At 39.9% G+C, this 240,375-nt stretch overlaps 4 protein-coding genes and 6 pseudogenes across 33 annotated transcripts; 6 read left to right on the top strand and 4 right to left on the bottom strand.

Annotated features, from left to right (window-relative positions):
- The first annotated feature begins 330 nt into the window (after positions 1-330).
- Positions 331-32,933, top strand: Tmem218 (transmembrane protein 218). 6 transcript variants are annotated; one of them, XM_087204397.1, is made up of 6 exons: positions 331-497; positions 1,238-1,338; positions 21,200-21,273; positions 21,676-21,786; positions 22,644-22,746; positions 32,770-32,933. In XM_087204397.1, exons 4-6 carry the CDS (start codon positions 21,677-21,679, stop codon positions 32,860-32,862), a joined length of 306 nt encoding a protein of 101 aa, XP_087060523.1. In that variant the 5' UTR covers positions 331-497; positions 1,238-1,338; positions 21,200-21,273; position 21,676; the 3' UTR covers positions 32,863-32,933. The 6 variants fall into 6 exon arrangements, with proteins under 6 accessions (XP_087060523.1, XP_087060535.1, XP_087060573.1 ...); XM_087204409.1 differs by having other exon boundaries at positions 32,638-32,820; XM_087204447.1 differs by lacking the exon at positions 32,770-32,933 and adding an exon at positions 26,254-26,808 and having other exon boundaries at positions 22,716-22,746.
- Positions 30,129-58,137, bottom strand: Slc37a2 (solute carrier family 37 member 2). Of its 4 annotated transcripts, none has more exons than XM_087203748.1 (19): positions 57,540-58,134; positions 44,580-44,661; positions 44,062-44,155; positions 43,856-43,934; positions 42,447-42,582; positions 41,967-42,043; positions 41,042-41,208; positions 40,442-40,479; positions 40,055-40,207; positions 39,658-39,748; positions 38,177-38,239; positions 37,781-37,866; positions 37,239-37,287; positions 37,003-37,076; positions 36,682-36,760; positions 36,483-36,580; positions 36,152-36,216; positions 35,891-35,944; positions 30,129-34,246 (listed from the first exon to the last, which is right to left on the bottom strand). In XM_087203748.1, exons 1-18 carry the CDS (start codon positions 57,596-57,598, stop codon positions 35,914-35,916), a joined length of 1,521 nt encoding a protein of 506 aa, XP_087059874.1. In that variant the 5' UTR covers positions 57,599-58,134; the 3' UTR covers positions 30,129-34,246; positions 35,891-35,913. The 4 variants fall into 4 exon arrangements, with proteins under 4 accessions (XP_087059874.1, XP_087060354.1, XP_021107569.1 ...); XM_087204228.1 differs by lacking the exon at positions 57,540-58,134 and adding an exon at positions 48,884-57,465; XM_021251910.2 differs by lacking the exon at positions 35,891-35,944 and having other exon boundaries at positions 57,540-58,133.
- A 653-nt stretch (positions 58,138-58,790) lies between these two features.
- Positions 58,791-187,527, bottom strand: Ccdc15 (coiled-coil domain containing 15). 19 transcript variants are annotated; one of them, XM_087199356.1, is made up of 14 exons: positions 187,246-187,526; positions 186,781-186,969; positions 183,164-183,313; positions 182,052-182,243; positions 156,963-157,076; positions 155,870-156,766; positions 155,198-155,314; positions 153,704-153,862; positions 153,433-153,471; positions 133,724-133,813; positions 108,325-108,428; positions 82,682-82,855; positions 82,212-82,360; positions 58,791-59,712 (listed from the first exon to the last, which is right to left on the bottom strand). In XM_087199356.1, exons 2-14 carry the CDS (start codon positions 186,958-186,960, stop codon positions 59,657-59,659), a joined length of 2,421 nt encoding a protein of 806 aa, XP_087055482.1. In that variant the 5' UTR covers positions 186,961-186,969; positions 187,246-187,526; the 3' UTR covers positions 58,791-59,656. The 19 variants fall into 19 exon arrangements, with proteins under 19 accessions (XP_087055482.1, XP_087053476.1, XP_087054045.1 ...); XM_087197350.1 differs by lacking the exon at positions 58,791-59,712 and adding an exon at positions 79,961-80,851; XM_087197919.1 differs by lacking the exon at positions 58,791-59,712 and adding an exon at positions 79,961-80,851 and having other exon boundaries at positions 153,433-153,468.
- Positions 76,157-76,345, bottom strand: LOC147830709 (small EDRK-rich factor 1 pseudogene; annotated as a pseudogene).
- Positions 78,406-79,849, bottom strand: LOC110347411 (biogenesis of lysosome-related organelles complex 1 subunit 5 pseudogene; annotated as a pseudogene).
- LOC106008614 (nucleoporin SEH1 pseudogene) lies at positions 125,729-128,581 on the top strand (annotated as a pseudogene).
- Positions 147,759-149,183, top strand: LOC106008613 (glutamine synthetase pseudogene; annotated as a pseudogene).
- LOC101726550 (ATP synthase peripheral stalk subunit b, mitochondrial pseudogene) lies at positions 165,779-166,704 on the top strand (annotated as a pseudogene).
- Positions 187,528-192,482: 4,955 nt separating the features above from the next.
- Positions 192,483-193,250, top strand: LOC101725826 (ras association domain-containing protein 3 pseudogene; annotated as a pseudogene).
- Positions 193,251-211,233: 17,983 nt separating this feature from the next.
- On the top strand, positions 211,234-228,365 carry Hepacam (hepatic and glial cell adhesion molecule). 4 transcript variants are annotated; one of them, XM_013069154.3, is made up of 7 exons: positions 211,234-211,447; positions 222,815-223,156; positions 223,967-224,248; positions 224,639-224,738; positions 225,260-225,489; positions 225,631-225,698; positions 226,161-228,365. In XM_013069154.3, exons 1-7 carry the CDS (start codon positions 211,264-211,266, stop codon positions 226,464-226,466), a joined length of 1,512 nt encoding a protein of 503 aa, XP_012924608.1. In that variant the 5' UTR covers positions 211,234-211,263; the 3' UTR covers positions 226,467-228,365. The 4 variants fall into 4 exon arrangements, with proteins under 4 accessions (XP_012924608.1, XP_012924607.1, XP_012924609.1 ...); XM_013069153.3 differs by having other exon boundaries at positions 225,628-225,698; XM_013069155.3 differs by having other exon boundaries at positions 211,235-211,447; positions 225,260-225,333.
- The last annotated feature ends 12,010 nt before the right edge of the window (positions 228,366-240,375 follow it).

Raw genomic sequence — 240,375 nt, 5'->3', positions numbered from 1 at the left:
CTGAGATATTAATCAGGCCTGATTAACAGGTACTGATGTCTGGAAGGCTGTATAGGACTTTGAGATAGGGGCTGCCTGGCTCCATCAATGCACTGCAGGGCGGAGCAATCTCCATGGTGAGAAAACCGGGGAAGCCGCTTTCGTAGGCCCAAACAACTCACCCTCAGGTTGCACTGACCAGTGGTCCAGTGGGTTAAGGATGGTGTGATTGACAGTAAAGTGGGCGTGGGGAGGCGCCGCTACCCAATCTCAATGGAAGCCAGTCACAGGGCCTACTAGTTTTGACCAATCGAAAGGCGTATCGGAGAACGACGTGCCCACCCACCGTACTCTGCGTTGCCTGGAGCCGCGGCAAACCTGAGCTAATAAGGGGAGAGCTGAGCGTTGAAACAGCGGAGCTGATTAGCCAATCTAAAGTCACCTGAATGAAAGCCCACTTGTGATTCGCCCTAAGTAGATCAAAGCCCGGGTGACTGTAACAGACTGGACCTTGAAGTGTGAGTCTGGGCCTGCGGTGCTGGGGAAAGTAGGGACGGGGGCGGGGAGAAGGAAAGCAGGTCCGCTGTGAAGGGAGAGGGAAGAAGAGTTGGGGCTCGGGCTGCCGAGGCTGAAGAAGTTGTGGGCGAGCGGTGCACGGATCAAACACACTCACGGCGGGTCTGGACCCAAGGCCGGGTACTAGTAAATACTTAATTTGAGACCAACAACGGAAGATTGTTTCGGTCCATGCTCTTAAGAAAGCGAAACGGCAGTGCCTGGTTGCGATACCTTTTTTTGAAACTTTAATCCATCTTAATCCGGGAGATGGCCAGCGAGCGTTCTGAGGATTACCCGTGGGGCAGCGTTTTGCTCTGGCCCCTGTGATTTCATCCGCAGGGCCAGGGAGAAGCGGGCTCCTCCACACCCCTGGGCGCTTCAGCTCGCCACCCTCGCCAGGAAAAGGGAGCAGTCAGGGCCAAGACCCGGAGAGCCCCCTTTCTATCAGCATGTTGAGCTTGGATAGCTTGGCAATTGATCCCCCACCCCCGACTTGTATGTTACTTTATTAACCAAATGAAGGGATTATTTTAATATTTTAAAATTCAAATGATAGTGAAGTATTTATAGCAGAAAAATAAGTGTGAAAGTTCCTCCAGTTCTTTTTTAGGCTTTAGAACAAGCTACAAAGAAAATGGAAAAGAATTTCTCCAGAAGGGCTATTCATTGCAGTAACCCATTGTTTTCTGTTGCTTTCAAGGGCTTGACTAGGAATGAGAATTGAGGATGTGCGAGGTGTCACCCATGACCCGCAGCACTTAGCCATGCTGCCCTCCACGGAGTCCCCATTTGTCTCTGCGAGTAAGTCACCTTATCGTGGCATTTGTGCTCTTAGACTCCTGAGGCTGGTGGTGCGGGCTTATTTTATCCAGTAGTTCAGTCACCTCCTATAAGCCTCTCTATCAGTTTTCCTTGAGAGCTGAATGAAAGGGCAACTTTAGGTGAATGAAGAATGCACCACACATACATCCAAAAAGATCTGAAGCAACTTTCCCCCCAAAAGACCTTATGGCATGGAGTACAAAGGGAAAAAAAATGGCCCTGTAGTTATTCTTGTCAGCTACTAAACAGGGTGTTCAAATTTGGACAGATAATTTTGTTTCATTTTGCTCTGTTTTAGGAGGCAGGGTCTCACTATGCAGTTCAGGCTGGCCTTGAACTCAGTATGTAACCAAGGCTGGCTTCAAACTCACAGTGATCCTCCTGCCAAGGCCTCAGGAGTGCTGGGATTATTAGGTGTGCACCATCAGATAGGTTTTTTTTTTTTCCTACTCTAGTTTACTTGCTTTCATTGTCAGAGATACTAAATGGACTTACTTTTGAAATCAGATTGGCTAAATATCAGTTTTCTAAGAAGATTTAAAGTACTGAGTTCAGTAAGAACACTTTTTACTTTTTATCCAATCCGACTCTAAAAAATATCACTATTCTAATAGGGGAAATACAACTATTATCCTCACTTTGAATTACCAAAATAAAACCACCAGGTGTTTGCTTCTCTTGAGCAGCATTCTATAGTATATCCAGGCCTCCCTTTCCATCCTTAGTAAGAAAATGCATAGTTTGGTTATCAAGTGATCCTTATCCTTTTGCAGCTATTTATTGCATTAAAGCCATACCTTGTATGGAACCCAGTGTCTCCTGAGGGTATAAGCATCTATGGGAAATTGAAGAGCAAAGTTTCTAATGGTACATGCTTCAACTACCATTTGTCCAAGCTTTAACTACCGTTTGACTTGTATTCTAAGTGTTAGAATTGCTCCAGGTCCTACAGGTTATTGTGCAACATTCAAAAGAGCACCAGTTAACCTGAGTGTGTGTGTGTGTGTGTGTGTGTGTGTGTGTGCGCGCGCGCGCGCGCATGAGACAGGGTCCCACCATGTAGACCAGGCTGGCACTTGAGACATCCTCCTTTCTCAGTCTCCTCCTGATTGCTGGGATTACAGGCATGTACTACCATTCCTTGCTTAGTTATTGTCTTAAGGACTGTACTATTAGCTCTATTAACGAAACTAGAAACTGAGTCATTTCTAACACCTTTTCCCCTGACCCCATTCCATTTCAGCAGCTAAGATGAGCTCAGATCCTGTCATTGGAGGGTTGCAGTGGTCTCCTAATTGGTCATCCATATCTGGGTTCTGATCCCAATTTCTGAGCACCTTGTTACTATTCATCTTCTTAAAAATTAAGAATTATCTCAAATATCTAAAAACTAAAGAATATTACATTGGGTAGTGTAATAAATACCTGTGCCTCACTAATCAGACTAATAAATATTAGCATTCTGGCATATCTGCTGAAGTTTTTCATTTTAAAGAAATAAAAAAAAATTTAGCTCAGATCCCTTCTGTTCCCTTTCCTGCCTCCATTCTACTTCCTCCCTCCCCACAGACAGACACTCGTGAAATGGTGCATCTTTCATTTGCAATGTTTCTATACTTTTGCTTTATGTAAGTAAATCACAGGCAATGTATGTAATTTAGATTTTCTTTTAATTTCTTTTTTTCTTTTTTTTTGGTACCAGGGATTAAACTCAGGATCTTGTGTTTGCGAGACAGGCATGGCACCTGTGAACTAAATCCTTGGCCCCTTTTTTAATTTTAAAAGACAGCTAATGATACACTGTGACTTTCATTTTGTACTTTTATCACTAACATTGTTTTTGAGATATATTTTCATCAAGACATAAGGATCAAGTTTATTCATTTTATTTTATTTTTGGTACCGGGAATTGAATTCAGGACCTTACGCTTGCGAGGCAGGCGGCAGCACCACTGAGCTAAATCCCCAGCCCCAAGTTTATTCATTTTAAACATTCATTATCAGTATATATTCTGTCTGTTCCCTTATTGATGAACATTTAACTTTTTTTTTGCTACTGTTAACAGAGCTATAATGACAGTCCTTGTATATGGATCTTTATACAAGAGATTTTCTCGGACAGTAGTTCCCCTGGGTGGTGGTACCTCCCTGGCAGGTATCTGAAATCTGTGAGGCATATTTAGTTATGACTGTGATTGGAATGGGCTACTGGGGTCTATAGAGCAGGCCTGGGGACGCTAGGTATTCTGTAATGCATAGAACAGTCCTCAAGTGAAAAATTACCCTGTATCCTGTACAACTCTTGAGTGTCCCATAGGGTATTCATTTATAATTTATCTGGGCCTAGAACTTAACTCTATCTTTTGTATTAACATAATGTATTTTTTGGCACAATTTAATATAGTAAAATTTCCAGGAATGTAACTCTAATGTAAATCAAGGGAAAATTATACTAATTTGTGGTTTGGAACTTGAACAAGAGTTGTTCCTCACTCTAGAAAAATCACATAACCGAAGGCAGCACAGCTCGTGGTATTTGAGTTGCCAGTACAACACACCTGCATAATCTGCGTTTGTAGCTTTTGCGTTTGTGGTAATTCTAAGTTTAGGTGCAAGCATCTGACTACTGTACTTCATTATGTATTCTAGTGTAGTCAGCCTGAACATTTGTGTATTTAAACATATGCTATTTCATTATAAATTACTTCCATTTAAAATCGGCTTCTGAATATGATATAAAATAGAGGTCAGATTTTATTATTTTCCAGTCAGATTATCACTCATCCCACCACCATCTATGCAGTCCTTTACCTGTTGAATCACACAGCCACCTCCTTCCCCTATGAAGTTCTCACAAATGCATGGATCTGTTTCTGGATTTGATGCCACTGGCCCATGTGTCTTTGTATCATCATCACACTGTTTTAATTACCCTGGTTTCATAATGTATCTTGTGGCAGTTGGTAACAAGAGAGGCAAGTTGCCATTGTAGTTCTCAAAATTGTTCTGGCTATTCTTGGGTTTTTACTTTTTCATATGAATTTAGGATTTGTTTTCATTTTCCACAAAAAAAGAAATACTTCAGATTTTGGTTAGAATTGCATTGAATTTATAGATTAAGGAAAATTGAGATCTTTTAATTAAACCGTCCCATCTAGGCACATGGTTTTTTCTCTATTCAGGGCTGCATTATGGCTCTGTCCAGGTGTTTTTAAAGTAAAGTGTCTTTGAATAAAGTTTTAAAATTTTAGCTATAAAAATCTTAGAAATCTTTGGTTATATTTTTTTCATACTTATATTACACAGATATATCTTTTGTCTTAGTTACCTTCTCGTTGCTGGGATAAAATGCCTAACACCCACAAGTTAAAGGAGAGGTTTATTTTGGCTCACAGTTTGTAGAGGTTTCAGTCCATAGTTGGGCATTCCAAGGTAGGGAGGCATGGCAGAGGGACATAGCAGCAGAGAAACAGTTCATGGCATGGCAGGCAGGAAGCAGAAAGAGATCAAGGGAGAAGGAGAGCTATATACACTTCCTGGCCAGCCCACCTCTTCTCACCACTCTCACCTCCAAACATCACACCCAGCTATAAATACATGAGTGGACTCATCCAGGGTGAGTATCACATACCCATGATCTAGTTACCTCCCAGAAAACCCCACCTGCAAGCATATGAGGCTTTGGTGGGACTTATATAAAATATAACATCTTTTTACAGTGAAAGGTTCAAATATATTCTAAGGTATAGAAAATATTATAGGCAACATCCACATACCCATCACCCAGCTTCAATAACTAGCTCATGACCAGTCTTGTTTCATGTTATCCCCCTTCAAGTTCTACCCACAATTTCTGTTAACTGTAATGTTTTACATTCTCATATGTACATATGTACATATACATATCATAAAAAACTTCAATTTAAAAGAAGTTTTCACTTTTAAAAACATTGTAATTTCCTAATATCATCAAATATGTAGACTGTTAACATTTCCCCAGTCATAAAAGGTTGTTACAAGTGCTTTGTTTGAATCAAAGTCTCCAAGAGGGTCCATATATTGTATCTGGTGGACAGGCCTCTTAAGATTCTTTAAACTTTCTAGTGAAGTGTAACACAGAGATAGAAAAGTATACAAGTTGTAAATGTGTGGCTAGATACAATTTACCAAAACGTACAAAACAAGGTTACTAATATACAGGTCAAGAAATAGTTATATTAGTGTTATGGCTTGTCTCCTCAAAGCCTCGTGCACTCATAGGTGGGGATTTTCAGAGCTGGCTGGATCTAGGGTGTGTGATATGCGATTGAGGGCATGTGTAAATCCACTGATTGGTTCAGCATAGTTCTGGGTGTGGATAATGGGAGGCCCACAGTGGGTGTGGGTGGCATCACTCAAAAGGCCTGTAGCCTGGGTGTGATAAAAGGGAAAGGGAGGCTGCTTGTTGCTGTTGCCTCCTTCCTGCTCTGTCATGGACTGTTTCTCCTCTGTGGTGCCCCTCTACCATGCCAACCTGCCTTGGAGCCAGCTGACTGTGGACTGAAACCTCTACAAACTATGAGCTGAAATAAACCTTTCCTCTTTCAATTTGTGGGTGTAGAGTATTTTATCTCAGTAACAAGAAAAGTGGCTAAGACAATCAGCACACAAAAACTCCCTCTATCACTATGTTCTATAAGGTAAACATACTCCTGACTTCTAGGCCACCAAAAGTAGTTTGGCCTGTTTTTAGAACATTATATAAATGAATCTTATAGTATGAACTCTTTTGCTTCTATTTTTTTTACTTAATATTTGTGAAATACCTACATTGTTGGGTATAGGGATAGTCTATTCATTCTCATTTCTTCTATTGTGTTGATGAATGAAGAGATTATGTATAATACCATACTTGAGCCATTCTCTTGGTGGTTATGTAGGTTGTTTCCTTTTGTAACTACTTCAAAAAGGTTGCAATGAAGTTATTATTTTTTTGATTATTTTTATTAGTAATGTGTGTAGTACATAATCTTTACATTGCTTGTGTGGAGTTGGTACATGTATATAACATGTCTTCATTCCGTTTTTTAATCCGGTCTCCTCTCCCTCACCTCTCATTTGTCCATTAACAGATGAATAGATAAAGAAAATGTGGTATTTACAACAATGGAGTACTACTCTGCCATAAAGAAAGATAAACAAGTCATTTGTAGGAAAATAGATGTGCCTTTGAGCATAATGTTAAGTGAAATGAATCAGACATATAATCTTTTTTTTTTTTTTCTGGTACTGGGGATCAAACTCGGGTCCTTGGCTTGCGAGGCAGGCAGCGGAACCACTGAGCTAAATCCCTGGCCCCAGATATATAATCTTAAAGATTGCATGGTTTCTCTTATATAAGAAACCCAATACTATGTAAAGTGAAAAATAAAGTATAGATAATAGGAAGTAGGGAGTTAGATCTTTCTCAGATGGGAAGGGAGCCATGCATTTTTGTACATGCTTTTTGATAAACTTGTCTATGCATTTCTGTCAGGAATATTCCTAGAACAGAAGAGATGGATCTAGGGTGTGTGAATATTTGACTGATAGCTATTACCAAGTCTTCAAAGCAATTGTAACAATTTACACTCTTACCAGCTATGTAAGGGTCTCTATTTACTCTTCGTCTTTGCTAACTCTTTATGTTGTCTGTCATATTCATTTTAGCTATTCTGGTGGGTGTATTTTGGTTTCCATTTGCAAATTTTTGATGACTAAGTTGAGCTGTGTTTCACATGTAGGTCATTCAGATGTCTTGTCAATGTTTGGTCTTTTTTTCCCTCTTTTTGTCTTCAGTATTAGAGATTGAACCCACGGGCACTCTACCACTGTGCTATATCCCCAGCCCTTTTATTTATTTATTTATTTATTTTGTAAAACAAGGTCTTTTTAAGTTACCCAGGCTGGGCTCAAACTTGTAAATCTCCTGCCTCAGCTTCCTTCAGTGCTGGACTACAGGCATGTGCTACCACACCTGGCTGTTCTTGCTTTTTATTTTTTATCAGGTTTTGATAAAAATGTACTAAAATCTTCCACTAAATTTCTGGGTGTGTTCATTTGTTGTACTCCTTAGGTCAAGTTTGGCTTTGTATATTTTGAGACTTTGTTGTTAGGTTCATATTTGTTTCAAGTTGTATTTTTTTCTAAATTATTTCATTTGTGATAGTTTTTATTAATATTCTTCAAAATTTTATATTTTTCTTAATACTTATATTGCTTCACCAGCTTTTAACATTTTTAAAATTATCATAAAAACACATAACAAATTATAGCATCTAAACCGATTTTAAGGGTATAGGTTAATAGCGTTAAGAATATTTACATTTTTGTAAAATAGATCTCCAGAACTTTTTCACTTACAAAACTAGAACTCTGTACCTATTGAATATATCTCTAGTCCCTCCTTCCCCTTTTTGCTTTGTTAGTATATGCTTTTTTGCGTTTTTAAACTTTATTTTCAGTCTCTCTTTTATTATGCTTTTTGTGTATCTTTTGTAAAAAGCTGTTTTCATTTTTTAAAAACCAATATGAGAAGCTTTCAATAGTCTGTTTGCATTTGCTATAATTATTATATTTGGTTTTATATTTATACTCTTATTTTGTATTTTTAATTTTCTTTGCTTTGTTCTTCCCCAATTCTCCCTTCTGTTTTCTTCCTTTACTTTTTTTACCATACTAGTTTTGAAGTTATTTATTCCATTTCTATTGTTTGGTATGTAGCTACATTTTACTTTATTTTTTATATATTCATTAAGTTTATTGACATATTTTAGGTATACATTATAATCCCATTCATCATTGGGAATTTGTACCTCTACATGATATATCTTGGTTCTTGTTTTTTCCCATTCCCCTTTCCTCCCTTCCACAACTCCACCCCTTGCTATTTACAAAAGCTTTGTTTCAATTTTTTCCTTTTTTTCTCACATTTTTTCTTTCCCGTCTTTCCCACCTCTTCCCACTTCCCCTTTGAATCTTTTTTCCTATTTTATATTATCTATTATACATTTTGGCCCTCATTTATACTTTGTTTCTCATACCAGAGAAACAATTTAGTATTTGCCCATGTGTCCTATTTATTTCACTTAAAGAGTATGGCCTCAGTGTACATCCATTTAGCTATAAATGTCTCTAGTTTTTATCAGTCTTTGTGGCTGACTAGTACTCCGTTTTATAAAAAACCCACATCTTTAGCCAGTCACCAGTTGATGGACATTTCACCTGTTTCCAAGATTTAGCTATTATAAACTGTGCCACTGTAAACATGGGTGTGTAGGGGACAGGGGAAGGGGACGTTACCAGAACCTCTGCAGTGAGTCCTGGTCTCCTGCGAGCCACCGCAGCACACGGCGAATTACAGGAAAGGTAGAAAAATGAAACTGAGAAGAAGCTGACCTTTGGGTCTGATCAGTGCTGCTCTGGGCAGCAAAGACAAAGCCCCCAGCTTACCACACCTTTTATTCAGTACATCGGGAGAAACAAATGTAACAAATGACTTGCAGAGAGTTCAATAGTTCACATTGGGATAAACAAGGTGTAACGGAAGGCTTGCAGAGAGTTCAGTACATCTCCGGCAAACAAGATGTTAATCAGTCCAAGAACAATGAGGAACTGAGCAGATGTTTGTTCTCCCAGGATGTTTCTTGTCCTGGAAAATCACAGCATCACTGGATCACTGAAGTCTCAGTTGTGACCGGAGGCCAAACTGGAGTTATTCTGTAGCTGGGCTGTAGGCAAGAGAACTAGGCTAACCAAATGATTTATCCCTAGAATTATGTAGCATTGCTCCCAACATGGGTGTGCATATATCGCTGTGGTATGATACTTTTAATTCTTTTTTTATTCAGTAAGTTTATTGGTACATTTTAGGTATATAATATGCTGACATTTAGTATTGGGAATTTGTACCTTTACATGATATATTTTGGTTCTTATATTTTCCCCATTCCCCTGCCCTCCCTTCAACCCCTCTACCCCTCCCTATTTACAGAGACATTGTTTCCATTTTTTCCTTTTCTCGTATTTATTTCTTTCCCTTCTTTTCTTTCCCCTACCCCTCCCACTTCCCCTTTCCCTTTGCCCCTTTTCTTCCTATTTCACATTATCTGTTATAGCTTTTAGTCCTTATTTACACTTCCAGTTTCTCACACTAGACTGTTGGTTTTTCATAGATGGCATTTATCAGGTTGAAATAGAGACTGTCTATTCCAATTTTCTGTAGGGTTTTTATCATGAATGTGTATTAGATTTTGTCAAACACTTTTTGTGCATCTATTGAGATGATCATATGGTTTTTGTCCTTGGCTATATTAATATAGTGTATTACACTTACTGATTTGCATATGTTGAACCATCCCTGCATCCCTGGGATGAATCCTACTTGGTCAGGGTGTATGATCTCCTTGATCTTCTGCATTCTGTTTGCCAGTATCTTATTGAGGATTTTTGCATTTATGTTCATGAGTGAGATTGGCCTGTAGTTCTCTTTTTTGGTTGGGTCTTTCTCTGCTTTTGGGATCAAGGTGATGCTTGCTTCTAGGAATGAATTTGGGAGTATTGCTTCCCTTTCAATTTCATTGAAGAGTTTAAGCAGTAGTGGCAATAGCTCTTCTCTAAGTGTCTTGTAGAATTTGCCAGTGCAGCCCTCAGGACTTGGGCTTTTCTTTGTTGATAAGTTTTTAATTACATTTTCAATTTCATTGATTTGATGTTGGGTTGTTTAGTATTTTTATATATTCTTGGTTCAACTTTGGTAATTCATATGTATCTAGAAATCTGTCCATTTCTTCTGTGTTTTCCATCTTATTGGAGTACAGGTTCTCAAAGTAGGTGTTGATGATCCTCTGGATTTCTGCTGGGTCTGTTGTAATTTCACCCTTTTCTTTCCTAATTGCATAGATTTGTGCTGTTTCTTTTCTTTTTTTAATAAGGTCAGCTAAGGGTTTGTCAATTTTGTTTATTATTGCAAAGAACCAACACTTTGCTTTGTTGATTTTTTGTATCGTTCTCTTAGGCTCCATTGCATTGATTTCTGCTCTGATCTTTATAATTTCCTCCCTTGTATGAGCTTTGGGTTTCTCTTGCTCTTCTTTTTCTAAAAGCTTGGGGTTCAGCATTAGGTTTTTTATTTGAGCTCACTCTGTTTTCCTAATGTGGGTATTCACTGCTATGAATTTCCCTCATAAGACTGCTTTCATTGTGTCCCCAAAATTTCAGTATGTTATATTGACATTTTCATTTAATTGTAGAAACTGTCTAATTTCTCCTGTGATTCATGGGTTGTTCAGGAGGGTGTCATTCAATTTCTATGTGTTTGTGAATTTCTTATGGTTTCTTTTGCTATTGATCTCCAATTTCTTTTTTTCTATTTTTTAGGTTTTTTTCATTAAGTTTATTGGTACATTTTAGGTATACAATACAGTTACATTCATCATTGGGAATTTGTACCTTTACATGATATATTTTGGTTCTTATATTTTCCCCATTCCCCTGCCCTCCCTTCAACCCCTCTACCCCTCCCTATGTACAGAGACATTGTTTCCATTTTTTCCTTTTCTCGTATTTATTTCTTTCCCTTCTTTTCTTTCCCCTACCCCTCCCACTTCCCCTTTCCCTTTGCCCCTTTTCTTCCTATTTCACATTATCTGTTATAGCTTTTAGTCCTTATTTACACTTCCAGTTTCTCACACTAGACTGTTGGTTTTTCATAGATGGCATTTATCAGGTTGAAATAGAGACTGTCTATTCCAATTTTCTGTAGGGTTTTTATCATGAATGTGTATTAGATTTTGTCAAACACTTTTTGTGCATCTATTGAGATGATCATATGGTTTTTGTCCTTGGCTATATTAATATAGTGTATTACACTTACTGATTTGCATATGTTGAACCATCCCTGCATCCCTGGGATGAATCCTACTTGGTCAGGGTGTATGATCTCCTTGATCTTCTGCATTCTGTTTGCCAGTATCTTATTGAGGATTTTTGCATTTATGTTCATGAGTGAGATTGGCCTGTAGTTCTCTTTTTTGGTTGGGTCTTTCTCTGCTTTTGGGATCAAGGTGATGCTTGCTTCTAGGAATGAATTTGGGAGTATTGCTTCCCTTTCAATTTCATTGAAGAGTTTAAGCAGTAGTGGCAATAGCTCTTCTCTAAGTGTCTTGTAGAATTTGCCAGTGCAGCCCTCAGGACTTGGGCTTTTCTTTGTTGATAAGTTTTTAATTACATTTTCAATTTCATTGATTTGATGTTGGGTTGTTTAGTATTTTTATATATTCTTGGTTCAACTTTGGTAATTCATATGTATCTAGAAATCTGTCCATTTCTTCTGTGTTTTCCATCTTATTGGAGTACAGGTTCTCAAAGTAGGTGTTGATGATCCTCTGGATTTCTGCTGGGTCTGTTGTAATTTCACCCTTTTCTTTCCTAATTGCATAGATTTGTGCTGTTTCTTTTCTTTTTTTAATAAGGTCAGCTAAGGGTTTGTCAATTTTGTTTATTATTGCAAAGAACCAACACTTTGCTTTGTTGATTTTTTGTATCGTTCTCTTAGGCTCCATTGCATTGATTTCTGCTCTGATCTTTATAATTTCCTCCCTTGTATGAGCTTTGGGTTTCTCTTGCTCTTCTTTTTCTAAAAGCTTGGGGTTCAGCATTAGGTTTTTTATTTGAGCTCACTCTGTTTTCCTAATGTGGGTATTCACTGCTATGAATTTCCCTCATAAGACTGCTTTCATTGTGTCCCCAAAATTTCAGTATGTTATATTGACATTTTCATTTAATTGTAGAAACTGTCTAATTTCTCCTGTGATTCATGGGTTGTTCAGGAGGGTGTCATTCAATTTCTATGTGTTTGTGAATTTCTTATGGTTTCTTTTGCTATTGATCTCCAATTTCTTTTTTTCTATTTTTTAGGTTTTTTTCATTAAGTTTATTGGTACATTTTAGGTATACAATACAGTTACATTCATCATTGGGAATTTGTACCTTTACATGATGTATTTTGGTTCTTAATTTTTTCCCCATTCCCCTGCCCTCCCTTCAACCCCTCTACCCCTCCCTATGTACAGAGACTTTGTTTCCATTTTTTCCTTTTCTCATATTTATTCCTTTTCCTTCTTTCCTTTCTTCTACCCCTTGCTTCCCCTTCCCCTTTAGACCTTTTCTTCCTTTTTCACATTATCTGTTATACATTTTGACCCTTATTTAAACTTTCAGTTTCTCACACCAGAGAAAGTGTTCTGTATTTACACATGTGTGTCCTATTTTTTCACCTAAGAATATGGCCTCAATGTGCATCCATTGAGCTATATATGTCTCTAATTTCTTATTCTGAGTAATATTCCATTTTATATAAAAAAAACACATCTTCTTTATCCAGTCTCCAGTTGATGGGCAGTGGGGTATTTCCAAGTTTTCACTATTACAAACTGTGATGCTGATAGCCTCTTTAATAAATGGTGCTGGAAAAACTGGATTTCAACCTGCCAAATATTAAAACAAGATCCGTATCTTTCACCATGCATTAAACTAAAATCAAAGTGGATGAAAGATCTAAATATTAAAACAAATACACTAAGCTTACTGGAAGATAAGTTAGGTAGAACTCTTGAAGACATTGGCATAGGAAAAGACTTTATGAACAACACCTTAGTAGCACAGGAACTAACACAAAGAATTAACAACTGGGATCTCATCTTATTAAAAAGCTTCTGCACTGCAAGAGAAACCACCAACAGAGCTAAGAGACAACCTACAATGTGAGAAAAAAATTTTATCAGCTGTTTTTCAGACAAAGGACTACTATCTAAAATATATAAAGAACTTTAAAAAAGTCAGACCTCCCAAATTTAAAGACCCAATCCAAAAATGGGCGTCTGAAATGAACAGACATTTCTCAGATGAAGTAAAAGCAGCAAATAAACATAAGAAAAAATGTTCAACATATCTAGTCATTCAAGAGATGCAGATGAAAACAACACTGAGATTCCACCTCACCCCAGAGAGAATGGCTGCTATCAAGAAATCAACCAATAACAAATCCTGGCGGGGTTGTGGGGAGAAAGAACACTTCTCCATTGCTGGTGGGAGTGTAGACTGGTGCAACCACTGTGGAAATCAGTATGGAGATACCTGAAATAATTAGGATTAGAGGTCCCATTTGATCCACCTATTTCCCTACTGTGTATCTTCCCAAAAGAATTAAAAGAATCATACCACAGTGATATATGTACAGCCATGTTCATAACAGCACAGTTTGTATTGTTCTCCAATTTCATTGGACTGTGATCTGGTAATATACAGGGATAACTTCAGTTCCTTTGGATTTACTTAAACATGTTCTGAGCTAGCATGTGGTCTTTTTTGGAGAACAATCTGTGTACAGCTGAGAAGAATGTGTAGTCTGTTTTTGTAGGGTGGAACACTCTAAACAGCTATTAAATCATTTGTTCAAGAGTTTGGTTGAGTTCTAGTATTTCATTATTTGTTTTTAGTCTAGTTGATTTATCTATTTGTGACAGTGGGGTATTGATGTCCCCCACTACTATCGTATTAGTGCTTATTTGATTTTTCATATCTGTTTATATTTGTTTTTTATAGTTGGATGCACAAGTATTTGGTGCATATATATTTATGATTGTTGTCTGTTCCTCTTGGATTATTCCCTTTACAAGGATGCAGTGACCTACTTTGTCTCTCTTACTCTTGGTTTGAAATCCACTTTGTCACCAAATAAGATTACTGCCCCTGCTTTTTTTTGGGTTTCTGTCATGTGGAAGATTGTTTTCCATCCTTTGACTTTCAGTCTGTGAATTTGTTTTTGAATTAAGTGTGTTTCTTGTATGCAGTATATTGTTGGATCTTGCTTCTTGATCCATTCTGCCAGTCTTATTTCTCTTGATTGGTGAATTGAGGTCATTAACATTGATGATTATAACCGATATATATATATATATATATATATATTGACTTATCCTTGTCATGATCTTTACCTGTTGTTAGATTCCCCACCACCACCACCACATTTAATTTCTTGACTTGCCTGATGGATTCATTCTATTGGGCTTCATGGAATTGCAATTCTTGTTGTCTTTTCCTAGGATATTGTTTAGAATTTTTTGGAGTGCTGGTTTGGTATTCATGAAGTTCCTCAGGTGTTCTTTGTTGTGAAAGTATCTTATGTCTCAATTGATTTTGAAGATAGTTTTGCAAGATACATCAATCTGGGTTGAAGGTTATTTTCTTTTAGGGCTTAAAATATTTCACTCCAGCCTCTCCTTGACTTGAGGGTTTGTGTTGAGAAATCCACTGTGATTCGAATGGGCTTTCCTTTGTATGTGATTTGTTTCTTTTCTCTAACTGCTTTTAATATTTTGTTCTTGTGTTGGATTTCTGGAATATTAACTATTATATGCCTATATTATATGCCTTTTTTGACCATGGCTACTTGAAGTTCTATATGCCTCACTTTGTGTCAAATTATTTTTCCTTGTTTGCAAAGTTTTCTGCAATTACTTCTGTGAATAGTTTATGTCTTTTGTGCTATCTCGTACTCCTTCATTGACTCCAATCAATCTTTAGTTATTCTTTTTTGGACCGTCTAGTAGCTGTTGGATTGATTTCTCATGGTCCCTTGCTATTTTTAAGAAATTTTTCTTTTCATGTTCTCTAAGCACCATCCTCACATTCATTTATTCTGCTGTGGAAACTTTCAATGGAATTTTTAATTTCTTGGATATCTGCTTAGATGTATTTTATGTTTTCCAATTCTTTCCTGTGTTGGGTATTCCTGTTTTTCCTCTATTTTTTTTTTTAATCTGTACCTGCTCTAGAGTCATATCTTTCATTATGGTCACCATCTCTGTTGTTATCTGAGAAATTATTTCTGATTTCATTTTTTCCAGAGCCTTTTTCATATGTTTTGTTATCTCCCTTGTTGCCAGTTCAGGGAGTCCAGGTGGTTGGCTTTTGGATTGTTCCGTCTCGTTGTCCCCTGAATTTCCTTTGGTGATCTGGAAGTCTGGGTTTGCATCTTGTTTAGGTGTATTCTCATTTCTATTTTTGTTGTTGTTGTTTTTAATGTTTTTGGTTTAATTCCTGGCTTGATGTTTGCATATTGTTTATTGTGAGTGTCTTTATTGCTAATATTTAGAACCCTTTGGGAATGACTACTTCTCAGAGGTGTCTTTGAGATAAAGCTGGTCTTTGGGTTTTGAGTCTGTAATGACCCTTAAGCAATCTCAGTCTCCTTATACCAGGAAGAACAACTGACTAGAACAATCAGGTCACCTTGGCCAAAGTAATACAATCAGCATCAACAATAGCATCAAACACAGTTTAGAAAATGACAAATTGGGACTGGGATTTAGCTCAGCGGCACCACACCTGCCTTGCAGGTGGCAAGGTCCTAAGTTTGATCCCTGGTACCAAAAAAAAAAAAAGAAAATGACAAATTGTGGTAACTATTTATCTGTCAGTCTCAATTGGATGAACTAGGCTTGTGGTTATATATAAAAATCTAAGACCAACCAGAAATATGTTTGCAGTAAATTAGTCCTTTAGTATAGCAAATTTACCTTCTGGGAAGAAGACTTAGAAGAAGTTGGGTTGGGGATGAGAAATAGAAAGAGAGGGAAAGGTTAGAGGTAGGGCTAGGGGACACAGGAAAATCATGTAAACTTTGGGAAACTGGTGAAGATAGGAGGAAAAGAACGAAGAAAGGAGTAAACCTAACAGAACAGACTAATGGCAACAGGAGAACTAGAACCTGTATTCACACAGTTATAGAAATAAAAACAATCAAGAAAAAACAAAATGGGAAAAACAGGAACACGAAAGGAGAGAAATGAAGAAGAGAAAGAAAGCAGAAGAAAGAAAAGAGAGAAAAAGAAAAAAGAAAAAAAAGTCCCTTTCAAAATGTGTCTTTGCTGTCTGCTAGACAACGTGGGCAGCAGTGTGCAGATCTGAGTCATTTAATCTCAGCGAGCCAGCCATAGTACACTGAGATTCAGGCTGGTTTCTGGTTGTGAGGCCGGACTTGAGCTCCCTGACCTCCTGTGTGTTTGCACTCTGCAAGGTTCTGCTCCAGGTTCGAGCTGGCCCTCCCCACCAGCAAGTCTGGGTTCCCATAGAAGGTGCTGATTCCAACTACTCACCAGCTGCTAGTCTGCTGCTGTATTTTTATTACAATGGCTATCTTCGTTCTCCTGGTGGACTTTAATTCTCAACAACAAGCCTGGGAGAGGCCCTCTCTCTGCTGCTCACCACTCTGCCATCTTCCTGAGCTCAGAACAATGATTTTTCTGCTCTCTGCCATTGTCTAGATCTGGCTGTGGCTCTTGCAGTGGCCCTGCTGTTGATGGTAGACAGGTGGCAGCCCCATTGTTGAATGGAGCTCAGGCCCTGCGGCCCGGGCTGCTAAATGGCACACAGGCCCAGTGGCCCCAGGTGCTCTTACCAACATTTTAAAAAACATATATACACACCTTAATAAAACCTGATAGGAAAATAAATTAAAAAATAAAACCTGATAGGTAATCATTAACTCTTACCTCCTTCAGAGCAAAGTAATATCTGTAGACTGCTCTGACTGTCAACTGTTCTTCCACATGACTGTTAAGTAATACTTTAATTCTTCCTTTACAAGAGCCCAATATCTAGAAAGGGGGACGGGGAGGGCTAAAGAAAAAGACAACAGAGACTTGTGTTATTTCAAATATATGGGGGCTGGGAGGTCAGTGCCTCAGAGGGGCAAAGACTAAGACTCTCCATACTAGCTAGCATTTATTGGATATACTCAATAATTGGAGGGAGTATCAGGTGACTTAGGGGGGCGGTGGTGATCCTATGTCAATGCAGACCTCATGGTGATGAGGGCAGAAAGAAGAGCATTCCCACAACAGTAGGTGGGATGAGTTAAATTGATAAGAAACTTGTCCCTCCCCAGGTTGAACCTTTCATTTTTTGTATTACTACTTGGATCTCAAGGAACCAGGATGTCTTCAGCTCATGTAATCTTGCCATTGAGCACCGCAGCTTCGAGGACCCTGTGACCGGAGACAAAATGGAGTTATGTTTCCGGATGCTTTAGCTGGCTCTTGGGCAAGGCAACAGAGGGGCTTAGATACCTATGGTCATACTTCAATTATGAAATGATTTTTCTGCAAAATTTATGTAGAAATGCTCTTGACAGTCCTTATTTACAAACCTCTGAAAACCTTAGTAATTATTATCATTATAGGAATCGCCATAGATAATATTGGCAGTATTTCTCTCCCTTTACATTCTTCTTTATATCTCACACCTCCTTTCTTGTTTCATGTTCCTTCTTGCTGAAGTACGTCTCTGAGTAGCTCTTTCATTGGAATATTGAGAAGTAAACTCCATGTCAGTCTTTGTGTGTCTGAAAATATCCTTCCTTTATGCTTATTCTTAAAGGAGTCTTAGATGCCCATGTGCGGTAGCATCCCAACAGGGGTTTTAGTTTTTATCTCTGCTGGGATTGTATATAGGTTTCTCACTTTCAGTCTAGTTTTCACGTTGATCTTTCTACTTGGGATTTCAGTACCACCTTGGTAATGTGACTAGAACCCTATACTTGCCTGTGATGCAAATGTAGGATGCAAATTTCTTTTAGGTATTTTTTTTTTTACCCATGGTCAGAAGCACTTGGCTAGCTTTCTTCCAACTCCTTAGCAAAATTTTCAGACCTTATTTCAAAAAAACAGGTCAGACTTTGTGACCAGGCATGATGCTTTCTTCGCAGTCTCAGTTCTCTGCATGGTGGCCTGAGATCTCATCTGGCCAGGCCAAGACCACCTCATAAGTATATATCCAGTGCTGGGCCCCTGAACACCCATCAGCTCAGCTCCTGCTTGCACACAGATGTGAGTTACAGTTTTGTTTAGAGAACTTGAGGATGTTCCTTCATTGCTCTTTATATGTGAAACATTTAAATTCTATTTTATTGAGCATTTCCATATGTTCTCCCTTGTGTGGGGCACTTCGTTGTTAGCCCTGTCCAGAACACTGATCAGAAGTTAGTCATCTTTCTGAACCTTGTTTTGACCTTGTTACTCCCTTGACTTGCAGAGTTGTTACACTGCTTCTTTTCTTCATTCAACAAATACTTATTACATGTAGTCTCTGTGCCACAACTGGGAATACATACCAGAGTGAGGAAAATACAAAATTTCTGCCCTCATGAGTTTATTGTCCTAGTTAGAGAAATAGAAAACAAACTTCAGCAAATGAATAAAAATGCTAACTATAGGGGTGAAGGGTAGCTCAGTGGTGGAGTACTTGCCTGGTGTGCATAAGACCTTGAGTTCAGTCCCAGCACTGCAAAACAGAACACCCTCTTGGTTCCTGCTGCACTTTGTGCATCAGAGTGTAGTGTGGACAGCTGTTCACACCTTCAGCATCTGCCAGAACAGAGGTCTACCTTTGTTGTCCCTGGCTTGTAACATACTGGAGGAGAGGCACGGAATGTATGTCGACTAAATAAATGTAATTTTTTTAAGCAGTTGATGGTTAAAGCTTCTTTTGCAGTAATTTTGTAACAAAACTTTTTATAGATAATGTTTTCATGGTATTTAAACTGTCAGGGTAAAGAAAAACAGCAACCTAAGGAAAAATTTGTTTGCTTAAGAGTTGTCCCCTTATAGAAAAGGAAAATTGAGGGAGGTACTGTAGGTATTAGGTGTTAGCCTGTGGTGAGTTGAGTGAGGGCTCCCCAAAAGATAAGTCCAAACCAGGTGGAGTGGTGCATGCCTATAATCCCAGCACTCAGGAGGCTGAGGAAGCAGGATCATTGTGAGTTCGAGGCCAGACTCAGCTACCCTGAATTCACTACCTAGAAAGACTCTGTCTCAAACAAACAAAATCCTAAAAAACAACAGCAAAACAAAAGATAAGTCCATATTCTAACTCCTGGAATCTGTGGCCTTATTTGGCAAAAGCATCTTTACAAATGTAATTAAGAATCTGGTGATAATCTGGAGGAAAGATAGCCTCTTTAATAAATGGTGCTGGAAAAATTGGGTTTCAACTTGCCAAAGATTAAAACTAGATCTATATCTCTCACCATGCACTAAACTGAAATCAAAATGGATTAAAGATCTAAATATTAAAATAGAAATGCTGAACCGGCTGGAACAGAGGTTAGGTAGAACCCTTGAAGACATTGGTGTAGGAAAAGATTTTATGAACAAAACCTCAGTTGCCTGTGAACTAGCACAAACAATCAACAAGTGGGATCTCTTCTTATTAAAAAGCTTCTGCACAGCAAGAGAAACCACCAGCAGTGTGAAGAGAAAACCCACAATATGGGAAAAAATCTTCACCTGCTCTTCCTCAGAGAAAGGCCTACTATCTCGAATCTATAAAGAACTTAAAAAATCAGATCTCCCAAATTTAAAGACCCAATCTGAAAATGGGCATCTGAAATGAACAGACATTTCTCAGACGAAGAAGTAGAAATAGCAAATAAACATATGAAAAAATGTTCAACATCACTGGTCATTCAAGAGATGCAAATGAAAACAACACTGAGATTCCACCTCACTCCAGAAAGAATGGCTGCTATCATGAAATCAACCAATAACAAATCCTGGTGGGGCTGTGGGGAAAGAGGAACCCTGCTACATTGCTGGTGGGAGTGTAGACTTACGCAACCACTGTGGAAATCAGTATGGAGATACCTCAAAGAACTAGGACTGGAAGTCCCATTTGACCCAGCTATTCCCCTGCTGGGTATCTTCTCCAAAGATTTAAAAGAATCATACCACAGTGATATGTGTGTACCCATGTTCATAGCAGCACAATTTGTAATAGCTAAAACTTGTAAGCAGCCCAAATGCCCATCAACTGGAGACTGGATAAAGAAAATGTGGGGTTTTTAAATAAAATGGAGTACTACTCAGCCATGAAAAATGAGAAATTAGAGACATTTATTGCTAAACAGATGCACATTGAGGTGATACTCTTAAGTGAAATAAACAGGACACACATGTGTAAATCCTGAATAGTTTCTCCAGAGTAAGAAACTGAAAGTGTAAATAAGGACTAAAAGGTATAATAGATAATGTGAAATAGGAAGAAAAGGGGCAAAGGGGAAGTGGGAGGGGTAGGGGAAAGGGAAGAAGGGAATGGAATTAATATGAGAAAATGAAAAAAAGGAAACAAAGTCTTTGTAAATAGGGAGGGATGGAGGGGTTGAAGGGAGGGCAGGGGCATGAGGAAAAATAAGAACCAAGAGAGATTATGTAATAGTGCAAATTTCCAATGATGAATGTCATTATATTGTATACCTAAAATGTACCAATAAAAGGATGTTTAAAAAAAAGAATCTGGTGATAGGATCATACCAGGTTATTCTAGTAGAACTTAAGTCCAGTGAAAAATGCCTTTTTAATAGACAGACAAGAAGAAAACAGAGACAGGAAGGCCATGTGGATGGAGACGGAGGCACGTTGGAATTGTGTCACAAGCCGAGGAACGCCTGGAGGCTGAAGAGGCCAGGAAGGGTCCCCCCAGATCCTTGGAGAGCGTGTCCCTACCCACGTCTGTATTTTGGACTTCTGGTCTCAGGAACAGTGAGAGAATGAATTTCTGTTGTCGCAGGCCACTAATTAGGAAATAAACCCACACCCCTTACTTACACTGCACTGACATCTTCTATATAATGGATATTATACATGGATATAATAATATCTTCCTCAGGAGCTTCTTGCTATGATTATACAAGACATGTTTATAAAATATTTCGCACATAATCAGTGTCCAAAAATATTGATGGCTATTCTTCCTCCTCTTTAAGGACTGGACATTTTCTTCCTTTTGTGAACAAGAACTCTGACAACACAGTGAAAATTCCTGTCTTGGGATTGCCTGGTGAGTCAAAGTCCACACCATGAATTTAACTGGTGAGCTTCGGCTTCTGCTTTGGTGCTGAAGCTCCCAGCCCTGGCACCTTCTACCAGTCCCCGATGAGGGTTTTGTAGTGGGCAGAGTTTAGCTTCCCACTGTGGGCAGGAGGAAGAAGTCAACCTGGAACCCAGAGACCACATTTAAATGACACAACAGAGCAGAGGGCAATTTCTCAGTGTCCACCACAAAAAAAGGCTTTGGGTTCTCAAGTTCTGATTCCCATTCAGGGCTTCCAGGATGGGACACTGCTGAGAGCTAAAGACTTGCAATATTGTGGAGCTCGGGCTTTCTGTACTTGTCTCAGTGCTGGGCGTGGGCACGGGTGGGGCTCAGGCAGGCGGGAGCTGATGATGCCTTCCTCCCCAGGATGGCGGGCATGGTGCTGGGAGTGGGTGCCGGCGTGTTCATCCTAGCCCTGCTCTGGGTATTGGTGCTGCTGCTGTGTGTGCTGTTATCCAGAGCCTCTGGGATAGCTAGGTAAGGCGTTCTTTCCAGCTGGGAGTCCTAGGTAAAAGCAATTAGAGGCAAAATCGCTGACGCTCATTAAACATTTAGAATTCAGAAGATCATTTTTGTAATTACTGGCAGTTTGAATGAGTTGCATTTTAACCTCTTATCATAAGCACTAACTGTGTTATTTATGCTCTGAAGCAGAGGTGGGAGGAGAAGGGAAGTGTATTTTTCAGTTCTTACTTTGGAGAAGATGGGGGGAAACAGAGATGACAAGAAAATCTGCTTTCACTGCCTATTGAATTTCCTGGAGTTGTACATGGGAGTTTTTCTTAATTGTAAAGATTGATGATATACATACTTAGTCTGGTCCCTAAGACTCTAGACCTGGGCCAGGGGAAACTACAGAAGCATTCTGTGGGTTGGATCTGCCCTTTATATCAGGCACTGATTTTGTAGAACAGATTTAGGCCATAAACTGACCCTGAAAATATGGCAGAGTTGTACTCTGGTGAGTCTGTGTCAGTGAGAAGCAGAGTTACAGCATATACTAAAGTGTTCTGGTCTAAAAACAACTGACATGAACATGAGGAGGGACTACTTTGATTTCTCTTGATTATGATTTCAGGCAGAAACAAAAGAAACTATGAATTCCCATTGTTGGAATTTGACATTATCCAGAAGAAACAGGCATGCACCCAACGGGTGCCTGTCTGGAGAATCTGGAGAGGCTCAGTGTGGAGAAGGCTGTGGACAGCAGGCCTCTGGGCATTATTAAGGGACAGAAGCAGAGTCCTGGCCCCCCAGGAGGAGCCAGTCCTGGCCTAACTGGTTAGTGAAGGAACTGTTAACAGTGCTTTCAGTACTCATCTTTCTGACCACAGGTTCTCTGTCATTTTTGTGTTCCTCGGTGCTCTGATCATCACATCCGTTCTGTTACTCTTTCCCCGAGCCAGTGAATTTCCAGCCCCAGGAGTCGAAATGAAGGTAAAGCTGTTGGTTTTAGTACTGTGCTTCCAGGTCCTAACCTCCATTCTGCCCTGTGACCTGTGGTGCGTCAGAATTGTAATTTTCAGACAACTATGGGGAAAAGATCAGGGAGAGTTTTAAGCCCCTTGTCCGGTCATCCAGGGAAGAAATCTTGTAACTTCCACCTGTAACACTGCCAGGCAGTGGTTTGTCTGATTTAGTCTCATCTCTAACTTGCATCAAGTTTATAATGATGTGTCAAAAGGCCAGCTCCTACTACGAGGACGGAGAAAGAGAAAATGAACTAGAAGTGGGAACAGACCTACTTCTGAAGTGAGGCGTTCCTGTTCCTGTAGCCTTGGCTCAGAACTTTAGATCCTGGGCCCAAGCCCTTAAACTGCCCGCGGTCCCCTGACATGCCTTTCCATTTCCCTGGGTATACTTTTCCACCTTTGATAGACAGAGAATTGTTTCCATAGATAAGAGCAGTAGAGGAAGAGGAACATCTCTGTGGAAAGCAGAAGGTAAAGATATACATGGATTTAGCCAGGCATGATAATGCACACCTCTAATCCCAACTCCTTGGGAGGCTGAATCAGGAGGATCACAAGTTGTCCAGGCCAGCCTGAGCAACTTAGTGACAGCCTGTCTCAAAATAAAAATTTGTTTAAAGGGCTGGGGATGTAGCTCTGTGGTAGAGCACCCCCAGGTTCAATCCTCAGTAGTGCCAAAAAAAAAAAAACATCCTACAGATCAGTGGCGGCACATGTGCTGCAGTGGGCTGTTTGTATCATTGAAAGCTTTAAAAGTTTTGCCATCACTGCTATAGATGAACTTGATACTGACAACTCCTCAGTCCTCATTGACCATATCTGCCAGTTCCCACCTCCGTGAGTGAGCTTTCATCACCCCTCATTGTCCTTTTCTGGGGACACCGCCAATCCTGGCTCAGCCCTGATGTGGTGGTCCGGCTTGACGAAGCACAGCTGGTCTCAAACCAATAGGAGATGGTTAAGGCTACTGATCTCTTCTGCCCCATTATTCCTGCTCATAGCCTCTTTCCTCTCAACCTCCATTTTTATAATAGCTAACATTTCTTAAAGGATTGCTATGTGCCAGGTTCTATGATAAACATGTTTGCACCATCTCATTTAAACCGAAGGACAGGGCCAGGGATTTAGCTCAGGGGTGCAGCACTTGCCTTACAAGCACAAGGTCCTGACTTTGTTCCCCAGTATCGGAGGGAAAAAAAAAGAAAAGAAAGAATAAACCCCGGGAAGCCCTAAGTAGTGTCACATAGGCGCTTTTATTATCCCCATTTTATAGGTAAGGATGCTGAGGCTGTAAGAGATTAAGGTAACCTGACAGGTCACATATACACATAAAGAGACAGAGCAAGGACTCAAACTGTGATCTGTCTTAAAACAATCCGCAGTGTCAACAGAATAGCAGATCCCACCCCAGAGAACTCACAGGCTACCAGTGTGATACTAGAGAACTATACACAAAGTTATATAACTTTTAGATTATACTAGACACAGACTTCCAAGTCTACCTAGAAACTAAAGCATGGAAAAAGGAAGGAAATTAGTTCTGAAAACTCAAGGAAAATAATCCCACACTAATTCAAGGAATTATTTCCATGGATGTTGGTTTTTTGTTTGCATTTGGAAACTACTCTGAAGGTGTAAGTACCGTGTGTACGAGTGAGGGGTACATTCTCACCTCAGTGTCTTTGTCTTTAAGGGTAGAAAGTGACATCAGCTGTATAGTTATACACTGAGTAGATGTGACTGGCTAGATGGCACCAAGCAAGTACGGTTTTGAAATCAAGGTCTGTTCTCCAACATTTGATTTTCAGACTCCAGAGAAAATTGAATTTGAGCAAAATGTGTTTGTCAGCATGGTTGCCAAATTGGAGACCTCATTTTCAGGTTTTGAGATCCGGCCCTTGCAGTAGCCCGGCTCAATACTGTATCAATAATACATGACCTGGGCCTTCTGCACCCAAGGCCTGCTAATTGGCTAATTAAAAAGTGAAACAGTCGAACGAGCAAACATGTAGCCCGGCCTTGAGAGACTCCTTCAGTTCTGGAGCCAAGGTCAAAGTTATGTTAAAGCTTTTATATCAAACTGACCTTTGCCGGAAGTTGACTGTTGGGGTGCTCTCCAGAGCTGCTGGGGAGTCTGCAGCCATCTTGGTGCCTGTGGAGTTCAGTGATCCTTTCAGTGCTTGGGTTTGCTAGATACCTTGTCTGTCAACACTGTATTAGTTTTCTGTTGCTGCAGAAACAAATTACTGCAAATGTAGTGGTCTCATAGTCTTGCAGAAGTCCAAACTAAGTCTCACTGGGCTCAAAGCAAGGGGTCTGCAAGGCTTCGTTCCTTCTGGAGGTTCCAGGGGAGAAACCGATTCCTCACTGTCCAGCTGCTAGAGCCGTCCTCCTTCTTCATCTTCCAAGCCAGCAGCACAACTTGCATCTCTGGTCCTGCTTCCATCTTTACATCTCTTTCTTTAACTTAAGAACATTGGGCCCACCTGGATCGGGCACTCCAGGCTAACCTTCCTATTTTAAGAACAGTGGATTAGTAATTTAATTCCTGTTGTTGTGTAATCTAACATATTCTGTTTCTGGGGATTGGGATGTGGACATCTTTAGGCCATTATTCTGTCTGTGACTGTTACCTCTCAGTTATTTTGGATTCTCTTCTACCTATGGGTTTTCAAAGCTTCAGTAAAGTCAGCCAGTCACAGTCACTTGGTTTGTGTTGCTATACATTAAATTGTGTTTTCCTGTCCAAATTTAAGCACCACCATTTGGCTCTGGGGAGAGTGGAGTTCTGGGGGTGGACAGCAGGTAAACAGGTAGAGCCAACACCAGTTACATGTTTTTGTCAGCAAAGATGAGTAGAATTAGGGCATCAGGTATGACTGGTTTACCATATCATGAGGCAAATTCCTTATCCTTTTAAATATTTTCCCATCTCAGGCAAATGTCCATTTTTTCTCTCCCTTAGGATACTGGGTAACAAATGTTAAGGTTCAGAGCTCTTCTGATGACAGCCATAGAGAGGCACCATCTCATTTTGAAAACAAACCTTTGTCAATGGCAATGGGTTGGTGGTTTTTAGGGTTGGGTCCTGTGTGCAGGGGTGTTGTTATATTATTGTATTTTAATGTATGTTTATGAGCTTTCCTAGGACCAAGTAAGCTACCTATTAACTCTTTCAGGTAACTGATTTCAGAACATGAAAGAATTCATGCAGGAACTTCAAAGCATTTATAAACCTCCTAAATTGAGGTATTCCTTCCCTGCATTTAGTAATCCTTTGTATCACCTACTCAAGGAGTTGAGGGAAAGAAACCCTTTCTTATGTATTTGCAGAGGAGGTTCAGGGCAAGATATTACTGGAAGTTCCACATGTGGATGAACAGACTTTCAGTGCATTCATCACAGATTTCAGATTAATACAGCCCAGACGATGACATGGTAGGGATTTCATCTTGATGCTTTCTTCCCCCAGATTGTGGATGCCTTTTTCATTGGGCGCTATGTCCTGCTGGCTTTCCTCAGTGCCATCTTCCTTGGGAGCCTCTTCTTGGTTCTAACTCATCATGTCCTGGAGCCGGTCTTTGCCAAACCACTGCGGTCCTCCTGAGCACTGTCCAGGAAGCAGAGACCCTGGCCCCCTGTGCTGCATGTGGATGCCATCGATGAGCCGAAAGTCACTCTGAAGAGCCTTGTTTTTACAGCCTTCATGTCTTAAGAGCAGGGGAGAGTCCATCTTCACTTAGATAACTGTGGTGAGCCCTAGACTCTAGAAACGGGGTTGTAAAATTGTCCCTGTGGGGCAGAATCTCACCTGCTTGTTGTCATCTTACTATCTGTACTTCAGGAATTTCATCTGTTTGGAAAGGGAAGCAGTCATCTGCTCAGAGCAGATTTTCAATAGCTACTAGTAAGTGGATTTTGGAGTACTTTGGCTTCTGCTGTCTAGTAGAAGAATCTGGTCCTTTTGGTAAGAGTGTGTGAATTTTTTTTTTGTACTGAGAAATAAACCTGAGGCCTTCACACTGAACTACATCCCCAGCTTTTTATTTATTTATTTATTTATTTTACTTTTTGAATTTTATTTTTGAGACAGGGCTTGCTAAGTTGCCCAGGTGGGAATTGAACTTGCTATCCTCCCAACTCAGCCTCTCAACTGCTGGGATTACAGGTGCATGTGAGATTCCTAATGATGAAGTTAAACTCACTTAGAAAGGAAAGTACTCAAATGTTAAAGTTATTTTAATGTGATAATTTGGAAGGCTTATTTAGATGTTGTTATCGACCACTTTGCATATAATTCCACGGAACTCTATAAAGGTAATAGGAGTCACTTTCCCTTTCTCTAATAAAGCAATAAACAACACCCAACAGCTGACTTTCGCATCAAACTTTTAGCCACAGCTTTCTGAAGCTGGAATTTTTATATTTGAAGTTTGATTGGGAATTAGAGGGAAGGCATATAAATGGTGGGTGACCGTCTTGCTGCCGTAAATCTCTGGGTTGTTTTTCTTCTAGTATCTGTGGCCTCTGTGTGCCTCATTTAATTACTGGAGGAGTCCTTTAGGGGTTGTGATCTTGTGTTTTTATCTTTGTAGTGCTTTCTCCAAGCTAGTTAAGAATGTACATTCTCAACATTAGATTCTTATACTTGTCTAATCTCCCAAACTCAGTGAAATTTGTCACTAAATGAAGGGGCTGTGGTCCAGCCTGGAGCTCCATGTAGTGTCCCATGTGAGTCTGTATCAGGAGGCTGAAGGGTCTGCACTGAAAGCCAGGAGATGATGTCCAATGTGAAAGCTAAGACTGGAGCTCTTCCAAGGGAAACAAAATCAATCCTTCCTTCTTCAATTCCCTTTTATAGCGTTCTGGTGATGATCCTCCCTAGGGTGGGTCTTCCACACCCAAGACTATGCTGAGCCAATTTAGTTGGGCATTATTTACTCAAATTGACAGTCAGTCAACCTTCCACCCACTGAGCTCTGTAGAACTTTGAGAGCTTGAGGGAGATTAAGGCCACTTCTCCTTGCTTTCTGTCCTGGATCCTATTGTCACGATAGAGAGGTCCCCAGTCCTGTCTCCCCTGAGGGGCTCAGCCCTAAATGACAAGAGGCAAGAGCTGGTGTCTAGCAAGAGTCCTGGACTGGTGAGTGTCAGGCAGAGTTGCCCCTCCACTTAAATTGTTTCCTTTAGCTCCTCAGTTTGGGAAAGGCTTGCAGAGAAAGCTTTATTCAGAAAGTCTTAAGTCATTTTTTCCCAGTTTTTAAAATATTTCTTTTTTATTTATGTTTTTATCAGCACATATTTACCATACATAATGATCATGTTCATCATAGAGAATTTGTACCTGTATATAGTATGTCTTTTTTTTTCCCTATTCCCCTCCCCATTTACAAAAGCTTTCCCATTTGTTTCCTTCCATTCTCTCTCTTTTTTTAAAAATCCCTTTTCCCTCCCCACTCCCTTGTTCTCCTTCCCATTTGAATATGTTCTTCCTACTTCCCAATATCTATCCTCCATTTGCTCCTTATTTACCTCTTGGATTTCTCACACTATAGAAACAATGTGATATTTAAACTTGTGTGTCTGATTTATGTCACTTAAAATTATGGTCTAAAGAAGACCAAGAAAGGAAATCGTTTCTTAGGCCCATAGATAAGAGAAGAATCACCCCTCCAAGCTTATCACAGGAGAGAAGAGAAGGGAAAACAGGGCAGACTTGCGGTTCACTGGTGCCTCTCTGACATGCACACTGAAGCTTCCAGGTGTCCCACCTCTGTGCAAATTTGGAGCCTGCCGCAGTGGGACGCTGCCTTCTAACAACCACACGTGGTCCTTGCACCTTTTCCTGAGATACTTGCTGAAAAAGCAACTCTGGGAAAGCTCTTATTTCTCCAAAAAAGGTGTGCAACTATTGAATAATAGTAAAGAGGTGATTATTTACATGGAGAAAAATGTGTTAAATTTGGAAAAACAATTCCTTCTCAAACAACACTATTAATGCTGCAATATTTAAACCTGATGTGACTGACAAATTTGTGTTTTAAGGCTGGCTTTGAGGAAAAAATACACTTTGTACAGTGTATTTCAACTAGGCCTGCCTTCTGTAGTTCCTGGGTCTGTAATGACCAGATGCGATGAAATGGATGATAGATTATTTCTTCCTGCATCTCTAGAAAATAATATGTGATCCTGGAACAAAACTCCATGGGGTGGGTCCCAGAAGTGGAAGGCTGAGAGAGCTCATAGTACATTTTGGATACTTGGGCATGGGGTGCATCTATAGTCAGTGTCTGAGATGGCGCCCCATGTCATGGTCTTCCTGCAGACTTGGAGCCCTCCTCTAAATAGAAATCATCTTAGTGTTTCCTTCACTATTTTGGGGTCAGTTGGCTTCAGGGTAGGTTTTGCTGTTCTGTTCCCTCTCCCTAGAGACTGGTGAGCCCTACTGTTTAGAAGTTGGGAGGGAGAGTACATGCAGGCTCCTCTGTGCAAATGGTTTCTTTTGTAGCCTTCCAAACTTGTCTCCTGACAAGCTAAATTAAAAGAACACCACCTCACCCCTTTGCCCCTCCCCCCAAATAGAGATGTTTGTTTGATCCTTTAGGTGGTGCTCTGTGTTACGTTCTAGAAGTTTCTCAAGCCAGCAAAGCACTTAGCAATTCCTTGATAAGTTCCTTAAATTTCTCATTTATAAAAATAGAAGTAATACGAATATTCCTTTTTTGATGCAGGTTACCTGATATTTAAGGTACAAATGCATCACAAGTGTATGACTTGTGGGCACTGGGGAATGCCTAGTGCTCATTCACACGACACACAGAGTCGCATGCCTGTCAGGCACAGAGCAGTGGTCCTGCCCCAGCCAATCGCTGGATCAGCCTGTCCCGCCTGTCTCCCTAACTCCATCTCAGGATGAAGACATCCCAGTTACTTTAACATGTTTTTATTCTAACAAAGTAATCTGTTTCTTGTTCTGTCAAGACATAAACTTTTTTTTATTGACTCTATTTCATCGGTGCTGCAGCTGAAGCATTTCTGTTTTATTCTCAGTGTAAAAAGAAACCTGCTGCCATTATTTTGCAGAGGAGAAACAGAAAAAGACAGAAAGGCATTTTAAAACCTTCATAGCTAGTTAGCAGTAGTACTCAAAATGTGACACCAGCCCAGCCTCCCAAATGGATCCCTCACATCTCATTTCTTGGTTTACAGATCATTTTTGGCTTTCAAACAATTCATTTTTTTCATTGGTTAATGCTATATTTTAGCTATTTATACCTGCTCATTTCCTCAATTTATATCTTAAAAGGTAAAAAAGTTCCATTAAAAAATTCTAATTAACATTGATAGTACAAATAACAAACATTTTATTTCAACTCCTTAACTTAAAACTTTAAGTATCTGCCTGTAGTTATACAGAAACAAGTTTCCAGATGTGGGAATCAGAGCCGTATGGAAAGGAACCTGGAAAAGTGTTGATTATCCTCATAGGAGCATAAAAACTGAGGATTGGAGAGGCTTTTATAGTTCATAGAGTTCAGCCTTCAATCTCCAGATCCATCCCAAAACTTAGAAAGAAGTACACTTCACATGCTGAAATCACAATTTTTATTACATTTAGCAAACATGTGCCCGGTATTTTTCTAAGTAGGTTGTAAGCAGTAACTCCTGTCATCATGCATTAGCCCAGCAAAGTAGGTCCTCTTACCATTCCCACTTCACAGAGGGGCGCAGCACAGACTGGTGAGCTGGGCACCTTGAGACCGCTCTAAAGGGGAGGCAGGGGCCAGGATTTGAGGTCAGGCAGTTTGGCTCCTTGTTTACTCCTTTCTATTAGTCTGTGTTGCTATGTAAGACAAAAACAGGACTAGAAGGGACCAGGATCAGGCAATTTGAATCCGCTTGATAAAAACATCAAGGAGAAGCAGCTGACTGGTGGAAATTCCAGAATTTTAGGAACTAGATAAGAGTCTGGGGCAAAGCAGTGAAAAGACAAGTGGGACCTCAGAGACAACTTCACTGATCAAACCTGTGTTTTTGGCAGGTCTCTGTTCTGTTAGACTTTGACCTCCCCTTACTGATAAGCACCAAACAATTGAGCAGCTACAGTAGTAGACTGAGTTTTCCTGAAGGATATAAAGGACTCTGTGCTTATGCTACATGGCTGCCTCCCTATTTGTTTTTAAGCTTTGGGGATTTCATTGTTTTCCTGTCTAAATTGATCATTTCCCAGATTTACTGTGAGTATTAGCTTCCCATTTCTGTTGTAACTTATAACCATTAGAGTGATTTAGAACAACACAAATTTATCTTAGAGTTCTAGAGATCAAAATTAGAAATGGGTTTTATGGGACTAAAGACAAGACTTGGAGACTCTAAGGGAGAATCCACTTTCTTGGCTTTTCTAGCTCATAGAAGTCACTCGCATCCCCTGGCTGGTGCAGTGTAGCATCTTCCAGCCTCTGACGCTCCTGCCTTGTGTGATTTATAAGGAACCTTGTGGCTCCATGGGTCTCCCTGACAAAAACCAGGGCAGTCTCCCCATCTGGAGATCCTTAAATCACCTTGGCCAAGTCTTGTTCGCCAGGGAAAGTTATATATTTACTGGAGGTGGGAATTAGCATGTGGCTGTCTTGGACTGGGCAGGGGCACGTTCCACCTACCACAGAATACATATACTGCACAGCCCCGTCTTCCAGCTGTAAGGGTCACCTCTTTCCACCCCACCCCCACCATCTTCCTGTCCCCACAATTTCATGTGCAACATCTGTTACTTTATCCACTTCTCAGTTTCCTCCAGCAAATCGCCCCGCCCCAGACCCCCAGGCCATCCTGAATTCCTTCCTCCCAATTTGGGTCTTAGTGGTGGCTTCCCAATTTAAACTTTATCAAGAGCTTCTTTCCCATTCTTTCCACTGCTTCTTGTTTCCCCCACCCCCACACTAGCCCAACCTCCCAATGGATCTCTAAAGGAGAAACGCAAAGAGTTATTGCTTTTTAATTACAAGTGCTATTGTAGCATCTATAAGGAAGAACACTTTAAGCTTAATTGAGACCAAATGTGAAGTTAAATTAAATGAATAACTAATTAACGTAATGCTCTTCCATTAGCCCCATGTGAGTGTGAGGGCCCAGAGAGAAGGCAGGTACCAGGCCTCTGGTGAACACTCAGTGCCCAGCTGAGGGGCAGGGAGCCTGGAGCTGGGAGGTCAGTGCAAAAGGGACAGAGCTCAGGGCTGCGCCCCCCCCCCCCCCCCCGCCGTCCAGCTCCCACCCACAGCGGAAGCCCTCGTTCCTCAGCTGGCCTCTCCCACCTCTCTAGTGCCAGCTTCTCTGCTGGTAGGAGCTGTTTGTCTCCATTTCCCAGGGGCATGGCGAGTGCTCATTCTCACTCCCCCCTTCACTCCCCTCACTGCCTTATCAAGCCAGTCATCCAAGGCCCAAGCCACACACTGATTCCTCCAATTGCTCTGGGATCACCCCTGCCAGCCCATCTCGTCAGGGCTGGACTGACAGTGGGAGTGCTCTCACTGTGAGTCACTACCTCCGTTGCTTCTTCTTCTTCTTTTTTTTTTTTTTTTACGTTTCTTATGTTCTTAACTTTTTCATATCCCCTATCTTGTCCCCTGAGGAGACTAGCTCCTTAAGGCCGGAAGTGCATTTAATACTTAGCACCTTTCACAGCAATTCTGTGAGGTATGGAATGTTATTGCCATTTTTTGATGAGGAAACAGATGTAGAGGCCGTAAGTGGTGAGGTTGAGGAAGAGAAGGCTTCAAAAAAGTCATCCTTCCTACCTTGACCTTCATGGAGCAAAGTTGGCCAAAGGGAACCTCTCCTATCTCCTTTCCAAAAGCAGGACAGCAACAGAGGCCATGCTGGGTTTTACCACGGGATTATATCGCCATCTAGTGGCTTAGAGAAGTAACACAGCGTCTCCTTCAGCGGGTCCCTCCTAAGTGATGATGTCATAGTTCTTCCTGGTCTTCAGAAACTGAGCACGAAGCCACACATCACAGCTCCTATGGAGGACTCTGAGGACTTAGAGGTCGCTGGAAGACTCCTACTTTCAGAGCTGAAGTGAGCATCGTGCATATGGAGCTTACTGAGTTATCATCACACAGCATACAGCCCACTTCACTGCTGAGGCCGACATGTTCAGCTAACACACCTGCCATGCAGCATCCTAATAAATACAATGATTGTATCTAGCATGGACTCTTGACTCCCTGTGTGCTCCAAGTCATGGGTGTCATGGTCATGCTGGTGGTCACCAGCGCCTGCACGCCAATCTTGTGGCCCCAGGACCCTGCCTCAACCACCAGTGTGAACCCCACATGCTGCTGCCATACCAAGCCCTACCAAGGATGAGCACAGGCTCAGTTGGCAAAGAAAGTCTGCATGGTGCTGATGGGCAACTGAAGAGGTCAGGTGGAAACACCAGGAGCCAGCCTGGCATGTCACAATCCGGGGTGGGGTGGAGGGATTGCGTGCATCAGGACACTGGTAGGGGTGCTGCAGGTGCCTCCAAGGAACTGCACATTAGCAGCTGCTCAACGGGCCAGGCAGCATCACCATTTCTTGTGCCCCCAGTGCTCAAGGCATAAGTCCTTTCTCTGTCCATTGTCCCCTTCATTCCTACAGCAGCACTGGCATGCAGTGGGCACTCAGTAACCAATGGGATTTCATTCTCAAAATGCTTAATTTACATGAGGGTATTTTCAGTCATGCTCACCCCTGTCAGTCCCCACAGCACTGACCTTGATGTCACCAGCCACTGAGACATTGTCAGGGGCTGAGAACCAGGGTGAGGCAAGGGAGGTTCACTCTCAGGGTAGGCACAGCACGAGCCAGCGAGCCCCTGACATCGGGTGCCTGCCGAGGTACCGCCTGGCCCCACCCTAGTCTCAGCCCTGGAAGAACAGTCACAATACTTTAATCAAAGCCAGAGAGGGAGTTATAAACAGATCAAAGGGAGGATAGAAGAAGAGGGTCGAACTTGGGGAAATACACAGAGAAGACTGGCTCCTGACAAAGGGACAAAGAGAGGTCGGGCACATTTGAAACGGGGTGAGATGCCCCCTATAGGCACAGGCTGATTACAGAGATTAAAATCTAACTCGGGAAGGAGAGATGCACCTTTGACCCTAGAGAGCCTCTGCCTCTGCCTGGGAATCTGAGCAAGCAGGAGACTGAGCATGTGTTCTGATCCCAGTCCTTGTGCTGGCAGGCCCAGCACTCAGGCCCTGAGTCTTCCATTTCCTCATACTTGGCAGTCCCCTTCCATGGCAAGTCTTCAACACCCTTAGCAGCCCTATGGGTTGGGCTTGGCTGTTTGGGGTTAGATCGAGAGTCTTTGCTTCTCCCCTCAGTGGAAGTTTCCGTTGTCTTCCCATGGGGAGCTGTTTGGGGACCCAGTGGGGACCCTCCACGATTCACTTCCAGTTGAGGCTCATATTTCTTTATAGCTGCAATGAAGAAGAGAGAGAAGATGGAAGAGAAGGTGAGATGCAATTTAATAAGCTCTGCCATTCATCTCTGCTCCTTGTAACCAGGGCTCCCTTTTACCTCTTGTACAAGGACCAATAAATAAGCCAATAAACCAGAAAACCAAAAAATTTTAAAATGTTGATGCCACACATGAAGCTTTACAAAGCCCTTTCACATATTCCATCTCATGTCAGCCTCAGATCAACTCTGCCAAATGCTGAGGGATAAGCGTTCCCATTGTGCACAAGGACAAAGAGGACCTGGGGGTGCACCCACGGTCTGAGCCAGGATTGTCCGGGGACTCCAGATCCCCCCACCCCAGAGCTCTCTGCTCCAGAAAATCCCTGCACACCCCCACAGGCCTTCCATAGAGGAGGCCCAGCTTGGGACCTCAGCAGTGCTGGAAAAGCCAACCCCACAGTCCTGGGTTTGGCATTTTTGGTCTATCGGGATCAGAACTACCCCCTGAGAGCACCTGACTCCAAGTGGCTGAGAACAGAGAGAGCTACAGTATCTAAGGCTGCGCTCCATTCCAGGAGGAGAGCAACGCTCATGAAATAGTCCATCTTTTCCCTTTCTGCTTCTTTTCTTCCCCTCCCAGAATCCCTCAAATGGAAGGAAATAAACCAAGCTGTCCAATCATGGGCTGGAGGTGTTGCTTAATAGCGGAGTGCTTGCCTAGCATGGGAAAGGGCCTCAGTTCCATCCTTAGCACCACTAAAACAAACCAACAAACAGAAACAAAAAAACCAAGGCTGTCTGATTCCCCGGTCCCCTCCTTCAGGACAGAACAAGGCAGGACAGACACTATGAATGTTTCCTGCTTATAGTGTTGCTTCCTGGTTTCAACTTTTCTCCTCATAATGATACCTTCCTAAAGTGGAGTACTTCCCCAGATACCACTCGGTTACCATGACCCCAGGGGAGTGATGGGGAACCCTTTAGAGCTTTCAGTAATACCAACAGCCCGCTGGGGCACACTTGACATAGGTTCACTACCACTGCCCCAGGGGTTCTTCTCATATTTACCATCCCATCCAGGTCCAGGCTCCATCCAGCTCCTCATTAGTAAAAGGCTCCTGCTCAGAAGGAGCCAGAAAGGCCACAGGGAGAGTCACCCAACCACCAGCACCAGTGAGCAGCTCAGCCTCTGGCCAGCCCCTAGCTCAGCCACTCTGTCCCCACACCCACCACCAAGAGACACCAGGCAGACAGCTCACCAGGCCAGGCATGGACACTTGCTTCAAATTTTGTTTCAGAGGCTCTGATTGGTAGTTGCTTTTCTTTGCACACCCCAGGCAGAGGGGCCAGAAAAACTTGGTTTCTGAACTTCAGGAGGCACCTGCAGCTCAGCTTGAGTTCAGTGGGAAAAGGATTCCCACCTTTGGGCCCTCTGTCCTAAGGGTGTGTCCCTCAGGGGAGAGGCTGCTACCCTGTGTGGTATCTCAGACCTCCTGAGAAACCCTTCTCAAGTACCATGCTCTGCCCGGGTTGAGTCTCTGGACCTGGCACCCAAGAAAAAAGAGAAAGTTGGAGAAAAAATCATACTGAGGAGAGAGGATTTGCATACAGCCCATGATCTCTAATGACATATTAGTCACAGACTTGAAGAAAATACTCACAAAAGTCATGGGACTTGAAAATACTATCGCGGGTGGGTTAGGGCCAGACTAGAGCTACGGAGACACATGGGACAACAGAGGACAGGTTAGTGCGGCTGGGATGGGGTGCGGTCCGCCCTGCCCACTGGGAGGGCTGCCTCAAAGTCCTTGGGGTCTGAGCTAAACCAGCCTCAGACTGAGTATAGGGTGGCTGAGCCCTGGGTGGGTTCCCAAAGGAAGTAAGGTTGGGAGAGATGGGCCTTCAGCTGCTGGTGGACTCACCCTCTGCCTCTGCTTAGGGACACCTTCCAGGCCAGGATCTCTTTGTACACCAACCGGCACAGGAGCTGTGGGAAGTCCAAGGCACAAGTGAAGGGAGAGCACCATGAGCACCAGCACACAGCTCCCGGGTCCAGCTGAGCAGGGGGCTGGCAGCAGAGAAAGGGGTTGCACAGTTTCACTGGACAGGGGATCACCCCGAGAAGCAAGTGGTTCTGAGCAAAGGCAGCTGTTCTCATTGTCCCAGAAGACTGGATGCTTTGGCCCTCCAGAATGCCAGTGTGGCAGGACAGAGCACCTCCAGTACCCATCTGTGTACCCCAAGAACTCTTACCAAGCAGGCCAGGATGTCAGCGGAGATGAGCATGTAGAAGACGTTGTTCCAGCCCGTGGGGGAAATGAGCCCAGCCAGCAGGGGGCCCAGGGCCGCACCTGTATGGAGGGTAGCCAGGTGAGATGGGTCCACACTTCCCTGCCTGCCAGAGGACAGCATACCAAAGGGTCTGCCCAAGGGGAGGCCCAGGTTCACAGACCTATGGAGCCAGTGCCGTCGATGATAGCTGTGACGGTGGAGAGGGCCTTGGCATTGCCCTTCAGGCTCTCATGAGTTCCCTGGGGAGAGAGCAGACTGTGGGGCCCAGCTGAGCAGCAGCACCCAGCAGGACCAGGGAGAGGTTGACTCAGGGAAAGAAGAAATTGTGGCTTGAGGTTGAGAGAAAAGAGGAGCCCATGGTGAGTTCTGAAGGACTTTGAGGGTCTCGCCCCTGCAGGGGTGGAAAGGGGAAAGGGCTGGACTCAGAGGCTCTGGGAAGACCCTCAGAGCAGCCCCTGGGCCCTGGGGATGGCTCACTTACCAGGTCAGCAGAGACAGCTGTGGTGATGAGCGCATATGGGCCATTGACCAGGGCCCCGCAGATAATCAGCATCACTGGGGAGCAGCAGAGACGGTGCAGTTAGAGATGAGGGGCACCCACAGCCTCCAAGCGGTGACACCTCAGGCCTCCACCCTCCCAGCTTCTCTGATGTCCCCATGCCTGTGGATCCTCAAGGTTATGTCTTTCCTGTGGACCTGCAGGACATGTCTTCTTACCCATGGAGCTGGCGATCCCGTTCTGGCCCACGGAATTGTACAGAAACATCTGTGAGAGGGGGAGAGAGGCAGAGTTGCACCTCAGCCCCCTTTGCTGGGCCAAAGTCCTGAGTCCAGAGCAACCCTGTCCTGATCTGGAACCCCATTCCTCCTCCCTCTTACATCCAGACTTCTCAGTCTTTAAGGGTCTAGGGAGGGAAGGTCTAAAACAAGGCAATCTGTTGTTTCCCTTTTCCTAAAAAGTCTTCTCTCATGTCTAACAACAAGCTTTTTCCCTTTCTGTGGTGAAGAAGTTTAGCAGCTGGTCTTCCTCTTCTCCACTAAGTCAGTCACTGATCCCTTTCCAAAACTCGAGTCCTGGCCTCCTTCAAGGACTCTCCTGCTACTCTGTGGACTCTCATTTCTCTCCCTAATGTGCACATAGATGTACAAGTGTGTGTGTGCACAAGACAGCTGTGTGCACAGATGTGGAGACAGGCACACAGTCAGAGGCTGAGTACCCACTGACAAGACCTGTGCTGTGCCCTTGAGATCATACGCACCACCGGGGCAGCCAAGATCAGCATGACGCAGCACGTGGTAGCCCTGCCATTGATGTAGTCAGAGACCAGCCCTGCCATGATGCCACCTGCAACACACAGCCACTTACACATGGCCCCAGAGAGGACCACACCACCCCTCGACTGCTGCCCAGCCCTGGCCTGAGCCTGCCACCAAGAACCGGCAGAGTTTCTCCCTCCCCTGTACTCATCCCTGCAGGAAACCAAACACAAACACCATCTTTCTTACAGTCACCCTGCTGGGCAGGAGCAGAAATAAGAAAACACTCAAGACACCTTTCTTCTCTGGAGCCCATGGCCCAGTAGGCTGTTCCTTCTTTTTGCACCCTACAAAGAAGCAGGGAAGCCAGCCTCCAGCTGAGGAGGTCAGGGCCTCACCTATGATGCCACCAACATCAAAGAGTGTAGACAGGTCCCCAGCCTCCTTGGCACCAAAATGAGCTGTGGGAAACACAAATATATGGTCAGACACAAGCGGTGGTTCAGGGCAAACATCCTGAGTTCCCTGGGAAGGATCCCTACAGGACACGCACCCGGTCTGACCACCTCCTCAGAGGAGGGAGCTGGGTGCAGGGCTTGGCTAGGGCTGCCATAAGTCTGGCACTTTGGGACTTGCCTGCTCTGCCCCCCAGTCTTTCCCTGCAGGATGATGCTGACCTCTCAGAACAACCCCTCTCTTGCAAGCCTGGGATCTGGCCCCTGAAAACCCTGCCACAGGGGGCCATCTCTCTCCTGGAGCACAACTGATCTCACCAAGCTTCAGCCCACCATGCACTCTCTCTTTGCTCCGCTCCTGACCTAGCAGCAGGCCCCTCTAGGAGGTCCTCCCAGCCACCTTAAGTCTCTGCTAAAGCACAGAGCCAGGAGAAGACATTCGGGAAACAGGGGACCTCATGCCCTGGGTGAGTGTCCAGAACTAGACTTGCATCCACATCCCCAAGGTTGACTCATAGTTGAAGTCAACACCAAGGCCACAAAAGTCACAGTGTCCATGAAACCATCCCAGCAGTCTACACTGTCACAGAGAAGGGCCCCTCGTATGGAGTGGAGGGGCAAGCGCCAGCCTGAGACCCTGCTGTGTCTCCTGTTTGGAGCAAGCTCATGAGCGGTCAGGCAGCACTGTCCCTCCCAAGCTTGGCAGGGAGTGGAGCAGCCCTGGGTGAGAGGTGGAGTTTGAGGCTCATGGGGGCTGGGAAGGTGGAACGGGCCCCTCCTTGATGGAGCCACCCCACCTATAGAAAAGCAGAGATCCAGGCCAGGTGGACATGAAACATCCTTTTCAACCACAAAGGTCATCTCTCCTCATCTGTACGTCCTTGGGCAGAGGCAGGGGCAGAAGAGAGTAGCCCACGAGGTGGGGCTGCTCCCCCAGTGCAGCCCAGCAGACCCCAACAAAAAGACATCAACCCTATGAGGTCCCCTTGGCAGAAGAGCACCATGGTCACCTGCACGCAGTGGGGTGACTCACCAGGCCTTTCCTGGGCTGGGAGAGGTACTCATGAAGACCTTTCCTAGCACTCCAGCCCCAACACCTGCGAGCCAAGCAGCCCCGAGAGGATTTCCCCTACACTCAGGCTGGAGGAGAAGACAGGATTGCAGAACAGAGCTTTGCGCTACAAATGCCCAAGTCAGGTCCAGGGGAGGGCTGGAGTCAGAGTCTAGGGGATGGGTACACAGGGCCGAGCTTCCCACTTAAACAAATAACTGAACAAATCTCAGGTTTTAGGACAGGCTCAGCTGAAATCCTGCCTGGGTACTGAAATCATATGCAGCCATGCCAGGGCTTCCTCCCCAGCAAGCAGTGGCCTGGGGCTCCTCAGAGACCCCATCCTCTCAGCTCTTCTTTGCCTCGGACTTACCTACATTGAAGATATAGAGGGGTAGCCAATAGAGGAAGGTATAGCTGACCAGCTTGGCAAAGAGCAGACACAAAGAAAACTCGATCACACCCTGGGGAATGGAACGGAAAACACAATAGAAAGGGGTCCAAGATCCTCCAGCCAGTGGTGGCCCCACGAGGCAGCTCAGTGCCAACCCAGGACTGTCCATTATCCCATACAAAGCAACCTCAAATAGACACCCAATCCCAATAGGGGAAATGCGCCTGCTGTGTCCAGACAGGTCTCCCACACTTCCCTCCCCAAGCAGCTGGCTCTCCTACGGAAAACACCAGTCACTCCCAGCACCTTGTCTCCTGACACCCTATGGAAAAATTCAGAAAGCCCCTCTCTTCCCTCCATTCCAGAGACTTCTTACCGGGATCTTGAGAGCCCCCAGGAAGCTGATGGCGGCAGGCTCAGGGCATGGCTCCTTGGAGCAGCTAGCTGCAGCCTCCATCCTGCTCTCCCTGTGAGAGTAGGAACTGCTCCCAGGGTCCTCAGGGTTGTCCTGGCTGTCATCTGACCCACCCTGAGCAGATGAGAGAAGCCCTCACTGGGGCACACCCATGTGCCACCTCTCCTAGCTGGAGGGATGGCCCGGTGAGAGACTAGGGCTCCCAGCCTCGAAGGGATGGACGGACCTCTGCTAGACCTGTCAGGTTGTTGGGGACCCAACCCCAGGGCCCACCTCTGGCTCTATTTCCCAGTCTTCCCCCTCTGACTGGAGGAGGGTCGGGACAGGGCTGGGAGAACTCCCACTCACATGGTGTTGTGGTGGGGTGCAGTCCACATCTTCTGGGTCTGAAAAAAATAAATGACCTCTAGGAAGCTTCCCAAGAGGCCAGGCTCTCTCTCACTTCACGTGGGGCCTAAACTGGTGGTGGGGAGCAGCACAACAGCTCCCACACAGCCTCCCAGCATGAGGGATTGGGCAATGGGGCTCAGGAGGACAGGGTTCTAGGCTGGCTTTTCTACTGACTGTGTCACGACTGCCTCTCAGGTACAAAGTGGCTCTTACACTTGGGCTCCCCAACTCACAGGCCTGTCAGAGAATGGGGAAGACAACAGCCATCAGCACAGGATGTAAGCAATCAGGTGCTTCAGTTACATCCGCTCCTTCCCACCCCTCCTAGACCCAGCCAGTGTTGGCTGAGCACCCACTACAGGCCAAGCACTATGAGGACACTGTCTCGCTTGAACCTTCAGAAATCCTAGGGTATAGTTATTCCTTCTTTACAAATGACAAAACTGAAGCTCCAAGTCACACAGCTGATGCCCCCACCCCATGACCAGCCATCCCCCCAGTACATCCAGCTGCTCTCTCCCACTCGTGGGGTCTTTGGGGAGGGTGAGGTCCACTCACACTCAATGAGGAAGAGGAAGGTAAAGATGCCCATGGCAGCGGTGATAATGCCAGGCACAATGAACGACAGGCCCCAGTGACTGTTTACCCAGAGGCCTGCGATCAGGGAACCCAGTATGTTGCCCACAGATGTGTGGGAATTCCAGATGCCCATGATGAACCCCCGCCTGGAGGGGAGAGAAGGAAAGGAGAAAAAAGTAGAAGTTATTGCCCTGGTCAAGCTCAGAGCACTGGCTGCTTCCAGCCTCCAGGACATACCCAAGACAGGGACTCTCAAAGCCGAAAGACAGTCAGTGAGGAGGCTTTGGCTGGTGTCAAGCAGGCGGTAGCAGGAGCCGGGGTCCCCTTCCCTTTGGCCAGTGCCTTGAGCAAATCCAGATAGGAGCTCACCACACTAAAGATGTGAAGCCCCTGCTCTTTCTTCTCTTTTGCCCCTTAATTTCACTCTAAATCTGTACTCTCAAACTGAGGGCAATCCCCCCCAACATCCGGTAATATCTGGAGTTTTTTGGTCACAACCCTGGGGTTTGCTACTGACGTCTCCTGGGGAGATGCCAAGGGTCCCGCTAAATACCTACGTTGTGTTGGACAGTTCCAAATGCCAGTAACACTAAGGGTGAAAAATCTTACTCAGAAGCAACTTGTTTTGCACAAAACCCAGTTCAAGAAAACAAAAACAGTTATGTAACTATTATGAGAAAAAACATAACTGAGGCTGCCTGTACTATGGGTAAAGTCCTCATCCGTGAGAAAGCCAGTCCGCTTTATAGCCTGGAAACATTCCCATCTCAGCTTGCGAAAACCAGCAGGACACGGGCATTTTCTCATCATTTCCCCTGAGCCCCCTGAGGTCCTCTAATGGCTGCCTCAGTGGCCCCAGACCTCCTTGGTCCTCCCTACTCTTCCTTCTTCTTGTCACACTCACTTCCCCTTCCCGAACCAGTTGCCAACGCAGGCCACGACGGAAGGCCAGCCTGTGGTCTGGACAAGTCCGTTGCAGATCTGCAAGGAAAGAGGACCAAGGGTGAGAACAGGTCTGGGCATGTGCCCTGCTTGACCACCCTTGGTGGACGAGGTTCAATGTCCTGGGTCTCCACATTCCACCCTGCAAACCTGTCCCTTACACACACATCCACATACACCCCATTGTCACAAGCTGGTTTCTTGTCTAGCTCAAGATTATTGGAGCCAAGTCCGAGCCTCTGCATCTGAAGTGGCCTCAGTATAGTGCTCAAGGCAGAAGTATGAGCCAATAGTGCATGGCTGTCAGGGTGCAAAACAGGACCTACAAGCAGGGAGTCCAGGTCCTTGCCTGCTATACCTGAGGGTGGCTGGGGAGAACTGGCCGCCTCTAGGATCCATTCTGTGATGGCAACAGTCTTGAGTACATGACTTAACATCATACCTGGATGAGCACAAAGTACCAGAGCATGTGTATGTTCCAGAAATATCCCAGGCCGAAGAGGGCGGTGAAAAGACCACTGAGCAGCATTCCAGCTGAAAGGTAGTAACGGAGGGGGAGCCGCTCCCCAAAAATCCCACTGGAGAAGAGAGAGTTGGATTTAGGGTTGATCTCCTCTCTGTCCACTCTACCACCTCATTCCTTCCCCCACCCATGCTGTTGAGGCCACTCTGGCCAAGATGTCCATGGATGACCCCCGTGCTGACATCTGTCGGGGCCAGCCTCACCTCTGCTTCCAGGACCTCTGTTTTATTGGATGATGCTGCCTGTGAGGTTGCTATTGCTCAGCTCCTCCCCTTGGCTGACCCCTCCTCTCACTCATTTTCTTCCAGACTAGGCTCCTGCATTACTTTTCTGCATTCACCACTGCCCATGTGCTACCCAGCCCCATCTGTGAGCTTCCATTCTGCTCTGCACCTGGAGCTTCAGATCCTATCCAGGTACCTTTTGGATCTTTACTTAGATGTCCCCAAAGCATTTAAAACCCAGCACTCCAAAACTAATTTCCTCTTCCTCCTTCCGCCAGCCAGTCCCCAGCCTGCACTCCTAATCTAAGTGAAGGCCACCACCATCCAATTGGCCACTCATGCCAGTCCACAGGAGCTACCTCAGGGTCTGCTTTTCCTTCCCACCCCTCACAATCAGTCCCTGAGGTCCACCCATTCTATTTTCCTCTTTTCTTTTTCCAGTGCTGGGGAGCAAATCTAGAGCCTTACACTGAGTTATACTCCCAGCCCCCATTCTGCCCCTTAAATGGTTCTCCAGTGTGCCTATTCCTTGGCACCTCTATTACCACCAAGTAACCCAAACTCTCAAGCTCAGCAGCCTGGGCTGGTGTCAAATTGTTCCCTTGGTGTGACTGGGCTTGCCCTCCCTCGAATTTACCTCAGCATCCCTCCCCTACAAAGTGATCTATCCAAAGTGTAAGTCTGGAATAAAATTCTTCAGTGGCTGTCCCTTCCCACAGTGTGACACACAGGCCTCATCTGCGATTTCTGGCAATGAGCTCCATGCTGGCTCTGCCACTCTGGACACAGCTCAAGATGGGATCTTGCGTGGATCTTCTCCACGTCCAGGGCTATTCTTAGAGGAGCCCAGTCCATACCCACCAGCATTGCTATCTCGGTGAATACTCAAAAGGAGCATTCAGGAAAAGGGGCTGCTAACAGTGGGGTCCACCAAGTGAAGGAGAAATCTCAGTGGCCACCCACAGTGAGTAAAGGAGGCTGGTTGTGGACTAACAGCCTGTTCCCACCTAGGGGAGCTGTCAGCATGCTCACTTCAGCCCACTGCGCCCAGGTCAGTCAGCTCTGAGCTGTCTCACTGTGGGATCTTCAGGCTTCTCTCTTTACCTGATAAACATGCCGATGGCATAGGCCACAAGGAAAGCGTTGTCCACAGCCCCCAGTAACTCCTTGTAGTCATCTTTGTCTGAAAGCAGACAAGAGAGACAGAAAGCTGGCTGCTTGGCTGCCCTGTAAGAACCCCTTTATGATCCTAGACAGTCTCTTCTTGAGGAAGAGAGAGATTGGGGAAGAGCAACATGCCCTGTTCTTACCAAATGGACTCCAGCTGCACCATGTGGTATCATTGAGACTGTGGGTGTCATTGATGGGGTTGATCAGCCCTGAGCAATTCTGATGCAGACGGCTCTGAGAGGCAATGGTAGTCATAGGTTAGGGATCTTCCCATCACCCAAGAACCCACTCAGCCCAGAGAGGAACAAGCCACCTCCGACCCAACTACACCATTCAATGCTTCCTCCTGCTGGCACCTCCCCCAGCAGGGATGGGAAGGTGGCCACATCAGACCCAGGAGCAGAACCTATAGATCCCAGGGCTCTGCCTCCTCATCCCATTCATATGCACTGGCACTATTGTCTTGGTGAATAAACTCAAAGGGAGCCCCTAGGGAAACACTGCTGGGGAAGAGTGCTAGTAACAGGGGCCCTGTGCCGGGAGGAGCAGTCGGCGAGCAGGGTGAGGAAATGGGGAGAACAACAGCCCAAGGTCCAGACCCTTCTACCACAGTGCACGTCTCCTGCGTCCTGCATTCTCCCTTACCACCCAGCCTCACCTTGACCACACTGATGGGCTTCCTTGACATGTGATAACAGGTATAAATGAGGAAGGTGAGCAGCAGGGTGAAGCCACGGTACCTGCAGGAGAAGATAGACATCCAGATCAGCAGGAAGACAGGTGCCTCAGCTCCAGGGCCTCAGCACCATTGACTTTACCTTCAGGTTTCTTCCAGACACATGTGCTTCAGGGCAGAGGTCAAGGGAGGCTGGGAACAACAGCCAGAGGCCAGACTGCTGGGGGTTCCGGTCTCCCTGGTCAGAACTCTGAGCCCTTTAGCAGAGCCTGCTTAGCTGGGCACTCACAACTCAGGGAGGTGCTCCTCTGCTCCTGCCTCCTCCTTCTCCTCTGTTTCTCTGGGTTTCACCAAGGCAAGGGTGCTTCTGTTTCTGCATGTTCGACTGAGATGGTGGCAGGGAATTGGGTAATTTTGTAAATGTCAGAAATGATGGGATTTGGAGGCAACTGAAGGGGGAGAAGGGTCTGTCTTCAAAGTGGGGTCAGTGTTCCCCTTAAACTTAGCAGACAGAGCCCAGGTCACAATTGGAGATGAGTCACCTGGGACAGTTGGTGACATAACTCAACTTGTCTCTGCTGGTCCCAGGCTGCTCCCACTCTCTTGAATGGAAAGATCTTTTTTTTTCCCCCTCTGCAGTTCACATGTTCCATGCATTGGGTGGGTATGGAAAGGACAGTCCAGTCAGGCCCCACTCACAGTTTCCAGCCCCTTCCCCTGTCCTGAGGGTCTGGGGAATAGTTGCAGTGCCCGCCTGAGTCAACATCTGCTTCCCCAGCAGGGCATCAGCTGAGTTGAGTCAGCAGCCAGCAATCAGAAAGTATATGGAAAATAGACTTCAGAATGGGGGCTGGGGATGCAGCTTAACATACATCATATGCTTAATATGCCCGAGGCCCTGGATTTGATTCCCAGGACCATCAAAAAAACCCAAAACCAAAAATACCAAAGAATAGCTCCCACCCTGGGAGAAAGAGCTGGGCCCTGAGAAAGACCCAGCAGCCTTTGCTCATTGAAGATATCATTCAAAAGTGGGAGGCCTTGGAGCCCTCTCCCAAATCTCTTGGCTCCATGAGCCCGAGGGCAGACACTACCTGCTCACTCAATCCTCGCTGGGATCCTGCCTCCAAACCCCAAATTCACTTCCCCCAAACCTCCTGTGAAGCAATGCAGGATATCACTGTGAAAGAAAGGGTATTTTTGCAAAGCCTGAGTCTGGGTTGGGCTGTCAAACTCCTCTCACTTGACTTGGTCTTGAGCTTCTGAACTAGATCTCTGTCTCCATTCTCTCCCCTGCCCCAGAGTTTACCTTCTGAAGAGAAGGAACTTACACATGCGTCTCTTCATTGCTTGGCTTTAATTTTCTGTTTCTTTCCATTCCATCAAGAATGAAGTCCTAGCTAGGCAGCTTGAATTTCCACAATCTGGCCTCCCTGACTACTCGTTCCCAAAGGCACCCAGGTGAACCGGAGAGGTCTTCTAAGCACTTGAGTTCTATAAGGAAGCCAGGGCCACCCCATGTGCCTGTCACACTGACACACATCAGCAAGCTTTGGGGCAGCAGTTTTCCAGGTTCCACCAATTGCCATATGGCTCACAACTCCTAGTTAAGGGACTTTTAGAATTCTCTGAGAGAATTTAGAGAATGTACCCAGCTGCCTTTGTGTAAAGAGAAATAGATGAAAGAACACCGGAGCCTATAGATAACACCAATCCTGTGTCCTGCCAAGGATGCTGCCTGATCCAGGGGAAAAAGCAGGAAGCTTTGAGTGATGGCTCTCACTCACTTGTTAAGTAAGAATTTTCTGTCTCTGGTTTCCTCCTTATTTGCACATGGATGGCAGCATCAGCCCCATCTATCTCACAACAAAAAAAGAATATAATCTTACTCTCACTCTGATCCCTTGGCCCCTGGTGGTATCACCTTTATGACCCCCAATCTTCAGCTAAGCCTATCTTGCCTGACCTTTCCAGGATGTATGGCCACTGACCATAGCAACAAATCAGATCCTATCTGGATCTGAAAGACCCTCAGGGACCCAAGGGCCCACTGAGGTCCTCACAGGCCCATCAGAGCCTGGTGTTGACTGAGACCTGCAGACCTGCAGAGCTCCTGATAGGAGCTGGGCAAAGCCAAAGTGGGCATGGAAGGGTAGCCCAGCTGCCAGCAATCTTTCCCCTGCTGCCTGACTTCTGCACACTGCTTCGCTCCTATGTTCCAGGAGGTGCCCACCAAGGAAGGCCACAGCCCTGACTTCCCTGCCTTTGGTCCCAGGTGTTCTTCCATGCCCCTTTCGCCTAGACTCCCATCCCTCCCAAGTGTGAGTAGGAGGAGCTGTGCCAGAGGACAAACACCTTCGTGTCTGTGTCTAACATTGTGATTCTCTCGGCAGAAAGACAGCTGCTCTTCTGTCCATTCATGTACCTGCACATCCCAAATACAGTGCTAGTGATCCAGTGACAGGAAGAGAAGTCCCAAGAGGGACCCCTGTCCTCCTGGAATTCATGGATCATGGGAAGGTGGACAGAATTGGCGCAACTCTGCTATATAAAAGGGAAGCCCTTCGTGGCAAGGAGGATAGAGAAGGGACACTAAGCTCAGTGTGATGGGGGCAGGGGCAGGAAAGGAATCCCAGAGGTGAAGTTTCAGTTGCAACTTCAAAAAAAAGAAGGCGGTGGCCAGGCCAGTCGGGGCTGTGCAGGAAGATGTGTCAGGGAGAGGAAGCAGTGCATGCAAAGGTGCAGAGGCGTGAAATAACACTACCTGTTTGGGGAACTCTGCATAGTTCGGGATATCTGGAAGGTGGGACTGAGCCAAGGACAGAAGGAGGAGTGGCTGGGAGGAGACAGAGCCCAAGCCAGGTAGAGCCTTGAGTGCCAAATGGTAGCATTTGGGCCACCTCTTGAGGATGACAGGCAGCCATTGGAGGGGCTGAGATTTCCTAGGCCAGGGTGCTCTGGATACCAGCAGGCAAAGTCACCTTAAGACTCAGGGCTCTACCCTGTTGATTTTGGGGAGAGGCCGCAGATAGCCTCCTCACTACAGGGTTGGGGCCATTCTCTGTGCATTTTGAATTCTGCCAGCTATTCCCCAGCACCTGGCAGCCTCATGGGGTTCCTAGGTGGTATATTTTAAGGATGTGATGTCTATAAGAGAAAAAAGAAAGGACTTAGGAATCGAGCAGAAGCTAGTTTCATTCCTTAAAACTGTTTGTGTCTCTGAAAGCAGTTTATTATCTCACTCATAGAATTACCAACAGGTTAGTAAGATGATGAGTATAACAGGTCCTATAGCATTCCTGACACCAGTGGGCATTAAAAAATGCTGCTATGCTTGTTTCCAATTTGCAGATGATGAAGAAGAGCTGAAGGAGCTGAGGCATCCCTTGCTGTTCTGTTGTTAGAACCAAGAATGGCACCAAACTTCTCTGGATCATGGGTGATCCAGGCCCTGGATTCACCAGGCCCAGGGACATATAAAGGCCAGCATGCCTCCCAGCCCAGCCTCCCCAGGAGGCACAAAGATCCGAAGCTGCCAGAGCTCAGTCTCTCTGGGGTACCTGCTGGGCTTTCCCACTGCTCCCTCAGGGGCATACAGGAGGATCAACAGGGGTCCACACTGGCATCATGACTCCCCTCCTCTGGGATCTGCCTGATGTAGACCACAACCTCCAGCAGAAAACCCAACCTCCATATCAGCAGGAGAATCAAGATGTCTGGGGGTCTTCAGCTGTGCTACATGGTGCTAGGACTGGCCCTGGTTTCCTCTGGGGTTTCCTGTCTGAACTCCAGAAGGATGGAGAGATGAGCTCAATGTCACAACACTGGTCGAGCACAGTGCATCTGCAGTTGGGTCTCCTCCTAGTCCAATGCTCTTTCCATGACACTTTGTCAGGTCTTCTGGGGAAAAGACCCAGGTGCCATCATTCGAAGAGACATTAGAAAAATTCAAATTGAAATTACACTCAGACTCCACCTTACACAAGTCATAATGGTTATCAACAAGAATACTAAATTAGTAAGTAAATAAATGTTGGTGAAACTATGAGAAAAGAGGAACCCTCTATACTGCTGATGGGAATGTAAATTAGTACAGCCACTATGAAAATCAGTACGGAGGTTCCTCAGAAAGCTAGAAATAGAGCTACCATTTGACCCAGCTATACCATTCTTTAGTATACAAGGGGTGATCAAAATATACAGTGAATGTTTAAATAAATTTATTACAGTAAAAGATACATTGCACACTAACCCCCTCCAAATATTTTCCCTCATTCTCAACATACTTATCCACCATTCTTGCCACCTTCTAAAGCAGTTCTAGAAGTCCTCTTTGTGACTGTCTTTATGATGTCTGATAAAAATATGGTGGGGTGGGGATTTAGCTCAGTGGTTCCAGTGTCAAGTGCAAGGTCCCGAGTTCGATACCTGGTACCAAAAAAAAAAAAAGGTGGATGTTGCTCCTAATTGCCATCTAAAGGAAAGGCAAGCTTATAAAAACATTATGTTATGCATTGTCCATCAATGTGCAACTTCTGCCCCAATGTCAAAATAATGTTTTGAATCAATTCAGGACATCAAGGCAGCTATGCCAGTATAATTAAAGGCATTCACAGAAGAGGACTTCCAGAAGTGTTTCAGGAAGAGCCCAAAACAATGGGATAAGTGTCTTTGAAGCAAGGTGGACTATTTTGAGGGTGATTAATAGCATAGTATCTTTTATTGTCCAAAATGAAAAAAAAATTTAACATTCACTGTATTTCTTGACCATACCATGTATCCTTGAAGGAATTAAAGTTAGCATACCGTAGGGTTACCTGCATATCTATGTTTATTGGTACAATTCATGATAGCCAAGATATTGGAACCAGCCTGGGTGCCCATCAACAGATGAGTAGATAAAGGAAACCTGGTATATAAACACCATGGGGTATTATTTAAAAGGAATGAAATTATATCATTTGCAGAAAGATGGATAGAACCAGAGATCACCATGTTAAGCGAAATAAGCCAGACTCAAAAAGACAAATACAGGATGTTTTCCATGGTAGGTGGAGTCTAAGAAAGATGACATGTAAGTAGAGGGAAACTATTATTAGACAAGAGGAAGAGAATAAGAGGAACAGGGACATGGGTAAAGGAGGGTAATAGGATGATAAATATAATCAAAATATACACACGTATGAAAATACCACACTAAAGCTGGGCAGTCAGCCTGAGCCTATAATCCTAGCATTCTGGGAAGCTGAGGCAGGAGGATTTCAAGTTTGAGGCCAGGCTGAGTAGCTTAGTGACTTAGCAAGACCCTGTCTCAAAATTTAAAAAGGGCTGAGGATGTAGCTCCATAAGAAGGCTTAGAGTTTAATTCCCAGTATGGGGGAAAAAACTAACATTGAAATCCAGTGCTTTGTAAAATTATTAAGCATTGATTAAAAAGAATAAGAAGTATAAAACAAAAAGGTAAACCAAAGGGGCTTGTAGACATGGGTCAGCTTAAGGATTGGGCCAGGCTGAGACTGAGGCTGCCAATCTCACGTTGCTCAAAGGCCAGAAGGCTGAGGAGCCCTTGCAGCAGGAGGAACCCACGGGTTTCACTTCTCTTCACATAAACCCTTCCCTAGAGATCTAAAGAGACCCTACAAAATATGGGTCCAAAATATACATGGCTGTGAGAGGAGGGAGGCAGCCCCAAGGCAGTGCCAGGTTGGACAAGGAGGCCAAGGCCAAGGGACATAAAGGGCAAGAACCCTGGACTATTCCAGGTGATCTTGGTTAGAAAAAGGTATCATTTCTTGGAATCCCCCACCCCCCACTGGATCCTGGTTACTGAATAACCAAGTCTGATACAAGGACCAGCTATCTCTGAACTATTAGCTGACAGCCCCTTATTCTTTCTAAGGAATGGGATAAAAATGTTATTGACCTTGATAAGACTTTGCACTAAGAGTGCTCCTGGATAGGAACAGGGAACAGTGTGTGCTAAAGTAGCAACAGATCCAAACAAACAAACCAAACCCCAAAGGACCTATCACCACCAACAGTGTGACAGCAAAAAGACAGAACCAGCACAAGGCTTGGGGCATAGCTCAGAGGTGGAGCACTTGTCCTGCATGCAGAACACCCTGGGTTCCATCTCCAGCACTGCAAAAAACCCCACCACCACAACAAAGCCAGCACAGCAGAGGGTCTCTGACTTCTCCCTGGTGGCTACTCAGTCACTTCAGTTCCCTCCATTCCCCTTTCTTGCTCTGCAAGTACTTTGCTGACAGTCCCAACCACCATATAAAGCCACTGGGGACTTAAACTCCCTTACTGAGTGATCCTGCTGCTCCCTGCCTCAACCAGGGGCTACTAATAGGCATATGGGGCTGCCCAGGGGCCCACACGACAGGCTGCATGCCTGTGGTTACAAGCAACCTTGGTGCCTTCCCTAAGGAAATGAACTTGGTGTCATGTTCTTGGGTGTGTTTTTCCTGGGGTCAGCAGATGTGAAATGATAGAGGGCTGGGCACAATAATAACCAAGGCCAATGGTGACACTAACCACTACCCCCACACCCAAGCCCTCTACTGACACTGGGAAAGACCAGCCAGGGACAGATACCATGGGGGCAGAGTCCTGAGTCCTGAGCCAGGCCTTTGGCACACAAGACAGGACAAGGACAGGTTAAATCACAGGACACAAAGCTCTTTGGGGACAGGAAGCCACCCCAAGGAATACCATGCTTCCTGCCTCCTTCCCCTAGCTGGGACTTGAATGCTCAGAGAGATGAAACTGACTCAGGGCTTGGCCCCAAAGTCCTTCCCAGAAAAGGAGCCATTCTCAAGTAACCACAGGAACCCAGAACTTTCTAGACGAAATCAGTGGCTGTGACAATGATCTTTTTTAGGAAAGATGGAAATATAGATTGTTTTGCTTTGAGAAGAAAGCCAAGTAGGGTAGGCCTATGCACTCAGACAGACTAAAGAGAAATGGCTTTACACTATAGTGTGAGGTTTCGTTTAGTGGGAGAGTGTAAGTTTATGGGGTTTAGAAGAGGAAGCCAACAGGTATAAGTTCCACTCCCTTGTGAAGACAGGCTGTGTGGGCAGCACAGAGGCAGCATGGCAATGATGGCAGAGCTGTGGTCCTGCCCACAGGTAGGATGATGGCTGTGCCTTCCAGATGCCCTGTAGGCCTAACTTGCACCTCACCCTCATCTGTTCCTCCTGTGCATGAAAGAACCAGGGAGCAAGGTAGGAGGTAGAGGCCAAAAGGAGAGTAGTAATAGTGCCCACGTGCCCCATACACATGCCAGCTTAGTGACAATCAGAAGGGTTCTGGGCTTCAGAAGGGGCTCTGCCCCTGGTGTCTGTCACTAGTTCTGTGGTTATTTTGGGGCTGCCTAGCTCCATCCTTAGCCCTTGGTTGGTACATCAGACTGAAGAAACGAGGACTTCACCACTCACATAGAATATTCCAGACCCCCAGTTGTATTGTAGGCCAGTCCACACAGCCTGAGTGACAGCCCTATCCAAACTGTGAGCTGCACACTAGTTTTGCCCTGTAAGGAGAGAAAGAGGAAACAGCAGGGTGAAGAGGAAGAGCAGAAAGCTGCTGCAAAGAAGACACAGTCACGAGGGGTGGGGGAAGGGAGCTGCAGGGTCACATGCTCAGCCAGGTGTGTGGGCAACATTCGTAGAGCCACCAGGTCTTCCAGGTCCCCATTCCTTCTCGCAGCAGCTCTTCCATCCCAGCTTATCTCAGGCAGCTCTTTCTGCTGCCTCACCAAGCACTACTTCACAGGAATCAGGAAAATATGACAAGAGAAAGCTATGTAGGCAGCACTAGGGGCCCAGATATATGCTTGGGCCCACTGCAGAATAGGGAAAAGGACATCAGATTTAAACCGAGAGACTCAATTTTCACTTCCAGTTCTGCTACTTACTATGACCTTGGGCTTCTTCTTTAGCCTCTTTAAGACTTAGTTCTGTCTTTTTAAACTAAGAGAATAAGCTTCGGCACAAGATTGTTAAGTCAACGAGATGTAACAGATGTCAAAGTATCTAGCACATGCAGTGTCTATGTATTTGCATGTCTTTCTCCTGGGTCCTCCTAGCTAATTCCACAAGGCAGAACCATTCATTTGAGCTGCAGCCACCAACCTAGCCTGGCCTTGTTCAGCCCCCTTGGAAATATTAGGGTATGGGGAAAACAGACAATGTGGGAGTTCATAGCTCTTGCTCCTCCTCCCTTTCCAATCCACCGCAACCCTCCACACCCATTCCTGCTCATCTAGCTCCTGGGTCCCTCCTCCCATAAGCTTCCCTTTTCCACATCCTGAGCTGTTCCTCCTCACTGGGCCTCGGGAAATGGGCCCAGTCCAATAAGCAGCAGCCAGTCATTTGTCTGGAAAGATGCCCATGTTGCCAGCTGTCCCCAGACATGCCCACGCAGACACTGGCACAGAAGGCAGAGAACCAGCCAGGCCCCAGCTAGGGAACTTCTGGACATTTGGTGGCTCAGAAATGTCATGAACAAGCTGTTCACAGCTGTCCTGATGGAGGAGCTGACAGAAGGAGGAGCAGCTGATGGTTTGAAACTCCGTAGTCTTGGATTGTACCAGAGCTGCCTCAACAAACCTGGGGCCACCTGCCTCCCAGCCTCCTCTCTGGGAAAGTTTCCTAGCACGCTAAGCTCCTGTTGGCTGGAGCCACATGGTACCAGTGCAGAGACAAAGACTGCCACATCCACCAAGTCAAAAGCTACCTTGCCTCCCAGTAGGAAGGAGTTCCTTCTGCCACAGAAATTCACCAGCACCCAGCAAATACCAAGTATGCTAGGCACTGGGCTAAGTGTTTTACATAGTTTCTCAATTAATTTCACCCAAGCCTTGTACTATCGGTACATCACTATTTGCCTTTTATAGTTAAGGAAATGCAGCCTTAAGTGCTGGAGATTAAGTGATTTATCTAAGGGCAAATAAAGGCCATGTGACCTTTTTCCATGCCACACTTAAGAGCAATGGGAAGACCATGGACGTAGGGGTAAACCTAACCTGGATCCAACCGCAGTTCAGTTATTTACCAGCTACATGATGCTGGACAGACTGTGTAACTTCTCTGTGCCCCATTTTACCCATGTGTTCCATGGAGAAACTAACACCTTGTAGTTCTACAAAAATCACAAATTAACAATGCTTGGCACAGTAGGAAGAGTGAATAGAATAATAGCCAATAATTAGTGCTTACTCACTGCTCAGTATAAGCCTGGCATCAATCTAAATACTAATTACATGTAGTACTTCATTGAAATCTCAAAATAACCTTATGAATTATATTGTTATTATCATTGCTGTTTTCTCAGATGAGTCTAAGGCCCAAGGCCAATCCACCCTCCAGCTTGTTACTCTGTGATCTTCATTTCTGTTTAAATGCCTTCTTTAAGAAATAAATTTGACAGACTTCATTTCTAATTTTATTTCAGCCTAGAAGTCTTTATCTTGTTCATTTCTACCCCAGCCTGTGTTTTGTTTATCGCAGGAAAAATGAATTGGATTACCATCCATCTTAACGATATCATCAGTAATAATGATAGCAAGACATCATTTATTGCGTGCTTCCTGTATTCTGAGCAATTCATGCTGATAATCACTAACACCTTCTGTGTTAGACATGCTTAAAGAGGCAACTTTCTTTAAAAATCAACTCCACTGACCTCTAAAACACATGGTGTATATGAAACATCACCTTTTGGCACTTGACATGTATAGCAGTGCTTTAAAACTGGTGACTTGGGCTGAGGATGTAGCTCAGTGGTACAGCACTTGCCCAGCATGCATAAGTCCTTGGGTTTGATCCTCAGCATCACACACAATCAAAAAAATTAAATAAAATTTAAAAATATAACTGCTGATTTATGTATAAACCCTCTTTTGAACTCTACCCTTAGTCCCAAGAAGGTAGAACCATGTTTTCATCACCTCTGAAGGCCTCAGAGGTCAGCACAATGCACCTGTAGCACAACTACATCTCGTTTGGTGCTTGAGTGTATCCAAACCCATGTTCACGAGGAAGGAAGGAGGGAAACACTAATCAAGTACTCTACATCAGCCAGGAGAGGTGAAACATGTTACCATACTTATCGACAAAACCCATGTTTTTTTACTGATGAGGAAACTGCAGCTCTGAAAAATTAACTACAAGCACACACTGGTGAAAAAAATTCCAATCTAGGTCTGTCTTAAATCGCAGAGATGTTGAATACAGTAGCTGAATTCATACTTTAAAATGTTCAAGTGACATGTGGCTATAGAAAGCTGTGTTATGTGTAGAGTATTTCTGAGTTCTTTTAAAATGCTATTGTGGGATAGATTGTTTATAATGATTCATTCTCCACACTCCCAGTTTTATCTGAGATATGAGTTATTTTGGTTAAATGATATAATTGATACTCATAAATTAGACTCTACTAGAAGAATAGTAGCAGAGGTACAAATTCGTATAAATGGTGATGAGATGTGTTTTTGTTTAAGGAGGAAAAAAGAGCAGCTTTATTGTAAAGCAGAATGATTGATTGTTCCAGAATAACATGGAGGACAGTGAAAGACAAAATCCGAATAGATAAATTTGTAGAAGATTTGTGGAATGGGAATTTAATTTGTCTTGGGTTGTGGGAGGTATAAATAATTGAATTTGAAAAGAAGCAATTAAGTGTTAAAATTTTGCTAAAGCTGACTCAATTTTGATGAGTTTATTCATTTCAGAAAGAGGGCTCCTAGAAAATTGCAAAGATTTATTATTTCACCTTTTTAAAAAAAAGGGGCCGGGGATTTAGCTCAGTAGTTTCGCTGCCTGCTGCGCAAGCGCAAGGACCTGAGTTAGATCCCCAGTACCAAAAAAAAAAAAGAAGTGCTAAATATATTTCGGTTTATTTGATGTTGATCAATCACATGGGTATAGTTGTCAGATCAGAGATGCTCACCTTTCTCTCCATCAAACTTATGTAGATAAAATGTTAATATTTATAGAAATGTTTCAGAATATGCTGCAGGAAAAGTTTTGCAGATATCTCAGTGCCCTCATTGTCCAGTGTTTCTATTCATCAGCATCCTAGTGGTTCTTTGTCTGATGAAAACTACAGTGGTCCACGCATGATTTCATTATGACTTAAAATGTTACCTGGGCCATAAATTTACTTCTGTAATTTGAATCTAGTATCTTCCAAGCTCTTGGTTTGCACCTGAAATGTCCAGTTTTATTAAAATACAGATGTTTAGGGACTTATTCCAAACCTACTGAATCTCTTTAGTTGATATTCTTAGTATATTAGGTAAATTATGTGTTAGGGTTTTCATATATCTTTAGATGTTTTTCCTCTGTAAAAATTATGTTCATTCATTTTTATTGGTTCATATAATGTTCCTTATCTTCTTTGAAATTAGCTTTATTATGTTTTTAGACATTATTTAGATTTTTGGTGGTATTTGCATTAGCTTCTTGTTTTGCAAACTACAGGAGCAAACAAATTTCCTTGTCAGTTGCATTACTGTCAGGAATTCTCATCAGATCATTTACTTCTGAAAATCACTGATAATAAGTTAGCCATCAGTTTTTAAGCTTCTGTCATCTATAGATACTTTTTGTCTTGCTCTGATGCTTCTTAACAGCTCTGCAATAACCATCAGTCAAAAGTCTTATCCTTAACAACTGTCTCAGAAAAGCACCGTACCAAGCATTTACTCTTGGGTACAGGCTTCCGGTGGCACTACTAGGACAACTTTAAGAATATACTGGTGGATTGAGTTAGAAGTTCCAGGGCTCTTTGGAAAAGCAATGGCTGGGTCTGTGAGATTGCAAACCCTACATTCGGTGGAATAGAATATATCACATAGGACTGAATGAACTGATGGGAGAGAGAAATGACTGAAATACTGGTACAGTGTTCCATTTTGTGGATATAAGAAAGACCTTTCACTTTCTTAGGTGATCTAACATAACAATTTAGTAGAACCAATTCAAAACTTGTATTAAGTCTTCTTGATTTTCATGTCAATATGGCTATTTGCAAAGATTCAATAAAAATCTGTTCTCTTTTTTTTTTTTTTTTTTCCCAACCAGGACATAATTAGAAAAAGTGGTTATGAAACCAACGCCTTGCCTGGAATGTTGTATTTCACAAGGATACCCATTTAATTGGATATAACCAGCTCCTTTAAAGGCACTAAGGTTCATTGTATGGAGCCAATACTAATAAAACACTCCGAAGAAAAGTGGCTTACTGGGTTCCCAGACTTACAGGTGAAAAGTAACTTGTTTTTGGCTGGCCCAGGGACCTCAGGACATTTTGGGGTCCTTGAGAAGAGAGGAGTCAGCCCAATTTTATATATACAGCATGTAAAACCTGGCGAAGACAGTTTCTTGGCTTGGCTTTCTAATCTCAGGACAAAAAATAATAAAAGGCTTAAAAAGAAAACCCAATCTAGGATTTCTTATGAAAACTTCCAGCAAAGCAAAGTTAATGTCACCTACCTAGTTAACTACTACTCGTACCTAGGCAAATAATGTGATCAGTCTTATGAGACCCCTGGCCTCGGTCTCTCCAGACAGCAAGTCCATATCTCAAGGTGCTCAGGGATATGAAACTGAGGCCTCTCAAGGTGCGCGAGTGCGGCCGAGTGTTTGGAGGTGAGGATGGTAAACGAAAAGGGCGGCGACTCCCAGGCAGTCTATTCCCCACCAGTGTCTCAGAGAAGTCTGAATGCCGAATTAGGTAGGGTTCGTGTGTTAGCAAACTTCCAGGCCGCTGCCATCCAAGTGTTTGGGGCCACATCCTGCCAGAACGAGTCCGTGCCGCCCCGGGACACTGGCCGACCTGGTCTGGCCTCCGAGGCTTCCCCGCCGCCCGGCACATCCTGACACGAACGGCCTCCCCCCCGCCCCCCCGCCCCCCAGCCCTGCTCACCAGCTGTCCCTGGAGAAGTTGCGGAGGAACCAGACACCCGGTGCTAGGGAAGACCGCATCTTGCCCAGTCGGCACTTGGAGCCCAGACGACTGAGAAGAGCACAGAGCCGGTACGCGTCCCAGGCGGCCGGCAGCGGGGTTTAAATGCCCCGCCGCCCCGGCACGCCCCGGTCGCGCTGCCCAGGCCCCAGCCCCCGCCTCCTGGCATCTGACCGCCCTCGGGTCGGATCGGGTGCAGACCGCCAGGGATGGTTTGACCCGCTCGCCAGCACCGGGTTCTCGCGCTTTGGCTGCCGGCTGGCGACTCACAACCCTGAGTTTCCGGGGCCTCCTCGTTAGGTCACGCACTTTTCCTCACTATGGGCAGAGGAACCGAAAACAGCAATCCCAGATGCTATCTGCCCTTTGTGACGGTCCGCCTGCCGGCTGCTGTCCTCACAGCCCTTCCTATCCCGACCTAGATGGCACGCTGGAGGTTGACATGTGACATCCAGGGACTCCCACATTTTACTGATCTGAATGCGGGCTCCCCGGGGAGCCCAGGTTTTTCAGGGAGGGAAAATATTTGGCCGCAAACCCAGACTTAAGCTTCCTGCCCCGCTTTGACTCCAGACAACTTACTGAGCCAGCCAAGGATGCCCCAGTCCCAGCCCCCTGCTCCCCGCAGTGACAGCACCGCAGTCCCCTCTGCCCTCCCTCCTGGAGGCAAGCAGCTAGGCGGCAGTGAAGAGCTAGATACCAGGAAGGGACCTGGGTGCTCATAAAAGTGACTTCGTGTCTAGCATGAAGATTTCAGGGTGGGATTCCACTTATAAAAGTATGTGGTGAGATTCTTGTATATGGGCCCAAGGTCAAACCACAGAGGGGTGGAAAGTAAACTTGTTAATAGTGTATAATATAGGAATGTATCTGTGCAAATAGGTGTCAGCCTTGACCCCACCCTGCCCCTAACTCCTAGGAGTGCCCAGGCCTGAGAACAAGGACAGGGAAGTGAAGCAACAGCTTCACTGTGAGGACCTAGAATAATGGGCTTGGCTGGTACCAACCCTGGAATTAAGCTAAAAAAGGGTAGGCGGAGTTGTAAAATCTTTAGTTAATGCCAGCTATTGGGTGAATGGGTCTGGTGCCAAAAATAGAGGGCAACAAGTCAAGGACAGGGGTAAGGAAAAGAGGAAGAAGAAAGTCAGTGGACAGGAGACAAGAGCACCAGGTTACATAAGGTATAGAGTGGTGGAACAGCAAAGGCAGAGTATTGGCTCTCTTCATCAGGTCTTTAACTGTAACGTACACTGTGCCCAGATGCATATACATTTAATTCTTAGAAGTCAGAGAGATATTATCCAAATGGGTGGCATGACTTTATGTTCTGGTTTGATTGAGGCAATACCAGGAGACACCCATTGACCAAGAATGGTGATGAACCGCTCTGGGGTGAGTAACCCCAGGTATCCCCCATTAGAGGATAGAAAATACACTTGAGAGAGCTGGCCTCCCAGCATGACAGCTCCTTTTTCAAAGGGACTAAAAGGGAAGATCAGGTTGGAATACACATGAGCCAGGGAAGCTATTGTAGTTTACTTGATGCTACACAAAGCAGGTGGACATCACCAGAGGATGGGAAGCAACCACTCCAGGCTTTTGGTGGTGCTATTCAGGCTTCACTATTGTGTAGTGTGGGTCTTTCCATTTTAGACAAAGAAGCCAAGGAGTGAGGGTCACTACTGCCTGATCTCCATGCCCCTCTGGAGAAGCTGTGTCCATGTCCATGTCTCTCAGAGGACCATGCTTGCCTGGCACTGCAGCTCCAAGAGACAGTAAGCAGATTCGCCATGGTGGTATGGCTGTTATTCACCACATGCCAACAAGTAGCCGGGAGCAGGGCCAGTCCTGAAACAGTCCTTGCTTTGTCCAGTTCCTTCCTGTGGATTCCAGCCAGGTATCCCTGTTCAGGGCCAGGATGGCAGCTGGGACGCGTCTACCCACATTGGAACACTTTCTCACTTGCTCTGGATGAGCTGGAGGGTCTCTCTGCTTCATGCTTCTTGGGGGAGTATATCATGGTTCAGGTGTTTGTTTCACTCACTGATTCCATCTCTCACTTTTGATTCACCTTTCTCCTATCTGGCATCCCTCTGCACCACCTTCTTAAACTCTGGGGGGATATGGACAGTACCTGAGAGAAATGAGGTGGGAAAGAAAGGGCTACTGCATCAGAGACTAAAGGGAAAGGTCCGCAGGTCATAACATTGTTCTGTAATTTGTCATTCTATAATGCTTACCATAATAGTTTAGAACGAGACATGTGAGAAGGAAGGCTGGAAGTCAATGGCCTTTTTACCCTTCAAATACCAGTTCCTACTGCTAGCAAGTTTCACTTTCACAACAGGACTTTTTGGGTAGTCAGTTAGGTGTGTAGGCCTTTTTACACATGACAGCAAGCAGCCTCCTTGATTTTTATTTTTACAAAGGAACAAAAGGAGCCAAATGGTTAAGAAAGTCTATGAGAACAAATGCTGTGAGAAAAAGTCAGTAACAGACCCCTAAACCTCACCACACACATGAGCATCAATCTTTGGGCACATTTCCCTCTTCCCATTTCTGCCTTACAAAATAGAAAATAGCATAATTTTTGTGTGTGTGGTAGAAAGACCCAGAGCCTTAATTGAAGAGGTAGGAGTTGTGATATTAGGAGAAATTTAGGTCATTCAATATTTTAGATTCAATTTTATATTAGGGCTTTTTTGTTGAGCAGAGTCATGCACTGAGATGAACAGAGCCAGTTCTAGCTCAGACTTATTATTTCTCTGAACCTCACTTCCCTTGTCTGTGAAATGTGAATAATAGTATCTGCCTTGCAGAGTGGATGTAAGAATTAAAACTCATGCTTATGAAAAAAAAGTGCCAAAGTGCTTGGTCCTATTAAGTTGGTTTAGTAAGCAGAGTAATTATTTTGTATGCATATAGTATTAAGATCAGATATTGACTACAACTGAGAAAAACGAATGGTCATAATAAATGAAAAAAAAATACAGGTGCCAAAGAATCAGAGTCATTAAAGAGTTAATGGGCACAACAGAATAGGGATCAAAGGATCAGAGTCCTTAAAAATCAATGGGTATAACAGAATGGGCATAGGGTCAAAGGATCACTGTCCTTCTATAAAGAGTCAATGGGTTTAACAGATCAGGTATGATTGACAAAATCCAATATTGAATGTTTATGTGTGTGTGTACAACTTAACTCCGTGATTATTATAAGCACCATAATAACACATGCTGAATAATTTGGTCTCGATAAGGATGTGTAGGTTGAGTAAAGTATCAGGAAAATGAAAGAAGCTGTTATTATCTTAAATGTCAGATGCTGGAATCTCACTAAGAAGAGTTACTGTTAAATTTCTCCCAGCCAACTTAGTCAAAAGATAAGCAAGGTGACCATGTATCTAAAAGGATTTTGTTTCAACAAAAGCTAAAATTCTCCTATGTTTGACAAACAGTCCCTGCACTGATATAACTAGTCAAAAATAGAGGCTTTGCTTTATGGGAGACTGAATTGATGGTTAATAATGGGCTGAAGAATGAATGTTAGTGATCTCTCAGCCAATCACCAGGGCAGCCCTGCTCTTGGATGTTCAGCTTGCTTAAGATATCAGCAGCAGGTGTATAAGAGGACAATCTGAAAGCAGGCAGTCCTTGAGGAAGGGAGGAAGAAGATGGGGAACAATGTTTAAAATTATTCAAATTTCCAAGAGTCATCTTGTTTAGCAGAAAAGTAAAAAAAGGAATATATGAAAGTAGGGTAGCCACAGGTAGCCTGGTCACACAAGCTGGAGATTTTGGGTTGTATTTTCGTCTGAAAGCAATAACTCATTCATTTACTCATGTAATAAACATTTGTTGGGTGTCAGCTTTTTGTTAGGCACAGTGCTAGTGCTGACAATACATTGATGGATGAAACAGGCAGAGTCCCTGATCTCAAAGAATTTGCAGTTGCATGGGACCAAGATGTGTAAAGACAAATTCCACCTCAAAGTGCAGGGGGGAAGGAATGAACAGAAACAAGAAATAGGTGACAGAGGAATGCTCATATTACTATGGCGGCACTGAGAAGGGATCAGTGGGTCTGGGAAAGCCTCAGAAGGCTTCACAGTAGGTAGTATAAAAGAGGAGGAGAAAGGTGGGTCCCACTGAGTACATATGCACAGCATGTGCAAAACAACACACACAGGGAAAAGCATAACACTGAAGAAATGATGAAGGGGCCATGAGTACATGCGCATGCTAGAGAGCCGCAGAAAGTATGGCTGTTATCACTGGTGGTGTGATAGTGAAGAGCCATAAATATCCATGTTAAGGGGTTGGAATTTTATCCATTGTACAGTATAATGTTATGACAAGGTGACATGATCAGGTTTATGTATTTTGTGGTTTTTTTGAGACAGGGTCTTACTCTGTAGTCCTGGCTGGCCTTTAACTCACCATGCAGCCCAGACTGGCCCATCTTCCTGTATCAGCTTCCCAAGCACGGGGATTAGAGGTGTGTGCTACCACACCAGGTGAGAATTAATCTTTTCAGAGGAGAAATTAATATTTGAAAGCCCTTTGTCAGACTTCTAGTTCCAGATGAAGATGAAATAGTTAAGTTTCTTCCAATTCTTCTTGCTAAGTACCACTAAAAATACTGAACATTATGTATACAACCAATATAAGCCTGAAAAGTGGAGAAAAGGCAGACTAGCTAGGGATGTTGAGATCTGAGGAATGACATGGCAGTGAGTTATCTGGGTTTGTTTTTGTTCCATATATCCTAGAATGGGAGAAATCCATAATCCAGAAGCATAGGAAACCAAACCAAATTAATTGAAACCAAACCAAGGAAGGAAAACAAAGGAAAGGAAGGGAAGGGAAGGAAAGGGGAGGAGAGGGGAGGGGAGGGGAGGGGAGGGGAGGGAAGGAAGCAGAAAAGCACAGAGATAACTGGCTTTATTTAGCAAGGGGCAGCCTAGCAATTACCACCCACTGCAACCAAAGCCAGAGAGAACATCACAGCCCCATCCTCTCCTATCAGCCCAAGCCAAGTGGGAAATCCAGATGTCTACTTGCAACTAGATACAGTGAGATGCCTTCTCACCTCTCAGCTCTGGGGTGGTGTTAGAGAACTCCAAGTGGGAAGCCAGGACTTTCACCCCCTTCTAGTAGTAATAAGCACCCCACCACCAAGGTTTCATTGGAAGTTACATGGGGAACATAAAAAAGCATCTTCTCCCCCACATACAGGTGACAACAGAGGACTAGCTAGAACTCCCACCATCCAAAGAGTAATGAGGTACACTTGTTTAGCCCCTCAAGTGTGTCTGTAGAGGCAAAGTAGGAAACATATACTTTTGTCCCATACCTGGCAGAGAGGGGGAAAAACATGACCTAAACACATGCTGCACTTTCTCCAAAAGCTAAAATCCCACTTAGTAGCACTCCTGGATATTCCAGACAAGTGGACAGTTCTATTCAGTTTATACAAGTGTCCATAGCAGGCTTATCTAAGTACAAAAAACCCTGGAAGTGTCCCTTATAAGCGAAGGATTATCTCAAAAGAACATATACTATATTATTTCATTTATATAAAGTTCTGGAAGTGATAAAATTATAAAGATAGAAATTAGTTAAGGACAAGAGTTAGGGATGGTGCTCGTTGGAAAGGTATGGGTGTAAGGGATCACATGAGGAAGATCTTTGTGGTGATGGAATAGTTGTGCATCTGTGTGGTGGTGGTGTACATAACAGTCAACACACGTGCCAGGCTGCATACACAGAACTGTAGATATGTGTTGACCCAATGTCAATTTTCTGCTTTTGATATGATATCACAGCTATATCAAATATAAGTAATGGGGAAACTGGGTTGACGGATGCCCAGGATCTCTCCAAACTATTTCTTCCAACTCCCTGTGAATGTATACTTATTTTACATGCCATACCATTTACTACCATGCCTTAGATTCCAAATTATTTTTTTCTAACACTTTCCTCTGCACCAGCTAATGACTAGTAGATAATACTCCTTCCTACTCCTCAGATAAGGTCATTTAACTTTCAGAGGAAAACAGGCCTCTCAGAATCACACAAAGCTGGTGATAGAAAGATAAGATGTCAGCTTTCTTCAAGGGCCAGTTCATTTGTAAGATCAGATTCCTCTTAGCACTTGGAATCAACTCATCATGTGACCAAAGATGCTTCAGACACGGTGGGCATGCCTTCCTGTCTTAGATTGCCCCAGTCATGACTGTACAATTGGAAATACATTCTTACTGTAAAGTTGCAGAGGGAAAAGAAGGAAACAGAACAGATTGAACAAGTAAAAATTGGAAAGCTGGATTTAGAAATCAGAAACATCTGACTTCAAACTATGATGCTTTTCCACAGGGAAGGACTGGGAGGTCTTCAAGGAATTATTAGTAACACTGAAGGTCTGAACACAAAAGCAGCCCCTCCAACCACTCTCATTGGAAGAAAGATAGCCTACTTAATAAATGGTGTTGGAAAAACTGGATTTCAACCTGCCAAAGATTAAAACTAGACCCATACCTATCACCATGCACTAAACTAAGATCAAGGTGGATTAAAGATCTAAATATTAAGACAGAAACACTAAACTTGCTGGAAGATAAGTTAGGTAGAACTCTTGAAGACACTGACATAGGAAAGGACTTTATGAACAAAACCTCAGTAGCACAGGAACTAGCACAAAGAATCAACAACTGGGATCTCATCTTATTAAAAAGCTTCTGCACTGCAAGAGAAACCACCAACAGAGCTAACAGACAACCTACAATGTGGGAAAAAATTTTTAGCAGCTGTATCTGAGATGAAGGACTACTATCTAGAATACATAAAGAATTGAAAAAAATCAGACCCCCCAAATTCAAAGACCCAATTCAAAATGGGCATCTGAAATGAACAGACATTTTTTAGACAAAGAAGTAAAAGCAGCAAGTAAATATATGAAAAAATGTTCAACATCACTGGTTATTTGAGAGACGCAGATGAAAACAAGACTGAGATTCCACCTCACCCGAGAGAATGGCTGCTATCAAGAAATCAACCAATAACAAATGCTGGTGGAGGTGTGGGGAGAAAGGAACCTTCTTCATTGTTGGTGGGAGTGCAGAATGGTCCAACCACTGTGGAAATCGGTATGGAGATATCTCAAAGACCTAGGGCTAGAGGTCCCATTTGACCCAGCTATTCTCCTACTGGGTATCTTCCCCAAAGAATTAAAAGAATCATAACACAGTGATATATGTGCACCCATGTTTCTAGCGGCACAGTTTGTAATAGCTAAAGCTTGGAAACAGCCCAAGTGCCCATCAACTGGAAACTGGATAAAGAAGATGTGTTTTTTTTAATAATATGGAGTACTACTCAGCCATAAAGAATGAGAAACTAGAGACATTTATAGCTAAATGGATGCATATTAAGGCCATCCTCTTAAGTGAAATAAATAGGACACACATGTGAAAATACCGAATAGTTTCTCTAGTGTGAGAAACTGAAAGTGTAAATAAGGATTAAAATTATTAAAATGAATAATTGATAACTTGAAATGGGAAAAGGTCCAAAGATGTAGGGGCAGTGGGAGGGGAAGGGGAAAGGAAAAATTATGAGAAAAGAAAAAAAATGAAAACAAAGTCTATGTAAATAGGGAAGGGTGGAGGGGGTGAAGGGCACACAGGTAAGGGGGAAAAAAATAAGAAACAAGATACATCATGTACAGGTACAAGGACCCAATGATAAATGTAAACATACAGTATACCTAAAATGTACCAATAAAAGAATTTTTTTTAAAAAGCAGCCCTTCATAATAAAAACTAAAGATGTTCCCTAGACCTCTATGGTAGCAGAGGCCGACTAGATCTGGGAAAAATCTGAGCTCTTCATTTTCTTTGGCCCAGCAAAACTTTCATTTTAGAATTTCCTCACAAAATTCTTTAGCACTTTTCTGAGTTCCATGGCTTATAGTACACCATTGATATTCCTTGCTGTAAAATATATTAAGGATGGGTTATAAGACTCAAGAAGTAAGTTAAGTTTTGAAATTCTGAGACCAAGAGGCCTTATCCTAGATTTACCCCCTTAGAAATTCTTAATCTCAGGCCTAAATTTTCATTTCTTTAGAATAAAATTTCATCTCGATATTCACTGTATCCAAAATGTGCCCTGGTCATTTGTATTTTCTAAGTACTTTTATTAAATCTCTCCCCCACTCAATTCTTAGTAAGGAACTACAACAGGTTCTTTCCAGTTATTATAACAGCTTATAAAAACTTTTTCAACTTATTTTATCAAGTCCTTGTTTGTTGCACAGAATGCAATTTTTATACACACCCCTCAAAATTTAAAGATCCAATCAGGCCAAAAACAGATGAATTATGCATGAATACACAGTTATTAATTAATGAATTAATTGTAAAAATCACAGTTCAGGTTCTTTACGGTGACTTCCAGCAAAGCAACACCCTTTATACACCTATTGAAATAATCAGATCTAATCTAATGAGGTGTCTTTTTTTTCTTCTTGGTACCAGGGATTGAACTCAGGACCTTGTACTTGTGAGGCAGGCGTGGTGCCACTGAGTTAAATCCCCGGAAGCTGTCTTTATTTTGTAGTCAAGAATAGTCTTTCCTTGATGCTATTTCTGATCAAAACAGGGGAGGCTGGAGAAAAAGTTTTAGGTTTTGAAAGAAAATTATGCATTGTCTAGAGGGCACCCCTCTAATATTATGATTTTATCTTATAGTTTACTCTGAACTATTAAATTTGCAAATTATAGAGAAGTGTAGAGATCAGTTTTTTTGTTGTTAAATTCTTTTATTGGTACATTTTTGGTACACAACACAATTACATTTCTCATTGGGAACTTGTACCTTTACATGATGTATCTTGGTTCTTATTTTTTCCCCATTCCTAGCCCTCCCTTCACGCCCTCCACCCTTCCCTATTTACAAAGACTTTATTTCCATTTTTCCCATTTCTCATCATTTTTCCTTTCCCTTCTTTCCTTTCCCCTGCCCCTCCCACTACCCCTACCCCTTTGGACCTTTTCTTCCTATTTTGCATTATCCATTATTCATTCTAATCATCGGTACATTTTAGGTATACAATATAATGACATTCATCATTGGAAATTTGCACCTTTACATAATCTCTCTTGGTTCTTATTTTTCACCCTTGCCCAGCCCTCCCTTCAACCCCTCCAGTCCTCCCTATTTACAAAGATTTTGTTCCTATTTTTCCATTTTCTCATATTAATCCCATTCCCTTCTATCCTTTCCCCTAGCCCTCCCACTTCCTTCCCCTTTGCCCCTTTTCTTCCTATTTCACATTACCTATTATACATTTTAGTCCTTATTTACACTTTCAGTTTCTCACAGCAGAGAAACTACTCAGTATTTATACATGTGTATCCTATTTATTTCACTTAAGATTATCGCCTCAATGTGCATCCACTTAGCTATAAATGTCTCTAATTTCTCATTTTTTATGGCTGAGTAGTACTCCATTTTATTAAAAAACCACATTTTCTTTATCCAGTCTCCAGTTGATGGGCATTTGTGCTGTTTCCAAGTTTTAGCTATCACAAACTGTGCTGCTATGAACATGGCTGCACATATATCACTGTGGTATGATTCTTTTAATTCTTTGGGGAAGATCCCCAGCAGTGGAATAGCGAGGTCAAATGGGACCTCCAGTCCTAGTTTTTGAGGTATCTCCATACTGATTTCCACAGTGATTGCACCAGTCTACACTCCCACCAGCAGTGGAGCAGGGTTCCTCTTTCCCCACAGCCCCACCAGCATTTGTTATTGCTTGATTTCATGATAGCAGCCATTCTTTCTGGAGTGAGGTGGAATCTCAGTGTTGTTTTCATTTGCATCTCTCAAATGACCAGTGATGTTGAACATTTTTTCATGTATTTATTTGCTATTTCTACTTCTTTGTCTGAGAAATGTCTGTTCGTTTCAGATGCCCATTTTCGAATTGGGCCTTTAAATTTGGGAGGTCTGATCTTTTTAAGTTCTTTGTAGATTCAAGATAGTAGACCTTTGTCTGAGGAAAAGCAGGTGAAGATTTTTTCCTACATTGTGGGTTGTCTCTTCACACTGCTGGTGGTTTCTCTTGCTGTGCAGAAGCTTTTTAATAAGAAGAGATCCCACTTGTTGTTTGTGCTAGTTCACAGACAACTGAGGTTTTGTTTATGAAATCTTTTCCTACACTGATGTCAAGAGTTCTACCTAACCTCTGTTCCAACTGGTTCAATGTTTCTATTTTAATATTTAGATCTTTAATCCATTTTGATTTTAGATTAGTGCATGGCGAGAGATATAGGTCTAGTTTTAATCTTTGACAAGTTGAAACCCAATTTTTCCAGCACCATTTATTAAAGAGGCTATCTTTCCTCCAGTGAGGGTGTGGCTCCTTTATCGAAGATGAGATGGCTGAGTGTGTCTGGCATTGTTTCTGCATCTTCTAATCTGTTCCACTGGTCCTCAGGTCTGTTTCTTTGCCAGTACCACACTGTTTTTATCACAGTAGCTTTGTAGTATAGTTGCAGGTTGGGGATAGTGATACCCCCTGCCATGTCTCTGTTACCTAGAATTGCTTTTGCTATTCTGGGTCTCTTTTTGTTCCAAATGAATTTTTGGATTGTTTTCTCAAGGTCCGTGAAGTATGCTACTGGAATCTCAACTGGAATTGCATCGAATCTGTATAGCAGTTTTGGAAGTATGTACGGCCATTTTCACTATATTAATCCTTCCTAACCAGGAGCAGGAGATGTCTGTCCATTTTCTGATATCATCTTCAATCTCTCTTTTCAGAGTGCTATAGTTTTCAGAGAAGAGGTCTTTGATTTCTTTTGTTAGGTTGATTCCTAGGTATTTCAGTTTTTTGGATGCTATTGTGAAAGGAATTATTTGCCCTATTTCTCTCTCAGTGAGTCTGTCATTGGTGTAGAGGAAAGCTATTGATTTTTGTGTGTTGACCTTGTAACCAGTTGCTTGACTGAATTTGGTTATTAAGTCTAGAAGACTTTTGGTGGAGTTCTTGGGGTCTTCTATATAGAGTATCATGTCATCTGCAAATAATGACAATTTGACTTCTTCATTTCCTATCTTTATTCCTTTTATTTCTTTCTCTTGTCTAATTGCTGTGGCTAATGTTTCCAAAACTACATTGAACAAGAGTGGTGATAGTGGACATCCTTGTCTTGTTCCTGATTTTAGTGTGAAGGATTTCAGTTTTTGACCATTTAGTATGAGCCTGGCTGTTGGTTTTTCATAGATGGCTTCTATCAGTTTGAGGTAGAGACCATCTATTCCATTTTTTTGTAGGGTTTTTATCATAAATGCATGTTGAATTTTGTGAAATGCTTTTTCTGCATCTATGGAGATAATCATATGGTTTTTGTCCTTGGCTCTATTGATATAGTGTATTACATTAATTGATTTTCGTATATTGAACCATCCCTGCATCCCTGGGATGAATTCCACTTGATCAGGGTGTATGATCTTCTTGATGATCTTCTGCATTCTGTTTGCCAGTATCTTATTAAGGATTTTTGCATGTATGTTCATTAGTAAGATTGGCCTATAGTTCTCCTTTTTGGTTGGGTCTTTCTCTGCTTTGGGGATCAAGGTGATGCTTGCTTCCAGGAATGAATTTGGGAGTATTGCTTCCCTTTCAATTTCACTGAAGAGTTTAAACAGTAGTGGCAGCCATTCCTCTCTAAATGTCTTGTAGAATTCAGCAGTGAAGCCATCAGGGCCCAGGCTTTTCTTAGGTGATAAGTTTTTAATTACATTTTTAATTTCATTGGTTGATATTGGCTTGTTCAGAATGTTTAGGTCTTCTTCATTCAACTTTGGTAATTCATATGTATCTAAGAATCTGTCCATTTCTTCTGTGTTGTCCATCTTATTGGTGTATAGGTTCTGGAAGTAGGTATTGATGATCCTCTGGATTTCTGCTGGGTCTGTTGTCATTTCACCCTTTTCATTCCTAATTGCATGGATTTGGGCCTTTTCTTTCCTTTTTCTGACAAGGTTGGCTAAAGGTTTGCCAATTTTGTTGATTCTTTTGAAGAACCAACTCTTGGCTTCATTGATTTTTTGTATTTTTCTTAGTCTCCATTGCATTGATTTCTTCTCTGATCTTTATAATTTCCTCCCTTGTATGAGCTTTGGGGTTGTCCCACTCTTCTTTTTCTAGAAGCTTGAGGTTCAGCATCAGGTTGTTTAATTGGGCTCGTTCTGTTTTCCTAATATGCATATTCACTGCTATGAATTTTCCTCGTAAGACTGCTTTCATTGTGTCCCATAGATTCCGATATGTTGTATTGTCATTGTCATTTAATTGAAGGAACTGTCTGATTTCTTCTTTAATTTCCTCTGTGACCCATTGGTTATTCAGAAGTGTGTTGTTCAATTTCCACTTGTTTATGAAATTTTTTGAGTTTCTTTTGCTATGGATCTCCAATTTCATCACCCTGTGGTCTGATAATATACAGGGGATAACTTCAATTCCTTTGCACTTACTGAAACATGTTCTATGTGCGAGTATGTGGTCTATTTTGGAGAATGACCCATGTGCAGCTGAGAAGAATGTGTATTCTGATTTTGTGGGGTGGAAGACTCTGTAAACATCTGTTAAGTTCATTTGTTCAAGAGTTCAATTGAGTTCTAGTATTTCATTACTTATTTTTAGTCTAGTTGATCTATCTATTTGTGACAGGGGGGTGTTGAGGTCCCCTACTACAATTGTATTAGTGCATATATGACTTTTCATGTCCATTAGTATTTGTTTTATATAGTTGGGTGCACTAGTGTTTGGTGCATAGATATTTATGATTGTCATCTCTTCCTCTTGGATTTTTCCCTTTACAAGGATGTAGTGTCCTTCTTCATCTCTCTTAATCAGTGTTGGTTTGAAATCTACTTGATCTGCCAAGAGGATAGCTACTCCTGCTTTTTTTTGGGTTCCTGTCACATGGAGTGTTGTTTTCCACCCTTTAACTTTCAGTCTATGAGTTTCCTTTTGAATTAAATGTGTTTCTTGTATGCAGCATATTGTTGGGGTTTGCTTCTTGACACATTCTGCCAGTGTATTTCTTTTGATTGATGAATTGAGACCATCAACATTGATGGTTATAACTGAAACGTATTGACTTATCAGTGTCATGACTTTTTCTTTTTGTTGGGTTCTCCCCCTTTACATTTAATTTCTTGTCATGCCAGATGGGTTCATTCTGCTTTGCTTCCTGGGGTGGTGATCCTCATTGTCTGTTCCTAGGACATTGTCTAAAATTTTTTGGAGTGTTGGTTTGGTATTCATGAAGTTCCTAAGGTGCTCTTTGTCATGAAAGGATCTTATTTCTCCATCCATTTTGAAAGATAGTTTTGCAGGGTACATCAATCTGGGTTGGAGGCTGTTTTCTTTTAGGGCTTGGAATATGTCACTTCAAGCTCTTCTTGCCTTGATGGTTTGTGTTGAGAAGTCTGCTGTGATTCTGATGGGCTTTCCTTTGTATGTGATTTGTTTCTTTTCTCTGACTGCTTGGAGAACTTCGTTCTTCTGTTGAGTTTCTGGAATCTTCACAGTTGTATGCCTATGTATAGATTTTTTTTTGATCAAGGCTAGTTGGAGTCCTATATGCCTCACTTATCTGTATGTCAAGTTCTTTTCCCCTGCTTGGGAAGGTTTTTGCCATTACTTCTGTGAACAGTTTTTTTTATGTCATCTGCACTCTCTCCTGTTTCTTCCTTGACTCCAATCAGTCATATGTTATTCTTCTTTGCATCGTCTAGCAGCTGCTGGATTGATTTCTCATGTTCCCTTATAATTTTGAAGCAATTTTTCTTTTCCTGGTCACTAATTGCAATCTTATCTTCTATATCTGAAATTCTGTCCTCATATCGGCTCATTCTGCTGTGTAGACTTTCAATGGAGTTTTTCCATCTCCTGGGAATCTATTTGCATCCATTTTATGGATTCCATTTGTTTCCTATGTTGGGATTCCATCATGTTCCTCAGCTCCTCTCTAGATTTATTAACCATGTCTTGCACTATGAGCACAATGTCTGCTGTTATCTGAGAAATTATTTCTGATTTCATTTTTTCCAGATCCCCTTTTGCTGCCAGTTCAGTGGGTCCAGGTGGTTGAGTATCAGAGTGTTCCATCTCATTTTGCTTTGGGGTTACTGTAGGTGATCTGGAAGTCTGGTTTTGAGACTTATTTATGTGTTTTCTCATTTCGACTGGGATACTTTTTATGCTTCTCAGACAAAATGTATTTGATAGATTTGGAAATATTTTAGAGGAAGACAAAAGCAAATGTCTTCCAAGCATCCTGAGCCATTTCTAATGGATTAAAAAACTTTTAAATATGTTGGCTTAGTTTCTAAAGCTCCCTTAAAGTGGAAATGAATGGTCCATTTCCACTCTCATCAGTATTGGTGAACACTAATTAGAAGGGTATGCCAAGGAGTATTCAAACTAATTTTTTGTGTAAGACAATTTGATGTTCTACCACTAGTCAAACCTTCTTAGCCTCAAGATAAGATTTTTGGTAGAAGTTATCTTTCTGAGTCATGCCTCAGGAATACCCCACACACCCCTCTCAGATTCAAACATCTGCAGTGATCATTAATGGGTGAACCTATTAGACGAGGTCATCATCTGAACCCACTAATCCACACTAGCATCGCTAAAAGAAGGAAGCATCGTGTGCCTCCTGATGTGATGCAATATGAAGCATAAAAGACCCTCAATAAAGTGTTTGTGAAAAACAAAGATTGTAACTGAATATACTTTTAAGCCTTTCTTATCTGGGTTCTGGGATAAGATTAAGCACGAATACTCTAAGGTATCCATTATATGTAATAAATGAACTTATCTTTTATTTATTGAGAAAAGTACTGTTATATTCTGTGCTTAAATGGCTTGAGCCAGTAGTCAAATCATTTCTGGTCCAGATGATGACAATATGCAAAGAGAAAAGCCTTTAGGATTCCATTTATAGGAAACAGAGAAAGAAACAAATTGTACTATGAGGAAGCAGAAATCTAAAACTTGGGTCCTTCTTTAGGAAAACTTAGTTTCTTCAGCAAGCCAATGACTTAAATTGTATAGAGGCTTGCTACCATAGTTTACACTCCAAGTAATCTGATAGGCTCCTCCTCACCTGGTTTTATGAAGTATAGCTGGAGAATTCCCAGGCCTATAAAATTTGGGAAATCAGGGATGAACAAACTTGAAACCATTAGGGTAGAAAAGACAAAATGGTAACTTAGTAAAAGCTGCTATGAAGTCTTTGGGTGAGTTGGAGGTAAGAACATTGTAAAATTCAAGGATGGTAAAAATTTACATTTCTTTCCAACAATATTCTTCACAGAACTAGAGAAAACAATCCAAAAATTCATTTGGAACAAGAAGAGACCTAGAATAGCAAAAGCAATTCTAGGCAACAGAGACATGGCTCATGGTATCACAATCCCCAACTTGAAACTATACTACAAAGCTACTGTGATCAAAACATCATGGTACTGGCAAAGAAACAGACATGAGGATCAGTGGAATAGATTAGAAGATGCAGACATAACTCCAGACATACTCAGCCACCTCATCTTTGACAAAGGGGCCAACCACTCTCACTGAAGGAAAGATAGCCTATTTAATAAATGGTGTTGGAAAAACTGGATTTTAACCTGCCAAAAATTAAAACTAGACCCATACCTATCACCATGCACTAAACTAAGATCGAGGTGGATTAAAGATCTAAATATTAAGACAGAAACACTAAACTTGCTGGAAGATAAGTTAGGTAGAACTCTTGAAGACATTGACATAGGAAAGGACTTTATGAACAAAACCTCAGTAGCACAGGAACTAGCATAAAGAATCAACAACTGGGATCTCATCTTATTAAAAAGCTTCTGCACTGCAAGAGAAACCACCAACAGAGCTAACAGACAACCTACAATGTGGGAAAAAAATTTCAGCAGCTGTACCTTAGACAAAGGACTACTATTTAGAATATATGAAGAACTGAAAATAATCAGACCCCCCAAATTCAAAGACCCAATTCAAAGTGGGCATCTGAAATGAACAGACATTTCTTAGACAAAGAAGTAAAAGCAGCAAGTAAATATATGAAAAAATGTTCAACATCACTGGTTATTTGAGGGATGCAGATGAAAACAAGACTGAGATTCCACCTCACCCCAGAGAATGGCTGCTATCAAGAAATCAACCAATAACAAATGCTGGTGGGGGTGTGGGGAGAAAGGAACCCTTCTCCATTGTTGGTGGGAGTGCAGACTGGTCCAACCACTGTGGAAGTCAGTATGGAGATACCTCAAAGACCTAGGACTAGAGATCCCATTTGACCCAGCTATTCCCCTACTGGGTATCTTCCCCAAAGAATTAAAAGAATCATACCACAGCGATATATGTGCACCCATGTTTATAGCGGCACAGTTTGTAATAGCTAAAGCTTGGAAACAGCCCAAGTGCCCATCAACTGGAGATTGGATAAAGAATATATGGTTTTGTAATAATATGGAGTACTACTCAGCCATAAAGAACGAGAAACTAGAGACATTTATAGCTAAATGGATGCATATTGAGGCCATACTCTTAAGTGAAATAAATAGGATACACATGTATAAATACCAAATAGTTTCTCTAGTGTGAGAAACTGAAAGTGTAAATAAGGATTAAAATGATTAAAATGAATAAGTGATAATTTAAAATAGGAAGAAAAGGTCCAAAGGTGTAGGGGTGGTGGGAGGGGAAGGGGAAGGGAAAGGAAAAATTATGAGAAAAGAAAAAAAATGAAAACAAAGTCTATGTAAATAGGGAAGGGTGGAGGGGGTGAAGTGTGCCCAGGTAATGGGGAGAAAATAAGAACCAAGATACATCATGTACAGGTACAAGCACCCAATGATAAATATAAACGTATTGAATACCTAAAATGTACTAATAAAATAATTTAAAAGAAAAAAATTTACCTTTCTATTCTCCCCCACACTAGAGTCTCCAGAGGTTGACAAGTTGCTCTCTGTCTTCAAAAGTTTTACTGATGTGGGATAGTTTGTGCAGTGGTTAATATTGTGGACTCCTGATTCTACCACATATCAACAAGGCAACCCTAAGCCAATTACTATAAACTCTCCAAACCTCAGTTGCATTATCTGCAAAATGAGAATAATATTGCTTCATAGAATTTGAGAATTCAGTGAGATAGTATATATACTGTGGTTAGCATTAGTGCCTGCCACATGCTAAGTATAGTAAATGTTAGATGATAATATAAAGATTACTATCATGATCACTGTTACATATCCTGTTTTACATATCTCAATAGTCTACTCATTCACTGTAGTGCTTCTTTAACATTTCAAGAGGCCAGGCCTCCTTCCTTTATATTGCCTGCACATGGAATCCTTTTTTGTTGTTGTTGTTAAATTCTTTTATTGGTACATTTTAGGTATACAACACAATTACATTTCTCATTGGGAATTGTACCTTTATATAATGCATCTTGGTTCTTATTTTTTCCCCATTCCTAGCCCTCCCTTCACGCCCTCCACCCTTCCCTACTTACAAAGACTTTATTTCCATTTTTTCCATTTCTCATCATTTTTCCTTTCCCTTCTTTCCTTTCCCCTGCCCCTCCCACTACCCCTACCCCTACCCCTTTGGACCTTTTCTTCCTATTTTACATTATCGATTATTCATTCTAATCATTGGTACATTTTAGGTATACAATATAATGACATTCATCACTGGAAATTTGCACCTTTACATAGTCTCTCTTGGTTCTTATTTTTCACGCTTGCCCAGCCCTCCCTTCAACCCCTCCAGTCCTATTTACAAAGATTTTGTTCCTATTTTTCCATTTTCTCATATTAATCCCATTCCCTTCTATCCTTTCCCCTAGCCCTCCCACTTCCTTCCCCTTTGCCCCTTTTCTTCCTATTTCACATTACCTATTATACATTTTCGTCCTTATTTACACTTTCAGTTTCTCACACCAGAGAAACTATTCATATTTACACATATGTGTCCTATTTATTTCACTTAAGAGTACAGCCTCAATGTGCACCCATTTAGCTATAAATGTCTCTAATTTCTCATTCTCTATGGCTTGGTAGTACTCCATTTTACAGAAAAACCACATTTTCTTTATCCAGTCTCCAGTTGATGGGCAACTGGGCTGCTTCCATTTTTAGCTATTACAAATTGTGCTATGAACATGGGTGCACATATTTTGCTGTGGTATGATTCTTTTAATTGTTTGGGGAAGATATCTAGCAGGGGAATAGCTGGGTCAAATGGGACTTCCAGTCCTAGTTCTTTTTTTTTTTTTTACATGCATGATGTTTTATTCTTTGAAGAATGGTTCTAAAACATCACACTAAGGCCGAAAAACGAAGTTTGAGGTAAACAGTTTTGAGGATGAGTTATAACACATGTAATGCTTGTTCATTCTAAGGAATCCTGATCTTGGAGCTTATGATGTACCAGTTGGCAGTAGCACCCATGTTTCCCAGAGCTGGTCATTATTTTTCTCCTGTTTACCTAGACTTCTTCTCATTAGTTGCCTTCTGCTTTTGTTGCATGATCTCAGAGTCCCTCTGCTTTCTTTGAGAAGTAGTCAAGCTATCCTCTTTTCTTTTTCCCTTGCTAATTTCTTGGGTTTTCTTCATATTCTTCTGTCGGGCAAGTTCTCCTTGCTTACCACGGGCCATGCCGACCACCTGGTGGAGCCTAGAGGAGAGAGACTCAGACAAGCAATGGTTCCCTCGCACGCCCAGCGGCCACCGCCACCCGTCAATCTGGAAGGCCGAGCCCGCGGGGGCCCTCAGCAGTGTGACGCCTCCACTCTCACCAGTCCTAGTTCTTTGAGGTATCTCCATACTGATTTCCACAGCGGTTGTACCAATCTACACTCCCACCAGCAGTGGAGCAGGGTTCCTCTTTCTCCACAGCCCCACCAACATTTGGTTTTGGTTGATTTTATGACAGCAGCCATTCTTTCTGAGGTGAGGTGGAATCTCAGCATTGTTTTCATTTGCATCTCTTGAGTGATGAGTGATGTTGAACATTTTTTCATGTATTTCTTTGCTATTTCTACTTATTTGTCTAAGAAATGTCTGTTCATTTCAGATGCCCATTTTTGGATTGGATCTTTAAATCTGGGAGGTCTGATTTTTTAAAGTTCTTTATAGATTCCAGATAGTAGACCTTTGTCTAAGGAACAGTAGGTGAAAATTTTTCCCCACATTGTGGGTTGTCTCTTCACACTGCTGGTGGTTTCTCTTGCTGTGCAGAAGCTTTTTAATAAGAAGAGATCCCACATGTTGATTATTTGTGTTAGTTCACGGGCAACTGAGGTTTTGTTCATAAAATCTTTTCCTATACCAGTGTCTTCAAGAGTTTTACCTAAACTCTGTTCCAGCCGGTTTAGTGTTTTTTTTTTAATATTTAGATCTTTAATCCATTTCGATTTTAATTTAGTGCACAGTGAGAGATATAGGTCTAGTTTAATCTTTGACAAGTCGAAACCCAATTTTTCCAGCACCATTTATTAAAGAGGCTATCTTTCCTCCAGTGAGGGTGTGTGGTTCCTTTGTCAAGGATGAGGTGGCTCAGTGTGTCTGGAGTTGTTTCTGCATCTTCTAATCTGTTCCACTGGTCCTCAGGTCTATTTCTTTGCCAGTACCATGCTGTTTTTATCCCAGTAGCTTTGTAGTATAGTTTCAAGTTGGGGATTGTGATACCCCCGGCCATGTCTCTGTTACCTAGAATTGCTTTTGCTATTCTGGGTCTCTTCTTGTTCCAAATGAATTTTTGGATTTTTTTTCTCAAGGTCTGTGAAGTATGCTGCTGGGATTCAACTGGAATTGCATTGAATCAATATAGCAGTTTTAGAAGTATGGCCATTTTCACTATATTGATCCTACCCAGGAGCAAGTGATGTCTTCCCATTTTCTGATATCTTCAATCTCTCTTTTCAGAGTGTTATAGTTTTCTGCAAATCTTAAATGTTACACCTGTCAGATATGGTGCTGAACGCCTGTGATCCCAGGCTAGGGAGGCAGGGGCAGGAGGATCACTGCAAGGCCAGCCTGGCCTACATAGTGAGTTCAAGGCCAGCTTGAACTACAAAGAGACCCTGACTCAAAAAAGCAAAATAAATAAATGAATAAAAAAGCAAAATGCTATACCCATTAAATGATATCTGATTTCTTCCTAACCCCAGCTTTCAATAACCACCAGAGACTTTCTCTAGGAATTTGACTATTTTAGGGATCTCATTTGAGTGGAATTACATGGTACTTATCTTTTGTGACTGCCTTATTTTACTTAACATAATACTGCAACTTGTGACATAATTTCCTTCCTTTTAAAGCCTGAATACCATTGTAAGTATATACCACATTTTGTTTATCCATTCATTCACTGATGGACAGTTGGGTATTGTGAATAATGCTACTATGAAAATGAGTATATGAATACTTGTTTCAGATCTTAGTTTCACTTCTTTTAGCTATATATCCAGAAGAGGAATTGGTAGGTTATGGGAGTTTCCTTTTAGTGATGAAAATGTTCTAAAATTTAATGATAATGATGATTATACAATCCTGTGAATGTACTAAAAATCACTGAATTGTACACTTTAAGGGTAAACCGTGTATAACATGTGAATTACATCTCAATAGAATGTTAAAAATAAAACTTTTTTTTGTAATTTCAATACTTTTATTTCAGAAAAGTTTTCTTAAGTTTTAGAGTTTTTTCCCCTGGTATCAGGGATGGAACTCAGGACCTTGTGCTTGTGAGACAGGCAGCGGCACCGAGCTCAATCCCTGGTCCAAATTTTAGTTTTTGTATTTGCCTTATACACTGCTTTGGCTTTCTTCTTTGGGGGCACATTGTCACAACTATGTTGGATTAGCTATACTTAACTGTCAATAAACATTCTTTCCTCTTAAATCCCTCTCTTTCGTACTTACCTCTTTTTCAACTTTAAAACCTTGCCTATTTTCAATTTCACTTAGGAATTGGCTATTTTGTTTATTCACTCTTGTGTTTTCTTTAGTTTTCACTTCTAGAATACTTTTTAAAATTTCTTTCTCTTAAATTGTTTCACCTTACCTTTATTTTTTCTATTTATATTTCACACAATAGTTTTTCTTATTCTAACTTACATCTTTACTTTGGGTCTATAATTTTCTTATGCTCTCTATGCTAATTTAAAAATATTAGGCCATGGCTTTTTAATCTCTTTTATATTACAGTATATATGCTGCCAAAGCGAGCACTTTCATCTCTTTTTTACGTGTAGTCACCTTTTTACTTCCTTGAGGGACACTGATTTGCTCTTTATTCTCTCTAGTAAATTTATATGGACTTTGACTCCTGCTCAATTTTAAGTGGAGTTAGTTTTCCTGTATTTTGAGAGGGAACATGTGGTGAAAGTAGTGTTTTGAAATTCAGAGTCGTCTCTCCTTTTGCTTCTCCAGGTGCAGGTCTTGTCCTCTCAGCCTGTCCAGTGGGCCTGAGAGCTCATGCCCAAGCTGGAGCCTGTGAAGTCCTCTCCAGGTTCTGCTGCCTGTGAAGTCCTCTCCAGGCTCTCTCCCCATCTTACAAGTGCTCCAAATTCGCCTGGTGGGAATTCTGAGGACTCTAGCACTCAAGGCCTTCTGTCTCTCCACTTCCTTGGGCAGCTGTGATACCACAAAAGCCTTTTATCTTTGGTGACCTGGACATCTGCTAATTTGGGGACACCTTATCATCTGGTTTTATTATAGATGTTGCTTGGTTTTGCTGTCCTAGTTGCTCTGTCTGTTCTCATGACAGATTTCAAATTCTTTTACAATTAACGAGTTTCACTTTGAATAACTGGTCTGTGATCCAAAAGCCTTGACTGAATCTCTCCAAGATCCTTGATAGTGAGGTGTGCTGAGCTTGCAGTCCCCAGTGAGTCCCTCTTCTTGCTGCTGCTGCCACCAGGGTGGCCTCACAGCCCACAGGGGCCTCGGTCCCTCCGCCACTCATCCCGACCCAAAAATACAACTCTTAAAGGCTGAATCATGTATATAATTACTTCTCAGATCTTGACTGAATTAAATAATTAGTAAAATAAGAAGTCAATCTTGTCATTCAGGTAATTCTGATTCTTATTTTCAATGGACTGGCTAGTTTAAGCACTTTTTGAGACATAACTTAAGTGTTTCCTCAGCAATGCACATTAGAGAAAGGAAAAAGAAACAGTCAGTATGTGACTTTAATTCATAATTTTAATCTTTTTTCATTTTGTATCAGGAATAGTGTGAAAAAAATAACATCCACACCAACTATGGCATTTTTTATTTCATTTATTCTAGGCATGTCACTGACCAAATTCTTTTAAAGATAGGGAAATAAGACAGGACTTAATTCACTTTGACTTCAGGTTCACTTTTTTGAAATGTTACAATTATTTTACACAGAAGATATTCAAATGATACAGGGTTTGACTTTTTGCAGTAAAAAATACAATTAAAAAAGAAAACTCTTAAGTCCAATGTCACTGAATGGGGAAAGAGTCAATAAATTAAAAAAAAAACAAACTAGGAGAGACAAAATTTTGAGAAGAAAACGTATCAAATTCAGATTCTTCTCATCTTTGTTATACACAACTAGAAAAGCTAATGGCAATATAGATGGCTACTGATGCTCAGAAACCTGTTTTACCATTTTCCTTTCTGCTTCATCTAAATATTTTCAATAGTGTCAAGACTCAAAGACACAATTTTAGAAAGATGATAATAAGATCATCTCAAAGATTTCTCACGAGCTCCTCTGATCCGAGCAGAGCAAACTACAAGAAACCTTATTTGTCTGATTAATTTTTAAAGTAATAGGCTCTCTGTGATCCATTATAGAGAAGAGATAAGTTTTGGAAGTGAACTTTCAGTCTTGGTCGCAAGGCAGAATTCTAACTGCAGAGATGATTATGTTTGATAGTATTTCTTTCCAGCTAATACATCTTATATACGTTAACAGCTTTTCCTAAATAATTTTTCAAGGTTGATTTCAAATGAACACTGAAATACTACCAGTTGATTCAGCTGATTTCAGTTTTTATTACAGGTTTTTCAAAATCCATCTGTGTGCAGAAGCAAAATTATGAATGGCACTTCGAAGAGCTGAATTTCCCTCAGAGACATCCGAGGAACTGATGACTGAATACAATGCTTGATTATATGCTGCAAAATAAAGGTTTGCTCAGTGATGAAGAAAGTTAAATTCTAAACAGCTCTCCTACCTGCCTTCCTACTAGTACTGTTTCTCTACTCTGAGTCCCATAGGCATTAACTTTACTCGTGGAATAAATGTTTATTGAGTATTTCAATATAAGAAGAACTCTTTGAGGACAGAAAAGAGAATGGAGAGGACAGACACAATAAATAAATAAACAAACTGCAGTGTAATACTTTCCAACCAGAAGCATTTACAAAATGTCATCACAGAATGAAGTTTGAAATAAATGAATAACTGTCTGGAGAGGATTGAAAAGACTTCCAGAAATGGTACCTTCTAAGGTGGCCTTGAAGGGTTAGTACAAGTAAAGAAGGCAATATATGATACTTGACATAGTAAGTTTACTAGAAATAGCAAGTAGAGAGTGGTTTGGGGCTAGACAGAAAATATGCTGTGTATTGTGTACTGTCACAGGGATTCCTAGAGATTTTACAAAAGGGTAGTGATCATTTACGTATTTTAAAAAATATAACATAACACATAGACCTGATAAGAAACTAATTACACAGATGAGGTACCCTAGGAATACAAATACTGTATTGGCAGAATTTTTAGTGTATAACTGAGTCCTACATAATCTTTACACTATCCAAACCAATATACTTAAGGATGGACAGGAAACAGAAACATTAGTGACAATAAGAAGGTATTCATTTTATCTGACTGGGACTCTTGATAGAGGGCCACATTTTCCTCAGTATTCCTGGCAAAAATGGCAGCCTAATATGGACATATATGTAGTAAGTCTGTATTAGATACCTACCATTAAGTATGTATACAGCACAGAATTCTAAAGGACAGACCTCTAACTTATACAGCTACAAAAGGCAAGCTCTATGCCCAGTTAAAGGAGGACCTCAGAGTGGAATAAGGAGGAAATATTTCTTCACCATAAATGAAGATAAAAGGTAGCAGAGTAGATCACAAAAAGAAATAAAACTCACTGTAATTATTGTCATCATCTCAGAGCTGTTTTGTAAAGGTGTTATATACTCTCTTGTATGTAGTAAGCACTCAATAAATATTAAATTATCATTATCACTATTTTTATTGCGTTTTTGTGTGTTGGGTTTTTTTGGTACTGGGGATCGAACTCAGGACCTTCCGCTTGTGAGGCAGGCACTGGAACCACTGAGCTAAATCCCCAGCCTTTTATTGCCTTTTTAAAAAATCGCTATTAGAGGCCAGGGGTGTGGCTCAGTGGCACCACGCCTGCCTGGCAAATGCAAGGTCCTGAGCTCAATCCCTAGAACCAGAAAAAAAAAAAATGCTATTAGGCTCCAACTATTCCTTCAAGAAACTTACCTTTATGGTTTTTATAGAAAATACAATTGTTGGCACAGGTATCAGGATGAGCATCCCAAAAATCAGGACCACAAAAGCACAGTGGTGGTAAAGTAATATTATACAGCTTCATTTTCTCCTGGACGTGGACACGTAAAGCTTCCACATATCTATGAAATACAGTAATGATAAGGCAAAGTGAACTAGGAAATCAGTAAGCATGAATCCTGATTTAACAACTTGCTTTAACTGTTAAAACTATTTCATATCTCTGGACCTAGATCCCTCCTCTGTACGTTGAGAAATAGCACTAGGAAAAATACTGTGCTATTTCTGAGAGGTATTAACCAATCAAGATATCTGTGACGTTATATACCCTTAAATGAGGAAAAGTGTGAGAAGACAGTCAATTGTTTTCAGGGAAATGAAATACCAATTTCCTATTAAGTCTCCTCTAGAGGCAGAATTTCAAACAGAACTTTTCACTTTACCTCACATATTCTTTTTCTCTCTGTTGTTGCTTTTCTCTGGCACCTTTTATTTCTTCAAGTTGTAACTGGCCTAAACTGTCACTCATCTTCTCCTCTGAATATGGTGCTCCATGAGATCTCATTCTCATGATCCTCTGCTCTTCAACATACCATTGCTCTTTCTTTTTCTTAATTCTGAGAATAAAATCAGACATGATCAGGAATTTCATAAAGTTGTTGGTCAAAATTAGCTTCTGGATGAAAACACATCAAGAAATTCCCAGAAACAAGTTGGTCAGGAAATTAGTTTAACACCCCAAGAGTATCTTCATAAGTTGTTGCTGGCTAATTTGAATTTATCCAACAGTCATCTAAATACATGGCCTCTCAAAGGAAAATGAAAATAAATTTTCTGTAAGAATCTTAGCATGAGAGCCATTCAAGTTAAAAATATAAGAAGACAGGACTTTTACTTCTGGACAAAAATGGAGTTAACAGGGACCAGATTTGCCCTCCCACGCTGGACAATGAAAGAAACTTAAAAAGTAATAAAGCAAATTGGACAAAATATAAGGGACAATGGTTTTCAAGACACTAGGCATAAGCCAACAGAAGGTAATGGTTCCTGGGCCAGGGATTTAGCTCAGTGGTTCCACCGCCTGCCTTGCAAGCTCAAGGTCCTGAGTTCAGTCCCTGGTACCAAAAAAAAGAAGGTAATGGTTCCTGACAGATGGGAAGCAAATAAAGCCAGCCCTGTAACTGGCAGACATTACTGCCTTAAAAGTTTTCAGGCAATGGTGCAGGGTGGAATTCAAGTGGAGCCTGGTAGACTTCCCGAGTTACGGAGATGGAGCTGAGAGAGGGCAGGGAGAGAAGGAAAATTAGGGAAACAATACCAGGGAGAGAACTGCTCCGAGAGAAAATCCAAGAAAGGAACAGTCTCCTGTATACAGCAAAGAACCACAGGGTTAAAAAAATCTAAAACCAGTAAGACACACACACACACACACACACACACACACACACACACACAGTGATCAATTAAAAAATGGGTGGAGGACTTAAGCAGGCACTTAGCCAAAAATGATACACAAAATGGCCAACATACATATGAAAAGATACTCAACATCACTAATTACCAAGAAAATACAAACCAATGCCACAATAAAATGACACCTAATAGCTGTGAAAATATGAGCAACTGGAACCCCGATGGGATTATAAATTGGTATAACACTATGGAAAAGCATATGGAGGTGGCTCTAAAAATTAAAATAGAGGGCCAGGGATTTAGCTCAGTGGTTTTGCCACCTGCTGTGCAAGCGCAAGGACCCGAGTTCGATCCCAGGTACCAAAAAAAAAAAAACCAAAAAAACAAAAAATTAAAATAGAGCTACAAAATGATCCACAATTTAAATTTTGTGTACATAAACAAAAGAATTAAAAAATTAAAATGAAGGTCTCAAAGAGATATTTGTACTTCTATTTTATAGACACATTAATTCATGGTAGATGAGATGGAAGCAACTTAAATGTCCATTTAAAGATGAATAGATATAAGAAAATAACAGACATAATGGACTATTATCAGCCTTAAAAAAGGAGAAAACTGTCAAATGGAACAACATGCATGAACCTTAAAGATATTACACTAAGTGAAAAAAGCCAGTCACAAAAAGACAATGTATGATGTCATTTATGTGAAGGTCTGGGATGGTCAAGCTTATGGTAACAAAAGTAGAATGTGAATTACTGGGAGCTGGGAGTCCAACAAAAGAAGAGCTGTTTAGCAGGCACACGTTTCACGTGTGCAAGATCTACAGATCAGTTTCACCAATATTTAAAAATGGCTGAGATGTTATTTTACCTTTAATAAATATTAAAGTTAGTAACTTTTAATAAAATTTATGTGTAAATTTTATTTTGTGACACAATTTTTTAAAAAGTCACATAAATAAATGAACAAGTGAATTAAAAAGGATGAAATAAGTTGTTTTTGGACATACAAAAGCTGAAAAACATTCATCCCAGGTAGATCCACAATTACAAGAAATGTTCAAAGATATCCTCTCCACAGAGGAAAATGATGCTGTAGTTTTATATATTTATAATTTTTCTCCATTGAATCTCTTTAAGTAATAATTAACTGCTTAAACCGAAGTAATAATATATTTTATATTTTTTAAATGCATGACAACACTATGAAGGATGAGAAAAATGCAAATATATTATTACAGATTCTTATACTATACATGAAATAGTATAATTTGAAAGTAGCCTAAAAAAATTAAGGATATATATGCTATAAACCCTAGAACACCCAATAAAATAACAAAACAAAGAGCTACGGCTAATATGGCAATAAAGGAGATCATATGCAGTTGTAAAAACAGAAAATTCAAAATAAGGAAAAAGAGAAAAGGGAAATAAAATAGGTGGAACAAACAAAATGGCAAGATAATACAGTCATATAATAACACTATCAATAATCATATTAAAGATACATAGTCTAAATACTTTAATTAAAAGGCAGAGGTCAGATTTGACAAAGTCAAGATCCAACTACATAGTATGGTCAAGATATGTATTTTTTAAAAGATACATATTTTAAACAAATACATTTAAAATAAAAGGATAGAAAAAAGATACAATGCTAGACTAGTTAAAAGAAGGCAAAAGTGACATATAAACACATACATATCAAGACATGTATATAGATACATATCAGATATGTATACCTCCATATATGTATATACCATATATGTGTATCTGTATACACACACACAGACATGTAGATTTCAGATCAAAGAAGATCGGCGCACCATGGCTCCCAGCCAGCAGGAGGCTTCCGGGTAGGTGTGCTGCGGCTCCCAGCGTAGAGGAAGCTTCCGGGTCGGCATACCACTGGCTCCAAGCCCAGAGGAGGTGAGCCGTGCAGGCGCCAGGAACACAGACCCACCTTACTCCCCCTGCCCCGCCCCCATGCGTCAAAATGAGAAGACAGGTAAACAAGACACAGAACCAGACTTCCAGATCACGAACAGCAACCTCAAAGGGAAACAAGATGGAACACTCTGATACTCAACCACCTGGACTCCCTGAACTAGCAACGAAAGAGGATCTGGAAAAAATGAAATCAGAAATAATTTCTCACATAACAGTAAAGATTAAGCCCATAGTGTAAGACATGATTAATAAATCTACAGAAGATACAGATAAAACAGTAGAGCAGCTGAGGAACATGATGGAATGCCAACATAGGAAACAAACTGAATCCATAAAACAGATGCAAACAGATTTCCAGGAGATTAGAAACTCCATTGAAAGTCTATCCAGCAGAATGAGCCAATGTGAAGACAGAATTTCAGATATAGAAGATAAGATTGCAATTAGTGACCAGGAAAAGAAAAAATTCTTTAAAATTTTAAGAGACCATGAGAAATCAATCCAGCAGCTGCTAGACGATGCAAAGAAAAATAACATAAGACTGATTGGAGTCAATGAAGAAACAGGAGAGAGTGCAGATGACATAAAAATCTGTTTACAGAAGTGATGGCAGAAAACTTCCCAAACAGGGGAAAAGAATTTGACGTACAGATAAGCGAGGCATATAGGACTCCAACTAGCCTTGATCAAAAAAAATCTACACATAGGCATATAATTGTTAAGATTCCAGAAACCCAACAGAAGAACAAAATTCTACAAGTAGTTAGAGAAAAGAAACAAATCACATACAAAGGAAAGCCCATCAGAATCACAGCAGACTTCTCAGTGCAAACCCTCAAGGCAAGAAGAGCTTGGAGTGATGTGTGAAGCCCTAAAGGAAAACAACCTCCAACCCAGATTGACGTATCCTGCAAAACTATCTTTCAAAATTGATGGTGCAATAAGACACTTTCATGAAAAAGAGCACCTTATGAACTTCATGAATACCAAACCAGCACTCCAAAAAATTTTAGACAAAATCCTAGGAAAAGACAACTAGGATCACAACCTCAGGAAGCCCAGCAGGATGAATCTGCCGGGCATGACAAGAAATTAAAAGCAAAGGGGGAGGATTAAACAAAAATATTTCAGATCAAAGAAAATTATCAGGGATAAAGAAGATTGCTTCATAATGATAAAAGCAACATAGTAATCCTAAGTGTTTATGTAACTAAAAACAGAGCTCCAAAACAGATGAAACAAAGACCGGTAGAACTTCAAGGAGATATATACAAATTCAGTTACATGAACAAATTTCAATGCCCCTTCCTTAACTACTGATAGAATAAGTAGACAGAAAAATGGCAAGGATAGAGTTGACAGACACTACCAACCAACTTGACCTAGTGGACATTTATAGAACACTATTACAGAATAGTAGAAAGCATATTATTCTATTGTAAGGCTCTTGAACTTGGAACATTTACCAAGATAAATAATATTCTGGGCCGTAAAACAAATGTTGATTCATCAAAAGAATTCAAACCACGCATAGAATACTACTCTTTGACAATAATGAAATCAAATTAGAAATTAGTAACAAGTAGATTTTTAGAAATACCTTAAGCAGAAATTAAAGGAATTTTGAAAAGAATTAAATGAATTAGATTATGTTAAAGAGTACCTAGTAGGAAACTTATAGTACTAAATGCTTAAAAAGAAGGATCTCAAATCAAAGAACTCAGAGGGCCAGGGATTTAGCTCAGTGGTGCCACCGCCTGCCTTGCAAGTGCAAGGTCCCAAGTTCGATCCCAGGTACAAAAAAACAAACAAACAACCTAACCAATCAAATCAAAGACCTCAGTATCTTAAGAAATTTACAAAGAAGAGAAAATTAAAGTGAAGAAAAGATGATAGAGATTTAAAACAGGAATCAGTGAAATACAAAACAGAAAATGAACCCCAAAGGTAGAACTTTGAAATAATCAATACAACTGAAAAATCTTGAGCCAGTCTGGTTACATTATTAATATAAAAAAATAAGGCAACTAGAATTACAGATTCTGTAGATATTAAAACACTAAGGACAATTTTATGCCAATAAATTAGACAACTTAGATGAAATTCTAAATTACTTGAAAAATACAGATCACTTAATCTCACTCAAGAAAAAATAGATAACACAAATTGACCTTTATTGTTAACACTGAAACTATAGTTAACAACTTTTCCACAATTAGAAATCCAGAAACAGATGGATTAACTAGCAAATTTTACCACACAATTAGGGAAGAAACAATATCAATTATACAAAAACTCTCCCCAAAAAACAGAAGAGAAATGAATACTTCCCAGTTCATTCTGTGAAGCTAATATTAACCTGACTCAAAACCTGACAAAGACAATACTTAAAAAAGTGTAAATTAACCTCTCAAAACATAGATGAAAAATTCAAAATAAAATTTTAGCAAATAAAAGGATGATGCATTATTAGCAAGTGATGTATACCCCAGGAATTCAGAGTTGGTTTAACATTAAAAAATCAAATAATTTAATTTAGTTTCCCTTCCTCCCTTCCTTTCTCCCTCTCTCTCTCTCTCTCTCTCTCTCTATATATATATATATATATTTTTTTTTGATGGTGGTGGTACTGAGAATTGAACACAGGACCTTCACACTGAGCTGTATCTCCAGCCCTGCTCCCCCCTTTAAATTCAGAGACAGGATCTCACTAAATTCCCCAAGTGGGATTCATACTTTTGATCCTACTGCCTCAGCCTCCAAAGTGCTAGGATTATAAGCATGTACTACCATGTAATTCGTCATATTAATAAACTAAAAAGAAAATTATATGATTTCAACAGAAAAAGAATTTTATAAAATTCAACATCAATTTTTGACTAAAAAAATTTCTCAACAAACTTCTTTAATTTTCCTCAACAATATTTTATAGCTTTCAGTGTAGAGGTTGTTCATATCTTTTGTCAGAGGTATCCCTAAGTATTTCTTATATTTAATCTACTTTAAATCACACTGTTTTTAAATTCCAATTTATGATTTTGTAGTATATGGAAATGAACAGTTGATTTTTGTGTATAAATCCTTGTCCACATTTGATTAGGTAAACTGTTATTTATTATTGAGTTGTAAAAGTTCTTTATATATTCTGGATATAAGACCCTTATCAGATATACATTTACAAATAGTTTCTCCCATTCTGTAGCTGCCTTTTCACTTTCCTGATAGTTTTTAATTTTGATAAAGTCCAACTTACCAATCTCTTCTATTGTTTGCTAAATAACTGATTTTTATTTCTTTCTTTTAAAAATAACTAATATTTGACAAACACACAAAGTCAATGCAGAGGAGAAAATAAGCCTTTTCAACATGCTAAGATAAGTATTGTACCATGTATGAAAATTAATTCAAACTGGATCACAGACCTAAATGTAAAACCCCAAGTGATAATACTTCTAGCAGAAAACATAAATCTTTGTGAAATTGAGTTAGGCAAAGATTTGTTTAAATATGACTGGCTTGGCCTGGTGGCATATGGCTATAATCTCAGTGCTCTGGGAGGCTGAGGCAAAAAGATTGCAAGTTCAAGCCTAGGCTGGGCAACTTAAAACAAAAAATAAAAATAGGCTGGGGATATAGCTCAATGTGAAGGGCCTGGGCTCAGTTCCTAGTATGGAGAAACAAACAAAAAAGACAAAAGAAAAGCACAATCTATAAAAGAACATATTGAAAAACAGAATTCTATCAAAATTTAAAACTCATGCTTTTTAAGACATTAAAAAAGAGAATGTTAAGACTAAGAAATAAGCTACAGACTAAGAGAAAATCTTTCCAAAGCATATATTTGATAAAGTATTTGTATCTCACAACCTAGCAATAAGACAATTCAATTTTGAAATTTGAGTTTCACAGTCCATCAGAACAACATACAGATAGCAAATAAAGACATGAAAAGATGCTGAACATCATTAGTCATTCAGGAAATGCGTTACCACCACATACCTATCCAAATAGCTAAAATGAAAAAGATATCATGACGAGTGTTGGTGAGAATATAAAGAAACATGAACACTCAGACACTGCTGATAGCAATATAAAATGGTACAACTATGTTCAAAAACAGTTTGACAGACTCTTTTAAAACTGAAATACAGGCTGGGGATTTAGCTCAGTGGTTTCGCCGCCTGCTGTGCAAACGCAAGGACCCAAGTTCAATCCCCGGTACCAAAAAAAAAAAACCTGAAATACACATCTACTACATGATCCAGCCATTCTACTCCCAGGCATTAACCCAAGACAAAAGGTAATAATATATGTCCATACAAAGATTTACCCACAAATTTCATGGCGGCTGAAATGTACTGATATGTACCGAAATGTACCGATATGTACATCAATCTATGAATGGATAAACAACTTGTGGTACATCCATAAAACAGAATACTACTCAGGAACAAGAAGGAATAAATTCTTGACACACACAAGGACAATTCTCAAAGTAATCCAACTGAGTAAAAGGATCAGGGCATAAAAGAGTGTATACTTTATGATTCCATTTACAAGCATACCTTGTTTTATTGTGCTTTGCTTTACTATGCTGCAATAGTTACTACATTGTTTTTTTACAAATTGAAGGTTTGTGGCAACTCTTTGTCAAACCATTCTATCAGTGCCATTTTCCCAATAGCATGTGCTTACTTTGTATCTCTGTTGCATTTTGGTAATTCTTGCAATATTTCAAACTTCCTCATTATACTGTATATTATAGGATCAGTCATCTCTGACATTACAACTGTAACTACTTTGGGGTCCATAAACTGTACTGTATAAGACAGTGAACATAACAGATAGATGTTGTTATGTGTTCCAGCTGTTCCACCAAGAGGGTATACCTGTCTCTCTTCCTCTCCTCAAGCATCTCTATTCCCTGAATCATAATACTAAAATTAGGCTAAAAAATAGGCCATCAAGGGCCTCTAAATGTTCAAGTGAAAGGAATAGTCAAACACCTCTCACTCTAAATTAAAAGCTAGAAATGATTAAGCTTAGTGAGGAAGGCATGTTGAAAGCTGAGATAGACGGAAAGAAATTAAAAGTGCTCCTCTAGTGAACACAGGAATGTTAAGAAAGTGAAACAGCCTTATTGTTAATATGGAGACAGTGTTAGTGGTTTCAATGGAAGATGAAATTAGCCACAACATTCCAATTAGGCCAAAGCAAGGCCCTAACTTCAATTCTATGAAAACTGAAAGGCACAGAAATTTATAGAAGAAAAATTGGAAGCTAGAAGAGGTGGGCTCATGAGGTTTAAGGAAAGAAGCCATGTCCATAACATTAAAGTGAGAGGGAAAGCATCAAGTGCTGACGTAGAATCTCTAGCAAGCTATACAGAAGATCTAGTTAAGATAATGGTTAAAAGTGGTTACATGAAGTAACCAGTTTTCAATGTAGACAAAACAGCCTAGGACTTCCTTAGCTAAAAAGGAGAAGTCAATGCCTGGGTTCCAAGCTTCAAAGGTCAGTCTGATTATCTTGTTAGGGGCTAATGAAAGTGGTGTCTTTAAGTTGAAGCCAATGTTCATTCTGAAAATCTTAGAGCTCTTAAGAATTGTACTAAGTCTATTAAGTCTATTTTGACTGTGTTCTACAAATGGAACAACAAAGCCTGGATGATAGCACATTTGTTTACAATATGGTTTACTAAATATTTAAAGCCCACTGATGAGATGTGTTGTGTATAAAAAGATTCCTTTCAAATTACTAATTGTTGACCATGCACTTGACTCCCCAAGAAGATGAAAATGTATAGAGAGGTTAATGTTGTTTTAATGCCTATTAACACACCATTCTACAGTGCAGGGATCATGGAAGGATCTTGACTTTAAAGTCTTAGTATTCAAGAAATACATTCTGTAAGGCTGTAGCTGCCATACACAGTGATTCTTCTAATAGATCTGGGCAAAGTAAATTGTAAAGTTTCTGGAAAGGATTCATCACTTTACATGCCATCAAGAACATTCATGATTAATGGGAGGAGGTCAAAACTGCAACATTAACAGAAACTTAGAAGAAGTGGATTGCAACTCTTATGGTTGACATTTAGGGGTTCGAAACTTCAGAGGAAGTAACTGCACATCTTGTGGAAAGTTTTCAAGAGAACTAAAATTAGAAGTGAAGCCTGAAAATATGACTGAACTGCTACAACTTCATGATGAAGCTTTAACAGATGAGGAGTTGCTCCTTATGAATGAGCGAAGAAAATGGCTTCTTGAGATACTCTACTGTGAACATTGATCAAAAGACAACAAAGGATTTAGAATATTACGTAAGTTTAGTCGATAAAGCAGCAGCAGAGATTAAGAAGAGTGACTCCAATATTGAGAGAAGTTCTACTGTGGATAAAATGCTCTCAAACAGTACTGCATGCTACAGAGAAATCTGTCCTAAAAGGAAGAGTCAACTGATGTGGAAAACTTTGCTACTATCTTTTTTTTTTTTTTGGTATCAGGGATTGAACTCGGGTCCTTGCGCTTGCGCAGCAGGAGGCGAAACCACTGAGCTAAATCCCCGGCCCGCTACTATCTTATTTTAAGAAATTATCATAGCCACCTGAACCATTCAGCAACCACTATACTGATCAATCAGGAGCCATCACTAATGAAGCAAGACTGTCCAAGAGCAAAAAAGTATGACATGCTGAAGGCTCAGATGATTATTAGTAGTTCTTAGCAATAAAGTGTTTTTTTTCGGTACCGGGGATCAAACTCAGGAACTTGTGGTTGGCAAGGCAGGCGGTGGCACCACTGAGCTAAATCCCCGGCCCAGCAATAAAGTATTTTTAATTAAAGTATATACATATTATGCATAATTGCACACTTAACAGACTACAGTATAACATAAACATAACTTTTATACGTACTGGGAAACAAAAAGATACATATGACTATCAATTTTCTTAACTTTCTTGTAGTGATCTGGAACCAAACCCATAATATCTCTATGGTATGCCTGATATAACCATAAAAAATACAAAGCAATCAGAAAAGAATTGCCTGAAGAAAAGGAGGTGGAGGTGGGGTGGGCAAGAAGGAGCCAAAGGGCGTATGAGAATGATGGATATATTTACTAACTTTACCATTGTGGGGGCTACATGTGAGTATGCAAGTCAAAAATTATCAAATTTTATACTTTAAATATGTGAAGTTTATTGGTATCAATTAATTATACCTATAGTATTTTTTAAATCCCCACTTATAAGTAGAGAGGAAATAAGCAGATCAGTAAGAAAATCATGAAAAAAATCAGTAAAGATGTTTTGCTAAAAATGACTTGCTGAGGTTGTAGCTCAGTGGTAGAGTGCATACTTAGCATATTGAATCTCCAGCATTAAAAAGGAAAAAAAGAAAGAAAACTGATTCAAGATTAGAATTTATAAACACATGTTAAGGCTTATTGCTAAAAATCACTTTAAAACAAATGACCTATTGTTTTCTGAACAGGAGTATCTGTCCAATTCACACTCATATTCTTCAATAAAGCATGGTCTACTGAAAATTCTGGTCTTCTGTATGTGGCCAGCTATCAAGTGCAGGGGAATTATACCTTTCCATTTTGTTAGATTAATAAAGGTATAAGTTGAAAATCTACAAAAGCTGAAAGTTTCAGCACCAGAAAAATTCAGGACATGGGAGCTGTAGAACCAAATTTATTTATGACAGTGAATCACTGGCCACCTCCAGAGGAGAGACAAGGCCACTTTAGAAAAGGATTTTCTTAGAACTACCCTCCCATGTCTGTTAGTATTTCATGAGTTATAACTGTAAATCTAAATTGAGTATTTCTCAAAGAGTACAGAACAAATTTGATATAAAGTCGTAATAGGGTAGAAGTGAGAAATGTCATTATCGTACCCTGGGCAGAGGGTTGTCTTTTTATATTAATGAACATCAAGATTTAAAGGCATATAAGGCAGTGTAGTTAGGAATGTGAGAAAGGTAATCTGGGCAAAGGCCAAAATAGGCCCATACAGATTATCTCCACTGACTTTAAAATATGTTGCCTTGCTCTCTTATAATAAGCTAGGGAATGAATAGGTAAGATTAAAAGTACAAAATTTAGATGAGCCTAATATGACAAGTGCTATTGGCTTGGGTATCTACAAACAGAGTTCCTATTCCAAAGAGAGAAAGACAAAATATTTTGAAGACATTCGTATTTGTTAATTCAACTCCTGACCTTTTTAAAAACAAACATAATGAATCAAATGATATTTTCAATGATGAAATATAATGGAGCTGAGGGAATGAAAACAGAAAAGATAAACATCAAATTTAAGGCATGTATTAATTTGAACCCTACAAGTAGTAGCATAAACAATTTCATATGAAGTTGTTTTTTACTAGAGTAATTCTCTAAACCATTATTCTCTACATCAGTAAACTAAGAGCTAAGGAAATATCAGTATTGTTTTCTAAGGGTTCACACTTTAGGTTTTGGCAATAGAACAGTGATGAGAAAGAATGGAATCAGTCCTCCCTCTCTCCTCAGCTACTTGTCCTCTTCTAATAGTCAAATATCACAAGATAGAGTCTTCTAGACTGTCTGTTTTTAGTTCCACATTTCCTCATTTATTCCAAAATAGCTTTAAGATTCATCGCTCCAACAAAACAGGTCACTGGTTGCCTCTAAGTCACTTAACCATTTATCAGTGCATTCTCAAGAGGGGCAATACAGTTCCCAAACAGGGAAAAGTTGTAAGATATTACAATATTATAACAGTTTGTGGTCCTTCAAGAAGCTATAGTACATAAAGAGAAATACGTAATATGTGTATAGTAAAATTTTAGAGTGGCATTGGGCAGAACGTCTAAAAAGGCTCTGTATGAGAACAATAAAGAAGAAAAGCTTGACAAACACTGATGGAGCACTATCAATCCTCATTTTACCTGCATTAGTGTGTGTTTTTTTTTGGTACCAGGGATCGAACTCGGGACCTTTCGCTTGCGTGGCAGGCGCCGGAACAACTGAGCTAAATCCCCAGCCCTTTACTTGCATTAGTAACTCTCTTCCCTTGTTAAAAATTTTCTCTTCCTCAGCATCTGTGATGAAATAATTTTCCAACATTTCCTCATATAACTATGGATCACTGATCTCTGTCTCCTTTGGAAGCCCATCTCCTCAAAGCTCAAACCTAAGCATTCTCCTCCTCTTACACTATATCTTCATCCCAGGAGATTTAATGCCTACCCTCAGGCTCAGTTACTACCCTAAACTCAGAATGACACAGCTGTCATAGATCATATTTATCAACATGTCAATTTGACATCTCCACTTGATGTCTCCAGGAATTTTCTTAGGAAAAACAAAACACTTTTGGTCAGATTCTGAAGTTAAGAACCACCTCCACACAGTAGTTTCAGGATTCATAAAATCCAAAATGATAGTGCTAACTAAAAACCTTGATATAGCCAAGCACAGTAACACATATCTGTTATCCCAGAATTCTGAGAGACTGAGACAGGAGTTGAGCCAGCCTGAGTAACTTAGTAACTTAGCAAGACCTTGTCTCAAAATAAAAGGTAAAAAGGGCTGGGGATGTGGTTCAGTGCAAAGATCCTAGGTTCAATCCCTAGTACTTTAAAAAAAAAATGATACAAACAATTACTATATAAACAAGTTTCTATTCCTCTCTAATGTCTTCAAGCTCTCTTAAATAAATATACCTTTTCCTGATACACAAGAGAGCTACCCTACGTCAGAAATTAATGTGTCAATACACCTGTTTTTCCCAGGGCAATGATATGAATACTACTATAGTGGTTCTCTTCTTATGCTAAAGGGTACACTAAAACCAGGATCAGGTTTTTGCTAAAAGGAGATAAGAATGTACAAGACTATAAAATGGCTGCTAAACTTAATACACTAGGTATTTGTACAACTAAAAACAAGTAGACATCAATATTTACATTTTTGAAGAGAATTCTAAAAACAAATTGATAAATGGGATACTGTATAAAGAGAATATAAAAATATTTTCATATAATTTCAATAAAAACTCAAAAAACTGTTCTTGTTACCCAGTCCTCCTCCATATAAGGCTGTACCACAAATCTTTTACAAACATAAACTAATAGAGACCTAGAATCAAATATGAGGACTATATTTTGACTCATGAATTCTTTCTTCCCAAGCAATAACAGAAATTTGTTGACATCAATATTTCAATAAAAGAAATTCTGCTTCTAGGTTTAAGAAAGAGTCTTGTTACTTCAGTAGTGAAAGAAGTGCTCTGTTAGAAAAAATAACTTCTCAGGGAGGGAGGTAAATCATCCTCTGACACAACAGGATTAAGGCTAATCTAGTACTGTAGAGTTTAATCTTTGCCTGCTGATCTTGTTTTTCTGTTCAACTCCTTTCTCTGTCTCCCCATCCCCTTATTCTTTCAGTATTACTCCTCAGTGATTTCAGAAATCACTACTAAGAATAACTTACCATTTCCTACTGGACTCTACTTGGGTTTCTTTTAAGCACCTCAAACACAATATGGCCCAATCTAAACTTATCCTCTCCATCTCCACCTCCTTCCTGGCAAATCTCCCCCATTCACCTGGTGGCTCAGGACATAAACCTAGGATTTATCCTTAAATTCTCCTCTGACAAAATCCTACCAATTCTTTTAAAAGCTCTTAAAAGTGCCTCCTATTCTGCCACCTTGGCCTTGTCTCATGTGACAGGCCATGTTGTAGACTTCAAAAGGTCAGGGGATAGGGTAAAATATGGGATTAAATCCACTTGATATTTGCTAAGTGTGATCTTTTTATCAGGGAAATTATTCAACCTTTCTAGGGCTCATTTTCTCATCTTTAAAATGAAAAGAATTGTAGAGCTGGGTGTACAGTTCAGTGGCAGAGCACTTACCTAGCATGTGTAATGCCCTGGGTTCAATTCCCAGCACTGCCAAGAAAAAAAAAATCTTGCTTATAAGGAATAAGTAAACAAACTAGTATCTCTAAAGCACTCAACATTATGCCTAGCACATTGTAAACACTCAATGTGATGTTTGCAGGATTGTTTTATCAATTAAATGAGATAATAATCTGTGTAAAGCACTTGACACACGATAAGGACATTTTATATATATATAAAATATATATATAAATATATATAAAAAAATATATATATAAATTACTCAATCCCTTCTCTAAGCTTATTACTTCAATAACCTACTAACATTTAGCCTCATCTATTCCCACAATGCTTCTCACTGAACTCTGTAAAATCTGATTTCCTTCTTCTGACATAAAAAGCTCTTTATGATCTTGTATTTAAGGATCACCTTTTGGTATTTCTTTAAACTGGATCAAATCAAACTCAGAAGTGGCTTCTTTAATTAATCATTGTTTTTGTAATGCTATTCTTTTTGCCAAGAATTCTTGTCTACTCTTTCCCCAACACAATTTCTACTATGTCTTATACTGTTCTTATTAATACTTCAAAGCAAAGCTCAGGAAGTCTTCTCTTTCCTTCTGCTAGCCTATACCCCCAATTCTGGCCTCAAAACATATTATCTGCTCCCACATATTCTTTTTCTTTTAGGAAAAAATAAAACAAATTTTCTTTTCCAGTTTTAGGTTTTTTTGAGACAAGGCCTTGCTATTACTCCAGGCTGACCTCAAACTCATGCTGATCCTCCTGGCTCAGCCTCCTGAGTGCTGGGATTACAGGTGTGCACCACCACTCCCGGCACAAAACAAATTTTCATAAGCAAATAAGAATAACAATAGTTATTACACTGTGTATTGTTGTTTTCAAAGTTACTCAGTATATGACATAAAACAAAAAGATTCTTACAAAATCAAAACAGATATTAACACAAATTTTCTTTTCAACAGCTTAAGCTTAACATAAATGAAACAAAGTACCATATATATAGAAATATTTTTAAAACAATTATTTAATTTGGGGAAGTATTTGAAATTCCTACTTCCTATTTATCTCTCTTCCATTTAGTGCTCTCTCTACACATATACATGTACATATACATACACAGTTTCTCATTTAAGAGAAACCACACACAACGTGTGATATTTGAACTTGGATATCTGATTTATTTCACTTAACATTATATTTTTAAGTTGCATCCATTTATGTATAAATGCCTCAAGTTTATCTTTCTTTAGGGCAACATAGTATTCAATTGTATATAAACACCACATTATCCTTATCTTTTTTTTAAGAGTAAGAAGTATTTATTGAGGGAAAGATAGTTACTAAGAGAGTCAGAACAGGGCCTGAAAAGTGGGTTCTATTCTTATCTATTCACCTGTCGATTGTCATATATGTTGTTTTCAAAATCTAGCCATTATAAATTGTCCTGCTATAATCATGGGTATTTATGTATCCTTGCAATATGATGATGTGAACTCTTTTGGGAAGATACCTAGGAGGAGGAAAGCTGAGTCAAATGGAATTTTTCTACTTTTAGTTTTTTGAGGACTCTCCACCTGATTTCCATAGTGGTTATACTAGTTTACACTCACACCAACAATGTAGTAGTTTCTTTTTTCCCACATCCTCACCAGCATTTGTTGATGTTAGATTTTTGAATGATAGCCATTCTTTCTGGGATAAGATGATAACCTTGGGTAGTTTTAATTTGCATTTCTCTGATGGTCAGCAATGATGAGCATTTTTTCATGCATTTATCGGCCATTTCTACTTCTTATGGAAAGTACCTATTTCAGTTGCCTGATTTTTGATTGGGTCTTTTATTTGGGGGGGGTCTAATTTTTTTTGAGTTCTTTGTATGTTCTTAATGCTAGTCATGCATCCATAGAACAGCTGGAAACATTTTTTTTCCTCTCATTCTGAAGACATGTCTGCAGTATGTTGGTAGCTTTCTTTGCTTTGCAGAAGCTCTTTAACTTGATATAGTTCCCTTTGCTGATTCTTGATATCATTTCTTATGACATTGGGGTTCTGTTCAGAAAGTCCTTGCTTATGCTTGTGTCTTCAAGAGTTCTACTTATTTTATCTTCCAGCAGACTGTTTCTGTTTTAACATTTAGATCTTTGATCCATTTTGATTTTAGTGTAGTAGATGGTGAGACATGTGAGTCTAGACTCAATCTTCTGTGTGTGGATATCCAATTTTCCCAGCACCATTATTAAAGAGGCTATCTTTCCTCCATGTTTTGGTTCCTTTATCAAAGATCAAACAGCTGTATATGCCTAGGGTTGTTTCTGTTTCTATTCTGTGCCATTAATCCCACATGCCTGACTATGTCAGTACCATGCTGTTTTGGGGGGGTTTTTTGCATTCAAAATATTTTAATAATGAATAAAGAGTAACCATGCTGTTTTAATCACTGTAGATTTACAGTGTAAGTCTGGGACTGTGATGCCACCTGCTTTGCTTTTCCTAGTCCGAGTTTCTTCTAATTCCATATAAATTTTGGGACTATTTTTTCTAGCTCTGTGGTATTTCAACTGAGATTACATCAGCTTTAGAAGTACAGCCCTTTCAATTATGTTGGTTTTGTATATCCAGGAACAGGGGATATTTTTCCAATTTCTGATGTTCTCCTCTATTTCCTTTTTCAGTCTGATGTAATTTTTATCATAGAGGTCTTTCACTTCCTTAGCTAATACATAAATATTTAACTTTTTGGATGCTATTATAAATGGTATTGTTTTCCTAATTGCTTTGTCAGTGAATTCATTATTAGTGTATAGGAATGCTACTGATTTTTGTGTTTACTGTGCATTGTGCTACACTGCTGAATAGGAGTCTTTTGGGAGTTTTTCAGGTTTTATTAGTAAAGGATCATATCATTCCCCAAATAATGACATTTTGACTTTGTCCTTTCCTATATGTATCCCTTTATGTCTTTCTGTTCCCTGATTGCTCTAGCTAATGTTTTGAAAACAATATTGAACAGGAATGGTGATAACAGACATTTTCATGTTACCGATTTTAGAGGAAAAACTTTCAGCTTTTCTCCATTTAATATGATGTTAGCAGTAGCTTGGTCATAAATGGTTTTATCATGTTGATATAAAGATTTTACGTACCTACTTTTTTCAGTTTTTCCATGAATGAATGTTGGATTTTGTCAAAGGCTTTTTCTGCATCTACTGAGATGATGGTGTGATTTTTCTCCTTGCTTCTGTTTATGCGGTAAAATAATTTATTGTTTGTATATGCTGAACCATGAACCCTACTTGGTTATGGTGTATGATATTTTTGATGATTTGTCACATTGTTTGCCAGTATCTTGTTAAGAATTTTTGCATCTATGTTCATTAGAGAAATTGGCTTATAGTTTTTTGTTTTGTTTTGTTTTTGGTTGGATCCTTGTCTAGTTCTGGGATCAAGACAATGTTAATTTCCGAGAATGATTTTGGAAGAACTCCTTCCCTTTCAATTTCATTAAAGTTTGAGAACAATTTGGTGTTCCATCTTCCCTGAAGTTCTTATAAAATTCAGCTGTGACTTTATCTTGGTAGTTTTTTATTATTATTATTACTGCTTCAATTTCATGGCCTATTACTGGATTGCACAAGATTTTTAAGGCTTCTTGGTTCAATTTTGGCAATTCATATGTACCTAGGAATCTCTCCATTTCTTCTAAGTTCTCCAACTGTTTGACATATATATTTGTGAAAGTTACTAATAATTTTCTGAATTTTAGGAGTGTCTTGTTATTTCACCTTTTTAATTTCTAAATGCATTTGTGTCTCTTTCTTTTTTGGGGATAAGACTGGTTGTCTATTTTATTTATTCATGCAAATAACTAGCTTGATTGCTCTGATCTTTTAATTTTTTTCCTTGTATAAGATCTGGGTTTGGATTGTTCTTGTTTACCTAAGATCTTGAGAGGCACTGTTACATTATTTATTGGGGCTCATTCTATGTTTCTGTTGTGGAATTCACCACTATGAACTTCCCTCATTGGATTACGTGCATTGTCTCTTACAAGTACTGGAATGCTGTACTACTTTATCACTTAATTCTAGAAATTGTCATTTCTTTCTGAATTTCCTCTGTGACCCACTGGTTAGTCAAGAGTGTTGTTTAATTTCCAAATATTTGTATAGTTTCTGTGACTTTTTGCTATTGATTTCTAGTTTAATTGCATTGTGATGTGATAATATGCATGATAAAATTTGGCTCTTTTTGCATTGCTTGGGCTTGCTTTTTTCACTAATATGTAGTCTATTTTGGAGAAAGTACCATGTGCGGGTAAAAAAAAATGTGTATTCTGTTGGTGTTGGATGGAACACTCTGTATATATTTATTAAGTCCATTTGTTGAAAGATCCCTTTCTTTGATTTTTTTGTTTAGTTGATCTGTTTGTGATAGTGGTTGCCCCACCATAATGGTATTGATGTTTATTGATCTTTTATTCCATTAGAGTTTGTTTTATGAAGTTGGGTACACCATGGTTTGGTGAATATATGTTTGTAAATGTCACCTCTTCCTGCTGAGTAGTTCCATTGACCAATAATATGTATTAATGTTCTTCTTTGCCTCTTTCGATCAGCTTTCCCTTGAAATCTATTTTGTTTGAAAATAGGATAGCTATTCTTGCTTGTTTTCAGGTTCCTGTTGTGTGGAATACTGTTTTCCAACCTTTGGCTTTTAGTCTATGAATATTTTTTGAGTGTTAAATGTGTTTTTTGCATACAGTATGCCTTTAGATTGTCTTTCTTGATCCATTCTGCTAATTTGTGTCTTTTGATTAGCAAGTCCATTTACACTGATGGTTGTAACTGATAGGTATTGACTTATTCCTGTCATTGTATTAATTTCCTGTTGGTGTTTTGCTTTCTTTCCCTTCTACTTACTTGCTAGCCCTATTGGATGTGTTCATTTTACTGGACATTTTGTCGTTGTTAGCTTCACTGTCTCCTTCTAGGATGTCCTTGAGAATTTTTTGGAGTGCTGGTTAGGTGGTCATGAATTTCTTTAGGTTTTCTTTATCATGGAAGTAATCTCATTTCTCCATCAAGCTTGAAAGGTGAATTTGCAGGATAAAATTCCTGGGTTGGAAGTTGTTCTCTTTAAGACCTTGAAACACTTCATTCCATGCTCTCCTTGCCTTTAAGGTTTGCGTGGAGAAATGTGTAGTAATTCTGATAGGTTTTCCTTTATAGGTGATTTGTTGCTTTTCTGTAGCAGCCCTTGAGAGTCAGTTTATATGTTGTAGTTCTGGTATTTTATTATGTGGTGTGGAGTAGTATTTTTCTGATCATTGCTATTCAGGGTTCTGTATGCTTTGCTTATTTGTATGTTAAAATCTTTGTCCAAGTCTGGAAAGTTTTCTGCTATTACTTGTGCAAACAGGTTTTTTTATGTCCTTTGGGTTGTTTTCTGATTTTTGCTAATTCCAATTACTCTTTCATTAGTCTTTTTTGAGTCATTTAGGAGCTGTTGGATCCGTTTTTCATGTTCCCTTGTGTTTTTAAGGTATGTCTCATTAACTGATCATTGACCACAGCCCTGTCCTCTAGGTCTGGCACTCGGTCTTCACATTGGTTGCTTTTGCTACTCATACTTTCAATCATGTTTTTGATCTCCTGGATTGCTGTTTGGAGCCTTCTTATAGACTCTTATTCATTTTTATGCTGGGCATTCATATTTTGTGTTTCTTCATTTAGCTCCACTAGCTGTTTATTAGTGTCTTCTCTAGATTAGCTGATCATTTGTTTTGTTATGGTCATTATGTGATTAGTTCTATCTTCTTTAAATTCACCAAGCACATTACAGAACTGTTTTACCTCCATTGGTACCACTTCAGACCTATGTGCTATGTGGCTTATGATTTACTCCCCCTCAATGCTCCCTATACTGATTTTGGGGGAGTTAGGCATTTTTGGAGGCATTTTGTTGCCTTATCTTTTCATATTTCCTTTTTTGTTTGCTTGTTTTTTTGTGCTGCAGTTTGCAAATTCTTTGGGCCAGTGCCTGCTTGAGAGCCACAGTATTGTTTATGACTCTCCAGACAATCTAGTTATTGACATGGAGAGAAAATCAATTGCCCTCCCACATATTTTTGAACCTTTTTGTTCTTTTAACGGTAGTAACAACTTACATTTAATGAGTATAGATTGTATGCCAGATTCTATGTTAAATACATTTACAAATCACCGTATTTGCTCCTCTCAGGAACTTTCTGTGAGACATACATAATGCTATCATCCTTATTTTAGTAACAGAAAACTAAGGATTATAGAAATAATTTCCCCAAAGTCACAGAGCCAGTAGGAAGCAGGGCTGGCATAGCTACTCAAAATTTTAACTACATACTGCATTGTCTTGTAATACTTAATATAAGATATTCTAATGATCTTTTTATTTACCTGCTTCCCCAGTAGTCAAATATATCTAGTAGGTACTCTGAAGATTGGGATAAAGTCTTTCAGTTTTTACATGCCCTAAATATAGCATGTCTACCAATTAATAGAAGCTCAATGAATAGCTACTAAATAAATGAATGAAATATCATTTAATCTAACAAGTGGGTAAGGAGTTATCAATTCCTGTTTATAAAGCAGATATATGATTGTTTTAGGACATTGTTAAATTAGTTTGTCTTCAAGTTAAATCATACAACATCCATGCAAAGAGACAAATGATTTAATTTCTCCAAAAAGGAAAAGGTAAAAAAAATTTTTTTTCGTTATTTGCTGACTATTGAAAATAAGAGTTTAAGTCTTCTAATACTATCTGTAAAATAGAGATATTCATATTTTTTCCTGAGGACAAGTATAAATCCAAGAAGAAAAAGATTATCTAGTAGGAAATGGCAATAAAATAAAAGCCTTAAGCAGGAAAACTTTCAAGAAAGGTCAGTAGCATTCCTGAACAAGAATTCCCCACTGTCTACGCCATGTGGTAAATATGTCATAAGAAGATTTACGCTAGACATAAAATACCCACAGCAGGGGTATACTGTCTTCAGTTAAATGAACTGAACTAAATTTCTATTTTAGTTTGTAACCTAAGCCCATAAAATCCTTGTATATAGGCACTACAGAACTGAAAGGTTGGGGGGGAGGTGCACAGATCAGATTACATTATGACTAAAAGTTTAAATTACAGCAAGACAAATTTAATCTAGCCTAGAAATAAGGATGAACTCCTAAGAACCAATATCCTTAGATTCTGAAAGTGTTATATGGAAAAAATTATAGCATATTTCTAAGAATATAAAAGACTTTTGAAATATTTAATTTAATTCTACCTAAAAGCTACAGTATATAACTACGTAAGTTTTTTTTCAAGCCTCCCACATTGTCCAATACACACACACACACAACACACACACACTTTTAATTGCAGCAGTTTTTGTCAGGTGGCTTTTAGACAACAGTATTATTTCACATCTAAAGGCAGGAGAAATCATGTGAGAATAAAATATACGTAAAAATATATACATTCTTAGCAGTATCCTCATACTCTGTACTTTGAAATACAGGATATTCAGCAGAAAGGGGCTTCCCACAATGGAGATATTGCTTCAGCTTCTAAAGTTCAACAAAGTAATGGAACAGTTTGCAAACTAAGACATACAGACAGGATAAGAAAAAAATGATTTATTATCCAAAGGTTATGCTGGCCTCTGTAACTATTTGGGAAATATTCCTCGTTTTCCATTCTGTGGAAGAGTTTATGTAAAACTTGATGTTATTTCTTTCCAGTGATATATTTGAAAAAATCCTCAGAGGAGAATGAACCTGGATTTTACAGAAATTTTTTCTTTTAATTCCTTTGAGTGAAATGGAATTACTGTTTTCTATTTCTTCTTGTATCCAGCTTAGTTTTCTTTTGTAGGAGGGATTTCTATTTCAACAAAATTGTCAAATTTTTTAGTGTAAAGTTGTTCATAATTCCCTTATACTATCATTTAATGTCTGTAGGTCCTGTAGTAATGGTTCCTTGTCCATTCCCAATATTGACAAATCATGCTTTCTCTCTTTTCCTTTTATTGATTAGTAAAAGTAATATGTTCCTGGAAAAATGAACTTGCAAAGAAATAACTGGGCTTCATTGTTTTCTCTACTACAATTTGTTTTCTATTTCATTGATTTCTGCTCTTATCCTTATGGTTTCGTTTTTTTCTTTTTTTTCCTTATCTGATTTACAGTTTTTCTAAGCTTAAGATGGAAGGTTAAAACACTGATTTTTAGCTTTTTTGCTTGTGTAATAATTGTAATTAAGGGCTTATTATTTTCTCTAAGCACTATTTTAGCTGCTTCTGACAAGTTTTGATATATTTATCTTATTACTGTCTTCAAAGTATTTCCTAATTTGCACTATAATTTTATCTTTCACCAAGAAGTCTTTAGAAATATACTGCTTCATGATTTATAGTTTATCACTACTATCAGATAAAATACTCTGAAAATGACCCAGAATATAGTCATTTTTGGAAAATATTCTATAAGCATTTAAAAATAATATATTCTGTTCACTATTCAGTGTTTTTACAAATATGTTTTTGCCTTTTTTACTTTTTATTTATTTATTTGGTACCAGGAGACTCAGGACCTTGTGCTTACGAGGCAGGAGGTGGAACCACTGAGCTTAAATCCCCCCCCAACTTTTTGCCTTTTTTAGAGTATAGTCTAGGGGTATAGTTTTTGGGTCATGAGGTAGGCCTATGTTTTATTGAATATTAAACAGATTCCCAAAGAGGTTGTGCTCTTTTCTACTTACACAAACAATACAAGAACTACAGTTATTCTATCCTTTTAAATATCTGGTTTTGTCATGTTTGCTCTCTTTCCCCATCATTATTCTATTAAGTCTGAAGTGGTATCTCATTATGTATACTGTACTCATTTTATTTTTTAAAGATTTTTTTCAATTCCAGATTTTCTACTTTATAGATTCCAATTCTCTACAGATTCTCTAATTTTCATCTTTTCTCAAGCTCTTCCTCTATGTTACTTGAGCATATCAATAAATTATTTTAAATTCCTTGTCTCGTTACCAGTATCTGTGTCACCTGTGATTGCTTGTGTTGTCTATTCTTTCTGTTGGCTTTTGGACACTGGTCCTTGGAAAATTTTGATTGCATGCTCACTATTGTTTTTAAAAAAGTTTAGAAGCCCTAAATGATGTTATCTATGGCCAAAGAGAGTTTAGTCTTTTCTCTGCTAGGAAGACAATGCAGGGTTCATCATCTTTACCCTGTCTGGAAGACAGTAGAATCAAGGATGCTTTGCAGAAAAGTAAGGCTTATTCTATAACTAGCTGGGCCAACTTCTTAGTATATACTCTCCAGGGCTTTCAAGTGAAAGAATGGAATATGTAGTTGGTCTTTCTCCCCTCTGCTAACCCAATGGGTTCTGAACTCTGCATTTCTTCAACACCACAGACTAACAGATATTGACTTTATTTTCCAGATAAGGGTTTCCATTTACTCTTTCAACTCTCTTCAATTTTGGCAAATTTCTTGAGAAAACTCAAGTGTCTAAGACACTTCAAGTCTTTAATTATGTTACTTCCATTCCTTAAGAATATCAAACATTCGGCATGTTTCTTTGTCCCCTAACCATAGGCCTGTACCTGGCCCAAATTCATGTTGAAATATATAGATAAAACTATCAAAGGACTCTTTAGTTCCTATTTTCCCAGAACTCTAGTTATTTTCAAATATATGTAAGTCAGCCATAAGATGTTCTACAGGCTCCTCAAACTCACCCCAAAGTAAACTCACTGGTTTACTTCTAAATCTGTTCTTTGGGTATTCCCTAAGATAATATTGTCATTCATTCATTTATTTGCAGAGAAAGTTAGAAACCGCTTTTGACTCCTCTCTTAACATTAAATCCAACTAGCCAGCCAGGTGAAGTGGAGAACACCTATAATCCCAGTATTGGGGAGGTGCAGGCAAGAGGACTGCTCTGAGTCAAGGCCAGCCTAGGCTACATAGTGGAATGGCAAGACCCTGTCTCAAAAACAAACAAACCAACCAACAACCTCAAACAAACAAAAAAACACACCTAGTCATTAATATGTATAAATTTAAAAATTATTATTGAATAAATTACTCTCTGTTCCCACAACCTTCATTATCTCACTGCAATTACTGTAATAATTGGGTACCATGCCTTACTTTTCTATTTTCACATTGGTTTTTTTTTTTTTGGTACCGGTGATCGAACTTGGATCCTTGCGCTTGCGCAGCAGGCGGCGAAACCACTGAGCTAAATCCCCGGTCCCTCTATTTTCATACTGTTAAATACTCTGCTACAAGATGCAAGTATGTATCTTTGTTAAGACACATATCAGATCATAAGATTTCTGCCTTAAAATATTTCAATAGCTTTGCTTTAGCTCCTCTGCCACTTCACTTTCACCAAAGTTTAGGTGCCCCAACTTTTTACATTATTTCTCAAACATATTTTATGCTTTCATATTAAGTTCCTTGGCCATCTGACAAAAGCCTTTCTTGATCTGCTTTGATGATTTCTGTCCTCACTGTTAGTATTATAATAATTATTTTTTGTCTCCTTTTCTCCATTTGCCTATTCTCTTTTGGTGCTCATCCTATTAATCACCACCATCACCACACCATCATCATGGTAGTTAACATGTATTTTTTACCATATTTATTAAATTCCAAATACAATGGTAAGTACTTAATTCTATTAACACATTGAAAGATAGCTATCATAAACCCCATTTTATAATTAAGGACAGAGGCTTAAAATTAAATAGTTGGTAAGTGATACAACCAAACCTAAGTTCATTTGGTTCTAACCCATTCTATGAACAACTATTCTACTACATATTCAAGTTTTATATTCTTAGCATATAATATGGTGGCTGGCATGTAGAATGTTCCTAACAAATGGGCTTTACCACTGAAAAACAACAAATAAAATAATATACAGAGGCCCTTGTAAATTATAAATCTTTACAGATGTAATATCATTATTTCTTTCACCCTGATTCTGTATAGGGATGAAAAGTGAGTATAGAAAACCATGTTGAAAAGGTTTATATACACACACACACACACACACACACACACACACACACACACAAACTATATGATTCCAACTATACAACATTCTGGAAAATGAAAACCATAGAGATAGTGCCCAGGGTTAAGGAGGGATGAACAGGGAGAGCACATATGATTTTTAGGCCAGTAAAACTACTCTGTATGATATATGTCTACACACATATCCTTATATACAGTATTTATCAACTCATATAATATACAACACCAAGAGTGAATCCTAATGCAAACTATGGATTTTGGGTAATAATGTGGCAATATAGGTTCAACAAACTCTACCAGTAGCAGAAGGTGTGCATATGTGGGGAAAGGAAGTACAAGGGAACTCTATTTCTGTTCACTTTTGGTGTGAACCTAAAACTGCTTTAAGAAATAAAGTATTAAAAGAATGAAGCAATTGAAAAGAAGTAGCTATTCAACATCTTCAATATTCTACTCAGTTCAAAAATAGTTGTTACCAATGTGGATCGGAAGGCAAAACCATTACTGGATTATTCCCTTCTTCCCCCACCCTCTTAGGGGAGGAAGGGGGCTGGGGATTGAACTCTGAGCCTTGTGTATGGTAAGCACAGGATGTACACTGAGCTACACTCCCAGCATGCATTGCATTATTTCTTAGATTTTATTTCCAAAACATCATAACTGCTAATTTAAGGCTCAGAATGGGGATCAAAAAACTTACTTTTCAGTTTTCTTCTTTTGTTCCTTTTGCTGTTTTTGTTCTTTTATTTGTTCTCTTTCAATATCCATAAAAAGTCTTCTGTGTCTCAAGTATTGCTTTTGATGCTAAAGTAAAGTAGTTAAATAATTAAAATTCTCTTCTCAGAGGACTTCCCAAGGAAGGAAACTATTCTTATGATATAGACCAGCGATCCCCAACCTTTTTGGCACCAGGGACTGGTTTCCTGAAAGGTAATTTTTCCACTGACAGGAGATGGGGGTGTTCAAGGGTGGGGATGGTAATGTATGGTTTCAGAATGACTCAAGCCAGTCATAAGGCTGTAAACACAGATGAAGCGTCCTAGCTCACCTGCCATTCACCACATGCTGTGCAGCCCTGTTCCCAGCCACCCTTTCCCACTGTCTCAAGGTTAAAGACCCAGGCTATAGAACATATAATATGTAAGTACACATTAATAATGGCTTCAAAAAATTAAAAACCTAGGAATGAACCTAAGCAATATGTGAAAGACTCCTAATGAAAAAAATATTTTGAAAAAAGAGATCAAAGACATCAGAAAATGGAAACATGAACCAATAGTGTCAAAATGGCCATATTACCAAAATGATATATAGATTTAATGCAATCCCAATCGAAGTACTTCACTGACCTAGAAAAAATATCCTGAAATTTATATGGAACCAGAAGAGACCCGGAATAGCAAAAGGAATCCTGGGCAACAAGAGCAAAGCAAAAATTCATAATCCTGAATTTCAAGTTATATTACAAAACTACAGTGATAAAAACAGCATGCTAGTGGCACAAAAACAGATATGTGGACCAATAGTACAGAATACAGGATTCAGAAACAACCCTGGGCACATTCAGTCATCTGAACTTTTTTTTTTTTTTTTTGGTACCGAGGATCGAACTTGGGGCCTTGCACTTGCGCAGCAGGTGGCGAAACCACTGAGCTAAATCCCCAGCCCATCTGATCTTTGACAAAAGGGCCAAAAGCTTAATGCTTGAGGAAAAGAGCCTCTTTAACAAATGGTGCTAGGAAAACTGGCTATGTTCATGAAGACTGAATCTAAACCCGTATCTCTCACTATGTACTAAAATAAAATCAAAATGGATCAAAGATCAAAATATTAAAACAGAAACAATCTGATAGAAGATTGTTCTTCTATCAGAACTCCTAAAGACAGAGGCATAGATAAAGACTTTCTGAACAGAATCTCAGTTGCATAAGAAGTAACATCAAGAATCAACAAATGGGATTATATCAAATTAAAAAGCTTCTGCATTGCAAAGGAAACAACCAACAAAATGAAGAGACAACCTACAGAATGGGAAAAAAAAATTTGCTAGCTATTACTCGGACAGAGGACTGATATCTAGAACATAAAAAGAAATAAAAATTGCCGGGGATTTAGGTCAGTGCTTCTGGCGCCTGCCTCGCAAGCGCAAGGTCCCGAGTTCGATCCCCAGTACCAAAAAAAAAAAAAAGATATAAAAATAAAAATCAGATTCCCCAAAATAAAAGCCAGAGCAGTAATTGTTTCTTTCTATTTGCATTCTTTCCCACCTCAGTGTTGCCACAACCCCAGCCCCATGAAAGACTCCATGGATATGAACATGAGCCCTCTGAGGCCCTATTATTATCTTTTTTATGGAATTTGCTCCACATTTCAGATGACAATATTGGTAAAGTGAGTTAACAAATGTTGCACAAAGTACAACTAAATCTTTCTTTCTTTTTGGTACTGGGGATTGAACTAGGGTCCTTGTGCTTGTGCAGCAGGCAGCAAAACCACTAAGCTAAATCCCCGGCCCAAGTACAACTAAATCTTAATGAATACCCTTGATTCCAGCTGGTGCTCTATAAATTGTAAATTAAAGGGTAACAAAGATGATCACTTTAAGGTGGATAATGATGAAAATGAGCACCAGTTATCATTAAAAACAGTCAGTTTCTGGGCTGGTGCAAAGGATGAATTGCACATTGTCAAGCAGAGGCAATGAATTACAAAGGCAGTCCAATTAAGTAACATCAGCAAGAGCACCGGGAAGGAAGCTCCCCAGCCGCCATTCCACGCTCCTAGGGCAGAGAAGCTGAGCCAGTCCCAGCACCTGGAAGGAAGCTCCCCCACCACCATCCCATGCTCCTAGGGCAGAGAAGGTGAGCCACACGGCCACCAAAACACCCCCCCACCGTGGAAATGAAAAGACACATAAACAAGCCTCAAAAACAGACTTCTGGATCACCTACAGCAACCTCAAAGGGAAACGAGATGGAACAATCTGATACTCAACCACCTGGACTCTCTGAACTGGCAACAAAAGAGGATCTGGCAAAAATGAAATCAGAAATAATTACTCAGATAACAGCAAAGATTGTGCTCATGGTGCAAGACATGATTAATAAATCTAGAAAGGACACAGATAAAAAAATAGAGGATCTGAAGAACATGTTGGAATCCCAATGTAGGAAACAAATGGAATCCATAAAACAGATGCAAACAAATTGCCAAGAGATTAAAAACTCCACCAAAAGTCTGTGCAGCAGAATGAACCAATGTGAGGATAGAATTTCAGATATAGAAGATAAGATTGCAATCAGTGACCAGGAAAAGAAAAATTGCTTTAAAATTGTAAGGGAACATGAGAAATCAATCCAGCAGCTGCTAGACGATGCAAAGAAGAATAGCATAAGACTGACTGGAGTCAATGAAGAAACAGGGGAGAGTGCAGATGACATAAAAAAACTGTTCAGAGAAGTGATGGCAGAAAACTTCCCAAGCAGGGGAAAAGAATTTGATATACAGATAAGTGAGGCATATAGGACTCCAGCTAGCCTTGATCAAAAAAAATCTACACATAGGCATATAATAGTTAGGATTCCAGAAATCCAACAGGACAAAATTCTACAAGCAGTGAGAGAAAAGAAACCAATCACATACAAAGGAAAGCCCATCAGAATCACAGCACACTTCTCAATGCAAACCCTCAAGGCAGGAAGAGCTTGGAGTGATATATTTTAAGCCCTAAAGGAAAACAGCCTCCAACCCAGATTGATGGACCCTGCAAAACTATCTTTCAAAATGGATGGAGAAATAAGATACTTTCATGATAAAGAGCACCTCAGGAACTTCATGAATACCAAACCAGTATTCCAAAAAATTTTAGACAATACCCTAGGAAAAGACAATGAGGATCACAACCCCAGGAAACCCAGCAGAATGAATCCATTGGGCGTGACAAATTAAACGCATAGGGGGAGAATCCAACAAAAAGAAAAAGTCATGACAAGGCTTTTAAAACTTTTAACTTCATCTCCCTAATGAGTGCATAATTCAATCTTGTTATTGTACTGATTAGTATTTTTCTGATTCTAGAGTGGAGCACCTTTCCTAGTGTTATACTGGCTATTTATTATCTTCTTATGTCTACTTTTTAATTGGGTTGTCTATTAATGAGCTGTAAGAGTTCTTTATATGTTCTGGTCATTGGTTATATGCATTGTAAATATGGTCTAAGGACTACTTTTCATTTTAATGATGTCATTTAAAATTCTAAATTTTGATGGAATCTCATTTATCAATTTTTTTCTTTTATACATCATGTTTTCTGTATCCTAGGTGGTTCTTGCCTACCCTGAATTCATAAACATTTTCCCTTATAATTTCTTCTTAAAGTTTTATACTTTTAGGCTTTCATATTTAGGTTCATAGATCCCTTCAAGTTATTTTCATGTATGGAAATAAAGGGTTGAGGTTAATTTTTTATATATGGATACCAGGTGTTCTAGTGCCTTTTGCTGAAAACACTATCTCTTCCTTGGCTCTTGAATTGAGTTTATATTCTATAAAATGCTAATGTTAAATAATCTTTCAAAACTCAGTGGACCATATATGTGTGGTTCTATTTCTAGATTCTCTGTTTTATTCAAATGATCTATATGTCTTTCCTTACACCAACACTGCCTTGATTACTGTAGCTTTAGAAGAAGTCTTAAAATTGGGTGCTAAACATCTTCCAACACTGTTTTTTTTAAAAAAACTTTTCTAGGTCCTTTGTACTCCTACATAACTTTTAAATTTCAATATCCAATTCTTCATTTATAGCAAGTATACACAGACATGAATTTTTATATATACCTTGTGTTTTCTAATCCTGCTAAATTCAAATACAAGTTCTAGGGGCTCCTAGAGATTTCTTAGTATTTTTTCTGTAGATGATCATTTCATCTACATATAAAGATTTTGCTTCTACCTTGCCAATCCTATCCTAATTGTGTCATTTTATTGCCAGAGTATTTTGGTGGGGCCTAGGTTTCAAAGTTTAATGAAAAGATAAAGAGAAAGCGTATCTGTCCTTGTTCCCCACCTTAAGGAGAAAGCATTGTATCTTCTCCATTCATATAACGCGTTTTCACTGGAAGTATGGAGTACATGTCTTTAATCTGTTGAGAAGGTTCTGTTCTACTTCTAGTCTCCTGATAGCTTTTACCATGAATAGCTGTAGAATTCAGTCCAATAGTTTTTCTCCAACTAGTGACAGGATCATATGGCTTTTTCCTTTCCTCTGTTAAAACGGTGATTTTGGGGGGTGGATCTTCCAATGCTGAACCAACACTGCCATCCCTATAACAAAACCACTTTCTACATACTGCCAGATCTGACTTCTGATAATTTGTTTTGTTAAACAAGTTTCTATCTATGTTCATACTTTTTTCTTCTATTGTCTTTATCCAGTTTTAGGATTAGCACAATGTTGATTTCCTAAAATGAGGGGAGAAGTGTTCCTTCGTTTCTCTGCTTTAATTGTTTGATATAATTTAAAAGTTAAAATGTATATGAGCCTGCTGTTGTCATATAGGTAGTTTTTCAAGCTAGGAATATACTTTCTTTAGTAGGTGCTATTCAAATTTTATATTTCCTCCAGAGTTAGTTTCATTAATTTGTCTTCTAAGTTACTTCTTAGAAGTTGTCAAATTTATTTCAAAAAAGATTTTTGTAATATGCTTTCTATATCCTTTTAAATTCTGTAAAATCTGTGGTAATGTCTCCTAGATCTTGATATTGTAATTTTAAAAATGTATAATTGATATTGTGTAATAGGAAGAAAAGGTCTAAAGGAGCAGGGGAAGTGGGAGGGGTAGGAGAAAGGAAAAAAAGGGAAAAGAAAAAATATGAGAAAAGAAAAATATGGAAACAAAGTCTTTGCAAATAGGGAAGGGTGGAGGGGGTGAAGGGAGGGCAGGGGAAGGGGAAAAAGATAAGAGCCAAGATACTCATGTAAAGGTACAAGATCCCAATGATGAATGTAACTGTATTTTATACCTAAAATGTACCAATAAACTTAATGGGAAAAAAAAAAAGTAACATCAGCAACTTTACAAATGTCTATACAGCCAATGGTTTCCCTTAGGGGCTTTAAAATTACACCACCTGTGGTTTTAAGACTGAAGTGTAGTTCAGGGCCTTTGCATTTTTTTTTTTTTTTTGGTACTGGGGATCGAACTCGGAACCTTGCGCTTGCCAGGCACGCAGCAGAACCACTGAGCAAAATCCCTGGCCCTTAGGGCCTTTGTATCTTAACTGCCAGCATTTAGTAGCTGTGGAGGAAGATGCAAAGTCAAAAGATGAAGAGGATGTAAAATTCTTAAGTATATCTGGAAAGTGATCAGTCCCTGGAAGTGCTAGCAAGATTCCACAAGAAAAAGTAAAACTAGCTACTGATGAAGATGATAATGATGATAATGACAAAGATGATGATTTTCATGATGAGGAAACTGAAAAGAAAGTGCCAGTGAAGAAATCTATGAGATACTCCAGCCAAAAATACACAAAAATCAAGTTAGAATGAAAAATTCTCAAAACCATCGAGATGACCAAGATCAAAAGGCCAAGAATGCTTCAAAAAACAGGAAAAAAATTAAAACACCCAAAGGACCTAGTTCCATACAAGTTATTAAAGCAAAAATGCAAGCAAGTACAGAAAAAAGTGGTTTTCTTCCCCAAAGTGGAAGCCAAGTTCATCAGTTATGTGAAGAATTGCTTCCAAATGACTGACAAAAAGGCTATTCAAGCTCTCTGGAAGTGGGGGAAGTCTCTTTAAGAAAACAATTTAAATAGTTTATTAAAATTTCCTGTCTTTCTTCATTTCTGGAACTGTTGATATTTGGCTTTCTTTTTTATAATGCAAAGTAAGAACTTTCCCTACACATCTGATAAATGTTGTCTAGGTTCCACTGCCAAGAATGTGTGTCTAAAACGCCTGTTTAGTTTTTAAAGATGAAACTCCACCCTTTGCTTGGCTTTATGTATGTATAGAATGTTATGATAGGACATAGTAGTACTGGTGGTCAGACATGCAGATAAGTGAGAAGACAAAAATATACACGTGAAATAAACTCAGTATTTTAACAATGTAAAAAAGTTTTTTTTAAAAGAGCCAATAAAAAAATGGGCAATTGAAATGAATACACTTTTCAGAAGTACAAATAGCTAATAAACACATGAAAAGATGTTCAACATTTCTGTCCATTAGAGAGAAATGCAAACTAAGAAAGCACTTCCATTTTACTCCAAAAAGAATGCCTATCATCAAGAAATCAAGTAATAACAAATGCTGGTGAGGCTTTGGGGGAAAAAGGAACCCTTCTATATGGTTGGTGAGAATGTAAACTAGTACAACCATTATGGAAGTCAGTATAGAGATCCCTCAAAAAATTAAAATTAGAAATTCCATTCTACCCACCTATACTTCTAGATATCTTCCCAAAAGAGTTAAAGACATCATATTACAGTGATATATGCATACCCATTTCTATAGCAGCACAACTCACATCAGTTAGATCTTGCAAGCCACCTATATGTCCATAAATAGATGAATAGGTAAACAAAATGTGGCATATATAAACAATGGAGTACTACTCAGTCATACAGTTCAGTAATTTGTAGAAAAATGGATGCATCTTGAGACCATAATGTTGAGTGATGTAAACCAGATACAGAAGTTCAAATATCGCATGGTTTCTCTTATAGAAGAAAACCAAAATACAAATAATTTAAACAGCAAAATAAAAGACTGATTATAAGAAACAGGGAGACAAACTGTGGATATAGGAAGAGAATCTGAGGATCTGGAGAGATGGGACAGAGGGAAGGGAATAGAGAAATAAAAATGATGAATATGTGACATTTATATGTAACAATACTCCACAATGAATATATTTATTATGTATCACAAACATATAGTAATAAGAGAAACTCTAAAGTGAAAAATATATAGAAGTAACACGGAACTAAATCCTTAATTTCCTTCTGTCTCTCATGACTCACAATAATAACGCATACGACAAGAATTTTATACTTTTAAGCACATAGCTATTGTATGTTAAAACAAACGATAAAAAGAAGCTTTAATTTACTTTGCTTTTAGTACAGTCTCATCACTAGTAGTAAATAAAATGATTATATTTGATACAGTAAGATATATACTATATTTACTCTGTGTTCCCAAGTAGTAGGTAGTATCAAAAACTGGGGCCAAAGAAAGAATGTGGGAGGTATTTTATAATAGAACATCCCTAAATTTTAAAAATTATAATCATACCCTAAAAACATACTCTGAGCCTAGCATAACATGCCAGGAAGGAGAGAAGACTAACCAAAGTTTACCAGAATATCATACTCATAAATGGAGCCAGTATAATAAAACTAAGTGCTAGTACACTGTGTGTGATATGTTCATTCCTCTGGATTTATTTAAGGACACAGGATGCTCAAAAGGCTAAATCATATCTGTGCATACACTAGGGCAGTCTATGGCTTTTTGGTAAAAATTATTAAAAGTCTAAATAGCAGTTTCCAATACTGAGGATGCATCAGAATCATCAGTGGTATTTTTTAAAAACACAAATGCCCCCAATCTACCTTTTCAGGTACTGATTCAGTATAACTGGTTGGGGTTCAGGCATCTACATTTTGAAAAAAGCTCCATATCCAGCTCTGGTACATGGTCAGAGTTAAGAACTCTTAGTTTAAACTAACTTACACTGAAAAGGAAATATAAAATGTTCCTGTAAGTTACAATGGGAAATATATACTAGCTGGAGAATTTCACTTAGATCATATCTGATTTCACATCAATGTACCCGTATGATCAAAATATACAGTAAATGTTTAAATTTTTAAAAAATTATTACAGAGATGGCAGAGTGTTGAGCAGGAGAAAGAGTCTCTCTGAGATTTGGTGTCTTGACACTGGAATATACCAGCATGAGGAGGCAAAGGAAGAGGGAAGCAGGTCCCTGGAACCCAAGGATCTGAGGCAAGGGAATAGCAAGCCAAAACTGCAGACAGACAGTGACTACTGACGACCCCAGAGGCCTCCACAGAGAAACACACCAGTGGAACAGAGCAGTGGACGAACCAGACTGCAGTGGCTGGTGAGTTATCTAGGTTCAGACCTCAGCTAACAGACGGTTACTGGCTGGTAGCCATCTTGGAGAGAGGACAACTGAACTTAGCACTCAGAACAGCTGCGTGTGGAATCCATCTAGTGGATTCCCATGCCCTGGTGTGGGTGCCAAGCTCAAGTCAGCAGGAGGTCAGGGAGCAAGTTCAAGCTGGAAGGACACATCTACACTGTTGTGGGCTCAAGGAATCTGGTTCCAGCCTGAAAGCCAGCAATTGGCCTGAACTTTTGAGGAACTAAAGGGGTAGGCTGGCTAGGATTATTCACTACCCACCATGAAGCTGCAGCTAGCTTGCTGGGATTGATCAGTTTGGCTCTGGACTCTGTTTGCCCATATTGCCTAACAGTGACAGCAGAGAACACCTTGAATTGGATGTTTTTGGGTTTTTTCATCTTTTTTCTTTTTTCCTCCTTTCTTATACTTGTTTTACATAGTCTTTTCTTGATTGTTTGAATAGTTTCTAGTTTTTTCTTGTTGTTGCTCTGTTCTTCTTTTTATTTTTTCTTTTTCTGTTTCACACCTGTCTTCTTCATCAGTTTCCTAAGTTTGTCCTCTAGCCTTGCTTCTAACCTCTTCTTCTGTTTTTTGACCTCCTAACCGCTTTTAAATCTTCTCTTCCAAGGGTAAAAATGCAGTAGTAAGGGCTACAATTTGTACTTTTCTAGGCTGTATTTGATGCTATTGTTATTATTGATTGTACTACTTTAGCCAAGGTGACATAATTGTGCTAATCAGTTATTCCTCCTGATATGCCAAGACTCAGATTGCCTAAGGGTCTTTAAAAAAGAGCCTACAGGCCAATGCCAAAGAACTGGCAGCTGGGCCAAGTAGGCAGGAACTCTCATCCCCAATAAATTGAAGAGGTAGGATCCTACAAGAGACTCAAAACCCAAAAACTAGCTATACCTGGAAGATGCTTCTGAGAAGTAGTCATTTCCAAAGGGTTCTGAATACTAGCAATAAAGCCACTTGCCACAAGCAATTTACAAGCATCAACCCAGGAATCAAACTTTAAAAGAAATAGAAAATGAGAAGCCACTTAAACAAGATACAACTGTCACAGACTTTCAGCTCACCAAAGGCAAACCCTGTGGGCAATGAAGTGGAACAATCTGAAAGCCACCCACCTGAACTCTCTGAAGTGGTAACAGCAGAAGTAACAAAGCAGATGAAAGATGCTCTAGAAAAAAAATCAAAGCAGAAATAATTTCCCAGATGACAGAGATACTGACTAGTATGAAAGATATGGATAAAAAAAATAGAGGAGCTCAGCAACATGATGGAAACCATGAATGCCCCTCATAGGAAAGAAATGGAATCCATAAAACAGATTCAAACAGATATCCAGGAGATTGAAAACCTCATTGAAAGTATATGCAGCAGAATGAACCAATCTGAGGATAGAATATCTGATATAGAAGACAGGATTGCAGTTAGCAATCATGAAAAGACAAATTTCTTAAAAATAGCAAGGAACATTAAGAAATCAATTGAGGGCCAGGGATTTAGCTCAGTGGTTCTGGGGCCTGCCTTGCACATACAAGGTCCCGAGTTTAATCCCCGGCAAAAAAACAAAAACAAAAAAAACCCAAAGGGAAATCAAGCAAGCAGCTGCTAGATGATGCAAAGAAGAATAGTAAGATTGACAGGAGTTAATGAAAAAAAGGAGACAGTGCAAATGACAATAAAAAAAAACTGTTCTCAAAAGTAATGGCAGAAAACTTCCCAAACAGGGATAAAGAATTTGACATACAGATTGACGCAAACAGGACTCTAATTAGCCATGATCAATAAAAATCTTCTGGCTTCTGAGCTGCCATCCGACCTTTCCCAGCCCACAGGAAGGGGCTTCTGGGCCACCATCCGACCTGCCACTCCCAGCCCAGAGGAAGGGGCTTCCAGACCGCCGTCTGTCCCACTGCTTCCAGCCCAGAGGAAGGGGCTTCTGAGCTGCCATCCAACCACTCCCGGCCCAGAGGAAGGGGCTTCCAGGCCACCGTCCAACCCGCTGCTCCCGGCCCAGAGGAAGGGGCTTCCGGGCCCTCGTCTGTCCCACTGCTCCCAGTTCAGAGGATGGGGCTTCTGAGCTGCTGTGCCACTGCTCCAGGCTCAGAGGAGTTGAGGGGGCACTAACAACACCCCTCCCCACCCCAGGTCAAAATGAAAAGACACGTAAATAAGTCTCAAAACCAGATTTCCAGATCACCTACAGCAACCTCAAAGGGAAATGAGATGGAACACTCTGATACTCAACCACCTGGATCCTCTGAATGGGCAACAAAAGAGGATCTGGAAAAAATGAAATCAGAAATAATTTCTCAGATAACAGCAGACATTGTGCTCATAGTGCAAGACATGATTAATAAATCTAGAGAGGAGCTGAGGAACATGATGGAATCCCAACATAGGAAACAAATGGAATCCATAAAATGGATGCAAATAGATTTCCAAGAGATCAAAAACTCCACTGAAAGTCTACACAGCAGAATGAGCCGATATGAGGACAGAATTTCAGATATAGAAGATAAGATTGCAATTAGTGACCAGGAAAAGAAAAATTGCTTCAATATTGTAAGGGAACATGAGAAATCAATCCAGCAGCTCCTAGACGATGCAAAGGAAAATAACATTAAGACGGATTGGAGTCAAAGATGAAACAGGAGAGAGTGGAGATGACATAAAAAAACTGTTTACAGAAGTAATGGAAGAAAACTTCCCAAGCAGGGGAAAAGAACTTGACATACAGATAAGTGAGGCATATAGGACTCCAACTAGCTTTGATCAAAAAAAATCTACACATAGGCATACAATTGTTAAGATTCCAGAAACTCAACAGAAAAACAAAGTTCTACAAGCATTAGAGAAAAGAAACAAATCACATACAAAGGAAAGCCCATCAGAATCACAGCAGACTTCTCAACACAAACCATCAAGGCAAGAAGAGCTTGGAGTGACATATTCCAAGCCCTAAAGGAAAACAACCTCCAACCCAGATTGATGTACCCTGCAAAACTATCTTTCAAAATGGATGGAGAAATAAGATACTTTCATGACAAAGAGCACCTTAGGAACTTTGTGAATACCAAACCAACACTCCAAAAGTTTTTAGACAATGTCCTAGGAACAGACAATGAGGATCACCACCCCAGGAAGCAAAGCAGAATGAATCCATCTGGCACGACAAGAAATTAAATGTAAAGGGGGAGAACCCAACAAAAAGAAAAAGTCATGACACTGATAAGTCAATACATTTCAGTTATAACCATCAACGTTGATGGTCTCAATTCATCAATCAAAAGAAATACACTGGCAGAATGCGTCAAGAAGCAAACCCCAACAATATGCTGCATACAAGAAACACATTTAATTCAAAAGGAAACTCATAGACTGAAAGTTAAAGGGTGGAAAACAATACTCTATGTGACGGGAACCCGAAAAAAAGCAGAAGTAGCTATCCTCTTTGCAGATCAAGTAGATTTCAAACCAACACTGATTAAGAGAGACAAAGGAGGACACCACGTCCTTGTAAAGGGAAGAATCCAAGAGGAAGACATGACAATCACAAATATCTATGCACCAAACACTAGTGCACCCAACTATATAAAACAAATACTAATGGACATGAAAAGTCATATACGCATTAATACAATTGTAGTGGGGGACCTCAACACCGCACTGTCACAAACAGATAGATCAACTAGACAAAAAACAAGTAATGAAATACTAGAACTCAATCGAACTCTTGAACAAATGAACTTAACAGATGTTTACAGAGTCTTCCACCCCACAAAATCAGAATACACATTCTTCTCAGCTGCACATGGGTCATTCTCCAAAATAGACCACATACTCACACACAGAACATGTTTAAGTAAGTGCAAAGGAATTGAAGTTATCCTCTGTATATTATCAGACCATAGGGTGATGAAATTGGAGATCCATAGCAAAAGAAACTCAAAAAATTTCCTGAACACGTGGAAATTGAACAACACACTTCTGAATAACCAATGGGTCACAGAGGAAATTAAAGAAGAAATCAGACAGTCCCTTCAATTAAATGACAATGACAATACAACATATCGGAATCTATGGGACACAATGAAAGCAGTCTTATGAGGGAAATTCATAGCAGTGAATATGCATATTAGGAAAACAGAACGAGCACAATTAAACAACCTGATGCTGAACCTCAAGCTTCTAGAAGAAGAAGAGCAGGACAAACCCAAAGCTCATACAAAGGAGGAAATTCTAAAGATCAGAGGAGAATCAGTGCAATGGAGACTAAGAGAACAATACAAAAAAATCAATGAAGCCAAGAGTTGGTTCTTTGAAAGAATCAACAAAATTGACAAACCCTTAGTCAACCTTATCAGAAAAAGGAAAGCAAAGGCTCAAATCCATGCAATGAGGAATGAAAAGGGTGAAATTACAACAGAACCAGCAGAAATCCAGAGGATCATCAATACCTACTTCCAGAACCTATACGTCAATGAGATGGACAACACAGAAGAAACGGACAGATTCCTAGATACATATGAATTACCAAAGTTGAATGAAGAAAACCTAAAAATTCTAAATAACCCAATATCAACCAATGAAATTAAAAATGTAATTAAAAACTTATCAACTAAGAAAAGCCCGGGCCCTGATGGCTTCACTGCTGAATTCTACAAGACATTTGGAGAGGAACTGCTGCCACTACTGTTCAAACTCTTCAATGAAATTGAAAGGGAAGCAATACTCCCAAATTCATTCCTGGAAGCAAGCATCACCTGGATCCCCAAAGCAGACAAAGACCCAACTGAAAAAGAGAACTATAGGCCAATCTCACTAATGAACATAGATGCAAAAATCCTTAATAAGATACTGGCAAACAGAATGCAGAAGATCATCAAGAAAATCATACACCCTGATCAAGTGGAATTCATCCCAGGGATGCAGGGATGGTTCAATATATGAAAATCAATTAATGTAATACACTATATCAATAGAGCCAAGGACAAAAACCATATGATTATCCCCATAGACGCAGAAAAAGCATTTGACAAAATCCAACATGCATTTATGATAAAAACCCTACAAAAAATTGGAATAGATGGTCTCTACCTCAAACTGATAGAAGCCATCTATGAAAAACCAACAGCCAATATCATACTAAATGGTCAAAAACTGAAATCCTTCACACTAAAATCAGGAACAAGACAAGGATATCCACTATCACCACTCTTGTTCAATATAGTTCTGGAAACATTAGCCATGGCAATTAGACAAGAGAAAGAAATAAAAGGAATAAAGATAGGTAATGAGGAAGTCAAATGGTCATTATTTGCAGATGACATGATACTCTATATAGAAGACACCAAGAACTCCACCAAAAGTCTTCTACACTTAATAACCAAATTCAGTCAAGTAGCTGGTTAAAAGGTCAACACACAAAAATCAATAGCTTTCCCCTACACGAATGACAGACTCACTGAGAGAGAAATAGCGCAAATAATTCCTTTCACAATAGCATCCAAAAAACTGAAATACCTAGGAATCGACCTAACAAAAGAAATCAAAGACCTCTTCTCTGAAAACTATGGCACTCTGAAAAGAGAGATTGAAGATGATATCAGAAGATGGACAGACATCCCCTGTTCCTGGTTAGGAAGGATTAATATAGTGAAAATGGCCATACTTCTAAAACTTCTATATAGATTCAATGCAATCCCAATTGAGATCCCAGCAGCATACTTCACAGACCTTGAGAAAACAATCCAAAAATTCATTTGGAACAAAAAGAGACCCAGAATAGCAAAAGCAATTCTAGGTAACAGAGACATGGCAGAGGGTATCACAATCCCCAACTTGCAACTATACTACAAACCTACAGTGATAAAAAACAGCATGGTATTGGCAAAGAAACAGACCTGAGGACCAGTGGAACAGATTAGAAAATGCAGAAACAATGCCAGACACACTCAGCCATCTCATCTTCGATAAAGGAGCTAAACACCCTCACTGGAGGAAAGATAGCCTCTTTAATATATGGTGCTGGAAAAATTGGGCTTCAACTTGTCAAAGATTAAAACTAGACCTACTATCTCTTGCCATGCACTAAACTAAAATCGAAATGGATTAAAGATCTAAATATTAAAATAGAAACACTGAACCGGCTGGAACAGAAGTTAGGTAGAACTCTTGAAGACATCGGTGTAGGAAAAGATTTTATGAACAAAACCTCAGTTGCCTGTGAACTAGCACAAACAATCAACAAGTGGGATCTCTTCTTATTAAAAAGCTTCTGCACAGCAAGAGAAGCCACCAGCAGTGTGAAGAGACAATGCACAATGTGGGAAAAAATCTTCCCCTGCTGTTCCTCAGACAAAGGTCTACTATCTTGAATCTATAAAGAACTTAAAAAGATCAGACTTCCCAAATTTAAAGACTCAATCCAAAAATGGGCATCTGAAATGAACAGACATTTCTCAGACAAAGAAGGAGAAATAGCAAATAAATAATATGAAAAAATGTTCAACATCACTGGTCATTCAAGAGATGCCAATGAAAACAATGCTGAGATTCCACCTCACTCTAGAAAGAATGGCTATCATGAAATAAACCAATAACAAATGCTGGTGGGGCTGAGGGGAAAGAGGAACCCTGCTCCACTGCTGGTGGGAGTATAGACTGGTGCAACCACTGTGGAAATCAGTATGGAGATACCTCAAAGAACTAGGACTGGAACTCCCATTTGACCGAGCTATTGCCCTGCTGGGTATCTTCCCCAAAGAATTAAAAGAATCATACCACAGTGATACATGTGCATCCATGTTCATAGCAGCACAATTTGTAATAGCCAAAACTTGGAAACAGCCCAAATGCCCATCAACTGGAGACTGGATAAAGAAAATGTGGTTTTTTAATAAAATGGAGTACTACTCAGCCATCAAAAGGAGAAGTTAGAGACGTTTATAGCTAAATGGATGCACACTGATGTGATACTCTTAAGTGAAATAAATAGAACACACATGTATAAATACCGAATACTTTCTCTAGTGTGAGAAACTGAAAGTGTAAGTAAGGACTAAAAGGTATAATAGATAATATGGAATAGGAAGAAAAGTGGCAAAGGGGAAGGGGAAGTAGGAGGGGTAGGGGAAAGGAAAGAAGGGAATGGAATTAAGATAAGAAAATGAAAAAATGGAAACAAAGTCTTTGTAAATAGGGAGGAATGGAGGGGTTGAAGGGAGGGCAGGGGAAGGGGGAAAAATAAGAACCAAGAGAGGTTATGTAAAGGTGCAAATTTCCAATGATGAATGTCATTATACTGTATACCTAAAATGTACCAATGATTAGAATGAATAATTCATAATGTTAAACAGGAAGAAAAGGTCCAAAGGGGTAGGGGAAGTGGGAGGGGTAGGAGAAAGGAAAGAAGGGAAAGATAAAATTATGAGAAATGGAAAAAATGGAAACAAAGTCTTTGTAAAGAGGGAAGGGTGGAGGGGGTGAAAGGAGGGCTAGAAATGGGGAAAAAAATAAGAACCAAGATACATCATGTAAAGGTACAAGTTTCCAATGAGAAATGTAAATGTGTTGTATACCTAAAATATACCAATAAAGAATTTTTTAAAACTAAAAATAAAAACCTTCCCCAAAGCATATAATAGTCAAGATTCCAGAAATTCAACACAAGGACAGAATATTAAAAGCTGTTAGAGAAAAGAAACAAATTAGGGCCGGGGATTTAGCTCAGTGGTTTTGCTGCCTGCTTCGCAAGCACAAGGACCCGAGTTCAATCCCCAGTAACAAAAAAAAAAAAAGAAAGAAAAGAAACAAATCACCTATAAAGGAAAACCCATCAGAATCACAGCACACTTCTCAACACAAACTCTCACGTCAAGGAACGCTTGGAGTGAAGTATTTCAAGCCCTAAAGGAAAACAACCTCCATCCCACACTGACGTACCCTGCAAAACTATCCTTCAAAATTTATGGAGAAAAAAGATACTTTCAGGCCGGGGATTTAGCTCTGTGGTTCTGCTGCCTGCCTCGCAAGTGGAAGGTCCCAAGCTCAATTGCCAGTACCAAAAAACAAAACAAAATAAATAAAGTGTATTGCCTAACCTGCAAATATTTTTTAAAAGATACTTTCATGACAAAGAACACCTGAAGAAATTCATGACTACCAAGCCAGCATTCAAAAGTGTTCTGAAGGATATTCTAAAAATAGACAATAAGAATTATAATTCTTTGAACCCCAAGAGAATGAATCCACCAGGCAAGAAATTAAACAGAAAAGGAAAGAAGGAAGCCAACAGGAGAAAAATAACATGACAGCAACAAGACAATACATAGCAGTTATAACTATCAATGTTAATAGTCTCAATTCACCAATCAAAAGAAATAGATTGGCAGAATGGGTCAAGAATCATTATCCAACAATATGCTGCACACAAGAAACACATTTAATTGAAAAACCAATTCATAGACTGAAAGTCAAGGGATGGAAAACAATATTCCATGAGACAGCAACCTCAAAAAAAGCAGGGGTAGCTATTATTCTATTTGCAGACAAAGTGGATTTCAAGCCAAGACTGACTGAGAGACAAAGAAGGTCACTACATCCTGGTTAAAGGAACAATCCAAGAGGACGATATAACAATGATAAATATAAATGCACCAAACAGGAGCACACCCAACTATACAAAACAAATATTAACAGACATGAAAAATCATATAAGCACTAATACAGTTGTAATGGGGGACCTCAATACTCCACTGTCACAAATAGAAAAATCAACAATGAAATATTAGAATTGAATCAAACTTTTGAACAAATGGACTTACTAGATGTCTACAGAGAGTTCCACCCCACAACATCAGAATACACATAATTCTCAGTTACACATGGGCCTTTATCCAAAATAGACCATATACTAGCTCATAGAACATGCTTAAGTAAATGCAAAGGAACCGAAATAATCCCTTGCAAATTATCAGACAATAGTGCGATGAAATTGGAAATCAATGACAAAAGAAATCACAAGAACTTCATAAACACATGGAAATTAAATAATACAGTCCTTAATAACCAATGGGTCACAGATGAAATTAAAGAAATAAGATAATTTCTACAATTAAACAATAATGACAATACAAAATACCAGAACTTATGGGATGCAATGAAAGCAGTCCTATGAGGGAAATTTACAGCGGTGAATTCCCATATCAGGAAAATATAAGGGGCTGAAATAAACAACCTAATGTTGAACCTCAAGTTTCTAGAAAAAGAAGAGCAAGTCAAGGCCAAAGCTTGTACGAGGGAAAAAAATATAAAAATCAAAGCAGAAATTAATCCAATGGAGACCAAGAAAACAATACAAAGAATTAATGAAACAAAGAGTTGGATCTCTGAGAGATTAAATGAAATTGACAAACCCTCAGCCAACATTATCAAAAAAAGGAAAGAAAAGACTCAAATTCCTCTAGGAAAGAAAAGGGTGAAATCAAAACAGATCCTGCAGAGATCCAGATCATCAATATCTACTTCGAGAGCCTGTAGTCTATTTTTTTATTATTATATTACTTTTATTGGTACATTTTAGGTACACAGTATAATGACATTCATCACTGGAATTTGCACCTTTACATACTCTATCTTGGTTCTTATTTTTTTCCCCATTCACCTCCCCTCCCTTCAAGCCCTCCATCCCTCCCTATTTGCAAAGACTTTGCTTCCACTTTTTTCATTTTCTCATATTAATTCCATTCCCTTCTTTCCTTTTCCCTACCCCTCCCACTTTCCCTTTGCCCCTTTTCTTCCTATTTCACATTATCTATTACACCTTTTAGTCCTTATTTACACTTTCAGTTTCTCACACTAGAGAAAGTATTCGGTATTTACACGTGTGTCCTATTTATTTCACTTAAGAGTATCGCCTTAATGTGCATCCATTTAGCTATAAATGTCTCTAATTTCTTTTTTTATAGCTGAGTAGTATTCCATTTTATTTTTAAAAAAATCACATTTTCTTTTTCCAGTCTCCACCATTTATTAAAGAGGCTACCTTTCCTCCAATGAGGATGTTTGGAGAGCCTGTAGTCTTATAAGATGGAAAGTACAGAAGAAATGGACAGATTCCTAGGTACATATGAATTATCAAAACTGAAGATATAGAAATTCTAAATAAACAAGTATCAGCCACTGAAATTGAATATGTAATATAAAAACTACCAACAAAGAAAAGCCTTTGCCCTAATGGATTTACTGCTGAATTCTACAAGAAATTTAGAGAAGACCTAATGCCATTACTCCTCAAACTCTTTAATGAAATTGAAAGGGAAGCAATACTCTCATATTAATTCCTGGCAGCAAGTGTTACTCTGATTCCAAAACTAGAGCAAGATCCAACTAAAAAGGAGAATTACAGGCCAATCTCCCTAATGAACATACATGCAAAAATCTTCAGTAAGATATTGGCAAACTGACTGCAGCAAGTCATCAAGAAGGTTATACACCATAATCAAGATGGATTCATCCCAGGGATGCAGGGATGGTTCAACATATGCAAATCAATAAATGTAATACAGCGTGGCCAGGCATGACGATGAGCGGGGCCTGTGGGGTCCAGGCGAGCGGCTGCTGGCCTTGCCCGATCGAGGCACGTCGCCTCCCGGCCGGCGTCTCAAAACAAAGGGCGCTGCATAATCCTGTTCGTGGTGCACAGCATCGCGGCAGACCATAAGGACCTCATCCACGATGTCTCCTCCGACTTCCACGGAGGCGCATGGCCACCTGCTCCAGCGACCAGAGTGTCAAGGTCTGGGATAAAAGCGAAAGTGGAGATTGGCATTGTACAGCTAGCTGGAAGACACACAGTGGATCTGTGTGGCGTGTGACATGGGCCCATCCTAAATTTGGACAGGTTTTGGCCTCTTGTTCTTTTGACTGAACAGCTGCTGTGTGGGAAGATATAGTCAGAGAGTCGAATGATAAGCTGCATGGACAGAGTGACTGGGTGAAGAGGACTACGCTGGTGGATAGCAGAACATCCATTACTGATGTGAAGTTTGCTCCCAAGCACATGGGACACATGCTGGCCACCTGCTCAGCAATGGAATAGTCCATATATACGAAGCGCTTGATGACATGAATCTCAGCCAGTGGTCCCTACAGCATGAGATCTCTTGCAAACTGAGCTCCAGTTGCATTTCTTGGAATCCTTCAAGCTTGAAATATTCACGCACCCATGATCGCTGTAGGAAGTGATGTCAGTCCAAAAGCTGTGGCCAAGGTTCAGATTTCTGAATACAATGAAACACCAGGAAACACGCAAAAGCTGAGACTCTGCTGACTGCCACCAACCCAGTGCATGACATTGCCTTTGCTCCAAACTTGGGGCGGTCTTTCCACATGCTGGCAGTTGCAACCAAAGATGTAAGAATTTTCACGTTAAAACCTGTGAGGAAAGAACTCACTTCCTCCTGTGGGCCAACAAAATTGGAAATCCATATCTCGGCTCAGTTTGATAACCACAAATCCCAGGTCTGGCAAGTAAGTTGGAACATTACAGGAACTGTGCTGGCATCTTCAGGAGATGACGGCTGTGTCAGGTTGTGGAAAGCTAATTACATGGACAATTGGAAGTACACTGGGATTCTGAAAGGTAATGGGAGCCCAGTCAATGGGAGTTCTCAGCAGGGAAACTCAAATCCTTCCCTAGGTTCGAACATTCCAAATCTTCAAAGCTCATGAAATGGATCTTCTGCTGGCAGGTTTGAAATATGTGAATTTGTAAGATAAAATTATTAACATGCCTTTGGAATAATTTGGAAGAGTTCAGGAAACTTCAGAAACATCATAATGGCCCTGTGTTTATTGTCATCCTAAGTGGAAAAAAATTGTATTTGAAGCTTCAACTTTTTATATTGTTATATATTTATAAAGATGTCTTGCTATTTGATTTTGAAGCTTTAAGTATTTGCATCCATTAAAACAATTTCAGGTTGCTATGCACGATGGCAGGTTATACAGATAATTTCAAGAAGCAAAATATACTAGGGTTAATTTTTTAAATGTGGCTTAGGGTGCTGCCTGTACTGCATATTTTCTCTTGTACATAGCTGTGATGTTTTGATCTGTATTCTTGTTGTGCCAATGACCTCTGTGTTAGATCTGTGATGCATTTTCCCTTCTCGATTTGTATTATGTCCTTTAACAGAAAGCACAGCTGACCACAAGCTAACTGGATAATTGCTGTTTGCTGCTTGTTACGTGCACACAGGAATGGAAAGTGAGCTCCTTTCCCCTTCCCCAGAGCCGTTTGACCTCTCCCGACATATACCAGCAGCCGTTCATTTCCAAAATGCAGTCCAAAAGGCCTTTAAAGATATAGTGGAGACCTTTTTTGTGTGTGTACTAGTCAGTTTATTGACACTATTTGAAACTTTAAATACAACAGAAAGGTTTTTTGTGGAGAGAAGTCACCAAAACAGTTTTTTGAAATGTTGCTGAAACTAACTTGTGTTTAAAAATTAAAAGGATCATTATTGTCCTTATTAAGTAGTTGGGAGAAGGTAAACTATAATTTAATCCCATTTAAAGAATAGAAGTATATTTCTTTTGTTTTCTAAAACAATAAGCCAAAATTATGAATTTTTATAAATTAATTTGAATATTGAATAAATATTTTTCATAACAAAATAAATGTAATACACTATATGAACAAGGCCAAGAACAAAAACTACATGATCCTCTCAATAGATGCAGAATAAGCGTCTGACAAGGTCCAACACCCATTTATGATAAAACCCTACAGAAAATTGGGATAGATGGTCTTTATCTCCAACTGATAAAAGCCATCTATGACAAACCAAGAGCCAATATCATACTAAATGGACAAAAACTGAAAACTTTCACTCTAAAATCAGGAACAAAACAAGGACACAAGACAAGACTGTCACCACTCTTGTTCAATAGTTCTGGAAACATTAGCTAAAGCAATTAGACAAGAGAAAGAAATAAAAGGAATAAGGATAGGAAAGGAAGAAGTTACATTATCATTATTTGCAAATGACATGATGCTACTCTACATAGAAGACCCCAAAAGCTCACCAAAAGACTTTTAGATTTGATAACCAAATACAGTGCCATAGCTGGATACAAACTCAACATTTAAAAGTCAACAGCCTTCCTGAACACCAATAACAGACTCAGAGAGAGAAATCAAAGAAGCAATCCCTTTCACAATAGCATCTAAAAAAAATGAAAAATACTGAGGAATCAATCTAACAAAAGAAGTAAAAGACCTCTACATTGAAAACTATAGTACTCTGAAAAAGGAGACTGAAGAGGATATCAGAAAATGGAGATATCCTTTGTTCTTGGATAGGAAGACCCAATATAGTGAAAATGGCCACCTTTTCAAAATTATTATATAGATTCAGTGCAATCCCAATCAAAATCCCAACAGCATATCTCACAGAATTAGAAAAAAAAAATCCTAAGTTCATTTGCAACCAGAAGAGACCTAGAATAACAAAAGCAATTCTGAGCAACAAAGGCAAAGAAGGGGGTATCACAATCCCTGACTTTAAATTATACCACACAGCTACAGTGATAAAAACAGCATGGTACTGGCAAAAGAACAGACCTGGAACAGACTAGAAGATGAAGAAACAATTCTAGACATATTCAACCACCTTATCTTTGACAAAAGAGTCAAATACCTTCACTGGAAGAAAGATAGCCTCATTAATGAATGGTGCTGGCAAAACTGGCTTTCCACATGCCAAACTTTGAAACTAGACCCATATCTTTCACCTCACACTAACCTAAAATCAAAATAGATCAAAGATCTAAATATTAAAACAGAAACACTAAATCTGTTAGAAGAGAGAACAGGTAGAACACTTGAGGACACAGGAGTAGGCAAAGACTTCATGAACAAAACCCAGACCGCATGGGAAATATGACAAAGAACCAAGAACTGGAACTTCATCTTTTTAAAAAGCTTTTGCACAGCAAGAAAAACTACCAACAGAGTGAACAGACAACACACAGAGTGGGAAACATTTTTTACCAGCTATTCAGATGAATGACCATTATCTAGAATAAATAAAGAACTCAAAAAATATCAGAGCCCCCAAATTTAAAGACCCAATGCAAAAATGGGCATCTGAAATAAAAGACACTTCTCAGATGAAGAATTAGAAATGGTAAATAAATATATGCAAAAATGTTCATCATCACTGGTGATTCGTGAAATTCAAATTAAAATAACGCTGAGATTCCTTCTCACTCCAGAAAGAATGGCTGCTATCATGAAATCAACCAATAACAAATGCTAGCGGGGCTGTGGGGAAAGAGGAACCCTGCTCCACTGCTGGTGGGAGTGTAGACTGGTGCAACCACTGTGGAAATCAGTATGGAGATACCTCAAAGAACTAGGACTGGAACTCCCATTTGACCCCGCTATTCCACTGCTGAGGATCTTCCCCCAAAATTTAAAAGAATCATACCACAGTGATATATGTGCACCCATGTTCATAGCAGCACAATTTGTAATAGCCAAAACTTGGAAACAGCCCAAATGTCCATCAACTGGAGACTGGATCAAGAAAATGTGTTTTTTTAATAAAATGGAGTACTACTCAGCCATAAAAAATGAGAAATTAGAGACATTTATTGCTAAATGGATGCACATCGAGGCGATACTCTTAATTGAAATAAATAGGACACACATGTATAAATACCGAATTGTTTCTCTAGTGTTAGAAACTGAAAGTGTAAATAAGGGCTAAAGGGTATAACAGATAATGTGAAATAGGAAGAAAAGGGGCAAAGAAGAAGTGGGAGGGGTAGGGGAAAGGAAAGAAGGGAATGGAATTAATATGAGAAAATGAAAAAAGGGAAACAAATTCTTTGTAAATAGGGATGGAGGGGTTGAAGGAAGGGCAGCAGAAGGGAGAAAAAATAAGAACCAAGAGAGTATGAACCAAGAGAGTATGTAAAGGTGCATGTCTCCAATGATGAATGTCATTATATTGTATACCTAAAATGTACTAATAAAAGGATATACAAAAAAAAAAAAAGAAAGAAATGGGAAAAAGAAAAAGGAACACTTCTCCACTGTTGGTGGGAGTGTAGACCAGTGCAACCACTGTGAAAATCAGTGTGGAGATTTCTCAAAAAACTAAAACTAGAGGTTCCATTTGACCTAGCTATACCTCTTCTTGGTATCTTCCCAAAAGAATTAAAAGAATCATACCACAGTGATATATGCACACCCATGTTTATACCGGCACAGTTTGCAATAACTAAATCTTGGAAACAACCCAAATGCCCAAAAACTGATGAGTGGATAAGGAAGATGTGGTTTTTTTATACAATAGAGTACTACTCTGCCATAAAGAAGGATGAGCTTCAGACATATAGCTAAATGGATGGACCTTGAGACCATACTCTTAAGTGAAATAAATCAGACACCCATGTTTAACTACTGTATTGTTTCTCTGGTGTGAGAAACTGAAAGTGGAAATAAGGACTGAAATGTATGTTGGGAAATGGGAAGAAAGTGTTCAAATGGGAAGGGAAAGAAGGGAAGAGAGAAAGAGAAAAGAAGGAAGGAACAAGAAAAAAAGTGAAAATAGAAGGAAAAATGGAAACAAAGCTTTTGTACATAGAAAGGGAGGGGTCTTAAAGGGTGGACTGGGATAAAATAAAATTCATTAAAAAAATTTTATTACAATGAAAGACACATCGCCATTAAGCTGCCTCAAAATACTTGCCTTCACTTCAAATATGCTTATCCAACTGCTCTTGCCACTTTCATGAGTGTCTTCACAAAATCTGATAAAAAATACAGTGAATGTTGCTGTCAAGTGCCAAGTGCCACTCAACAGAAAGGCAGGCCTGTAAAAACATTCCGGTGTGTCCTTATTCACCTTATTCCCCAGATGTGGCACTGTGATTTCTGGATCTTCCCCAAAGTCAAAATGACCATGAAAGCTTATGGCTGGCATGTTAGAAATGGAAGTGAGCAGTATGAGAAAAGCCCCCCAAAAAGGTTAGTAAGGACAAATAATCTAAGATCTTGGATGTGAAGTTGAAGAGCACAAATTTTATTCTTTAGCAGTGGAAATCTAATGAGAATTTCCAATAGGATAATGATATGATAACATTTACATTTTTAAAAGGTTGTAGTGGAAAAGACTGAAGGAAAAGCACAACAGTTTGGAAATTACTGTCAATATCATCTCTGGGTCAAGATTAATCTACCTCAGTTTAGACAACAGACAAATTCTATTTTCAATCCTCTAAAATAAACTTTTCCTTCTAACTCTAAAAAAAAAAAAAGACCATGAAAGCTAAACATTTTGAATCAGTGCATTACAATGAAGCAGCCACAACAGTGCAACCAAAGACACTCAAGAAACGACTTGCAGACTGCTTCAGAAAGGGGCAAGAAAGATGTGATAAGTGTGTTTAAAGCAAGAGGGAATATTCTGATTGGGATTATTGGTAATGTGTCATTTACTGTGAAAATGGTTTTTTGGGTTTTGTTTTGTTTTTTTTTTTTTGGTACCGAGGATTGAACTCTGGACCTTGCACTTGCAAGGCAGGCATGGCCCCACTGAGCTAAATCCCCGACCCCGAAAATGGTTTGTTGTTTTTTTTGGTTCCGGGGATCAAATTCTGATCCTTGCGCTTGCGCAGCTGGCAGCAAAACCACTGAGCTAAATCCCCGCCCTCCCTCCCGAAAATGTTTTTAATTTAAACATTCACCAGTTTTTTTTTAATCACATCCTGTATTATAATGACTCAAGCAATTTGTCAGGAATTTGTAGTATTACCTGTTAATCTGTTAAGACACAGAAAACTTTCCAATGTCATATATATCATCATTGTGGAAATACTACTATTCAAAGTAATACTATGACATACCTCTTTCTTTTCTTCTTCTTGATCTACTCCAGAATGAATGGCCAGGGAAGCTTGGAATTCAGTGCTCAGTCCTGACCGATACTTATAACCCTGTTAGAAAGTCATCATACAATGTCAAAATTACCTTTTTAAAGTTTTTATCTATTCTTCTTATCCAACCTTGACTTGATTGCATTAAGCAAGCAAACAAACAAAAAAGCATGTAAGAATAAAAGCAAAAAAAGAATGAACGGGGCCAGGGATTTAGCTCAGTGGTTCCGCTGCCTGCCTCACAAGCAGAAGGTCTCAAGTTCGATTCCCTAGTACCAAAAAAAAAAAAAATGAATGAAAGGAAGAACTTTCAGAAGCAAAATCTTTTTTTTTTTTTTTTTTGGTACCGGGGATCAAACTCGGGACCTTGCGCTTGCGAGGCAGGAGCCAGAACCACTGAGCTAAATCCCCGGCCCCAGAAGCAAAATCTTAATAAGCTAAAGAAAAGGTATCAGAAGGGCCAGGGATTTTGCTCAGTGGCGCAAGTTCTTTTACATAGAGGTCACTTGGAATCATTCTGTCATAAATGTGCTTAGAAATGAATATAGGATATAAAGCTAGATACCTTAATATCTCAAATCTACAGTCACCTTCAATCTATACAACTCTTAATTGGCATGAGTATAAGAGCCTGGAAATATTACATCAATTTTCTGGCATGGTATGGAGGAAACTGGGGCTACTTTCTCACAATATTTATTAGGAAAGCCTTATGATGACATAAGGTAATATACATACTTGGATGTTATATAGGTCAAATTATGATCCATAATTTTTTAGAAATAAAAAGTTAAGTGTTTTATCTCTTTAAAAGTTATTTATCTTTCAGCAAGGTTACAGGATATAAGATGAATATACAAAAATCAACTGTATTTCTATCCTTGTGATGAATAATCTGGAAACAAAAATTAAGAAAAAAATCCATTTACACTACTATAAAAATAAAATACTTAGGAATAAATTTAACAAAGGAAGTGTAAATTTTATACTCACAAGTCTATAAACCATTGGTGAAAGAAATTTAAAAACACCTAAATAAATGGAAAGACCACTCACCTTCATGACTTGAAAGACTAAATATTGTTAAGATAGCAGTACTCCCCAAACTGATCAATAGAGCTAATGCCCTTCAAGGTGAGCCGAGACCAAAATGAAATGAGACCTCTCTAAAAGAGCCTACAACTCTGGTGAGTCACCCAACCTTACAAACAGGGAGATTGCTAGATCCCAAAAGACAAGAAGCAATGAGTATACACTGTAATAAAAGGAGCTTCAGTAAAAAGAAAAATGTTCCCATGCTTCCAAGGGGAAATTACATGGTCAAGCAAAAACCATAACCTCTCCTGACAGATGACATAATTAGCAAAAAAACAAAACAAACAAAAACCAAACAACAAAAATCCAAAAACTACAAGAGCTAAGAGGCTCTGCCCAAGCCCCAAAAACAATTCCTAAAGAGCTTAAACTGACCTTCACAAATATTTACATATTTGTAATGTAATATATATTCACACACACATATATATGCATATACACACATATATATACAGCGAGAGAGAGAGAAAGAGAGAGAATAGTATTAAAAGCTAGGCTACATATAAAAAGGAGGCACCAAATACTGCACCAGTCCCTGCTGACAGTGTCCATTAAAACTATAACTCATAGCCATAACAAGTTTTGATTATTAATCTTAGTAGCTGTATCAAAAACATTAACAAAAATACATGCTGGGCTCTTAGATAAATGCCCACTTGTAATACATTTGGGCCACTGTAGTGGATATTTCTTCCACAAAAAATGATTAAACAAAGCTTTAAGATTTTATGAAACATCTACAAAGTGCAGTGATAATTTTAAAGCTTGGTGCCAGGTCTAATGTCTCTCAATGGCCAATAAAACTCATCAAAAAGTTCATAAAATATTTTTAGAACCACAATTAATACTCAGATACAAAAACCCCCAGAAATCCTAACTTACCTCAGACTCCTAAAATTCCTATAATAAAAGATAACCATAATTCACAAATAAATATTTTCAGGTTTGAGATAAATATATCTGACTAACATCTACTCTGAGACAACTGAACCAATACCTGTTCGTTAAAAACAAAAACTCATACTTACGATAAATGGGACAATGCCACCCAAAATATAAGCTGGATTCCTACACAGAGCTATAATCACCCTATTATGTTAAAATGCTGGCCTGTTTGCCACTGACTAAAAGACAAGAGCTGAGATAAGATGATAAGCCAATGGCTCTATGGCACAAACCTAAGGCCTTACTTGCCTCCAGGGTGGATAAAAAGACATACATTACAATACCCATGGGTACAAGGGTGCTGGGTTAAAATCACAGATTGGCCAGCCAACCTCCCAGTCTTGCAACACCAATAAACCAGATCAGTTTTTCACTTGTATGATTATTTGGTCTCTCTCTTTATTCCCCAACTAAGACTTAGAAATATAATGGGGCACACTGAATCTCTTACTAACTATACCTAAAAGGCACTAAATGACACTACAAAGTGCCATACTTTAGGATATCATTTTCTGAGCCCAAATAGTACTCAAAGCATTCTACAGATTTAACATAATCCTTATCAAAATCCCATGGCATTTTTTCATAAACACTAAAGTCCTTCCTCAAATTAATATTGGATCTCAAGGGATTACAAATAGCCAAATAATTCTGAGAAAGAAGAATGAAGGTCTTACACTTCTTGATTTTAAAACTTATTCCAAAGCTACAATAATCAAAACGGCATGGTACTGGTATAAATACAGGCTTATTAACCAACAGAATAGAATCAAAAGCCCCAAATTAAACCCTGATAGATGGTCAACTGCTTTTGACAAGGGAGTCAAGATCACTCAATGGGGAAGGGACAGACTCTTCAAAAAATGGTATTGGAAAAATGGATAGTCATATGGAAAGGAAAAAAATTCAATGCCTACCATATACAAAAACTTACTCAAATGGATTAAAGACCTAAACATAAGAGCTAAAACTATGAAACTCTTAGAAGAAAAGATAAGAGAAAAGCTGTATGACACTGGATTTGGCAATTTCTTAAATACAATACTAAAAGCACAGGTAACAAAATAAAAAATAGAATGGGAAGGGGAACAAGAGATGGAAGAAAAGGGGAAGAGGGTAGAAGGGGACATAAAAAGAATTAAGATGTATTATGTACCTGTGCCAACTCCTTATGATGAATGTAATCATTATGTAATGCAAAACTTTAAAAGAAAAATTTTTTGCACATTAAAAGACCCTACCAATGGAGTGAAAGGCAACTGAGGAAATCAGAGAAAATATTTGCAACTCAAATATCTAATAAGGGTTTAGTATCCAGAACACATAAAGAGCTTCTACAAAAACAAAAAACAAAAAACCCTGATTTAAAAATAAGTAAGGGGGGCCAGGGATTTAGCTCAGTGGTTTCGCCACCTACTGTGCAAGCACAAGGACCCAAGTTTGATCCCCTGTACCAAAAAAAAAAAAAAAAAAATAAGCAAGGGGGCAGGGATGTAGCTCAGTGGCACTGTGCCTGCCTGGCAAGTACAAGATCCTCAGTTCGATTCCCAGCACCAAAAAAAAATTTAAAAAAAAACAAAAAAAAAACTAAGTTAAAAATAAGTAAGGGCTTGAATCAAATTTTTCTAAAGGATACATCAAAATGGCTAATTATCATATGAGAAGATACACAATTTCAGAAATCATTACAAAATGCAAATCAAAATCACAATGAGCTATCACATCTCCTTTATAGGAATGCCTATTATTATTATTATTGTTGTTGTTGTTTTCTTTTTGGTATTGGGGATCAAACTCTGGTCCTTGTGCTTGCAAGGCAGGCGGCGGCACCACTGAGCTAAATCACTAGCCCCGGAATAGAATGGGATGTACCTCAGTGGTTCTGCCGGCTGCCTCTCAAGCGCAAGGACTCGAGTTCAATCCCCAGTACCAAAAAGAAAAAAAAGAAAAGAACAAGAGTCCAAAGTTTTCAGCCAGGGATTTAGCTCAGTGGTTTCACCACCTGCTGCGCAAGCGCAAGGACCCGAGTTCAATCCCTGGTACCAAAAAAAACAGAAACAGAAAATAGCAAGTATTGGTGATGATTTAGAGAAATTAAAATAGAACCCTTGTGCAATGCTAGTGGGACTTTTAAAAGGTATAGTCACTTTGGAAAAGAGTACGGCAAGTCCTCAAAAAATTAAAAATAGAATTCTCAGCCACGTATGGTGGCACAAACTTGTAATCCCAGCATTTGGGAGGCTGAGGCAGGAGATTCAAACAAACAAACAAACAGAATCCCCATGTGATTCAGCAATTTCACATTTGTGTAAATACACAAAAGAATTTAAAGCAAAGACTTGAAATAGTATTTGTATTCCTGAAACTGATGAATGGGTTAACTTCCTCAAAGTTTCTGTTTTGCCTCAGTCCCCCAAATAATTAACCAATAAAGGCAGCCTTACCTGTAGAGTAGAATAAGGAAAAACATCAAAGAACACCATATGCAATCTTAATTAGGTTTTTTAGGTTCACATGAACCAGGAATGGCTAAACACCAGGTGAGCAGAGAGCATGTCAAAATTTTGATCGATCACTGCAAGTATTAATGACCATTCTAGTGTCCACTTAGCTGTGCTTCAAATTAGACTGCTCAGAAAACCCATATAAACTTTGTGCCTGCAACCCCTGGAAGGTGGAATTGGAATGAAAGCCCTTCATCTTCCTCTACCTGACAGCTTGTTACCAACAGAGCTCTTTCTTCTCCCATCACTCTGTCCCTTGAGTTATGGCTTCATCAAGAAGCAGTGGAGCCAGGGATTTAGCTCAGGGGCGTGGCGCCTGCCTAACAAGGGCAAGGTCCTGAGTTCAATCCCTAGAACCAAAAAAAAAAACAAAGCAGTGGAACTGGACATTTCATCATTGCATACTGATGTTCACTATATCATACATAATAGTTGAGGTGGAAACAACCTAAGTGTCCGTCACTGGATGAATGGATAAACAAAATACAGGGTGTATACATACAGAGACACACACACTGACACACACACACACACACACACACACACACAGAAGAATTATCATTCAGATTTACGAAGAAAAATTTTCCTATGCTATAGTCTTATGTGAAATAAGACAGTGACAAAAGAATAAATACTGGATGATTCTGTTTATATAAGGGACACAGAGCAATCAAATGCATAGAGACAGAAAGTAGAAGGGTGGTTTCCAGGAGCTGGAGGAAGGGGAAATGGGGGTAATTTTTAATAGTTGTAGAGTTTCAGTTTCACAAGATAATAAATTCTGGAAACAGATGGTGATGATGGTTATACAACAATGTAAATTACTGAAAGCTACTAAATTGTACACTTAAAATGGTTAAAATGGTAAATTTTGTTATGTATAATTTAGCATAATTTTTAAAAAAGTATATTCATGTATATAAATGTTTGTAAGAGGACTATGAGCACGCATACAACTCTTAACGGGGATTAACTTTAAAGCTAAGACAATTAGAAGAATTAGAATTGGAAGGTAGGTTCTTGAACAAGAGACTTCAACATTTATTTCTGTATGCTTCTAAAATGTATGAACATTCTATAACAATTTATTAATATATTACATTTATACTTCGGAATAAGTACAATATCATCATTTCCTAACACTTCCTTATTAAAATTCTGTTAAAAAGCTCTCATCACATATTACAAGGAACACAGGACTTCTTCACCATTTCATTCTTTTCCAAATCCATTCTTACAGCATAAGTTTTTTTCCCTTTTAAAATTTTCCACTTTGGGGCCAGGAATTTAGCTCAGTGGTGGTGCCACCTGCCTTGCAAGCGCAAGGTCATGAGTTCGATCTCTGGTACCAAAAAAAAATAATAATTTTTTTTCCCACTGGGTGTGGTGGCACACACATGTAATCGCAGCACTTAGGAGGATGAGGCAAGAGGATCACCATAAATTTGAGGTCGGCCTGAGCTACACAGTGAGTTCAAGGCCAACCTAAACTACACCGCTAATGAGACCCTGTCTCAAAAAGCAAATAAATCAACAAAAAGGGCCCCAAATAAAATGAAATAAGAATTTCCAGGTAAAACAATATTGTATTAATACTAGGTTTTAATCAAGGGATAAAACTGATCCATGGTAACATGGTGGTAGTGACAGGCATCTGGTTGTGACAGGCATTTTTATTTCTCACAACCTGGTGAGGAGATTCTGCTGCGGGAGATTGGCTTAACAGAAGACAAGCCAGGGATGTAAGATGAAAATATCTACAATAAGTTGTTATTATACTTGAAATATTCACACTGACCATGAAAATCAACTTATTACTATATTACTGTTTCAGATATTATATTTTAATAAATCAATATAATACCACTATATAAAAAGAAATGTACATTTATTTATTTATTTATTTATTTATTTATTTATTTATTGAGACAATGGCAATCGTTCTACCTCAGCCTCCCCAGTCCTGGGACTATGAGTATATGCCACCACACTCAGCCAGAAACACATTTTAGTGTAACCCAATAAAAAATCATATTTGTGCGTGAATATATATATATGCATCTTCACACAAAGACAATGGTCTAGGCCAAAGGTGGCAAACCTATGGCACACATGCCACAGTGGCCATGCAAAGCGCTATCAGCAGGTGAGCCAAGTCATCCCAGCAGCTGAGCATTCAAGTTTAACTGCAGTGTTAGCACTCTGTAATAATTAAGGGGGTTTTGGGTTGCAGTTTAGGTACCTGTTGTCTAAAAAGTTTGCCATCACTGGAGATAAGCTTCAAATTGTTAACAATTGATATGATGGAGAAGGGCAAAGGCTGAGAAAACATGAGAGTGAAAGATAACTGAACTTTAACTACCTATGCTTCTGTATTTTAAAATTTTCATTGAAGCTACCAAGGTCCCCAGTCGTGTGGAACACACGCCGAATCAGCCCGCTGCAGACAGGCAGGTCTGTGCACGCCCTACCGAGGTCCTGAGTCACGCAGAAGACACCGAATCACCCCGCTGCAGACAGGCAGGTCTGTGCACGCCCTACAGAAGTCCTGAGTCACGCAGAAGACACTGAATCACCCCGCTGCAGACAGGCAGCCACCTGATTCCACACTACAAACACGCAGAGAACACCAGACGACCAGACCAAGGTACAGAGTCCCTCTGTTCCCGGCCCAGAGGTAGGGGCTTCTGAGTCGTCGTCCCACTGCTCCTGGTCCAGAGGAAGAGGCTTCCGGGCCACCATCCCTGCCACCACTACCGGCTCAGAGGGAGGGGCTTCTGAGTCACATCCCACTGCTCCTGGTCCAGAGGAAGGGGTTTCCCAGCCACCATCCCTCCGGCTGCTCCCGGCCCCTGTCCCACCTCACCCAGCTCAGAGGAGGTAATCCGTGCAGGCGCTAACAGCCCCCGCCCCAGTCAAAATGAGAAAACACATAAATAAGTCTCAAAACCAGACTTCCAGATCATCTACAGCAACCCCAAAGGGAAATGAGATGGAACACTCTGATACTCAACCACCTGGACCCACTGAACTGGCAACAAAAGGGGATCTGGAAAAAATGAAATCAGAAATAATTTCTCAGATAACAGGAGAAACTGGGCCCCTAGTGCAAGACATGATTAATAAATCTAGAGAGGAGCTCAGGAACATGATGCAATCCCAACATAAGAAACAAATGGAATCCATAAAACAGATGCAAATAGATTTCCAGGACATGAAAAACTCCACTGAAAGTCTACACAGCAGAATGAGCCAATGTGAGGGCAGAATTTCAGATATAGAAGATAAGATTGCAATTAGTGACCAGGAAAAGAGAAATTGCTTCAAAATTATAAGGGAACATGAGAAATCAATCCAGCAGCTGCTAGATGATGCAAAGAAGAATAACATAAGACTGATTGGGCTCAATGAAGAAACAGGAGAGAGTGCAGATGACATAAAAAACCTCTTCACAGAAATAATGGCAGAAAACTTCCCAAGCAGGGGAAAAGAGCTTGACATACAGATAAGTGAGGCATATAGGACTCCAAATAGCCTTGATCAAAAAAAATCTACACATAGGCATATAATTGTTAAGATTCCAGAAACACAACAGAAGAACGAAGTTCTACAAGCTGTCAGAGAAAAGAAACAAATCACATACAAAGGAAAGCCCATCAGAATCACAGCAGACTTCTCAACACAAACCATCAAGGCAAGAAGAGCTTGGAGTGACATATTCCAAGCCCTAAAAGAAAACAGCCTCCAACCCAGATTGATGTACCCTGCAAAACTATCTTTCAAAATGGATGGAGAAATAAGATACTCCATGACAAAGAGCACCTTAGGAACTTTGTGAACACCAAACCAGCACTCCAAAGAAGTTTACACAATACCCTAGGAACAGACATTGAGGATCACTACCCCAGGAAGCAAAGCAGAATGAATCCATCTGGCACGACAAGAAATTAAATGTAAAGGGGGAGAACCCAACAAAAAGAAAAAGTCATGGCAATGGCAAGTCAATACATTTCAGTTATAACCATCAATGTTAATGGTCTCAATTCACCAATCAAAAGAAATAGACTGGCACAATGGGTCAAGAAGCAAAATCCAACAATATGCTGCATACAAGAAACACACTTAATTCAAAAGAAAACTCATAGACTGAAAGTTAAAGGGTGGAAAACAATACTGCATGCAACAGGAACCTGAAAAAAAGCAGGAGTAGCTATCCTCTTGGCAGATCAAGTAGATTTCAAACCAACACAATTAAGAGAGACAAAGAAGGACACTACATCCTTGTAAAGAAGAATCCAAGAGGAAGAGATGACAATCATAAATATCTATGCACCAAACATTAGTGTACCCAACTATATAAAACAAATACTAATGGACATGAAAAGTCATATATGCACTAATACAATTGTAGTAGGAGACCTCAACACCCCACTGTCACAAATAGATAGATCAACTAGACTAAAAATAAGTAATGAAATACTAGAACTCAATCGAACTCTTGAACAAATGAACTTAACAGATGTTTACAGAGTCTTCCACCCCACAAAATCAGAATACACATTCTTCTCAGCTGCACATGGGTCATTCTCCAAAATAGACCACATACTCGCACATAGAACATGTTTCAGTAAGTGCAAAGGAATTGAAGTTATCCCCTGTATATTATCAGACCACAGGGTGATGAAATTGGAGATCCATAGCAAAAGAAACTCAAAAAATTTCATAAACAAGTGGAAATTGAACAACACACTTCTGAATAACCAATGGGTCACAGAGGAAATTAAAGAAGAAATCAGACAGTTCCTTCAATTAAATGACAATGACAATACAACATATCGGAATCTATGGGACACAATGAAAGCAGTCTTATGAGGGAAATTCATAGCAGTGAATATGCATATTAGGAAAACAGAACGAGCCCAATTAAACAACCTGATGCTGAACCTCAAGCTTCTAGAAAAAGAAGAGTGGGACAACCCCAAAGCTCATACAAGGGAGGAAATTATAAAGATCAGAGGAGAATTCAATGCAATGGAGACTAAGAGAAAAATACAAAAAAATCAATGAAGCCAAGAGTTGGTTCTTCAAAAGAATCAACAAAATTGACAAACCTTTAGCCAACCTTGTCAGAAAAAGGAAAGAAAAGGCCCAAATCCATGCAATTAGGAATGAAAAGGGTGAAATTACAACAGACCCAGCAGAAATCCAGAGGATCATCAATACCTACTTCCAGAACCTATACGCCAATAAGATGGACAACACAGAAGAAATGGACAGATTCCTAGATACATATGAATTACCAAAGTTGAATGAAGAAGACCTAAAAATTCTGAACAAGCCAATATCAACCAATGAAATTGAAAATGTAATTAAAAACTTATCACCTAAGAAAAGCCTGGGCCCTGATGGCTTCACTGCTGAATTCTACAAGACATTTAGAGAGGAACTGCTGCCACTACTGTTTAAACTCTTCAATGAAATTGAAAGGGAAGCAATACTCCCAAATTCATTCCTGGAAGCAAGCATCACCTGGATCCCCAAAGCAGAGAAAGACCCAACCAAAAAGGAGAACTATAGGCCAATCTTACTAATGAACATAGATGCAAAAATCCTTAATAAGATACTGGCAAACAGAATGCAGAAGATCATCAAGAAGATCAAACACCCTGATCGAGTGGGATTCATCCCAGGGATGCAGGGATGGTTCAATATACGAAAATCAATTAATGTAATACACTATATCAATAGAGCCAAGGACAAAAACCATATGATTATCTCCATAGACGCAGAAAAAGCATTTGACAAAATCCAACATTCATTTATGATAAAAACCCTACAAATAATTGGAATAGACGGTCTCTACCTCAAACTGATAGAAGCCATCTATGAAAAACCAACAGCCAATATCATACTAAATGGTCAAAAACTGAAATCCTTCACACTAAAATCAGGAACAAGACAAGGATGTCCACTATCACCACTCTTGTTCAATATAGTTCTGGAAACATTAGCCACGGCAATTAGACAAGAGAAAGAAATACAAGGAATAAAGATAGGAAATGAAGAAGTCAAATGGTCATTATTTGCAGATGACATGATACTCTATATAGAAGACACCAAGAACTCCACCAAAAGTCTTGTAGACTTAATAACCAAATTCAGTCAAGTAGCTGGTTACAAGGTCAACACACAAAAATCAATAGCTTTCCTCTACATGAATGACAGACTCACTGAGAGCGAAATAGGGCAAATAATTCCTTTCACAATAGCATCCAAAAAACTGAAATACCTAGGAATCATCCTGACGAAAGAAATCAAAGACCTCTTCTCTGAAAACTATGGCAAAAAAGACAGATTGAAGATGATATCAGCAAATGGACAGACATCCCCTGCTCCTGGGTGGGAAGGATTAATATAGTGAAAATGGCCATACTTCCAAAACTGCTATATAGATTTAATGCAATTCCAATTGAGATCCCAGCAGCATACTTCATAGACCTCAACAAAACAATACAAAAATTCATTTGGAGCAAGAAGAGACCCAGAATAGCAAAAGCAATTCTAGGTAACAGAGATATGGCAGGGGGTATCACAATCCCCAACTTGCAACTCTACTACAAAGCTACTGTGATAAAACAGCATGGTACTGGCAAAGAAACAGACTTGAGGACCAGTGGAACAGATTAGAAGATGCAGATACAACGCCAGACACACTCAGCCATCTCATCTTCGATAAAGGAGCCAAACACCCTCACTGGAGGAAAGATAGCCTCTTTAATATATGGTGCTGGAAAAACTGGGCTTCAACTTGCCAAAGATTAAAACTAGACCTATATCTCTCACCATGCACTAAACTAAAATCAAAATGGATTAAAGATCTAAATATTAAAATAGAAACTCTGAACCAGTTGGAACAGAGGTTAGGTAGAACCCTTGAAGATATTGGTGTAGGAAAAGATTTTAGGAACAAAACCTCAGTTGCCCGTGAACTAGCACAAACAATCAACAAATGGGATCTCTTCTTATTAAAAAGCTTCTGCACAGCAAGAGAAACCACCAGCAGTGTAAAGAGACAACCCACAATGTGGGAATAAATCTTTACCTGCTCTTCCTCAGACAAAGGTCTACTATCTCGAATCTATAAAGAACTTAAAAAGATCAGATCTCCCAAATTTAAAGACCCAATCCAAAAATGGGCATCTGAAACGAACAGACATTTCTCAGACAAAGAAGTAGAAACAGCAAATAAATACATGAAAAAATGTTCAACATCACTGGTCATTCGAGAGATGCAAATGAAAACAACGCTGAGATTCCACTTCACTCCAGAAAGAATGGCTGCTATCATGAAATCAAGCAATAACAAATGCTGGCAGGGCTGTGGGGAAAGAGGAACCCTGCTCCACTGCTGGTGGGAGTGTAGACTAGTGCAACCACTGTGGAAATCAGTATGGAGATACTGCAAAGAACTAGGACTGGAAGTCCCATTTGACCTCGCTATTCCACTGCTGGGGATCTTCCCCAAAGAATTAAAAGAATCATACCACAGTGATATATGTGCACCCATGTTCATAGCAGCACAGTTTGTAATAGCTAAAACTTGGAAACAGCCCAAATGCCCATCAACTAGAGACTGGATAAAGAAAATGTGGTTTTTTTTATAAAATGGAGTACTACTCAGCCATAAAAATTTGAGAAATTAGAGACATTTATAGCTAAGTGGATGCACATTAAGGCAATACTCTTAAGTGAAATAAATAGGACACACATGTGTAAATACTGAATAGTTTCTCTGGTGTGAGAAACTGAAAGTGTAAATAAGGACTAAATGTATAATAGGTAATATGAAATAGGAAGAAAAGGGACAATGGGGAAGGAAGTGGGAGGGCTAAGGGAAAGGATAGAAGGGAATGGGATTAATATGAGAAAATGGAAAAATAGGAACAAAATCTTTGTAAATAGGGAGGGATGGAGGAGTTGAAGGGAGGGCTGGGCAAGGGTGAAAAATAAGAACCAAGAGAGACTATGTAAAGATATAAATTTCCAATGATGAATGTCATTATATTGTATACCTAAAATGCACCAATGATTAGAATGAATAATCGATAATGTAAAATAAGAAGAAAAGGTCCAAATGGGTATGGGTAGTGGGAGGGGCAGGGGAAAGGAAAGAAGGGAAAGGAAAAATGATGAGAAATGGCAAAAATGGAAATAAAGTCTTTGTAAATAGGGAAGGGTGGAGGGCGTGAAGGGAGGGCTAGGAATGGGGAAAAAATAAGAACCAAGATGTATTATATAAAGGTACAATTCCCAATGAGAAATGTAATTGTGTTGTATACCTACAATGTACCAATAAAATAATTTAATACAAAAAAAAAAAGAAAGAAAATTTTCATTGAAAATGTACTACCAACTGACGTTTATTTAGGGTCTTGCTTATGTAGCCCAGGCTGGCCTTGAATTTGAAGCAATCTTCCCTCCTCTCTCAGCCTCCCAAGGATTACAGGTGTGCACCACCACATCCAGCTAATTTTTTAGACACTAAAAATTAAACTGATTTCTAAAATTAGAAGGTTAACTTGCTATATTTTGAAAGATAAAGCAGAATAAAGCAGGAAGCCTGAAGACAGGAAAGCAACTAGAAGACCACTATAATACTCCAGGTGAGAAATGATAGGGACCTGGGCTACAAATGTGGAAGTGAGAACAGAAAAGGAGAGTGAAGTTTGACTCAGAAAACTACCAGAACCTGGTATTATCAACAGAATCCAAAATACTGACACCAACAGATTTAAAGGTAATTCTCAGGATTTTGGCTTACATAATTAAGCAGATAGAGGAACTGCTTTGGAATGAGTAATGTATTTGGTTTTACACATCTTCAGTTTGAAGTACTTGTGAAATACCAGAGTTGAGATAACTAACCCAGGTAGTTGGAAGACTGAAGCGCAGGAGAAAGATTTCCCCAATACAGATTTCAAAATCATTACAGTATGCAGTAGTGAAAGCCACCAAAGTAAAATATCACTTAGAAATAGCCTATTAATGAATTGGTAAAACAGAACAGAGCCTAAGAAATACCAATAAGAAAGAAAATTTGGAAGTAGAAAAGATTCAGCAAGAGAGGTCAGAACTTTAGGAGTAAAATTCTGGTGTTACAAGAAGTCAAGGAGGGAAAGTTTTAAGAACAAGCAAGCAGTCAATAGTTTCATATGTTACAGAGAAGTAAAAAAATTATTTTAAATTTCAATTATTTTATTAAGAACATTGGTGACTGTAAAGAGCAGCTTAAGAGTGTTAGGGACAGGGACAGGGATTTAGCTCAGTGGTTCTGCTGCCTGCCTTGCAAGCACAAGGTCCCGAGTTCGATCCCTGATACCAAAAGGAAAAAAAAAAGTTAGGGTCAGAATTCAGATTATAGTAAACAGCAATCAAGGAATAGTAAAAGGAGGATTGTAAACATGGGTTATTCTCTCAAGAACCTGACTGTGATCATGTCAAGTTTTATTTATATCATGATCACAATTATGTCAAAAAGTATCATTGTAGAGAGCTGAGAACAGAAGAGCCGGATGTATGAGCAGTATTTGGGCTCTTTTCCACTCTCATCACCCTTGCTCTCACAGCTGCTGTGTGCCTGCTCACCTTCCTGAACAGCTTCCACCAAGGCCACCTCCCCAAGTTCCCATTTAAACAAAGGCATCAAGCAGGTGTATGTGTTCCTGCCTCAAGGCAAAAAGTCCAAGCCATTTATTTCTAAATTGATGGTACTGGAGAAGGATTGTGTTGCCAAGACTCGCACCCTGGACTGTGAGCCCAAATGTGCACAAGAATTGCCCGAGTAGAATTCTGATGGCTTTAGCAGTTTCCAGTCTGTAGGCTCCATGAGTTACTTGTACCTTAACTCTGTTGCCCTGTTTCAGGACTCCTTCTGCAAAGACTCAAATAAACTAGTGTTCTGTAAAGCTTTCAGGTATAATCACAAGCCTGCAGAGACCATTTCAAGATACATCTGTATATAGACAATGGACATGGTAGGCAACCAGGACCCTTAGTTTGGAACAGAGCAGGAATATACTGTCACGATGACAGATGGGCACCCCTTCTAATGGCTTCCCTGGGCCCCAAGGTCCATATTACTATGGTACAGATATTGTGGAGGCTCATTATCAGGCCTGCTTGTATGCCAGAATCAAGATTACAGGAACTAATGTGGAAGTAATGCCTGCCCAGGGGGAATTCCAAATAGGATCCTGTGAACGAACCTTCATGCATCTTGCATCATGTACTTGAAGACTTTGGAGTGATAGCAACCTTTGATCCTAAGCCCATTTCTGGGAGCTGGAATGGTGCAGGTGGCCAAACTAACTTCAGCATGAAGGCCATGTGGGAGAATGGTTTAGTACACTAAGGAGGTCATGGAGAAATTAAGCAAGTGGCACTGGTACCATATTCGCATCTATGATCCCGAAGTGCAGCCTGGACAATGCCTGGCGCTTAAATAGATTCCATGAAACCTTTAACATCAATGACTTCTGCTGGCACAGCCAACTGTAGCACCAGTATCTGCATTCCCCATACTGTCAGCCAGGAGAAGTAAAGTTACTTTAAAGACAGTCGCCCTCTGCCAATTGTGACTCCTTTACTTTGACAGAAGCCCTTATCTGCATGTCTTCTCAATGAGACTAGCCATGAGCCCTTCCAGTACAAAAACTAAGTGGACTAGATTGCCACCTGTTGAGCCCCTCCTGGTTCTTCACCCTACTCCCAGTTGTCCTGCTTGTTTCCAATGTAACTCAAAGGGTGTATTATCAAGGTCTTTTTCAGTCTTCATGTTCAGTTAATCTTGCTGTTTTTGGCCAAGAGTAGCTAAACTCTTAATCTCTTCACACACCCCCATCCTCTTCCCTACTGTGGACGCTTTCTAACACATTGGTGGGGACAAGAGTAGGGAAAATAATCACTGCTTTCCACTTCACCAAGTGTGCTTGTCCAGTAAGTGTAGCTATCTGGACAGAAAGATGTATTTGTGAAGGAGCAGGAGAGGAGGGCTTTTTTTTTCAAGGTAGCTGAAAGGGGAAAGACTTGACTTTAGGCAAGTGAGGATTTTGCTCCTGGGAAGCTGTATTTTCTAAGCTATAACTAACTTTCTATTAATAATAGAAATTTGGAGAGGAGAAAGGGTTGGGGATTGGGGAGGAATGCCCTTCCTTGGTCTGTTGCTACAGTGCTTCTCTACTTGGGACTCCATCCCCTCCCATGAACACAAAGCTGGGTAAATTGATGGATAGAGGGAAAAAAGGCCTTATTGCTTGGACCTCCCTTTATAATACAAAGCAAAGTAGTATTTTTATTTAAATGTAAAATCAAAAAAATTACATATGTGTATGTGGATATGTGGGTTTTTTTTTTTTAAAAAAGGAGAAAACCATCTTGGTCACTGGGTGTCAAATTTGGTTTAGAAATAAGAATCTCCTTTTGGGTAGGGATGGGCAATGTGGCTCTTGGTTCTTCATTACTATTGTGGCTTGTGTCTAGATGTTCCCCCAAAGCCTCATGCAGTCACAGGTGGGATTTTTTTCAGAAGTAGCTGGATCTAGAGTGTATGATGCTGGGACTGATTCATGGTGCAATGCTAGGACCAAGGGCACTAGGATTAAGGGTGTGTGATTAAGGCCACCTAGGACTAAGGCTACTTGCCATAAGTAGCCTGGATAAGATATAAGAATAGAAAGAGCTTGGTTATCTCTTGGTTCTTTTGCTATCTTCTGCTCACCATGAACAGTTTCTCCTCTACAATGCCTGACTGCCATGCCACCCTGTCTTGGATCCAGCCTATTATGGACTAAAACCTCTATGAACTGTGAGCTAAATAAACCTTCCTCCCTTAACTTGTGGGTGTTGGGTATTTTGTCTCAGCAACGAGAAAAGTAACTTGAGACAGAATTTGGTACCAGAGTAGGGTCATTGCTGTGACTCTGAGACTGAGATTAAGTGCACTGGACTAATTAACCTTGCAGAAGAAATTTCAAGGCAGTCTAATGTTGAGGCTGTGGCATGGCTACTGTTGGGGGCTTTTAGTCAGATTTATGTTGAGAATCATGAGGTAAGAGCCCAGCAGAATGATTTAAAATGTTTTGGTATGTTAAATTTTTAAAAGGCAAAACAAGTTTGGATTTTAATCAAATTGTTAGGGTTTTTAAGTATAATTTTACAGAATTGTCTGTTTGCTTCAGCTTTCTCCCTCCATTTTGCTCTTGGAGTTGGGGACAGACCTGGAGATAAAACACTTAAAATTCTGTATCCTAATGTCTTTTATCCTAGGTAGAATATTTCTTTCTTAAGTTTCCTAAGGAGTTGTTTCTCTTCTAATAAATCCCACCTTCATCCACACATTTTTCCACCACTCTTCTCTGGTTGTTGGTGTGCTGTGCAGCAGGTCAGCTGAGGTTTTCTCCTGCCATGACATCTAATTGCCAAGTACATTGTTTAGAGTTAGATAACTCCTCATTGTAAACAAACTACCCAGAGCAACACTTATAAATCAACCTAACATTTTATAAAGATATATCACTGTCTATAAAACTCAAAATTTTTCTTTTTTCTGTGGTATTGGAGATTAAAACCAGGGCCTTGTGCACAGTAGTCAAATGCTCTACTATTAGGCCACATCTCCAGGCCTTTTTTTATTATTATTTATTTTGAGATGGTCTAGCTAAGCTGCCCAGGATGGTCTCAAACTTTCAATCTTTTTGCCTCCGCCTCTCAGGAAGCTAGGGTAACAGGAGTGTATCATCATGCCTGGCAGGAAGATTTTTTTTTTTTTTAACAGAATAGAATTAAGAATATCGGGGCCGGGGATTTAGCTCAGTGGTTCCGCCGCCTGCCCCACAAGTCCAAGGGCTCGAGTTCGATCCCAGGTACCAAAAAAAAAAAAAAAAAAAGAATATTTAAAAGAGGAAGAGCTAATCAAGGGAAACTGGCTAAAGATATATCCGTGATCCAGGATAATAAATCAAGAAAGGATCTAGAAGAAAAGAAAGCAAGGGAATCCAGAATATGGATCCAAAAAGAGACAACTCTTTCTCTGAGGTAAGAATAGGTCACAATGGGGGAAAAAAAAAGTAAATGGTTGGGGCAGCTGTGATGACTTGTATTTTCTTTATGAAGGTCTGACAGTATAGGGGTGCAGCAAGAAGTTCAAGGAGTGTTTAAGGTTTAGAATAAAAGTGTGGGTTTAAGGTTTAGAATAATTATGTGGGGTACTGGACAGAAACTGGCAAGAACAAATAAGAAAAATACTATACAGCATCAGGAATTCTAAATATAAACATAGTATTAATTTACACTACTAAAGTGTTTTCTCCAGTAAAGCTGCATTATTTGTGAATGCAAAGGTAGAACAGAAAGTACCAGGGTTGACAGCACTTATCAAATTGTGTGAGCACTGACATAATAGTAATGATAATGCTGTAGTAGGCTTCAGTGATAACCATGAAGTAATCTAGGGCAGAATATTCTGACATATTATAGTATAAAAGTAGCCAGTATACTTTTTGCCACGTTATGAATCTTAATTTTACCCAAAAAGCAATCTCAAATTTCATCTATAAAACAAGAATATAAGTATCTATCTCCCAGAGTAACTGCAAGAATTAAATGAGATACTGATACAAACTCTTAAAACCATTAAACAAGCTGTTATTAATGATAACAATACTACTTATAGTTTTAAGAGATAACACTACCATCATCATCTTTGTTAGTAACATAGCTCTGACAGCCCAGCTCAAACTCACAAATTTATTTTCTGCTGCTTATTCTTTACTATACTATGGTCTACCTGCTCTCTGGAAGAATCAGGATCCTGGCTTTTATGTAAAGCATATCTAGAGAACTCTGGAAATAAGTCCTTTCTCCAACTCTCATCTGTCATACCTGCCTACAGCTCCTGTGCTGAAAGACAACATAAACAAGGGCATAAGTTAGCCAAGTAGGAATATGATTCCTGTGGCAACAGGAAAAGCTTCAGTGAAGAGGCCTAACATGGTTTCAATTGATCAGAGTGGTGTGATACATCCCAGAGCACGGACATTACCTTCCTTGCCCATTACTATTGATCTTAACACTAATCCCATGCAGCAGTCCTACATTGCCCTGATCTTGAGCCAAAACTTAAATACTTTACTCTCTGCTACCTACTCTGCACTATATTTTGTTTTCCTTATTCTCTGGGAACGATTAGGTCTGGAATACTAGGCAAACCACGGATGGGTCTCCAGAAGGAACTCTTCCCCCAATCTCCCATATCTCCAAAGATGAAGGTTGTTTGATATACTCATTCTAAAAGAATAACAAAATACAAGGCCAAGTGCCTGAACAGAAATAGAGCTAAGAGACTTCTGTGACAATCCCAGAATAATGACACTAGGTGAGGATAACAGAATAGTTAGGCGTATGTGCACCTGTGTGTAAGTGTGTGTGTGTGTGTGTGTATGTGTTTGTGTAACACAAACTTTCCAAACATACATCAAAGTGCAAAAAATATTATGATGAAGCCCAAGGTCAGCATCACTCAGTTTGAATGATTATCAACATTTTGCCTTTTCATCTCTTCTCCAACTTTTCCAAGGTTATTTTACAGCAAATCAGAGATTCTGGCACATTTTGATATAATTAAAGACATTTTACTCTTAGCCTAATCTGGAGGTCTTTTTATTTTTTTTTTGTACCAGGGATCAAACTCAGGACCTTGCACTTGCAAGGCAGGTGCCGGAACCACTGAGCTAAATCCCCGACCCTGAAGGTCTTAAATCTATGTAATCTACACACAAGCTAGCTTGATAAACTTCAGTCCAATCTTAATTAGTCTTGTTTGTCATTTAAAAAGTATAAGGGGTGATCAAAAGATACGGTGAATGTTTAAATTTATTTAAACATTTATTACAGTAAAGGATACATTGCCAAGAATAGGGTGTGTTTGAAATATTTTGAGAAAAATTAATGGCAATGTGTCTTTCACCGTAATAAATTCTTTAATCTAAACATTCACCATATAATTTAAACACCCTGCATTGATCAAACATTTACAACAATTTCTGTCAAATAAAAATATTTCAGTGTGTCCTCACTCACCTTATTCACCAGACCAGCACTGTGCAACCTCTGGCCCTTCTCCAAAGTCAAAATGAACATAAAAAAGAAAGATTTTTTAATAAATCAGGACACTGAAGCAGCCACAACAGCAAAATTAGACACTCCTAAAAGAGAACTTTAACAGCTCCTTCAGAAAGTGGTAAGAATAATGGGAAAAGTGTGTTCAAAGCAAGAGGGAATATTTTGAGGGAGATAAGTGGGAATGTGTTTTTCCTTGTAATAATTTTTTTTAAAAAATTTAAATATTCACCATATTTTTGATCACACCTTCTCTACGCTGCTCTACCTGTTCTCTAGAGGTGGATTTGTCCTGGATCTTAGAAGGAACATATTGATGACACTCCAGAGGCAATTCCTCTCTTACTCTTTCTTCTGTCATAAAAGACGAGGTTTGCTTGAGAAACCTGTTCTAAAGGAAAAACAAAAACAGAAAAAAGAAAAAAAAAAACCAAAACCTTACCAGGGCAATATACTAATTTTAACAGGCTTCAGCAAGGATACTAGGTAAGAATATTCTTACAAGTTTTGAGATGAGTAAAGATAGTACACTTTTAACCCAATTCTGTAGAGTTTAATCCCAAATCCCAAACCATAGGCAGAAGAGTCTGAGAAACTAATCTAGTCTCTTTTTCCCTCCCCCAGTACAGGGGACTGAACCCAGGGCCTTCACACTAAGCTACATTCCCAATCCTATTTTCACTTTTTATTTTTGAGACAGATTCTCACTAAGTCACTAAGTTTCCCAGGCTACACTCCAACTTGGAATCCTCCTGCCTCGGCCTCCTAGCGTGCTGAGATTATAGGTGTGAGCCAACACTGCTACATCTTCCTCACTTGTTCATGTAGGGTCACTACGCTTGTGGTAATACTGTGGGATTCAGCAAGAGTTGGAGAACAATCACAGTAAATTAAAATAGTCTAACTAATATATCAGCCTGTTCAACGGCAGAACTGGTTTCATTTTTATAGTTCAGCAGAACAGGGTCTTTTGTTTCATTAGTTGTGGGGTAGATGAGAAAAAAAGAGAAGACCAGTAGGAATTCAGTTGATTGGGGCTTAACACTCCATGAATCTTTCCTGAAGTAAGAGCATTGTTTTAATATGTAGGACTATGATCTTACTAATATGGGAAGGAATCAAAGACATACTTTTAGCTTAGCCTCAAAGTTCCTGATTCTATATTTCAAATTACCAATCGTTCAGAATTTATAAAACCTAGTTACTTTATTTCCCATTTCTTTATCTGTTTTTATTTTGTTCTACCTGCTCTCTGATGAAGTTCTGGAATTGGGATTTAGGAAGCAGATACTGACAACCTGCCAGGGAAAAGTCTTCTCTCCCTTTCTTGTCTGTCATATCAGAGAATGGATGCTTTCTAAAGTGGACTTTCCAAAAGAAAAACCACATATGCACAAACCAAACAGTATCCAGTAACAGTGCTACGATGGTAGTAATATAGGCTTTGTAGAGAACCTTAAGGTAATTTAACTCAGGGCAATATGAAATATTATGGAATAAAACAGAAATCATATTTTTTGTCGGTTCTGAAGTTTAGTTTAACAATCTTTGTAAGCTCAAAACTCAACCCTCGATAGTTCCACTCTTAAAAAAAAAAAGGGGCCGGGGATTTAGCTTAGTGGTTCAGGCGCCTGCCTTGGATGCGCAAGGTCCCGAGGTCAATCCCCGGTACCAAAAAAAAAAAATAGTTCCACTCTTGCTGGTCTCCATCTCTTTTCTGTTCTACCTTGTCCCTGGTAGAGGCCTGATCATGCCTGAATAGATCCTGATGGACATCCAGAGGAAGCTCCTCTTTCCCTTGCCTGACTCTCAAAATTGGTGCTGACGGTTTCAAATTTGCTTCCTAAAAAAACACAAAAAAATTAATCACTTACTTAAGAATGACAAATTAACTTAAAACTTCAGGCTTCAGAGAGAAATCTGGAGTTAACCTGAGTTCAGAGTACAAAGGGCATCTCTGCCCAGCCACACCCTAACTAACTTACTTTCTGTTAATCCCCTTCTTCCTTTTGCTCTAACTGATCTCTGGTGGAAGGCTGGCCTTGGAACCTGTGTGAAAGATGCTGTTGGGTACCTGTGGGCCACTCCTTTTTCCATCTTTCAGCTGTAAAAGCAGAGAATGGCTGACAGAAATAGTTTCTCTAATGAAAAATATTTTTAAAAAGAATGTAAGCAAGTAAATAAATGGTCCAGATGGGGTAATATGCTGCTGATAATACTTTAACACTTAGTATGAACCCTGGAGTTTTGAGAAACCAATCAGGAAACTATTTCCTAATCATGGATGTCTAAATCAGCTATAATACAATCCTTGCAAATCCCACTCCAAGTACCTCTAAGTAGCTAACCCTCAGTAGCTCATTCCTTCTTCTTAAATTGCCTTTCTAGTCTATTTTACCTGATTTCTGGGTGGGAAATCCTGCTTCTGACATTTGTATAGAGTATTCTGGCCTTTAGGAAGAACACTTTGGTCTTTGGGAAGAAAATCCTGGTCTTGACAGTTGGGTATTATACTGTGGTCTTTGGAGAGAAATTCTTGACCTTTTGGTAGAAAATCTTGGTCCTGACATTTAGGTAGAATATTCTCATTTTGGGGAAGAACACATTGGTCTCTGGGTAGAAAATCCTGGCCTTCCGGTAGAAAGTCTTGGTCCCGACATTTGGGTAGAACCTTCTGGTTTTGGGGAAGAAGATACTGGTCTCTGGGTAGAAAACCCTGGTGTTCAGGTAGAAAGTCTTGATCCTGGCATTTGGGTAGAATATTCTGGTCTTTGGGAAGGACACACTGGTCTCTATGAAGAAAATCCTGGTCATTGGGTAGAAAATTCTCATCTTGACATTTGAATAGAATATCCTGTTCTCTGGAGTAAACATGTTGGTTTCTAAGTAGAAAATACTGGTCATTATGTAGAAAATTCTGGTCCTGACAGTTGTGTAGAGTATACTGGCCTTTGGGGGAAACACAATTGTCTTTGGGTAGAAAGGCCTGATTTGTGGGTAGAAAATCCTGGGCTTCCAACTCAATATTTCCATCTTCTAGCTTGAAACTACAGGTTCTTAACATAATGCTCTGAGTTTCTGTCTTAATGGCCTGGCCTTCTGGCACAGCAGACTGAACTGCCAAATTAATAGCCTGGGTATCTGGCTCAACACTTTGCGTTTCAGGCTCAACACTCTGGACCTCTATCAAATCACCCTGGGCTTCTGGCAGAATATTCTGAAGATCATGACAATGCCACTGATTTTGTTCTTTCTCTTCCATCACAACAAATAATGGATTTTTGAATTTCACTTTCTAAAAGAAAACATAAATACCAAATATAGAATTAGGTAACAGCAACACTCTGGATTTTCCATGTGAATCTTAAAATAATCTCAAAATGATATGGTGGTCAAATTACTAAAATAAAATGTGAAATTACAGGCTTTGCCCAACTAAAGTTTATGTTTTATGTGTACCTTTACAAATAGTGTATTGGAAATTAATTTACCTCTTGAGTGGGAGAGGTTTTCTTTTTGCCATTTGGAAACACTGATGACATTTTTTCACTCACAGTTTTAAAGGATGCCAGCCGATGATGTGCCAGTTTCATGGTCTGACTAAGCTACCAGTAAAGGGGGGGAAATAGAAAACAAAACAGGTTAAAGTCTTAATACCAAATGCACTAAATGTTCCAACAGGAAAACAGATCCCTATCATAAAAAAATGCCAGACCTAAGATAAGAGGATTACTTGCAAAGGAAACTTTGATCTGCTGATAGTGTTTAATGACATGATTGTAGTTATTCTAAGATAATAACTTGATAACTTCAAAACTTCATTTAAGGACTGTTAAATCAATTTTTAAAATAATGTATAGTTTATATTAAGTATATAGAGAACTTAAAGTCTAAATTAATACACTTGAAATTATTGAACAGTCACATTCCTTGCATTCTACTCATCTTTTCAATAGTTATTTCTTCAACTGGTCTTTGCATGCCTAATGGCTTTCATCACTCTTTGCTAGAAAACTCTATTTCTAGTTCCTCTCAAATTTCTCTTTTCCCCATATAAATCTCTTCAACACCTAAATTTGAAAACTACAGTTATTTAAAGTCTTTTCTCAGATTTCCCCTCCTTCAGGAATCCTTCCTAAGTTAACTTAGAACACAAATATAAAAAAATAAACCCAATTTATTTGTGTTATTCCTTATCTCTATCTGGTAACTGCAATATAGACTTACTTTAATTTGTTATTCAGAGGGGCACAGCCTATTTTATATCTCTCAAATCTGCAATTTATGTCCCCTTTGGGGAAAAGGAAATGAACCATGTACCACTTTTTAGGATAAGCACTATATCAGGCAGAGAACAAGCATATTGCCCTACTACTTAGAGAAATTATGACAAAGCCATATTCCTATATGGCTTTGGGTATATGGCTTTAGGTATATGACAAAGCCATATACCTATTCGTTGCAATTTTAATGATATCAATTTTCCCTTGAGGGGAATATGGCTACAACTTACAGATACAACTAAAAAGTACTTTATGATTTAATAACAAGCTGGGGATTAAAGAAAAAAAACTCTCACCACCAACCCTGTTTGTTTTCTCACAGTATACCATCTGCTTGGTCCTTGCTTTAAGAGATCTATACCTCTAGCCAGAGAAAACTTTCGACAGTACTCTGTTCTACCAAGAGGAAGACTTCTAGATTTGGTTAGCTGCAGAGTAAAAGGGTGCAAACAGAGTTATTCACAATGTAAAAGGAGATATGTGAACAACTGAAGTTATAAAAAGAAAAACAGAGCCTTGAATGTGCCTACTTTTTATTACCTGCCAACCGCAGTGTTATTGCCCCCACATCACGTGAATAAGGATTCAAAAGCTTCATTGTAACAAATTAAAATGGAGATTTGGTATATCCGTTTCCCATCAAGCCCTAACTTTAGAGCCAGACTAATTATAGTCAAGGATATTTCAACTGGTCCGGCAGTCAGAATATGTATTATGTTTCTACTGTTTTTCTTTTTCAATGACCTGGTAATGAAGACTAGGGCAGGCTGAAAAGAGGCCACCCAAAGACACTAGGTCCTAATCCCTAGATTTTGTAAATATTATAAGGATAAAGGAGCTTTTCAGGTGTGGTTAATTTAAGGAAACTGAAATGAAGAGATAAACCTGGATTATCCAAATAGACAATAAACGCCCTTATAAGGGAGAGGTAGAGAGAGAGTCAACATACGGAAGGAGAAGGTGACATAAGGATGTAGGCAGAAATTGGTATGTTGTGGCTACAAGTGAAGGAATGTCAGGAGACACGAAAAACTGGAAAAGTCAAGAAATAAATTTTCCTCTAAAACCTACGGAGGGATCATGGCCTTGTTGACATCTTGATTTTGATTCAATGAAACTAATTTTGGACTTCTCAACTCCAGAACTGTGAAATGATATTTTCTGTCATTTTAAGCCTTTACAGTTCAGGTAACTGGCTTATAGCAGCTATCAGAAAAAAACTTAAAACAAGAACCAAAGTTAGTATTAATAAGCATCAAATAAAAACATAGAAAGCAGAAGGATATTACTATTATAAAATTATGTGATAATATGAATAAGTATATAAGTACACTTATTGTAAGATAATGATCATGACAAATGTGTATGAGACTGTATGGTATATATATGCATTTGCATGTGCGCATACATATTTATATGTATATATATATATTTATATGTATGTACATTTGTGAGCTGGGCATGGTCACATGTGTAATCCCAACACTCTTGGAGGCTGAGGCAGGATGACCAAAAGTTCAAACCAGGGCTGGGGATTTAGCTGAGTGGCACAGCGCCTGCCTGGCAAGCACAAGGTCCTGAGTTGGATCCCTGCTGCCAAAAAAAAAAAAAAAAAAAAAGGGCTGGGGATGGTACTCAGTATAAAGGCTCTAGGTCAGTGGTAGTGAACCTATAACACATATGCTGCAGCAGGCATGCAGAGCCCTCTCTGTCAGCACACGAGCCAAGTCGCCCCAGCAGCCAAGCATCAGATAACAGTGCACACAGGGGCCATGTGCATGCTTGGAAAGGAGTAGTGGTGCCAGGTGATGAGGTCACAAGCCACGACTTATTAATCTGAGGCTTCACATGGCTGGTCAGTGCACTGCCAAGGTTATATATATACATTTATATATATATTTGCTTGCACTGGCACTATGTTTTAATACATTTGTTTTTATTAACAAGATTTTAGCTTTGAGTTTTCTTATGAAAAACTGAAATTTAATATCTATGATTTAGCAAAGAGTTGTTTTAATTAAGAGAATGAGATTCTTTTAATGTCGTACTGTCCCCTTGGCATATTTGGATCTGCAGATCTACAGCATCGTATTTTGTTGTTTGTGAAGAATTTATAAAGACAAGAGTGAGGATATATATATATAAAAATATATAAGTATATATATAAGTATATATATAAATATATATATAAGTATATATAAATATATATAAATATATATAAATATATATATATATAAATATAAATATATATAAATATAAATATATATAAATATATATTTATATATATATAAATATATATAAATATATTTGTTTAGGCTGGCTATGATTTTAGCAGAAGCCCCCACAAGGTAGGAAATATACTCAGATGTCTTTTTCAGAGCTGGCCAAAAGATGGTGGTCAGTGAAACACTGTTCCCTTACGCTGGTGGTCATAAAATACAAGAGGAACCTCAGCTGAGAATCACTACCATAGATTATTGATTCAGGGAATATCCAATTCTTTATGTTAACTGGTATGGAGATAGATTTGTACTGATTGCTTCACTTTTTTAAAATTTTGTGTTTTTGTAGACTCCAAGTCTTGAACACTAAAAAAAGGACTACAGCAAAAAAAAAGCAAAACTGAAAACAGACAGTGGGAGATCATTCCAAGAGGCCTGGACAGAGTCATTTGGAGTGACTGAACGCAATGGAAAAGTGTTATGTATTCTGTGTAGTGAAGGTGTTGTGTGTCACACATCAAGTGTCAGCATTTTGACACCAACTACAAAAGTGTTGAACTTGGTAAAGCTGAAAGGAAAGAGTTTCTTGAGGGGAAATTGAGGAAATATCATTACCACTACATTAGTGGGGTTTTTTTTTGGGGGGGGGTGCTGTTTTTTGAGAAGGGTCTTACTATTAGTTCAAGTTGGCCTTGAACTCACTATGTAGCCTAGGCTGGCCTTAAACTCAAGGTGATCCTCCTGCCTCAGCCTCCCCAGTGCCAGGATCACAGGCATGCACCACCACACCCGGCTAATTTTTGCAACTATCTTTCTAAAACAAATCATTTGACTGCTGCCAGATTTCAAATTTCACTATGCATAGCAAAACACGATATGCCTCTCTCTCTGATGGGGATTTTATCAAAAGGCCCATGTTGTCTGGGAATAATTCCCTTTGTCATGATTTCCCAAACAAGGATAAAATTATGTAACAGAGATGCCACTTAGCAGAAATACTGCTAAAGAATCCTGCGCATGGCAAGTGATGTTAGTCAGCAGTTCACTACTGACTTACAAAAGGCAGCCAGTTGTTACTCCATGTGATTACATGAAAGCACAGATATAAGTAACATACAAGGCTAGCAGCAATTCTGTATTATACTGTTAGTGACATCATGAGAGAAAAACTGGTGAAACTAGTGTCTTTGCATGGAAGAACACAAGGGATAGATATTTACAATGCTGTATGGTGGCTTTTTTTGTCACAATACATTGATCAGAAAAAGTGGTTTCAATTACTAGTGATGGGCACCATTCATGGTGGGGGCAACATCTATTTTCATTTAGTTCTTTGTTAAAGAAGCATTGCTTCTCCCTATTGCATCAAGAAGCTCTTTGTGCCAGGGAAAGCAGCAAAAAATTAATGATGTCCTCAAAGATGTCACAAAAATGGTGAATTATATCATGGCTTGTGCTCTTAATTTTTGACAGTTTTAAGCACTTCTTGATGAGGTTCAGGCACAGTATAATACTTTACTTGTACAATAATGTCTGGTGGCTGAGCAGAGAATGAGTCTTAGATTTGTAGCTGCTTGGATGAAATTAGGCTGTTTATGAAAGAAAAAAGGAAGGAATATCCACAGCTCATTGATGTGTCCTGGCTTAATAATCTCATGTTTTTTACAGATTTTACCCTACACTTCAATGTACTGATCAAAAAACTACAAAGTATAGGAAAAACAACAGAAAGAATGCTTTATGATATCAAAACACTTGAGAGAAAACTGCACGTTTTTGAAAGAGATCTTGAAAGTGGATAGCTGAAATATTTTCCAAATCTAAAGATGCATTTAGAAAATTCTACGGCATTTGCAGACAATCCTGCATGCAATCAGGATATCTACAAGGAATTTTCTAGCATTGTAACAGCTGGAAAGAATTTTAGGGACAGATTTTTACAGTTTCATAAGATGGAAACAACCCTATGTTTTCTTACTCTTCCAGATAAAGCTAAATTTGAAGAACTTGATCTTTCCTGCTTACACTGGTTAGATTTTGGAAATCTGGAAATGGAGCTGTTAAAATTTCAAGAAAGCTATACCTGGAAAAATAAATTCTGTGACCTGCATGCAACACTTGAGAAGACAGTGTGAAGGAATGACATAGGACAGCACAGTTGGTAGTTCTGAAAATGAAATCCTTAAATTGGGGAATTCTTTGCCAAATAATTTTAAGTCAATGAAAGCACTTGGAATTGCTTTTCTTACTTTGTTTGGATCATCTTATGTTTGTGAGCAGCTATTTTCAGCTTTGAATTATATCAAATCTGATACAAAAGAGACCAATTGATAACTTTAGTGCTCTATGTGTTGCTCTCAAACTAGTAAAGTATGAATCAAAGTTTGACAAATTATCAGCATGCACACAACAGCAAAGATCATATTAACTGTGCAAAAGCACACCAAATGCAAACTTTTACTTTTCAATAAAAAGCTGTTTGTATCACTGAAAGCTCTGTTATTGTATTTTTTCTTTTAAGACAAAAGATGTTTATGTATGAGTTGCTTTCCTAAATTAAAACCTGTTTTCCAGTTTAATTGCAGTGTTGGCACTTTGCAATACATAAGTGGGTTTTGGGTTGCAGTCTGGGCACTTGGTCTCTAAACGGTTTGCTATCACTGCTCAGGTACAATCATGGGTATCTCAAAAAAAGTACTTTATAAATGTGTGTGTTATATGTGTAAGAATATTCAAAATATAAAATTTTATCAAATCTTTTTATACTATACTTTTTATACTTAGACATTCTCTTTCTTTCTTTCTTCTTTTTTTTTTTTTGAGATAGGGTCTCAATCCTCCTGCTTCCTGAGTGCTGAGATTATTTGGTTTAGATATTCTTTTATAGCTGTTAATCATTATTACTAAAACCCTGACCAAGACTTAAAAATTCCCTGATGAAAACGAATTACTAATAGTTGCATAGAAAACCTAGGAAATGAAAAATAATTATGTACATGTATCAACTCATGAGGAATGTAATAATTATATATGACAAACATGTACTAGTAAAAATAAAAATTAAAAGAGAAAAGTCAAATAACTCTGGATAAAACAAAAACCCATACCTAGAAGGAAAAGTAACCACAATTCAATACTTAGTTTGGCTGTAATAATTTTTTACATAGTCATAACAATGTAAATTATGGATATCAATCTAAGCAAAATTCTAACTACAAAGAGAGGGTGAGGGTTAAAAAAGAGATACATATAGGATAACAAAAGTGAAATGAAATAGGGCTACATCCTTATCTAGTGGCACATCAATAAAAATCCTTAAATTTTAAAAATCTAGAAGGAGCACTATAAGCATATTACTTAGAAATATGAATGTTAATAACAAAAGATAAAACTATAGAAAGTTCAAACACTCTTTTGAGGAGGGAGAAATAAAGGAGTTTGCAAAGCACTTCTGTTTTTAAATTATAAACATTGTACACATGTACTTATTTGTTTTTGTTTTTGTTTTTTGGTACTGGGGATCGAACTTGGGACCTTGCACTTGCGAGGCAGGTGGCGGAACCACTGAGCTAAATCCCCGGCCCCCTGTTTTTTAAATTTTTATTAGTACATGTTTGTAATACATAATAATTACATTCATCACACAGAAGGTACATGTACATAATACATTTCAATTCTTTTTCCCCCTTCCCACCCTATACACATCTATTTATGTGTTTAAAGTATGTACATATATAATCTTGATAAAAATAGAAATGTAAAAAAGAAAACAATCCTTGACAATTTCCCTCACAAAGCCACCTCTTCATATACAACAGAAGTATATGGATATATCTTGGGCTCTCATATTGCATATGTAAATACACATACTATTTCAGACTTCAAGAATATCTTAAGAGAAACAGGCCTAGATTTTCTTCTATCCAGGAGAATAACCATTGCTCACAAACCTTCACTCACACTGACCCTGAGAGATGATATCTCAGATGTAACAGATAATCAATCACAATGTCTTCTAAAGAAAACTGCCACTCCCACAATCCTAATAAAGGAACACCCTTTGGCAGTCTACTCCCTAGAGTTGGCTGATTAGAACAGGGGCTGCCTAAAAGTATTATCAAATAAATACAAATCTTGATACAATGTTTTCTACATGCAACAATGACATAAAGGCCTATCATAACAATTAACAAAAACAGACACATATTAAAATCCAAAAGTAAATATGATCACATTAAAAATATTTTAGCTGAGTGTGGTGGCACATATCTGTAATCCCAACATTTAGGAATCTGAGGCCAAAGAATCCTTGTGAGTTCAAGGCCAGCCTGGGCTACATGGCAAAACCCTATCTTAAAAAACCAAAAACACAATAAAACTTGACATATATAAATATCTATAATAACACTACTCATTGTTCATGTATCATCAATTCTTTTTAATTTGTTCATGTAATTTTAATTAGGGATAAAAAAGGTGGAGTTTATACCTAACTATATAAATGAAATAATAATATAATAATAAATTATTATTAATAAATAATAATAATACTTTTCCTAAGTAGCATAATAGGAAAAGGCTACAGAAAAGACCTAACGTTTATAGAATGTCCCATACTCTAGCGCCATGGTGGTCTAATACCATTTGTGTAATGCAATAAAGATGTACCTAAACTGGAAACAGTGGCATAGGCCTGTAATCCCAGCTACTCGGAAGGATGAGCCAGAAGAACAATGATTCCCCAAAAATAAGACCTTTCTGGAAAATAATCAGCCTTGAAAATTAGAGATCAAAAAGCCCACCCCTGTTGTCATATAGGTAGGTTTTCAAGCTAGGAATATACTTTCTTTAATAGGTGTTATTCAAATTTTATATTTCCTCAAGAATCAGTTTCATTAATTTGTCTTCCAAGGTACTTCTTACAAGTTGTCAAATTTATTTCAAAAACCTATTTCTGTAATATGCTTTCTATATCCTTTTAAATTCTGTAAAATCTGTGGTCATGTCCTCTAAATCTTGATATTGTAATTTTAAAAATATATAATTGATACTGTGTAATAGGAAGAAAAGGTCTAAAGGAATAGGGGAAGTGGGAAGGGTAGGGGAAAGGAAAGAAGGGAAAAGAAAAAATATGAGAAAAGGAAAAAAAATGGAAATAGTCTTTGTAAATAGGGAAGGATGGAGAGGGTGAAGGGAGGGCAAGGGAAGGGGAAAAAAATAAGAACCAAGATACATCATGTAAAGGTACAAGATCCCAATGATGAATGTAACTGAATTTTATACCGAAAATGTACCAATAAACTTAATGGGAAAAAAAAAAGCCAGCCCCATTCAGCGTATCCTTGCCTTACCTACCATCACTATTCTTTTGCTTGATGGCTACTCAGTTTTAGCACTAGAAGACTCATATTCTGAGAAACACCTCCATCTTGGGCAAATGGAAGCCTGGACACCCTATGAGAACAACTGAATCTATTCAGTTAATATTTAAATACTAGCATAAAGATCAAAGATTCGATGTTGTTACCACCACTGAGGCTACTATATATCTAGAAAAACTTTCAAGTTGCAGACTCTTTAAAGGGAATTAGGATTTGCATGAGATTTTGATTCTGCCTTTATTAACCCATGTATATTCTTAAACTTTCCCACTGTTTGCATTAGCCTGAAGTCTTGTAGCCAAAAAAGCTATCTATAATGGAAGGTTTTTTTCAATGGGAGATTATAGGGAATTTAGCAAGTTATTTTACATCACTTACACCTTTACTTAACTACAAAAAGTAGTTATTTCCATGCTATTAAAAAGCTGCAGGAGGCCAATGACAATCTTGCTCTTGCCCCTGACCAGAGTCACCGGTCGGGGTCACAGGGATGCTAGAACTGCCTCCTGGACCTTTGTTGACCATGCTGTCCCAGGTGTTATTTTCTGCTGCCGCTACAGCGGCCCCTTCTCTGAAGAACGTAGCCCTCCTAGGACCAGGGGTCTTGCAGGCAACAAGGATTTTTCACACAGGGCAGCCAAGACTTGCTCCTCTACCACCTCTTCCTGAATATGGCAGAAAAGTTCATCATGAGTTGATTCCTGAGGAATTCTTCCAGTTCCTTTATCCTAAAACTGGTGTAACAGGACCCTACATGCTTGGAACTGGGCTTATCTTATATTTTCTGTCCAAAGAAATATAAGTGATTACCCCAGAGACCATCTCTTCCATATCTGTAATAGGACTGCCTATGCAATTAAAAAATATGGTGCCTCTTTTGCAGAATTTGTTGATAAACTCAATGAGGAAAAAATTGTCCAACTAGAAGGGTCAAAGCAAGCTTCCATGAAACAAATCCAGGATGCAAGTGATTTGGAGAAGTCACAGCTGGCACTTGCTCAGAAGCGCCATTACCTTTTTGATGTCCAGAGGAATAATATTGCTATGGCCTTGGAGGTTACTTACTGGGAATGGCTACATAGAGTATACAAGGAGACAGAGAATTGCCTGGACTATCATATGTCTGTGCAGAATATGATGCATCGAAAGGAACAAGAGCACATGATAAACTGGGTGGAGAAGCAAGTGGTGCAGAGCATCTCTGCACAGCAGGAAAAAGAGACAATTGCCAAGTGCACTGCAGATCTAAAGCTGCTTGCAAAGAAGGCTCAAGCACAGCCCATTATGTAAATGTATCTATCCCAATTGAGACAGCCAGAAACAGTTGACTAAATGGAAACTAGTCTATGTGACAAAAACTTCCCATACTGCTGTCTACTGAAATTAGTTTACTTTTCCTAAAAAAGAAAAGCTTGGGGTTTCATTTAGTGAGAACTAAATCTATTGGTCAGTCCAATGTTTCTCATCATTACTCTGCATCTTGAGTTGTTCTGTGATCACTTTTGAATAAGCAAATTGTTTTTAATAAAACTTATTACCTGACTAAAAAAAAAAAAAGCTGCAGGATTAGGGATGTAAATCAATAGTAGAGTGTTGCCTACCATGTGTGAGGTCCTGGGTTCAATCCTCAGTACTGGAAAAAAATAGTACAAAGGGCTAGAAAATTGACATTGTAATGAGAGAATAAAAATAAAGTAGTAAAAGGTTTAATGAGAAACAAAAATAAACCATACTAGAAAGAAACGGTGGTGAACTAAAAATCTATATATTAAAAAATAACTATATGGTAAGAATAAAGCAAATTTAAGTTGTTCTTCAATAACTGCCCAAATGGGGTAATCAAGAGCACCATAGAAACTCAATTCCTAAAGATAAATGTCTTCCTAACAAAAGAAAGAGCTGTTTCGATTTTATATGGCCATAAAACTGAAATTTCTATGATTCTAGTTTCTAACTTCAGGTACCTAATCTTGTTTGATCTTTGAGCCAGTAGATACCATGTATTTTATATGACCATAAATCTGAAATTTTTTTCCATGATTCTAGTTCCTAAATGTAGGTGCTTAATCTTATTTGATCTCTGAACCAATAGGTAATACCAAGTACTTTTTAAGTAGAGGGTTAGGTAGGGGTACAGAGTAAGAGCAATCCGAGACAAATCACATTTGAAACACAGTATTGTGTTCAGTGCTTGAAAAAAAAATTGAAAAACTAAACATCATTTAGAAGAAATCAACTAAGGAATTAGGAATGTAGAAATCCAAAAACAGAAAAATGATTAACTGTAACTAAAGACCTGAACTGCTCTTAGAAGATATTTTAGTTTTTAATTACTTCAGAAGGCAAAACTAAAACCAACGGATAAAAATTATAGAGAGAAAAATTTTGACTCAATATATTGAAAAAATTGTCATCATAATTTCAAGTCTTCTAAAACATTCTCAAAAATCAGTAAAATGCCCAATACTATTACTGTTTAAGTAGAACACTAATATGTATCTTACATATACAACATATATAATAAATACATGCGCATAATATAAATATAATAAGTGTAAAAGAATTTTTCTTTTCAGTACTAGGGATTGAACCCAGAGCATTGCACTAAGTTACATCTCCAGCCCTTTTCATTTCATATTTTATTTTGAGACAGGGTCTCACTAAGTCACTAAGCTGACTGGGCTGGGTTTGATAAAAGAATGCTTTATATATAGAGAAAGGTCAGATCAGATTAGGTACCTTTCTTAAACATTCAATTAAAAGCTTAAATTCAAACATGTGGAAAATGTCAAACATGTACACAAGTAAACAGAATTGTGTGTGTCTCTCTGTGTGTATATATATGTGGTACTGGGCAGTGAACCAAGGGCTTCTGCACTGAGCTACATCCTGGATCCTTTTTTAAAATATTTCATTCTGAGACAGGGTCTTACTAAATTGCCCAGGCTGGCTGGGCATAGAAGGGCACTCCTATAATCCCAGCCCTTGGAAGGCTGAGGCAGGAGGATTGCCATGAATTTGAGGCAAGCCTGGGCTACACAGTGAGTTCAAGGCCAGCCTGAACTACGTAGCGAGACCCTGTCTCATAAAAACAAGGACACCTCCCAAATTTAAAGATCCAATCCAAAATTGGGCATCTGAAATGAACGGACATTTCTCAGACAAAGAAGTAGAAATAGCAAATAAATATATGAAAGAATATTCAACATCACTGGTCATTTGAGAGATGCAAATGAAAACAATGCTGAGATTCTACCTTATCCGAGAAAGAACGGCTATCATGAAATCAACCAATAACAAATGCTGGTGGGGCTGAAGGGAAAAAGGAACCTTCTCCACTGTTGGTGGGAGTGTAGACTGGTGCAACCACTATGGAAATCAGTATGGAGATACCTCAAAGAACTCGGATTAGAGGTCCCATTTGACCCAGCTATTCCCCTGCTGGATATCTTCCCCCCAAAATTAAAAGAATCATACCACAGCGAAATATGTGCACCCATGTTCATAGTGGCACAATTTGTAATAGCTAAAACTTGGAAACAGCCCAATTGCCCATCAACTGGAGACTGGATAAAGAAAATGTGTTGTTGTTTTTTTTCTAAAATGGAGTACTACTCAGCCATAAAGAATGAAAAATTAGAGACATTTATAGTTAAATGGATGCACATTGAAGCCATACTCTTAAGTGAAATAAATAGAACACATGTTGTTTCTCTGGTGTGAGAAGCTGAAAGTGTAAATAAGGATCAAAATGTGTAATAGATAGGACCAGGGATTTAGCTCAGTGTTGCCGCTGTCTGCTTCACAAGCTCAAGGTCCTGAGTTCAATCACCAGTAACAAAAAAAAGTATAATGGATAGTGTGAAATAGGAAGAAAAGGTGCAAAGGGGAAGGGGAAGTGGGAGGGTAGGGGATGGGAAAGAAGGTAATGGAATTAATATGAGAAAATGAAAAAACGGAAACAAAGTCTTTATAAACAGAGAGGGGTGGAGGAGTTGAAGGGAGGGTAGGGGAATGGGGGAAAAATAAGAATCAAGGCATATTATGTAAAGGTGCAAATCTCCAATAATGAATGTCACTATATTGTATGCCTAAAATGTACCGATAAAATTTTAAAAAAACAAAAAACAAGGACACCACACTGTGCCCAGCCCCTTGCAGGTGCAAGGAGGACAGAAGTGAATGCCCTGCACTCAACCCAGGAGGACCCCAGAAATACATGCCTTGCCCAAGTAAATGCAAAACCCACCGGAGCTCCACACCAACAACAGGAGGACCAGGGAACCTGGTGCCCCACACCTAGCCAATGCCTATGCCTGGCTAGGTTCTGTGCCAGACCCAGGAAGACCCAGGAACAGTACCCACACCTCCAGTCTCTGGGTTCTCCACAGCACAGGCAAGAGTTGACAACCAATAAACCAACCTGACTGAAAGAGACCAATGCTGAGGAGGAGAGTTTCACTTCAGGACTGACCCAGTCAAAAACAGACAACCAAAATGAACAGAAACTTCTCAGAATTACAAATGGCCAATAAATACATAAAAAAATGCTCACTGCTGACCATCAGAGAAATGCAAATTAAAACTACTCCAAGATACCTCCCTACCCCAAAAAGAATGGCTATCATCCAAAAATCTAACAATATCAAATGCTGGTGAGGATTTGGAAAAAAAGGAACTCTTTTCTTTCAAGGGAGAGCTGATCAAAAGAGGAAAAGAAGGACATTATATACATGCTATTGGTTAATGGAACTATTCAACAGGAAAAGATAACAATTATAAACATATGCACCAAATCACGGTGCACCCAACTTCATAAAACATAATCTAATGAACATAAAAGAACAATAAACATCAATACCATCATGGTGGGGCACCCACTATCACAAGTATACAGATCAACTAAACAAAAAATCAATAAAGAAATACAGAGTTGAACCAAACCTTTTAACAAATGGACTCAATAGATAAATACAGTGTTCCATCCAACACCAACAGAATACATTTTTTTTTACCTGCACATGGAACTTCAGACCACATATTAGTGAAAAAAGCATGCCCAAGGAAATGCAAAAGAAGCAAATTTTCACCATGCATATTATCACATCACAATGCAATTAAACTAGAAATCAACAGCAAAAGAACCACAGGAACTACCCAAACATATGGGAATTAAACAACACACTATTCAATAACCAATGCGTCACAGAGAAAGTTAAAGAAGAAATAAGACAATACTTAGAATTAAAGGATAATGTCAGTACAACATATCGGAATTTATGGGACATAATGAAAGCAGTCCTATAAGGGAAGTCTATAGTAGTAAACAAAAATAAAACAAGCTCAAATAAATAACCTAATGATGCATTTCAAGGTCTTAGAAAAACAAGAACAATCCAATCCCAGATCTTGTACAAGGAAAATAATTAAAAGATCAGAACAGACAAATAATAAAAAAAGAACCAATGAATTGAAGAGCTGGTTCTATGAAAGAAAAAAGAAAACAGACAAACAATTAGCCAATTTTACCAAAATAAGGAAAGAAAAGACACAAATTAATGCAATTAGAAATGAAAAAGGAAATAACAATGAACAATGTCAAAATCCAGAAAATTATTAGCAACTTCTTCACAAATATATATCCCAAACAATTGGAGAACTCAGAAATGTAGATATTTCTAGATACATATGAATTGCCAAAATTGAACCAAGAAGACTTAAAAATCTTGAACAATCCAATAATAGGCAATGAAATTGAAACAGTAATAGAAAAAAAATCTACAACTAAGAAAAGTCCAGGACCTAATGGAGTCACAGTTGAATTCTACAAGAACTTCAGGGAAGCTCTAACACCAATATTCCTCAAACTTTTTAATGAACTTGAGAGCCAAGGAGTATTTCCAAAATCATTTCCAGAAGTTAACATCATCTTGATCCCAAAACCAGACAAGGATCCAACCAAAACAGAAAACTATAGGCCAATTTTTCTAATGAACACAGATGCAAAAGTCCTTAACAAGACACTGACAAACAGAATGTGACAAATCATCAAAAAGATCATATACCATGACGAAGTAGGCTTCATTCAAGGCATGCAAGGATGGTTCAACACATACAAATCAAAAAATAAAATTCATCACACAAACAGAAGCAAAGACAAAAATCACACAATCATCTCAAAAGATGCAGGAAAAGCCTTTCACAAAATCCAACATGGGTTCATGATAAAAACCCTAAAGAAAATAAGTAGAGAAGCTTCTTATCTCAACATGATAAAAGCCATTTATGACCAAGCTACTGCTAACATCATATTAAATGGAGAAAGGCTGAAAGCATGATAAGGATGTCTATTATCACCACTCCTGTTCAACACTGTGCTCGAAACATTACCCAGAGCAATCAGGCAAGAGAAAGAAGTAAAAGGCATATGTAAAAGGCATATGTATAGGAAAGGACAAAGTCAAAACAACATTATTTGCAGATGACATGATCCTTTACTTACAAGACCCAAAAAACTCCAACAAAAGACTTTGAGAATTGATAACTAAATTCAGCAGCGTAGCAAAATACAAACTAAACACACAAACATGAATAGCATTTTTATACACTAATAATGAACTCATCAAAAAAGCAATTAGGAAAGCAATACCATTCATGATAGCAGCAAAAAAATTAAATACTTAGGTATTAATCTAAGGAAGTAAAGATCTCCACAATGAAAATTACATCAGACTGAAAAAGGAGATTGAAGAAAACATTAGAAAATGGAAAAATGTTCCTTGTTCCTAGATAGGCAGAACCAACATAATCAAAAGGGGTACACTTCTAATGCTGACATACAGATTCCATGCAAAGTACCACAGAGCTTCCTCACAGGGCAACAGAAAACAATCCTAAAATTTATGTGGAGACAGAAGAGACCCATAGTAGCCAAAGCAATCCTGTGTAACAAAAGCAAAGCAGGCAGCATCACAATCTCAGACTTGAACTGATACTATATAGCCACAGTGATTAAAAACAGCGTGGTACTGACACAAAAACAGTCATGTAGATCAATGAAATAGAATAGAACAAGCAGAAACAACCCCAGGCATATACAGCTATTTAATCTTTGACAAAAGAGCAAAAAACATACACTGGAAGAAAGATAGCCTCTTTAATAAATGATGTGGGAAAACTGAATATCCACATGCAGAAGACTAAGTCTAGACCCATATATCTTACCATGTACTAAACTAAAATCAAAATGGATCCAAGATCTAAATGTTAAAACAGAAACAATCTGCTAGAAGATAAAATAGGTACAACTCTTGAAGACACAGACATAGGCAAGGCCTTTCTGAACAGAACCTCAATGGCATAAAGAAATATTAATACTGAGAATCAGCAAATGGGATCATATAAATTAAAAACCTTCTGCACAGCAAATGAAACAAACCACAGAATGAAGAGACAATCTGTAGAATGGGAAAAAAAATTTTCCAGCTGTTCCACAGACAGATAAGTAACATTAAGGACATATAAAAAACTCCAAAAAATTAGACCTCCTCCCAAAATAAGACCCAGTCAAAAACAGGCAACCAAAATGAATAGAAACTTCTCAGAAGTACAAATGGCCAATAAATACATTAAAAAATGCTCACTGCTGACCATCAGAGAAATGCAAATTAAAACTACTCCAAGATACCTCCTTACCCCAGAAAGAATGGCTATCATTCAAAAATCTAACAATACCAAATGCTGGTGAGGTTTTGGAGAAAAAGGAACTCTACTACATTGTTGTTGGGAATATACACTAGCAACAACCACTTAAAAAGTTCAGGGAAGATTTAACACCAATATTCCAAAGGAACTTAAAAAACTTACATCTCCAAGATTCTATGTTTCTATAGGTCCAAAGCACAAGAAAACTAAAAAGTCCATTAACATTCATAAAGTGAATTCACCATTTACTCAACTAGTTGTAGATAAATTAAGGCAGTCAGCACCTTAATAATTTCATTGTCTAGTTTCATGGTGACATCTAGTGGATAAAAATGTGAATAGAAATGGCAAGATTAAAAAACATCTATTGTCACGGAGTTGTATAGGCAACAGTTCCCAGGCCCCCTAAAAAAACCCCAAAAAACCAAAAAACAGAATATAACATGTAAAGCATTTTTGTTTTGTGTGTGCATGCGTGTGTGACAGGTGGCATCACAGGTTAAACCCAGGGCCTTCACATTTAGCTACATCCCAGGATTTTCCTCCCTTTTCAAGACAGTCTCACTAAGTTGCTAAGTTGCCCAGGATGGGCTCAAACTTGGAATCTTCTTGCCTCACTTCCCACAGTGCTGGTGGTACAGGCCTATGCCACCACACCCCACGAATTTAATTTTTTAACCTCCTACCTATTTAATCTCATTTGGTTGTTCTCTTTTATAAACTATCAGTTAGAAAGTTTCCACCACTTATTTCCCAAATATACAAAGCTCATTGCAGATTCTATGCTTTTTAATCATTCCTATCTCAAAAATTTTCTTGCATTTATCAATTCAGTTTACCAATTCAAATTGTACAGTCCAATTCCATGTCTTCCATGAAATCTTCCCTATTATTCCCTCTGAATTTTAAAGTTTCTGAACTCCTATGGCACAATTTTATTGACAAATATGGGAAAAATGTTTATATTATTACCTAATAGACTTGAGGTCTGCAGTATTAGCTTTATATCTATCTGGGAATATAAACCCATGGGAAATTTTTACTAGTACCCCTACAAATGCTTAACAAATACAATGCTTAACAAATACAATGTATTCAAATACTGTTGACTGTTGCGTTCTGTGTATTTATTATGCAGATGAAGTCAAATCCTGACTACAGTGGGATTTATAGTACAAGGCAAGGACTGGGTCTATCTTAGCATTCTATCCCTTGTACTTTATGCAGTGCCTGGTCAAATAAATATTTGCTAAACAAACTGTTTATAATTTTAAAGAGAAAACAAAAAAGTTTATAAAAATTATTACACAGGAGTCACGAGGAAGACGCCGAATCACCCCACTGCAGACAGGCAGGTCTGCCCACACCCTACCGAGGTCCCCAGTCCCGCGGAACACACCGAATCAGCCCGCTGCAGACAGGCAGGTCTGTGCACGCCCTACCGAGGTCCTGAGTCACGCAGAAGACACCGAATCACCCCGCTGCAGACAGGCAGGTCTGCCCACACCCTGCCGAGGTCCCCAGTCGCGGAGAACACATGCCGAATCAGCCCGCTGCACACAGGCAGCCACCTGATTCCACATTACCAAGGCGCAGAGGACACCAGACCACCAGACCAACGTACTGAGTCCCACTGTTCCCGGTCCAGAGGTAGGGGCTTCTGAGCCGTCGTCCCACTGCTCCTGGTCCAGAGGAAGGGGCTTCCCGGTCACCATCCCTCCCACTGCTCCCAGCCCAGAGGAAAGGGCTTTTGGGCCACCTTCTGTCCCACTGCTCCTGGTCCTAGAGGAAGGGGTTTCCCGGCCACCATCCCTCCGGCTGCTCCCGGCCCACGGGAAAGGGCTTTTGGGTCACCATCCCTACCGCTGCTCCCGGCCCCTGTCCCACCTCACCCAGCTCAGAGGAGGTAATCCGTGCAGGCGCTAACAGCCCCCGCCCCAGTCAAAATAAGAAAACACATAAATAAGTCTCAAAACCAGACTTCCAGATCATCTACAGCAACCCCAAAGGGAAATGAGATGGAACACTCTGATACTCAACCACCTGGACCCACTGAACTGGCAACAAAAGGGGATCTGGAAAAAATGAAATCAGAAATAATTTCTCAGATAACAGGAGAAATTGGGCCCCTAGTGCAAGACATGATTAATAAATCTAGAGAGGAGCTCAGGAACATGATGCAATCCCAACATAAGAAACAAATGGAATCCATAAAACAGATGCAAATAGATTTCCAGGACATGAAAAACTCCACTGAAAGTCTACACAGCAGAATGAGCCAATGTGAGGGCAGAATTTCAGATATAGAAGATAAGATTGCAATTAGTGACCAGGAAAAGAAAAATTGCTTCAAAATTATAAGGGAACATGAGAAATCAATCCAGCAGCTGCTAGATGATGCAAAGAAGAATAACATAAGACTGATTGGGCTCAATGAAGAAACAGGAGAGAGTGCAGATGACATAAAAAACCTCTTCACAGAAATAATGGCAGAAAACTTCCCAAGCAGGGGGAAAGAGCTTGACATACAGATAAGTGAGGCATATAGGACTCCAAATAGCCTTGATCAAAAAAAATCTACACATAGGCATATAATTGTTAAGATTCCAGAAACACAACAGAAGAACGAAGTTCTACAAGCTGTCAGAGAAAAGAAACAAATCACATACAAAGGAAAGCCCATCAGAATCACAGCAGACTTCTCAACACAAACCATCAAGGCAAGAAGAGCTTGGAGTGACATATTCCAAGCCCTAAAAGAAAACAGCCTCCAACCCAGATTGATGTACCCTGCAAAACTATCTTTCAAAATGGATGGAGAAATAAGATACTCCATGACAAAGAGCACCTTAGGAACTTTGTGAATACCAAACCAGCACTCCAAAGAATTTTACACAATATCCTAGGAACAGACATTGAGGATCACAACCCCAGGAAGCAAAGCAGAATGAACCCAACTGGCATGACAAGAAATTAAATGGAAAGGGGGAGAACCCAACAAAAAGAAAGTCATGGCAATGACAAGTCAATACATTTCAGTTATAACCATCAATGTTAATGGTCTCAATTCACCAATCGAAAGAAATAGACTGGCACAATGGGTCAAGAAGCAAAATCCAACAATATGCTGCATACAAGAAACACACTTAATCCAAAAGGAAATTCACAGACTGAAAGTTAAAGGGTGGAAAACAATACTGCACGCAACAGGAACCCGAAAAAAAGCAGGAGTAGCTATCCTCTTGGCAAATCAAGTAGATTTCAAACCAACACGATTAAGAGAGACGAAGAAGGACACTACATCCTTGTAAAGGGAAGAATCCAAGAGGAAGAGATGACAATCATAAATATCTATGCACCAAACACTAGTGCACCCAACTATATAAAACAAATACTAATGGACATGAAAAGTCATATATGCACTAATACAATTGTAGTGGGGGACCTCAACACCCCACTCTCACAAATAGATAGATCAACTAGACTAAAAATAAGTAATGAAATACTAGAACTCAATCGAACTCTTTAACAAATGAACTTAACAGATGTTTATAGAGTCTTCCACCCCACAAAATCAGAATACACATTCTTCTCAGCTGCACATGGGTCATTCTCCAAAATAGACCACATACTCACACATAGAACGTGTTTAAGTAAGTGCAAAGGAATTGAAGTTATCCCCTGTATATTATCAGACCATAGGGTGATGAAATTGGAGATCCATAGCAAAAGAAACTCAAAAAATTTCATAAACAAGTGGAAATTGAACAACACACTTCTGAATAACCAATGGGTCACAGAGGAAATTAAAGAAGAAATCAGACAGTCCCTTCAATTAAATGACAATGACAATACAACATATCGGAATCTATGGGACACAATGAAAGCAGTCTTACGAGGGAAATTCATAGCAGTGAATATGCATATTAGGAAAAGAGAACAAGCCCAATTAAACAACCTGATGCTGAACCTCAAGCTTCTACAAAAAGAAGAGCAGGACAACCCCAGAGCTCATACAAGGGAAGAAATTATAAAGATCAGAGGAGAAATCAATGCAATGGGGACTAAGAGAATGATACAAAAAATCAATGAAGCCAAGAGTTGGTTCTTTGAAAGAATCAACAAAATTGATAAACCTTTAGTCAACCTTGTCAGAAAAAGGAAAGAAAAGGCCCAAATCCATGCAATTAGGAATGAAAGGGGTGAAACTACAACAGACCCAGCAGAAATCCAGATGATCATCAATACCTACTTCCAGAACCTATACACCAATAAGATGGAAAACACAGAAGAAATGGACAGATTCCTAGATACATATGAATTACCAAAGTTGAATGAAGAAGACCTAAAAATTCTGAACAAGCCAATATCAACCAATGAAATTGAAAATGTAATTAAAAACTTATCACCTAAGAAAAGCCTGGGCCCTGATGGCTTCACTGCTGAATTCTACAAGACATTTAGAGAGGAACTGCTGCCGCTACTGTTTAAACTCTTCAATGAAATTGAAAGGGAAGCAATACTCCCAAATTCATTCCTGGAAGCAAGCATCACCTTGATCCCCAAAGCAGAGAAAGACCCAACTGAAAAAGAGAACTATAGGCCAATCTCACTAATGAACATAGATGCAAAAATCCTTAATAAGATACTGGCAAACAGAATGCAGAAGATCATCAAGAAGATCATACACCCTGATCGAGTGGGATTCATCCCAGGGATTCAGGGATGGTTCAATATACAAAAATCAATTAATGTAATACACTATATCAATAGAGCCAAGGACAAAAACCATATGATTATCTCCATAGACGCAGAAAAAGCATTTCACAAAATCCAACATGCATTTATGATAAAAACCCTACAAATAATTGGAATAGACGGTCTCTACCTCAAACTGATAGAAGCCATCTATGAAAAACCAACAGCCAATATCATACTAAATGGTCAAAAACTGAAATCCTTCACACTAAAATCAGGAACAAGACAAGGATGTCCACTATCACCACTCTTGTTCAATATAGTTCTGGAAACATTAGCCACGGCAATTAGACAAGAGAAAGAAATACAAGGAATAAAGATAGGAAATGAAGAAGTCAAATGGTCATTATTTGCAGATGACATGATACTCTATATAGAAGACCCCAAGAACTCCACCAAAAGTCTTCTAGACTTAATAACCAAATTCAGTCAAGTAACTGGTTACAAGGTCAACACACAAAAATCAATAGCTTTCCTCTACACGAATGACAGACTCACTGAGAGCGAAATAGGGCAAATAATTCCTTTCACAATAGCATCCAAAAAACTGAAATACCTAGGAATCATCCTAATGAAAGAAATCAAAGCCTTCTTCTCTGAAAATTATGGCACTCTGAAAAGACAGATTGAAGATGATATCAGCAAATGGACAGACATCCCCTGCTCCTGGGTGGGAAGGATTAATATAGTGAAAATGGCCATACTTCCAAAACTGCTATATAGATTTAATGCAATTCCAATTGAGATCCCAGCAGCATACTTCATAGACCTCAACAAAACAATACAAAAATTCATTTGGAGCAAGAAGAGACCCAGAATAGCAAAAGCAATTCTAGGTAACAGAGACATGGCAGGGGGTATCACAATCCCCAACCTGCAACTCTACTACAAAGCTACTGTGATAAAAACAGCATGGTACTGGCAATGAAACAGGCTTGAGGACCAGTGGAACAGATTAGAAGATGCAGAAACAATGCCAGACACACTCAGCCATCTCATCTTCAACAAAGGAGCCAAACACCCTCACTGGAGGAAAGATAGCCTCTTTAATAAATGGTGCTGGAGAAATTGGGCTTCAACTTGCCAAAGATTAAAACTAGACCTATATCTCTCACCATGCACTAAACTAAAATCAAAATGGATTAAAGATCTAAATATTAAAATAGAAACTCTGAACCAGTTGGAACAGAGGTTAGGTAGAACCCTTGAAGACATCGATGTAGGAAAAGATTTTATGAACAAAACCTCAGTTGCCCGTGAACTAGCACAAACAATCAACAAATGGGATCTCTTCTTATTAAAAAGCTTCTGCACAGCAAGAGAAACCACCAGCAGTGTGAAGAGACAACCCACAATGTGGGAAAAAATCTTCACCTACTCTTCCTCAGACAAAGGTCTACTATCTTGAATCCACAAAGAACTTAAAAAGATCAGACCTCCCAAATTTAAAGACCCAATCCAAAAATGGGCATCTGAAACGAAGAGACATTTCTCAGACAAAGAAGTAGAAATAGCAAATAAATACATGAAAAAATGTTCAACATCACTGGTCATTCGAGAGATGCAAATGAAAACAATGGTGAGATTCCACTTTACTCCAGAAAGAATGGCTGCTATCATGAAATCAACCAATAACAAATGCTGGTGGGGCTGTGGGGAAAGAGGAACCCTGCTCCACTGCTGGTGGGAGTATAGACTGGTGCAAGCACTGTGGAAATCAGTATGGAGATACCTCAAAGAACTAGGACTGGAAATCCCATTTGACCCCACTATTCCACTGCTGGGGATCTTCCCCAAAGAATTAAAAGAATCATACCACAGTGATATATGTGCACCCATGTTCATAGCAGCACAGTTTGTAATAGCTAAAACTTGGAAACAGCCCAAATGCCCATCAACTGGAGACTGGATCAAGAAAATGTGGTTTTTTTATAAAACGGAGTACTACTCAGCCATAAAAAATGAGAAATTAGAGACATTTATAGCTAAGTGGATGCACATTGAGGCAATACTCTTAAGTGAAATAAATAGGACACAGATGTGTAAATACCAAATAGTTTCTCTGGTGTGAGAAGCTGAAAGTGTAAATAAGGACGAAAATGTATAATAGGTAATGTGAAATAGGAAGAAAAGGGGCAAAGGGGAAGGAAGTGGGAGGGCTAAGGGAAAGGATAGAAGGGAATGGGATTAATATGAGAAAATGGAAAAATAGGAACAAAATCTTTGTAAATAGGGAGTGCTGGAGGGGTTGAAGGGAGGGCTGGGCAAGGGTGAAAAATAAGAACCAAGAGAGATTATGTAAAGGTGCAAATTTCCAATGATGAATGTCATTATATTGTATACCTAAAATGTACCAATTATTAGAATGAATAATCGATAATGTAAAATAGGAATAAAAGGTTCAAAGGGGTAGGGGTAGTGGGAGGCACGGGGGAAAGGAACGAAGGGAAAGGAAAAAATGATGAGAAATGGAAAAAATGGAAATAAAGTCTTTGTAAATAGGGAAGGGTGGAGGGCGTGAAGGGAGGGCTAGGAATGGGGAAAAAATAAGAACCAAGATGCAATATATAAAGGTACAATTCTCAATGAGAAATGTAATTGTGTTGTATACCTACAATGTACCAATAAAAGAATTTAATACAAAAAAAAAAAAATTATTACACAGAGATGGAGGAAAGGACTATGGAGAGGGGAAAGGAAGAGGACATAAAAAAATATTAAGACGTGTTATATACCAATTCCCCATGATGAATGTAATCATTATATACTGCAAACAGATACTAATAAAAAATGACTTATAAAATAATTTTTAAAATAACTATAAACCAAACAAGGAGAGGAAAAAGTCAGTTTGGGACAAAGGAAATTTCTTTTAAAAATTCATAATTATAACAGGTGCTTCTAAAAGCTTTCCCTATTTATACTAAAAGCTGAACTGATTATTAGCAAGCACATTAACTTAGGCAGCAACACAGCTTTTATTTTCATATAATCACTATTTTCCATATTTTTGTTCCTCTCACTATCACTTAGGAGTTTTTGTTTTAATTTGGTTTGGTTTTTTTTGAGACAGGTAACTTGCAATCCTCTTGCCTCAGCTTCCCAACAGGTGCTAAGAGTTTTTAAATAAGATAAAAAAAACAAGATGAAGAAGAAGTGAAGAACATCAACTGAACAAAAGCTCAAGTACATGAAAGAAGAGCAGACTGGATGAATTAAGTGACTTGACTGAGTCTACTCAGACAGTTTAATTTTTGGGTACCAGGGACTGGACTCAGGATCTTGCACTTGCCAGGCAGGTGTGGTGCCACTGAGCTACATCCCCGGCCAAACAGTTTGATTTTTAAATATCAGACACATATGTCATTAAATAAACAATTACATTTTCCCAAAAAGTCTGGATATTCTATGTACTTATATTATTACTTGACCTATAAATACAGATCCATTTACCATGATAATCACATTGAAACACAAAAATAAGAAAAAAAAAGCAAAGATAATAAGTGAAATGCCCTTTCAATATACCAAACCTCTTTGTAACAAAAGAATCATTTCTATCTGTATGCTACAAACTGATAATTACTTGCTCAGAACATAATTTCAGAGAAATTGGTAAAATCTATGATCGTTGACCTAAGTCTCTTTCTAGTACTCTGAATTGTAATACTTTTGCATCTTTCTTTAGATGATTCTAAAATACCTTACCAAAAATAAATAAATGTAAATTAGAAAACTATATACAAAAATAAGCACTATCCTACTATTCCCCACTTTAAAAGGTTAAAAAAAAAAAAAAAAAAGAGGTGATAAAAAATGAAGTTGAGCCAGCCACAGTGGTGCACACCTGTCTGTAATCCCAGCTATGCATGAGACAAGAGGATCACAAGTTCAAGGCTGGTCTGGGCAACATGGTGAGATCCTGTTTCAAATAAAAAAGTAAAGTTGCTGGGCACAGTGGTCCACACACCTATAATCCCCACACTCTGGAGACTGAGGCAGGAGGATCACTGCAAGTTCAAAGCCATTCTGAGCCACATATTGAGTTCAAGGCCAGTCTGAACTGCATAGTTGACCCTGTCTCAAAAAAAACAAAACAAAGAAAACCCCCAAAAAACCAAGAAGTGAAATTGAATGTGATAACTCCTAATCCCTATTTTATACACTAGAAATTTCATATTTTTGATTTAAAGGATGGGAAAAAATCATAAACAACACGAGCATGTACTTACAGCCTGGGCTTTTTGTTGGAACAACCCATTCTGATTTTCTCCATCTTCTATTGCATCCCTAAGCATCTGGGAAGGAGGCAACCTAGAACTTCCAAAAGCAGCATTCAAATTGCTTGGAAAAACACTTGTCCTTTTAGGAGTTAAGTGTGCTGGATCAAAAGATCGCATGGCTATAGAACCTTCTTTTTCTGCCTATACAAAGGAAAAATGACAAAGAGATTTCATCTCAACTTAGCACAATCAAGTAATGCATCTAAGAGCTGAGCATTGTGGCGCATGCCTATAATCTCAGAACTCTGACAGGCTGAAGAAGGAAGACACCAGGGGCCGGGGATTTGGCTCAGCGGTTTTGCTGCCTGCTGTGCAAACACAAGGACCTGAGTTTGATCCCTGGTACCAAAAAAAAAAAAAGGAAGGAAGACACCAAATTCAAGCCCAATATGAACAACAGCATGAATCCTTGTCTTAAAAGAAAATATAAAAAGGGTTGAGGGATGTAGCTCAGTGCAAAGGGATTGAGTTCACTCTCCAGTATTATAATAATAATAATAATAATAATAATACCTCTCAACAGCCAAAAGATTTTCAATTAGGGGAAGAAGGATTAGCTGGCAGGAGAACTAAGGCACCTATGCGTTAATAATTTACTTAGGCTTTCTCATCTAATTCTCACACAACCTTGTGAGATAAGTATCATATTACTATTTTACAGACAAAGAAACAATTTTTTTTTGGCACCAGGGATCGAACTCAGGACCTTGCACTTGTGAGGCAAGCAGTGGAACCACTGAGCTAAATCCCTAGCCCTAAAGAAACAATATTAAAAGTTAAGTAATTAACCCAAGGTCACACAGCTACAAAATCAGAATTCAAATGCAAGCCTAAATCCAAAATTCTGACATTATTTTTAATTATTTGGTGAAAGCACAAAAGTAAGTCAGAAGAGCATAAGAATAAAATCTGACTTCTCTGCATGAAAATCCACTGTGCTCACTGAAAATCTGATTATACAAAGCATGAAATCAAAAGAAAGTGCTTCTGTTACGGCCAAATAGCTTATTTCATAATACACATACTTTCCCATCTGCACTCAGGTTCACTTTTGAACTTACTGCTTCATAAGACTTCTGAAGCTGTTGCTTTTTTCTCAGCCTAATTTGTTGATTGACTCGGTGTTTGACTTGTCTCTGAAAATGTTTCAAAGCTTCTTCTTTTCTTCTTGACTGTTCCTTTAGTTCTTCTTCAATTATACATGCTGAAGTCTTTAAATATCAAAAATAGGAGTGTTGTAAACAGAGAAGTCAGAATATGATCTTGAAAAAATAATTCAGTTCTATGACGCAATTCCCAGAAAAATAAAGAAATCAGGAGAGTTCAGAGCCAATGATCTAGACATGGTTAATGAGTACCAAGAACTAAAACCAAACCATAAAGTAAAAACTGGAATTTATAAATGCTCAAATTATAATTTTTTATTCAACTGGAACTAAGTAAGATGTCTTCCTTACTTCCTAGTGAATCAATTTAAACTCACTTCTGTCACACAATTTCTAAAATGAGTAAGCAGTATAGATACAGCAGATTGTTCACCACTCAGATATTGTACTATAAAATGTCTTCAAACTCAGGATTATGCTCCATTTTTAACTTAGCATATCCTTCTTCTCACTTCCATCTAGTACAGACCTACTCAGCATCGTGGCATACACCTGTAATCACAAGACTCTAAGAGGCTAAGTCAGGATCACAAGTCCCAGACATGTCTAACTATCTAAGCCACCCCAGCTGAGAACCCAGACATTGTGAAGCAGAAACAAGCCATCCCCACTGTACCCTGATATGATTCCTGACACAAGTTTATTTGCTTTATGCTACTACGTTCTAAGGTGGTTTGTGACATAGCAAAAGATAACCACAACAAATAATAAAATGATGCAATAGCCATATTCAATAGGACAGCACTGTCTTTTGATGCTGATTTAATTATTGTAGACAAATGCAGAAATGAAGCTATGACATTTTTAGGAATTCTGATGGACCACTGAAATTTTGGGGGAAAAAAAATACCAGTTCCCCTTTAGAATAGACATGATTTTAGGGTAACAAATCTTTAAAAATAACTATTTACATCTACTCTGAGCTGACAGTGTTGTGCCTGTTCATAAGGATGGATTCCCAGACTAAACATACTAAAGTCATAAACAGTTCTATTAGATGCTTTATCAAACTCTCTTTGGCTGAAACTGATTAGAACTTTTTAAATGAAGACATGCTTATAGATGTTCTAAGACTTTAATACTTTATATGAGAACTTATAATTCAAGTCTTTTTTAACAAAGAAAAAACCTCAATGGTATAAAATTTTAGGCAATTTGATGCTAATGACATTATAAAGACATCATAATCTGAGTAATTAAAAAGATGCCTTAAACACACAAGTGCAAATACCAAATAGTTTCTCTAGTGTGAGAAACTGAAAGTGTAAATAAGGACTAAAAGCTGTAATATATAATGTGAAATAGGAAGAAAAGGGGCAAAGGGGAAGGGGACGTGGGAGGGGCAGGGGAAAGGAAAGAAGGAAATGGAATTAATATGAAAAAATAAAAAAATAGAAACAAAGTCTTTGTAAATAGGGAGGGATGGAGGGGTTGAAGGGAGGGCAGGGGAATGGGGAAAAAATCAGAACCAAGAGAGATTATGTAAAGGTACAAATTTCCAATGATGAATGTCATTATATTGTATACCTAAAATGTACCGATAAAATTAAAAAAAAAAAAAGGATGCCTTAAATTCGGTCTGGTGGCACAGGCCCTTAATCCTACCACTCCAGATGCTGAGGCAGGAGGATCACTTTGAGTTCAAGGTCAGCCTGGGCTACACAGCGAGTTCAAGACCAGATTAAAAACGCAAAACAAGATTCTCTCTCAAAAAAAAATTAATAACTTAAATAACAAAAGATCTTTGTACCAAATCTTCTGGAAACTTTCTTACCTTTATCTCTTTTCATCCCTTTCATTTATCTCTTTTCAATTATCCTTTTTCAAGGCTTTTCCTGGACATTCCTTACCACTAAAGATGTTTTGATGGTATATTCTGGCCTAAACTGTTGTAATTATATCCTATGGGTCTCATTGTATCCAATCTCCCCTTAACTTTTACAAACTTTGAAGCATTTAATCTAATCCAAACACTGTTTGATAATGAAATTCATCTGTATATACTAAACAATGAACAAAGTCAAGCCCCTCTCCAAAATCCCCTATTGTTCCCCATCATTCCTATTTTTCATAATTCTGCCAACCACCATCCCACTACTAAACTCCAATCAGTCTAATCAATCTAATCTACTCTTGAATCCTGAATATACCTTGCTCACCTCCCATGCTCTTCATTCCCTTTAATAGGAGACTCATCCCTTCTCTTGATTATTCAAATTCTTTTAAACTTTCCTAGGTCACATCAACCCAAATCATATCTTTCTTCTTTGATTAAGCATCATATTTCTACCACTCAATCATATACCATTAAGACTCTTAATATCTTTTGTGATAGGCAGCATAGGAATAAATCAGTTAATGTGTATACATATACATACAAATATAAATACAATGATTATATTATACTGCATCATGTTCAGTGCCTTGTCTATACGTAAAGAAGATCATCACAAATTTGCCTATATTTATTAGGCAATACTTAGGCTAAAAGTGAAGACATGATGATAAAATGTATTCTCTATGTACAAGGAGTTCACATCCCATCAGGAAAACTCATACATAAAAACTTGGTAAAATAAAATATGGTGAGTGCCACAATAAAATTTGACCAAACAGCAGTGTTTCAGTTTGGTGAAACACTATGAAAAAAACCTTACAAACACTGTGATTGTGAGCCAGGTGTGGTGGCACATGCCTGCAATCCCAGCACTTGGGAGGCTGAGGCAGGAGTTTGAAGCCAACCTGGGCTACATAGTGAGTTCAAGGCCAGCTTGAACTACATAGCAAGACTCTGACTCAAAAAACAAACAAAAAATTATGATCATGTATTAATTGGTTTATGAGAATCATCATGTAAACATGTACACATGTAAACTCTGTAAAAGTTGCCCTTCAGCTAAAATATTCCCTCATATCTGTATTTACTTTCTTTCCAGGCCAACACAGACCATATTCCTCTTTCATTCATTCAACAAACACTTCCTGAAGACTTACAATATGCCAGGGAAAGAATGAAAAGAAGCAAAGGTCCCTGTCCTCATTCAATTTATATTTAACAGAATTAATCTTTCTCCTTTATTCTCTTACTCCATTCTGCCTGAATCTCCCTTACAAAACTTATCATAAATGTTAAGCAACTAATATTCAAGTGTGGCCAACCGTCATCCCTGCTAAGTGCAAGAGATATAAAAGATGCTGACAGCACCTGTGTTTTATCTCTTTTGATTGCAGAGCAAGAAATCAAAAGTTTGTGAAGTAACTTACAAATATCTTGTCCTCTATGTTATGGTCTGTGTAGTAGGTCAGCAATAACTATTTAAGTAGTTTGATTATGCCAACTAAATAAAGCTGCGTCATGTTTTGGCAAATACATGTTTGTTCTATAATCCTAGTGCAAGAATGTAATGTATAAGAGAAACAGTACCCTCCAACTGTTCATCTTTATGGATCAAAAACTGTAGGATAATGGGGGTGGGAGGCTCCCACCACATCTGGATCAAATAGACACTCACATATGCTGGGATTTCCGAGCTATTTGGTGAGGCAGGTTCCACCCATGCCCCAACTGGTACGACAGCCTGATTCCTCTCAGCCAGCACCGCCAACACGTCCTTGCTCTTCATAGGGTTTAAAGCCAGGGGCAAATTTGTCTTATTGCGATGCTTCTTGAAGTGGCTCATACGTCCTGGCATCTATGACTCCTGGTTAGGAGAAAGGAAAACGTTCAAATCTTCAAATGATCGCGTTAAAATCTCCAACTTCCTAACACAATGAGCCACAAGCCTCTGAAGAGAAGCCACAGAGGAGGCAGAAGCATGGTACGGAACAGAAAAATAGGGATTCTGGAGAAAAAGGAAGAAAGGAAGGAAGAGGAGTAGGAAGAAATATAGACGGAAGGAAAGGTTTTAATGCCTTCTGGAAAGAATGGGGATGAGGGAAAAGAAACCAGGATCGGACTGAGAGAACGAAGATTGTACCTAGCTCTAGGAAGGACCAGGCTGACCTGGGCCAAGTTCAAATACGTCGTTATCGGTATCCAGTAAGAGAAGAAGCGCTGAACCGCTGGGAGTTCCGGACCAGATAAAAGCCTGTTTCTGAGGCCCCGGGAGCGTACTCCTACTAAGACGGTACTGGGCAGGTACCGGGAGAGGTCCCCACAGGCTCAAAATACGCGGGGTACTAAGGAAACCATCTCAAATTAACCGCCACTGTGTAGTACACCGCCCTGTCCCGCCCCTCCGTTGACTTGTGCCCGCCTCTTCCGGGATTCCCACATTTCCAGTGGCCTGCAAAGGCGTGAGGGGCGGGGATTCGGGCGCCGGTCACCCGCCACTTCCGCTTCCTGACCGCGGTGGTCGGGGGCGGGAACTGGTGTGTCTGCAGACAGCTGGTAGTGTGCCTCCGCGGGAGCTGCCAGTGAGACAATGCGGGATCTGCTGTAGAGCTGAGGCCAAGCTAAATCCCCAAAGAAAAGGATTCGTTGGTCTGATGACCTGACCGACTGGGTGGGCCAGGGATCCCACTTGAGGAAAGCCTGAAAAAATGTTAGAAAAAAGGGTTCATAGGGACACCTTATCCGTTCCACCGAGGAACGGATTAAGCCAACAGTAAATCATACATTTATACAGCTCGTTAACGCTTACAGCGTTGTTTCAGCCATACAGGATTCTTGTATTTGAACACTGCGCCTTCATAAAGGGTCACCCTCTCTGTTGCAAACTCTGTTGTAGTCTAGACACGCCTTATTCCTATGGGATACCCATTCATTCATTCAACATTATTGCAAGCTTTCTATACACCAGGACTTTTCTAGGCACCGAAGATAAATAGCAGTGGACAAAACAAATAATATCCCTTGCTTGGGGAATTTAAAATACAGCCAAAGTTGTTGTCATATAGGTAGGTTATCAAGCTAGGAATATACTTTCTTTAATAGGTGCTATTCAAATTTTATATTTCTTCTAGAGTTAGTTTCATTAATTTGTCTTCCAGGGTACTTCTTAGAAGTTGTCAAATTTATTGCAAAACAGATTTTTGAAATATGCTTTCTATATCCTTTTAAATTCTGTAAAATCTGTGGTAATGTCTCCTAGATCTTGATATTGTAATTTTAAAAATGTATAATTGATATTGTGTAATAGGAAGAAAAGGTCAAAGGAGCAGGGGAAGTGGGAGGGGTAGGAGAAAGGAAAAAAAGGGAAAAGAAAAAATATGAGAAAAGAAAAAAAAATGGAAACAAAGTCTTTGCAAATAGGGAAGGGTGGAGGGGCTGAAGGGAGGACAGGGGAAGGGGGAAAAAATAAGAACCAAGATGCTCATGTAATGGTACAAGATCCCAATGATGTATGTAAATGTATTTTATACCTAAAATGTACCAATAAACTTAATGGTGGGAAAAAAAATCGTACATCTACAATACAGCCAAAGGAATAATCAAATAAACACATGAGTAAGTAAATTTATCTGATCCTAATGAGTGTTATGGAGTAAAAACGGAAAGGATTGGGAATATGGGGGTGGAGAGGGTGGGGGTGTAATTAGGATATCCAGAGAAGGCTTCACTAAGGTTCTTCGAAGCAATGCCTTAAATGAGATAGTGGAACAAGAAACTCTAATCTTCAAAGGAAGGTTTTTATAAGGGTGTTCCAGGTAGAGGAACAGCAAGTACAAGTGCCCCAAGGTGAGAGCAGTGCCTGAAACCGAAAGGAAGCTAGTAAGGTATGACTGGAGCAGAGTCATAGGGGAAAGGGGAAACGCTAAGATAGGAAGTCAAATTTTGAGGCATGGGCAGTCATACAGAGTATTGAAAGCCATCAAAATGTGTTCAGATGGGGAGCTATTGGAGGGCTTTGAGCAGAGGAAATTCATAATGTGATTTGAATTTTTAAAACAACCATCCTGGATGCTCTCTTGAGCATAGAGAGAAGGGGTTAGAGTATAAACAAGACCAATTAAGAAGCCAGCAGTGGGGCTGCACGCCTGTAATCCCAGCACTCAGGCTGAGGCAGGAGAATCACTGTAAGTTCGAGGCCAGCCTGGACTACATAATAAATTCAAGGTCAGCCTGAATTAAATAGTGAGACTCTGTCTCAAAAAATAACCAATTAGGGGGGTACTGGAATACTTGATAGGGGATTTTGATATCTTGGATCAGGGAAGTAGTGATGGAGATGGTGAGAAGTGGTTGGATTCTGGAATATTTGGAAGGCAGAACTTTCAAGATCTGTTGAAAATTTAGATATGGATTGTGCTTTGTGTATGAGAAAGAGAGGAGTCAAGTAAAGCCCTAGGGGCTTTATCTTGAACAACCATCAGGATGGGATTGCTGTTTACTGAGATGGTGAAGGAACAGGTTTGGGAGGGGAAGATTAGAAGTTCAGTTTGGGACAGATTAAATTTTATTTAATCAACATTCAAGAAAATAGTATGATAAAAGTTCCTGAAAGAGAGTTCTGGGTTGAAACTATAAACCTAAGTAGTATTAGTATATAGATTTAAAATCATCAGACTGGATGGAATCGTCAAGGAGCTGAATAGAGACCGGTAAGAAAATAGGCCCCAAGACTAGGACAGGGTATTTCCACTTTAAAGAGGCTAAGAAGAGGTGAATGCAAAGAAATTGGGAAGGATCAGTCAGTAAGCTAAGGAGGAAAAACAAGAGAGTGTAATACTTTGAAAGCCAAATTTAAAAAATATTCCTTTGAGGAAGATAGATGGTGTTAAAATTTTGATGATAAGTCAGATAAGATGAGGACTGAGAATTGAGTATTGGATTTAGCAATGTGGAGATCATTAATAACTTTAAAAAGAGCAGTGTCTTTAAACAGCCTGATGGAGTAGACTTAAGAGAGAAAGAATTGGAGACAGCAATTTTGTACAACTCTTAAAATGAATTTTATTTAATCTTTTAATTTTTGTTTTATTAGTACGTGTTGCAGCACATAATGATTACATGAATCATGAGGAGTTGGTATATATCTATATATAGATATCTATATATATAGATATCTATATATCTATCTATATATATATCCCATCTTAATTTTTTTTATATCTCCTTCCCCTTACCTCTCTTTACCTTCCATCTTTTGTTCCCCTATTTGCAAAATAAGTTTTATTTTAAAGAGACACACAGAAATGAGTATCTGAAAGGAGAGGTCAAGTTATGGGAGAGTTCTTTAAGATCACAGCTAGCCAGGCACAGTAGCATACACCTATATTGCCAGCTACTTGCGAGGCCGAGGCAGGAGGATCACAAGTTGGAGGCCAACCTGAACAGTTTCTCAAGATATTGTCTCAAAATGAAAAAATAAAAAGAGCTGGAGATGTAGCTCAGAGGTGGCAAGTTCTTGGGTTCTATCCCCAGTACTGAAAAAAAAGAATTACAGTGGCCTCTAATGATTTCTACCTCCTAGAGTGTCCCTCTCCCACACTGTACCTGTGTTGGTCCATATGACTGCTAAAACGTTACAGTGATAGTGCATCATTCAGACTTTACATTATAAAAACACTGTGTCCTCCCCACCACCATCACGCCACTTGCCTCTACTCTGACTCTCATTCTCCCTCAGGTCACTTACTCTGGAAGAAGCCATATATGACATGAGCAATCCTATAATGAGGCCCAGATGGCAATTAACTGAAGTCTCTAAAGAACAGCCCTATAAATGAGCTTAAAGTAGGTCATCCAGCCCTAATCAAGTCTTCAGGGACGGTCGTCTTGCTCACCAACTTGACTGCCACCTCATAAAAAACTCTGAACTAGCCATGCACAGTTACACATGCCTACAATCCTAGCTACTCAGGAAGCTGAGGCTTCAAGTTCAATGCCAGCCTGGGCAATTTACCAAGGCTCTGTCTCAAAATAAAATTTTTAAGAAGTGTTGGGAATATAGCTTAGTAATAGAACACTTACCTAGCGTGCACCAGGCCCTAGATTGAATCCCCAGTACCACACACACACACACATCTTCAGCCAGAGTACCCAACCAGAAACTGTATGAAATAATTTTGTTTGTTTGCTTGTTGTTTGTTTGTTTCAGACAGGGTATCACTATGTGGTTTAGGCTGGCCTTGAACTCACAATGTAGCTCAGTCTGGCTTTGAACTCACCATGATCCTCCTGCCTCAGCCTCCCCGGTGCTGGGATTACAGGCGAGTGCCCCATGCCTGGCTCAACACTAGTTAAAATTTGATTTTCTATCTACTTCATGTGTGTAACCATGCAATTAAAGAAAAATACGCAAACATATTACTGGTTTCACTTTAAATTCACAGCCACCAACCTTACACAGGTCTTTGGTGCCATCTAGCAATTGTACATGTCTTTAAATCACACTTCCTTTTTTCTGGAAAACTGTTTTATACCTTCTACTCAAGACTCAAACATCTTTTCTTCTATTTTGTTAAGTTTACTTAGCTCACAGTTTTTATTTTCTATTTTATTAAGTTTATTAAGCTTTTATTGAGTTTTAAATAACTTTTATTGAGTTTATTAAAGCTAAATTTTGGAGGATGAAGATCTAAACAGTTTGGTGCCTGCTCTGGCTAAGGTTAGGGCTGCATCACACCATGGCAGGAGGATGTGTGGAATGAATAACACAGTGAGAGAGGAAGCCAGAGAACAGGGCAGGACTCTGGCTTCCTCTTTCATAGCACATCACTCTCTTAGGAATGACCTGCAGCTCTTCCAAGGGCAATGCTCCCAATGGCCTGATCATCTCCCATTGGGCCGCAACCCTTAAAGGTGCCACCACCTCTTAACAATGCCACAGTGGGTTCGAAGCTTCCAACACATGAACTCTTCAGAGACAAACTATACCCAGAGCTTAACAGTAGATAATGGTGGAAGGGAAAACAAATGGAAAATAAAGTACAGTGAAAAGTTGGTAGGGTCAAGAGATGTTAGGTTCCAGTGGAGGTCTTTTTGTTAGAGTAAGACAGTAGAAATAATGTGCATGTAAGATCACAAGGTTGTGATCTGAGATTGGGATACTTGAAACTTCAGAGTTTGAAGGTGCTTCAGAGGTGAAGGTGCTATAGTACGACCAATGTTGGGCGCTGAAGTATCATTGGAGACAAGGCCCTAGAAATGAAGGAGGAGGTGAGCGGCGGCCACAGCTGTAGCCGAGTGGCCCGCCGGGGCTGGGGCACGCACCGGGGACCCCGCGGGGCGGACGGGCGGGCGCCGGGCCCCCTGCCTGGCCGCCTGCGCTCTGGGACCAGCAGTATGAGCAGCGGCTACAGCAGCCTGGCGGAGGACGCCGAGGACTTCTTCTTCACCGCCAGGACCTCCTTCTTAGGAGGGCGCCCCAGGGCAAGTCCCGCGCAGGCCAGCAAGATGTAGAGAGAGAGAAGGAAACTCACAATTACCTCAGCAAAGAGGAAATCAAAGAGAAAGTTCAGAAATACAATTTAGCTGTCACAGACAAATTGAAGATGACCTTGAATTCAAATGGGATTTACACTGGCTTCATTAAAGTTCAGATGGAACTCTGCTAACATCCACAGACGTCTCCTGGTAGCAATGGCTGTATGAACACGCTTCATATCAGCAGCACAAACACTGTTGGGGAAGTTATCGAGGCCCTGCTCAAAAAATTTCTAGTGACGGAGAGCCCTGCCAAGTTTGCACTTTATAAGCGTTGTCACAGGGAAGACCAAGTCTATGCCTGCAAGCTCTCAGACCGAGAACATCCTCTCTACCTGCGTTTGGTAGCAGGGCCCAGAACCGACACGCTTAGTTTTGTCCTTCGTGAACATGAAATTGGAGAGTGGGAAGCTTTCAGCCTTCCAGAACTGCAGAATTTCTTGCGCATCTTGGATAAGGAGGAAGATGAGCAGTTGCAGAACCTGAAGAGACGCTACACAGCCTACAGACATAAGCTGGAAGAAGCCCTGGGCGAGGTGTGGAAGCCCGGCTAACGTGCAGGAGCCCTGCTGGGAAGGCAAGGCTTGGGACCTCTGTATAAAGGAGCAGCAAGTGCCTTTCTGCTCGGAGAGCTGTCTTCGTGCCCCAACGCTAGGGTAATCCCCTTTTGTCTCTAGAGTTAGTTCCCAGCCCCTGGCCACAGGCAACCTGCACCCCCTCGCGTCCCTCGTGAGGGGCCCTGCAAGCTTGTTCTGTTACAGCACCGCGGTGTTACCTCTTGCAAGCTGTGAACCTGCAATCATCAGGAGCATCCTAGAGTGCTTGGAAGCATGAACTCTGGGTTGATTTTTCTTTATTTTCTTCTAGTTATTTTAATTACATGATGGTGATGTTAAGCTTAAGGATGTGCAAACAAGTTTTTTAAAACTTAACAAGGAATCTCTCTGAATACTTGTTCTATGTTGAAACTACCTGTTTGGTTTTTATTTTCTGTCAGAGGAAAGCATGTGAACCAAAGGGCAGAGGAATCCAGGAACTGTGGGGAATTTGGGAAGGATGTTGGAGGAGTTGGATTTTAAAAAGTAACGAGCAAGTTTAGAAGAAGGCTGTGTGGAAGTGAAAGCTCTGAGGGCCACTGAGGAAGTTGGTAAGGCTGGTACAGTGGTGGTAGGGGAGCCAAGTGTATTGCTTGAAAATGAGGTAAAATTGTTCGGTGTTGAGATGTTAAGCCTATTCTAGGATTGCTTGATTTCCTGTTGGGTATAATGTGGAGGTGGAGCCAAAGAGGTAGGAACTAAACCCAAGAAGGACCCATGAACTGTGCAGTTAACTGGAGACCAAGGCAGGTGGAGGTGGGCCCCATACAGCTGGATCTGGCCCCCTTCATGTGAGACCCCAATTCTGCCCTCTTGGAGTGGAAGGTCTTACTGCTGTAGCAGCTCTGGATAAGTGGTCCCTGACCTGTGGCTGACTCCTTAAATTGCATGGATTTCCCCACAGAGGTTGTTTTCCAAGTTGAAAATGAGTTTAGGGTAGGGTAGCTGTTTTCTCTTTGTTAGCTAGGAAGTTTATCAACTACAGAGGTCACTTCAAATTTGTGACAATCACTCCCTCCCCCTTTATTCTACCCTTTTTTCTCCTTCCCTTTTTTCTTCCTTCCCTTCTCTTTTCTTAACTCTCTCCCTCTGCTTTTCCCTCTCCCTTTCTAAGTTACAGTCCGTTCTCACATAATGTAGAACAGAGATTTTTAAAGACTCAGTACTCCCATGTCATCCTCAGTTCTAAAGGACTTGACTGCAAGTAGGGGGCCCCAAGGAAGGAGGAAATTCCATACCCGCTGACCAGGCAACAGGTGTTCATCATGGAACTATTTTAACAAAAGTGCACGTTCCTTCCAACCAAAGAAATGCATGTGCAATAAAAAGCCTTAAAAACAGGTGAAATAATCCTCATTTTCTGTAGCGACTTACAAACCTGAGAACGGAGGGGAAGGTGTGCTGTGGTTCCAGAGGGGCCTTACAGTCAGTCTGGTTTTAGTCTAGATTTTTTTTTTTTAATAAATCCCCAAGGAATTGTTAACACTTTGGTGACACCTAATGGATTCTTTGTGAAGTTCCAAGGTGCTTTGGTTCTTTGCTTAAGTGAACTGTGCCTTTTATTGCATTTCTGTTTCCTCTTGGTGGCTCTTCTAACTTTTTAGAGACTGGCTATCTTGTTGGAGGCAGATGTAAGTGTTGGTTGTGCTGTGCTACACAAGCTACCGAGACAATCAGATCTTCCTAGGCTTTTAAGAAAAAAATAGGGGGAAAAAAAGAGTAGAACTAGCTATAAAATATGTATGGCACATCTTGTTTAATTTTGCATGTGACTTCTATTTAGTGCATTAATGAGGTTTTAGTGACATTGTCATCCAACACTTTACCTTTATTGTTCAGGGACTGCCTTCATGACTTTTATACTAGTTTTACTATTCATACTATAGCTTGGGTTTGTGTATACTACTATCAACCACCTGGTCTCTTATTACTTGTCCCAGTAAACTTATAGTTTGTGAAGCATTTGCTTCTCAGATTAAGACACTGTTAGAACCTAAAGTAGTAGCTGATGGGTATCTGTGAAATTTTTCTTTTTTACTTGAAGTAGATTGATTGTCTAGAATAGGCATCCTCGTCTATATTTATCCAGAACCTCGCTCACTGTCATGTGCACTACAAGTTGCAATTTGGAAACTTTACTGTATTGAAACCTTGTCAGTTCATAGTTCTTGAAGACTGATGTTCTTTCCCAAACACTGGTTACTGCAGCAGCATTTTTAATGTGTAAAAGGAGGAGAAAGGCCCCTAAGGCCAAAGGTATTTTATTAAAAAATCATTGTACAAATCCTTGTGTTAAATTAAAACTAAGGTTTGCTGTAATACTGTTTTCTCTTCAAAATGTGATGGTACAGGAAAGGTGTTAAATGAAGGGGTAGTATTACAGGGGAGCATTTTAAATTGCAGAGGTTAAAGAGTTATAATATTTATAATTTTGATGTTTTATTTTTATAGGGAAGATTTTCTCCCCTAAAACTGTTTCTTGAATGGCAAAATGATTTCCATTATTAAAAGTTGAAGTTGTTAAAAAAAAAAAAAGAGCCGGGGATTTAGCTCAGTGGTTCCACCGCCTGCCTCGCAGGCACAAGGTCCAGAGTTTGATCCCCGGTACTAAAAAAAAAAAAAAAAAAATTAAGGAGGAGAGCATTGGATGGATTACCCAGGAAGATATTAAAATCACTCCCCCCAAAAAAACCAGAATCATAAGAATAGTGTTGTCGAGAGCCAGGAACTCGAATGTTTGAGGAATTTTAGCAAAAGACCTGGAGATTGGCAGATGAGTATAACTTGGAAAGCAACAAATGCTTTATATAGTCTGATGACATTAGATTCAAAGTAATATAAGTGAGGTTAAGGAAAGGGGAAGAAATAATTTAAAAACAGCACTGAGCAACTGAGTAGCTAAAAGGAAACCCAGAGGGGTAGTGAACAGAAAACCACTTGAGGGCCACAGGGAGACTGAATTGTATACTTACGTGCACATACACACACACACAGTTTGTAACTTGGAAAAGTGTATTAGGTAGCTTCTTCCTCTCTCCAACCTACTACCTCAAAGTCTGTGTCTCCCACTACCAGCTGGGCTAGTGGTTTTATAAGAATCCGTACTCTCTGTTAGTCCAGAGAATTCACATCTGAGGCTCTACTCCCATGTTTTGACCTCTTTGGCAAGACTTACATTTTAGGGTCCGGAGATTTAGCTCAGTGGTTCTGTCGCCTGCCTTGCAAGTGCAAAGATCTGAGTTCGATCCCCGGTACCAAAAAAAAAAAGACTTACATTTTATATGGCCAGAGTTGGTCTCTCAGAAAGGGAAACTTGCTGAGTTTAGAAATATCTATCTCTTTCCGAATCTGAAAAGAATGAATATTGCTGGCACCAGAGTGCGGAGGTGCTGCTTCTAAACATTCCTTATCTGAGTTGCATAATCCTTTTTCTGCGGCTGGGGGATCACTTGTCATGTCTGCACAAAAGCACAAGTCATTGGTCTTTGGCAGCAGTCTGCCCCACACTGAACTGATGGTTTGTTGAGCACCAGGAAGCAATTTGATGTTTGGTCACTATTCTATTTCAGGCTGGCTTATCTACACTTTGAATTTACAGCGATCCCCCTGCTTCAGCCTCCCAAGTGCTGGGATTGCAAGCCTGAGCCACCACACCTGACTCACCTGTAACAAATTAAAAAACTTTGTCAGTCATTCCTCAGAGCCTGTCCTAAGGAAAACCTCTACAGAAGTGAGAAAGCTGCATATGCTCTCCCTCTGGGTGGCAGGGGGCTATATATTGGGAACTGAACTCAGGCCACTAATTTATACCCACTTTTATTCTCTCCCCAACTTTGAGCAGGGTTTTCAAGGGCTAAGTTGGGCTTCGAATCATTTCCTAAGAGCAGTCCATAGGACTTTCCTCCTTTCCACCCCCAGAATAACCTTTCTGATAACTAGTAACTAGAAAAGTCCTTCTGCTTGCCTATGCAGACCAGATTTTTGCAGTAGCATTTCACTGTAAATGGCACCTATAACAGATTGCTCCAATCAAGCCCAGTTTTTCTCAACAGCATCTGCTGTAGTATTTTTGCAAAAGAGTCTCTAATTTTGTCATGAACAAAGAAGTATTTTTCTCCTTCTTTAGTGTATGATAAAAAAAATTAACATGGGGCCTCATAGTCTGTCCATATTAACCAAATATACCTTAGGATAAGCAAGAAATATGCTGCCTGCATCTTCCTGCAAGGAAAGACTGGTCCTACCTTTTGGGAGCATTATAGTCCCTTCATCTGTCAGCTACTTAAGGGACACTTTGACGTCAGAGAGCTGCCTCACCACCCCTTTGAGGCAGTAGCCACATCCAGTGACTGGCATTGAAGGACCCTAGTTAGCAAGACAGACTCCATATTGCTGCTTGACCTACCTGCCTGCCCTTTAGATGAACTCAGAAGGAGGAAGCTTAGAAACCTCCTCCCCTTAGAAAGTCTCTTTAGAAACAACAAATGTTCTAACAGCAGGACGTTCCGCTTCTGTACCTTTCGCTTGCTTTGCTAGTTCTATCCCATAGGGGGGCCTAGAAACTGTTGGCCTCAAAAGTGTATAAAACATGTTTGTCTCCCCCTAGTCAGGGCTCAAGTCCAATGCTCTGCTCGGATCCCGGCCGGTAATAAACTCCTGTGTGGATTTAATATCGGTCTCTGGTTCTCTCTCTTGCTGGGTGTAACAGCATATATGGGGATATAAAGACCTGTCCATCTGACTTAACTTGGAATGGCTCTTATGGGTCATAATTTCAGCCTCAGAGCTCCCTAAGGCTGAAGCTGTCAGGGTCTAGCTCTACCCTCTACCCACTCCTGATTTCTTCCCTTAGCCCTCAATCCCATGAATTATCTCTTATAAACATCCTGAACACAATATTCTGCCTCAGAGTCTGTTGCCTGAAGAACCCAACTGTGACACCATCTGAGGGGTTTTAGGGCTCAATGGCTGAGGAACTGGCAGGGTTTAAGCCATATAATCCCCAAGGTCCAAACCTATTGGCTTCTGATCATAATTTTTTTTTATTTTCCACCAAAGAGACCTGCAACATTTCAAGGAGCTGGCCTAGCCAATTTTAAGTCCCTCTTCATATTCCTTGTGGACCCTCTGGAGCCTCTGGAGCCTCTGGATTAAACTAGCTCAAGTTTACTCCACCAACTAAACTTTTAAAATATATAGGTCAATAATATTCTTTATTATAATACCAATTTCTATTTGTTTTTCTATTATTTGTAATAGAGAGTGCCCTGAGATGAGCAAAATAGAGGGAGTTGATTGGTAAATGTTGGAAAATGGAGGAGACAACAGAAAGAGTCAGAACTACATCCAAAACTGGGTTCCAGAAGCTGCTTCAGTGTTCGGGTTCTCCGATTCCAAATCCAAGTCTTATTATCTATACAGTGTGCCTCTCCTCTGCTGGGAATGTTACTGAGGTACCTGCTATTTGAAGACAAATAAGCTTTACTAAGGTAGCATAAATTACCATAAGGCTAGTTTTAATAAAAAGGATTTTATCTAGACTTGTTAGTAATATTATTCATTATAATTTAGGCTTTTAAAAATGTACTCAAAATGTTAAAATTGCAACCATTAAAGATATTCAAACATGTTACAGGCTCTAAGAGCAATGTCAAATGAGGAATTAAAAAGTGTTTAATAGAACAGGTAGTGAGTGTCTCTAGATAACGATTTGGAGAAATGCAAGCCATTCATGTGTGTGTGTGTTCTGCTATGATTGTTAAAATTATCCACTATCAGCATTCACATTTTCTACATTCCAAATTTCTATAGACAGCATATTAAAGTAGAGAAAATAGAGACTTTGGAGACAAACTTGGATTTATACTCTTGGCTTTACAGTTTGAGGCCAAGTCACATTATCTGAGTCTGCTTATAGATCTGTGCTATGTGGCTAATACTTGATCTTTAATAGGTTTTTATTTGGGGGGTAAGAATTAAGGTACATATGTGTGTTGGTCAGCTTTGGGTTGTTGGAACAAAATACTTGACACCCACAATTTAAAGTGGGAGGGGTTTATTTTGGCTCACTGTTTTAGAGGTTTAAATCCTAACTGGCTGGCTTTAAGGCATGAACATCATAGCAGAGCAAAGCTGGTCACTTCATGGTGGCCAGAAGCAAGAAAGCCAGAGGAAAAGCTATACTCTCCCAAACTACACCCCAATCACCACCTCCAACACCCAAATCCTCAGCACAGTCAGCTATGGACTCTCATCAATGTATTAATCCACTCATGAGTTTAGCAACCCCTGTTCCAACCACTTTCCAAAGCCCAATCTCTGAACATGTGAGACGTTTGGGGGACATTTTAGATCTAAACTATAACAATATATAAAATGCAAAACATATTTGCTTACTAATAATATTCTTAGGAAGCAAGATAGAAGTCAAGATATGAATCTTTGGGGTGGTGATGTAGCTCAGTAGTAAAGAACTTGCCTAGCATATGTGAAGCCCTGATTCAATCCCCAGTGCTATGATTTTTTTAAAAAGAAGAGAAAGTGGGGAGAAGGAAGGAAGGAAGGAAAGAAGGAAGGAAGGAAGAAAGGATAGGGACAGTTGGGGAACAGGCAGGAAAAATTAAAGTGCCTCCGTGAGGTTTCTGACAAAGAGTAAAACCTCTGCTAGAGACAGTAGCTAAGGAAAACAGAGGTGATGAGAAGGCGTGGCTTACTTCATGCCAAGGCTCAATTCCCCCCTCCCTCCACCTCCAATTAAACACAAAAAGAAACAAAGTGGAGGGCGGGGGCTATATATTTTTTTTAAAACTTAGTATAAAATATACACTAACACCTAGGCACTCACACACCTATATGTAAGTTATATACATATTTTGTTATTTTCTCACCATATTAATACACTAAAATGCACATGCATCCTTTTTACTAACTCAGCCTTGAATGTGACTCTCCTGTAACTCTCAAGATAAGCACTGGACAGCACAGGAGTGCTTATCCAAGAATGTACAGTAAGCAGCAGAAGGGGCAATGGTCAAATCAGGGGTCTCAGAGCCTAAAATAGCCAATCGAGTTATAACAACTCTGAAGGAGTCCAGTCCCTTTCTTGCCAGGTAATAAAAGGGCTGAGAACAAAAACCCCACCACCACCCAGTCCTGGTTCCAAATTCCCTGTCTTACTCCGACAAGGTAGCTATCTGTCTCCTTATCTCTCTCCCCTTTTCCAATAAAGTGATTTTGTTTCCCCATTTTCTTTCCCTTTACAATAAAGAGATTGTGTTTCTCCTTCTAAACTTATATCTTTAATTCTTTGTTGATGTAGATTTTTTATGAACCCTAGATAAAAATCTACCCTCACCAGATGTAACAGAAAGAAGAAAGGAAGAGGGCCAGGGATTTAGCTCAGTGGTTTCACCACCTGCTGCTCAAGCGCAAGGACCCGAGTTCGATCCCTGGTACCAACAAAAAAAAAAAAAAAGAAGAAGAAGAAGAAGAAAGGAAGAAAGGGAGAAGGAAGAAAGAATTTCCTTTTCTGTGCGAGCCCACTCTTCCTTGAGTGTACTATCACCTCAATAAACTTTGCTTGGTTGTTTTGTAAAAAGGAGTTGGCAGCAGCAATGGTGGAGGTGGAAGTGGAGGCAGGGAGGGAAGGGGAGAGAAGGTGGAGGGGAGAGAGAGGAGAAGGAGGAAGAGAAGGAGGAGGAGGAGGACGAGGGGGAGGGGGGGAGGAGGAGGAGGAGGAGGAGGAGGAGGAGGAGGAGGAGGAGGAGGAGGAGAAGGAGAAATTAACCATCTCTTCTCCCATTTCTCCTAGTAATGGCCCCAATGTGTGACTGCAGGGCTGATGGCCCAGCCTGGGCTAGTATTCCATTCTCCTGGCTACAGTGGTTGATCCAGAGCTATATATGTGACCAAAGCCTAGGCAAATCATAGTCCTTTACCAAGATTTTTTTTAAACTAGGTCCATCACACAAAGTAAACACTCAAAAATCAATAGCCTTCTTTACACAAATAACAGAGTCACTGAGAGAGAAACTAGGGAAACAATCTCTTTCACAATAGCATCCAAAAAAATGAAATATCTAGGAATCAATCTAACAAAGGAAGCAAAAAATCTCTACATTGAGAACTACAGCACTCTAAAAAGAGAGATTGAAGATGATACCAGAAAATGGAAAGACATCCCCTGTTCCTGGGTAGGAAGAACCAATATAGTGAAAATGGCCATACTGCCAAAACTTCTATACAGATTCAATGCAATCCCAATTGAAATCCCAACAGTATATTTCACAGAACTAGAGAAAACAATCCAAAAATTCATTTGGAACCAGAAGAGACCTAGATAGCAAAAGCAATTCTAGGCAACAGAGACATGGCAGGGGGTATCACAATCCCCAACTTGAAACTATACTACAAAGCCACTGTGATAAAACCAGCATGGTACTGGCAAAGAAACAGACCCAAGGATCAGTGGAATAGATTGGAAGATCCAGAAGCAACTCCAGACATACTCAGCTACCTCATCTTTGACAAAGGAGCCAACCATCCTCACTGGAGGAAAGATAGCCTCTTTAATAAATGATGTTGGAAAAACTGGATTTCAACTTGCCAAAGATTAAAACTAGATCCCTATCTTTCACCATGCACTAAACTAAAATCGAAGTGGATTAAAGATCTAAATATTAACACAGAAACACTAAACTTGCTGGAAGATAAGTAGAACTCTTGAAGACACTGGCATAGGAAAAAAAATTATGAACAAATCCTCAGTAGCACGGGAACTAGCACAAAGAATCAACAACTGAGGTCTCATCTTATTAAAAAGCATTGCACTGCAAAAGAAACCACCAACAGAACTAAGGGACAACCCACAATGTGGGAAAAAATTTTTACCAGCTGTTCCTCAGACAAAAGTCTGCTAACTAGAATATATAAAGAACTGAAAAAAATCAGACCCCCCCCCAAATATAAAGACCCAATTCAAAATGGGCGTCTGAAATGAACAGACATTTCTCAGACAAAGAAGTAAAAGCAGCAAGTAAATATATGAAAAAATGTTCAACATCACTGGTCATTTGAGAGATGCAGATGAAAACAACGCTGAGATTTCACCTCACCCCAGAAAGAATGGCTGCTATCAAGAAATCAACCAATAACAAATGCTGGTGGGGTTGTTGGGAGGAAGGAACCCTTCTTCATTGTTGGTGGGAGTGCAGGCTGGTGCAACCACTATCGAAATCAATTATGGAGATATCAAACAACTAGGATTACAAGTCCCATTTGACCCAGCTATTCCTCTACTGGTATCTTCCCAAAAGAACTGAAAGAATCATACCACAGTGATATATGCTCACCCATGTTTATAGCAGTACAGTTTGTAATAGTTAAAACTTGGAAACAGCCCAATTGCCCAGCAACTGGAGACTGGATAAAGAAGATGTAGTTCTTTTTGTTTGTTTTTTTATAAAATGGATTACCACTCAGCCATAAAGAATGAAAAACTAGAGACATTTATAGCTAAGTGGATGCACATTGAGGCCATACTCTTAAGTGAAATAAATAGAACACACATGTTTAAATACCAAATAGTTTCTCTGATGTGAAAAACTGAAAGTGTAAATAAGGATCAAAATGTATAATTGATATTGTGAAATAGGAAGAAAAGGTCTAAAGGAGTAGGGGAAATGGGAGGGGTAGGGGAAAGGAAAGAAGGGAAAAGAAAAAATATGAGAAGAAGGAAAAAATGGAAACAAAGTCTTTGTAAATAGGGAAGGGTGGTGGGGTTGAAGGGAAGGCAGGGGAATGGGGAAAAAATAAGAACCAAGATACATCATGTAAAGGTACAAGATACCAATGATGAATGTAACAGTATTGTATACCTAAAATGTACCAATCAATTTAAGGGAAAAAAATAAACTAGATCCATCAAGGATCTCTTTCTCCTCCGTGGATAACAAGTTGTACTGCCTCACCTCTTAACCATTAGCTACATGTGGCTATTTGAATTTAAATTTAAATTTAAATTAAATTTGCCATTTATGTCCTCAGTCCCACTAGTCACATGGGGCTAACAGCTACAATACTTGACAGCAAAGATATGGACTGTTCCCATGGTCTCAGGAATTATATTAGACAGCATTGATACTGTAGACTGTGTAACAACCATGGCCCCATCACAAAAGTGTAAGAAAGTTTGAGAGATGAAGCTGACACAAAGAGAAGAAATGAGTGATAATCATGATGGCACTTTAGTATCTAATTTCCAATTATTCCTCCTCTTACAAACTTTTGGACTTTTTAAACTTTTTTATTCTTATTAGTGCATGTTTGCAGGATGTAACGACTACATTCATTGCGGGAAGCTAGTACATGTATGTAACACATGTTCATTCCTTTTTATCTCTTTCTCCTCCCCTCCCTCCACACTTCATCCTCCAAATTTTTTGATACGTGGTGCAAACAATTCTTCCCCTTTTGCTTCATAGAGCGAAGTTGAACTTCCCTCACTAACAAAGGACTTTGCCAGATCACTTAACTTCTTGGGTAGCAAACCAGACACAGAATCTCAGAGGCATGACTCTGGCCAGGATCTGTAAACTAGATAAAGTCAGATCCTCTAAATACTGCACAAAGCATTGAAATTTTGGGCTGGGCATGGTGATGTATTCACACCTGTAATCCCAGCACTCCGAAGGCTGAGGCAGGAGGATCACTGCCAGTCTGGGGCTAGCCTGGGCAAAATAGTGAGTCAGGGCCACTGTGGTACACATAGCAAAACCTTGTCTCAAAAGATTCAAAAGAAAGGAGAGGAGAAGAGAGAAGAGAAAAGAAAATGTGGGCCTGTCTTCAGATCATCTTCCCTACCAAGTTAGCTAGGGCATTCTTCTTTTTAAAATCTTGTTTTTACCTGCATTATCTTCCTTGTATCATAAATTCAGCTTCTTAATGTCCCTGGCCTCACCACTGGGGACCCTGTTATTTTCTTGCTGATTAAGCTTTGTTTATTAAGGTCTTATTGCCCGCCTTATTCTTTTTTTCTCTCACACTTTGCTAGCTTTTCCTCACCTTCTATTTTCCTTCAGTGTTGCCTGGCAACTTCTTTCAGAAGCATAATATGAGCACTAGACCAGGCAGCACAGGCTGAGTCTGGATTGGGCCAATTTACAAAACGTATGACTTTGAGCTGATTACTTACACTGAGTTTCATGTGCCTTAAAATGAAGGAAAAAAAAATCCTACCATGGAGTCAGTAGATTAAATAAAATAATAATATAAAAATAATTTACAAAAGGCAATACAAATGTACTGTCAATATCTGCTTACAGATTTAGATGCAGCTTTCCTAACTATATTGAAAATCCTAGACGGGGACAATGTTGACAATTGCTTTTTCTGGTTTTGTATGCTGGGGATTTGTAGGAAACAGGGGAAAGGGACATTACTAGAACCTCTGCAGCAAGTCCTAGTCTCCTGCGAGCCACGGCAGTACACGGCGAATTACAGGAAAGGTAGAAAAATGAGACTGAGAAGAAGCTGAGCTTCGGGTCTGATCAGTGCTGCTCCGGACAGCAAAGAGGAAAACCCCCAGCTTACCGCACTTTTTATTCAGTACATCGGGAGAAACAGATGTAACAAATGACTTGCAGAGAGTTCAGTACATCCTGCGTAAATAAGATGTAACAGTCCAAGAACAATGAGAAACTGAGTAGATGTTTGTTCCTCCCAGGATGTTTTTAGCTCCCAGGATGTTTCTTGTCCTGGAGAATCACAGACAGCATCACAGGATCATTGAGGTCTCAGTTGTGACCGGAGGCCAAAATGCAGTTATGTCTTGGAATTCCATAGCTGGGCTGTAGGCAGAACTAGGCTAACCAAATGATTTTTCCCTAAAATTATGTAGCATTGCTCCCGATAGGGATTGAACCTCAGGCATGCTAAGCATGTGCTCTACCACTGAGCTACAGCTCCTGTCCAGAAATTGGTTCTGAGTGTGCCGCTTTCCCTCATTCCCACATCCCATTATTCTTAATGTCTGGAACAGAGTGCTCTTCACACAGTAGGCAATCACTGGATGTTGGCCAGCTAATTTCCAATTCTGTGACTCCCTCTTTGGGAGGAGGGGAGAAGGGAGATGAGAGCGAATCCTTCCCCAGGACATGGTTGGTGGGTAGACGTCATCTGAGGAACTAGGAGAAGGGCAACAATGGAGCCTTTCAGAATTGGGGCATCGTTTGTGGCTTCCCTGTGATTTTGCAGCGTGTTTGTATTTGGGCACTGATGTCCTGCATGAACAGAACTCCAGAGATGCTCTGTAGATGTCTTCACAGCATCTTGAATAGGTCAGCAACATCTGGGTCTTTCCAACCCTTTAAGGCCAATTAATCTGTCCTCTGTTCCTCTGGAGAAATATTGAATAGGGCACATTTAGCAATGGTGGACTTTTGCTTAAACTCCTCTCAGTTTCTGAAATGGGTGGGAATTCTATTCAGAAATCAAATATTTACCCTTAGCATAAAAGGCTTCGATGTTTCTTTTTTTTTCCAGTATGGAAATGGGAGCACCTTCTCTCTCCCTCCTAGAAATTCACCCAGGACCCCCATGAATGCCTGAGATTATAAATTTCTCCCCACAAGCCCCACACTGTTTACAGACAAATGTCTCCACAGAACCTTTCCCTCTAAGTGACTCTTCATGTTTATTGAAATCTCCAGGCAACAGAACCAATGTTCAGGATGAAGGCCCTGGGAGGGCCCCTAGGAGGCACAGTTTGATCCCACTCCACTTTCTATTTGATGTTTCTCAGAAGCAACTCAGAGTAGGGCCATCTACTAGAACTTTAGAAAGAAAAACAAAAGAAAAAATGACCTTGGGGAGGGCCATTCCTCACAGTCCTAGTCCACAAAAAGCCTATTTTGTTCCAAAGTGAGCTAGATAATCTGTCTCTCATTTAGAGGTTGCTAGAGGAGCTGGGCCCTGCCTCCTCAAAATACAAACCCTCACACAAATTCCTTGTTCCCCAGGCAATGCTCCACACAGCTCTACAAATTCTCTGGCTGGTGTTTGACTCCTGAGTCCTCTCTCTGCTAGGACAAATTGAACTTTCGCTACCATAAAGTAGCATAACAACTCCAGCACCATTTGAATGTAAGCTTATGGAACAAAAACAAAAATACCTTCAGTAATAGTGGGGAGCACCAGCAGTAGGCACAGTGAGCTCCGTTACATCCTGAGTTTAATCAGAGAAGAAGTGCTGGGAGGAAAGTTTCCACCAGGACTGAGGCCCAGGCCCATAGGAGGAGGACTTCCTATGCAGGATGAGTTAGTGTGAGATAGTTAAAAGGCCAAGTTTGTTAGTGAACCTGGGTGAACCTAGCTTCCTTGGATTAACCTGCCACTTAGTAGCTCTTTGACCTTAGGACAGTGATGGTGAACCTTTTTAGAGACTGAGTACACAAAGTGCAACCCAGAACCCACTTATTTATCACAAAGTGCTAACACTGCATTTAAACCTGAATACTGAGGTTTTAGTTTAGAAAAAACAACTCACACTACACTCATGTGCGGACAGAGAGGGCTCTGCTTGCCCACTGCAGCATGCATTCCATAGGTTCGCCACCACTGTTTTAGGAGGTTGCTAATTAAAAGTTGAGATTTTCATGTTTGTAAAATATAATAATTTCTACCTAAAATGAGTATTGGGAGAATTAAATAGACAAATACATGTAACGTGCCTGACAGAGTCAAGTGAGTAGCTTATACACAGAGAGAGAGACACAGATACACACACACACACACACACACACACGCACACACACACTCATCAATTAGAGGAAAGGTTTAGATGGGATACCTGCATGTGAGGGTCAGGTTAGAAGTGTGGTGTATTGACCTTCCTTAACACTCAGAAGCAGCACTCAGCCCACAGCTGGGGCTGTGGGCAGCTCACCGTAGTTTCCCAATTCCCTTGCCTCTCAGATGGAATAACTCTGAAGCAGTTTTCTTCATCACCTCCAAACGTTCTCAGAAAGATTAAGCTCCAGCTGTCCACAATGATAATTTGCTTGATACTTTTTTGGCTCCTTCCCTTCCATGTTTCATTCCCCTAAATACTATGGATTGAGCATCCACAACCCAAAAACCCAACCTCTGAAACTTCTTGAGCACCAACATGACGCTACAAGAGGAAAATTCCACATCTGACCTCATGTAATGGGTTGTAGTCAAAGGCAGACACATAAAAATATTGTATAAATTTTCTTCAGGCTATGTGTATAAGGTATATGTGAAACATAAATGAATTTTGTATTTAGACTTGGGTCCCATCCCCAAGATGTCTCATTATGATATCCAAATATTCCAAAATTCAAAAAATAAAAAATCTGAAACATTTCTGTTCTTAAGCAGTTCAAATAAGCGATACTCAACCTCAGCCTGGTTCTACTGGAATCACCCTTTAAATCAACTATTTTCTTGTCTCAGAATCTGCATCTGAGGGAATCCAAACAAAGATAACAATATTTCTCCAAATTTTTGGAGGGCCAGGTTGTCAGGATCATCTATTCCACTATACTTCTGCTTCAGCTGAGTTATTTGGCTCAAAGATCATTTTGCTGATCCCTCTTCTGTGCCATGTTGAACCAGACATGCAACTCAATCCTTTGTCTCAGTATAAATATGCAAGCACATTCATGCACACTAATCTCTATTGGTTTTCTATACTGCATAACAAATCACCACAAATTTAGCAGGCTAAAAAGCAAACATTTATTATCTTACAGTTTCGAGGAATCAGGAGACCAGGCTCAGCTTAGATCTACCCTCTGCTCAATGTCTCACCATCCTCATTTAAGCTGTAAACTGGTCCATGTTCCTGTCCATGTCAGGGTCCTCTTCTAAGCTTATATGGTTGTTGAGGGAATTCAGTTTCTGTGGGTGTAGGATTGATATCCTATTTTCTTGCTGGCTGTCAGCTCCAAAAGGCAGCCGCAGTTCCTTATGATGTGTTAGTGTATTCTTCAAAGCCAATGGGACAATCTCTCTCTGTGGTCTGTGTCTTCTATAATATAACTTAATTAAGGGAGTGGCTATCCTATCACTGTGACTATATTCCATTGGCCAGAAGCATGTACACATACTGCATTTGAATGTAATAAAGTTTACTAAAAGTTTTAGAAAAGAGAGAGAAGAAAGAGTTATAGTGAAACAACACAAGCTATTCTCAAACTTTTCTTCAAATCTTTGCCTTATTACTCTCTCATCCCCTTTCCTGTCATTTCTTTTCTCTCTGCTCTTTCCCCATCCCCAAGTTCATATTTATTTATAAAGCAAAGTGATTCATCTTTTATTACTTGACTCTTCTAAGAAGTTTTTTTTTTAAAAAATTTCTGACTTTTTATACTAAAGGCCTTACATTCTGTTCCAAGTGGCATATGCATTTTTCATGCTAAAGAAAATTCTTTCCTTCAGAGGAAGTTTGAAGCCATTTGTGAAGATTTTTTTCATTCTGCTACCAAAGATAATTTACAATTTAATGAAGGCAATAGATATGATACAAATAATAGCAGGAAATGAATGAAGGGGAGGAAGGCAGAGTACTAAATATAAAACCACCAGTGAATTGATGGTGTTAGTAAGGATAATTCCAATCCCCTCTAGTAATATTATCATTGTTCCCAGAGTCTGGAAACAGAGGAACCTGCCAAGTGCTTAGGGGCACCCTTATATCTAATGGTAGAGTTTTAAAAATTGGTGTGTGATGGGCCAGGGATTTAGCTCAGTGGTTTCGCCACCTGCTGTGCAAGTGCAAGGACCCGAGTTCAATCCCTGGTACCAAAAAAAAACAAAGTGTAGTCAAAAGTGGGGTGTGTGTGTGTGTGTATGGTTTTTCTTTTCTTGCTTCTATGATTTTATTTTTTTTCTTTTGTAACTTTTACTTGTTTGTTTTTAAATAACTTAAGGATCTGGGTCCATTAAAGATAGCATTTTAACTCTGGGAAAATTACTCATTCTCCTCTGAGAAATAAAGAAATGGGACAAGGCCATCTCTTATTGCAGGGTGAGTGTCCAAAATTTCCTACAAGACCTTGACAGAGTTGGATTTTACAATTCCCACCCTGGTTTTTAGTTTGTTTTTTCCAGTTCCCACAGAGGCCTGCTTAAGACGGTAACTCAGTTCAGATCACTACCTTCCGCCCTCCTCCTGCTTCAGAGACACACATTCCTGAGTTTCAGCTAATTGAGGGTGGAGGATCAAAGCCGCAAGCCCTCTGGGTGCTCTGCATAGAGCTTGGAGTGTGACAGGCCTGGCAGGGTGCACCAGCAGGCACTCTGTTGTGCGTGCAGGGGTGAGAAGTTGGAATCTCAGAGCCCAGAGGTGGTGCCAAAGGAGGAGGAGCCTAGCGCAACTGTGTGCACCACAGGGGCCAAAAGAACTGGGTTATGGGGCCCAGAAGAGGACATTGTGCTGCCAGAAGCGGATCTGCTGGAGTGCTCTGAGGAAGCAAAGGTCTTAGTACCATCAGTCAGACAGGAAGTCCACCCCATTGTTACAGCAGCCACATTATACAGAGCTCAAAATTGGAGCCCAAACTCTGTGAGGAGACGGAATGAAGAACTACAATCTCTGCCCAACAGAACTTCCCAAGCTAAGGAGATGACCACAGTAACCACAGCATCAGGTTCAAGAATGAGATGCTTCAGTACCACAAGCCTAACCTAGTCAGACTTTGACAGGTACATAAAGGGAAAAGGTAGAGGGATGCATTCCCAAAACTAAGACCAGGGTTAGAGGCAACTAGGAGTGGAGTGGTAAACTTTGATCTCACTAACATATAGTGATCCCTGTGTGAATGAAAAAGGAGGAAGAAAAGGCAGTTTAAAAAGAAAGAGTTAAACCTTTTTTGAAATCTTAGCACTCTGGGAGGCTGAGGAAAGAGGATCACAAGTTCCAGCCCAGCCTGGACAATTTAGTGACTTAGCAAGACCTTGTCTCAAACAAAAGGCAGGGGTGTGCAGCTCAGTGTGAAAGCCCTGGCTTCAATCCCCAGTAGCAGGGGGAAGAAAGTTTAAATGGTATCTCTGTAATAAGGAATATGCTAGACATTCTCCTGTACCAAATCTTCATCAGTCCTCCTAACAGTTCCTCCAAGGAGGTTATTATTTTCCCCATTTTACAGATGTGAAACAAGAGGCTCCAACAAGTTGTGAGCCTGTTCCAAAATCAGTTACCGAACATCTGTTCCATGGCCATTCTGCATGGCAGATGTGGTCACATTAGTGGGGTCAGGGTAGAGCTAGGGCGTGTAGCCCCATGACAGCCTAGGCTGTTACACTGGTGATAGAACCCCAGGATGCTGGCTGCTAGAGGATTAGCTTCATCTTTGCTCTGACATGTTGTACAACATTGGAGGTGGGCGAATGAACAGAGTGTGGAAAGAGCTCCCCAGCATCTATGTGATTCTATGGTAGGAGAGGATCTCAAGCAGGATGGGAAGAAGGATGAAAGAAATAGAATTGAAGCCATTTCCCAGTCTTCTTTGTGGTAAGGGAGTTATCCATTTTTTCGGCAACTCTCTGGAATCTCTCACTTCCCAGCTTCTTAAAAGCTCCTCTCCCTCCTTTTTCAGAGCTAATTGGAAGTCTATCCTGGCACAGACTCTCCTTCTCAGGGAGAAGAAATATGAGGTGGACATAGGTTAGCTTGGGACATAAGGTCTGGAGGAGTGTGTGGCCCAGTCAGTGGCCTCCCTGAGCTCAGAACTTCATCTGCCCTGGGAGTGAGGCTTAGCACAGACAAGCAAAGAACCACTGGGCCCCCATCCCCGCCAGAAGGAACCTGCTGTGGGGGTTATCTCCTGAGCAGATACCCCTGTTCAAACTGGGGAGGTCAGGCTTGGAAACTAGAAAATGCAAGGTCCGAGGGGGAGAGAGAGAGAGAGAGAGAGAGAGAGAGAGAGAGAGAGAGAGAGAGAGAGGAAAGAACAAGCCAAGCAATACACAGAGCTCTGTGTATTCAGAAGGAAGTTGGCAGGGTTATGTTCGGGCAGAGAAACTCCGAGTGGTACAAAGGGACGTGCTCAGAGTGGAGAAATCATGCTAATTGTCTGCACCAGAGCTGGAGAACGCTACCCAAAATGAAGAGAGAAAGGGGAGCCCTGTCCAGAGCCTCCAGGGCCCTGAACCTCACTCCTTTTGTCTACCTGCTTCTGATCCAGCCAGGTAGGACATCTGAAGGGTAAGAAAAGTCTGGAGAAAGTACCCAGAGCTTTCAAAGGAGAGGGAGGGGAAAGTCCAGAGCCTGAGTGCTTTGGGATGGGAGGAGGGGAGAGAGTGCAGCTGTCGTGGGAAGCATCTCAGTGAATCCAGGCACTAATGTTGAATGTATTTCTTCATTCTGCACGCCTCCTGCCCAGCCCCAACCCTCTCCCCCAAAAGGGCTGCATGACTTTGGAGCTCCCACGGCATTCAGTGTATTAGATGGAGGGCACCATGCCACTTCTTATGGGATGACTTGTTAGAGTGGGCCGTGGAGCATTCTTTCCAAGGGATTATGGTGGGGCTTAGAGGGAGGGGCAAGGGAAGTTTGCTTTTGTGCTTCCCTAAATCCTCATTCTGGCTTCTTGGGTATATCATGAACAATGAAAGAAACTTTGGAGCTAATGAGCCTCCTGATTTGGGATAGTAATACCAGCCTCTCCATAATTCATTCCGCATCATAGAAACCTACCTTCTGTTAGTGCCCCCTATCAACTCCTTGGAGAATTGAACTTATTTTAACACGGTCTATGTATGTGTGCGCATGCACAATTATAGAAAGACTAAGAATGCACAATTTAGTGGGGCAAACAGATGCAGAGATCATGAATTTATAACGGAGGCACTAGTATGAGTCTAGTATGTAGGAATTAGAGAAAGGTCACTTACCCCCATCCAGGAGGCTGCTGCTACTGGTGCAAGATGAAAGTGGGAAAATAGGGGAAATTTCCTGGTAGAAGGAATGTCTGCTGTGAATTTTGGATGCAAAGGATGAGGAACATAGAGAGGAGTGTGAGTGGGCATTATTGTTGGGGAAATGGCCAAAAGTCAACATCTTGAAATAGCATCGTGTGTTTAGATAGAACACAGTAATTAATCACTGCTAGAGAGGAAAATAGGAATTGAGTTAGACAAGAGCCTTGTAAATGATCTCAAAAGCCTGGAATATAATCTATAAACATGGGTGGAGAGGGTAATTGAATGGCTTTTCATTTGGGGACTGGCAAGTTCATAGGAACCTTTCAGATAGTTCACAAGTCTACAGAGAAACATTGGAGGAAAAACTGGAGGCAAATAAGGTAGGAAAGGAAGCTTGTATTTTTTTAGGGTGTCTGCAACAAAGTACCACAGCTGGGTAGCTGAAACCATAAAAATTCATTGCCTCACAGTTCGGGAAGACAGAAGTTGGAGATCAAGGTGTTGGCAGAGCCATCCATGCTTCCTTTGAAGGTATAAGGAAGGAATTTTCTAGGACTTCTTCTAGCTTTGGGTAGTTCTCTGGCTTGTGGCAATAGAACTTTAGTCTTTGGGTGGCTTTGCATATCTACATTCAAATTTCCCATTTTTTAAGGATACCTGCTAAAGTGGGTCCACCTTACTCCAGTATGACTTCATCTTAACATTAAATCTGCAATGACCAAATTGCCATTTAAGTTTATACTCTGAGATACTGAGAGTAAGGACTTCAATGTATGTATAACAAATGTATCACAAAATATTGCAATAGGTCAGAAGAGAAATAGTGTGGACCTGAAATACAATAAAGATATAGGGAATGAGGCATATTGATTTAATATTTTGGAAGTAAAGTTGGATTCTAGTGACTGGCAGGAATCTGGAGGATCTAGAGAGATAGGTAAGGTTTGTATGTGAAACTTTAAACAAAAAATGAGGTAGGGTTGGGGGATATGGTGATCAGTATTGTACATGTTTGGGTTGAAATGTGTGTGTGTTAGCTTTCCATCTCTGTGACAAAATATCTGAGGAAAATCTTAAAGGAGGAAAGTTATTTTGGCTTCATGTTTTAGAGGTTTCAGTAATGGCTTGTTGGTTCCATTGATTTTAGGCCTTGATAAAACAGACACATCATGGTGGAAGGGCATGGCAAAGTAAAGTTGCTTGTGTATGGCACCCAGCAAGCAGAGAGAGTGAAAATAAGGGGCTAGAGTCAAAATACACTTTTTTTAAAAATTAATTTTATTGGTACATTTTAGGTATTCAATATAATGACATTCATTATTGGAAATTTGCACCTTTACATAATCTCTCTTGGTTCTTATTTTTCCCCCTTCCCCTGCCCTCCCTTCAACCCCTCCATCCCTCCCTATTTACAAAGACTTTGTTTCCATTTTTTCATTTTCTCATATTAATTCCATTCCCTTCTTTCCTTTCCCCTACCCCTCCCACTTCCCCTTCCCCTTTGCCCCTTTTCTTCCTATTTCACATAATCTAGTATACCTTTTAGTCCTTATTTACACTTTCAGTTTCTCACACTAGAGAAACTATTCAGTGTTTGCATGTATGTGTCCTATTTCACTTAAGAGCATTGCCTCAATGTGCATCCATTTAGCTATAAAGGTCTCTAATTTCTCATTTTTCGTGGCTAAGTAGTACTCCATTTTATAAAAAACATACACATTTTATCCAGTCTCCAGTCGATGGGGCTGCTTCCAAGTTCTAGCTATTACAAATTGTGCTGCTATGAACATGGGTGCACATATATCACTGTGGTATGATTCTTTTAGTTCTTTTGGGAAGATACCCAGCAGGGGAATAGCTGGGTCAAATGGGACTCCCAGTCCTAGTTCTTTGAGGTATCTCTGTACTGATTTCCATAGTGGTCAAGATACACTTTTTAAAGGTGCCCGCCAGTGACCTTACCACCTCCAACTGGGGTCCACCTCATAATACCCTATTAGACTATGAACTCATCAATAGCTCAATCAGATTAATTGATGAAGTTAGTGTTTTTATCTAACTTCTCTAGGCCTCATCTCTGAACACTATTACATTGGGGAATCAAACCTTTAACACACGAGCTTTCTGGGGGACATAACCAGCTGGGCTTGGTGACATACCTGAAATCCCTGAGACAGGAGGACTGCCTCAAGTTTGAGGCCAGCCTGAGGGAATTGGTACATATATAGTACATGTTGCTTGTCTCTGTGTTGTACAGATAGATAATAAAACAACAAAAAAAGGAGGGACATAGAAGGGAGATTTTGCTAAACTATGTCCATGCTGAATACACTTCTACTAGTTCTATTGGCTAGAACTCAGTCACATGGTCATACCTTATTGCAAAGGAAGCTGGGAAATGTAGTTTTAAAGACTGGTACTAACAGGAGGATAGGACCATGTGGACCTGGATTTGAAGATTTATTTTATGTTGTGACAGCAATCACTATACTAGCCTTAGGCAAGTAAGTCTTTATTTTTATAATTTTTATTTTTATTAGTACATGTTTGCAGTACATAATGATTACATTCCTTGTGGGGCATTGGTACATGTACATAACACATCTTAATGTTTTTATGTCCCCTTCCCTTTCAAATAACAGTTTTTTAAATTGTTCTTATTATTATTTATGTTTACAACATATAAGTAATGGTCTTTAATGTTCTTGCCCTGGTGTGGACAAATGACACTTTCCTAAAGTCATCACAGTCCAATTCATGGAGCATTCAAACAAGGTTTTTCCAGAGGCTAGGACATGGACAAACATAAATACAGCATGTTGTTAATCTAGATAATTGGATTTTCGAGGTTTTGCTTGCTGGCATCCTAGAGCTATACCGTTCTCTAGGTACCCAATAGGGACAAGTTACCTGCCTGGGTTCTATTCTTTTCAGTCCTAAATTCACTTTCATGTTATAGATGCTGACTTTTTAAAAAATTGTAATTGAAAATTACACATAGGAATATGCAGTTAGCATAAAGATACAGTTTGAAGAGCCTCTGAAAAAGTGTACAAACCCATGTAATCAGCAAACCAGATCAAAACAGAATACAGTACTTTAGCACCCACAACCACCCTCATGGTATTTCTGTTAGTAGGATCCTCTTTCTAAGATTACAGTGGTATTCTAACTTTTCCAGTACTAGGAATGGAACTCAGGACCTTGCACTTGCTGGGCAGGCATGGCACCACTGAGCTACATCCCCCACCCTCTGACTTATATAGATTAGTTTTGTATGTTTTTGAACTTTATATAGTTGAATTCTATGTGTGGATTTTTTACATTTGGCTTCTTTTGTCAAACACCAACTTTGTAAGATTTATCTATGTTGTTTTAATTTTAGTTTTGCTTGGTCTCACTGCTATATGATATTTCAATGTATGAATATACAATTTATTTATCTATTCAATTTTGATAATAATTTTTGTTTCTTCTAAACCAACTCAGCACCACTGGGGCTTCAAAAATAAGAGTTGGTAAACCACTGTAGCACACATTTCTCCTGGTGATATACCAAGTGATAGAATTCCTTAGTTATAGGGTATTTTAGTATACTATCAATTATTATAACAAAATACACAAGTCTGGAAAACTTTATAGAGTAAAGAAGTTGATTTAACTCACAGTAGTGGAGGTTTAGGGGCATGGTGCCAGCATCAGCTTGGCCCTGTTAAAGATGTCCTGGTATACAAGACAGCTCACACAGTGAGACAGGAAGCTAGAGTATGTCTGAAGACTAGCTAGGGTCCCAGGAGAACTATGTGGATCCTTTCTAAGGGGACATCCCAATGCTTCACACCCCTTAAAGGTTCCACTACCTCTTAAAATCATCACGCTGAGGACCAGGCTTCCAAATCACAAATCCTTGGGGGACACAGTCAAACCATATCACAGAGTATGTGTATGGTTAGGGTTAATAGATATGGCCTATTTTCAAAAGTGGCTGCATCAGTTTATGCTCCAACCAGCATAAAGGAGAATTCCACATGATCCACATTTTCACTAACAATTGTGTTTTCTCTTTTGATTTTGGTCACCCTAGCAAGTATAAGATGTTGTCCAATGATAGTTGTTTAATATGACACTTGTATGATAAATAATTAAATTGAGCTTTTTTCATATTTTTGAGGGCTATTTGGATATCCTTTTTTGTGAAGTATCTATTCCAAGTCTTTTGCACATTTTTCTATTGAGTGGTGGATTTTATTTCATACTATTGATCTGTAAGAGTTTAAAAATATATTTTGGGTGTGATTCTATTATAGATGCTTGCAACTATCTCTTCCTACTCTGTGGCTTGCTTTTTCACTCTCTAAATGTTGAAATTTTTTTTCATGAATAGAAGCTCTTAATTTTATTGTGTCCAATATATCATTTTCTTTTATGTTTACACTCTTTTTTTTTTTTTTGCTTTTTGCTTTTTAAAAAATAGGTCTCTTATGTAGTTCAGGCTTATCTTGAATTTACTATGTAGCCCAGGCTTGCCTAGAACTTGCAGCAATCATCCTGCCTCAGCCTCCCAAGAGCTAGGATTACAGGTGTGTACCACCACACCTGGCTGATTACTAGTTCTGTGTACTGTTTGAGATCTGTGACTGACCTCAAGTCACAGAGTTATTCTCTTAGGTGTTCTTTTTATAATGTTATTGTTTCCATCTTCATATTTAGATCTACAATCAATCTACCTAGAATCAATATTTATATAAGGTGTGAGGTAAGTGTCAAGATTCATTTTTTCCCCTACCTGGCCCAGTACTATTTATTGAAACAACTATTACCATAAGTTCACGCAGCCTGTTGCGCAAAGACCAGTACTTTGGAGAAAAGAGTTAGAGCTGAGAGACAGCTGGGCATGGAGGCTGAGGCAGGAGGATCAATGAGAATTTAAGGCCAGCCTGGGCTATATGTGAGTTCAAGGACAACCTGAACTACATAGTGAGACTATCTCCAAAACAAAAAAAAAGGGAAAGAAAAGAAAAGAAAAAGAAAAAAGAAAACAAATCAGACTTACTCAAGGGCCAGCACTAAAAAAGATGGAGACGCTATCAACCTCAAAGCTCCAAGATGGAGGTCTCACAGAGGGCATCTACAGGGAGAGAAAAGAGGAAAAGGAGACTACCTTCTTAGCAGTCTCATCCTCCAGGGTGTGTTTTGTTTCTTGTTTTTCTTTTCTTTCTCTTGTCTGGAACACTGAGGTGTCACAATGGGCCTCCACCTACTGTGCCAGCTCCTGTACTTCTTTTAGACAGACAACATGGTGTTTCTGCAAGTTAAACTTCATATCAATCTATGTGCTTTGTGATAATTGATGCAGAGAAAGAATAAAGGACATTACAAAAGACACTGATGTTCTGGGTTCTGTGAATCTAAAGAAATATTTACCAGTTAACACCTTAACCATTTAGGTTGGGCTTCTCTTTTAGAATTCACAGTGCTGGTCCAAAAAGGGGTTATAGTATTTGCAAAGGGATGCCAACAACCTTGTGAAGGGCAAAGGGAGGGAGAAGAGACAGTAATTCTGCCAAGAACAAATCTAAAGGAGTGGTCTAATCCTCAGCAAAAACAACAAACACTTTCCTCACTGCACTACAGTGTCACTTTTGTCATAAACTGAGAGATCATATATAAATCCAGTTTTGGATGCTCCATTCTGTTCTCTTGATCCATTTTGATACCAATATAAAAATGGACACCTTTTGACTTTGGATTGGTATTGTAGTAAATTAGAGATCAGTTTGGGGGAATTGACAGCTTAACGATAGTGACTGTTCCAATCCAAAAACATGGCAAATCTCTCTTGTTTTTTCTTTCTTTTTGTATTACTGGAGACTGAATCTAGAGCCTTGTGCATGCTAGTTAAGTGCTCCACCTCCAAGCTACATTCCCAGACCATTTTATTTTATTTTATTTTAAGACAGGGTCTACCTAAATTGCTCAGGCTGGCCTCGAACTTGCAATCCCCTTCCCTCATCCTCCTGAGTAGGCAGATTTGTAAGTGTGCAATACTAGGTCCAGTTCTATATGATATCTTACTACATACGTGCTCAGTGCATATTCCTCAACATTTCTGCTCCTTAGAATGTAGATGAAAATCTCCCAGCCATGTCTTCCTCGATGACAGGGATCTTCTTTACAGTTTTAGTTTCCTCATTTTCTCCACATTTCTGAATGATTGACATTTCCAATAATTTCACACTTTTGTAGTACCTTATAGGCTTCAACAGAATAACATAAAAATATAACCCAATAACCCCAACATTTATACAATAAGCAACGTACCTATACATTACCAGCAGAGGAATATTTTCTCGAATCATCATTAATTAGGAAGAATATTGAAAACCAAAAGCAGGAAACAATATGCTTTTCCTTTTAGAAGACCAAGCCATGTGCCACCCTCAGACTATTGTGAATAGTTCTGGTCACCACACCCCAAAAAGGAAATACTATACAACTATTGGTGGAGAAAGCTCCAGGGTTTGATGGTTGAAAGGATGGAGGATTTCTTTATGAAGACAGACAGACACAAACAAACAAAAAATCCTTCAGGTATAAAAGGGAATAGCTGCAGTCCTTGATGTTAGAGAGACTAGGTAAAGTGCAGAAAGACCAAATCCTAGAATACAAGCTTGGCACCATCCCACTGACACCCCCCTCCAAGGTACTGGAGATTGAACCCTTCACATTGAGCTATATTCCCAATCCTTTTCAATTATTTTTTATGATGAGACAGAGTCTCACTAAGCTGCCCAGGTAGGACTTGAACTTGTGATCCTCCTGTTACACTCTTTCAGTGCTGGGACTACATTGATGCTTTTAAAAGATAAATTTAAGAAAACTTTTGCCTAGCCAAGGAAGTCCACAAAAATGAGTAGATGGTGGTTTATTTCAGGGAAGAAGCTATGCAGGGAACCTAAGGCTCTGTGCAGGTATGTTCTTATATTTCGAAGTTGACCCTTCTTACTGTCAAGATCCTACTTGAGGAGGGGCTGGCAGGCTAACTCAGCACACACTGTTCAGTTGACAGGAACACCTTGTGGAGATGTTCATTTCCTTTTGTTCATTCTCTGGTGGGAACAGAAACTTTTTACATAATTATGCCTCAGAGACAATGATTAAGTTAATTACTTCTCCAGGTTCAATAGTCGTAGTATCTTTTATTCATTTCTGCACTGGAGTTGTTAGCCATTTCCTCATTTCTGTGTCCTGTTTTGGCTCCTGTCCCAATTCTCTGTGTCTTTTGAAGGTTGTGAAATCCTAAACTTAACATAGATTCCAGCTAGAGCATTTGGAAAACAGTGTCTGCTGGGCAAAATGCTCTTTGTCAGCATCTGTGAAACACTGCTCCACTCATTTATGGGTATGTGCACACGCAGTTCTACTCATGGGCACACCCACGTTTACAAGCATGAGAAGGGCACCCATCTAGACCAGGGTAAGGCCTGATGCAATCCATAGGCTGCAGCTTCCCCAGTGTTTTTATCCAGAATAAATAAAGTTTAAATTGGCAGGAAAAGCAGAATCAAAGGGGAAAGACCTCACAAAATGGCAACTTGGATGGGATAGAAGGTCATAGCCAGGGAAGCTCAAGGGAGGTCAGAGACTATTAAGGGAGTAAAAGAATCCCTCTCATTGCCCTTGGGGCTAGGACTGTCACTGTTCAGGCCCCTGGAAGAAGGAACTGAGAAACCTCAAAGTTTGGTGCTTCAGATCTCAGTTTTCCATTACTATAATAAAGCACATTGGGTTGGAGACTTTATAAAGAAAAGAAATTTACTTAGCTCGAGATTTGGAGGCAGAAAGTCCAAATAGCATGGCACTGGCTCTGACAAAGGCTCTCCATCTACATCACATCATAGCAAACAGCATTAGCAAGTACATGCAAGAAGAGGAGATCAAATGGTGAAATAGGAAGCCACAAAGTGGGGATGGGTAGTCTCCTTCCTTTACAGCAAGCAACTTACTTTCTCAAAAATTAACTCAGGGTCCCAGGATAACTGCCTTAATCCTGCCCAAGGCCAGTGCCCCCATGATCTAATCAACTCTACCTCTTAAAGGTTTCACAACCTCTTAATATTGCTACATTGGGGACTAAGCTTCCAACACATAACCCTTCAGGGAACAAACTACATTCAAACCAACAAGAGCATTACATAGATTTCCTAAACTTCAGGAGAGCCCTGCACATATAAGACTCCTGTATGTACCACACTGTTTCAGACTGAGTTTTGAGAAGGGGAGTAGATGTTCCCCAGCTATTACCCTGTGGTCTTGAGTAAAGCTTCATAGTTTTTCTCAGGACTGCTTCAGACCATACATACCAAAGCCTATTTGCCTACTCAGGAAAATCTGAAACTTGGGTTTCTAAATTAAGCCAAGCCTGGAACTTAGCAGTTGCTAGGCAAGGAATCCCATTTAAAGAACCACAGAAATTAAAGCTTGGAAAAAAAATGTGTGGATCATATAGGCAAATGGATTTCATTCTGATAGTAGCTTCCCTTTCTGGGGAGGATAGGAGTCAGTTCCTCATCAAAAGCAGATAAGCTGGAACCATATTTAATTCATTTCCATTTTTATATAATATTTATGGGAACAAAATAGCTTCAATATAAAATGTTTAAAAACATTGATTTGCTTCATTCTACTTCCCCCAGATTAAGACTTCCCATTATCAAGCATATAATATTCAGATATTAGCTGGGTGTGGTGGCACATACCTGTAACTCTAGCAGCCTGGCAGGCTGAAGCAGGAGGACAACTAGTTTGAGCACAGCCTGGCAACTTGGCAACTCAGTGAGACCTTGCCTCAAAATTTAAAAAATTTTAAAAGGCACTGGTTAAATCCCCACTACAAAAAAATAAATCAACATTCACACGTAAGACAGCTTTAATTATTAACATCATCTTTTCCACTCTTAAGCTTTTATGGTTCTAATTATATCTGGCTAGTTAGGGAGCACTTAGAAACCATTCAGTTCCAATACTTCATTATACAGAGGAAGAAACTGAGGCTAAGTGAGGTGAAATAGTAGTCAAGTGAACAAAGATGAGGCATTCACTACCTAACAATGCAGTTATTCCAAAAGTGGAGTGAATATATTTAGTAATTGAAATAGCTTTGATCGTCACAACCCACCCTTTAGTTCAATTATTTCTGGGTTTGGTCTGGGCTCTGTAGACCTAAGGAGGGGAATAAGGAATGGAAAGTACAGCTCAGTACCCAACTGTAATCTGAATCAGTAGCAGAGTGAGAAATAAAAATGAGAAAGAGAAAACATCAGAGGCAGTGACAAAGGAGGCAGCTGGGGGTCCAGAGAGACTGGCAATCTGGTGTGTACATGTGTCTGTTCACCTAAACTCACCTCTGTTCCCATCTGGGATCTTCCCCCAAAGACTCCTGTGGTTGCAATGCTCTACCTGACCAGGTGACACCGATGAATAGCATCTGTTCAGGCCTTAAAACTCCTAAGAGGTCTTGGAATATGAGATGTGTCTCTGAATAGGGCATCCATTAGACAAGATAGTAAAATCCTAGAATCCCAGAGCTGGAAGAAACAATGAGACCATCCAGCCTATTACTCATATTACGTATGGGCAATCTAAGCTCCAAACAAGAGAAGTGAGCTCCCCTACATCATACAGCCCAGCAATAGGGCACACATTTCTGATGCTCAATCTTGTGTTCTTTCCCACGATGCAACAATAACTGAAATGGATATTGTGCTGGACACAATCCTATGGATATTATAAGGCAGTTACAGTTGTTATTATTATTACTATTCTTATTTTGTAAATAAAAAGAATGAGGCTTAGAAACATTGCTTGCCCAAATCTATACAGCCAGTAAGTAGTAAGGCCCAGTATTGCAATGCTGTCTGATTTAAAATTCTTTGTTCTACCTGATCAGGTCCCTCCTCTATAGGAAATACAAATTGGGCTGGAATTTGAGGAAATTCCCAAAATTGCCTACTGAGTTTTAGGACTGTTCTGGGACAAGAATAGGGAAGGCTCTTGGTGAAAGAGATCATGTTGTCTTCAGGTCCCTAAACTTTCCCTGTATTGGCATTGTCTTGTGACATGTTCTTTTCTTCAGGAATCTATGTTCCCATGCTTTCTCCATGTCCTGCTACTCCAATCCCCAATCAAGAAGAAAACTGACTGATTCACTTTGATGTTTAATGGCCTATAAGCTTCAGGAGATAGGGATTTCTGTCTGCTTTGCTCTTGATTTGTTTTAAGGCCATGGAAAGTACATGGCACATAGAAGGTGCTCCATAAGTATTTCTGTGAATGGAGAACATGGAGTGTGGACTAAGTGGAATCTTCCACACGAGGACAGCAACGGGATAAGTGCCAGAAAGGTGGGGGCAGGAGGAGGGCTTTGGGATAGCTGTGGGGCAAAACTGGAGAGCAGAGGCACAGCTTTACTACGGGAGAGGCAATGGCACCAGTAGGGAGGAAGCAGGATGTGGCTGGGAGCACAGGGTCCATGGGGCGAGGCATTGGGAGATTCACAGATTTAAAGGTGGGAGTGGGCTAAGGAGCCGAGGGCCTGACACAGCCCTCTTCCCCCTGGGTCTCTGTTCACAGACCCCCTAGAGGGGGTGAACATCACCAGCCCAGTGCGTTTGATCCATGGCACTGTGGGGAAGTCGGCCCTACTTTCTGTGCAGTACAGCAGCACCAGCAGCGACAAACCTGTAGTGAAGTGGCAGCTGAAGCGGGACAAGCCAGTGACTGTGGTGCAGTCCATTGGCACAGAGGTCATCGGCAACCTGCGGGCTGACTACCGAGACCGTATCCGGCTCTTCGAAAATGGTTCCCTGCTTCTCAGTGATCTGCAGCTGGCCGATGAAGGCACCTATGAGGTGGAGATCTCCATCACTGACGACACCTTCACCGGAGAGAAGACCATCAACCTCACAGTGGATGGTAAAGCACTCTGCAGGGAAGGAGGTGGGACAGGATCTGCTAGACCCAGGGAAAACCAACACAAAAGGCACTGGGATCAGGCATGGGGTGCACACTTGTAATCCCAGCTACTCTGCAGGCAGGAGAATCACAGGTTCCAGGCCAGCCTGAGCAACTTAGTGAGACCCTGTTCCAAAATAAAGCAAAGGGGGTTGAGGATGTAGCTAAGCACTTTCTGGCTTCAATCTCCAATACCAAGGAAATAAAATGGCACTGGGGACCTGAGTTAGTCAATGAACATTAGACGTTAGCACACACCACAGCTAATGTGGAGAGAGTGCTTATTACATGCTATGAACTATTCTAATACTTTGTTTATCTCAACTCATTTAATGCTTGAAATAATATAGGGATGGTAATTACATTCTCGCCATTTTTCAGATGAGGAAAGCAAAGCACAGGAAGCTGGAGGAACTTTCCTGATCAACTGACAAAGTCAAGATTTGAGCACAGACAGTTGGGCCTAGATTTCCTTCCACTGGGTCAGTTTAAAATACTAATGCCCAGTAGCCTTGGAAAGGTATTTGGGAAGAAAGCAATGAAGGCAGACACCATGGCTCTCCTGCTCTGCATTGTTTTCCTTATGACCAGTAGGCACTTCCATATCTAGTGAACGAGTGATTGATGGGAGAGGTCTGGACTGAGGACCCCTGAAGGGTCTTCTCAGCCCACAGATTGAGCTATGATGTACTGACAGGTAGGGAGTAAAGAAGGGGAAGGGAGAAGCTTTGTAGTCCATGACTCACAGGTTCCTCCACCCCTGGGACTCAGTGCCCATTTCAAGGCCACAGGTGTTAGTGGCTTCAACCACAGTGCTGGAGCTCAGCGAGGCCTTCACCCTGAACTGCTCCCATGAGAATGGCACCAAGCCCAGCTACACCTGGCTGAAGGATGGCAAGCCCCTCATCAATGACTCGAGAATGCTCCTGTCCCCCGACCAAAAGGTGCTCACCATCACCCGCGTGCTCATGGAGGATGATGACCTGTACAGCTGCGTGGTGGAGAACCCCATCAGCCAGGTCCGCAGCTTGCCCATCAAGATCACCGTGTACAGTGAGTCTCCCAGCCCATCCCAACAGGAAGCTGCTCATGGGGACTAAGGGCATCCTAGAAAGTGGCCCTGGAGGGAAAGAGAGGGGCCAGGGATGGGCCAACTATTTAGGGAGGACAGACACAGGTAGAAAGAGAGTGTGTGCCAGTGCCACCACTGGCCAGACATGCTGCCTGGGGCTCCTTTCCTCTTCCTTCCGCTGCCAGGAGCTCTGCTTGCAACAGCTGTTGCCTACTCCAATGTCTCTCCCATCTCTCTTCTTCCTCTTCTCCTCCTTTTTCTCCTTCTCCTCATCCTCTTCTCCTCCCCCTCCCCTTTCTCTTTTTTCTCCTCCTCCTCCTTCTTTTCTCTGTCTCTCCCTCTCCTCTCTGTCTCTCTGTCTCTCTTTCTAGGAAGAAGCTCCCTCTACATCATCTTGTCGACAGGTGGTATCTTCCTCCTTGTGACATTGGTGACAGTCTGTGCCTGCTGGAAACCCTCCAAGAAGTCTAGGTAACTCCTCAAGCTCCACACCTCGAGCTCCTCAATCCTAAGCACTATTTTGTTTTTAAGTCTCTTAAAATACCTTTCCTCCAAGGCTGGGCACCTCCTCCCAGGACATCTGCCTTTCCATTTCAGGTGGAACTCTGTTGTGTGCTTACTGCCCGAAACCACCCCAGCACTGTTAATGGTTCCACTTGCAGACATCTTTGAGCTAGGCACTGTGTTGGGGGTAGCATGCATGCTACCTTTTAAGACTGATTACTTGCAGTTTACAGATAGACACTGAGACTGAGATCGGATAAGCGACTTGCCAACAGTCACAATGCTAGTGACAGCCTCAGGATGCAAACCTAGATGGACTCATTCCAAAGTTTATGAACCACCCGCTATTCCCACCACACACAGTCTGCTGTCCTGTCACGAAGCCTCTTTTATGGCCATCAGAACCTTCCCTGTGTCTTCCTCCCAAGATCTTCTCCTACTCACATTCAATAGCTCTGTTCTTGGTGGGGGGCTGGATCAATTTGCAGGAAGAAGAGGAAGCTGGAGAAGCAAAACTCCCTAGAATTCATGGATCAGAATGACGACCGTGTGAAACCAGAAGGTGAGCTTCCAGCCACCTACAGACCCAGCCCATCGGCCCTCAGATCAGTGGGCTGCTGGGAAAAGGCAGGAGTGGGTGAGGAAGAAGCCAACTCTGCAGGGCCCCTTCCTCCACCAGCTGCTCAAAGACTGCAGAGCAGGGAGAAATGCAGCCAAGGTAGGACCCCGAGGGCTCAGATACTTTGGTAGAGGCTGTGATCGAGTCCCTGATGGCCCTTGGGGAGCAGAGTGTAGATGCTGGGTGTGACCCCGGGTCTGTACCTGGGCCAGCCACCCCATACTTTCCCCTGTGCAGCAGACACACTCCCACGAAGCGGAGAACAGGACCGGAAGAACCCCATGGCGCTCTATGTCCTGAAGGAAAAGGTGAGTAGTTCTGGTGGGGACACCCCCACCCCCAAACGCCCAGTCAGCTCCGCCGCATCCTGAGGAGTCATGACGTATTGTTATCCTTTATTGTGGGATATTCCTGTCGTCCCCATGTTAGAGATTAGAAAATAAGACTGAGAGAGATGAAACGATTTGCACAGGATTAAACAAGTAAATGGCAAGTCTAGGTTTGAAACTAGATTTTGGACACCAACTCTGGGGTTTTCCTCACTATTGGAAGGCCATGCCGGAGGCTGTCCAATGCAGGTGGAGAGAGGAGTGACAAAGCAAGCAATGCTTGTCAACATTTACTGAACACCTATTATGTGCCGTGCGCCATGCTGAGTGCGGTTTAATGAGAGGAATGAGAGACTGGTGTCTCCCCGGCGCCCTCTAACGGAGACGCGCTCCCGTGTGGGGCTGGCTGTCCGGTGACCTCTGCGGTGTGTGTCTTTGCAGGACTCCCCGGAGTCTGAGGAGAACCCCGTTCCGGAGCCTCCTCGGAGCGCATCGGAGACTGGCCCTCCCAGCTACTCCGTGTCGCCGCCCATGCCGGGCCGCTCCCCAGGGCTGCCCATCCGCTCCGCCCGCCGCTACCCGCGCTCCCCGGTGCGCTCCCCGGCCACTGCCCGGAGGCACTCGTCGCCGCCACGGGCTCCCAGCTCGCCAGGCCGCTCGCGCAGCGCCTCGCGAACACTGCGAACTGGGGGTGTGCACATAATCCGTGAGCAAGACGAGGCTGGCTCGGTAGAGATCAGCGCCTGAGCCCCCCGAGGGATCCCCACCCACCCGGGGATCCCCACCCACCCAACACCTGGCACCCACTTCTGGGGCTGGCGGCCCGAAGGGTCAGGAAGTCAGGGTGCTGCCAGAGAGGGGTAAGGGGGGGGTCAAGGCTGGGACGCAGGTGACTGGGGTGCAGATGTGTGTAAGCATGAGCAGATGGGCGGGGGGCGTCGCCACAGCGAGGCAGAGATTTGATCTGGTGGTGGAACCAGGTTACCTTTGCTCTGGGTTTACTGGCTATGTTCTCAGTGGGCCTAGGTTGTGCCCCCTTAGGACCATATAGATTATGACATTTCCAGCTCAGTCTCTAAAAGGATCTTATGGAAACTAACATCAGTAACCTAACCCCCTGACTCTCCTGTGCTCTTCCTAGGGAGCCCTTATGCTTCCCACCCACTTTCTTTTCACCCCAACCAAGCCTGATTCTGGTGCATCCCACTCCATACACACCATATGAAAGAGACCACTTGTCCAAAATGTACAACTATACTTCACTAAGGAGAAGCCAGTCAGGCAGAGGTTACAGGCTTACAGAGGCTCTGCTGAGCTCCAAGGAACCTTTGTGAAGGCAGCAGCTCAGAGCACCTCCTTGGGGACACTGGGTCCTGGGTCTTACAAGGTGATGTGGGAGGAGCCCAAGCATGTTCCTTTGCCCCCAGACCAGGGCCCTGACAATGCAAACCCCTCAAGTCTCCGCTGTGCTTGGCCTTTTCCCAAAGCCTCCCTTGGTGGCCATGTCCCGTGTCCTGTCTGCATCATGCCATGCCAAGCATTCTTTGTCTCCCTTCATGAAAAGAAGAGGTGAGTGGGCTTCCTTTCTTAGAGAAGTGTGTGCACACTCACTCCCTTCACCCAGAAAGCTAGATCAAATGGGGAACTGTTCTTGAGCCTCACACTTGCACCTCCTGCCCTACAAAACAAGCCTTTCAAACAATCGCTATCCCGGAGACAGTTGTAGAGCTTCCTCCAGCTGTAAGAGAGTAAGATTCTAATCTTCAGAGAAATGATGGGGGAGGAGGAGGCTTACTGCTCCCCAGTGTGTCAGGGTAATAACATCCAGCAGCCCTCCACACACACACACACACACACACACACACACACACACACACCTGCCTTGTTCCCAGACTCTCACACCCTAGGCCACTGGACAGGGCAGACTCCCTAATCATACTAATACCGAATACCGAGAGGCTGGGCTGTGCTCTAGCCACCACCTCTTTGAACACTTTGGAGGAGGAAAGAGGACAGTTAAACGGCTGTTAGAGAAGGAGGCCCTGGGTGTTTCACTTCAACCTCCCTAATGCCCCCAGAGGCTCTCATCTGCCCGTTCCCTCAACTCCTAACCTGCAGTTCTGACTCTCCACCATCCCAGGAGCAACTCCCAAGGCCCCAGGATCCACCACCTCCACACAGGGGCACAAAGATTTCTGATTTGTCGCCCCTGTCCTCAGTGCCACAGTATTCCTCTCACTCTGTCCCTGTGCACTTCAGTAGGCCCACGTGAGCAGTGTGTTTTTGCAGCTCCTCTAGGCAGCCTGAACTGCTTCCTTAGCCTTCCGGGGTGAAGCACCCATCCTAGATAATGCATGGAGGGGAAAGCTGCTCAGGCCAGTGTGAGCGATAGATGCCAGACTTGAAGAAGGGGTGCCTGCTGGTCAGCCTGAGACACAGTGGAGGAGATGAGAGCATGCCACACCCTGGTGCTGAATCCCTGAGAGCCATCTTCCCAGGCTCAAGCCAAATCTGCCTTACACTAGGGGGTGGAGAATAAGGGCATGGGGTTTTGTTTTTGTTTTGATCTTCATCTTTGTATCACTAGCATCTAGCAAAGTGTGTAGCACATACTGGATGCTCAATAAAGTTTTGATGAAATGACAACTTTATTCCCCTCAAGCAAGGAGAACAAAATGAACAACTTAAACATACCGGTTATTTCCTTTTTATCTTTTCTTCACACCTTTTTTCACCATCCTATACCTTCTTTCCAAAGCTCAAACTGTCCACTCCAAAACCATCACCCATTCATTTATTCATTCATTTTTTATTTATTCATTTATTCATTCATTTTGTTTTTATTCACAAACATTTGTTTATCTACCATTGACCAGGCCCTATGCTAGATGCTGGTGTAACCGTGCCATGATCCCTACCCAGAAGACAATCTCATGAAAGATAGATAAGCAGATTATTACAACATAGTGTGTAAGATGCAATGATAGAGGTGGATACAAGGTACTCATGGGACCATGTGAGAGTCGGCCTGCTCACAGTAGGGGCTGTCAGCAAAGATATCGAGGAGAACAGGGCTGAACCTGATCTTAGAAAGATTAGGCAGGCTTAATAAAAGAGAAGAGGACACATTCTAAGCAGAGGGAGAAACGTATATAAAATCTTGGGAGTGTGACACACATGAAGAATTCAAGGTACCACACTACGGCAGTGGACAAGATCATTTTAGGAGAATGTATAGAGTGGAAAGTGATTTGGGTTAAAGATACATCTCTGAGCACATCATTATGTGAAGTTATGTTAAAAGGACCTCACCTAGAAAGCTAAAAAGGCACAGCCAGTAGCATAAGAAGAAATAGAGGTGATAATGGCATCACACAACCAAAGGAAAAGGTTTTGCCAGGCACAGTGGTGCATGCCTGTAATACCAGATACTCAGAGGCTGACAGGAGGATCACAGGTCCAGCCCAGTCTGGAAAATTTAGTGAGAACTTATCTCAAAATAAAAAAGGTTAGAAATGTAGCTTAGTGCCAGAGAAAACTTGGGTTCAATTCCTAGCACTGGAAAACAAAAGGATTTCAAGAAAGAGGGAGAATTTAGGAATGGGAGGGTCATATATGAAAGTATTGAAAGTACACATTAGGGCTGGGGTGTAGGTCAGTAGTGGATCCATTGGCTAACATGATGAAGCCCTGGGTTGCATCCTCCACAAACCAAAAACAACAAAAATGCAAGTTGAATTTGGCAACAATGGGATTATGAACAAAATGAAGTTAAAAACTTAGGCAAGGGCATGGTGACACAGTGCTGTAATCCCAGCCCTCTGACAGGCCGAGGCAGAAGGATGGTGAATTTGAGCCAAGTCTGGGTAATTCAACAATTTATTGTGTCTCTGTCTCAAAATAAAAAATAGACAGGAGTGGTGGTGCCTATCTGTAATCCCAACAGTCAAGGTTGAGGCAGAAGGATCACCTAAAGTTTGAGGTCAGTCAGGCTACATAGTGAGTTCAAGGTCAGTCTCAACTACACAGTGAGACCCTGTCTCTAAATAAATAAAATAAAATAGACCTGGGATGTAGTTTAGTGCGAAGGCTCTGGTTCAATCCTCAGCGCCATGGAGAAAGAAAGGAAAGAAATAGAAAGAAAGAATGAATGAAAGAAAGAGAGAGAGAGAAGCAAAGAAGAAAATTCCACAAAATGAATGTGAAAACTTGAAAAAAATCCTAGAAAAATGCATTTTACCAAGATGGACTAGAAAAGAATTAGAATGCTTGGGCCGGGGATTTAGCTCGGTGGTTCCTCCGCCTGCCTCGCAAGCACAAGGTCCCGAGTTCAATCCCCAGTACCAAAAAAAAAAAGAATTTGAACACTTGACTAGTCTTGTGACCATGAAAGAAATTGAATCGAAAAAGAAATTAAACTATTCCTTATTAAACTAATCATCTTAAATTGTTTTATAGATAAGCTCTATCTAGAAACTGATTATTTCCATTTTATACAAACTTCTCCAGGAAATGTAAAAAGATTGAATGAGTTTCACTGCCTGCTGTACAAGCACAAGGACCTGAGTTCGATCCCCAGTACAAAAAACCAAAAAAAAAAGAGTGAATGAGTACTCTTGAACATATCTTATGAGGCCAGCAAAACTCTAATATCAAAATGAGACAAGAAGAGTACGAGGAAAAAAATTACAGGTCAAGCTCATGAAGACAGATGAAAATATTCCCAATAAAATATAAGCAAAATAATCTAAAATGTGTAAAATGGGTTTCAATCACAATCAAACTCTATGCCAGAAATGGAAGAATAATGTAACATTAGGAAATTCTTAAATATCATTTGGCACATTAACAGATTAAAAGAGAAAAAGTACCTCAGTAGGTGCCCAAGAATCATTTGTAAATTTTAATTCTTAATCATGATTAAAAGCTCTTAACAAACTAAAATAAAAGGAAAAAATTTTGAGCCTAATAAATAGTACCTACAAAAAACAATAGCAAGCATCATTCTTACTGATGAAACATTAGAAATATGACTTTTTAAGTGAAGAAGTAAATAAAAATACAATCACTCCTGTATTTAATATTGTACTGGTAAAACAAGAAAAATAATATTATAAAGATTGGAAACAAAGAACCTGTAATCCCAGTACTCCAGAGGCTGAAGCAGGAGGATCACAAGTTTAAGGCCAGCCTGGGCTACATAGTGGTACCTTGTCTCAAAAAAAAAAAAAAAAAAAAGAAAAGAAAACCAAAACTACCATTGTGTTTAAGTTATGATTTTCTACATAGAAAACTTAGTTGACAAACTATTAGGATTATTAGTAATATCTGGATATCTCAGTTCTCCATCTGTAACAAACCACTCCAAAATGGAGTGACTTAAAACAGGAACAATTGTCCAGCTACACTCTTCAGACAGAAGACTAATATCTAGAATAAAGAATCCCCCCCAAATCAGGGCCCCCAAAATAAAAGACCCAATAAAAAAATGGGCAACTGAAATAAATTGACACTTCTCAGAAAAAAGTACAAATGGCCAATAGGTAAATGAAAAAATGTTCACCACCTCTGGCCATTAGAGAAATGCAAATTAAAACAACACTGAAATTCCATCTTACTCCAGAAAAAATGGCCATCATCAAGAAAGCAAACAATAACAAATACTGGTGAGACTGCAGGGAAAAAAGAGCCCTTCTACATTGTTGGTGGGAATGTGAATTAGTACAACTGATACCAGAATGCAGGGTCATGCCCTACAGTGATTAAGAATGAAATGGAGGACAGAGGAGGCAGGGCACAGGCAAATTTACTTAAAAGATATGAAGGCAAGATAGCTCCAGCTAGCCTGGAGAAGGTTCTGAATATGACACCCGTGAAAGTTCTTTGTCTAGGGGTTTTTAAAGGATTTATGTATTTTTAAGGGATTTAGAAGGGATCTCGGGCCATTGTGTAAGCAATATAATCTCCATCCTATAGGACTCTACATATTTTTTAAGGTGCAATCTATGTAGTGTTTATGCACCCTTGAGCCAGTGGTCTGCCTGATCATGCGCTGGAGAGGTCCCAGACAGCCAAAGAACATCTGGCAGATGTTCTTGTAAGATCCTTGGAGAGTTGTGACTCAAAAGACTTCATTTTGGACTTCTAGGCTCTATTTTGGGACTACTGTCCTTACTGCCTAATAGAATCCTAACTGTAGTCCCACTAATTCCTGTTACACATCCACTGTGGAAATCAGTATGGAGATTCCTCAAAAAAACCCTAAAATTAGAAATTCAATTTGCTCCAGCTATTTCCCTTCTAAGTATCTTTAAAAAGAGTTAAAGTCACGGCTGGGGACTTAGCTCAGTGGTGCCGTCACCTGCCTTGCAAGCTTAAGGTCCCAAGCTTGATCTCCGGTACCAGAAAAAGAGTTAAAGTCATCATATTACAATGATACATCCATACCTATATTTATAGCAGCACAAATCATAATAGCTAAATCTTGAAAGCAACCTATATGTCCATTAACAGATGAATGAATAAAGAAAACACCGTGGGCCAGGGATTTAGCTCAGTGGTTTCACCGCCTGCTGCACAAGCACAAGGACCCATGTTCGATCCCCAGTAGCAAAAAAAAAAGAAAGAAAAAAGAAAAGAAAACATGGTACTGTATTTATACACAATGGAGTACTACTGTGGTGTAAAGAAGGATAAACTTGAGTCATTTGCAGGAAAATGGATGCACTTTGAGACCATAATGTTAAGTGAAATAAATCAAACCCACAAGCTTAAATATCACATGGTTTCCCTTATTTGAAAAATCCAAAGTATAAACAAATTAAAAAGCAAAATAAAATATAGATAATAGGAAACAGGGAATTAGATCTTTTGCAAATGGGAAGGGCACGAAAGGGTGGAGGAGGACAGGGGGAAGGAGAAGTCAAAAGAATTAAAATATGCTGTGTACATGTACCAACTCCCCATGTTGAATATAATCATTATGTATTGCAAATATGAATCAACAAGAAAAAAAAAATTTTTTAAGGAAAGTTTGAGCCCAGACAAAACAATTTAATAAATTTGTGAGCTGCTGTCTCAAAATTAAAAACAGGGCTAGAGGGCTGGGGATTTGGATCAGTGGTTCTTCCGCCTGCCTTGCAAGTGCAAGGACCCAAGTTTGATCCCCAGTATCAAAAAAAAAAACAACAGGGCTGGGGATGTAGGTCAGTTGAAAGGCTCTGAGTTCAACCCCTAGTATTGCTCCCCCCCAAAAGAGTACTGTTATTATCTGTTGATTAAAATTTTTTTAATTTAAAAAAGTAAGGGCTTTGTGGTACAGGCCTATAATTTGGGAAGGTGAAGCAGAAGGACTGCAAGCTAGAGCCCTGCCTGAGCAATTTAACAACTTAGCCAGAACTTGTCTCAAAATAAAAAATTTAAAAAGAGCTGAGGGATATGGTACACTGCTGTAATTACAGCACTCTGTGAGGCTGAAGCAGGAGGGTCAAATTTCAAGACCAGCCTGGACAACTTAGTGACATCTTGCTCCCCCCCAAAAAAGGATTGGAGATGTAGCTCAGTACCAGATACCAAGGCCTTTGATTTAATCCCTAGTACTGAAAAAAAAATTAAATTAAAAAAATAAAAAATAGCCAGGATGTAGCTTAGTGCAAAGGCCCTTAGTTTAATCCCCAGTATTAAAAAAGAAAGAAATAAACTAAAGAATTAACTAAAGAAAAGCAAGAGGAGAATCATCTACCAGACATCAAAATTTACTGTATAGCTCCAGTAACTGAGATAGTGTGGTATTCATGCAGAAGTAGAAAATAGGCTAAGAAAAAAAAGCTACATATATGTGAACATTTGATGTGTGATGAAGGATTCATAGCAGGGATAATGAGCAGTAACCAGTGCTGGGATAATTGGTTGCCAACTGAGAAAAAGTATGTACCTATTTAAGTCATATAAAATAATCAATTTAAAGATTTAAATGTGCAAATGTTGAACTTGTAGAAGAAAATTTGGGAGAATATATATTTTTACTGTAGGGAATGTTTTCTTTAAAAATAGAATGCACAGGGCCGGGGATTTAGCTCAGTGGTTTCGCTGCCTGCTGCACAAGCACAAGGACCCAAGTTCAATCCCCAGTACCAAAAAAAAAAAAAAAAAAAAAAAGAATGCACTAAATAAAAATAAATATTTAATTAAATTAATTAATAAATTAAAACATATTATACAGAAAGAAAACATCAAGCCAACCTTATTTTTGCAGAGCTCCTAAAAGTTATTGAGAAAAAAAACAAGCGATAGAAAACTGGGCAAAAAAGTAAAAATAGATATTTCCCAACAAAGAATACACATATGGTGAGTAAACACTTGAAAAGATGCTCAGCTTTTATTTTTTAAAGAGGCAAATGCAAATTAAGACAACTATAAAATACCATTTTATGTATGTCGAAAGTATGATGAATGCAAGGAGGTGAGCCGCTCGGGCCACTGTAGCACCACCCCCAGGTACCAAGGAGCAGAGCCCCCCCAGCATTGAGGAGGTGAGCCACACAGGTGCCAACAGCACCCCCCATCCCATGGCTGATAGATTAATAACTACCACAAATTGTCATTTGTATCACCTGTGCCTGATGCTATTTTTGCTGCTGATTGTATCACTTGGGCTAAGGTGTTGTGATTGATCTAATCAGTTGTCCTTCCTGGTATACTGAAAACGAGATTGCCTAAGAGTTATTAGAGACTCAAAACCTACAGACAAACTATACCTGGAAGACACCTCTGAGAAGCAATCATTCTGTAAATGTTCTAAGTACAAGCAACAAAGATGCTTACAATAAGCAATATTGAAGTATCAACCCAGAAATTAAAACAAAAGCAGTAGCAACAACAAAAATAGAAATGAGAAGACATTTAAGTAAGGCACAAACTCAGACTTCCACCCCACCAAGGGTAAATTCTGGGGGAAACAAGGTGGAAAAATCTGATAATCAACCACCTGGACACCCTGAACTGACAGCACGAGAAGTAACAAAACAGATGAATGAGGCTCTAGAAAATTTCAAAACAGAAATAATTTCCCAGATAACTACAGAGAGGGTAAGCAGAATGAAAGACATGATTGGAGACTCTAAAAAAGAAACAGATGAAAAAAAAAAATAGATGAGCTCAGAAACATGATGAAAGCCATGAATGTCCAGCATGGGAAAGAAATGGAATCTGTGAAACAGATTCAAACAGATATCCAGGAGATTAAAAACTCTATTGAAAGCATTCGCAGCAGAATGAGCCAATGTGAAGATAGAATTTCAGATATAAAAGACAGGATAAAAAAAAAGACAGGATTCCAGTCAGTGACCATGAAAAGAGAGATCTCTTAAAAATAGTAAGGGACCATGAGAAATCGATCCTGCAGCTCCTAGATGATGCAAAGAAGAGTAATATAAGACTGACAGGAATCCAAAAAAAGCAAGAGAAAGTACAAATGACATAAAAAAACTGTTCACAGAATTAATGACAGAAAACTTCCCAAACAGAGAGAAAGAATTTGGCATTCAGGTAAGTGAAGCATATAGGACTCCAACTATCCATGATAAAAAAAAATCTGCACCTAGACATATGTTAATCAAGATCCCAGAAACCCAGCAGCAGAACAAAACACTACAAGCAGTTAGAGAAAAGAAACAAATCACATACCAAAGAAAGCCCATCAGAATCACAGCAGACTTCTCAACACAAACCCTCAAGTCAAGGAGAGCCTGGAATGAGGTATTTCAAGCCCTAAAAGAAAACAACCTACAACCTAGACTGATGTATCCTGGAAAACTATCTTTCAGAATTGATGGGGAAATAAGATATTTCCATGACAAAGAACACCTGAAAAACTTTATGAATACCAAACCAGCACTCCAAACAATTCTAATCAATATCCTAGCAAAGGACAATGAAGGTCACAACTCCAAGAGGCCCAACAGAACAAATCCACCAGGCAAGGCAAGAAATTAAAGGGAGAGGAGGGAAAATAAAAAATAAAAGAGGCAACAGCAGGAAAATAACATGACAAGGACAAGTAAATACAGATCAGTTATAACCATCAATGTTAATGGCCTCAATTCACCAATCAAAAGAAATCGACTGGCAGAATGGATTAAGAAGCAAAATTCAACAATATGTTGTATACAAGAAACACACCTAGTTCAAAAATTTTTTAGACTGAAAGTAAAAGGATGGAAAACAGTTCTCCATGTGACAAGATCCCAGAAAAAAGTAGGGGCAGCTATTTTATTTGCAGACAAAGTAGACTTCAAACCAAATCTAATTAAGAAAGACAAAGAAGGTCACTACATCCTTGTAAAGGGAACAATCCAAGAGGAAGAGATGACAATCATAAGTATATATACACCAAATACTAATGCCCCCAACTATACAAAACAAATATTAATGGACATGAAAAACCAAATAACTACTAATACAATTGTAGTGGGGGACCTCAATACCCCATTGTCACAAATAGACAGATCATCTAGACAAAAAAATCAACAACGAAATACTAGAACTGAACCAAGCTTTTGAACAAATGAACTTAATAGATGTTTACAAAGTATTCCACCCCACAAAATCAGAATATACATTCTTTTCGGCTGCACATGGGCCATTCTCCAAAATAGACCATGTGCTAGCTCATAAAACATGTTTAAGTAAATGCAAAGCAATTGAAGTTATCCCCTGTATATTATCAGACCATAGTCTGATAATTAAACTGGAGATCAATAGCATTAAAAACCACAAGAACTTCACAAACACATGGAAATTGAATAACACTCTCCTTATCGCTTCTCAGCCTTTTGGGTAAGATCAAGTGTGGAAATTGAATAACACTCTCCTAAACAACCAATGGGTCACAGAGGAAATTAAAGAAGAAATTAGACCATTTCTACAATTAAATGATAATGCCAATACAACATACAGGACTCTATGGGACACAATGAAAGCAGTTTTACGAGGGAAATTCATAGCAGTAAATGCCCATACTAGGAAAACAGAGTGAGCTCAAATAAACAACCTAATGTTGAACCTTAAGATCCAAGAAAAAGAAGAGCAAGACAAGCCCGAAGCTCATACAAGGGAGAAAATTATAAAGGTCAGAGCAGAAATCAATTCAATGGAGACTAAGAGAATGATACAAAAAAATCAACGAATAGAAGAGTTGGTTTTTTGAAAGAATAAATAAAATCAATAAACCCTTAGCCAACCTTACCAAAAAAAGGAAAGAAAAGGCTCAAATTCATGCAATTAGGAACAAAAAAGGTGAAGTCATAACAGATTCAGCAGAAATCCAGAGGATCATCAATACCTACTTCGAAAACCTGAACTCTAATAAAATGGAAAACACAGAAGAAATGGACAGATTCCTAGATACATATGAACTACCAAAGTTGTACTTAGGACTGTCCAAGGCTTCTTTCCTACATACTGAAAAATAGGCTTGTATCTCTACTGCTTTAAAAAAATAATTACCAAAGTATCTTATTAGAATAAATGGGAGGGATACTGTTTCTTAGATGGAGCCAGTAGAAGGTTCCATTTTCATCTTTAAGGAATCATAGTGAGCCACAGGCTATGGAGATATCTAAAGGGGGGGGGGGAGAAAAGAAAGGCACCAGTGCTGCACACCTTGCCAGAGACATCTAGTAGTGCAATTTGAGTTTCATGGGGGACCCCCTAGAGCTCAACAGGTCTCCATTCTTCTGCAGGAACATCCTCAGAAGGCCTCCAGACTTAATCTTTTCTCTCTCTCCATAGGCACCATGAAGCACTATGGGAAACATCCTGAAGATTCCAACAACTTCACCATTAGGCATTCCTTAAAATTGGAAACAATTTGACCCTGACAATCCGAGAAAAAAATAACTTATCTTCTTTTGCAATACTGTTGGGTCCAGTATGAGATAGGAAATGATGAGAGATGGGCAAAGAATGGAAGTCTAAATTACAGTTTTATTTTTCGCTTAGATATTTTCTGCAAAATACAAGGAAAGTGGTCAGAAAGCCCTTATGTTCCAGCTTTTATGTCTCTTTATCAAAAACCATCCCTCTGCAAAGGCCCCAGAGCTATGGTCCTTAAAGGAGTCCCCAAAAAGGAGATTGATATCATTGATGATCCCCTCCTCAGATTCCTACCTATCTCTCAAGGGGATACAGGTCTCCCCAACTTGTTTAATGAAAGAAACCATACTGGGAGGTCCTCAAGCTCCTCCTTACAGTCTTCAGGCCAGTAAATTATTCCACCCTCTCCAATTTATTCAAAGCTCCAATAGCAACTATTTCTCCAGAGGGACTCAGTATTCTCCAGCCTCCTCCTCATGGGCCTCAAACAGCTTTTAGCCCTACAGGACATACTCAGAGTATAGTTTCTTACTCTTACAACTCACAGCTCATCCTCCCCCTAAGAAAAGTCCCAGGATTAGAGGGGACTACTTGAATCCAGGTTTCTTTTTCAGTGGCAGTTATCCAACAATGCAAAGAATGTTTAAGCTGATTGTCAGAAGATCCTAGTAGGTTTGCAGATGGGTTTCACACTTTGACCCTTGCTTTTGGCCTCTTGTGGAGAGGTGTCCAATTTGTTTTGGCCACTTCCTGTACCCCAGATGAAAAAACAAAGAAGAGTAGAAGGCTAAGAGATAAGCAGAGGAACAGTACGTTGCAGAAAGAGAAGGGAATCACCCCAGAGAGGTTACTGTCCCTTCAATAGAAGCACACTGGGACTATAATACTGGGAACGGATTAAACATGAGGTCTAAAATGATGACTGCTCTTACGTTGAAATAAAAAGATCTATTAAGAAACCTGTTAATTATAAAAGGTGAGAGAGGATATACCAGGAAAAGAGGAAAATCCACCTGTCTTTCATAGCTGATTAATAGAGGCTTTCCATAAATATACTAACCTAGATCCATCTTCCAAGGAGGGACAGACACTATAGGACAACATTTCATTGGTCATTTGGCCCCAGATTTTATAATTTGACACAAATTACAAAAACTTCAGATGAGCCCCCAGATCCCTATGACCCTATTGCTGGACACAGTTTTTTCTGTATTCAAAAACTGGGATCTGGAGGAGAATGAAAAGGAGAGGAGCCAAGAAAAAATTCAGGTCAAAATTATGGTTGTTGCAACTGGCAATGCTATAAACACACCCAAGTTGTCCAGGGGAAAACCTAAGGCCAATCAAGTAAAGAGTTCCTCTTTTAAATGCAAGAAAACTGGTTTGTGACTATTGCATGAACCCTGCTTCATGTGTCAGGTGGCTGATTCATGGCATTGCAGGACTGACTGTTCCTGCTCCCAGAGAGGGGCTAGGCCAGTCAAAACACTCACCTCCCACTCTGATGAAGAGGACTGAAGGGGCCCAGGCCAAACTGTAGTGCCCTTATCCATGGACATTTCCATCTCCTATGAGGTCCCCTGGGTGACCCCAGACACCATGGGTAAGCAAATTCAATTCCCTTTGGATACAAGGGCAGCTTACTCTGTTTTAACTTCCTTCTCTGGAAAAGTCTCCCCTAGATCTATAGGATTGAGGGGAACCCTCCTCAGAGGTTATTTGCTGCTGCTTTGACATGTCAATTCAAAGGCTAAATGTTCAACCATGAGTTTTTAATTATCCTATATTGTCATTCTCCCTTGACAGGAAGATATTTACTAGTAAAATTGGGGATAATTCTCTAATTCCAGCAAAGGCCAACATGGATTTTACATGTTGTGACTACACTAGGTCTCCCTGACCTAATTAGTCAGCAGGTGGATCTGCTGCATAGTGCAATAGAATACCAGGCAGTGGGGCCTATATATATATATATATATAACTACAGCAATGCCTGTAGTTATAAAACTAAAAGATCTCAGCCAATTTCCCAATTGAAAACAATATCCAATCAAAGAAGAGGCCTATAAAGGCCACCAGCCTCTTATATACAGGTTTCTCAAACATGGCTTTCTGTGGCCTTGCCAGGCCCCTTGCAATATTCCCATTCTCCTCACAGCAAAACCTTCAGGAGAATTTTGGATAGTACTAAACCTCTGCCTTATTAATGAGGCTGTAATCCCAATCTACCCTTTAGTGGCAGATTCAGATGCAATCCTCTCCCAATTCCAGGAGATGCATATTGGTTCTGTCTTGGACCTCAAAGATACTTTGTTTTCTATTCCTTTCCATCAAGACTCCCAGTTCCTGTTTGCCTTTGAATGGGAAAATCCCATTTCAAAGGAAAAACAACAATGTACTTGGACAGTTCTCCCAAGAGAACTGCTAGAAATAGCCCCCATCTTTTTGGTTGGGCAATGAGCAAGGACTTAACTGAATTTAGAGCTTAAACAGGGGACTATTGGGCCGGGGATTTAGCTCAGTGGTGGTGCCTCCTGCCTGGCAAGCACAAGATCCCGAGTTCGATCCCTGGTACCAAAAACAAACAAACAAACAAACAAAACAGAGGACTATCCTATAGTATGTAGATGATATTCTAATCTGCAGCCCAAGTTGGAAGCTATTCAACCATAATACTATTCAAATTCTCAATTTTCTAGCTAAAAAGGGATAAAAATTCTCAAAGGAAAAGGCACAGGTATCCCTTCAGAGAGTCCAGTGCTTGGGATACATTCTTACACAC

Source organism: Heterocephalus glaber, unplaced genomic scaffold, assembly GCF_053883595.1.
Source record: "Heterocephalus glaber isolate CG9 unplaced genomic scaffold, H.glaber_assembly_v1.0 deba00000006, whole genome shotgun sequence".
In the NCBI taxonomy this organism is placed as follows: domain Eukaryota; kingdom Metazoa; phylum Chordata; class Mammalia; order Rodentia; family Bathyergidae; genus Heterocephalus; species Heterocephalus glaber.
This window is presented reverse-complemented; position numbering and strand designations above follow the sequence as displayed.

Bases quoted from the DNA above. Each gene is read 5' to 3' on its own strand.
- Slc37a2 (XM_087203748.1), bottom strand. From the start codon at position 57,598: ATGCGGTCTTCCCTAGCACCGGGTGTCTGGTTCCTCCGCAACTTCTCC. The intron at 44,662-57,539 runs GTGAGCAGGGCT...CTTCTCCTGCAG, and splicing joins AACTTCTCCAGGGACAGCTG to GTACCGTGGCTTCACCCTGC. The intron at 41,209-41,966 runs GTGAGTGTGACA...TCTCCCCTCCAG, and splicing joins AACTGGTTCGGGAAGGGGAA to GCGGGGGTTCATCATGGGCA.
- Hepacam (XM_013069153.3), top strand. From the start codon at position 211,264: ATGTTCGGGCAGAGAAACTCCGAGTGGTACAAAGGGACGTGCTCAGAG. The intron at 211,448-222,814 runs GTAGGACATCTG...CTCTGTTCACAG, and splicing joins CCTGCTTCTGATCCAGCCAG to ACCCCCTAGAGGGGGTGAAC. The intron at 225,699-226,160 runs GTGAGTAGTTCT...GTGTCTTTGCAG, and splicing joins TCTATGTCCTGAAGGAAAAG to GACTCCCCGGAGTCTGAGGA.
- Tmem218 (XM_004874487.3), top strand. From the start codon at position 21,677: ATGGCGGGCATGGTGCTGGGAGTGGGTGCCGGCGTGTTCATCCTAGCC. The intron at 21,787-22,643 runs GTAAGGCGTTCT...TTCTGACCACAG, and splicing joins AGAGCCTCTGGGATAGCTAG to GTTCTCTGTCATTTTTGTGT. The intron at 22,747-26,253 runs GTAAAGCTGTTG...TTCTTCCCCCAG, and splicing joins CCCCAGGAGTCGAAATGAAG to ATTGTGGATGCCTTTTTCAT.
- Ccdc15 (XM_087197350.1), bottom strand. From the start codon at position 186,960: ATGCCAGGACGTATGAGCCACTTCAAGAAGCATCGCAATAAGACAAAT. The intron at 153,863-155,197 runs GTAGAACAGAAA...TTTTTCCTTTAG, and splicing joins AGGCCTCTACCAGGGACAAG to AACAGGTTTCTCAAGCAAAC. The intron at 108,429-133,723 runs GTATGTCATAGT...ACTTTACTTTAG, and splicing joins AAGAAGAAGAAAAGAAAGAG to CATCAAAAGCAATACTTGAG.